General features: G+C 38.2%; 4 protein-coding genes and 1 pseudogene across 4 annotated transcripts in view; 1 reads left to right on the top strand and 4 right to left on the bottom strand.

Annotated features, from left to right (window-relative positions):
• Window positions 1-3,847, top strand: part of LOC139730211 (lanosterol 14-alpha demethylase-like) — a 12,915-nt gene extending 9,068 nt beyond the window's left edge. Inside the window, exons 9-11 of the mRNA XM_071641108.1 lie at window positions 668-763; window positions 2,220-2,332; window positions 3,333-3,847. Coding sequence (XP_071497209.1) covers window positions 668-763; window positions 2,220-2,332; window positions 3,333-3,579 — 456 coding nt within the window. The 3' untranslated portion in view covers window positions 3,580-3,847. The remainder of the gene's footprint in view (window positions 1-667; window positions 764-2,219; window positions 2,333-3,332) is intronic.
• A 4,508-nt stretch (window positions 3,848-8,355) lies between these two features.
• LOC139730224 (3-oxoacyl-[acyl-carrier-protein] reductase FabG-like) lies at window positions 8,356-16,981 on the bottom strand. Its single transcript, XM_071641121.1, has 9 exons — window positions 16,945-16,981; window positions 15,360-15,499; window positions 14,485-14,577; window positions 13,744-13,885; window positions 12,459-12,499; window positions 11,717-11,786; window positions 10,666-10,702; window positions 9,311-9,374; window positions 8,356-8,668 (listed from the first exon to the last, which is right to left on the bottom strand). Exons 1-9 carry the CDS (start codon window positions 16,979-16,981, stop codon window positions 8,483-8,485), a joined length of 810 nt encoding a protein of 269 aa, XP_071497222.1. The 3' UTR covers window positions 8,356-8,482.
• A 19,961-nt stretch (window positions 16,982-36,942) lies between these two features.
• Window positions 36,943-49,068, bottom strand: LOC139730223 (3-oxoacyl-[acyl-carrier-protein] reductase FabG-like). The gene is made up of 9 exons (XM_071641119.1): window positions 48,945-49,068; window positions 46,575-46,714; window positions 45,206-45,298; window positions 44,349-44,490; window positions 43,434-43,474; window positions 40,029-40,098; window positions 39,508-39,544; window positions 38,601-38,664; window positions 36,943-37,492 (listed from the first exon to the last, which is right to left on the bottom strand). Exons 1-9 carry the CDS (start codon window positions 48,979-48,981, stop codon window positions 37,337-37,339), a joined length of 780 nt encoding a protein of 259 aa, XP_071497220.1. The 5' UTR covers window positions 48,982-49,068; the 3' UTR covers window positions 36,943-37,336.
• Window positions 49,069-53,504: 4,436 nt separating this feature from the next.
• Window positions 53,505-67,332, bottom strand: LOC139730210 (3-oxoacyl-[acyl-carrier-protein] reductase FabG-like; annotated as a pseudogene).
• An 8,951-nt stretch (window positions 67,333-76,283) lies between these two features.
• On the bottom strand, window positions 76,284-260,333 carry LOC139730217 (SAM and SH3 domain-containing protein 1-like). The gene is made up of 19 exons (XM_071641114.1): window positions 260,160-260,333; window positions 250,225-250,275; window positions 249,209-249,238; window positions 172,735-172,802; window positions 148,017-148,060; window positions 136,546-136,695; window positions 126,316-126,419; window positions 120,666-120,755; window positions 115,534-115,582; window positions 111,794-112,470; window positions 105,955-106,014; window positions 97,780-97,941; window positions 95,833-95,920; window positions 93,051-93,178; window positions 84,123-84,353; window positions 82,946-83,099; window positions 81,341-82,446; window positions 78,993-79,124; window positions 76,284-77,789 (listed from the first exon to the last, which is right to left on the bottom strand). The coding sequence occupies exons 1-19, from the start codon at window positions 260,331-260,333 to the stop codon at window positions 77,535-77,537; spliced, it is 3,753 nt and encodes a 1,250-aa protein (XP_071497215.1). The 3' UTR covers window positions 76,284-77,534.
• Window positions 260,334-288,358: the final 28,025 nt, after the last annotated feature.

Below are 288,358 nucleotides of genomic sequence, written 5' to 3'. Positions count from 1 at the left end.
CAGTCTAGTTTTTAGAAGAGAACAAATCTACCTACTCAAGCAAAGGAAAGCATATGACACAAATGCTGCTTATGGTATTTGCCATTTACATTGACATTGATGTTGGTATAATTCAGAATATAGCATCCAAGCAGAACATGTTAATTTCATTCCAAAGGACAATGCCCCAACTTTTGGCTGAACTGTCACTTCCTTTTGCCGAAACTCATGATTTTGTGTTTCCAGCAAATGAAAGCTTGCATTATTTTATTCTTGCAGCCCTTGCTAGTTTGAAGTGGTCAAGTACAGAATGAGTTGCCATATCCTGCATTTTGATACAAATTGTAAAGACAGTCATTATTTGAGGGAAAAATTAAAATTACTTTCACAATGCAATGACTATCAGCCCGCCATACTCAAAGTCATGATATAATGATTTCAATTCAGTTCAATTCAGTAGTTTATTCATTTCCATCTAAGAAAAAAAAAAACATGATTCAAAGCAGTACAAGTTGTCAATTTGACTTTCATTCATCTATAATGTTAAGGTCACTGTTGTTGTCATTATAGATATGAATGTCATTCATGTCTATAATGTTAAGAGCGCTGTTGTTGTTGGGTACAGTAAAGCCTGACTTGCAAATAGTTGTGTCCTCATTTTGTCTTTGTTTTTGTTAATGATATTCAGATTAAGGACATGCAACTCTTGGATAACTGTGTGAAGGAGACCTTGAGGCTCCGCCCACCAATTATGACCATGATGCGAGTAGCCAAGTCTCCACTGGTGAGTACAGAGACAATTTCATTGTGAAAAACATACGATGATAATAATTACAGCGTTGTCTCTACTCCACTTATCCACTTGCTTGTCGCATGAAGGACAATCATACAACTTGTATCATACATAAAACTGAATTACCATGTTTTTGAGGATTCAAATAAAGTGTAGTAATCAGAACTCTCCTAGCTTGGCGTTGTGGTGTGCGCCTGTAATCCAGCTACTTTGGAGGCAAGTGCGAGGATATGGCTTAGTCAGTAGCGCATCTACCTTCATATCCAAGAGTACCGGGTTCGATTCCCGAGTCTCGCTGAGCAATGTCGTGTAGAAGCATTCTGTCCCCTCTAGTAAGAGGCAAAACACTCTGTCCCTCAGATAAGACATGATATTGGAGGTCCTGTGCGTGTATTAGCCACGACACACACACATAAAAGATCCCACTTAATTCTTTAATCGCAAAGAGCAGGGTGCCAACCCGATGAAGTGGTCCACCTACCCACCCACACAAGGAAATAGGTGAATGATGCCGACCCTTGTGGTTCGTCCCAGGTGACTAGCAGTAGTCAGCAAACGGGATCAACCAGGCACACAATACCATACTCTCGAATGAATGAAGAACTCTCCTAGGTATTGTGTAAAACACACTGCTGCGAAAAAAAAGGATAACACACTATCCTTATTACATGTGTACCTCCTTGCTATTTTAATTTTTACTCATTTCTCGCCTCTGTGTTGTAAAAATTCAATGAAAGAACAGTTTGCTTTATAATTAGTGTTAAAGATTTCAGATTGCTGCTGGCACAGCAGCTTTTTCATTCTTTTGCATATAAAATTGCATCCATGACATGAGATATGCAAATGGAAGCATTTTCAATTGTGAAGCCATTCATCAAATGGATGTCAGGGTCCCTTTCATACATTCCATAATTACTTGCAGTTACACCATAGCACTTTTGAGTCTGTTGGGTTGTCATTCATTGCATGATTATTCAATTATTATATAAATTGCATATGGGCATGCACTTATGTGATACTGTTCTGTTGATTTGAGGTATATATGTCTTAAAGCTGTGATGCATTCTGAAATGGCGAGTACTGTAAAAGTGGTTTCTTTCGCGGTGGTTTTATTTTCGCGCTTTTCGCGCATTGATGTTGAACCGCGAATTTAACATCATGCGAAGATGTTTTGAACTCGTCGGTTGTTACAATGCTATCATTACCGACCGCGAATTTAAACACACGCGAAAAAGTCGTCACCGATGGAAACCGCGAAAGTTTCTGTACGCGAAAGAAACCACTTTTACAGTATTTGTAATTCCTAAAAACTCTTGCTTTTTCAGTTACCATGCATTGAAGGGTTTCTGTTTTTTGTGATGAATCATGTTATTGTCTACTGACTTATTTATCGTCATTATTATTTTTTTAATTATTATATTTTTTTTACTTTCTCATTTCTGCGCAGACCTATAAAGGTCTGACCATTCCTGCCGGTCATCAAGTGTGTGTTTCTCCAACGGTCAACCAGCGTCTGAAGGACCACTGGATGCCAGATCCCTTGGACTTCAATCCTGATAGGTCAGTTGCAAAGAAATCATTCATGACCATGCATTTCCAACTTTAGACTAGTTACAGCACTCAACCTGTGCCTAAACCAAGGTCACTAGTGTTATTCTATGTACATGACTATAAAACTGGCTTTATTTCATGAGTGCAAATTTGTTGATTTTGGATTTTAATTTTCAACTGAGCCAAAGTTCCAGCTACTGGAATCTTGTATGTATTTTGAATACATGCATTTTTTTTTTTCTCTTCAAAATCGCTTGTTCATTGAAGTAAGAGAAGTGTCGAATAAAGTCCATTATAACTGTAACTACTGTGAGGTGCCATATACTAACTGAAATTTACTAAAGCTTTATGTCTTCTTTTTTTTTGCCTCTTCAAACAATTGGGTTTTTTTGTCTCTTGGTTTTTGGGTGCATATTCTTTGCTGCACTTTACATGAAAAGAATGTATATATCACTTTTAAAGAAATGTGTGAGGTGTTTTCTTTTGTATATTCTTGGCATGCTCTTTTGCAATACATGTCATAATCAAAGCCTGTGAAATTTGAATATTGAGAAATTTGTGTCGACTGAGACATGTTAGGATGATGCTTTTACTTTCTGATCTAAAGTAAGATTTAAAGAACTAGTACTGAAACCACTTGTGAAATAATCAATTTGTCAAGCTCCCTCATGTTTTTTAGTAGCAGTCATGGCATCCGTCATTGTGTACTGTGATGGTGAAAGGAGTAGATTGTCATACCTTTTAGATCGTCAGAGGATGCTATGAAGGGACTGATGACTTACCATTTATCTGATTAGGAGTTACTAGGAGTTAAATCTTATGACTTACCCTCAAAATGAGTACTTTTATTTGTTTTGCGTAAATAGATTGATATTTATGCACATTCAGTCACATATCTGGGACAGAAGTGTCACACATAGGTCAACAATTTATTTTGCATTTCAGTTGTAACATTGATATATACTGCCTCACCAACTGATTGATTGTTCATTCCATTTTCTTCGTTCAGGTTTCTGGATGATAACAAGTCCAACAGTGAGAAGTTTGCCTACGTTCCCTTTGGGGCGGGGCGGCACAGGTGCATCGGCGAGAACTTTGCCTACGTCCAGATCAAGACGATCTGGTCTGTCCTGCTGCGCATGTACGAGTTGGAGCTCGTCGACGGCCACTTCCCAGAGATCAACTACAACACGATGATCCACACACCCCTCAACCCCGTCATCCGGTACCGACGAAGGACGGAGGCATCATCATGATGGTGTCAATCTCGAGTTGCCCCGCCTGGTTCCTCTCTCCATTTATTCCACAGTCCTACAGACATTCAGCAACTTGTACTGTAATGTATTTGGATGCATGCCTCAACAAAGGCTGTCTTATGCTTGTTGTGAGTGCCTCTGTTTTAGGCAGGGGCTATTAACCCATTGAGGACGGGCTGATTTTGCTACAACACTCATTTCCCATAGACACCTGCCTGAGTATACTCGGGACCCGTCCTCAATGGATTAAAGTTGTGTACAACTGAGTTTGTTGTTGTGGCTGTCTATATTTATCATGTGAGTCACAGTTTTCTTGACAATAAATTATGCCATATGTGTATATGTTGTGCAGTGGCAGAAAATGTGACCACCAGAGGTAACTTGTCTACGTATGTTAAATGTAAAGGTCTTTGCTTGGCCAATCATATTAGTTTGATGCATAAAGTTTTGCTCTTTTTCTTTTTTTGTGTACATGATGTTAAATCAAGGGACTGCTCATAACATATCCTGTCCTTACGGGGCATAATCATGCTTCATAGTTGCTGAACTTTGCCATCATTAATGCTGTGATCTTGCACAGAGATCACCAAGGTGGGGTGTAGAGCCCATTTTACACGGGCTCTTTGTTTGTAAGATGTGATACACCTGGTAATCTATGGGACAGTTGTCGTTGGATTAGATTAGCAGTTAGTTTGTTAAGATTCTGGACAAATGGAGAAATAAGGATACCAGGCTCTCTCGGTTGATATGATTCCATTTGCTGCTGGCCATGGTTTATCTACATTTCCTGAATTACTGCTAGCAGGGGACAGAGTGATATTTTGGGTTCTCTTTGGTTTTCATGCTTACATTTAGAATACGGAAAGTTTCCAAGTTCTCAGATGAGTAACAATTTGAAAGCACTGAAGCCAAACGTGTGTGACTTTAGATTTATGCAGTCAGACTTATTTATGTCAACATCAAACGTTGAGGAATGTCATTGTCCCTATTTATTCAAAGTCCAAGAAATGCATAAAGTTACAAAGGTACATACATGTATGCACTCTCAGGAGTATGATACAGCCAGGTACACCATTTGAACATTTAAGTGCACTAATAAAAATTTCTTTACGACAGGGTTTTTGATTCACAAAATAATTGTATGTGTTTGGCATTGTATAGTTTAATGGATTGTTGGGAAGTTCGTCATTCCTGTTTCTAGGCAGATTTGTTATGCTGTCATACCTTCAGGGAACGAAGGATATTAATATAGGGAGACAAATTGAAGAAAACTCACACCTCAATGAAGGATATTGTTGAGTGTGTATGCATGTACTGTGGCTGGGTCTATGGAGACTGTGTATTATGAGGAAAACCAAGTCATTGCTGCCAGATGATTAAACTAGTTTACATTGCCATTCTTTTCCAGTCACAAGATTGTAAAAATATGTAAGTGTGAAATACATGTACAGGATATCACAGTGTGGTAATTCTTGTATTTCAGGGCAAAATTAAAGTACAGATGTTGTATATACTTCCTTTTGTCCATGTTAATTCATCCTATCGCCAGTGAAGTAAACAAATGTGAAAACAAACTTTGTCATACTACACTTAGTGTAGTTATATATATATTGCACTTCTTGAGTAATTTCATCGCAATGCATGAAAGACAAATGATATACAAATAGTGAATGGTCACGAGTGCAATGGTACGAGATTTTGCACAAGGTGAAAGATAGAGGTGCTCTATTCAACAAGGTAAAGCCGAGTTGAATAGTGCGCCTCATCTTTCACCGAGTGCGAAATCTCGTTCCATTGCACGAGTAAAGACCATACACTATTTTTTATATACAACGTCCAAGTACATCTTTGTTATTTGGTTGGAGGATTGTTGGGTAGGTCTAAGTAGGCCTAGAAGTCTATGTATGAAAAATATAGCCATACTTACATGTGGATCCACTGCGATTCTCTTTCTGGCTTGTGCAATCAGTGTAGATACAGGTCACAGCTAGCGCTCATACACGTACACTAGCACTACGTAGGCCTACATACGCGCATGCATGTACTGCACACGTACACTGCGCTAGCTGCATGCGATCCTCAATATGCAACACACAGTACATGCAGTACCGTACAATTTCTCGAACTGTGGCATAGAACGAAAAAATCGAACCAAGTTGCATGCAAAAATAGAACCAAAATTACACAGCACATTGAATGGAGTACTTATTGAATGGAGTACTTATTGAATATCACGTCACCAACAATCCTCCAATCAAATTACAAGGATTTTCTTGGACGTTGTTTAAAAGAAAAATATTGTTGATGAGCAGAGTTAAACATGGCAGGTGCATATTCTTGGTCACTTCTGTCTCAAACTGACTCATGAAGTCTGCTATTGTTGCATACATACTACATTCGTTCATGCCTCTACTCATCTTCAAAGCTGCAGATAGTCTATATTATATATTGGTCATTATCTTCTCGCTGTGTCACTGTTCAAAATTACAGGAATAATCTTCAGCAGACTCCATGCTTTAGTTTGCTTTATATGTACGTATGTTTACGTATAATGTGTTTGCTTTATACTAATGGTTCTCAGGAGAAATAACATGGAAATATTTGATAACATGTGGATTAGGGGATGTGCATAATGTTACTATGCATTTTTAGCAGATGAAGAATAGTATATCGGGAGGGGTGTCACTTGTTTGAAATGGACAGTTTCTGCTTATTCACTCAAGATCCTGCTCCAAATTAAAAAATACATTTATGTTTATGTTAACAGATTTTTTTTTTTGTTTTTGTTTCAGGTTTTTTTTTCTTCAAAAATTGCTTACACATCGTATTATATCTAACAGACCCTAACAGATCTGGAGGCAGCTGTCTATATTCATATTCAATGTACATGTACAATGTACCAATTGATGGAACATTAATTTTTCGTATTGGCCGTTGAGGTTTTCACTATGACCTCTTTTTTCCCCCTCTCTTTATCTTTTTTTAAAGAGATTTCCTCTTAATAAAGCTCTTGATCAATGATCACAAAGATAATTCATGCGTGTATGAGTTTTGCAATGAGTCAATGTTTGGAAATACTTGATAAGAAAAAAGTAAAATAGCTGAAATGGACTGGACATCGGGGAAACTACACAATTGAACCACAAATTCAGAGTGACGACCCTTCATCATTATGCAAATTTGATGACATACATTTCTCTCACACATTATAGCATATATATTTTGTGTCTACTTCTTACACCAATGTCTCAGAACACTTAGAGATTCCCCCTTAAACCATTCCCCCTTAAACCATTTTCCCTTAAACCCTTTGCATATGTGAACCACAAATACCAAGTACTAGCCCCATGAGAATTTGCCCTTTCTCATATTGGGTTAAAACAAGACCCATGAACTAGCATTGTGCGTAAATCCTAGTGAAATGCAATTGTATATACATTGCACAGTGTATATGATAAACACATCAATAAATACAAGTCGTACTTAAATGATAGAAGTAACGACGGAATAGACAATTGTTTCTTTAATATGCATACATAATTATTGTTATGCCATAACCAGAATGACGAGGAGAACCCTTTCATAAAGAATACAATGTACGGGTACAAGTGTACAACAGAATTGTTTAATTGGGATGAAGATCTTCCCCGGTACGACTGTGTATGGCCCACCTCGCTTAATATAGGCCTGGAAAGCTAATTATGGAAACAAAAGCTAATTTGAGGAAGCTAATTATGGAAATAAAGTTTCATTAGTTAAGAGAATTTTCCCTACAAAAACAAACAAACAAACAAACATATTATTTTAGTGATCAAACAAATCCTACTTTACGTGATTGGTTTTCCATACAGCATCATGAACGAGCAATTGACTTAAATCTTTCAGAAATTAGTAACAAGTCAAACAAATGCGTTCTTCTTTAAAAAGTACAATTTTGACGAGTTTTCTTTATATTTCATTAATATCGTTGTGCTGCAGTTACGTCACAAACTGTTGTAGTCTTCTCATCCAGCGATGGCTCCCCCCAAACTTGAAAAATTCATAACTTTTTCAATGGACTGTCCAATTTTCCTCTAATTTCCCTAGTGTGTTTTACTGATAATTTTGTATAATATTTTCTTAACATACATTTCTTACATAACTTTGTATCAATTGGGTTCCATTCTCCTCTCTAAGGTGTCATGAGCGCTTGAAGTCCTACATGGCTATTTGCCTTTATATAAGAATTTATGTTAGCTCGTTTTAACGAGCGGTTCCGAATATCTCGTTATTACAGCTGTGGGGTCACATGTGTAGTTTATGATAGTAGTGGGTATTAGACACCAGTCATGACAGCAGTATTTATAAAACCAGCAGCTACTGCAGAGGTAGTACAGTCGGAGCAAAATACTAGGTAGTAGGCGTACTCATGACAAAAGTAAAACATGTAAAACATTATCTTACAGTGATAGTTACAAGGATGAATATTATTCATCAAAACCGTGCACTAATAACAAAGTCATCGGCACTGGCGGTTTCTTCGTTATATCGGAAATTCGCTACAGCCGAACAGTAAAGTGTAATTATAAAGATGTATAGATGATAATTTTGGGTCCTGAGTTTTTCCTTCGTTTAACAAGAATTTTGTTATCGTGTTTGTTATAACTGGAGTGCACTGTAACGAAGTGGCGGCAGAGCTATACTCACATAAACGTCACAGAAAATTACTGTTTATGGGCCAAAATGAGGTAGTTATATACAGTGTATATTACTTTCTATGGGCAAAATGAGGTAGTTTTGCTGTTCTAAGGACGAGAACAAGTCAAATTTTGTGCACATGTTATACTTACACCGAAGAGTATAGAAACGCTACCTTCTACTAGTATTAACTCTTTGATTTAAATTAGTCGGTGCTTCTGCCTAGCTATCCGCGATCTTCCACAATGCTTGGACTGACTAGCGTGCATGGACAGAGGGCGTGCCTGCCTCCGTCGATGGAGATGGTCTCCCCGGTGATGAAAGATGCTGCTTTGGAGGCAAGGAACTTGATGACAGGCGCGACGTCATCACACTCCCCTGCCCGACCGAGTGGATGGTCCTTTGCAGCAATCTATCAACATTGGGTCAAAGTTAAGCGACACTAGCAAGGTCAACATAGGTCAACTTTCAATGTCAGGGCACTATCTCCTATTTGATTTTAATCATAATTTACCTAAATTCCATGCAGAGTCCGTGCTTTTAAAGTTCGATTGTCCCAAAAGACCAACATTTAGGTTCAACGCATATATGTAAATGATATTATACACTGGGTAAAAGTCTGAGTAAAGTCTGATGATTCTTTTCACTTTTATAATTCCTTCAGGTTTTAGTGAATACCATTTGCTCCCTTCGAAAGTGAGATTTGTACAATAATAATATCAGACCAACGATATGAAAAAGATAATAAAGAGAATTCCCCCAAAATCTGATTTTAAGAAAAAAAAAATCCACGTTACCTTGGCATGTTCTTGAACTTGGAGCTAATACTATCCATGCTTTTAGAACGAGTGCTTATTGGCTATCTTTTATTTGATTTCATTATGAAGTCTTAAAAATGCAGATAATCATGCACGGTTTCCTAATTGATCTGTTTTTATGCTCAGATAGTTTTTATTGGAATTACTTTGTAGTAAGCTTATATTATTTTCAATAAGTTTTCCCTTCATAACTCTTAAATGTCCCTGCATCAAGCTTTTTTTTTTTTTTGACTGACCTCTCGGACTTCTTCAGTGGACACTGGAAATACGTCCAGCATAGGTGTGATGATTACGCCTGGACTGTGAACAAAATCATTTATCACAAAGGGGATGAACACATAGCAACGAGAGGCAGAATTTCGGGCAGCTCCCCATGGTTCCAAGTAGACTGACAGTAACCTGTCACACTATAACATGAAAAGTGTGCGTTTGACTATCGGATACGCTGAATTTTACCAGCTTGTAGATTTATTTCCAATAACAAACAAGTTGATTTACTACACATAGTTGACTGTATTAATACTGTCATTAGACTTGCAATAATAGCAATTGAATAACATTTCGCTTTTCATTTCCCTTTTCACACCTGTATTACTGTAATAGATGTGACCAATCGACATTAAAACTTAATTCTGATCATCATTTTTGACAGATTACAATACAGTTTAACATAATTTCGATTACGGTATGTTCTGTTCTTCAAAATCGTGTACACGGCTGTATGTGTGCATGTATGTGCGGATTCACGAAAGTACGCCAAATCAATCTTAATCTTGGGATATGTACCTAACTATTCCCGGAAATAGCATAACATCAGAAGTCAGAAACATGTCAAACAAAACACAAATAAACACAAACAAACAAACTAACTAACACACGTAAGACAGGCCGGGATTTTCGAGCTGTTGTGTAGCCGGGGCAGGGTTGAATCAACCCTCAATAGAACATGTAATTTATTGTTTTATGAATTTCTTATTTATTTCTTTGTTTTTGACCTTTTGTTGTTTTTTCGGGGTTTTTTCACAAAATTAATTACAGAACCTATTTTACGCATAATTGTGCAAAAATTAATCTATTTCAGCCGTTAAAAGTGAAAAAAAAATCATATCTTTTAGAATAAGGTGAGAAAACTCTATTTGCATAGACTTTGTACAAGATCACGTTTTTGAGCCATTTTCGGTCTGACAAGCATGTGTAAAAGGTTGTGCAGCGTCGTAACGGTATGGCCGATTTTCGCGACAGTGCTGTCATAAGATGTGTGAGACTTAAAAGTAAAAAGTCACCGAGCGGCACGATCGAGCGGCGTAATGGTCGTGGAAAATGTCGGGGGGGGGGGGGGGGGGGGTGATTCAACCCCCCGGCCGTTTTAGGATTAAGAAGGACATTTTTATCAGGGTATCATTCATGATATCATTTCATCATGACTATGGTGATTGCGTGGTACTGATCAAGGACTTTTGTAATAACCATTTTTGTTTTCATATAATCTTGACATTTGCGTCAGTATAAAGTGTTTATATTCAACAGGATTGTATGTGTGTTGTTGATTCAGTTAGGACGAATGATGTGCGCAAAGCACTAGGGTACTCACTTCACAGCATTGATTCGAACGCCTTTGGGAGCCAATTCTAGGGAGAAAAAAAATAACACAAGCATTGTGTCCTTGGGGATCACAGTCATATATATTATATATATATATATATATATATATATATATATATATGCTTATACAATCATGCGTATATGTTTACATACATGCACTGCAAAAAGTCCGGTGTTAAATTTTCGGTGCTCATTTATGGTGTTAAATTAACACCTCCGGGTGTCGTTTCCAAATATAAAACTGTTTTTTGAAGAGTTTCTTAGTAACTGCACTTTTTGTTGATTTTTAATTTAAACAAGACGATCAAGAATTTTACATTAAAATACTAGATTTTTGAAAACATGTGAAAATGAATTTACACCACAGTAACACCAGCTGGTGTGGTCTCTTATTGAAGCCGGACGGGTGTTAAACCATTGATATTAACACCACAAATATCAAATCAACACCATGTGGTGTCATTTTTGAATTAACACCAATACAGTGTCAAAATAACACCAGGTACAGTGTCAAATTAACACCACGAAGTGTCAGGTGAACATTTTTCAACACCATCACAGTGCATTTTCTACACCTGTGGGTGTGATCCTCTATTGAAGTTTGATCGGTGTTAGATTTAACACCCATGGTGTTAAATCTAACACCGATGTTTTTACAGTGTATATATGATTATGTTGACGAAAATGCATTCCTTTATCATAATGAAAGCATTCATCAATATCTGTATTCAGTTACATTACCCAAATAAAAGTAATTGTGTTACTTACATATTTCTGATGATAAAAATATTTTGTGTGTGATATGGATACCTAAATAGTCTGAAAATGTTACATATAAGTTACAAGGGGTTTAAACTTTTTACAGAATGATATTTTCTTCCTTTATATCTGTGCATAGGAAACATCTTCTTTTAAACAGTACTGTAATACTCTGCCTTTTGTGGGGTGTTTTTTTTTTCTCCATTGAACCTTTAGACTTTAAAATGGGCTATATTATGATTCCTTTAAAAAAAAAACAGCGGGCATTTACTGAAACTCACCAAGAGCAGTCACCCTGGTAAAATGGTCCAAGGCACATTTGCTCATGTTGTACGCCATGAATCCTGGGCACTGGTGTGATTAGACAAACAAAAAAATGAAAGCAATATCAATTAGTAATTGATGTGTGGGATCATGTGAAAACAGGGCAGTACACGGGAGATCGAATTGGGATTGATGAAAGTTCTGAGAAAGGCTTCTAACACTTAAAGTAAAAAATGAATAATATGACATTTACATCACACCAGACATAATATTGTGATAGTTACAAATATTATAGCTGGATGGGTTTACACTAATATTTGGTTGTCATTGATCGTACATAATGAAGTTTCTTGACAATAACTGCATTCATATAAGCTATGACCAGATTTAATTCTATATTCCAAATAAATGCACTAGAATATTTTGATACTGTTTTTTAAAAAGTGTAAATTATTGTATGTCAAAGCCATGTTCAAATTCAGAACTTCAATACAGACAAACAAATGAAAAAAATAGATTAAACTATATTATGTTTGATATTTTGCATCTATATCTTATTTGTCAAATTGTTTATGGAAAAAAGTTGCAGAAACAAAAGAAAAATGAAAGCTAAGATGAAATATGGTCTTTTGTATAAATTATTGATATGTAAAATTTGTAAAGTTTACATCACATTTATAGCCGGTTGGAATGTCTGCTAAATTATATATTGAGTGATTCCTGTGATACAGAAAAAATGGAGTTGACACCATGGCTTACTACTCGTTTGCCGACGATGCTGGAGATATTTACAATGGCACCTGAAGCGTAAAAACAAAACAAAACAAAACGGGCTTCAGCCATTTCAAAACAACATCATAATATTGAATGACAACATGAAGCCGGAGAGAATATTTGAGATCTTATTGTGCACCATACCTGTATGATATAAGAGGCAATATTTTCTGTTAAATGCTAACCAAGCAAAAAAAGCTGTCATGGTTTGTGTGTGTAAAGTATAAATATACAGGTATAGATATTCCTACACTAGCGCGCGCGCGCACACACACACACACACATTATATGCATATTGTCTTTTGCATTATAGGAGGCATAGTGCACTATGTTTTAAATCCAAGTATGAAATTGTCAAACTTCTTTCCCGAGGAAGAAAAAACCTACCTTTTTGTCTTTTAAGGTTTTCAAAAGGAAAGGTCATTAATTTGTGGTTTTATTTTCATGACTTTACGCCGACGATATTCAGTCAGGATCCATGAAAAATGTAAATGGAAGGGGTAGAGGGATTTGTCGTCATCCAATAAGTGGCTAGTGCCCATCACAGGTATAAGTACTTAGGGAGAACTTGCGAGCTGGATTTGTTTCTAACCTTAACTTTGAGTAGGACTGCTCTTGATTTATAGCAAGAGCATGCATGCAGAAATCAATTGACTTAATAAAGGGACATTCCAGGCGATTTTCATAATCTCACATCATGTACATGTAGTACATAAATCGACAACTCCATGTAGAGATTTGTGGAATTCATTGTGGCTCTTGAGCAGAGAAACAATACTTTGAAAAACCTTAAATAAATTACACTGAACAAGGATGATGACATAGGAGGTTCACACGAATTATTTCAGAAATGTAGCAGTGTAATTCCATTACAATACCGCTTGCTTGCGAGTTCACCTGTGTATAATCTATGCAAGCCTTCTTCTTTTGTTCTGCTTCCTTGAGCCCCAACCCATGCATACTTATGGTGACTCCGCCATGTCATCATCATTGTTCATTGCAATTTGTTCTAAATTTTGAAAATATTCTTATTCTTCATCCCAATCATCACAAAATTTGAAAATCTGTCCTCAGTATAACTAATTTATAATTGTGCAAATATAAAAATCTGACAATCATCCGAAGGTCTCCTTTAAGTAACCTCAGATCAAGAAGAATTCGCTCTTGGAATACACGACAAAGCAGAGACAAATAAAGAGAATTTCCTCTTGGTATTCACATGAACACAGGAACACACGATCACGCAAATGATGTGTTTGATACTGCTCACCCTTTGTGGCAATAAGATGGGGTATGGCCAATTTGCTGAGTTGAAGGACGCTTCTGATGTTGATGCTCATGATCCGGTCGTAAGTCTTCATCAAATCTTCACCAAGAATGCTCGTTGCGTCTACAACTCCTGCATTGTTCACCTATACATGAAAGTATTAAATCAGACCTGGATAAGAGACTTTTGAAAATATCTGCTGTTGGGATCAGTGTGCTGTATTACACCGACGTACCAAATATCTGCAAGAACGGAGATCTCCCTATTCCTTCAAACCCTTTGCATTAAGATGACATTCGTGCGGGATATCAAAGCACAGTTTCCTTTTTTTTCAAACTTCGAGTAACAAAGTGAATTGTTGCTCAAAGGGTATCAAGACAAGCACCCTCTTGACCAGTCTCAACAGCCTTTAGGGAATCTAATTGGTTTGCACTGATTATATACGTAATACTCATGTGGGGGATATAAGTTTATATTTTTTTCTATTTATCTATCACTATTTATTTGTGAGTGTGTGTTTGTGTGTGAAGTAGAAGATTTATCATAACTATGAGTGAAATGGAAAGCATACTTGAAAAAAAAATATGCACGCGTCTTTTTTTTATAGAAAATTGTTCAGTCTCAATATGAATATAGTATCACTATAAATATTCATGAAACTGTAGTTTAGATAATTATTGGTTATGACTTTCTCCCTTTCTCGAGGGCCTGTATGCTAGAGTGGCCGTTGAGCAGAATACTCACTAGTACGTCCAGTCTCCCAAAGTGTTTTATGATCATGTCCATGGTACGCTGGACATCTTCCTCTTTGGCCAAGTCGGCCTTGATCGTCAGAACCTAGGCAGAAAATAGTTCACGCAGCATGATCACTCCTTGTTTTACTGCCCGACTGCCAAAGTATGAAACAAGCTTATATGTCAATGTAAAGCTTGCAAGAAGATAACATTTTCATGGAGCGTTCACAATTCTTTTTTTTTTTCGTGGTTCGTAATTCGAAGATACGCACCTTCTTTTCGTTTTCGGATTTTTTTCATCCTCGGATTAACGAGAATTTGGAACAACGAACCTTATTCCTTATTTCATTTCCGGATAAATGAATCTTCGGAATAACGAACCTTATTTCTTTTTTGGAGTATAGAGCCTTCGGAATAACGAACATAGCCTTTTTACCCACTACATGTCTTTCTCCACTCAGGCCCATATATGGGCAACTTGCAACGCTACGGAAATAATAATGGCGGGCCCTCTTATAGTCGATAGAGCAGTGGCAACAGTGAAGGGACTGCCCTGGTTGAATAAGATCAATATCATTATTCTATCATGATCGTTGTCTCTATCATCACAAGATATCTCTGAAAGATCATAATTTATCAAGTCAAGTTCCATCCTGGAACCTTAAACTTCCAGTACTTTTCTCAGGATTCTCTGAAATAGCCTACTACTGCTGCTACTACTGCTACTACTACTACTACTACTGCTACTACTACCACTACTACTACTGATGATACTAATACTAATAATAATACTTATAATACTAATTACCATTATTGTTATTGTTAATATTATCATTACTACTGTCATTCTGATGTGAAAGGCATTTGAAAGCAAATTATTTCGACCTTGTCCTCCGACAAGCCTTTGCTGAGGCACTCTTTGGCAACCTCCTCCAGTCGCTCCTCATTTCGCCCCCCTAGGGCCAGGCTCGCTCCATCCTCCGCAAACTGGACGGCCGTCACAGCCCCGATTCCCGAACTGGCACCTGCAAAATATCCACTGACATCAACTACAAGCTAAGCAGTGTTCATAGCCCTCACAGAAACATGACCTCGAAACTGCCATCACAGTCACAGGTTGTACAGAAAGGGTTGATTTCCTGTATTTCAATTAAGTTTAAACTTCATGCTCGTTTTTAAATAAATTTTTACTTTTTCAAAGTAGGCCTAAAGCGTGAAATTAGAAATGCATTTGAATAAAACGCAGGAACCAAAATGAAAGTATGCTTATGTCTACGAAAAAAAGACATATACACGCATACCTCTGCAAAAAACAAACAAACAAACAAACAATGGAGGTACCCAAACAAAAGACTATGCTTGTGATATGTTGGTACCTCGATTTGAAAGAAGGGAGAATTGGGTGAAAAGCTTGCAGCTACAAAGAGTGCGTAGGAAATGAGGAAGGAGTGGAAAATAGGAAAAAAAAAAACTTAAGGACAAAAGGAAATGAAAGATTAGTAGAAACAGAGATTAGAAGGAAGGAAATTTAGGTGACGTGATACGTTCGCAATCTCATCAGCCTTGCCTTCACTCAGCACAGGCCCATCCAAAATCAAAATACTTGTGGAATAGTTTGTGGTGCCCTATGGTATTTTTTAGTCTAGACTGTTGGTCTAGTATCGAAAGCAATTGGTCAGACTTCCCGTTAACCGGGATGTGTGAGAGTGAATTTAAACACCACTCATTTATTTTGAAAAATATGATATATATATATATATATATATATATATATATATATATGTATATATATATATATATATATATATATATATATATATATATATACATACATACATACATATATATCTGTTATCTTGTATTACAACCTAGCATCCATTTGACAAAAAAAAAAATTAACAACAGCAGCAACACTAAACTTCCACTTGGCTAGGTCTTGTCAAATTCCTGTGACTGTAACTACCGAGCCTAAATAAACAACACAAAAAAAACAAAAAAAAAACAAACAAACAAAAACAAAACAAAGCAAAACAAACAAACACACACACACACACACACATGCACAGAACAGCGTAGGAAGTTTTCACGGTATAGGGCCTATACAAAGGGGAATTAGTCTTTTTTTTAAAGGATAGCAGACATTGCCCTGCAAGAAGTTCTATGCTTAACTTATAGCCGACATAAATTTGTAATTTTGATATAATAACAGACAATTTTTGCACACGGTAACTAGCCTAACATCTGTAGTGGTCAAACAACTTCCATAATACTAGATGTGCGTGACACTGAACTCAGCTTTACATACAATTCGCCTATGAAGCATACATTCCGATTGTCTTGATTGCAATCCTACAATTTAAGCGGTCTAATAATTATATGTCACGTGAAGTAGTAAAGATATAATTTTACATTTTTAGAGTAAACAGCAACATAACAGCAAATACTACAACATATGTATTACGAATTTTACCTGTAATCAATACAACCCGTCCGTCAAACGTGCCCATGTCTGCGGACCACGAGAACGAGTGAAGACGCTTGCGGTCGAACACGGGAACAAACAAGTACTTAACGTGACCCTCTGACCCTGAATGGGTTCAAACGGTCAACTTCGTTTACATCAATACCTTTTTAAGTTTTCAACGCCTTCACAATGCTGCTTATAACAGCGCCCTGTTATAAGCAGCATTGTTTACTGTACATATACTAACCAATGTGAATGCATGTAGTCGCCAGTGGTACTCTGTGAGTACCAAGTCCGGGTTGAAGATAACGCAAGATATAGAATTGATCGTATACGGAGTTTTTAAACTATCGATTCGCTGGGAACATATGGATGATAGAATATTATAGAAAAAAGATAGGGGAGGAGGGGTGAAGTGATTAGAGGAATAAACAGACAAACAGACTGAGAGACAGGTGCAGGGAACCTAGTATCCCACTGAAACAATTACTATAAATACTATTGATAATAGGCCTATGGGTACAGGCACGAACATACAGTCAGACAGACACCTGCATGCTTACACAATTTCAAACATTTATCTAAAAATGTGTGAATACATAATCATTAGTGGCGTCTATAATACTAACAGAAGATATTTTTTTTTCAGTTCTTTTTTACGGGTTGCCGATTCGTTTCGTTGTTGTTGCTTTTTTTAGTGCTACATATGTATACTGCTTTTGCTTTTAGAAAAAAAAAATCAACTACAACAGTGAAAACACAATCAAGCTCACCGTGGACGAGAAAAATACATAATTTTGAAGTACGAGTAGGCCGTACATCTATCCACACTGAAAAAGTAGATCATTTTTGAAGGTGTTAATGCTGAATACAGCTAAAGTTTGTCAACGTACTTTCGGCGTTAGAGAGTAGGTAAAAACAAACCGCAACAATGACTATAAAAAGCCGTCAACAGCTAGTTGCTTAATAGCATAATTTTCTTATCCTGGGTCCTACTAATTGATGCAAACTAATGCAAACTAATGCAAACTCAATGTAAACTCAATGCGAACTACTAATTAATGCAAACAAATGCAAAATACTAATCAATGCACACTAATACAAAACGTTAGCGGTGAAAATTAGGGTGAATTACAGCACCTGGAGCCTGTTTCTCTTCCTGGGCCACTTCGATAGTCGTCTCTTTTTGTTTTAAAGAATATTTTATTCTTCATCAATGGAAACATAATATACAAATAAATTGATACAAAAATCCCCGGACCAATTTTATAGTCCTTTTCATCAATGGATGCAAAACTGATACCAAAACTTTACATCGGTTTAACATGTTTTGATACACTCTGGTACATTTTTTTCACAATCAATATACACAATCCATATATAAACATCTCTTCTTTTCTAGTTTTACATTACTAATTCCTCAATCTCTTAACAATTTTTTTCTTTCATTACATAATAAATTCTAATAACTGAATCACTTACCCCAAAAATAATTTCTTTTCAGCTTTCATACAATCCAACCTAAAATATCAATATCCATTGATTGAAGTTTTTTGTTAAAAAACAAAACAAAACAACCCCCCTCAACACCCCCCACTACTCAATACCCCCGTCCATTCTCCCTCTTACTACCCCACCCCATCCCCCCTCCCCCTTCCAAAACCCCCATCACAACAAAACCTCAAAAGCAACTGAAACCTGTGTGTCCTGACTTACATTATAACACTTAATACGAGTGCGTGGAAAAGGCATTTCCTGGTGGATGTGCGGCAGACCATACTCTGTTAAATAAACGCAAAACAAATTCTCAATTCTTTTTCCAGTTTTCCCACTTTTGTAAATGTATTAACAACGTATTACGTATAACTGCTAATTTTTCTTCTTCTAACCTATCCTGCTCTATAGACCTTTTAATGAAATACTCCGTTGGGGGTGTCTTATTTTTCCTTCCTAAAAAAAGCAATTTCTTCACCAAAGTTATAACATGGTTAACTAACTGAGCTTTTCCTTTATCTGGTAGCTCTATACCAAAAAAGATCTCTTCCCAACTCAACTGTTGCAAATCAACATATTCAAAGAAAGTACTACATTTTCCCCAAACTTTCCTTGCAAAATCACATGTATAAAATATATGTTTATACGTCTCTTCCTCTTTATGACAAAAAGAACATAAATTATCATTTACGAACTTAAACTGAAATAATTGATGATTTGTGTACACTATTCCATGCAATAATCTATATTGAAAATCCCTCAAAGCAGAACTCAAAGTGCTACTTCTTATCCTACTAAAAATGTCTCGAAACAGATATCGATCAAGTAAATCCATCCTATCGAAGAATGACTAACGTCATGTTTACTTCAGTACTTGCTACTTCAAGCATCTCACCTCACCAGTCAGCAAAAACTTGGAAAACCATTTTATAGAAATATCATCGAATTCATATTTTTTTGACCAAGCAGATGTTGTTTACATTTTATTTTGCTTTCAAAATTCAGAAAATGTAGAATAGAATGAGGCACAAAAATACGGATTTTAATGATCGATCATTAAGGGCCGAAATACTAATTATGCAAACTCAACTCAAACTCCAAGACACAACGCTATTCTATGTAAAAACCACGTATATCGATTACAAATATTGGAAAATGACACCCCTAAATATTAGGTGTTACAAAAAACATTTCCCACTTTTGATGTTTAATAGTTCAAAAACTATATATCAGATAACGCTGACATTGATATGAGCAATAGCTGAATAGTTTACAATTTTGTTGGAGGCAATTTCAAAATGACAGCATAATTCAGTTTCATTAAATTAAACATTAATTTTTCAGCTAGGTTTCAGATTTTGCTCTATTTTCAACCCTCTGTACAAAACTTTAACTTTGCACAGAAGTCAATTGGTGTGTATGGAAGCAAGGAGGTTCTAGAGAATGGAGTCACAACCGTCTTATTTCCTTTGCTAGATGTTCGAAGCCGCCGCTCAAAAATATTTGAAGCATGTGGCAAACTGGATCTGCCGCTCAGATAGGAAGACAATTGACTCGTGTCTCATTGCATAATCACCAGCCCCTTTCAAAGGAAGATATGTCTTTGTGATGGTAATTACTTTTCGCTATCCCTTCTTATAAAAGGTAGGTGGTACAGACACGAGGATGCGCGAATAGAAATTGAGCAAAAAATGCTGAAATAAAGATGAAAATTACTCGACTGGGCATACCCGGGCACTAATCTGATATATCTATCAATAAAGAATTATACTTGAAGATTATTCCACATTTGTTTCATTTGTGGAAATTAAGCGGAAAAGTGATAAAAGCAGCTTTCCAGGATGGTACAGTTTTAAACATTTTCACATGATACAGCTCTGATTTACACTTTTGCGCAAATTTCTGGACGGAATTGACTTTTGTTTTACATGCTTTATCATTACGTAAAATTTCATTTCATTTAATAAATAAATAAACAAAATATGGCCAACATTATGATAACGTTCAAAATGAATCTTCAGATTGCTCAGCAAGACAGCGGCTTGGAACATCGATCATCAAAGGCACAAGTGCACCTGTGGAATTCTTTTGTACATCAATAGAAATCTGACAACTGTTTGAATAATTGCAGCCAGTTGGAACTCCAATGTATTAAACCTCCTTGACGGAAGTGCGTAGTTGACACCCAGACAATCAATGGTCCTGGACAATGACCAGGATTTGAATGCTACATTATTCATGAGAAATCCCACTATCACAGCTAGTCTTTATTCATTCTGAAATGTGGTGTATGCAAGCACATGGAAACATGTGCTTACTTTTTTCATGTGCATGCATTTCACCCTTTGCTAGGAATTTAAACTAGCAGTGCCCAGGTAATCCATCATGAATAATTAATAAAGCATTCATGTACCTTAGAGCAGAGCTCTGAACAGGTGGTATCCAGGTTCATTGTTCAGGGTCATTGCATGTACATACTCACATACACGTCATTAGTTCCTGTGTAAAGTTCAGGTTTTGTACGGAGGGTTAAAATTTGACCAAAATCTGGAACCTAACTTTGAAATTAATCACGGATTTCATAAAACTGATATAGGTTTTCATATTCAAATCACCTCCAACTAAAATGTACACTATTCAGCTATTACTCATATCAATGACAGTTTTATCCGATATATAGTTTTCGAGCTATTAAGCATCAAGAGTGGGAAATGTTTTTTTTTTTTGTAACACCTAGTACTAATTAATGCAAACCCGAAGATACAACGCTATCCTATATGAAAATCACCTATATCGATTACAAATATCGGAAAATGACACCCGCTGTACAAATGCAAACTCATAACGTTTTCCAATGTTAAAATAACCTAAATCGATTATAAATATCGGGAAATGACACATCGAAACACTTTAGTAATGCAAATTCCAAAACAAAAAGTTTTTCTTCCTGAAAACTACCTACATCAATTACAAATATCTGAAAATAGCACCTCGATATTAAAAAACAAACAAACACGATATTATATATAGGACATGTAAAACCATACTTCCAAAACACTATTATTTTCCTGTATCAAATTTTCACTCTTGCAGAAGCGCAAATTTAATTAGCACTAGACTGAATAACAGTTTCCAGCAAGAGTGGGGTAGTGATGTAGAGGAAATTTTAATTCCCAATGTTAGAACTCTCGAATTTTCAAGCGGGAGCTTTATTTTAAGAAATACTTCCAACACTCCAATGATTCGCAGAGAAATTTTTAAGCAAATTCCGTCGGGCATATCCCAAATTGCCAATTGTTTCTGGAAGATATAATCACATTCCTAGAAATTAAAGATTTTGTACCCATTGCAATAAGAATAAAGTTGGTGATTAATTTTTCATTGCAGCCTCTTAAATGAGCAGCGAAAGAAATACTTAATCAGATATCACAGGAAATACTCAAAATGAAGGTGGATCAATTATTCAATTGTGGAAAGATGGCAGTCCTTCCTAGTTAAACCAAGTTTTAAAGTTAATAAGGAAATATGTTTAGATGACTAATATTTTTTCGACCTTTTCTTAATTCCTACATAACCCTTTTTACAGCCTGTGCCTTATCTGCAACATGTATCCCACTCTCCCCTCATTCTCTTCCTTTCTCTTCTCGCTCTTGTGTCCATATTTCACGTTAATTATTCGACCAAGTAAAGAATATAGGATACATATCATAAACATTTCAAACATGAAACAAAACCAGAATGAACATTACAAAGGAATGCACTGTAGGCCTACTGTATATGTCACACACACAAAAAAAATGAAATAAATGGAGCCAAAATGAGGGTCAGGGGACACAGAAGACATTTACTATTGCCCGTAGACATGTGAATCCACACATGTTGCCCCTAAGAAACATTTAACATTCTTTATTAATCGTTTGAATATATTTCTGTACGTTTTTGCGTTTTTTTAATTTTCTTTGTTGTTGTTGTTGTTTTTTTATTATTATGTTACTCATATTTCTTTCGTTAATTTGTCCAAGGAATTTGTCATCAGCTTTGTGTCCTTCTTACAGTTTCCTCTTACTCTTTGTTTATCCTCTCTCTCTCTCTCTCTCTCTCTCATCTGTCGTCATATTTTCCTTCCTTTTTGTTCACTATATCGTTTATATAAAGCATGTGTTTCTGTACATTCTTCTCTGTTTCTTTTCATCAATCGTATTTCACTCTTATTTACTTTATCATAGTTGTTTGTTTAGACTTAAAGTTACGTGCAACTCTGTATTATTGAAGTAATAACATGAAATATGATTTTAAATTGGACTCCGATAGCCAGAATATGGGTTGTTGAGTAAAATTAACTTACAACTTTCGACTACAGTCCCGCAAACACGTCATGATAGGAAGGTGTCGATCGATTAACAGATCGTGCAACGCAAACTCCCGAGCGCATTAGATCGATTTTCTTTATAATATTGTATCTGATTCCTCCAAATTGCTGCCAATTACTGTGCCGAAACGATGGAATAATAGGTAATATCAATACTGATAATTGACTTATATTTGTATGTTAATACTTTCATGAATGCTTGTTCACAACAATAGGTAAAACAAAATGCACCGGCTAGGAGATTGCTTGACTGATTGATTGATTGATTGATTGTATGAATGATTGATTAATTCTATTCGATTTGAAATTATTTCCACTTTGTGTTCGCTAGTACAAAAACAAACATAACTGACTTACAATGATTATACAATAGCATTTTTCTCCATTTTTTTTGACGTACAAAAAATGATAAAGCACATGAAACTTTTGCAACAGAAGAGCACTTATGTAATCAAAGGAGCCTACGCAGCTTGTATTACCTGCCCCCCCCAAAAAAAAATAATATATCACATCGTTACTTTGATTGAATTGATCTGAATTCATTTCCACTTTGTGTTCACAAGAACAGGAAAAAATGAGTTACAATGATTATGAAAAAAGGAAAAATCTATCTTTTATGTAAAAAAACATAATAATCTCAAAACATGTTCAAATTATAGACGCTTGCAACAAACCGTAAATAACTAGTTTAAGAACCTAAGTGGAGGAGTCTATATCAAAAGCACAGCCAGTTTATTAGATAGGCCCCCGAAAAAAAAAATCCCATCGTAACAGAACCGTGATTTACACAAACAACAACAACAACAGCAAAGTATTCATACTTTAGAAACAAGCCAATAACTATAACAACTGAAACTAAACATGCTAAAGCCCCGCAATGATTACAGAAAATGAGATGGAAGGATACGAAACAGAAGGAATAGATGAGACAACTTAAGATTAGAAGGGAAAGAAGAGATGGAGAGGGGAGCTGATATCGAACAGAAGGATTTAACATTTCAAACATAACATTGTTGTGATATTTGGTTCCTAAATTGTCTCTTAAAATAAATGATAGACTGTCGATGTGTCAAAGTTGAATACAAATTGGTTAGTATATAATATTCTTTGTATGTGGGGTTTTGTTTAACCTGATGTTGTGAACAAACATTGATAAAAGTACTAACATACAAAGGCAACTATTAATATAGCCAATGTGATTTTGATTGTTTTGGTACAGTAATTGTCAGTAATTTGTGGGGAAACAGATTCATTTTAAGACCAACTGCGCTAAGGAGTTTGCATTTCAGAACCTGTTAATCGATAGACATTTTCCTTTCACAAGTTTGCAGTACTGTGATTAGTGGAAAGTTAAAATTTTATTTCCTTCACTATATAACCCATATTCTTGGTATCGGAGTCCAATGTAAAGTCATATTTCAATTCAATAATACAAACAGGGTTGCAAGTAACTTTGAAAATATAAGAAATAAGTATACAAGTAAATCAGAGTGAATCATGATTGATGAAAAGAACCAAGAAAATGTACAGTAATATGTAATATAGGCCTATTATAATACACGACCCCGTGAACAAAAAAAAAAGAAGGAAAATATGGAGAGAGAGAGAGAGAGAGAGAGAGAGAGAGGCGGTGGGAGAGAAAAAGAGGGGAAAGGGAATTCCTAGGAGTGAGAAGGACCCAAAACTGATGACATGAGCACAGCTGTACAAATTTAGAATGAAAGAAATACGAGTCACGTGTAGTTAAGAAAAGCAAAAAGGGAAAATAAAAAAACCCAAAGACGTACGGAAATATATGCATATGATAAGTGAACAAAGAATGAAGGAAAAATGGAGACGAGAGAGAGAGAAAGAAAAATGTAGAGAAAGAGGGGAGAGTGAAAAGACACGTTACAGATAAAGAAGTCACAATCTGTAAAAAAAAAGGCTTATGCAGTAATCAAGAGAAGGACGAAATATAGTCATCTTAACATGTGTCATCTATAACTACAAAACTTAGTTTAACTAGAAAGAACTGCCCTCTTTTCACACTTTTCACAATTAAATGATCCACCTTCGTTTTGGGTATTTTTCTGTGTTATCTTATTAAGCAGGTCTATTTCTTTCGCTGTTCATTCAGAGGCTGCAATGAAAAGGTAATAGAATTCATCACCACTTTTATTCACACAATCTTTGATTTTAAAGTATTTGAATATCTTCCAGAAACAGCTGGGAATTTGTGATTAGCACAACGGAATTTGCATGAAAATTTCCCTGCGAATTATTCCAGTGTTGGAGGTATTTCTTAAAATGAAGCTCCTGCTTGAAAATTCGATAGTGCCAACATTGGGGATTAAAATGTCTTCTATACATCACTGCGCCACTCTTCCTTATAATTTTCATTTAATCTGGCGCTAACTAAATTTTTGCTTCTGCTAGAGTGAGATTTGATGCTTGATTGTACCAACTTTCCATGAAACCTAGGTTGTCAAATATCTAGATTTTTAAAATATTTTGGGGTGTTATTTTCCGATATTTGTAATCGAATCAGGTCGTTTTTACATAGGGTAACGTTGTGTCTTGGAGTTTGCATTAATTAGGATTTCGGGGTGTCATTTTCCGATATTTGTAATCGATTTAACATATAGGTCAGTTTCACATAGGATAACGCTGTCTCTTGGCCTCGGGGTGTCATTTTGCGATATTTAGAATCGATTTAGGTGGTTTTCAATAGGATAGCGTTGTATCTTGGAGTTTGTGTTGAGTTTGCATTAATTAGTATTTCGGGGTGTCATTTTTCGATATTTGTAATCGATATTACGTGGTTTTCACATTAGGATAGCGTTGTGTCTTGGGAAGTTGTGTTGAGTTTGCTTTAATTAGTATTTCGACCTTCAAAGTAATCATTAATCATTCTGTTCTACATTTTCCACATTTTAAAAGCAAAATAAAATCTACGTGACATCTATTTGGTCAAAAAATATCTTAATATTTCAATACAAATGATTTTCCGCGTTTTAGTTGACTGTTGAGATGAGATGCTTGAAGAACTGAAGTAAACGTGACGTTAGTCATTCGTTGATAGGATGGTTTACTTGATCGATATCTGTTTCGAGATGACTAAGTGGCCTACACAGAGCCAGGTCCAGGTGGCTGTAATTCTCCCTAATTTTCACCGCTAACGGTTTGTATTAGTTTGCATTAATTAGTAATTTGCGTTAGTTTGCATTAACTAGAAGTTTGCATTGAGTTTACATTAGTTTGCATCAGTTTGCCTCAGTTTCCATTAGTCTGCGTCAATTAGTAGGACGGGGCATTCGGCTTTACAATGTTGTTTTTGAATGTGGACAGGGAGGTGATACCTCCCTGTCCATATTGAAAAAAAACCATACTTTAATTAGATTTTTTTATGAACAAACAAGTCAGATATCAATTGTGAGGCAATGACAATGTCCTCGTCACATATTACTAATGTGCTTGAGACGGCCATTGCAGTTTTGGAAAATGCAATAAACTTCGATAGTCATAAGCTTTCCATTTTTTAATTTCTGGATTCAACTTCTACCAATATCTGCTTGTTTGGCCTTACTGTTCTACCTAACAATACCACATTATTCGTAACAGATAGTTTATAGCGATGTTAGCACTCCCGAGGGCAAGCCGCCTCACATGGTAATAGTATAGATAAATCTGACTTCAGAGCACTGTAGCTTAAATGGCAGCCGTAACTGGGGGCTTCCAAAGAAGAACAAAAGCACTTTCAATGGGTTATGAGATGAGTCAGGTGCGTTGCAATGTCAGTGCATGAATTATCTTTTGTCAGGCATACTTGAAGCCCCCGGTTAGAAATTACCAGAAAAACAGTACCCAAACCGAATTGGTCTACACGAGTGCCTCACATACTGGCAACCGAGAATTATAGTGAGCATTGATTTCGCATGATATCAAAGAATCTATTCTCCGTATAGAATCTTTTATGACACTCGACATTGCAGGGGTTTATCTGACAGGGGGCTATACCATATACGTGCAGTTTAGGCTGAGTAATGGAAAATCTAACGGAATCGCTGATTCGTTAGCTATTTGAACGAAGCAAGTACAGTAATTAGTCACTTATATACTGTGGAACAATTTATTCCAAACCCTTATACACTGTAGTATAAATGGACGAATAGCAAAATGGAAATAAATGGACGAGTAGCAAAATGGACAATTAGAAATGGTGTGTTTGATTCAAATGTTTATTGCAGACTCTTTATGTCTGGAAAAGTACCAAACATAGCATGTTTGTTAGGCATTATAGATTCAGGAATTCATGCATGCTGTTGGTATGTATATAATAAGACTGGTAGTAGCGCAGATATGTAGCTGTAAAAATTGGTCGAGATGCTTGCATCGGCGGAGAGTATGAAATTTTGTTTCTAGAGGTATTTTGGGGGCGCTGATTTAAAGAAAAAAAATTGCCGGATCCAAGAGACATGACCACTGGGTCGGCCCCCATCCTGAATTCCAATATCATGGCCGCCATGAAGAAACAATTAGGGCTTAAAAATTTTTGTCTTGGCTTCTAAATGACTTGTGGCAATAATATTTCATGCACAAGGGCTTTTGGACATGCTAACTTCAAATTCATGTGACGGATGGATTTGAACTGTCTGACAAACATATCGAAAGGCAGCCATTTTGAATTTCAGTGTGCATGCCGCCTCGACGAAAAGTTGAAAATCCCTATCTTAAGTTCTATTTGACGAATGTCGCTCCGTGCAGGGAAGAATTAATGAGATCTATCGCAGGTGTTGATGATTTGCTTCGACGAAACACAGCGTTCCTGTTATAAATATGCATAGTTCCTCAGTCACAGCAAACCGAACGAGCAGCAGTTCGAAGCCCCTTTCAATACCTTCGGCAGCAATGTGGATAGAGAACACGACACGTGAACAAAAATCAGTTTAAAAAATTTAGGCATACTTCGGATTGTTAACTGTAACATGATACTTAAGTATACACATAAATCGGGTCATGCTTTAGCCAATTACATTTCATAATCAGAAAGATTTCACATTCAAGTTCTAAACTTCCCAAACGAAGCCATTTTGTGCGCAAGGTGGTTGATCGATTTTTTTATGAAGAAAAACTGAAGGGATTTGTTCCCTGCCATATTACCCCCAAGTCCCACACAGGATTTCCACATTTCTTTTGAACGGAGGACTCCATGATATATTCAAACTCTGTAAAAGAGCGGCTTAGAGCACAGTCAAAGACAGTGGAATGTCTGTAAGCATTCAAGAATTGTCATGCAATGAATCTACGAAAAAATTGCACAAAGTGCGAAGAGATTTCGCTCCTTCTCTGAAGGCATATCGAGATAACGAATGCCCAAATGAATTAGAAAAATGGAGATGCGTTCGGATCCGTTGCTAATTTTTAAGAATGGTTCATAACAATAAACCAAGTTTGACGTTCTTTATTTCCAGGAGCTAGTTTCGCAGAGATAAGCTGGAGCAGGTGTTGTTGTTGTTGTTGCTTTTGTTGTTGTTGTTGTTGTTGTTGTTGTTGTTGTTGTTGTTGTTGTTGTTGTTGTTGTTGACATGTTCAAAATAAAAGTCGGCTCCGGCGTATCTCTGCGAATCCCTGTACAGCAGAGCAACAGCCCCGAGCTTTACATGTGTTGCATGATATTCGACGGTCGAAAGGCTTCATTTGAATAAAGAAACGTTACCCGCTTTGGCAAATTACGCATTACTCTACGAGTCGGGATTACCCGTCATTGACAGTAGCATGGGGATGTCAGAGGAGAAGAAACGAGAATCTTTTCTTTTGCCCATGCTCCATGCCGCCGAGAAGTTATGCACTCTACCGCAGGTGTTGATAAATTGCTTTCACCTAAGACAGCACTTCTGTTTAAGTATGCATCATTCCTACAATACAACATCCTAGCCAGCAGCAATGCGCTGCCCCTCCAATATTTTCAGCAGCAATTGTACAATGTGCAAAGAATATAAATCTACATAGGACACACGAAGGAATGTAGTAAAATATGTACTTCTTTAACTGTAAAATGCGACTAAACAGGCAGAAACACGCAATTGCCAAATACCGTACTAAATTCGACAGATTTGATAATTGAGTGTTAAACCCGGCAAACAATATTATGCACTAAATATACGCAAGATTGTTAAATATTACCTTTTTTATGAGATATTAATATTCAGTCCGGAGGTATTAATAACAGCCAGTGAAATGGTAAGGCACCCTCACACCTGAGCGAATTGCCTGAAATGTGACTTGCGATGGCTGGCGAAAGGCATTTTTGGAAAAATCGTTTTCAATGGTAATTGATAGTAAGTCATATCTGCCCTTCGTGTTCGGGTTCGTACACCTTCTGAACTAACAGTTGCGATTATTCAAATTCGCACGGGATTTTTGAACATGTTTAAAATTTCCCGACGAATTGAAAAATCGTCTGTCATTCGCATCTCTTATTTAGTCTGCGGTAATCGTTCGTTTATCGTTCGTGTGCTATTGTCACGCATAGTCCCTCATCGCGCTTTTGCCAAGGTGGACCGATCTCGAAAGAACTCTAAACTAAGCAACACGATGACTAAATATGACTTGCGCATAGAAACGAAGATACTATGAGAAACGTATTTTCGCTTGCCATCTTCTATGCGAAGGGAAACTAAGATTGACTTTTACTAAATTTGAAAGGCGATGCATACACGAAGGCAAATCTAAGAGATACTATGACAAACTATGGATTGCGAAGTATACGAATACGAGCGAATGACCTGACGAAAAAATTGGCGAATGCTGAGCTGCTCTATGTGACCAGCCACTCACCACGCAACTCATATATTTTTATAAACATTCCACCTGAAAGTTTCAAAGATCTTCAGAAAAATGGAAGATGCAGCCCGCCTCAGAGTCCAGTATTTACTGGCAATGGCTCAGAATGATATTATACATCAGCAGCTGAACCTACACCAGTTCATCAGAGGCCGCTTCAGATGGAGACGAGGCTTCAGACGACGTCGTATCTGGAGAAGGACGTAGCTGAACCCTGCCAGAAGAAGGGCTTTTGGAATCTACGACCAGCTGTTGGTTGAGCTCCGAAGAGAAGACCCTTCGACTTTCAAGAAATTTCTCTGCATGCCCCCTGAACTCTACGATGAAATCCTGGAGAGGGTCAGAGGAAGAATCAGGAGGCAGTACACCTGGTACAGGGAGCCGCTGACTCCGTCATTTTGTGTCTGGCACCAAGTACTCCGACATGCAGTATGGGTGGAGGGTGCCTGAAAACGCTCTATCTGTAGTGGCCAGGGAAGTGTGTCAGGCCATATATGTGACGAGTATGCAGATGAAGTCATTACAGCCCCTTCAACCCCTGATGGATGGAAACAGCTTGCTGGAGGTGGATTCTACAAGCGGTGGAATTTTCCCCAATGTGGCAGCTATTGATGGCAAGCATGTGGCCATCAGAAAGCCTCATCTGTCCGGCTCACTATGCTGCAACTACAAGGGCTTTTTAGTATAATCCTGTTGGCTATAGTGGACAGTGACTACAAATTTATCTGGTGCGATGTTGGTGGTATAGGTATGATACAATGGGGGAAAGATGGTAGGGTCGAGTCAATTTAGGGCTACGTCAGATTTGTTATCACCTCACCTCCATTGTTGCTGTTTCAATATATATATATATTTTTTGCTAAAATGATAGCAATTGGGGCAATTCATTACAGTTTTTGCTTGATACCCTTTTTCTTCTTCAAAAACGTGCTTTAAGAATAATTAATAATATTGGACATTTATTTCACGCAAATGATCTTTTGTGTAGAAGCAAAAATCTGAAACTGATTGATTGATTTTATCATTATTATTATCATTATCATTTTATTTGGCAGAAAACGTGCAATACATAATCAATTACAAAGCTCAAAACAATCAATCAATACAATAACACAAAAATACCGTAACACTGAATGCACCTGACAGGGCTGCCAGGCGTTGGGCAAGTTAACTAAATAACTGTAGTCCGCGGACTGCCCTAACCTATATCCCTTCCAGATGCATCCAGCGTTACATATTTATGTGCCACTGATTATCATAAAATATTCATAACTGTACTTTTTAGAATCTCTTGCAAAAAAAAATACAAACTATATAAAAATTTGTTTCATTATAATGTTGGTATTTTTATGTATAAATTTTCAATTGATGAGCTTCCTGACATTATTGCACTTATGTTCATAAGAAATAACTCTTTTCATATCTACCCAACTCGTCATCGTGATGACTGTCACCTTCAACGTACTCGCACAATTTTTGCGAAAAAAAAAAACCATTAATGTTTACAGTGCCAAAAATACTGGAATCTTCCGGCTGATTTTACTGTTTATCTTTGACGTCCTTTAAATGTAAATGTTGCGTAGATGATTTCTCTGGCCGCACTGAAATCTGGACTGACCTGGTCGCTTTTATACTCCCCGAGGAGCGCGCACACACACATACGAGAACGCCTGATCTATATTCTTTTGTCTTCGTTTCCAATCGCACGCCATATCAAACCATTGCTCATTGTTCGTTCGCGTTATCGGGTCATATCAACCCTTCGCTCGCCTTCGGCCGCAATTTACTCAAAGAAGTGAACCGAAAAATCGCTATCCTTCGCATGTCATATTTATCCTTCGCTTACCGTTCGTTAATCATATTTGACTTTAGTTTATAATCGGATGATTTGAAGGCAATTTTATTTGAAATCGTTGAATTCGCGCCCATTTCGTGCGTTTTTCCCATTCGTTCCCCTTCGTCCCCCTACATTCGCTCAGGTGTGAGGGGGCTTTGGGAACTTAATTGGTTTGCACTATACGTAATACTCATGTGGGGGATATAAGTTTATATATTTTCTCTATTTATCTATCACTCTCTATTTATTTGTGAGTGTGTGTTTGTGTGTGAAGTAGAAGATTTATCATAACTATGAGTGAAATGGAAAGCGTACGTGAAAAAAAAATATGTACGAGTCTTTTTCTTCAGAAAATTGTTCAGTCTCAATATAAATAATATAGTATCAATATAAATATTCATGAAACTGTAGTTTAGATATTGCTTATGACTTTCTCCCTTTCTCGAGGGCCTGTATGCTAGAGTGGCCGTTGAGCAGAATACTCACTAGTACGTCCAGTCTCCCAAAGTGTTTTATGGTCATGTCCATGGTACGCTGGACATCTTCCTCCTTGGCCAAGTCGGCCTTGATCGTCAGAACCTAGGCAGAAAATAGTTCACGCAGCATGATCACTCCTTGTTTTACTGCCCAACTGCCAAAGTATGAAACAAGCTTATATATCAATGTAAAGCTTGCAAGAAGATAACATTTTCATGGAGCGTTCACAATTCTTTTTTTTTTCGTGGTTCGTAATTCGAAGATACGCACCTTCTCTTCGTTTTCGGATTTAAGACCTTCCTTTTTTCATCCTCGGATTAACGAGAATTTGGAACAACGAACCTTATTCCTTATTTAATTTTCGGATAAATGAATCTTCGGAATAACGAACCTTATTTCTTTTTTTTTTTTTTGAGTATAGAGCCTTCGGAATAACGAACATAGCCTTTTTACCCACTACATGTCTTTCTCAACTCAGGCCCATAAATGGGCAACTTACAACGCTAGGGAAATAATAATGGCGGGCCCTCTAGTCGATAGAGCAGTGGCAACAGTGAAGAGACTGCCCTGGTTGAATAAGATCAATATCATTATTCTATCATTATCATTGTCTCTATCATCACAAGATAGCTCTGAGAGATCATAATTTATCAAATCAAGTTCCATCCTGGAACCTTAGACTTCCAGTACTTTTCTCAGGATTCTCTGAAATAGCCTACTATAGTACTACTACTGCTACTACCGTACTACTTCTGCTGCTGCTACTACTACTACTACTACTGATGATACTAATACTAATAATAATACTAATTACCATTATTGTTGTTAATATTATTATTACTACTGTCATTCTGATGTGAAAGGCATTTGAAAGCAAATCATTTCGACCTTGTCCTCCGACAAGCCTTTGCTGAGGCACTCTTTGGCAACCTCCTCCAGTCGCTCCTCATTTCGCCCCCCTAGGGCCAGGCTCGCTCCATCCTCGGCAAACTGGACGGCCGTCACAGCCCCGATTCCCGAACTGGCACCTGCAAAATATCCACTGACATCAACTACAAGCTAAACAGTGTTCATAGCCATCACAGAAACATGACCTCGAAATTGCCATCGCAGTCACAGGTTGTACAGAAAGAGTTGATTTCCTGTATTTCAATTAAGTTTAAACTTTATGCTCGTTTTTAAACAATTTTTTACTATTTCAAAGTAGGCCTAAAGCGTGAAATTAGAAATGCATTTGAATAAAACGCAGGAAGCAAAAATGAAAGTATGCTTATGTCTACGAAAAAGAAAAGACATAATACACGCATACCTCTGCAAAAAATGAAAAAAAAAAAACAAGAACAAAATGGAGGTACCCAAACAAAAGACTAGTTATGCTTGTGGTATGTTGGTACCTCGATCTGAAAGAAGGGGGAATTGGGTGAAAAGCTTGCAACTACAAAGAGTGCGTAGGAAATGAGGAAGGAGTGCAAAATAGGAAAAAAAAAACTAAAGGACAAAAGGAAATGAAAGATTAGTAGAAATAGAGATTAGAAGGAAGGAAATTTAGGTGACGTGATACGTTCGCAATCTCATCAGTCTTGCCTTCACTCAGCATAGGCCCATCCAAGATCAAGTACTTGTGAAATAGTTTGTGGTGCCCTATGGTATTTTTTAGTCTAGACTCTAAGTCTAGTATCGAAAGCAGCTGGTCAGACTTCCCGTTAACCGGGATGGGTGAGAGTGAATTTAAACGCCACTCATTTATTTTGGCAAATGTAATACATATATATATATATATATATATATATATATATATATATATACACACACACACACACACACACACATATATATATATATATATATATATATATATATATATATATATATATACATATCTGTTATCTTGTACTTCAACCCAGCATCCATTTGACAAAAAAATTAACAACAGCAGCAACATCAAACTTCCACTTGGCTAGGTCTTGTCAAATTCTTGCGACTGTAACTGCCGAGTCTAAAAAACAAAAAAAAAAACAAAACAAGACAAACAAACACACACAAACACACTCACACACACAACAGCGTAATAAGTTTTTCACGGTATAGGGCCTACAATGGGGATTTTTTTTGTAGAGGATAACAGACATTGCCCTGCAAATAGTTCCATGCTTAACTTATAGCCGACATAATTGGAAGTGTTACAGACGATTTGGCAGACGGTAACGAGCCAACAACTTCCATAATGGATGTGTGTGACATTGAACTCAGTTTTACATGCAGTTGGTCTATAGGAAGCATGTATTTCGATTGCCTTTGCGATCCTGAAATTCAAGCGGTCTAATAATTATATGCCACGTGAATTAGTAAAGACAAAATTTTACGCTTTTAGAGTAAACCGCAACATAACAGCAAATGCGACAGCATACAATGTATTACGAATTTTACCTGTAATCAATACAACCCGTCCGTCAAAGGTGTCCATGTCTGCGATAACGAGAATGAGTGCAGACGCTTGCGGACGAACACGGAAACAAACAAACGCTAAAAGAGTGACCCCTGACCATGGATGGGTTCAAACGGAGTACATCGATGCTTTTCAATGTTCAACGCCTTCATATTGACTGTGAACAGCGTCTTGCTACAAGCAGCAGTATTGACTGTACATAATACTAACCAATGTGAATGCATATGTAGTTCCCAGTGGTACTCTTTACTTTAGGAGTACCAAGTTCGGGTTAAAAATGCTCGTGGATAGACAACGCAAGAAGTAAAACTGATCGTATATACGGAGTGGTTAAACTATCGCTTCGCTGGGAACATGATTATTGAACTAGATTGGAGGGGGGGGGGGGTGAAATGATTATCGGAACAAACATACAAACAGACTGTGAGACAGGCTTGGGCAGGGAACCTCATTTATCCCACTGAAACAATTACTATAGGCCTATGTACAGGCACAAACATACAGTCAGACAGGTACCTGCATGCTTACAGAATTTCAAATATTCATCTAAAATAAGTGAATATATACATATTCATGTATGGCGTCTATAATACTACAGAAGATATTTTTGTTCAGTTCTTTTTTTAAGGGTTGCTGATTTGTTTCGCTGTTGCTTTTTTTAGTGCTTCATAATTATGTATGCTGCTTTTGCTTTTAGGAAAAAAATATCAACTGCAACAGTGAAAACACAATCAAGCTCAACGTGAATGAGAAAAATACATAATTTCCACACTGAAACAGTAGATCATTTTTGAAGGTGTTAATACTAAATACAGCTGAAGTTTGTCAACGTAATTTCGGCGTTAGAAAGTAGGTAAAAACAAACCGCAACAATGACTAAAAAGCCGTCAACAGCTCGTTTCTTAATAACATCATTTTCTTATCCTATCTAAGTTTGATACGCGCCTTGGTCCTGGTTTTAAATCATCGAAATGACGTTTCTCGAATGTATAACAATTTATGATGATTTCTATGCTTGGAATCTAAAAAAAAAAAACAAAAAAGAGAAGACGTATGCTGACTGATATGTGTCCATATGTGTCAATATGTTTCACTTTCTTTACAAATCCTCGAAAGTGATTGTTGGTGACAATGCACTTTTAATGTACTTGTCTATTACTTTTCATGTTCACCCTTACCTGAAAGAACATGCTAACCCAATGCATGCACGGAGGCATTAGTAACACAGGGCTGCCAACACTGGAAACTAGTTGAGAGTGAGACTCCCATAGGCCAATGCTATAATTTAGGAGTCAAAATGAGTGAGATCAATAGAAATGCATGCAAATGAAATAAAGTTTTAGAGTGAGAGAGGACCAAAATGAGTGAGTCTCAATCTCAATGAGTGAGAGTTGGCAGCCCTGGTAACACTGAAACCTTTGTTTGAATATAGTAAAAAGATACAACAACATACAGCTTGAGTTTAAAATAAGAGGAGAGCAATGGGACTAATGATTATTTATTATCCATCAGTAGCACTGTCGGAATGAATTACATGGTGAAAGTGAAGCAATTACAGGTCGTTTATAGACAACACGTACTTATATTCGAGTAAAATTCATACTTCTAAAAAGGCAAAATACGTTAGTATAGCGTTACAATATTCACAATTCCGTACGGTTCTTGAATGCTGGTGGAACACAATCCAACTATCACAAGTCTATACTATTAATACTTTTCGAGAGATTGTATCACAATCAACTCAAACTTGCAATAAAGTTTATTCATGATATTCTCAGAGATTTTCTGAGGCTTAGATGACCTGGCAAAAAGTGACCTTTATGCATTCTTCTTTGTTGCAGGAATAATGCACGTTTACAACACGTTTACGATATACAACTATCACAGAGTTGGATTCCACTACTTTTCTCATGATTATACCACAGTCGACTCAAGCTTGAAAATAAAGTCTTTTCGTGACATTCTCATAGATTGTCTGAGACTTGGCCGACCTTATGGTATACAAGTGACATAGGCATATTTTCTTGTGTAGATACAAGTTATGAATATTAATGAAAGAAACTAAAGCAATGAAGGAAGGGGTTATTACATGCAATTGGTACAGGTTGTACGACATCAAGATGGACGGAGGGGGGGGGGGTCATACAGATTAAATAAAGCCAGACAGGATTGGAACCCTACAGGTAATGGATCCATGTTGTGCTCGATAACAAAGACGTATCATTAGAAAAGTGATACTGATATTAAATGATCCTTCATAATGTTATGGATCTTCATTTTGGCCAATGATTTACTTCAACGAAGCAGGATTTCGTTTATTTGTCTCCTTTGTCAAACGCCGTACATTAATTACATGTATTCCACATCGTGCTTCCAACACCGTGGTTGTATACAGATAGATCCGGTTGATTGCCGTATTGTAATCGCTAATTAGAAATGAGCGGCTTTCTAATATGTAGGCTTACAAGCTTGCGACCAAACTCCAGCTTTATATTCTGCGTCTCTCGTTGTGTATGAATATGTGTGCGTGCGCGTGCATGCGGGGGGGGGGGGGGGGGGGGGGGAATGGGTGGTGTTATTTTGTTTACTTGTTTCTTACTTAAAAACCAGCGACACACATACATACACACACATACACATTCGATCCAAATTTTGGAGGTGTCGGCCTTGCTAGGAGGTATTCATCTTCTTCAGTCTATTCTTTCCGTAAGGAATACTTCTTCTACCCCCCCCCCCCCTTTCTATCTATCTATGAAATGATAACGCAACCTTGTTTTCCACTATCTCTGAACCCTCGATACGGCAGCGTCATGCGACATTAAAATGAACACATAATCAATGACTTTTATCTTTTTATACCGGTATCTTTGGTATCTTAATAGCTGTGGTACTACTGCGATATAACAGGGCCATCATGTAGATTTGTATACCACGTACACCCTGCAATACTTTAAGAGGGACCAACGCCAACGGCGTGTCTGCCTCCGTCGATAGAGATGACTTCCCCGGTGATGAAGGATGCTGCTTCGGAGGCCAGGAACTTGATAACGGACGCTACCTCATCAGACTCGCCTGCTCTCCCAAGGGGATGGGTCTTGGCGGCTGACTGCAGGCAGGGAAACAAGATAAACCATGGCTTACTATTCGCCTGGGAGAGAGTACAAACTTTACTATATTCATGATCGGGATTCACCCTTCATTCCATATCGTCAATTTTCAATTCTCTGACGATGAAACACATATTAAAACTGTAAACATAATGTTTTTTTTTTTTTTATTCACGTTCCATATTCCACATTTCGTACAAATTTTTATATTCCATTTGATTTGAAGCACAAATGTTTTTCACACAATGGTCAGTTTGAACCAATAATGCACAAATGTATAAGGACATATAATTAACGTGTAATATGAGGAACCCACTAAAAAGCAAAGCTTGTAGGATGTGGGTTCCAAAAATATAACATAGGGTTTTAGTACAGTATATCAAAGTCAGAAGTGACGTAACATGCAAAATTCAAAATATCGAGAATATTACAATGTTATTTGCATGTCTCCCTTATTCGCGTGACCAAAACAATAATGTAGATGTCACGACCACAGGCCGTGTTTGATGACCTTTCGATATCTATTCATCATAAAATTTCTTTGAAAAAAAAAAGACTATGAAACTATGAAAGTTTCGATGATGCGTCGATTCCCTGTCGCTGTGTTCATGATGGTGGATGCATGGGTCTATCCTGCGGTGACATTTCTACGCAATGACTCAACTAAAAGGGATGACATAGTTTTGGTTGAGATGAGGATTAAGATTTAAACTTTTTGAGAGATGATTAGATACCATAAGATATTAAAGAGCATAAAATTCTTGGAGGCATTAAAAGTTTACTTTGATGAAAATTATTAGTTTTGAAAAGGATGATATATCAAAAAACAAAGATATATTGTAATGAAAGGTGGGACCCATCTTTTATTTGGACAACTTCGTTTTTCTTTGTTTTTGGATTTCATTTTAATTTGCATAAGTGATTGTGACAGATTTTTCTGTCAAAGTGACAGTTGTGACAGTTTTCGCACGACGTTCATGCATCTTTCACCCTTCTTAAGGCGTGACGTCACTCTTGCTCGCCTAATTGTTCTCAAGTTGCACTCCTTTAACTGATTGTTGTATAAATGTTTCAACATACTATATATCATGGTGCCTAAGAACTGACCTTTCTGACTTGGTCATCGTCCTGTCCAAAGCTGCCATGTATTGGAGTTACTATGAGGCCAGGGCTGCAGAGAAAACATTGTCCAGTAAACATGGTAAGGGTGATTGTTGCAACATTAAAAATATAAAGAAGCATAACAAAAACAAAACATGATAAAATCAAGCAGTATTTTATGGATCTTGTTAGTCCATTCACGCTTCAACAGATTTGTACATATAGTATAAGAATGATAATGAACTGTTTTCAAAGTAGTAATAATATTTGCATGGTTAACGATTACGTAAAGATACATTCTCTCAAAATATCAAGTTCTTGTAATTAAACCCAAATCTCTATTCAATTACAAAGCGTCAGGCGAACAAAGCTCACTGCAGTGGCGGATCCAGAGGGGGGCGCAACCGGCGCACGCCCCCTTTATTTTCCGTTAAAAACAAAAGAAATAAAAAGAAAAAACATGAAATGAAACCCGGAAGTGGCACCAGAAATACTAGTCACGCCCCCCCCCCCCCGCCCCCTTTACAGAATTCCTGAATCCGCCCCTGCACTGTACATGGCATTTAGGTTGCCTTTCTCTTTCCATATTGACAAACTATGGATGTCTTGATCACCATTTGATTTTATGATTTCTCCATTATGTCTACACAGCGCTCGAACTAATGTATATTAAAAATATATCTATGACAGTTTATCTCGCACGTGGATGTCTCACCTATGGCTCACCTATGGCTCTGTATGCCTTGAGAAACAGAGATAACAGCCATTGGAAATAATTTATCATCATTATTGGCAAATCGCGTCCGATGAATATTACTTTTTTTCAGATTATTATTCATGTGTGTGTGTGTGTGTGTGTGTGTGTGTGTGTGTGATTCTGTAGGTATGCATGTGCGCGTCATGTAATACTTACCTCACAGCGTTCACACGAACCCCCTTTGAAGCCAGTTCTGCAGAAGACCCCCGAAACAAAACCACAGTCAATAAAAAATGATAACAGTTTGGCATATTGATGATAACGAGAATTATTATGAATTAAATAATGGATGAAGAAATTATTGTTATTATTATTTTTTCTCACTATGGTACCATCTGCCCTTCTTTTGAATGAAATCATTATCATGAACAGACTGATGTTTCAATATTTCCAAGACAGCACCATACGAGACGTTTGTTGTTGTATTTTTGTTCTTTCTAAATTGGCGCATACAGGAATGACTGTAAATTGAATTACGCATAATAACTAGTGGTGCTTCTACATGTATTCGCAGGACAGGATCATCATGATGTTTATGATTTTGCTCTTCTATGTGTTTTATATATCTATATATGAATATATATAACAACTGTTATAAGATACCATAATATGGTTTATGTACACAAGAATAACTTCATGTTTCTATCTGTCAGCTGTAATTGTAAACTTTAACTTACCAACGGCAGTCACTCTGGTAAAGTGATCAAGCGCGTTCTTGCTAATGTTGTACACCAGCAGATTTGGAACCTGTTTTATCAGACCAAAACGAAAAAATGATATAAAGATATATCATATATACAATATATATATTGATATATTGAATAAATGAATGAATGAATGACTGATTTATTACCAAATTTTTAAGTTCAAGTTTACAATCACAAATAATTTATGCAATCATTGAGAATACAATAATAATAACAGAATTAACAGGAATACAAGGCATGAAAGTATAGAATCAAACTCAACAATATGAATATGAAAGTACAAACATAATTACAAATTTGGTAAAAGGGTCCAACAAATAGCAACGCTAGTGGACGTTGGCCCTTGAATACAGAAGAAGAATATAAAATTATAAATTCAACAAGAAAATTATTTGCATTATAAACAAGTGTATTTACACTATGTACAAGATTAACATTTTGAAATTGATTAGTGTACTTACATTACTTATATTATATACAATCGTACTAGAATTGAAGTTTTTGCTTTGTGGATTACAAAATAAACAACATTCCAATTATGTATATTCTTCCAATAAATTCTTTTTGAAGACTTTACAAAATTGTTTACGAGAGGATGTATAACGTAAATCAGTTGAAAGATGTTCCGTATTTTAACACCTGAACATGCTATTGATCGCTTCCCTAATTCTGTTCTGACAGGTTTTAGTTTAAAATTGCACATTTCTTTGTTTCTTGTTTCGTATGTATGGTCAATATGAGAAAAATAATACGATGCTTTATGAGGTAGGTTATCATTCAATAGATCATAGATAAATATTCCAATTAGGTATCTATATTCCTTAAATACATCAAATAATTTTAGTTCATACAATAGGACATAAAATGGAGGTCCCGTGTATGAAAGAGTCACAGCTCATGCACGTAAAAGATCCCGCTTCATTCATTCATCGCAAAGAGCAGGGTGTTTAACCCGGTGAAGTGGTCCCACCCCACATCCAACTGGACCCCATGGAAGACCAGCTTAGTGTAGCTGAATATGGGCTATCCAGCCATCTTCACAGATGGAAATGAACAACAACAACAACAACAACAACAACGATAACAACAATAAAGGTACTGAGTGATGCCTGAAACTTTGGGATGTTATCACTCTCGACATTCTTTTTTGTATAGAATTAGAATAGGATTTAAGAAAGTTTTGTTTGTTCCGCCCCAGACCTCCAATCAGTAGGTTATGTGAGGTAGAATAAAAGCATTGTATAAAAGTAGCAGTATTTGTTTAGAGACGAAGTGTCGTATTCTGTACAAAAGTCCTATTTTTTTTGCTTAAAACAGTGCATACATTATTGATGTGTTTCTTCCAATTTAAGTTTTCATCAATACAGATTCCGAGAAAAGATATTGAATTATCTGACTCTAAAACGGATTCGTTAATTGACGATTGACCAAATATTTCAATTTTTCTACGCCTGCTTTTGAAAATCATATACTTAGATTTATTAATATTAACTGTTAGCTTGCTTGAATTACACCATACAATCACATCTTTTATATTTTTACTAACATCTGCTAAGTTTATATTGTGCTCATTTGTATTGAAAGTATGAAAAAGATTAGAATCATCGGCAAATAATCTAAAATTAAAATATGAAGTTGAATTGGGCAAATCATTAATATAGATGAGAAAAAGTGTTGGACCCAAAACAGATCTTTGAGGAACACCACACGAGATCAGTGTATTTGAAGATATGCAGTCATTATAACATACAAATAGTTGCCTGTCTTTTAAATAATTCCTAAACCATTGTAAAGCTAAACCTCGGATTCCGTAATGTTCAAGCTTTTTAAGAAGAATTGTATGATTTATCGTATCAAAAACTTTTGCAAAATCAATGAAAACTCCGATCGTTGACCGCCCTTCATCAGTACTATTTGTAATTTGATTAATTAGATTTATAAGTCAAAGTTTGGTACTGTATCCATGCCTGAATCCATATTGATGTTTATATAAAATTTCACATTTTTCAAAAAATCTACTACACGTTTATTGATAAACTTTTCAAATAATTCACTTATTATCGGTAAAATCGAAATTGGTCTATAATTACCTGGATTACTTTCATCTCCTTTCTTAAAAATTGGCACTACCCTAGCTATTTTGAGCTTATTCGGAAAAATACCTATCGAAAATGATAAATTTATAAAATAAATACTAAAGGTTCACTGACGAATTCCTTTGCATCCACTAACATTCTAGCAGGTAAGTCATCATACTCGCTTGCTTTAGACTTATCAAGAGTACAAATCATTTCGTTTACATCTGAACTTACAACTGGCAAGAAAAAGAATGTTTCTTGTTGATGCGGACCGAGATCATTTGCAAAGTTGTCATTATTAATCTGAATTTTACTTGATAAATTTTCACCTACGTTTATAAAAAGAAAAAAAAAATGTTGAAAGTGCTTGCTATATCTGTCGATGAAGTAACCTTTACTTCTGACCCATCATTTTCTTTCCTGACTGATTCATCAATATTCTTGTGTTATTTTCATTATATACATATATATATATATATATATATATATATACATATATATATATATATATATATATATATACAATGAAAAGCTACCATCATAGATTTATGCAGTAAGGCGTAATTCAATCTTCTGAAATAAAAACAGACAAACGCCCAAACACACACAAACACACACACACACACACACACACACAAGAACGTTACGAAACGCTACATATTAGCCTTGTTGATGATACGCCACATTGCTTGTAACGAGCCCCTCACTGAAATCTAAGAATACTGTTTAACCCCTTATGTGCCAATGAGACAAGTGTTGACAACAATTTACACACAATTCTTTGGAGAGGAAATGAACGTGGCATACAAAGGGTTAATAGACAGTCAATAATTCAGTTTCGTTGCGCAGCTAACTGAAGCGTTTCTATTGTCTTAATACGCCATGAAGAGCATTTAACGGGATCATGGAGATTTTTTTCCCCAAGATTCAATTAACAGGTCTATTCAGAGCGTATGTTACACACTGTTCGATTGATTCTATCTGTAATCACAATCAGAACTTTGTTTTCCTTCTGTATATCATTAAACTCGCTCAGAAAGCAGCAAAGTAGATTCAAAGTAATACATCATTGGTAAATTCACAAACTGAGTCAGAAAAAGAAAAATCCTTTTGAATTTTCATGATCACGTGAGAGAAAACGGTTTACTCGGAGATCAAACAAGTATAAAGATTATTGAATAATTCCGATTTTCATTTACACATTGTCGTGACTGTAAGAACGGTCATTTCTGTAGGAGTTATTTTTTTTGAAAGCGAGAATCATTAAAAAACAAAGTACGAGATTCAAGTTGCTCACCGATCGTTTGCCGCATATGCTGGAGACGTTTACAATGGAGCCTACAAAAATATGAGGAGAAATTGAATTAGAGGCGATTAAAACAACGTGGATATTCTATGTTGGTCAGGATCATACAGAATTTAATGAACATCGTGGCTCTACATTCAAAAAATTCGATGAAATTTAAAAGATTGAATCGTTCACTAGCGGGCAAAACAAATTATGCAATTTGAAAGCTTTTTTTTTTTTTTTGGTTCAATTCTGGTTGATATATTTATTTTCATTAACTATATAAGTTACAGCAAACAAGGTTCATGATCACTTATTGCATTCATCCTTCTCCGGCTTTATAACGTAATAAAATTCGGTATTTTATTTCCATGATTTTTCCACAGCTGCGTGCAGTCACCAGCTGTCCGAATCACTTCCTCAATTCCCTCTAATTCCGTTTCTCTTGCACAGCGTGTAGGCATTCTCTCTCTCTCTTTCCTTTCTTCCTTTAATTTTGTTTTTGCCCTACAGTACTCCTTTCAATCGTACCCTTAGTTTAGTCGTGTCATGTTTTTGTGTCTCTGTTGTTTGTTTAATTTTGTCCTTTTTTGTATTATGTATTATGTACTTGTAATTATGATAAGTGTTTTTGAAGTGGGCCTCTCAGTTCTCATTTTTACCCTCCACACATAACTTTGTAATTCCAACATGTGTGCATATCTTTATTAGCTTGTTGATTACCGTTGATTGTCATACTTTGTAATGTGTATCATATATGCTTATGATTGAATTTTTGATTTACTTTGTGTTATGTTTTGTTGGAAGAAAAATGAGAATGAAATAAATGAAATGAAATTAAATTAAATGAATGTGTTAAACGGACTATAGGAACAGGTTAACAAGCGGAAAAACTACATAAAAAAAAAGGTGTGTATTATGTACCTTTGGTAGCTATAAGGTGAGGCGCCGCCAACTTTGAGAGATGGAGAACCGATCGCACGTTGATGTTCATCGTCCAATCATAGCTTTCCATCAGATTGTCACCAAGGATTGTGGACACATCGACGACGCCAGCATTGTTCACCTGGACAACAGTCGGGTCACGTGATTAAATTTCAATGTAAATTTGCAAATTGGTTGATACATAAAATCAATAAAGCATAGTCGAACTATCAAACAGAATTGCAGAGGGTTGATCAAATCATTCTTTGTCAAATTGTACACACCTGACTATTTCATACTTTATTTTTTCCGTCATGATTTGTGTGTTGTTGCTTTTTTCAAATGAATTGACAAAGGCATATTTTGTAATATGTAGGCCCCTATACTCTTTCTTTTTGATGGAAATAAATTGAACTGAACTGAACTTATATAAACATCAGATGTAAATTACAGTCAATATGTCGACTTTGCACATTGTTATTAAGTCTCGTCCCGCAACAGGTAGGCCTATATTTTAGTCATACCTTTGCGGGCATTATAATGGAATTTATTATTATCTCTTTCTTTCTTTCTTTTTTTAGTCATTGTAGGATACAACGTAACGGTTATCGGTGGTATCAAATCCATTCAGGAATTCAGGGCAGGATACTAGTTCTATTATTTTGTTTCTAGGTTGTTTGTTTGCGTGCATTGCATGTATATATGCATACCTCTCTTTCTTTCCCTCTTTCGTCCAGTCCTTTATTTATTCATCGTCTTCATAGCATAGCATTCTTCGTTTGATTGTAATTTGACTTTTTTTTTCATAATACTATACGCGTCGCAATGAAGATACTTCGGGCCGTAATGATACTCACCAGTACGTCTAGTCTCCCAAAGTGTTTGATAGTAGTCTCAATGGTACGCTGGACATCTCCCTCTTTACTCATTTCTGCCTTGATCGTCAGTACCTGTACAGAGCACAGCACAGGTGAAAGTTTATAGAATGGTGCTAGAGCGCTTCATTGACATTGTCATTTTGAACGAGAAGATGCGCATGTGGGACTAAGGGCATGTATTTCCTTTGCCATAGCTCTTTGAGAATGTTAGCATTTCTCATGAATATAGCAAGATTCCCGACACCCTCTTTGTCACTCACAGAAGGTATTGTTGTTATTTCATTTTGAAAATAAATTTTACGCATTTTCATCACACGTGACTGACTGTATGCAAGCCTTGATGAGTTGGATGAAGTTTCATTGAGATGTTATGAGAAACGTGCTATGTCAGTGCAGCTGAGATACGGAAGGTTCAATCCAAGAAGGTGGGACCTCTTCCATTTATGAGTTTTAAAAGGATTGAGATATGGAAGGCTCAGCCCATGAAGGTGGGCTCTCTTCCATTTATAACTTTTGAAAGGATTGAGGTATGAAAGGCCCAGTGCAAGAAGGTGGGCTCTCTTCTATTCCTGACCTTTTGAAGGATCGAGATATGAAAGGCTTAGTCCAAGGAGGTGAGCTCTATTTCATTTATGACTTTTGAAAGGATTGAGATATGGAAGGCTCTGAGCAAGAAGGTGGGTAATCTTTCATTTCTAACTTTTTGAAGAATTGAGATTTGGAAGGCTCAGCGCAAGAAGGCTGGTCCTCTTTCATTTATGACTTTGGAAAGGATCGATATATTGAAGGCTCAGTCCAAGGAGGTGGGCTCTCTTCTATTTATGACTTTGGAAACGATTGAGTTTCACTGTTGTAATCCTCTGGTATATCTGCATTCATTGACTTGACTCGGCATAATTTTGTTGATATTACCTTAATCAAAAAAGTTACTCCCTCGCGTCTACGAAAACAGAAATAAAAACAAAAACAAAACACGCGTTGTGGTTTCACTATGAATAAGAATTATATAATTCAGCAACCTAAACCCCGTGAAAGAGGCGGTAACAGAGAGGGAAAGATATTTTGACTGGTTGTGGACATTTTACCCTGTCGAAAAATATCCTTAACTTAGACTGAACAAACGAAAGCAAACCAGGCAAACACAAATCAGTCAACCAATTATGTGAACATGAGCCACAATGATTCAGCCATATTGAATGCTTAAGCTCACACACACACACACACACACACACACACACACACGCATAGAAAAACAATCAATTAGGACTCAGACGACACAGATAATGCTGCCAAACAGCATTGACAAGACAAACGTTTTGATTGAAGTTCAATTCGTCTAATACTGAACTTTGTCCTTTGATAGGCCTTTGCTCAAGCACTCCTGGGAAGTCTTGCCCAGCCGCTCTTCGTTCCTCCCTACGAGGACCACGCTCGCTCCATCCTCGGCAAACTGGGCGGCGGTCACAGCCCCGATTCCCGAACTGGCACCTGCAAAGAATTGGTTGATGGTATCAAAAGCAGGTGTGGAGAAAGTGTACATATAGGATCTCTAACCAAAGTCGAGACGTAACTTTGGGTGCGATGACACTCCATGCCCATACCCAAGGGAATTTCACATATCATTTTGATTTTCTAACATAATGAAGGAGCACTTGGCTTACCTCTTTTAGGAAGAATGTTAAATGATTACTACCTCGATCTATCTCAGTAAACATGTGGAAGGAATGTATATTTTGTAATAAAAGCTATTTTGCGGAATAAATTTTCTTTATTGTCCTCGTGTGACATCACTTATTGTTTCTTCTTTAGTATCCAGCAACAGGTACCGAAACTTCACAAATTCATAACGATTGTCAGATTTTCCTAAAATTTCACTGATGATAATGTTATACGAATGTTTCTGTATTCACCAAACCACACATCTGGGCTTCATTCCCTTTTATACAAACAACAGAATAAGACAAATTGCATGAGAATAGTTACACTGTAATTGAACATAGCAGACAAAAAGATAGATACGAATAGAAAGTCTCATGTGTTCTATTGGTGAAGTACATGTAGGTCGTAACGGCATGATTTGTGACTCAAAATTATCATAATAGAAAAGGTGACGATGTCTCTACCTCCCGATTATTTTCCTGTTGGTCTCTGTACTATGTGGTTTGAAAATTTAATTGCAATTACATCCCCATTCTCAAATTTGATGCAGAGAATTTCAAAGAGGATCTTACAGTACGTGATGCCATGACATCATCTAACCTGATTTGCATTTTATATAAGCAGCTGGTTGCAAGCTATTTCACTGACGAATACCATGATTTATGTATAGTAGTTGTGACCAAAACAAAGTGAAACAACAACTTTCAACTTTCACTACTTTATTCAGTGGCGGATCCAGAGGGGGGCGCAACCGGCGCACGCCCCCCTTTAATTTTCGTAAAAAACAAAAGAAATAAAAAGAAAACAATGAAATGAAACCCGGAAGTGGCACTAGAAATATTAGTCACGCCCCCCCCCCCCCCCCCCCTTTACAGAATTCCTGGATCCGCCCCTGTTATTTTTACGTTGAATTCTCATGAAACTTTATCAGTATGTAGGTGTCTACACTCGATAAATAACTGGAGCAACTCTACCGAGGTATACGTGAACTGATCTCCCCTCTCCATACCCCTCCCCCTTCGTCCTTCTCCCTTCTCGTCCCGTCATCCTCATTTCCAGCCCTTCCCGCTCCCTCCTTTGCTAAACGAATGCAACCTGTGAATTTAGGTTATCGAGTCACCAACCATCGCACGCATGATATATATATATATATATATATATATATATATATATATATATGATATGCTAGCATAGAGCACTTTGTCCTGAATCCTTCACAAACTCCTCGCACTTATATGATATATATATATATATATTATATATATATATATATATATATATATATATATATATATATATATATATATACATATATATATATATATATATATATATATATATATATATATATAAATTATCTTTGTATCCGACACAGCTTAAGGTTCAAGGTTTGAGTTCACTGATCGAATGTTCGGTTTCCAATGTTAAACACGATCATGACAATGCTGCACATATTGTTCGGTTCTCACGGGTTTACAGACGGTCCACTTGAGAACAGTCGACGCTACAAGTCTGGTGGCCGCAGATAAAACGTTAACAAGAAATAATGATAATAATAACATAAAAATATGTAATAACATGGTCATACAAGACCAGAGGGCAAAACTGAATTTAGTCACATTTCATCACAAATTATTATTCTGAAGTGCCCATAAACAAGACGCCAATTCAGAACACTACCAATATTCCAACGGTTTAAAATCTCCTAATGAATAATAAAGGCCTATCTCGATCCATGCGCAATATTCAAACAGAATTTTCTTTATTATAAATGTTCCGTTACTTACGTCTGTTAGATTCAAGTAAACTTTCTTTCTGCGGCTTGTTAATTGCCCCGGGTGAGCCCAAATGGAGGGAGATATGGGACATACATTGCATCTTGCAAGTTGCCTACTCGGTGAGTTTGTTACCTCGTCTTCTATACCTCTTCGGTGTGAGGATGGACATTCTTACCCGAAGGCCAAGCACGCAAGGCATGCAATGTAGGCCCTAGTGAAAGTAAAGTCTATAGACAGCCTCACAAATTTCTACAACATTCGACTAACGCATGCCACTTTACCTGTAATCAGCACGACTTTGCCGTCAAAAGACCCCATTATCACGTCCCTTTATGATCGCCTCGTGTACATCTGTATGTTCGAATGAGACTGTCTATATAACCACTGCGAACACTGCTATGCCAGCCAAACCAATCTTTGGACGTAGCAAATACAGTGTATGTTCAATGTTAGCGGGAGTCACGGCCAGGGACCCTGTGACGTATACCGTGCAACATGAATATGCATACATGACGTTAGCGAAAGCATGTTGACAGAGTTCTGACCTTAGATCATCCATTCACTGTAATCAAATGTCAAAAACGTAGTCTCTCTCTTTTGCTGCCTTTTCTTATACCTCTCTTCGTGCCCCTGTATTTCTTTTCTACCTACATACGTGTATATCTATCTATCCATCCGTATATCATTCATCAACAAGTCTAATGTCTTTTATATCTATCTATAGAAATGTATACCTATCTATCTTTTCATCAATCTACGGTCTACAAATATACTTTGCCTTGAAAGTTTTTGGATAAAACTACGGGCAGAGGTGACTCAAAGAAAAAAAAAACAACTACTCGAGTATTCACAGAGGGAAGCAGCCCCGAAGTGAATAGTTCTTTTGGAGGCACCGTGACCTATAGCGTTAACCAGAAACTCGAAATTAGTCAAAATATAGTTGTTTTACATTCTGGATCAAATAATTATAAGAAGGGGAAAACTAAAAAAAAAATGCATGGCGAGAACTCGTTTTGTGAAGGGACCCTAACACTTACCAAATGAAGGAACGCAAAATGTCAGAACTGCTTTGTGATGTTACAGCTAGGCCTATTGTTTTGTTCGAAATTATTGCATTTCACAGAGTGACGATACGACGCAGCGCGCAATGTCAAAATTGCTTTGTGGTGTCACAATTGTTTTGTTAGAAATTTTTACATTTCAGAGAGTGACAGTAAAAAGCTGCGCACAATTTCAGAATGGCTTTATGACATCATTTTGAAAATAGGATTCTACAGGTGTACCTGCAAAATGTCGTCATAGAAGTTACGTAATTTTGCAAAGAGCACGTCATAGTGTGTCAAACATGCCAACATTCTGACATAGCTGAATTTTAATATCTATCATCACGTGAAGCTCTTTCAACCAATCACTATAGAGGACAAATTTTTAATCCGAAATATAAACATATTTATCTGCCTATCTTTCTGTCTATAGTTCTCTCAATCTTTCTTTTGATATATTATATAGTAGTAATTGGGACGGCTTCCAATCACTTTCCTCATTAATTCTGAGTTGTGCATCTTATTCATATTCTTTTCATTGGACATTTCCGTATCTTCCCGTTCATCCTTTTCCACTATCTTGTTCTTCAATTCTTTCCAAGTTTCGGTTTCTCTTTGTTGTGTTTCTCTTCCTCCTCCTCCTCCTCATCCATCTCCTCTTTATCCTTCTTCGTATGTCTTCCCCTCCTGTCTTTGGGGATGTGTTTATAGTGAGTAGAGACACTATTGCAAAATCTTTTTACGTGATCTTATGATAAATTTATGACATTTTGAACAGTGCAAACCACCTCCCGACAACTTGAATTAATCGAAATCTGAGATGCACGCCAATCGACGTTCGCGGTTTGTTACTTTGCGTTTTCCGCGCTGTATGGGAAATTCGTGGTTGAAATTTGCATTTTATTTGCAATAATTGCTCAGCTCAGTTGCAATATTGCAAGAGTAGCGTTCGCATGGATTAAATATGTTGAGGTTCAGGTTCAAATGCAATGGCATTTGTTTCCAGCATATATGATAAATATTCTACTGTTGCCGATAATTGAATTTGATCGTACATAATGTCATTATAGGCTACAATGTATATGTCACGTTGTGATATTCGTCTAGGAAGCATGTATTTCGATTGCCATCCTATGATTTAAGCGGTATAATGATAAAAAGTAAACAGATCATTTAAATTCTTTTTAGAGTAAACAACACCCAATACGACAGCATATTGTAAATTTTACCTGTAATCAATACAATCCTTCTGTCAAACGTCCCCATGCCTGTGATCTTGGCAATGAGTGCAGACGCCTGCGGACGAACAAGGGAACAAACAAACAAACATCAAAAGTGATCCCTGACCCTAAACGGGTTCAAACGGTCTACATCGTGTCAACGTCTTCACGACGACTGTGAACAGCGTCCTGTTACAAGCAGCAGTATTGCCTATATACACCAGAGTAAATGCTTATGAAGTCGCCAGTGGTGTACTCGAAAGAGTACTCTATAGAGTACCAAGTCTCGGTTGAAGACGCTGGCGGATATCTGGACAACTCAAGAAATAGGATTGATCGTATGGAGTAATCATTAACCTATCGCCTCTGGGAATTTGGTTGAACAGGAATGTTTCATAGAAATGGAGAAAGAGAGAGTGGGGAGGGGGAGAGCTGATTTACAGAGGGACACACAGAGAGAGAGAGAGAGAGAGAGAGAGAGGGTGTAGGGACTAGGGAACCTCATTTGAACCACGGATATATAAACTTCAACTATAGGCATAGCCCTATACACGCACGAACATACAGCCACAGGCAGACACCGGCATGCTCACAGGATATTTAAAACATTGATACGAATAATTATTATCCATACAGAGGATTTTTAGAGCCCATAAATACAAGTGTTATTTTGTCGACGCACCTCATAACCTCCGACCCACTTAGAAAGTTTGTTGATCTCGACCAATATTTTTTGCCGAGGCGACCAATATTTAAAACATTGGACGGCAAGAGGGGAATTCCCCAAAGTTTTTATAAACTGCACCGTGATTGGTTGAGATATACGAGATTACCCGAAATATGAAGTAAAAACGTTTGTGATTGGTCAATCACGAATTAACTAAAATATCATTTTTTCTAAAATTCTGTGTTTATACAAACAAATTTCATATATCAATTAGTTAAAATTGTTTTTCATACAATTTTTAAAAATATCACTATCATAACAGGAAATTAGATTTAGGTTTGATGAAAACAAGTTGCATTTTTTGTGCAGGCGACGATCGATCAGCTCAGCGCTACAGCTAGATAGCCCGCGATATACAAATAGCCGGTCGCCGGCTGCATTTGCATGCATGTTACGTTATGTGTTAATTCGATCTTTCACAATCTACGGTAGATGTGACGTGAATTGTGTCTCAGATCTCGGATACAAGAAAGGGTAAGTGAAAATATTCTTAGCTAAAATCCTCTGTAGGATAATAATGATAATATTGGATGTCCTATTTTCGGTCAATACAAGGAAATATTAGACTCGCTAAGCAAAATATTGGACTCGTCTTCGACTCGTCCAATATTTGTGCATAGCTCTCCAATATTTCCTTGTATTAACCTCAAGGCCATCCAATATTATATAAATGTGTGAATACATAAACATGCATGGCGACTAACTACAGCACCTTTGTTCCGTTTATCTATGGGTTGCTGGTTCTTTTTGTGCTGCTTTAATGAAGAGAGTTTACTCTTAAAAACATCAACTGAAACAGTGAAAATACAATCAAGTTCATCTTGGACTGGGAAAATACATGATCTTGTAGTACATGTACGAGTAGGCCCATCCATACTGAAGAAGTAGATCATTTTGAAGGTGTTAATATAGAAATGCAGCTAAATTTTGTCGACGTAATTTCGGCAGCAGGCAAAAAATCGGAACAATGACTAAAGCTGTCAACAACACGTTGCAATAATATATTTCTGTTACCCTATCTAAGGCTAACGCCTTGGTTGTTGTTTGAAATAAACGAAAATGATATTTCTCCGATGCACATATTATATATATATATATATATATATATATATACATATATATATATACATTATGTATAAAGATTTCTGTGATTGGTTATCTTATCAAAAAAAGAAAGAAAAAGAAAATGTATGTTGATTGATTCACCCGCACTTGTGCCCGTACGAGTCTGTGCACTTTCTTTTCAATTCCTCGAAACTGGTCGTTTGTGTCACTGCAAACGTATCCACTTATATCATCATGTTTTTATTCCCCTGTCAGCTGACTGAACACGATACACTTAATGCACCGAGGTGCTCGTAAAACTAAAACTTCTGTTTGAATATGCTATAGAAGTAAATGCAGACAAGTCTTACACAGAAAATACAAAAGTTAAGAGCACAATGGGATTGATAATTGCTTTATTCCTTCAGCAGTACTGTCAGCGATGAATTACATGTAAATGGTACAAGTGAAGTAATGACAGGTCGTTACGCACCACGTTCTTATATTAAAGTAAACTTCATCCTTACTAAAAAAATAAAAAAATAAATCAGAGTGTATTTTGTATTACAGGGATATACTATATGATTCCGTACGGTTACCGAATATGGGTTAAACACCATGGCCCGAATAGATCGTGATATAAGTATATATCCATTCTTCTTTTCTTTTCCACGATAACCATGATAATAATGCACGTTTACAACACGTTTGCGGTATATAGCTATCAGAGTGGTGTTTCAGTACTTTTCTCAAGGTAAAATCAAAGTCAACTCAAGCTGGAAAATATAGTTTGTTTTGTTTTGTTTTGTGTTTGTTTTTCATGACATTCTCATAGAGTGCCTGTAAGGCTTGGCCGATCTGGTATACAAGTGACACAGGCATTTTTTTCTTCTAAAAGTACACGATATAGAATAAAGGAAACCAAGTTAATGAAGGAAGGGGCTAACACTGTATGTAATGTATTGATGTTGCACGACATCAAGATGGACATGGCGGGTTTCATACAGATCAAATAGAGACAAACAGGATACATACAGCACTGATTTTCCATTTTCTGCCATTAAGAAAATACGAGGAATAGATTCGTCACGAGATTTAGCTCGATGATAAAAACGTAATAAGAAAGAAATATCGATATTAAATGATACTTCATAAGGTTATATGGCACTTCTTCTTTCTCTATGATTAACGTCAATCTATGAATATAATACATGTACACGTACCAAGTATACCCTGTAATATAATGTACTTTGAAGGTGTGGTATAATATTGGTTGAAGTGAGAATTCAGCTTCTTCTTTTTTTGAAGATACTTAAAAACCACTTTATGAAATATTAAAACACATACAATTCTACGTGGAGTTCAATGTTTATTTGATGTAAATCGATTTTGAAATGGCTGAGATATCCAAAAACAAAGTAAAAAAGGATATCCAAATAAAAGTTGGGAACCACCTTTTATTAGAATCGCTTTGTTTCGAATATCTCCGTCATTTCAAATCCTATTTTCATCAAATAGACTTTGAAATCCTCTCAGAATTACACGTATATATGCTCTTTTATGTTTCACAGCAGGTTTCTTATTATCTTACAAAATCTAAATAAAAAGACGTTAGAAACCGTAAACGCCATCTAAACTAAAACTGTACGTGTTCCGGGCTCGAGGTACTCAGTAGAAATCAATCAACAATGAGGGACCAATGCCAATAGCGTGCCTGCCTCCGTCGATAGAGATGGTTTCCCCGGTGATGAAGGATGCTGCGTCGGAGGCCAGGAACTTGATAACGGACGCTACCTCCTCAGACTCGCCTGCTCGCCCGAGGGGATGGGTCTTGGCTGCAGACTGCGGACAAGGGGACAATATGAACTATGGATTTATTCACTTGGGGGGAACGAGACTGCAACTTTGTTGGAGCATGTTCCCCGCGGGAATGACCGGAACATCGGAGTCATCCCAAAAGCCCTATCTACACCCACAAGTCATAAGGACCAGGAACTCGACACTGACAGAGGTTTATGAGTCATAGAGCCAACGAGTCATACAGCCCATGAGCTCGACACCGGGCAAATAAGATCCATGAGATAGTCCGGCACGAGGCAATGTCCACGAGTTCGACACTATAGGAAAGATGCCCATGAGACCAACACTACACATGAGTAAGTTTTCATTAAACCCCAGGATGTAATGAGCGTCGAGCTCGTGGGCTGTATGACTCGTAGGATGTATGACTCGTGGGTGTCGGATTCGTGACGTGCACCCGATACATCAATGGCGTAGGTGGGAGGGTCTTTAAACCTCCCGTTGACTGTGAAGGCATCACCCAGTAACTTTGTACGGGAGAAGGCAGGTGATGTTTGAATTCCATAATCTTATCCCATTTTAGTTTCGAAATGCATTATATTTGGTTCTTAAACAATAAACCTAGATTTGAATAAGTTTGCAGTAAATAGATTTGAGTTATAAATACATATGCATATACGCAGGATATTGTGAGAATTAAAATTGAATCTAAAAGATAAAACTTATGAGAACTGTTATGTGTGTGTGCGTGTGTGTGTGTGCGATGTTAATCTCGTATCTAATCTAATTCTAATCGGTTAACTACCAAAGAATAGCTTCATTTAATCTTAATCATTAAATCAATAACATTTTGTTTTATTTTTGACGGATAACCTGTCATCAAGATGTTTCTAACATAAAAATAGAATACTATCGCTTAATTTAATATTCATAGTGCTCTTTATGGAGCCCCAAACTAAGGGCCGTCGTCACACTAAGTTTTTCGTTTTATCTGTCTCGGAATGTTGCAATTTCGGGCAATTTAGTAGCAAATGCATGATATTTCTCACGAGACATTACAGTCACGTGATCGAGACGATCACAAAGAGGTCACGATCACAGCCAACGATCGATGACCTTTGGATATCGTATGTTCTGAACTTTTTTTTTTCGAATTTATAAAACTTTCGATGATCTGTCGTCGTCCTTTCGCTGCTTCCATGATGGACATCCTGAACGAATACACATTTGTACAATGTGGTGGTAGTATTTCCTCCTAATGAATGGACTTAAAAGTAAAACTCCACTCCAAGTTGAGGCTGATTTCGATAGATAGAATGGAATTAAACCATCAGAACAGGGATTGCTTTTATGATATCACAAAATGGTCATTCAAAAGGTTCAAATACTTTCTCGAAACAGTGATATCACAATCAAACAATCAAAATGTATATGAGATGAAATGACAAAAAAAAAATGATGAAGGCGGCACTCATCTCCGCATGGTCTCTCGTCGATTCAGTACTTTCCTCTTTTTTTTTCATACAGAAGGGGAGTGAGGAGGAGGGGAAGAAAACAAACGGGTACAGTACTCTATTTCCAAAAGTACTGCTCCAAAAGTTACACGACCATAAAGGTAGTTGTGTTTGCTTTTGTTTTTCCTTGGCGGGGAGGATGGGAATTGTTGAAATACTGACAAGACTATTTTTGAAAAATAATTGCGCTCAAGAATGAGAAATGGAAAAGAATATGAAGCTTTGATATGATACTATCATTCTAATTTGCATACGTGATTGTGACCTATAGTTTTCGCCTGACGTTCATGCAACTTTAACTCTTCTTTATGTGTGACGTCACTCTTGCTATCCTCGCTCATTGCAGTACCCCTTTAACTAATCGTTGTATGAATGTTTCATCATGGTGTCTAAATACTGACCTCTCTAACTTGGTCATCGTCCTTTCCAAAGATGGCATGTATTGGTGTTACTATGTTGCCAGGGCTGCAGACAAAACATTATCCAGTAAAGGTGATTGTTGTAAAATAAACAAAAATGCATTAAAAATGGTACATTCAATACAGTGCATTGCATATAGACTATCTTAATTCCATTCACGCTTTAACAGGATTGGATGTGATACAAAAATGATGCGAAAGAAACTGTTTCCACAGTAGTGGGGAATATGAGGTCAGGAGACTCCAAGGAGACTAAAAGTCATTGAAACTTATTTTGTGCTTTCTGAGGTTTCTCTCTCAAGATTTTGATTTGATTTTGCTTCGTTTGCTCTGAATGCATTCGGCGAGGGGAGCTTACCGTTAGTAACATAATTGACAATCAAAAACAGATAGAGTAGAGTGGATATAGTGTTACACCGTATATATCAAAGTGACTGTAAGGCATTTAACAATATATGTGTAATCATCACTACACAGTTTTCCTCGACAGTATTTTTGACCGTGCATCACAAAACCAGCAAAAAGTCGCACACACTGATTTTGTGTCAGGACTCAAAATAGGTGAGAGGGATCAACCTAGTCAATCTGGAGTTTTTCATATTTTCTGAAGGAGCAAGGCTTCCTCTACATCATGGTAAAGTTTGGAATCATAAAACAATTGGGAAATTATGTTTTTATGGTACGTTTTTCTCGAACACTTTTTTGAGAAAATAGTGTGTTTTGGTGTGTCTCAGAGTCCCCTTTTTATTTCTTGAAAACCCTTTACACACTCTTCACTTCGAGTCAACTCATAACTTTTTACAGGGTGTTGCTACTGCTTTGAAAGTTGGTATCAGTCATGGTAAGAATGTGTAAATATTTTTTTTTCTATTTTCCTCATCTGAGGTACTTTATTTTTCCACATATCTTCGCATATTTACAATCACATTATCTGCAAGTATCCAAAAGGCATTCAACATAATCATTATGACAGGAAAAAAATAATTGAAGGGTACATCAATGGTACCAACCAAAATAATTGCGTATTCTTCTTAATCCAATATCATCGAATCTCGTTTGGTTGCACTTCAAACTGATATAAAATCTTAATTCCGCTTTCAAATCTTCTATTAAATGGTGTACATTGAACAAGCATTTGTTTCTTTCATTGCGTTCTCTGACATAATTAATGTAGACAATGAATTGGGCATAATTCAAAAAAAGGTTTACTAATTTCATCTTTTTGTTACCTATATCATATCCGAGAATAATGACTTTTTCATTGATATCTATCACAAGATCGAAAATATTTCGAATTAAAACCGAAACCACTCTCCAATACATTTTGATTTTTTTGCATTTCAGCAAAAAATGACAAGTGGTTTCTTTACAATTACATACAGTACACAAATTATCATTCAAAATTTCCCATTTAAACAAATGTGTAAATATGGCATAATAAATTTCAGGCTAATTTAATGGTCCCTTCATTGTTTATGCTGGGGAGTTTCACATTCTGCTTTTTTATCCCTTTCATTGCGCAGCTAGCACGGCTTGGTAAGATTGTGTTGGAATAGATCCTATACTTTAGAGCCTCTTTTCTCAGTAAACACTTTCCCAGAGTATGTATTTTCTTTCAATATTTTGATGGGCTGGGAGAGTCTATTTGAATTCAGTTGTACATCATTTTAACGCTTAAAGTCTGCTCTTTCAGAATTTGTTCTTAACTAAAAATCCATGTCTGGCGACTTCTTGTTGGTTTTGTGGTGGAGGGTCACATTTGATAATAATAAATTGAGATGACTTATTAATTTATATATTGATAATCCGTAGAGATTGTAATTAAAGATATTAGATATGTTTACATGGTTTTTGATTAGGCAGTAAAAGATATATTCTCTTACTACTTTGTCATCAAGTTGTTAAAATTGAACCAAAATAATCTTGATCTACCTCTGTTCAATTACAAAACGTCAGAACAAACCTCACTGTACAGGCATTAAGCATGTCTTTCACTTTTCACGTTTACACACTATGGATGTCTTAATCATCACTTGACGTTATGATATCTCCATTATACTTATGCAGCGCTCGGAATTTTATTCAAAGCAATGTATTTAACACTCATAATAATAAGAAAGCAAACATATGCCTCATTCATATCTTTCACAGAAGAATTTGATAAGAAGAATTAATGAATTATGTACAATGTAAGAGGTATTTATTCAGCAAGCCATCAATAATCAGGAAGGTCAATACAAGCGGAAAATTTAAGCATGAGGGAACACATTCGTTTTGTCATTCAAGGCACAAACGTAAACATTGACATTTTGTCATTCATTTGCAAATGGCCTTCAAGAAAACAGTGATAATACACGACCAAAAAAATCAACAATATTCAATGAAAGAAATAACAAAAATGTGATGTTTTCATTCTCTTATATCTCTTTCAATCCTCAAGCAAAAACAAAGAGGGAAACTAAAGTGGGAAATACAATTTTTTCTCTCAACTACAACCTGAAATGACATAGGGAGTAAAGCCAAAGATGTCTTTATTTCATTCTGTTAATTTAAAAATTTCAGAATTTATGGAAAAAAAAATTAAGAACCAAATACTGATCCCAATTTTCCAGATTTGAAATAACAGTTCAAGTTTCTACCATTTTTAGTTAGTATAGTGCTCCTTCTCTAATGTCTTTTGAATTTGGATTCTTCATTCTCCTTCATTATATTAAGTCTTTCTAAATCACCGGGGCTATAAAGACATTATAGAGATCATAGGTTCATCCTTTTTTTTTTTGCAAGTTAATTCATGTTTCTTATTGGGTTAAATTTGTCTTTTGTTCTCATTGCTATAATGGAAGAGCACTTATGTATGAAGGACAACTTGTTAATTTTTGCAATTTTTTTTTTTTTGCGCCTTGGAAGAGAAGAACGAAGGTGTTCACTATGCTTAAAATGTCTTTTTTTCCTTTTGAGCTAGAAGGTAACCAATGATGTTACCTTTGAAATAGTACATAATACATTAAATTCCAGCTAAAAATTGTACGAGAAATATGAACTTGAAACAAAAAAAAAAAATGTTCACTTTCTTTTTCTAACAGCCATGGGATATTATATTACTAGTAATAGCTTATTATATAGGATATTATCAATCATAATTTATATTTGCAAATCGCTTCAGATGAATATTTATGAGATTAGACACATGTATATATATATATATATATATATATATATATATATATATATATAATAGTATTTATGTGTCTTTGCCTGTAGATATATGCGTTGAAAAAAAAATGTGCGCGTCATGTTATACTTACTTCACAGCGTTAACGCGAACTCCTTTTGAAGCTAGTTCTGCAGAAGACCCACAAAACAAAAACGAAATCAACAAAGAAAAAATTATTCGGAATATTAAAGATAACGAGAATAATGCTTAGTAACATGATGAATGGAGAGGTTATTGCTAGCATCATTGTTATTTTTCTCATATTTTGAATGAAATCATTATCACGAACCAGACTGATGCTTCATTATACAGCTGTATTTCCAAGAGCAGAGCACAATACAAGGTTTTGTTCGTTTGTTGGTTGGCTGCTTGGTTTGACTGTTTGTTTGTCTTTTTATTTCTAAATCTATGCATACAGGAATGACTGTAAATTACGCATGTTGGTGATGCATCTATTCGTATGGCATTATCATCATGATGCATCTACGATTGTGTTCTATGTCTATTTTTAACATTATAATTACGGTATAGGCCTACACATTATATACCATATGATTATTTAAACACAAGAACATATTTTTATCTGTCAGCTGTATTTATCAGTTGACTTACCAACGGCAGTCACTCTGGTAAAGTGATCAAGAGCGCTCTTGCTTAGGTTGTACGCCAGCAGATATGGTTCTTGTTTTATCAGACAGTTATAATATGCTAAAAACCGAAAATGGCATAGAAACGCTTCATCCTGGCGGGGAAGCGCATGTTATAGAATCAAGACACCAAACAAGTTAGTCAGCGCATTCTTCATCACCGACCACGATGCGATGTGATGTTAATAGATCAAAATCCGTTTCTGAAGCAACATAAACATGATAAACACAAGGTTATCGTCTGCTCCGTGTCATATATATATATATATATATATATATATATATATATTTAAGATATATAATCATTAGTCAGTTTCGTTACGAAGCTAACCAAGCTTTGCTATTGTTTTTACATGAAGAACATTTTAATAACGGGATCATCCCAATATTCCAAGACTCAAGTTAACAGGCCTATTCAGGACGTATGCTATACACAGTTCGATTGATCCTATCTCTTGAAGTCGGAACAAATTATTTTCAATTTCTAGTGACTGTCGTTATTCTCTTTCAAAAAAAAAATGGCAAAGTAAATTTGACAGAGTAATACATTAGTATTGATTATTTATAAATTGAGTAGAAAAAAAGAGTCCTTTGAAATTTTCATCACCCAAGTGAGAAAACAACAATAATACCTGTTTACCTGGAGAAAAAAAAATCATATTGTATTACATAATTGAACGATTCAGACTTTCAATTACACATTAGGCCTATAACAGGCAACTCCCGTTTTAACGAAGCCCATGGATCCGACAGCTTACTTGAGTTACAATCTATGTATATCGAAATTTTCGTCAAATCCGAACAAACTAAGTGTATAAAGATACCTAGCTGATAGTTTCGTGCCCTCAACTTTACTTCGTTCTATCCGAATTATAACCGTATCCGTTACAATAAGAGTGCACTACATGAGGAACTGATTTCTGTAGGAGTGATATTTACAGGGATGGTTCAGTTTCGGTTGAGATGGGGCTTGAGGTTTCCCACTTATTTTGAGTTTGTTGTTGTTGTTGTTGTTGTTGTTGTTGTTGTTGTTGAAATAATTAGAAACCTGTAATGAAATATGAAAGAGCATATAATTCTAAGAGAATGTAAAGGTTTATTTCATGAAAAGTGGTTTTGAAATGGCCAAGACATCCAAAACAAAGCGATCCTAATAAAAGGTGGGACCCACCCTTTGTTAGGATAGCTTTGTTTTACTTTGTTTTTTTAATATCTCGGCCATTTGAAAACCGATTTTCATCAAAATAAACTTTGAACTTTTCTTAGAATGGTATGGTTTTTTTTTGGAAATGCTATAAAGTGCTTTTTCAGTATCTCGCAAAAAGTTTAAAGCTGAATTCTTGCCTCAACCAATACTATATCATCCCTTTAAAAGCTGGAATCATTCAAAACAAGTACGAGATTCCAAACGCTCACCAATCGTTTGCCGCATATGCTCGAGTTATTTACAATGGAGCCTGCAAGATTATGAAGAAAAATCAAGTCAGAGATGACTTAAACATCGCGGATTTTCTATATCGGTCAGGATCATGCAAAATTCGATGAAATTCTATGGATAAAATCGTTCACCACTGGACGAATTGGTCGCATTATTATGGATATGCATCTTTCAAACAATTTAAACAGTCACTATAATGTGATGTGTAAACTGAACTACAATTACGTCAAGCGAAAGAATTACTTACAGATACACGTACACACACACACCGAACCGCATGGTTCTTGCCCCAAACTGAAAGGAAGAGAGAATTGACATGAAAATGGTGCGCCGTATTCAATAAGCACTAATGCTTGCCTTTGTAGGACGTAAACATTCAATAAACACTGATGCTAGCCTTGTAAAGACTATAAATGAATCGAACGTTGAACGTTGAAATTGCAACATTCGGAAATACAAAGAAACAAATAAAGAAACACCTGACAATTGAATTATTTTTTACCATCGTTTAATCAATCCCACGATTTTTCCCAACTGAGACATGCAATTGACTGATAGATAGTGTTCGGGCGTGTGTGTGGGTATCAGTGTTTCTGTGTGCGTGAGGTAGTGATTTTTGTTATTTTGTATGGGGGTTATAAGGTATTTCATTCTCGACATTTTTTTTTTCATTGACAAGAGTTATATTCTGTATCACATTTATATATGTACATCTGTTCATCTGAATATTATAAGTGTACCCCTTGGCAGCTAGGGGATGCGTTTCGTTTGTCTGTTTGTTTTGTTGTGTTTTTTGGTTTGTTTTTGGTACTTTTGAACATTCAAGTGGAATGTATAGAAACGAGTAAAATCAAAATGAAATTCGAAAGATATCCAGAAAAAAAGGTATGTGTCAATTATTTACAACGTACCTTTGGTAGCTATGAGGTGGGGCGCCGCCAACTTTGAAAGATGGAGAACCGATCGCATGTTGACGTTCATCGTCCAATCATATCTTTCCATCAAATTTTCACCGAGAATCGTGGTGACATAGGCGACGCCAGCATTGTTCACCTGGACAGCAGTCGGGTCACGTGATCGGAGTGAATTTCCACGTTAGTTTGCAAATTGGGTCGTTAAACATAATGGTAGCAGCTTCATCACAATCTACACAGTCAACCTGTCGACTTTGATGGGGGTCACTGTGGCAGAGAAAATTAGACTCCCGACTTCCCATCGGAAGACTCGAGTTCAATTCCCACCCAGTTCTAACGTCCTTGGACAAGATGTTTTTACCCACCATGTCCCTCTCGACCCAGGTGTATGAATGGGAACCTGGCAGAGCTAGGGTAATAATAAGGGCAGGGCCCTCTGATAGAGCAGTGGCAACACTGAAGAGGCTACCCTGGATAAAAAAGGACTTTATTATTATCGTCATTATTATTGTTATTATTTCATTTCTTATTAAAGTCATAATATTGGCCAAGTCGAACACAAATCCTACTCGGGATGAATGCAAACATGCTTTGATTCCATTGTGTATTAAAGTGGAAAGTTATGCAAAGTGGATGAATTTTCTTAAGTCCCTTTGGATTCGATTCTTTCGTTCCGTCTTACAATCATTCAGAGGTTTAAAAAAAGTGTTCGTTTGGTTGTGGCCACACTTCCGACCGTAATGATACTCACCAGAACATCCAGTCTTCCAAAGTGTTGATGGTGTTGTCCATGATACGCTGGACATCTTCCTCCTTGGCCAAGTCGGCCTTGATCGTCAGAACCTACAGTGTACAGTTTACCAGGTGAAAGTTTATGGAATGGCGCTCGAGCGCTTTATGAGCGTGGACATTTTCTGAACATGAGAGATGCACATGTGGGACTAAGGGCATGATTCCTGTGCCATAGCTCCGTGAGAATGTTAACATTTCTCATGATTACAGCAGGACTCCCTTCATACCCCCTCCATATTACTCTCAGAAAGTACGAATTGTTGCTGTTTCATTTTTAAAATAATTCTACGGCATTTTTATCACACGTGACCGCTACTATACGCAAGTCTAGATGTCGTGTGTGAGGCTTCATTGAGGTGTAATGAGAGGCCCCAATTCAGACCTTCTTTCAACAGACCTTACCCCGACAACATCGGGACAACGTCCGGAGCACAGAACACAAGCGCAGGAGAGAGCGAGGTGTACCGTTTTAACAGACCTCAGGAAAAATCTTCTCCGGGTAGGTTTCCATAGCAACCTGTTCACGCACGACGAAGGGAGTGTGGTTTTGACACGTGATCGGCAAGCGGTGTGTCATTCTGATTGGACTACTGCGCATGCTTGTTGCGTGTATTAAAGGAATGTCTTCGTGAGAGACTTTTAACAAAAGTATTGCCCTTGTATTATAACGCCGAATTAAGCAACATTTTGCTGAGACCGTACGTTTGAACAGGTATGCAGGGTCCCCAAAACATTGACAAAACAGACATCAAATTTCTTTCCGTCAATACTGAACTTTGTCCTTCGACAGGCCTTTGCTCAAGCACTCCTGGGCACTCTTGCCCAGCCGCTCTTCGTTCCTCCCTACGAGGACCAGGCTCGCTCCATCCTCGGCAAACTGGACGGCGGTCACAGCCCCGATTCCCGAACTGGCACCTGCAAATTAAATTGATTAGTTACAGTATATCAAAAGCAAGTGTTGAAAGTGTGTGATGTATTTTGATTGAATCTGTAACCCGTACTGTCGAGACTTTACTTTAAGTGTATGCGATGGCACTCAATATCCATGTTCAATGAAACAATACGCAGAATCAAACCAAGAGCATGACAGAAGTTTAATTTAAACTGAACATGCATAAAGCGATGGAACAAGTGATTGCGGCAATAATTACAGTAAAATACATCAGTGAAGTGTGAGGAAAACTTACAAGTTATTCATTTTGAACTTCTGCTTCCGACATTGCTGAATTAGAAGAATACAACAGTTATTGACGTCACGTGTGGGCAGTGATATAAAGAAAACAGCAAGAGAATTTCACAAAATTTCATTTAAACAAAAACACACATTTTAGCCTGTTGAAACAGACATCTAGTCCCGAATTCACGAAGGTGGTACCACCTTCGTGAACTCGGGCCCTAGGGCCTATAACTGAAATATAATTTCCCTGTTTTCTGAAAGAGGCATGTAAAGCGCCTCTTCATTATGTAAAAAAGTGAATATATGTTGATTTATCTTTATACTTCTTTATATCGTTGTCCATGCGCGCATGGCGTCATAAAATGTTGGAGTCATGGCGGCACTCTAAAACTGCATACCTTTCTTGACTTTTGAACGGACTGTCCGAGTTTCCTCAAACTTCACCAAAGTATTCTACCTTGCCGTTATCGCTGCATGCACTCAAACTACGTTATAATATTATATTGGGGCTACATTCTATTAAATTGAAAGGCAAGAAAGTTAAGCGATTTTTAAATTTTCGAATATTTTGTTTGTTGAAGTAGGTCGCAGCCATGCCATTTATATGAATCATGGTACATGAGAAGACAATTCCGCTACCTCCCAGTATTCCTCGTACTTTGTTCTGGGCCATTTTTCATAAAGCTGCTCGTAAAGTTATGCATGACTTTACGAATGACTGGAATATGAAGTGTCAATATGCGTGCCCATTTTTGCTTTTCCTTTCGCTTTAACAAAGTGCGATTGTATGTCAATATTTTATCTTCATTGGGACAAAATACACATTAAACTAAAAGCATGTGTTAACATGTAAGAATAATCATTATCATCTGCAAATTTCAACTTTAGCTATTGAAATTAACAATGATTAGGAAATCCACTGGTTTGTCATATCTAAGTCGTTCGTAAAGTCGTGTGTAACAGCTTTATGAAACAGGGCCCAGGTTTGATTGAGATGGGGATGCAGGTGTCATTTTTGGGGAAATACGTCGTGATTAGAAACCACTCACAATTAAGAGCTGCTAAGAGAAATTCAAAGTCAATATTTAATGAAAGTCGATTTTGAAATGGCTGAGATATCCCAGTACAAAGGGAAACACAGTACTCCTCATGAAAGTTTGGTTCCACCTTTGTGTTAACCAAAACTATAGCATCTGTTTTAAAAAGGTATGTACAATATATTGGTTGAAATGAGAATTGAACATTTAACTTTTTGCAAGGCACCAAGAAACCACTCATTTGATGAAAATTGATTTTGAAATGGCTGAGATGTAAAAAAAAAAGTAAAATAAAGACATCCTGATAAAAGGCAGGTGCCACCTTTTATTAACATCCCTTTGTTTTGGATATCTCAGCCATTTCAAAACCAATTTTCATCAGATAGAATTTGAATCCTTCTTCGATTTACATGCTCTTTCATATTTCATGAGCGGTTTCTCATTATCACACAAGAAAAAAAAAAAGAGTTGGAAACCTGTAGCCCCATCTTAACCAAAAATATACCATCCCTTTAAAAAGTTTGAGTTCGCTGAGAGTTCGGATTCCAATGTTTCATGATCATAACAGTGCTTGCACGTATTGCTCCATTCTCGTGGGTTTACCAGGGGATTCCACCTCCCTCGGCGTACAGACGGTGCTGAAGCAAACTACAGGCTAATGGCGTCGTCAGTCTACATTCTCGGTGGGCACAGATAAAACATTAGCAAAAAAGATCGCGCAGTTAAAGGCATAATTTACCACTTGCAGATGAAATAGAAACCCAGCATTAGTGCTTTGAAATAGTTCTAAAATGTGAATTAGGGATAGAAACAACCACTGTAAAAATTTTAATCCGTATAATCGATGTTAAGTATAATATTGTTGGATACACAAAATGTGAACAATAGTTATAATAAGAATTCTTCCATATCAAACCGTCTACAGTTATGGTTTATTGAGAAAAATACTGAAACCTCCTTATATTTTAGGCCTTATTGCGAAAATAGTATGTTTTGTGATACAACAGACATACACGTATGCATCAAATGTGATATCTTGAACATTTTTTAAATCACTTCTCTCAAAGGTAAACTGAACCTTTAAACGGCCTGCACATGACAATATTGTGCGCAGATCTGAATTTCGTCACATTGATTACAATAATTATTTATTCGGAAGTGCCCACAGGCAAAACGTACGCCAGTGCAGAAAACCACTGATTTTCACACGGTTTGATATCTCCTAATAATTCTTAAGCCGAAGTCTATTTATTATGCGACATTTAAACAGAGTTTACTTTATCATTATCGGCTCCCTTACATCCATCTGTTGCATTCAAACAAACTTTCTGCGGGTTATAGTTGCCTCGGGTAGACCCATATAGAGGGAGATATGGGACATTATTGTTGCACTAAGTTGCCTATTTGCAGTGTGTTTGATACCTCGGCTCCTATACCTCTTTCGTGTGAGGATGGACATTCTTTCTCGAAGACCAAGCACGCAAGACAAGGAAGTGTAGGAAGAATTGTGAAGGTATCACAATGGACATCAATTCAACCTTACAAATTTCTTCAACATTCGCAACCCAAGGGCAGAAGTGATGCACCTGCCTGACTTTACCTGTAATCAGCACGACCTTGCCATCGAAAGACCCCATATCACTGCCCTATCTGATCGCCTCGTGTATGCTCGAAGGAGACTATCTGTAGCCACTGCGAACGCTAGTCAACAAACCTTTGAACATAATACACTGTAGTACATGTATAGCAAATATACGGTACGTTCAATGTCAGCAGGAGTCACTGCAAGCAGGGAGGTGAGCCCCCCTGCTGCAAGGGACCATGTTGACGTACCACGCATTATGAATATGCATAAATGAAGCGAGCGAAAGCACGTTGACTGAGTTCTGACCTCGCATCATTCATTCACGGTATTGTATGTCAAAAAGGTAGTTCCCTTGCCTTCGATCATATATATATATTTATCATCTCTACTTCGATGCCTTTTTCTCTATTTCTCCTCTACCCCTGTATCTACCTCTCTCCTCTCCCCCCCCCCCCTCTCTCCCCCTCTCTCTGTAGGAGGATATAGGTAGATAGATAGGTATGTATATATCTCCCTATCTGTCTATCTATATGTTTGTCTCTCTATCTATCTATCTATCTATCAACCAATCCCACTATGTTTCATATGCATCTATATATCTATTATCTGCCTACCTGTCTATGCAATGGTACTATCAATCGTTCCTTTTAATACAGCTTCATGAAGCCAATTATTCTTGGAAGTCTTCAGTCGCTTTTCTCGTGAATTTTCTGTTCTGCACCTTTCAATTCATGTCCTTTTCCTTGTCATGATTATCGTAGATTCTCCGATTTCGCTTTTGCTATCATCTTGCTCTACAATTCTTGTCATTATTCGGCTTCTTTGTATTCTACTTCTTGCCCTCTCTGTCTTCGAAGATGTGTTTCGAGTGAGGTGAGAAACTATATGACATGCCATCTTTTTACCTTACTTTTTTTCAAATTTCAATCTTAATTTCATTTTCGATTTTCTCAATTGAAAATAAATCAAGTACAGCCAGTATGATAACACACGATATCCAGCTTGGATATACAAGAAAAAAAAAACACTAACATAAAACATAGCGGTCGATGCGTCAGTTTCAATCAAAGTAAAATAATGCTAAAAAGAAATACGATGGAACCTACTTAAAAGCAAGCTTGTTGAGTGTATAGGTCCTAACATAAGCCTAGTGTGAAGAACAGGATGAGGAGCGTGGGTAATGCTAAAAAACCAAACTAAATAACTAACTGACTAACTAAATGAATGAATAAAGAGGCCATTAATACTCGGGGTACAGAAGATTCTTCTCAAATACAATAAAAGGAGAACAAATAATCATTCATGATAGTGGTGACAATTTGAAAAGAAAGAACAAAATCCTGACAACCCGAATTAATCACAACGTGAGATGCACGAACGAGGTTCGTGGTCCGGTACAATGCATTTTCTAGTCTATTCGGGAATTCGTGGTTGAAATTCATATTTTCGATGCTTCTTTTTTTCTGTGATGTTATTGCTCAGCTCAGCTATGATTTTGCAACACTAGGCTAGCTAGTTTGCTGATATCGTGCTGATATTATGATCCCCTTTCTTCATAATCTGGACGGCAAAATGCAAAGTTTCTGAAGCATCATAGCTCGCATCTAGGCAGTACTCAGCTAAAAAACACAATTATATTTTCCACATAAATGTGCTTTGAGACCACTGGGTTTACCATAATTGCTTTACAACGCACTGCAGTGGGTATAAAACATAACACCCTGCTGGAAACAATCCATTAAGAACTTGACAGTGATTGCGGCTTCAGCTTCATGGTACATGCATAATCTATTATGTTATCTGTGAATTGCGTTAACGCGTTTTTATATATGAATATTCTGCCAATATCTATTTCTAAAATGTACACATGACGTTTCGATTTGTATTGATAATACATAACGCGTTCTTCCCCCACTTTAATTTTATGTCATGTTGTAATATTACTGTCGATTTCTGCCTTAGAAAGGAAAGGAAAGAGTTATTCATTTATTGTATTTCTTATTTTAAAGCAAGTGAAGAAAGTGTGAATCGTGCACTGTGCCTTTTAATGCCTCCGCAGGAAGTTAGGCAGAGAGGGTTGTCTGTCCGTCCCTCCTTCAGTCCGTAATTGCTCTGTGGACAGAGTAATTTAAGAACTGTTTGAGGTATCTAATGGAACGTGGCATACATATGTAAATGTGGACGAACTTATGCCTGTTAACTTTGGGTGCACATGCTAAAGGTCATAGGTCAAGGCCAAATCCTTTAAGTTTCACTATTTTCCCTATTTTTCCCTATCTTTACAATGCCTGAAGGAATACTAATGAAACCCAGCGCATACAATTTAACAGGTGAACATTTTTTTTAAGGGAAGGTTTTGAGTCATGGGGTCAAAGTTCAAAGGTGAAGAGTCAAGTGAAAATGCTGAAATTTCAGTTTTCCACATATCCTGGAAATGGCTCATATCATTTTCATAAAACTTAGTATAATGCAGCTATTACCTGACAAAGATTCTCTTGAAATTTTTGGGTCATGGGGTTAAAGGTCAAGGGTCAATGATCAGGTAAAAGTCCAAATCTGTTTTTTTAATGCTAAACTTGCATGATTTTCTCCATACCCTGAAACTTATTCAGTGCATACATTTAATAATTAAACTAGGTATACGTTTATTGCTGCTGTATTGAAAGATTTGGGCTATGGGGTCAAAGGTTAAAATGTCACTATTTTCCTCATATTTTGAAAAACTAAAAAACTTAGTGTTGTCATAAAAATTGAATATTGCAATGTAGTGAGTATTTGAAGAAAGATGTGGGCCATGGGCTCAAAGGTCAAGCGAAAATGCTTAAATTCCTGAATACTTACTCTCTGAAACAATTCAGACATTCGACTGAAATCTGATTCAAGGAATGTAGGCCTACACGGCAAACACATTTGGGGATGTGCCATCAAACTTTCAAAAATGTCATTTCATTTTTTTTTTAGCAAACATGTGAAACTGTGGTCTCACACTGTCAAGATATACATCAGGGGGGCATTCCTTCAAGCGTTTTGTCAGATATTTTTTTTTTCTGACAAATTTGCTCTCAGCCAATCAGATGCAAGGATTTCAGTAGCTTATCACAGTTTGTTGGATAAAATAACTGACAAAGCGCTTGATGAAATGCCCCCCAGACCTATAGGAGAAAAAAGTGACACAGCAGAGGCATACCAGTCACCATAGCAGTATTTCTAGTTTCTGGCTGAATTGCGTCTCGCCATTTTATTGTTTGTTTGGTTTTTTTTTGTCGAAAACACAGAAAGAAACTCCATACACTTGTATTCAAGTGTGCAAAAGACAGCTTGGAAATTCTGTCATATATAGGCCTAGATATAGTGACTGGTTTGGCTGGGTTACTTGACAGAAAAGTAGATATTTCATTTGCAGTAACAGACTGCACAATCATGCAGCACACGCATGCACACACACACACACACACACACACACACAGGCATAAATAAACATACTTGCATACACACAAACATATACCAGGAGGGACAACAAGCCACAAAATAACACTTAAGAAATTATTCTTTTGATTTTGTTGCTTTCTTTTTTTTTAATTTCATGTGTGTAATTTTCAAGCACATTCATTTATTTCAGGAATGTCTCATTTTTACATGTCCACATCAGGTGTTCTGGTGTTGTTGTTTTTTTTTGTGTGTGTAGCCACCCCACTGAATTCTTAATGTAAACATATGTATCTTGAAGGCACCATATATAAAGACATTAACATGACTGTAACTATCTACTAACAGAATACTCCATTGTGTTATGGCGGGTATGCATTAGGTGATGACATCCATATACCACTGGAAATGAAGAGGGGAAAATAATTATGGATCCAATCAAAATTTCTCGCAAGAGAAAGCAAAATGAAACTCCAATCTAAAAGCCAGACACAATGAAACAATCCAACAATTCTTAAACATACAAAATCTTATGAGTGATAGAATTACAGTGTTAGCAATGATGACTTAATACTCCCTTTTCACATTAGAGTGATTGTTATTGCAATTTTAAATCATGTAATTTCTAATGAAATATTTTAACAATTAATAAAGATGCTACAATTCAGTGATTTGATCTGATTTTTTTTCTTTGTGGGGGGGGGGGGGGAGGGGAAATGAAACCAAATCCCTGTTTTAATTTGATGTTTAACTGCAAATATCTAACATTTTGATGTTGCTTTATAATCAGCTGCTTGTAAAACAAATCAAACATTGATGTAATCCTGCCCCCTGAAGCTGATTCATCCAAAATAGTGCTAACATTGATTTCACATTAACGAGGAATGGTGGCCAAGCCAGATTGTGATCGAGATCTACACATGTGCAAAATTCTGTATACAAAATCCAACAATTCTTTGATATATCTATCATGATAGTTTCTAGATCAAATCAAGAAGCATCAATCGATTTAATGACTCAATAATCCTTTTGTTGTCAACTTTTTGGATATTTTCAAAATGCGTACATGAGAAGAGTAAGTTTGTTGTGATTGCTGTGATGTGAAGTGGACTTGAAGATTTCTGAACATGTTAAATAACACTACAATTATTGTTAAATGAATACTTATGGAAGAAAAAATATCCCACTTGCTCTTGAATATGCATCATGTCAAAACAAAACTTCAATAATACAACATCTAATTAGTACATATGCACTATACTGTAAAATAAAAATCGAACGAAACAAGTTTTTGGTCTACTTGATAGAGCAGCACCTGCATAAAGTGACAACAAAAATCACCATGAAACATTCACTTTTCTGGTCTGCATAATTAAACAACAAAATATGCATGGTAAATGAAAAAAAAAAATGTTTTGCTAGTTTTCAAAAATTGCACAGATTTTTCTTCTTCATCCTTTCCTTTTTTTTAAACATGAAAACATCTGATATACAACTTTGTAAACATTTCCCCTTTACCGCTTGTCTACTCTTGAATAGAAAAAAAAAGAAGAAGAAGAGTAGATTCAGCAACATCTGTGATCTTATAAGAGCATGCTGTGGTGGAGAGTACATAAAAAGTAACACGATATACACGTTATCAATCAAGGCTATGTACAGATAAAGATGCAGTATATGCATTTACATGGAAAGAGTATCATATTTACAAAATCTCCCTCTTTCATTCTCTGTAATCTTGTTCTTTTTTAGTAATGTACAATACATAGATATAGTGTGCTTTATTTTGAGACAAAGAGAGTAGCTTAACATTAACTATGAAAGAAAAGACAAAAAACATGAATACTCGTACGTTTGAAACTCTTGGTGCTTTCTCGTTCGTCTGCCATCTCCTACAATGTACCTCACGAGATGACTGGTGTCAGGTTAGGTTTGACATTGTATACCTTGGCCATCATGTTCTCATTTTAGAATCTTGCCACTGGCGAAGCATGCATTGACCAGCAACCAACAGAGAATACACAGTTGATTCGGCAATGTATGAAAGGTACAGGTTCTCAGTACATGTACTTGCAATGAACATGCAACGCCAACAATGATCAAAAGAAAAAAAAAACAGAATGCTTGGTGTGACATGGTTTTCGCATCTCTGGCACCACCACTCTAATCTGGTGTCACAATATCAGGGGTGCCTCGACATTGGCAGACTTAGAGATTGGTATCCAATACCAGTTACACTTATCACTAGTGATACCAACGGTACAGTGAAGGCATTTTTAAAAAGCTGCCTTTTCCATACAACCCTGGAAAATGCACCATAAACACAATAAATTCACTGCTCTATCTGACATGACAATGTGAACACCTTACTCATGTATCAAAGCAACATATTAGAATAAACAAACACAGACAGAACAAAAAAAAATAGTAAAAAAAAATGAAAAAATTCAGAACCCTGAAGACAATTCTTAACACAATATTAAGGCCCACATGGAAAAGATATAACAACATTATCTGGTTCTTGTATGTATTTCTTTTTTTGTCTTTTGGCATGATGACTTTTTCTATACAAGATCACATTTGTACATCAATGTCTATCAAAATTCCAACATGCAAATACATTTTTTTGTCAAATTTCTGTGCAGGCACAAACGATTTCTGTCACCTCACAAGCGCTCACGACATATAAACATAAAAGCAGTGTGTGCTCATGTCAAGACGTAGAACACCATCGGTGTATGCAATGCTCTCACAAACAGAGTTCATGTAATTGATTCATGATTATTTTTTTTTTCCAACATATTTTCCCTCTTCCCAAATGGGCTAAAAAATATACAGGTGGGCCTCACATCAGGGTGAGGCAAGGTTGTAGAAAGCATGTCATTTTACAACATCTAGTGAGAACGCAGAAGACAAACAAACAAACAAAGAGACAGACGATTGGTGTCATAACGATTCAGCGAGCAAGAAATGCCACACTCTTCGCTCTATCTCTGCGCTTGTTGGGGATTTAAAAAAAAAAGAGGAGGTGTTAGAAGGTTTGCAGAGTAATGTGATGGACAAGAAGTACATTCACCCTGCAGCTCCAAATAAAAGAATAAGAACTACAAAACTTTTCCCTATTTTGAGGAGCCTATGAGCAAAATAAAACATATGAACAAACTGGAACAAACAGAAATCTACTATCACTTGTACTTTTGAAGTGTACAGTTAAAGGGATGGTACAGTATTGGTGGAGATGAAAACTGGGCTTTAACTTTTTTGCGAGATACCAACAAAACACTTATGAAATAGTACATAGTATACCATTTCAAGAGGAATTCAAAGTTTATTTGATAAAAATCAGGTTAGGAATAGCTGAAACATCCAAAAACAAAGTAAAACAAAACGATCGTAATAAAATGTGGGTCCCACACTTTATTAGGATCACTCTTTTTTGGATATCTCGGCCATTTCAAAACCAATTTTCATCAAATAAACATTGAATCCCTCTTGGAATTACATGCTCTTTCATATTTCATAGGAGGTTTCTCACTATCTCATCAAAAAATGATACAAACCTGAAATTAAGTCTCAACCAAAACTATACGATCCCTTTAAAGGATGCATGAGCAATGTACCTTGTATCATTACATTAAACATTTTATAATGTCACAAACACAGAAGTCATTGAGTCTTCTTTGGAACCTGTCATAAAGAAGGGAAAAAAAGAGGTAGAATTTTTATGCTTGGCAAAAGTAGATAAACAAATGGAGTTGTCAGTTTGAGCCATAGTTACCAATAACTAAGTTGATGCAGCAGGAAAACATATGAAAAGAGAATTTCTGTCATCTTCCTCTATCTAATAAAAAAAAAGAACTTCCTCATAAATCAAAGGCTGCACCATGCAAGGAGCAATGATATGTTTGATAAGTCTCTATGAAAATGCCAGCAAAAAATAAAATAAAATAAAGCAGCATGTTTGTTTGTCGTTGGTTTTCCCAAAGAAATAGATCATGCCGTTACCATAGGAACAGCATGTAACAATGGTTGGGATGAGCAGAGAAAATAGTGTAGTATATCATTGTATCACTGCCAACAACTTGATGTGCTATAACACACATATACACACCTTTTGAACTTTCCTGGTCATCTCTTTTCAAGTTGTTTTCTCTGTTTTTCACCCCTTCCAGTTGCACAAATGAAACCAAATTACTCTGATTACGCTGCTTCTCTTCATACAATTTTTTCTTATGATTTTACTTTCTTAAACACGCACTTTCACTTTACCAACAGTGTCGTGTATGACTTCCCAATAGACCAGTTCTGTAATGTATCCAGATTTTATGCAATCTCATGCTTTGTTCTCAAAAGTTACCCTTAACAACCACAAAGCTTGTCAGAGGTTTGACCAACTTAGCAACAACCAAGTGAATTCCTGCCTATGGAACTTAATGAGAGGGAGCATGTGAATAAAATGCTTCATTACTAGGCTGTGGGAGAAGAAACATTCATAAATTGTAATATGAGTTGGTACATTACAGAAATGGTCTATTATGTCTCAATGAAGATTTAGCATGAGTTGCATTGTGCACTTGTACGAGATAAACATTAGCTGGAAGAGCTTTATGTTTTGTTGTTGTTTTTTTCCCCTGTTTTCAATTATTACCGAGCCAGCCTCCCTTCAGAATTAGCACCATTGTACCGGATAACTCAGACAAGCATCAACATTCACAACTGGTAGGTGTTTGTGGAGATGATCACATCACAAAATGTACACATGCGACCACTCAGCTCAAAACCCACAAAAAAGTAAGCTGAAATGACCAAAGGGTGCAGGGGGCAAGCCTCAGTATCATTTGTAGATAAGAACTGGGACAGCAGAGGAGAAAAGGGCTCATACATTGAGGTGGTATATGGCAAAGTGGCAAAGGAGAGACAAAAGCCACTGGCTACAGAAGGCTCACAACTGTCTCAGTGTTTAGTTTGAGACCAAGAGCCAGACCCTGCAAGTCCTGGGGAAAAGATACCTTGCGCAGGATGTAACAAATATCTGCTCTCGCCCAGATGGATATTACCATACAGATTGAGCAGCCCAGAGAAGGGATGTAAAGGATAATGAAATGTCCCAACTCATGGAGGAATGCAAAATAGACATCAAGGGGTGATAATGACACTGATGGTAGCGATGACAGTGATGATGACATTGATGATAGTGATGATGGTGATAGTGATGGTGATGATGATCATGATGATGATGATGATGATTGTAATGAGGAGGGTGATGACGATGATGATGACGATGATGATGACGATGATGACAATGATAAGATGACGATGATGATGATAATGGTGATGATGATGAGGATGAGGATGAGGATGATGATGATGACGATGATGACAATGATGACGATGATGACGATGATGAAGATGATGATGACGATAATGATGATGGTACATGAAGCTGATGCCAGTCCATGAGATGGCACTTACAGTCACTACATTATCCCCTACAGACATGTATTGACCAACATACTGACCATGCCAAGCAATGTCAAGGACAATCATCCCCCCCCCCCACACCCTCAAAAAAAATCAACAGCAAAGGATATTTATAAAGACCAAAGGGTGCAGGGGAAAACCTCATTATCATTTGTGAATAAGAACTGACACTTCTCTAGTGAATACATATGCTTTAACATTCATACGTAATTGCCAGCAATGTACTTCGAATGAAGACAGTTGAATTTTAATAGATAAAGCTCTACAATGACAGAAATATACATTGATCCCAGCCCAAACAAACTTTGGAAATGGTCCTGATTAGTTAAAAAGTTTGAGTTTACATTTTCTGTGTGCAATGTATGCTTTTACGTAGACATGTGAAAGTAAGGATGTGACTGTAAATGCAGAAATCACCTTGCTGTTAATTTCTCAGCGCTCTGTTGAGTAGGATGTATATACCCAACCTACTCTCAACTACCCTGCCTATGGTGGATGCCTCACCAATAACACAAATTTGTGTGGTCAAAAATGTTGTAAACAAGGAGTTTCCACATTTTTTTGGTTTATAATTTCACACTGCCCATCACAATGCACTAGATGCACAGAAATTTCCACACATCTTTGAACTTTTCCTTGTTCAAGGTAATTGTCTTTAGCATGTACCATGATGAATTAGTTTTCTTATGACTGCCAGGCAGGAGAACATGATTAGATCATCAGGAGTGAAATTGACCTGGGCACCAGCAAGTTTATAAATTTAGTTTCAGGACACTGCATACTTTGTGGGGGCCCTGCACGGCGAAGGATTGTGGAACAATGCTTGTGTGATTTCACGTTCGTCAGACACTTGCAAGGTGCAAGGGTTATGACACAACACACAAATGCCACAAGTCTTTAAAAATTTGTCTTTGCTTTCGACGTACACATGATCCAATTGATGTCAGCGACAATTTTTCTATCAGGAAGCCTAACTTTTCTCACTTATTTTTTTCCACTCTACTGTTATCCGAAGCCCTCATCAAGACACAAAGTTGAACTTCCTTTTCATCTTCATCTGTCTTTGTTTCTGGTAGGCAGACGACCAGAGATGCAAGCAGAGAATCACCAATGCTGCATAGCGCATCTTCAATCAGCTACTGTGTTGTCATGGTGATCCGCTCCTGAAGAGGACTAGGAGAAAGAGAGAGGGCATCTTGTGTTTTGTGACATGATCTGCAGCTTGTGCGTAAACGTCCGGTGCTCCTTTCAAATTCTCAGATGGGAGGCATGTATTGCGATCAGTGCTGCCTCTTCCTCGCCTGTTCATCATCTCCGCATTTCCCAGCGCCTTGTCTGAAGCGACTTCGTTCGGTCCGTCTCCAAAACGTCCCCCACAAATGGACAGCGCCCTCCATCATACTTTGGCTGACATCTTGAGGTGTTCGAGGGCGGTGCGTAGGCGTCGCGAGTGCTTGGTGTCCATCACTCCGCATCGCCGAAGATCCTCCTCCTCCATGTCCATTAGAATGTCCAGCTCGTCCCACCCGCCCCCGATGAAGGCGTCCACGTACATCGGCATCCCGAGGAAGGTCAGCCACTCGCGGACAGTTGACCCCCGACCTGCGTAGATCACGTGCTGAGCCTGGTGCGCCAGCGTGTCGCTCCGGAACTGGTGAAAGAAAAAGAAAGTGAAATTTTAGTGTTGTTTATTTCTCTGTACACAGCATTCAATTCAAAGCAGAAATTTGATATTATAAAATGACATCAAGCACAGAATTGTATTTAATCCCCCCCCCCCCTTGTGGGTACATCTATCAACTCACTTCTGGCATAGAATTAAGGTTTTCAAACAACTTACTAGGAAATTTGGGCAGATGATAAAGGCAAAGCTGTTCTGATTTATGGGGTAAGAAACACCTTTCTGAAACACAGCAAAAAGTGTGATTGCAAATGTGCTTTGAAAGCTAGAAACACACTTTTGTGGAGGAAACGCAAAGTCTTTTGAAACACAATAATAGCTCAGACTTGTTACACTGTCTGCCAGGTACAGATCTCCGCTCTTCTGGTCAACCGCTCAATAGAGCTGCACAGTGACAATGCCTCCCTTTCGACTTGCGATAGAGATGATACATGCCCATCCCACCCACTCAGGTGGTTATCTGTACCACATGCGCATTCCTGATTTTTCGGAAAAGGGGTACTTTTTCGGGCAGCAGCTTGGGGAGAAAATCCCCGAAAATTACTTAAAAATAGGGGGTCTTTTATTTTTTCCCCCCGAAATATTTCTAATTAGGGGGAGTTAACAAAATCTTCCCCAAGCAATCACGAAACAGCCAGATACCGAAAATAAAAATAAAGATAGATAAAAATCTGAAACAGGGTGCATACTTCCCTGCAGAGCATGCCAGGCTCTAGCTGGCTTCTTTTCATAGAACATTTCGCCATATTATATGCGTTGCACGTACGTCATGCCACGAACACTTACACTATAGCAGACGACTCTATAGCTGCTTCAGCACTTTTCCTTCATTATTTAGTTTTCTTTCCAAAAACATGTGATAGGGGACAATTCTGCTGCCTCCCTTCCAAAACCCTGAATTAGGGGGTAATTTTAATTGCTCCCCTTCCAAAAACCCGTGATGGGGGTTAAAATCCTTACCCATTCCCCTTTGTAAAGGGGGCATCTCTAGGAACTTGGAACAAGCATATGTGTATGGTCAACCATCCGAGTGAGGGGGGGGGGGGAATACATGCAACCACTTGAAGGACATAAACCCAAAAGCCTTTGAAAATGCATTTTGATAGTGAGTATCAAAGCGTGTTTCAGACATGAGAAAGATGATAAAGAAAGCCAGAGAGAAAGGAAACTTACCCAACATCTTCCCTCAGTGATGAGTGCCTTGACCCTGAGTGCTTCCAGACACACAGCCACATCAGGGATCCTCATCTGTACCTCATCTGCGTACCTCTGGATCAGGGCTGCAGGAATACCACAGAACCCCATCTAGGGAACCAATGAAAGGTGAACATCAGATTAAGCAAACCATTTACCTCACATAAGGCTATAAGTGTTCTGCAGTGTGTAATATCGTAAATCTCTATGTGCTTTACATACCATATGTGACCCGCTACAACAAAAGGATCCGAAAGTCGGGGGAGGACAATTTTCTGAAAATGACATGACGTAATTCCCTTTCTCTTCTGCTATAATTTCATATATAACACAACTCATAAAAGTACTCAGTTTCGGAGATATCGGTGATTTTATTAGCGCATGTCAAGTGGTCGAGAAAATCAGAGTTTTGAGAAAAACGCCTTCAAAGTTTTCCTTTCGACGCTTGCATGATCAAGGGGAGGCGAAACAGTTTTCACCGCTTGACAATGGAAGGTATGCCCCTAGCGACCTCCGCGATGTTCATTCAAGCTTAGTGCCAGCAGTCTACGCACGACCGATCAGTAATCAGGATGCCAGGCACTGACCAATAAGATCACTCCTTCATTGCTAGGGGTGGAGTCTAGCTGCAGCGCTAAATCCAAATCTTCAGACACGTTTCTGTTGTGCTGAAAGTTGAAAAATCAAGCCCAGAAAAACGCTGATTTCTAGCCTTTCCTTTGATCATTTAGCTTCGAAATTTGGGCAGATGACACACAAAACATTAGACTACAAACTAATGCCAAAAACAGAAATCTCATTGTTTTGACCAATTTTGATGATGTGATTTCAAACTCGTTTTTCCCGGCACAGCCATCAGTGACTTTAGGATCCTTTTGTTGTAGCGGGTCACATATGTAAATGAGACTACAATACACAAGTATTCTACTTATAGATACTGTAAAGCAATAAATTTTCACCATATAATATTTTCAAAAATTGCTACTGGCATTCAGTGCATGTAGTGCTGACGAGAACTTTTGAATGCCCTTTAATTTTGCAAATCTTGACTCTCACAAAATTCACAAAAATAAAATGTGCAGGAAAATTTAGGATTTTACAATACTTAGCATGCATGTATGCATACTACAACAACATAAGGTACTATTAAGATGGACAATATCACTGATCTTACATAATAACAGTATTAAACAAATGAGTTTGGGGTAGTTTCTTAAAATATTCAGTAGAGAAGGCTTGCTTAACCCGTTTCATATTGAATTCTGAAATGCCTATAGACTTCATGTACAGGCCACCAGGTTTCCACAGAGGCAGGGAGCTCTGGTGCAAGGGCATTTAAGGTGTCTTCCCTGTAGTACTTTGTGTGTAATAGCCTTTAGGCTTGGCAAGGAGGATATTATTTTGGGATGAGAGATTTCTTGAAGAGATATACAGGGGGATGTGATCAGAAATATAAAAGGGCGTGGCATGATTTAGCACCTTGTAGATGTAGACTTTTTGCTGTTCACATTATATGATTTTGAGCTAGAGTGTGCTTCAAGGTAGCTTGGTCACTCATTTGTCTGTGTAGTATCCTCTCTTTTTAGATGGAGTGGTCTGTATGCTATGTTTGTTGCTATGCCCCTTATCCAATCTTGATCAGGAATACACAATAATCCTCATGCAATGATGATATTTCATTTCATATGCAGTCATCATCCTTTATTGGGACTCCAATATAAGTGAACCCCCTATACTGAGGCAATGTTGTTGTAACACTTCCAGGGCATGTTACTTTACCACCAACACAATAGTTCTCTAAAAGACAGGACACATTCTTCATCCAACATTCAAAGTCTGTACAAAACATTTTTTTTTCTGTTGAACGCAGAAAATTCAGCAGATGTTTGAATAATCATAGCCATGGGTATTGAATACTTTTTTGTATTACGAAAGAATAAAGTAACTGCATGTATGCAAGAGGGAATATCCAACAGTGGCATGATTGCTAAACCATTCATCGTAGAGTGTGACCAGTTATGATGTTCCAAGCCACACCCACTCATACAATAAGCTACTATTCACAAACAAACTTGGCCACTGCAAGGAAAATATATATAATTCTCTTGATTAAAGGCATATTTCCAGTCTGAGCTTGTGTATAAACTGATGTCAGTGTGTGCACTTTACCAAGCGATTTTTAGGCCTATGACTATGCATAGCATGTGGATGACTTAACTGTTGACCGCTTTCATTGGGACAGTTATTTAACCGAATTGAAAGTCTTACTTCAGAGTGGTCCAAAACAAATGGTGGTGACTATACTTGAAATTTAAACCCTTTCATACCTTGTCTGAATACGGCTCTTCTTTGATGTCAATGCCGTCCTGAACAAGCTTGGCTTCTAACAGTTTTTCCAATGAGACACTATGCATTCCCAGTGCAGCTTGAAATTTCCTAAGAGGCAGTGTAGGAGAGGCGTGCACGGGATCCCGCGAGACGGTGTCCTTGCGCAGATTGTGCCTCTTGTGGGGGGACACGCTGCGTGACTTTCGGCGGCGACTGTTCAAGAGGAGCCCCGGGCACGAGTCTGTCTGGCCCACGGCACGGACCAACTGGGGTGAAGGCACTACCCCATTGACTGTGTTCGACCAGCCGTTAGAGCATGTCACACTGCTGTCCACTGAGGCACTCCGCTTCCACTGTACCCCAGACTCCATGGTGCTTGGGCAGGTGCCAAGCTGGTTCTGGTCGCCCCGCTGGGCATAGTTCACCAGGACTGGGCTGCTGGATCTCTGTGTGAGCTTATGGATCTGGTGCTTGGGCGAGCACCTGTGCTGGCGCGTCATGTGCAGGCTGCGGTCCTCCATCCACGGGAACTCGTAGCAGTTTTCGAGAATCTGCGGAGGCATGGTGTGCGCCACAGTCACCGGCGTGGCACCATTGTTGAACTGACTGTGCCGCGCCAGGAGGTCCACGGCTTTGACGTCCGTCCTGACCGGCTTCAAGGGCTTGTCTTTGGGAACTTCCCCACCCCACGAACTCCACGACTCCAACCCTGAATACTGGTCGCACATTCTAAGGTAGTGTCCATCAACTCCTGGTATAAGGATCCCAGAGATGTTGTTTGAGTTATTGCAGTTGGATCCGGGCGCTAGGACGCCGCTGACATCAGTGGAGGCGCTCTCTTCTTCCTCTGCACAAAGACTCCCCAATCCCGACTCCCGCAGCATCTCCAGGCTGCTGATGCTGTTCTTGGCCTGCTTGCGGGCCGGAGACTGCGAGTTGTCTCCACAGAGTCCCGCCTCAGTGCTTGCATAGAATCCCGAATCTCTGGCTGCGATTCTCAGCTTTTGTATGCTGGTGGTAAGGTCACTTTCGTCTACCCTGGGGCTCGGTGTTGGCAAGGGGGACTCCCCTGATGTGCTGGTGGGGGTTTCCCCTTCTTCAAGACCTGGAACTGAACAAGTCAAGAACAGCATAAGACAGGTGATTAACAAATGTCTCATAAAAGAGAATGCTGTGCAAGAAAAAGTCAATAACTACACTACTTGCAAGATACAATACTTGTACACAAGGGGAATTGGTATAAACCTTTTTGCAAGAGCAGGATAAAAGTTAAATGAAATTCATCAGCTGGAGTACTTGAAGTTTAATGTGCCAACCATAAATTCCAGAACAGTTGAAACTATTGTTGTTTATACAATAATGATGCAAAATATATGGAAGGTGATAAGAAATATTTCTGAAGGAAGGCTCTTCATAATGCTTCTATAGAAAACATCAAGGCTCTTCTACTGCAAAATGCCTATCAAGATGCAAATAAATGCAAATGAGTTAGGGAATAACACAGCCCCCTCCAAAAAAATAAAATCCATCGGTAGACTTTAAGATACGTAAGTGGAGGAGAGAGGTTCAACAGATCATGGAATTGGTTGACATCCAAACCCTACCCTTGATTGGTTCAAGGAGAAGTTTAGCCACAGTTAGCAGCTTGACCCTGTGCTCCAAGTTGGTGATCTCCAGGTTGTCTAGGTCCTGTTCCCGCAGATTCTTGAACTTCTCCAGCGACGCCAGGTCGTGGGCGACAAAATCAGACAAGTATTTCTGGGGGAAATATTTGTGTGAGGCAATAAAGACAAAAGTCTAAATTCTGCAATTCATATGCGTCTATTGCTAAAAGTAAATAACAATCCTTTGAAACTTCATACAGCACTTTTGTGCAGTAAAAGAGTGCAGGGTTCTACATCATCTGTGCTGAAGCCACACACCTGCTACCAAAGACAAGTTGAGCTTCTTTACACTGTAACTCTGGGGATGGCTTCTTAATTTGACCATCAATATCTGCATTTCATGATATCAGAAATGAACACTTGTGCTGCTTGGTTAAGGCACTCCACCTTACAGAAGCAACTATATTCCATTAATGAAGGCTTTACAATGTAGATATTAATGTCTCAGAGTGCATCATCACATCGCTTGAGATTTTTCTGAAAATTGGGGCATCTCCAGTGATGTGATAATTATATAATATCATACTCTCTCCTTTTCCAATCATCATTCCTCCGCAAATTTGCCTGAATAAACTCGAACAAATGTATACTCTCCTACTGCTTACAGTAATTCATTGTCCCCATCTTCAATCATTGGTGTCTGTCAGCTGTTCACTCCCTCAAAAGTTCACATGGTGGAGAATTTGTTAATTCACAGCTTAATTACTGAGAGACTTGCTAGCTTCTGAATGTTGGATTAAACTTCAGCTTTTCTTTATCATGTGAACGTGATGGGACATGGTACACTGTGCCAATAAATACATCTGCAATCAAAGTAATCTGATGATATGATGAGTTTGATAGCAAATCAGGTTTAACACCATTTTTAAGCAATTTAAACTAAGCCCATTGTCAGATAGAGGCAAAATACCTTTCCAGTGATATTTCATTTGTTACATAATAAGGAATATTCCTGAAGTTATGATTACAAATATCTCAAATTTTCTTTATCAATTTTTTTTTTTTTTTTTTTTTTTTTTTAGCAGCTTTAATTGAAGAAATCTAAAATTAACACAAATGAAGTTAAACAGTTTTGAGATTAAACTTCTCATATATCATCTTCCGCTCCACCACACACCTCGCACTCTATCCGCCGAAGGAGTTCCTCCACACTCTGCAGGTGGAGGACATAGGAGGCGCTGGACTGGTGGGCCCCCAGGGGGAAGGTGTGCGCCCCTTCAAGGCCCGGCATCTCCTCCCGGCTCAGCTCCTCCACAAAGGTGAACTTGAACTTGCCACTCTTGTTCTGGCACACCCCTTCCCAGTAGCCTCCCGAGGGCTTGCGGGTGATGTAGATCAGGTCTCCTTTCTGTGGCAAAGATGGGTGGGTAAGAACGGAGTGGGAGTGGTTCAGCTTGTTTCAATATCATTTGATGAAATGAAAAATGATGCCCTTAATTGGATAAAACTGCAAATCGAGGGAATTAAATCATTATGTGCAACATCTTTCTGAACAGTTAATGAAATGTCACTGGTTTCAAGATGAGGGTTGGGTAGAGATATATCTAATAGATATGATTTCATATTGTATCATTGTGTCAATAAAAGAACAACAAAATAAAAAATATTTCTCTGAAAACACAGACAGGTCTATTTCTTTGCTACCAGAAACTGCCAACAATTCTTGGAAAAGGGCACTAACGCTCATGGAAAAAAGTAGGAAACAGTGATATTCATGTTTTATAATGAGTGATTATAATTAACGGAGTCTCCAGAAGAAAGAAAAAATACAACTTAATTATCTACGAGCAATCTCCCACTTCTGTGATTGGTGATATATCACACAAACTTCACTTGTAATCAAAAGTATTTGAGTGTTCCTAATTTTCCCAGCTATCAAAAATGAAAATCTACAAATGCATGATGACTCTAGCACTCCACCATTTTTAAAAGACTTGTTCACTGTCAGTCAAACTGCTGTATAGCTCCCTCTTTTGATCCTTCTGTTTTAGTGTAGGCAGAAGACAGCACAGAATGACTTTTTAACTGATATACCTGACCAAACATATTACACATGGTAAAAGGAGAGAAATATGCAAAATATTAGGAACTTGATTGCACCTGTGCATCAAAGTCTGTACTCTATAAATATATGTTTATCAAGCGATGTCTTTTATACTCTAGACTTTTCAGCTGCACATCTTTGAAAGATTAGTGTCAGGAAAATCATGAATCATTGCAAAACTGCTTGGGGGTCTGAAAAATATAGGTACATGAATCAAATACCAACATTAGAAACCAATGGTTGAGCAACTTTGTCAGTCTTTCGTGCTGACTGGTGACACAAGTCATATCGTAATTCCATAAAGATGAACTGTAGCCAGTCACTTTTCAATGTTTTGCAACATGAAATTCTTCTCAGGCTAGATTCCATTTATACAGTATGTCCAAAAAACTACAATCGCATTTTTGCATTGATAACTCTCAAAATGATTAAGCGATCCAAATGCTATTTCAGGGAACTTCTTGCCTATACAGTCAACCTCGCCTAAGTCGAATCTACTGGGACCGGCGAAAACACTTCGACTTACGCGAAATTCGACTTCCGCGGAAGTCGAATTTTTCTTCGACTTGTATTTCCAGACGAATTTTCATAATGCAGTGTCTTATCATGTTTTTAGTGGCCGTGAAATTACAGTAGACGGTAGTATTATGTTGTAATTAGTATTTTTGTTTTGTTTACGTTTTAAAAAAGAATCCTGGAGCTCAATTATTGGACTGTGATAATCGAAATGCGTTGCACGTAATTTCTGCAAAAGATCGCGAAACGAACGTGGGAGTTCGGGGCGCCGTTATTTGTTCGAGGATGTTTTTACTTCGGTAAGAATTTGAATTAGATATATATATATATATATATATATATATTTTCAATGAACTTTTCCGCACAATGCGTCATGATCTGGTTGTGATTTGCTTTTGAAAATGTCTTTACTGTCTCAACATAGCGCTTGACCTTCGCCAGACGTGCGCGATGTTCGCAAAATCTTCGTGAAACATCGAACAGACCCCGAAGCTTCTTCGGAGAATGTCTCCTGCATGTTTCCCGATATTCTCTGATAAATTTTTATAATGCAGTGTCTTTTTATGTCTTTATTGGCAGTTGAAATACAGAAGACGGTATAGCAATACGTATAGTATTTAGTGTTTTTTGTTTTGTTTTGAGTTTTAAAAAATCGAGAAACTTAAGTTATTGGACTGTAATAATCGAAATGCGTTTCATGTACGTCAAAGGGATCATTCGACATTTATTTTAGCATCTTCCGTAGCTGAATGTTATTGCTATTTATTTTCGAACGTAAAAGCAAACATCCGGCATTTATTTTATCATCGTACGGAGTTGAATACTATTGTTATTCATTTCCGAACGTCAAAGCAAACATCAAACGTTAATTTCCGCTGCACCATCGAACGCATCATTTCGAAATTTAAAAGCAAACTTCCGACAGTTATTTTAGCATCGTATGGAGCAGAATATTACTGTTATTCACTTCCGGACGTAAAATCAATCATCTGACATTTATTTCAGCATCTTCCGGAGCCGAATGTAATTGCTATTTACTTTCGAAAGTAAAAACAAGCATCCGACATCTATTCTATTTAATCATGGTACAAATACGGTGTTGAATATTATTGTTATTCATCTCCGGACGTATAAGTGACCATTCGACATTCATTTTAGCATCTTCCGGAGCTGAATGTTATTGCTATATATTTTCGAACGTAAAAGCAAACATCCGGCATTTATTTTATCATCGTACGGAGTTGAATACTATTGTTATTCATTTCCGAACGTCAAAGCAAACATCAAACGTTAATTTCACCATCGAACGCATCTAAATGTTACTGTTATTCATTTCAAAATTTGAAAGCAAACATCTGACAGTTATTTTAGCATCGTACGGAGCAGAATATTACTGCTATTCATTTCCGAACGTAAAAGCAATCATCTGACATTTATTTCAGCGTCTTCCGGAGCCGAATGTTATTGCTATATTTATTAAATCATGGTACAAATACGGAGGTGAACATTATTGTTATTCATCTCCGAACGTCAAAGTGACCATTCGACATTTACTTTTATGGAATAGCATCTTCCTGAGCTGAATGTTATTGTTATTTTCTTTCGAACGTAAAAGCAAACATCCGGCAGTAATTTTATCATCGTACGGACTTGAATATTATTATTATTCATTTCCGATCGTCAAAGCAAACATTCGACATTCATTTCAGCATCTTCCGGAGCCGATTGTTATCCTTATTCATTTCCAAATGCAAAATCAAATATCTGACATTAATTTCAGCATCGTACGGAGCTTAATCTTACCGTTATTCATTTCCAAAAGTATGAGCAAAGATCCGACATTCATTTTAGTATCATATGGAGTCGAATATTACCGTTATTCATTTCCAAAATTAAAAGCAAACATCTGACATTTATTTTAGCTTCTTACGGAGCCGATTGTTACCGCTGTTCATTTCCAAAAGTAATGGCAAACATCCGACTCTTTCACGGGCCACCAAAATCTTCATTTCTGAAATTTTGGTTTTTAGTTGTTTTTGGTTGTTCTTCTCTGTTGGACATCAAGGATACAAGGGATATTAGGGTTAACTTGTATTCGACCCTTGGGAGTATTTTATTACAAAAGTAGTGTTTTTTTTTCCTTCGCTTATTTATTGAAGAATGAAAGAATGCTTCACTCAATGTTTGAATGACGTGCGGGAAAAAAAAACCTTCGACTTGTGTGATGAAAATTACATGTATTTACACAAATCTGGACTCGAAATTATCTTCGACATAGGTGAAATTCGACTTGTAAAACTTCGACTTGTGCAAGATTATTTTAAAGAAATAAGTAAAGAGAAAATCGGGACTCTTCTGGAGCTTCGACTTGGCCGAGTTTTCGACTTATGCGAGGTCGACTTAGGCGAGGTTGACTGTATTTGCAAACAAGAGACCCGCGGGTCTAGCGCTCACCTGAGTATCGCAAGTTCACCTTTCACGCAGTCACTAATCTAAATTATTTACAGCTCCACCAAAATTTGACCAGGCATTCTCAAGTAGAAGATGAAAATGTACAATAAAGGCCCAATTTTTTTAAGATTCCTTAATTTGGGGGGATTGGGGCCCCCTGGGGCCCTCTGGGTGGGGCATGGTGCCCATTTTGATAAATTGAGATCCTGACCCCCTAGGGATGCTAAGTGCCAAGTTTGACAAAAATCCATCACGAGGTTTTCAGGAAGAAGATGAAAATGTACAATTCAGGCCCCCATTTGGACCCTTCCAACCACCCCCCCCCCCCCCCCCCCACCCAAGAGGGGCACCCCTGGATCTCCTATGAACAAACTTGAAACTACAGTCATTAATGTACTCACTCATAGTATTATCTCAGCTCTATAACTTCTGATTCTAGAGAAGATTTATAAAGATTCCTTCATTTGGGGGGTTTGGGACCCCTGGGGGCCCCCTGGGTGGGGCATGGTGCCCATTTTAACAAATTGAGATCCTAACCCCCTAGGGATGCTACCTGCCAAGTTTGGTGAAAATGGGTCATGGGGTTCTCAAGACGACGATAAAAATGTACAATTTAGGCCCCATTAGGACCCCTCCTCACCCCCTCCCCTGGGTCCCAAGGGGGGCACCCCTGATTCTGCCATGAACAAACTTGAAACTACAGTCATCAATGTACTAACTCATAGTATTAACTAAGCACTATCACTTCTGGTTCTAGAGAAGAAGATTTTTGCAGAATCCTTAATTTTGGGGGGCTTGGGCCCCCTGAGGGCCCCCTGGGTGGGGCATGGTGCCCATTTTAACAAATTGAGTTCCTAACCCCCTAGGGATGCTACCTGCCAAGTTTGGTGAAAATGGGTCATGGGGTTCTCAAGAAGAAGATGAAAATGTACAATTTAGGCCCCATTAGAACCCTTCCCCACCCCCCTCCCCTGGGTCCCAAGGGGGGCACCCCTGATTCTGCCATGAACAAACTTGAAACTACAGTCATCAATGTACTAACTCATAGTATTAACTTAGCTCTATCACTTCTGGTTCTAGAGAAGAAGATTTTTACAGATTCCTTAATTTTGGGGGGTTTGGGCCCCCCTGGGGGCCCCCTGGGCGGGGCATGGTGCCCATTTTAACAAATTGAGTTCCTAACCCCCTAGGGATGCTACCTGCCAAGTTTGATGAAAATCGGTCTTGGGGTTTTCAAGAAGAAGATGAAAATGTAAAAAGTTTACGCACGACGCACGACGGACGACGCACGACGGACGACGGACGACGGACGACGGACGACGCACGACGCACGACGCACGACGGACGCCGGACGAAGGGCGATCGCAATAGCTCACTTGAGCCTTTGGCTCAGGTGAGCTAAAAACCCCATTCAATTTGGTTATTAAAGTGGTCATAGAGAAATGTTAATCATTGTAGAGCATGTCATGGGTCTATTTCTTCCCAGTTCGGCACTTGGATTCGCTTAGAACTGTGAATACAATGGACAAAACTTGAAGGGAAGGAATTCCTGACATGCTCTTAAAAGATCCTCATTTCCCCATGACCACTGAAGCAAATTGGATGGGGTTTTCTGTAAGATGTACAGTACTGTAAGTAATAAGTTATAGTTTCATACCTTGAAAATGCAGTTGGATTGATTTACTGTTTTTGAAACTTATTGTTGCAGGAAGTCCGATTGTAATATCTATTTTTATTTTTTTGACATACTTTACAGTAATTATGTATGTGCCTCACAATTATTGACAGTGCTATCTCCCTTATCTCACCTAGAACTGTGTAATCATTGGCAAGACTGGGATAAACTTTGGCAAAAGAAATTCCTGCCAACTGGTCTCTCGTCTGATGATTAAAAGAGGAGTCAACATGACTCACAATCAACAAGAGAGGTTTCATCGGAGTGCAAGGGGAATGCCATTGTCTATTCACAGTCTTTACACCCCATCCCCAACCCCCCACTCCACCCCTCCCCCCCCCCCCCCACTCCTTCCTGCTCAAATCACTGTTTACCAGCCTGCAAGTACTGTCTGTTAAACCTGTTGAAGACAAGTCCTGAGTATACTCAGGCAGGTGTCTATGGCAAATGCATGTTATAGCAATATCAGCCCATCCTCAACGGGTTGAGAGAAGAAAAAGAAATCAGCTTCAATGTAGCATTTGTACAACGTATTGGCTGTACTCTGCTTAGCACGAAAAAGGAGGGGGATAAGCATCTCTTTCTCCCATTTTCTCTCCCCCTCCCCCCTAAATTTTATCATTCTGTAATTAGGGAGAGGTGGTGGCTCTGCAATAATGCATCCTTAACCCTACTCATGCCACATTTATTTCCTGTCCACTGATATTTGTGAGAAATTTGTGCTCCTTTGACTTACTGGCACAGAAAAGATTAAAACAAAACAAAACATAACAAAAACACACACAAAAACACAAGTCTGTCTGCCTGTACTCAACTCATACCCCTTTACTCCACTATCCATGCTGACAAGGTTACCTGTCATTCTACTTAAAGTTCTAATTGATTGACAGGTGATTCTGACCAATAGCCCGAATGTCCAGACGTACACTCATCTTCTGCTAATCATGTGTATCCCTTTCAAACATATCCCCCCACTGTTAAACACTAGGAGTATACTCAAGCAGGTACTGTAAAACAAGAAATTTTGGCATGCATGAAACTTTCTCATATTACGCGAGGAGCCATGATTTGCGAAAGTAAAATGCATATGAAAGTTTTTGTGTACACAACACGTTGAATGCCAGCTGCGATTAGCGAAAGTTTTGTGCTGCAAATGTTTCTGCCTTGACAGAATTACACTTAGTGTAAGCAAACACAAGTGATTCCCACTAAATTGTGTGATACCTTGTCAATGTGCAATCGAAGCTGCTTAAAAAGAATCAAATCAAGAATCTAAATCAATGACATATCTACTGAGTCTATCTGGGCAATTACCCTCAGATGGCAATTACCTCCAGATGGCAATTACCCCCCAGCTAAACATTGGTTAGTTTAGTAAGGTTAGAGTAAAGATTAAGGTTAGGTTTAGGGTTAGGAGTTTGGGTTAGGATTAGGATTAGGTTCAGGATTAGGATCAGGATTAGGACCAGGGGAAGGGTCTGGGGTAATTGCCCAGGGGGTAATTACCCTAGACCCCTACTGAGTAACAACATTTTATTCAGTGTCATATGAATTACTCTAAGAAAGATAAAAAGTCATTTTTGTTATTGGAATAAAATCTACGATGCTGAAGGACACAAAGGGAAGATTACAAAAATGCACTGCTTTCTAATGATTTGTTTTAAAGGGACAATCCCATATTGTGATTCACTAACTGTTAAGAAGATGAGATCGGCTTTGTACGCCCTACTGTAACACACTGCACTAACACCAATTTCACGCAAATCAAGAATACCAATTAATGGTATTGGTAAACAAGGGTGATTTTTGCATATCCATGACAAATAGACTGAAATAATCTTGAAACACATTTGTTCCAAAACAGTGGTCTAAAAGGGAGAGATAGAGAGATACAAATTGTACACGTTGATTTCCCTCCTAATATTGAAAATTAACATGACAAACAAATTTATGTGCACGGTTCCTCCCGATGGCAGAACAGGGTGTGTGTTCATTGCTTTGAAATTCAAACCCACTACTCATTTACTTTCCCTGTAACGACTCCATTGTTTCCTGTCGGAAACCTTGACTTAGGCAGCGAGCTCTGCGTCGTCGGAAGTAGAGCATTAATTCCCAATGTTTCCCAGCCCCACCCCTCCTTCTCCTCCTCCCCATGCAGAAAGAAAATGATTCAGGTTTCTTGGCCAACGATGCTGTAGAAAATCATTGAGAACTGGTGACAGGCTCTTGGAAACTTCAACACAGGCTGTCAGATAAAGCCATGATGCATTTAATAAGAGAAAAAAAGAGTGTTACAAAAATGCATCATTGTACCTCTGGACAATATCCAAGACATGTCTGATTCAGCACAGCAGTGCATTCCTATTTGCAGCGAAATCACTTTCCCCCTTCTAAATGACCATATCACAGTACTCTAAAATGAGGAATGTTCGTGTGCATCTTAATTTTGCAAATTTCGCGAGAGCCCAGATTCGCGAAATTAAAATGCATGCAAAAGTTCTAACTTACCCTTTATGCATTGAATGCCAGTGGCAATTTGCGAAAATTGCATGCCACGAAAAAGGCCATCAGCTCCAATTCGCAAAATTTCATGCCGCAGATTTATCGCATTTTACAGTATTTGCTACTCGCCATCAAAATAAAGTTGATATCAGAGTAACCAAGTCATCCAAGTACGTGTATATCCAAACTGCATTCACCATCAATGGTGTAGGTTTGCAAAAGGACAAGTTTTAATGTAGATTACAATTGAGTATATATTTACTGCAGCTTTCTTTGCGATTCCTACAAAAGAAGTTCTTTATTACAGATCAGTAATGGCTGTGGTGCATGCACAAGAGATACATGTGCAAGGTTATATCCACAATTGAAGTATTAGCACTGGTATGAAAGAAATTTTTCATTGGTTTGTTTTTGTTTACCTTGACTTTCTTTTTGAGGCTTATTCTTGTGTTGTCTTGTAGTCTGGTTGTGTTTGTTTGTTTGTTTGTTCATTTCCATCTGAGAAGATGGCTGGATAGCCCATATTCAGCTACACTAAGCTGGTCTTCCATGGGGTCCAGTTGGATGTGAGGTGGGACCACTTCACCGGAATAAACACCCTGCTCTTTGCTACGAATGAATGAAGCGGGATCTTTTACGTGCATGAGTAGTGACTCTCTCATACACGGGACCTCCATTTCATGTCCTATCATAGAGACAGAGTGTTTTGCATCTTGCTAGAGGGGACAGTAAGATTACACACAACATTGCTCAGTCCAGACTAGGGTTCAAACCCGGGCCCTTAGGATCGTGAGGCAGACGTGCTACCGACTGAGCCAAACCGTTTGTTTGTGTTTTTTGTCAATAAATGACCATACCTTGAAAGCCAGGGCTCCTGTGTCGTACGGACTGGGGATGTAGTCCGTCTTGGCCCGGGCCACCGAGCAGAAGAGGGTCGGCTTGAGTTGGACAGGGCTGTGTGACTGTTGCCTCCTTGTTGGGGGTCCTGGGTATGATGGCAAGAAGAGAAAGAGGAGGATGAAGATGAGGAGGAAGAAGAGGAGGACGAGGAAGAGGTGGAGGTGGATTTAAAAAAAAAGGAGAGAATGAGGAATTGATGAAGTGGGAAGGAAGCAGTGAGGATGAGGTTAGGTGAAGAGGAGGAGAATGATGAGGAGGAAGATAAGGAAGGAGATGAAGAGAAAGATGAAGAGCAAGATGATGAGAATGAGGGGGAGGTGGAGGTGGATAAAGAAAAAAAGAGGATGAGGAATTGAAGAAGAGGGAAGGAGGCAGTAAGGATGAAATGAGGACAAGGAATAGGAGGAGGATGAAAAGGAGAGGAAGAAGAACAGGAGGAGGAGATGGAGGAGGAAGGAGAAGCAGTGATGGAGGAGGAAGAGGAGGTGGAAATAGAATGAGGCAGAGTAGAGAGAAGGATAGAGAAGAAGGGACGGAGAGGAGAAAGAACAAGGAGGAAGAGAGGATGAGGAAGACAAGAGGTAAGGAGGCGGATGAGAGTGAGGTGAGGACAAGGAAGAGGAGGAAGATCATGAGGAGGAGAGGAGGAAGAGGAAGAAGAAGAGATTGAGGTGAAGGAGGAGGAAAAGAGAGAGAGGCATAGAGGAGATGAAAAGGAGGAGAAAAGGAAGAAGAAAGGATGGAAGAGACGGAGGAGGAGGAGAAGGAAAAGAAGAGGCAGAGAGGAGATGAAAAGCAGGAGGAGAAAAAGAAGAAGATCATGAGGAGGAGAGGAGGAAGAGGAAGAAGAAGAGATTGAGGTGAAGGAGGAGGAAAAGAGAGAGAGGCATAGAGGAGATGAAAAGGAGGAGAAAAGGAAGAAGAAAGGATGGAAGAGACGGAGGAGGAGGAGAAGGAAAAGAAGAGGCAGAGAGGAGATGAAAAGCAGGAGGAGAAAAAGAAGAAGATCATGAGGAGGAGAGGAGGAAGAGGAAGAAGAAGAGATTGAGGTGAAGGAGGAGGAAAAGAGAGAGAGGCATAGAGGAGATGAAAAGGAGGAGAAAAGGAAGAAGAAAGGATGGAAGAGACGGAGGAGGAGGAGAAGGAAAAGAAGAGGCAGAGAGGAGATGAAAAGCAGGAGGAGAAAAAGAAGAAGAAGAGATGGAGATGGAGGAGGAGGAGGAGGAGGAAAAATGGGAAGAGGAAGGGAGATAAATATGATACAGTCATAGATATAGACATACATGTATGCAGCAAACAACTAGCAGAACATCAGAACTACAAACACTTGAGGTATTCTAGCAGCCCATTGAGCCACCATTAACCCGTTGAGGACAGACCCATTTTGCTACAACACATGTTTCCCACAGACACCTGCCCCAGTATACTCAGGACTCGTCCTCAACGGGCTAAGCCAAGCCCACTTTCAGTTTCTGATGACCCTAAGATAATGTGCTAAGTGGAGGAAAAGATTCACACATCTCCCAGAGTGATGTCATTCACACTTTTCCCATTGTGACATCATCTTCCTTCCACCTTTCCTCCCACACCCCAAGCAGCCATCCAACAGAAGAAATTGAGAGTCTCCATTGATGACTCCAGGAATGACAGCTTTTACTCCTTTTCTCTTTCAGAAGTTGAGTCACATGCAAACTGCACTGGCATGAGAAATGGGAATTCAGACCAATCCTCAATCCTTATACTTTTCAGTATATAAAACCATCTTGTGGAACCAAAACGACATTATATATACCAGGGCCCTGTCTTATGAAGAGTTATGATTGATTATATACTTAATTTCTATCATAAGTCTAAGGCAGCCTGTGTGGTATGGTCCTAGGGAATTTACAATCGATTTTATCTGTTGATAAAACAGGGCCCAGGTTTGTATACATTATCCTCTGTTAATAGTTTGTTCATCTTTGTGCAGGGGGGGGGGGGGAACATGGGAAATTTTTGTTACCTCACTGTGTGCTATGTGCTATGCCCTGAGCTGTAAACTGGTTCACTCTAAACTTGACGTGATTCCCTTTGGCTCTCTCTCTCTCTCTCTCAAGGTTGGGCCCACTTTAATGTGACATAACACAAACTGCACAATTTCGGCCAATCAGATTCGAGGATTCCTTAATTCGTTCGAGGTCTGTACAACACAAACCATGCCAGATGTCACCCTGTACATGGCCCTGGCACTGAGAGATATCATGACATGACAATGTGCCTGAAATCAGTCAGCTGAGGTTCTTTTCACAGGGAGGGGAATAGAGGTTTTAATCATCATTTCAGTGTTAACCCTTTGTGCTTTGCATGTCGATCTGTACAGAAAACCCTGTAGTGTTGTACACACAGTCAAAAGTCTATAGCATTGAAAGGGTGAAAAACCTAGGATGTACACAAGGAGCATATAATAATCATCACATGAGTCCATGTACAATACATTCATGGTTATCTGTAATATAAATGTATGATAGATGTGTTGAAATATCCTTTTGGCTGAACAATTATTTTCATGTTCAGGTGGATTACTGTCACAGAACACAGTTTGTTTTACACATTTGTGTTGATTCCATGGTATTGTTACAGGCTAACACATTGTCCATAAAACACCTTCGTAAAGACAACAGGTTTTCAGATTAAGAAAGTGATATTATGTGACCGATGTACACGCTCCTACACAGGCAAAGCACAGGGGGTCTTTCTCACCATCACTGCTGCTAAAGTCACTCCTCTCGCTCGTGGTGGAGCTCACTGTACTTCGACCAAGACTGCTGCCTGGACTGTCGCTGCCTCGCTGCAGATTAGAATTAAAGAGGCAAATGGAAATTTCAAAGTTATGAGTATCACATATTCAAATGTCTATCTATTCCATGTGTACATTCCTTCTTAAAATGGTGGTATTGAACAACAAAATGTTATTCATTCTGCATAATCTAAATTTTTACAACAAACAAAAACTACACTATGTAATTGCAAACGTTGGACATGCAAGTAAAGGCGACCACAGGATTCCAGAATGACAAAGCACTCCATTTCCAGACATATTTATACAATCACTATAAACGTACATGACGCTTGCAAGCGACTATTCATAAGTTGCATGCATTGAAAACAATGATAGAAATGGACCATTTCCCGGAATCAGTGTATAGCATTTTTGAAGTTAGTCTGCAATCACACAAAAATACGAAGCATAACAGGGAATCTCTCTGCAATATTTCCATGAACAGAACGCACAAAGAAAAATGAAAGTATGCTTTTTTTCAACAGAAAGTGGCAATGAAATATGAAAAAACATCAAAGAAATCATAAAACAATATTAGAAAGACAATGGTGTGGTTGCAACATATCATGTGAAAAACTGAGGACACAAAATCATATGAGAGAGCATTTCAGTGAGCGGCACCAAATAATATGCTAACCACAGACATGGCATACAGTCATGTTACATTGCGTATGAGGTAATAATCTTTACACCCACAGCGTCTTCCGAAAATAATCTAATCCAGATGATAGACGAGTTTCGTGGGACTTCTATCCGTAATCCCGATTACTGCATGATGATTCAAAGTCATGCCAGATTTGTGGGCACTGTAGATGAGATGTAAAAAACTCATGGAAAGATTGACACATTTTTAGCATTTCTATATCCTTCTAACTTCTGTTTGTGTACATTGGTATAACGCACAAAGCAGAGTAACCTTTTTGTCTGTTGTCAAACAGGAATTGGAAGAATTGAAGTACTACAGGTAGTATGTGCATTATTAAGAACACATTTCTCATAAGCATAAAAGGGTGACAACTTCAACTGTAGGCTTCTGAAATCACACCAAAGACATCCAGTATATCTGTCTCATGATTGATTATCATGGAATAAAAAAAAATCGCAAAATGCATAACTAATTGGAAATGAAAAGCTAATTGACAGTGTCAACTGAGAAGATTGTATACTACAGGCAGGCAAAGATATTGTTATATAAAACAGAAAAAAAAAAAAACTTCTTGATACTTTCTAACTGGCCATTTGTGGGTGTAAGAACAGGAATTGAATGCCTTGCATACTTTTACATTTATATAAATGTTTTGCACACATTCTTGGCAATCAGTAAAGTACTATTAGTATATTCGTCTCGTCACTACATGACACACACGTATACTACCATCACCAAATCAAAGCAATTGAGCAAAACAAAACTGCACTGACTAAACATTCTGTAACATTCACTGCAATCACCAAACTACAGCAATTGAACAAGAAAAATTTGTCTCTTGTTTACATTCACTGGCAAAAAAAAACCAAGAAAAAACAACGGTATGCACATTTTTATTTGCAGATGAAATCATCAGATATTGGCATCAACATTTCCTAACAAAAAATATCTGTTTCTATATAAGCTAGGAATGTGCCAAGCATGAACTGATTCCAGCGCAAATCTAGTCCCACACTGAAGCTGAAGTAAGGATATACTTCCATGAAACACAAAGCAAGCAAAATCAACCAAGGCACAATGGCATGCAAGAACAAAGCGTTAGCGTTAGTCGAATCCGTGATCGTTCGCATGCCGGTGTTTTTTATCCCCATGAGATGCGGAGTTTTTCGCTCGAAACATGCATCGGCGTGACCTGTTATTTCTTTTCCTTCGGGCCGCTCACCTCGTTGCTAGAGGAAGATCCATCAAAAGAAGATGAAGGGGAGGAGGCGGACCAGGACGCCCCCCCTCGGGAGGAGTACACCACCACGGGCGAGCGCGTGAACTTTCGCAGGAGGCGCGGGCTGCGGCTACTGATCATGACTTTCAGCGACTTCTTCGGGGTCTGTCTCCGTTTGAGGTAGGAGAACCCAAAAAAGGACATGATGGACTGCATTAACTAAACAGTATGTCGTTGAAAGTTGAAGTTAGTCGTGCAGGTAAAGCAGACAGCAAACTGTTCCTCTCGGTCTCAAAAGTTTACTTTCTTTTTTTCCTTCCCTTCTCTTACTAATATCTTTTTGTTTGTCATCAACAATTTTCTGGAACTGAAGTTACGAGCCACAAAAAAAAAATCAGTCCACAAAAGTGTCTTGTTGCAAACTAGATCTTGGAACTGTGGAAAGAAGTTTGCAATGTGTTTTGGATTAGTTGTACCATGTTAGATGACAGTTCCCATTAGTGCTAAAGCTTTGAACATGGTTGGGGAAGTTGGGGAGGGGGGGGGGGGGAGAGAATGTATGGGGAGGGTGGTCGGTGAGGTCGAGGAGCTACACAATACTGGCACGGGAAGTCACCGGGCTAATGATGTCAATGGATCCAATTATGTAGGTGAAGCACTGGTCCAGCCGCACAGACGATTCCTGCTCAGCAAAGTGGAGAATAATCCCGGCCAATTCAATTTGTCCATCAGTCCCAATCAGCATTCCAAAAAATTCACCGTAATCATTCCTGGCATGGTGCTTGAAAACATTCGACACGCACGAAACATGCAGTCGATAGGATGACGTATCCACAAATGCAGTTCTGTCTATGTGCTTCTTTTTATTGTTTTATCTCTTCTTGTTGTTTCCCCACAAGAAGACAACAAGCACAGTATATGAATAGGTAGTAGATACATGTGATCACCTCTGCTGGAATCTAATACAATATGGCGTCCCCATCCTGCTCACCTTATGATTTCACCGGCAAAAAAAAAGAAGGAAAAAGAGAGTTTACATTGATGACAAAACAGCAGAGCAGCATTCAGCCTGGGACTTCAGAGACAGATGAAGACACTTAGCGAGGCCAGATAAAAATATATCTAAATACTCTGCGACTGCGCTTTGCTGCGATGATACAGTGACGCAATGCTAATGCACACAAGACAGGATGTGGTATTTTCGGTTGCACGGGAGACGAGGGGGGGGGGAGTTTGAGAGAGATTAATAGAGCAAGAAGTTCGGGAGTGCTCAAGTTATCATAACAATGTCAAGCACAGACATGTGTGCAGGTGAAGTGATGCTGTCACTTGTTGCAGTCACGTTGGCAAGAAATCTCAACGTCATTGCTCGCTTCAAAGTGCGAAGAAGTTTGCCATCAGCAGAGCACAGAGAGCCATGTACAGGTGCACAACAAGATCATGGTGGTGACAGAAAGACAAACCTAATTCTTGAAGTAGATATCTGCTGCAAACACTTGAGAAAAGCTGAAGAAAACTTCAAAATAACAAATTATGAGGGAGGCTAGTGCAAATAATGCATTTCCCCCCAAGCTCAACAGCCACATATGTACCACAACAGCAATTTGCAGTTGCCACAATAGAATCCAGTTGGCTGAGAAGGCTCACAGCTGGACGTCCGCTGAGGTAAGGCACTAGAGAAAATGTCACTGTCATAGGTATCACCCCTGCACTCGAGATATATGCATTTCAGGTCACAGAGTGCTCGATGACCAGTGATTACATAACGACGCTGGGGCTGCCAGGATACTGCTCACAACTTGTGGGAAAAACATGAGTCAAACAAAATGTCACTTCCTCCGAAGATGCTGTTTGACAGACATTCACATTGCGGATGACCAGTACATAAACATTTTGACACTAACTTTGGGACAACATCAGTTGCTATCAGTTGCTGGCGGCATGTAATTCCAGAGAAAAAGAACGAGGCATCACTCTGTTTGAATGGTATACATAACAATGGGTAGAGAAATCTGCAAACGGAGTATGACTTTCCGAATAGAAACGCAGATCGGAGGAGTGACACGTCATCAGGGTCGAGCTCCAAAACTCTTCTCGATACGTCTGAGAAACTAAATGACAGCTGCTGACGTAGCTCGAAAATGATGGCTCTGATTTTTTTCCCCCCTCTTTCTTTTCTTTCTTTCTGGCCACGACTCACAAAACTCACAATAAAAAAATTTATCTGAGGAGAAGCCTCCATTTGAGTCAATTTCCCCTCAGCCAAATTGGAGATGGTAAAATATCTCTCTCTTCTCTAACTATCTCTGTAGAAAAAGGATGATAATAATGAATGCTACTGTTTATGTTACAGGCTATTGTTCGACGCAAACTTGGCATCCTTCCCTAAAATTTGATGTGATCCCTTATTTTAGAGGGTAATCTTGCTGTAAAACTCGCGCTAATCTGCAAAAATGTATTTCTCTTGAAGGATAGTCCCTAAAGCAATCTATGAAATAAAAAATACCCCTTCCCACAAAATGATAAGAATAATAATAATCCCACTACAAGGAAGATATTATCATCTGCATAGAAAGAATCCATGAAACAAACTTTTATGCATGGTCCCCTCTCCTTGTGTCATTATCACTCTGGAAGAGAAGACATTATGCATTCATTTGCTATAAATGCCATCAAATTTCCATTTCTACATGTATCTCTGTCTTTTTTTTTGGGGGGGGGGGGTTAGGAAAGGGCATGTTGTTTGACCTCGCGAAGCAACACCACTGAATGAATAAATAAATGAATGAAATAGATAAATGAATTAGACTTCATTTTAATTTGAATTGGATTTGAAATTATAGCACGTGGTCTAATGACAATGAAATAATTTTACACCCTCAGTCCACATCTGGGTCCCATTTCATAAAAAGTTGATAAGATAGCAACTCTTGCAGGAATGGCAATTTGTCATGGTAATGACAGGAATTGAGCTTCCTGATTGGCTGTTGCTATGGGAAGTTGCCATTCCAGCAAGAGTTGCATATCTTATCAACTTTTTTTTACTGAAATGGGGCCCAAATCTTCCATATCTTTCTCGCTTCCACAGTGAAAGGAGACAATTGATGCAGGAAGTCGTGCCACAAGGCTTCCATGGACCCTTGGCAGACGATCACCAAAACCTTGCACAACAAAGGGGGTACCCCCCCCCCCCCCCCATAGACCCCATTGCCGGAATGACAAACAATGAGATTAAAGTGGTGTAGAAGGTAAAGAAATAATCTCTACATGAACATGTGATTCTCTCTCTCTCTCTTCAGTTTGAAATACAAAATGTAGGTGATTCTTTTTCTTTTTGTTGCCAGTTTGAGGTAATGCTCCCGAAAGAGGCTTCCCTGCTGAGTCAGTCTTCGTTTTGCATTTTTTTTTTTTTTTTTTTTTTGCGACTCTCGACAAAATCTTGGCAGAAAATCTTTCCTTGCATCATGGGAAGTTGGCATTAGATGTAATTAATCATTTTCCAGCTCTGGCTGTGAGGAAACATATATGAATATGATCTACATATATGTATATATATATTTTTTTTCTCTCTCTTTAGTCAGATCCTGTACGTTTTGATAATTCAATGTTTAGGCATAACCAGCATTATGCAACTTGAAACGACTGAATGTCACAACAAGCACAACTGCCATGGCAACAATGAGGCAAAATGCCTATTCCTGATTAATCATTGTGTGTCCCTTGTCATGGTAACTATCAAGAATATGTAAATGTTTTATTGCTGCTAGAGTATGTAAAACATAGCTCAAGTTGACATTCCCTATTAAAGATTGTTTTTTTCTTCCTTTGACGATGAATAGCTATTACTGCGGTTTTTTCAGTTTTCATTTTGACTTTTGATTTTTCAGTGGCATGTCATGCATTATTTACACTTAAAGGGATGGTATAGTACTTGTTGAGGTGAAGAGTCAGCCTTTGACTTTTTTGAGATAATGAGAAACCACTTCATGAATTGTTTGGGAGCATATAAATCTAAGAGGAATTCAAAGTTGATTTGATGACAATCGGTTTGAAATGCCTGAGATATCTAAAAACAAGTAAAACAAAGTGATCCTGATAAAAGGTAGGTCCCATCTTTTATGAGGATTGCTTTTTGCTTTGGATTTCTCAGCCATTTCAAAACCAATTTTCATCAAATAAACTTTGAATTTCCCTTAGAATTATATGCTCTTCCATATTTCATAAGAGGTTTCTCATTATCTCAAAAAGTCATCATCAAAAAATGTTGAAAACCTGAAGCCCCATCTCAACTAAAACTGTACCATCCCACTTGTGTAACCATCCCATCCCACTTGTACCATCCCACTTGTGTAATTAGTGCCTATAAACCAATTGGTAATAGATGATAAAGGCTACAGTCACATGATTATTAGCATGACCCCATGGGTTGATCCTCTGTCATGCACAACTTGTGGTGCCCCCATCCCCTTACGCACTGGAGGTGCCTTATTTGGCAATATCTAACACCATCAATGATATCATGAATCGCCTGCATTACAAACTCTGGAATAATGAGGCCCAAAAGTATGGATTTCTCCAGGGCTCTCTTCAAGACCGGAAAATCTGGCCAAAACCAAGTCGTCTCCACAGAGTTCCCCCCTTGGGAGTTTCCATGAGTCTGGATAGGAAGGGGCTGCACATGCCAAGGGGATCATGGGCATATCTTCTACTGGACCTCTGTAAGACCAGGAACTGCTATCTCCCTAGTCCAGGCAGACCAGGGCCCCCCTGGAGACTGAAAGCATTTGTCACATCCTGCACAGGGGAGGGTTAGGGCATGAACCTACTTTTGTACGTGGTTAGGGTTAAAGTTTTGGGGAGGGGGTGGTGGGGAGAATTTAGTCCCTTGCTTCTCCACCATATCTTTTATATCAATCCCACATGTACCTCCAAATCACAATGTTTTCTTTTTAATATTTTCTCCAATCGTGTTTGTAATGTGACACATCATTAGTCAAGCCTAACAAAAAGTCACTGACCACTGATAATTGATGTGTTATAATCTTTTAATTCCCCGAACTCTACGCTTTCCAGTTGTCTCTCTGGGTTTACCAGATCCTCCTTGTGATAAATGGCGAGGTATAAATGTAGAAGCTGACACAAGATTGAATGAAGTTTTGGAAAAAACAAAACAAAAAAAGACTGAAGTTTCCCTATGCGCTGCCAAATGCAAGAGAGATTAAAGTGTAACTCCACACCATATTCAAAATGGCATTTTCATGGCTAAATTAGATGACTAGAATAGTACAGGTTGTATAAAAATCAGACATGATATGTTAAAATTATGAAATTTCAAAGTTCCACATGCTTTTATGAAATAGTGACATTAGAAACTATCACACACAAACATTGAAAGGGGTGATTATTCAAGTCACCTTTCATCTGTACACAATTTTTCCTTAAAGAGGAAATCCACCTCAAAAATAAATTAACTTCAAAAGAAAGAGAAAAATGTTATCCTGACCAACAGAATGATAGAAATGACATAAATTGGATAGGAAATAAGGACGAAATGATATCTTATTATTTCAAGTTTTCCAGAAAACATTTCTTGACTAGTACTTATGAATATTCACAATGGCGAGTTGATGATGTCATGCTCTTACAATTTCTTATTCATTTCATATACAGAAATGACAAAAATCTTCTATTTCAGCCGTATAAAAATAAAACTGGCCTTAAAACCACCCAAAATAAAGAACAAATGTTAACTTTGATATAGTTTATCTTGGTACGAGAACATTCTTTTACTTGTATTAGTTAAAAATACCAACTTTTTTTTTCAAATTTCATATTTTATAACATAACATATGAAAAATTGCGAGGGTATGACATTGTCAACTCGCTCATTTGAATATTCATAAGATCTGGTCAAGAAATGTTTTCCTCAAAAAATGAAATTTGAAAATGTCATATCTTTCTTATTTCTCATATGATTTTTGTAATCATTGGTAGGGAAAATTTGATATATTTCTCTTTCCTTTGATGTTAACTTATTATTGGGGGTGGACTTCCACTTTGTTTTTTTTTTTAAATCTCTCTCTCTCTCTCTCTCTCTCTCTCTCTCTCTCTCTCTCTCTTTATTGAAAGCAGGAGAAGTGAAGAGTACCCTTGGCATCAAGTTGCCATAGTCTTGTTGCAATGATATTGATTTTAGGGAGAAATTGGGTCATACTTTTCCAAATCACTGACCACAAAATATGATTTTCATCTTAGCCATGGACTTGGCACGAGACTCAAAAGCATGATTTTGCCTCACTCACAGCCTCTATCACCTGTTTTCCCGCACGTAGAGAAGATCTCTAAAGATATATCTGGTGTTGCCACATCCCGGCAAAACCGTGTATCATGTTCTCTTTCGAGGAAAAACATGATATTTTCATCAAATTGTCAAGCAGGCACGACAGTTTCGACTGCGGTCTACTATAGCGGGATAAAGCGGGAATTATTTTCCAAAGTTTGTCCCCTTGCCAGCGACTAATTGCTGGATGCGAGACGGAAAGTTTCCAGAGGAATCTCTTTCCAAATACCACTAGAGGATAAGCCAAAAACTAAAAAGTGCTTTCTGTTTCTTTTAAAGAAGAAACTGCCACAGACCTTGACCTTCGTAAATTTGCTCCTCTGAAAAAAAAGATGGTATCGTGAGAGACACACCTTTTAAGCTTGTCTCAAGAGAGATGAGAGATGGATCTACTCTATAATCCACAGAAGCCACTTTGAGTGTCTGCACATACACAGCAAAGCCCACTTCACACCCAACATTTAAGAAGAGCCTAAAATGTTCCTTGATCGTAAAAAGGCAACAACTACAAGAGACATTGCTTGAACAAGGAAACAAATGCGTGTCAATGAGGTCATGTGTAATTTCTCATTCTATTTCTATTCAATAGGGAAAATGAAATTAATACATTGCTTTTGAATGTCAGATTCATGATAGTGAAGGCACAAGGGTGATCAATTGGCTATATTTATCAGAATTCAATAGGATAAAATGATGTATAGACTTTAATGGTTACAATATGTAAAAACACAAATGACATACAACTGATAATATCTGTGTGCACAGTCATGTACAAGTTATCAATTGGTCAACTTTGTATATATATATGTTACATGTTATTCACAAAGACAAATATGAGCAGCCGCCCGGAATTTGCACACAGTACAAAATTATTCACAGTGAAAATGCATGCAACTATGTGGTCACGAAGGATCAAAAACCATGTATGCACTTTTAGACAACTTTTACACACTGTTAGATATGTAGATATACACACTGTTGGACATGTAGATACACACACTATTAGCTTCAGTAATATGGCACATGCATATATATAAGAATACAGGTGACTCCTGTTATAATGAAGTCTTTGGGACAAGCAGATTTCTTTCACTATATGGAAATTTTGCTACAGGCCCAGCCGAAAAGTAAAATATATAAAGATATATTGATGATAATTTAGTGATATGAATTTTTACTCCATTGGAGCAAGAATTTTGTAAGAACTGTGTTCATTATAACAGGAGTACACTGCATACATAATTCAAAAATCTACATTGCATGACACAAGTATCACAACATAACACACAGAAAGAAAACAAAATAGTTTTTGTTGAAACAAGCATACACTTGTAAAAGCATAGCATGATTTTTTTCTTTATATATATAATTTGCACAGCTTAAGCAATTTGCACAGCTTAAGCAAATGGCTCCACCAGCGCAATTACATTTTCTTTATAATATCAAAATGTTTCCATAGCATAAGCAATTTGCACAGAGAAGCTTTATGTCAATGTTAAATTTTGCCATTTAGGCAGTAGTACAATCTGCAGCAATTACTGTATATGCCATGTATTTAGGGAGTCCATTTTTTGTGTGAATGGGAACTTCCTGACAATTTTGCAAGTGGTGAAATTTGTGATCATGAAGTACAGTTCTGAACAAAGAAATGTATGTATGCATGTCATATTGATGTCAAGATCAGGCAATACATTCACATGGTTTTTTTTGAATTTGTGAATAGCACCCGACTTATATAACAAATACAACCTTGCGAAATAAATGGCACATACAGTATTTAAAGTATTTTAAGTGATAAGTAGATACAAAAGTAGATGAAATAAATGAGAGATTGTTACCTGCTGAAGATAAGGTGGTAGTTGTCCCTCTTCAGGGACCCTCGTCAGCGTCGTTTGTGTCTGATTGGAAGATAAAGAGAAGAGTAGGTGGTCCTACAGTGATACGAATTTCTGTCATCATCGTCATCATCTTCATCATCACAATCATTATAATCATCATCATCATTTTCATCATTTCCCATCATCATCTTGTATCTTCACTATCATCTTTATCACCATCATCAGCATCATTATCTTTGTCATCATCATCTTCATCATCTTCATCATCATCATCATCATCATTGTCATCATCTTCATCATCATCATCATCATTGTCATCATCTTCATCATCATCACCTTCACTATCACCATCATCACCATTTCAATCCTCACTATCACCATCTTCATCATCGTCGTTGTCATCATTATTAAAGCACAACAAAAGCCAGTCTAAACAGTCCCATGCAATCAGACATGCAGTCAAGCTGTACAGAGAGCTTTGAAGTCGTTGAACTCTCCAACCTCTAACCCCACACATTCTTCAACCCTGTGCTTTCACAAACCAGCTATATCTGTGTACTAATCATAAGGGGATATGGCTACATTTCTTTTGAAAATGGCTAACTTGTTTAAATGGCAGTGCAGCTTTAAAAAAATATATTCTCAGAAGATTCCAAGTTTATGGGGGGGGGGGGGAAATCACATCATACATGCTTGTTTTTGTTTTTGTTTTAAACATACAGGTGAAGTGTATAAATGACACCTATTGTATCAGACAATCTCTTTAGTTTCAACAGTTTTCATTTCTCTCTCCCCCCCCCCCCCCCTTTCTCTTTAGATTCTAGCTAATAACTTGAATTATCTCTTTAAAAAAAATAGTTGATATTGAGGTGTAACAGAACATCTTGGTCTGTAAACCATTGCCAAAACAAATCAATGCTTAACTCACAAGCAAATTAGAAAAAAAAATTAGAAAAACAAAACAACAACTCTCCATATATTCACCTGTATAGGCATTATATTCAACCAGCAGAAGAAATTATGCTGAAGTTCACTTCGTTGTGAAATAGAAATGGAAAAAGTAAAACGGAGTCCAAATATGCTTTATTCCCAGTGCATGTTTGATATGGAGTCTCCCACTTCTATCCCCCAATATGGAAATTCCAAATATCACAAGTTCTGGGTATATCATGTACATTACACATTAGAAACTAATCCCAATGAGAGGGGCACAATCTCTGCTTGGCCTCAACCTCCCTCTAACCTCATCCTCCTCCCCCTCTCCTACCCTCTCCCCCCCCCCCCCCCCAACATCATCACTCTGCCATTGCTTGCAGTAAATGCAATGCTCCAGTGTTCCTGGAAGCTTTCGTTTCGTTTTGTGACGCTTTTGTTTCCGCGCATCTGCTGGGACATCAAATTTCCATGTTTTGGCACGCAAAGCAACCGTGGCGGGTGTGACTAAGATCGGCCACGCACGCACATCCTTGCCAAAATATCTTGCAGATTTCTCTACACCTCTCCAGTTCTTTCTCATTCTACATCAATCAAAGCATAGAGAGCAACAACACCCCCCCCCCAAAAAAAAAAAGAAGAAAAAATGAACAATAAACAATGGTCTCCCACAATAATCCAAGAGACGGAAGGAAAGTTTCGGACGTAACAACACCCTAAGGACGACTGAATCACAGGGAGTAAGCAGGAATTCAGTGGTAGCATGTCCTCCATAAAGTGATGAATGTAATCACGTAGAGATTTTGGGTTTGTGGACCCCTGGGAGTTTAAAGAGGGACTCTAATCAGCCTGCGAGCTGGAAATGCATCAATTTCGCGTCCCCTTGCAGGAAGCGAGTTTAGCCAGTTGACTAACTGAACGTATCCCTTGTCGGTTATGAGCTTAAAATTAAGTGACTCTTTCATGCTACCTGTGACAGTATAAATGCACGGCACGTGTCATCCTATTGCTGTGTGATAATGGTTTATAGGTGTATATGGGCTGGTGCACGTGATGCGTGTGACACGTGTGAGTGATCTGTTCATTAGCCTTCAAATACCATCCCCCTACCCCCTCTAATGGGCTGTCCAGTCCAAACTGTCTGACCCCCTAAATATGTCTATTTGCCAAACTACAAGTAACTACTGACCTGGTGCCATGCATCCTGATTTAAAGACTGTTTTGGGGGCAGATAGAAGTTGATACTTTTCCATTACCATGTGAGAAAAAGAAGTTTTTATCTATGGCTGCTAAAATAGACATTCAGTACTGGGCTGAAAAGAATGGGACATATTACAAATTATCATGGAAGAATGGGAGACTTTTTATTTTCTCATACAAATAATGAATGGTCTAAACTATATAAGGGTACAACAAAATAGACATGCGAAGGAATGTACTACCACAAATCAAAATCTTAATGTGAACAACACTGTGAATAAAAAATTTCTAAATCTTCAAGCATTTTTTTTAGGGGGCTTGTTTTGTTTTTGGATGGGGGTACTGTAACAAAACAGAAAGACACAGAAGTAAATAATGCCTCTAACATGGGTTGCAAGTACAAAAAAAAAGTTGGAGCACCAAGAAAAGTAAATCACCTATAAATGAAGGTACTTAGATGAACACTTAAGTTATGTATTGCCACTTTTGAAGATTAGACATGGCTTGAGGTCTCTTCTGCTGTATATGACAGTTAGTTACAGGATGGAGTATGGTAGGGGTGTTAACTCATTCAGGACGGTTTGATTTTGCTACAACACGCTTTTCCCACAGACACTTGCCCGAGTAACTCAGGACTCGTCCTCAACAGGCCAAGGAGTCACAGTGTGGAAAGACCAGGGAAGGGGGGGGGGGGGAGATGGAATTCAGGTTTACACGGATTGGTGGATATGTCGATCATGTTGTCTCACATGCCATCAGTTCCTCACTCGTCCTTTGAGGATAGCATCCCAGCACATTCCCCACTGGTAGATAAGAATCATGTCATATGTGATACTGCGATACTACTCAATCTAGCCCCTACAAAACTTTCAGAAATAAGATCAGAAATCCTTTTTTTTTTTCCTTTGAGGGATGTGGGGGGAAGTCTGTGTTTGTGCCACCCAAACAGATTTGGAGCTTGTTAATAAGGTTATCTTTCTCTTTTTATACTGTGATTACATCTACATACATGTCCTTCACCCCTATCAAATATCAAGATCTCAGATAACACGTATATTTCATTTCTCTTTATGACATTAAACTACCCTTCCTTGACATAAGCCTGATTTTCACACTGGGTCCCGCATCATGGGGAAAACCCAGCGCCGCAGGACTTTCCCATCTAAAATCATAGTGTGGATGCTCACCAGGACTTCTCCTGGTGTCCCTGCCAAGCTTGATAGTGCTCGGCTGTATTCATTAAATGTGCCCCTGCGCTATAAACCCTGGTGTCAAATGGCAGGGCTGTCCCAACACCCAATTGTCCCAGCAGCTTGGGGAAATTTGGGACAGTGGTGTGGACAGTCACTTGTACAATAAAACAAGATAACATCTCTCACGACTGTCCCCATAATGCTGGACTTAGTGTGAATGTGGGGACATGGTATCATCAAAACTACTAACGTATCATCTAGTCTCTAGTGTTGTTGTTTTTTTTCTTTCACAAAATGGAGAGTCATTGCATGCTATGTACCCTTCCATGCAACTGACTTGCAAAAAATTCCATTCAGCTTCATGTGCCACAGCAGGAAACATGCATATGACAATAACCTTGCAAAAATAAACAGTTTACAATGTATCAAAATAAAAGGGGATACAAGGCAAAATGGGGCACCTGCACACAGGCTCAATAGGGAAGTGGGAAATAGGCAAGAGAAACGGAAAAAAAAAAACAAAGACAAAAGAAGACTATAAAGATTCAAGGAGAGAAAGGATCCTACATATTGGGTAAATGAATCATCAACAACCTACAACTGCATCATGTGGATAAAGCAATGAACTTGAATTATAATACCACCCTTTGTATTTCTAATCATTTTCAAACACGTATGATTTTCTTTTTCTCTTTTTTTTTTTTTGGGGGGGGGGGGGGGGGGGAGAGGGTTAAGTGAAAATCTTCCCCGATCATTAAGTTTAAACTTTTATTCCCCCTGCTCTCTGTCTTGGTCCATAGATTTTTTTTTTTTAAAAAAAAAGGAAGAAAGGGCTTGCCAATTTGTGTGTGAATTTTAGATTAGCAATTTTTGCATCTATACGTACATACTGCCTTATTGCTATTGTCATTTATTTCTGCCATGCAGTGTTCAAGCCCCTGTCAATATCCTTGGCAATGACATTGACTCTGTCATCAACAGTCAGTTTGGATGTAAATGTATTTCAGTTTGAAAGAACTGGTCATTGCATGAAAATTGACAGATCAGATGTGACAAAAATTGCAAAGAAAGTGGAAAGGGTGCACTTTAAATAGGCAGACATTCTGGAATGCAACAAACCCTCCCCCTCCCCCCCCCCCCCCCCCCCAAAAAAAAAGGAGAATTTCAGCAGAACAGCAAACTTTTCAGCTGAAGAAAGAAACAGAAACTAAGACGGGGAAAAGGAGAAGTAGTTGACTATAATTCTATGCGAAAAGGGGAGGGCAAATCTCCGGCAAAGTCACTTTCCACGGCAAAAGGTGTTATGAATCACTAATTATCTGAAAGGTCATGGTTTTGGAAAGGGGATATCTCCCTCTCTCTCTCTCATTTAATCTCTCCCAGCTCTCCTCACATAACACTCCCTCTCTAAATTTGCTTGTTTTTTTTCCCCATTTTGGGTGATGGCCAAGGAAGGAAATGAGCCAGTAAACACAAAGTGAGGGTCAATAAAAAGAGAGCACAAAGTTTTTGAAGGACTTTTCCCCTTGTATGACCCCCTCCACTTTCCTCCCCAAACATTTGTCCCACACGTAGATGTATCTAAACAATTGTGCAGTATTCTTTGATCACCGTGAAATTCAATGGAATTATTAATGCCATGACTCATGATATCTATGCATCATGCCTGTAGCTGACATGTGTTTGGTCTCTAGTTGTAATCCATTGTCAAGGAAGACTTGGCAGATTCCATGCAAGGTCTCAAAATCCTGTAGATAAGGGGTTAAGGGACGAAACAGTCTGGGAGCTCTTCTAGATTTAAGGGACCAGTTTGCATTGAAAACAAAAAATGTCACAGCCTTTCCCAATAGTATACCCAGAAACTAGATCAAATATTGACACAGTACTTATTTCTCACAGTGTACTATGTACTATATTTTCCAACTTCCATGAGATCAGCTTCTACTGTGTAGAGATGATTTGATTCAAACCCGGAATCTAAATGGGATCACTTTAAAAGCTGCTCAGAAATATCAGATATTTCACAAGTTAAAACAACTGACAAGCACTGGTGCATTAGCCACATATAACACAGATGCTTTTGTAAATAAATTAGTCTGATTCGAGGGATTTTAGGGGTAAAAGATATGAAAAACTTAAACTGCACTTGATGTGTATTAATTTGAACACATAGATGAGCCTGAAGCCATAATGGTTAAGGTTCGAAGGGCTCTGATGGAATCAGACTCCCCTTGGCTCAAATGACTTGCTCCTGCAAGTCTTGACTGGTGATCGAAAATATGCATGTACACTTTGGACATCTCTATGGAATCTTGGGCAGCTATTTCATGCATGGAGACCATAAGACCCTGACACATGAAGCGCTGCAGTGCAACAGTCTACTGCCATCTACGGATCGCTGATGCATTTCGCTCAGTCACCAAGGCTGCCATTGACTTCATGCTGGCACGGTAATCGCAAATCGTAATCGTAAAGAGTTGGCGGAGGAGAAGAGTTAGGAAGGGGGTGGTTACCTGGCAGAGTAAGGTTGTAGGGGGGTGAGTGTCCCGTGAGTGGGCGTTCCAGAAATCGATGGGCCCGACCCCACTTACCGACACCGAACCGGACGGGGTGGTCGCATCTGTGGTCGTCGAGTCTTCGTCACCGTCGTTCTCCTCGTTGGACTCATCGCTGGACCGGGCCTCGATGTTCCGCATCACCGTGCTCTGCGAGACCCTGGCCCCGGGATCCAGCGCCGACTTGCCGTCCACTGCCCGCGAGTCCACGAGCCCCATCATCTTTCCGCTGCTGTCATCGGCAGACATGTTCTTCACGACGCTGGCGTCCATTATGATGTCATCGCGGGAGTCGCGCGGACGCTCCCTGACATTGATGATCTTCTCCAGGGGCAGGGAGAGGTCCGGCTGGCTGCTGCCGTCCCCATCTTCGTCCCTCTCCTGCGGACTCTCCAGTCGCTGCGACGACCTCGAGGGTGACGGTGATGGGGAACGTATCAAGGAGGAGGATGACGATGACGACACACCGAGCCGATTTTCCTCCATCTCGACCTCGATGACCTGGGAGGACCGGTCCTCGTCAGTTCTCCGTTTCGTCGGCGCGTAGATTTTGTGGGAGTAGTACGGAGGCGGGCTGACCTCGTCGGTGGGCGTGTCGTAGTCATGGACATTAGGGAAGGCAGGCACTGAGTTTCCTGGAGAGGGATTAATAAGGGCAGCAATGAATATCTGACCCAGGCCTGGTGCAGTCACTCAAAGTAGATATCAAAATATTCTTACATTTCACCTTCTAGTTTGACATACCATATGTATTGAAATGACAAGTCATTGTGCCATACCACTCCTTAGCTTTGTGATATTGAATTTGCATCAGTTTTTCTTCAGCAATCATTGCATTATTTCATCTCTACTCCATGAGCAAGTTTGATTTCTTTTAATGACTGGAACTAACGAAAATTCTCGATTGATTCTCTGATTGATTGATTGATTGATTGATTGATTGATTGATTGATTGATTGATTGATTGATTGATTGATTGATTGATTGATTGATTGATTGATTGATTGATTGATTGATTGATTGATTGATTGATTGATTGATTGATTGATTGATTGATTGATTGATTGATTGATTGATTGATTGATTGATTGATTGATCGATCGATTGAGCAGTTCATTTGAGCAAATGCATGTTTGTATTAGGGCTCATAGTTGTGTATAAAGTGCATTGACAAGTAACTCAAAGATATAGAACAGTATTCTGAACTTACGCAATTTGAATAGATAGCCGAGTCATTTGTTAAGGTGCAGTTATCATTGACATTTTTTATTTAATTTCATATTCTTCTTTCTTGCAGACATAATGTAATTCTATAAACAATTTTATCATACATCAGACATCCTACATTTTGAGATCTGAACTGTGCTCATATGCTCACATGCTTATATCTCTTTGATAATCTAGCAATTGTGCACTGCATATTATAACCACACACCACTTCCTGACACATTGTCATTGAAATTATTTATTTGATGAGAATTCTAAACACATTTGATTGCATATTCTAAAGTTTAGGAATTACTCACCATCCCCCCCCCTAACTCTCTGTCTCCTCCCCCCCCCCCATCTTCTTTTTTCTCTCTCTTTTATTTATCACTGTCAGACCAAAAAAAATATTCTGTAAGGTCAAAAAAGAGAAATTTGTCTGTCTGTCTTTCTTTCTCTTAAATCATATATCACTGTCAAATGGAACAATATGTGACCCGCTACAACAAAAGGATCCTAAAGTCGCTGACGGCTGAGCCGAGAAAATCGAGCTTGAAGTCGCATCATCAAAATTGGTCAAAACAATCAGATTTCTGTTTTGGCATGATTTTGTAGTCTAGTGTTTGGTCTATCATCTGCCGAAATTTGGAAGCTAAATGGTCAAAGGAAAGGCAAGAAATTGCCGTTTTTCTGGGCCATGATTTTTCCGACTTTCGACGTAAGAGAAGTGTGTCCGAAGATTTGGATTTAGTGTGGCAGCCAGACTCCGCCCCTAGCAACAAGGGAGTGATCTTATCGGTCAGTGCGTGGCATCTTGATTACTGATTGGTTGTGCGTAGACCGCTGGCGCTAAGCTTGAATGAACACCGCGGAGGTCACTAGGAGCATACCCTCTATTGTCAAGCGGTGAAAACTGTCTCGCCTCCCCTTGATCATGATATCGTGGGAAGGGAAACTTTGAAGGCGTTTTTATTGAAACTCTGATTTCCTCAACCACTTGACATGCGCTCATAAAATCATTGATATCTCCGCAACCGAGTGCTTTTATGAGTTGTGCTACATTGTATATATGAAATTAAAGAAGAAGAGTACGGGAATAATGTCATGCCATGTTCAGAAAATTGTCCTCCCCGACTTTCGAATCCTTTTGTTGTAGCGGGTCACATATGTTATGAGATATCTAAAAAAGGGAGAGAATTCTCACATACCTGCAGGCAGCTGATACCTCAACAATAAACTGAAAATGTAGTCAACATATGAGTATTTTTGTTTGCTTTCCATTGCTGTCTATCTAAACCACAAAGCTACTATAAAATGCAGATGTTTTCCAACATACACCTAGCATACCCTGTTGGTTTATATTACTATCACTCTTAGTGGTGCTGGGAGAGCTGTCTATCAATCGATAAATATATAACATACTTTATTTCTTCATAAACCAATTCATAAAATAAGACAATCCTTGTTAGAATTGTACAATTTAGCTGATCACCACCCCAACCCCAAAGCAATCTAGCCTAAGGTTATCTAAAATAAATATCTTAAGGTATAGACTGGTGACAAAATCATTAAAAAAAAAAAACATTTCAACACTTCCTCCCTCCCCCTCCAAAATAAAAAATTCAGCTGGTTTGAACTTTTTCTATGATTATCCTCACCAGTTACTTCGTGGTCTAAGCGACATATTCACAATAAATCACATCAAATAGCTCAACATAAAAACACCTAAAGGCTTTCCAAGAAAGTTTTTTTTCCAGCATAGTCATTTAATTTTGATGCAAATAAAGCATATAAAAGATGGGAAGTAAAACTATGACATCACACAACACTTCCTGTGGTATATGAAAGGAAATAATCAATACCACAGATGCACCTCCTTCACAAAAGTAGCATAAATCCAGATGTTATTAAAAAAAAAGTGGGGGCACATACAAAAATCTGGTTGAATAATTGAGTGTACCTTGCAGAATGAAGGAAATAGGATGCAATTCAGACCACGGACTAAACCTCTAAATTTGAAAATGAGGGCTGCCTCTTGTAGAGTCAAGGTTGAGCCAATGTGGCTAATAACACACACTGAACCATAACCCATGACTGTATGAGAGATCTCCCATGAGTCAGTAGGTAAAAAACAAACAAACAAGTGGCACTAATGATGAAGTGAAGGTGATGATGTGGCTCAGTCACAAGAATGTCTGCCTTGCAGTCAACTCACTTGGGTATGATATCCATTGAATCTAAACTGAGCGATGGTGTGACTGTGTGATCATACTGTTTCCTCCAGTAAGAGGCAAAACACTCTGTCCCTCACATAGGACATTAACTCTCTGCCTGTCACATTAATTAATTGGTACACTCTACAGGTGGAATCTTCAGAAATTGAAATTCATGGGTACTGTGACTACGCCCCTTCCCCCAGCCCCCTAAGAATATATTCTTATATACTGCATGCACCCGTGTGACATGAGAAATATGTGAACATACACACATACCTTTATATTGCCTCTCTCTGTCACTTCTTCTCCTTTCATCTGCATATCTCTGTAAGGGTAGAATATAAAAGAGATATTTAATGCAATTATTAGGGAGAGAGAGAGAACAGATTTATTAGAGATAAGAATGTGGATATCGTGCTATGACAGATTTTTTGAAATAAATTGTCACCCTCTGTACAAATGCATTTTGCCGTGTGCCCGTGAGATTGACGCGAGTTGCTAGGCCCATATACAGTATAACGTGCGCCTCGCGTGCATTGGTGTCTTTTTCACATGCACACCTTCCTTGAATTAAATGCGTTTGGGTTATTCTCCCATGCATATGACAATTTGTAAGATCACAACTGCCCACCTATATTTTAAACAAACATGTCAGGAAAAGGGAACTACTGGAATGGAAGAACATAAACAAATAGTCAAAGAGAATTAGGAAATGAACATCATATATTTGAGTGATACATTTGTAGAACTGATATATATAACCATAAGCAAATAAACTGCCCATTGATTCATAGTTAATATCTAAATTTCACAGAATTGGAGACAATGGGCTATATCTCCTTGAAGTGTTCGTTGTTTGTTTGTGTTTAAAAGTAAAGTGAAGTTGTTATTTCCTCATCATCCAAGGTAATGACCCACTTTTTGAGGCATTGCTGTGAGGTTTCATGCTGATGCTATCTCATTTCAGTAGACTGGATATACAATGTGTAGCCCACATTCAGTACAGTCACATACATTCTCTCTTTTTTTTAGACAATTTCCTAGTAATAGTAGCTGACTTCAAGTTACCTTGGCATAGTTTTCGAGATATTTTCTGAAAGTCCAGTATAAAGTTGCAATATCAGAAGGCATGCATCTCTTGCAAGGATGTATCAAGTATCAGAAATTTGATTTTCTAACTTCCGCAAAGCTAAACATTACAGTCTATGCATTAAAGCTTTATTGCCAATGAAAAAAAAAAAGTCATATCCAACAAATGCTTTAAAGATGGACACATGTATATGGACATTTGTCTGTGGATGTCAACAGCATTTGCTCGCATCTAATGACATACATCATGACATTAACTACACGTTACATATGTGACCGTGCACCTCAAAACGAACATAAAGTCGCACACACGGATTTTGCGTAAGGACTGAAAATAAGTGAAATGGGTCAACCTAGCCGAACTTGACTTTTTCATATTTTCTGAAAGAGCGGGTCTTCTTTTATATTATGCTAAAATTTGGTATCATAAAACGGGCAGGAAAGTGTGTTTTTTTGGCAGTTTACCTCGAACATTTTTGGTAGAATAGTGTGATTAGGTGTGTCTTTAGAATCCCTTTTTCATTTCTGAAAAACCTTGTCCACGCTCTTCACTTTCAACTCTAATAACTTTTGAAAGGATAAGGCTACTGATTTGAAAGTTGGCATCAATTATGGACAGAATGTGTTAATGAGGCATGCTTAATTTCAGTTTAATCTGATAATCCCTTCATTGTTGCTACTCTGGTGGTTTACTTCCTGTTTTTTGTCCCATTCATCGCACAGCCAGCGCAGTTTGGTAAAGATTAAGACACTGTACTTCAGAGCCTCTTTTCTCAGTTCACACTTTTCCTGAGTTTGTGCTTTCTTTCCAATATTTACATAGGTTATGAGAGTCCATTTGATTTGAGTTATACATCATTTTAAAGCTTAAAGTCTGCTGTTTCAGAATATGGTCTTAACTAAAAATTCATGTCTGGCGACTTTTTGTTTGTTTTGAGGTGCAGGGTCACATATATTTTGTAGGTATTGTCAAACATGTCATGTGTACGCCCTATGATCAATGACCTGCAATAGACTGCCTGTGGCGAGTGAGATATCATGTCACTTTTCCCCAAAAATCATAGCACTTTTTTCACCTAACTGTGATTGTATAATAGTCTAACAGTTGAATGTTTGCTATCTATTTCCTTTGCCTTATTATTTGTTTTTACATTTCCCCCATCTGGCAGGTTACACACAGAAATTGCAGCTGCAGCGCATCAATCGGCAAGAGATTTTTGCAAGTCACATCGGAGCAATTATTCCAGGGTAAATATAGACACCCTTCGGGCCGGAGGTAAATTGGCTCTGGACATCCAACGAGGAATTAAACAGCACAGTGGGAAAAGCTGAGAAACCAAGAAATCGACTGGACTGTTCACAGCCAAGTCTCCAATTTGAATGTTCATAGAAATGCGGATCATTCCATGGGTAACACGCCAAGGAAAATCATACCTTCATGCAATGTACAGTGTGTGGCTTAAAAGGGAAGTTTTACTAAACACCCACAGGGATTCAGCGAATGCAAAAAGTAATGTTAATTGTGAAACATTCAGTGGAAGTCTGACGAAAATAATATAAAGTCCTTCCAAAGTTATGAATTTCTAGAGTTATGATCGTTTCCATGTGCTGCCCTCTTTCAGCAAAAACTCTGCAACAGGTTGTGATTCAAAAGTGTAGAACAATACAGAGAAAATGAAAATGAAATATTACAGCTCAATGGGGTAAGAGCACCATATCTCAGTGGTTATGAGCACTGGTCTGGTAATCTGGAGGTCTTGGGTTCAAATCCCAATGGAATCCCATTTTCTTTGCACATTTTGCATTTATATCAAATATTCACTTTGTTATTAAAACAAAGAAGCACACTTCCCCTCCAGCTATGTGGATCATGCTGAGAGAAGGTGGATGAGATCATGGCAACAGCGAAGAGAAGGCAATGCATATCATTACAACAAGTCACATGACTTAAAGGTGTCTCTTGATGCATTCTGTTTATGACGACCTCATCAGTTTAAATATCTACATGTAATTCTTTACCAATGAGAAACATCTCATGGACGCAAAAGAGATGATTGGGAGTTCCAGTCTTTAGCTGTTGATGTGTGAATCTTTAATTCTCTCCAATAAAATGTCACTGGATATTGCATCTTTGCGTGCAGAGCTGAAGGCAGGGGATGCAGACAGATGTAAAAGAGTATGCATGAAGAGATATTGCTTTAACCCTTTGCCAACTGTGACTCTTTGCTTCTGTCAAAATGATGGAGGTTCCCGAATCTGGGAGGGAAGTGGTTAATCCCAAGCTGTCGAGGTGCCATCAACCGACAGCCCTGATTGAAAGGATGCGAAACCTACACAAATCTATGTGTCACATGACAACAACCACATTGACAGGAGGGGGGGGGGGTTCCTTTGTATTCTTTCCTACTCTCAAAAGAAGGATAATAGTCTGAACCTTGTCACAGTTCTCAGTCTGGAAAACTCTGGAGTGGGTGTGAATTGGGCGGAAGTCATTGGCTGTTACACGTGATCGACTTAATTATGTTATGAAAGCGGGGATGCACGACAATAAAGTATCATGTGATTTGAGGCTATAATACTACTGGGTCTGCTTTAATCGTTACTAGTAGTTAAATGCCACAAAATTGCTAGTGGTAGCACATACACCCTTCATCAGATGAAAACAAAAGTATTGAGAACACGTTAATAGTGAAAACAAATGCATAGTATTCATACTGAATGACCTTGGGGTTGGAAAAAAATGGTGATGACACATCAATATCCTCAATCTATATGACTGCGGGAGAATGCGGGAGATCAAAGTAGACGATCTTTACCGCTGCTATGTTTGTCTTTCCCTTTTTTTGTGCGCATATGTTTGGGAGTGCGTGCGTCAGTTTGGGATACTCGATGGTGAACTGCTGAACTTGAATCATATATTTGAGGGATGTGAGGGGCAGCTTACACAAACAAGATGACATAAAACGAGGCTGGCCCATTATCACTATCTGTGACCATGCATCATAAACCAACAAAAAGTTGCATGCACTGATTTTGTGTGGGAACTTTAATAAGTGAAACAGGTCAACCTACTGTAGTAAATTTTCAGTTTTTCATATTTTCTGAAGGAGCAATTCTTCCACATTATTCTAAAGTTTTAGATCTTAAAACAAATGGGAAATTCTATCAACTATATTCTATTCAATAATAATTCTATTATAATTCTATTATATTCTATTCAATTCTACTAACTTTTGAAAAGATGATGCTACTTCTTTGAAAGTTTGCATTAATCATTGATAGAATATGTTAATAGAGCATGACCAATTCAGTTTAATCTGATAATCCCTTCGTTGTTGTTGCTATGAAGTTTCACATCCCGTCTTATGTCCCATTCATTGTGCAAAACACAGCTCGGTAAGATAAAGTGCTTGAATATACTCCATACTTAAGAGCCTCTTTTCTCAGTACAAACTTTTCCAGAATGTGTGCTTTCTTTCCAATACTGAAATACATGTAGGTTAGGAGAGTCCATTTGAATTGAGTTATACATCATTTTAAAGCTGAAAGTTTGTTCTATCAGAATCTGTTCTTAACTAGAAAATCCATGTCTGGTGACTTTTTGTTGGTTTTGTGATGCAGGGTCACATTTGTGTCTATGGGAAATGTGTGTTGTAGCAAAATCTGTCTGTCCTCAATGGGTTAAAAGAAATGTGAGCGGGGTAAAATTATATGAGTGGGAGGATTACGGACAATCACGTGGCTTGGTACAGTTTTTAAGCAAAACCATTGTCTAGTTTACAGTCCTTTCACCTGCACTTAGGAATGAGCCCATACAATTAAAACGCTTCCTTTAAAATGAAAAAAAAAAGAAGATTTTGTGGATTTTTGCCAGATCATAGAAAACCACCTTGCACTGCACAGACACAACTTGAAGCTGGATCAGAAATAGGCAGCAATTTCCAAGAACAATTACCTTGAACTTATTTTCAAACTGGCCCAATAAAAAAGTGTACCAATAAGAATGTACAAGAGGAAAAAATTTACTCAGTAGAGAAAGTATATTATCTACATTTTCTTTTTTTTTCTACTGAAATGAACAGCCAAGTATTTAAAATGTTGATAGCATTGGAATTCACATTTTTCATCATCAATGTATTTGCTGTTTGACTGTTGCTATTTTTTTTTTTTGCTTGTGTTGCCAAACAAAATGCCTTTGCAGACAAACTATACCTATAGCGATGAAATAGGATTGTGCACACTGCGTGAAGTTTCCAAGCGACGATATGCCGTGTGTATGAAACTGTAACCTGCTATTATAAAGTACTTCCCCTGCTCACCTGATCCCTTGAAGCGCCCCCATTGGTGACGAGCGGCCCAAGCGTCATGCTGCCCTGTTTCCTTCTCTTCTCTCTCTCCTGTTCGTGTACCTATTGAGAACAGAAGTAGGGTTGAAAAACAAAAATGGATTGGGAGTAGATGCAAAAGATGAATAAAAAGTGAAACTGACGACTCAATAGATAATTTTCATTGTTCTACACAGGTTTATATACAGAAAGGTGATACTAGCAATTGCTCTTTTTACAATTACTGAAGGTGGAACCGTAATCATTGTTACAATTTACTTTTGCATTCTAATTTTTCCTTACAAAGAATGAAGAGAAGAATGTTTTCGAATAAAATTGATACTTTTACTTTCCCAAAATAATTCTTTGAAGTAGCAAAGCTTGAAGCCATCACTGCCATGACAGCATTTCAGTGTGATTTCATTAACCCACTCAACACCACAGCTTTCAAGACACTGTTAGCATTTTTCCAGGAAGAATTGCAGATAGTAACAACAGACTTGATTTACAGTAGCACATTTTACATGTTATCAAGTCATGAGGCTCTGTAGACACTTACCTGGATTACAGTTTATTTCTTATTTCTCTTCAAGTTATGATGCACAATGTGCATACTATTGCACAATATTATTGCATGATCTACCTGTGCCTGTCCTACTGTAAAAACACTATATTTTTGCAGCATGAAATTTTCGCAAATTGAAGCTGACAGCCTTTTTCGTGACATGAAATTTTTGCAAGTTGTCTCTGACATTTAATGCATAGAGTGATGACAAGAACTTTCGCGTCCATTTTAATTTTGCGAATCTTGGTTCTCGCAAAATTCACGAAATCAAAATGCACGTTAATATTCCTCGTTTTACAGTATATCAAAGAAGCCGGTACGACATAAAGATGTTGTGTGCAGTGACATGAAACTTGACAAAGTCTACTGCTAATAGAAGCAATTAGGCCTAATTCCCCTGTGCTCAATATTTGACTGGTCAATCATCAATGGGGACCAATCACTCTTCAGTTTTTCAACCAATAGCCAACTTTCTCCTATGTCCTATATTCCGCGAGCTGCAATTTCTATTAAGCCTGACGTGGGCAGCAATCGCTGGGCTGCCCACCGCTTTCTGTGGCTCTCTGATAGCCAAATTTGACAGGCCTATAATTAGAACTCATCTGAAGCATGAATCTGAGATGTAAAATGACACTTTATCCAGCTCACCCCCCCCCCCCCCAAAAAAAGTTTGTAATAGCTAAATTTTTGATATGTACACAGGATCACGGCAAGTCCCTAAGGGTGTCATGCTTGCTGATTTTCAGTCCTGTAGTTTGTTTTCATCTGAGCAATCATACTTTACACTGGTTGCAGGCTTGAGTATGTAACAACATGCTACAATGCAAAATTCTCTCTAAACAGAGCTACAGCCTGCACTGGAAAAGATTCCATTCCAATGAAATCCAACAGTTGTAAGATTGAGACAGAGTTGAAAGTGAAGAGTATGTTGAGGGTTTCTAAGATAAGAAAAGGGGACCTAATCACACTATTCTTTAAAAAAATTCTACAACAACTGCTAAATCACAATTTTTAGTTTGTTTTACGATCCTGAAATTTACAATAATGTAGAAGAGTTATTGCTCTTTCAGAATAAAAAAGAAGAAGTTAAGATTGACTAGGTTGACCCCTTTTACTTATTTTGAGTCCTCACACAAAATCAGTGCATGTAACTTTACGTTGGTTTTGTGATGCATGGCCACATCTAGTTGGCAAGATTTTAATCCATGGAGAATGAACTGATTTTGCTATAACGCGCATTTCCCACAGACACCTGCCCAAGTATTCTCGCGAGTCATCTTTAATGGATTAAACTACACAAACCAGGATTAGTGAACAGAAAATGTGGACAGAACCATTGAAAATGAACTTTGCTTGCAATTGGAAGCCTTGTGTGTATTAATTCTGTGTTTTGATTCATAAAGTATCAATTCCTTGGTGGTCCGAGATATTTCACAAAAAGCACAAAGTACATCACAAAAATGGAACCATGTATTTCTAGAACAGGAAAAAAAAACCCACCTCAATGCAACATCATCAATCCACTGAAGCAAATATTCTTTCTTGTTCAGTGAAAGAGCTGAAGTCTCTTCTTTTGTCTTTTTTTTCTTACAGCATGCCCTAGCATTTACAAATGAAAGGTTCATTGTCTCCTTAATGTTCAATGTTTCTGTGCCTTTCAAGTTCATCTTCATGCATGACAATCATGAACTTTGCTGAATTTGCCCATGAATACCATTTGTTTCTTTCTGTATGTGGGTGTATGTATCTAGAACATTAATGACAATAGATAATGCATCCTGTGAGTTTCTGACATTAACGAAGAAAACGAAAAGGAAAACAGGTTGCATTAACTTTGGGAGCATTATGTGGCCGCCAGCCATCGAAGAAACCATTGTCTGGAAAGGATGTTACAACTGAGCCAAACGGCATGATGACATGCGGTTGCCATGGTGACAGCACATTGCTAGAAGCCAGCACCTTTTAGAGTGATATTCATCTGCTAATACCCCCCCCCCCCCACTCCCCTTTGAGAGTACATTGTGTGCAAGCATTGGATTTGGGTACAGGTGCAGAAGAAATAGGGAAGTCAGCTGGGATGTTTTTGACTTAGTCACCAATGAGCTTCAGGAGAAGAGTCATCCTTTCGTTTTATTTCTTTTCCTTTTTTTTTTTTGGGGGGGGGGGTCTTTTAATGTAAGCTTGATGAGTGTTACAAAAGGTTGTTCACCTGAGATGAGTGGTATCGGGAGACTGTTGAATGATTTCACAATGGACGAGAGTCATAGAGAATGCTATACTTGTAGAGTTTTAAAGAAGAAAAAAAAAACAGCAGCAACTCATCAATGTATACATTCTGAAGTGTCATTGGAGCACTGATTGAACATCAATGCGACTTGAAATTTCTAATGCACTCAAATTAAGTGAACTGTCATCATTCTTTACTGATTATTACCCAGTAGGTTACAATCATTACAAGGAAGAAAATTGCAATGTTGAATGATTCGTCAAAAAAAAAAATAAACTCAGTCATTTCTTTAAAAATTGAAAATTTACTATCTCTACTACAGCCTTTCCATAATGTCCACAAATGCTCCAAATGTCACATTATAGATTTTGTTTTTGAAATCCATTATTCAATATTGATTGGGCAATTTGAATGGACATGAGCCTGGTGGTCTCATATCCCATCTGTAATTGACTGCACCTAAACATCAAAGTTCATTTTTCTCAAAACCGTATGCATTCAGTAGAACTACAGGCTTGCACAATTGTTTTTCTTTTTTTTTTTAAGTTTTGGATATTAGCACCACAATGAGACGATGATCAATGTTTGTCAACTTTATGTGATTTTTTTGTGGTGGGATGTTAGGCTTGATGAAACAGCTTCTATTTTGAATGAGAATGGTATAATTATATGACAGAAGGACAATTTGGATCTTTGTCAAATTTATCCCTCTGATCACATGAACGACGACAAATTCAGGGGTTTCAGGGATGAGCACCTAAAGCTTTCCATAGCTCAGTCAGTAAGAGCACCAGTCTAGCAACTCGGAGGTCTCGAATTTGAATAATGACGGCAAGGAATCCCATTTTCTTTGCCTATATTCTGAAATTAAAAATACATATTTGCGTGTTGTTATTTTTCATGTTGGTTCAGACGAGCACGAAATTCGCCAAGGAAATGCACGTGACGAATGTTCCACATTTTTAAAGCACGCTAAGTAGGCCGACCACATTTACCCTTCGCGGAAACGAGAGTTTGACTTGTGCCATTTGATTTCGCCTTCACCTTGGAAGCGAATTAATCCGCCCATTTGCGGGCACCCAATTTTAAAACACTCCGCCACCCTGATAAGACATGTGCTATTAGTAGAGTCTAACATGACATTGTATGACAGGTGTATGTTGTGCCTCTATGTGGGCAGAGGGGCACATTTTTAACTCCTTTCGTGGGGGGGGGGGGGAGGGGATTCTAGTTTATCCCCAAACAGTTGGATATGGTAGGAAACATTATCTTCTTAATTTATAGAGTTCAATCGAGCTGATCTGCCTGATTATTAATTATTCATCGGCGATAAATCAAACTGGATACTCAAATTTGAAGTTTTGGTGTGATATTTCTAGTGGTAGAAGGTGTGGTCTATCTTCTGACAAAATTTCAGACAAAATCTGATATAACTTTAGAAAAGAAGTGGCTTTGCCGGTTTACAATTGACGGTTAATTGCATGTAACGTGAAACTTTGGATGCGTTTTTGTCAGAAATAACTTCTGTGCAGTCTATGGAGGTCTTGGCCTGTTCAATTTATTAGCGACGAATTATGGTAGTCCTGGGAAAAGTATACCCATGAAACTCATAGATTCATTTTCTATTGTATACATGTATGTTTTTGTACTAACTGTAGATAAACTGTTTCTAAATTATCACAGCAAATTTTTCTTGAGGGGGAAACTTTTGCGGAAGGTTTTCATGTGTGATTTCAGCAACAATTAATCTCCCTTTTCTTTATTTCATTTTTAAAGAAAAGGGCTTGTCAGAAGGTCTAAATTCTGATCTTGTACAGTCCCATTAAGTTTATCATAGTTATCTCATATTCTCTTTGAATTGCTTGGTGACACTACTTTAAAGTGAAATGCTGTACACCATCCTTTAAATCTTACTCATCTAAGCCAAATTCCTGGATGTATCTTTCATTAGTTCCGAGGTAACAGGGAGGGTAACATTTCACAGGGCAGGAAGCCCCCTCTTTCTTTCTTGCCTGCTGCCTCAAACCTCCTTTAATTTATCCCACCCCTCCTACCCCTACCCTACCCAAGCCCCATCCTGCCTTAGCCCCCCCCCCCCCCATTATTACTGCCACTATGAATAGATATGACAGCAACAAGGCAGATAAGTTTACTCACAAAGCAAGAGTACAGTGGGTTCTTTGTGGTAAAGATCTTCGTACAAGTTCTTAATCCGTTGCTTACGAGAACCTAATGTGCTGTGCACCAAATCCGTGGGGAATTTTTTGATGATTTAGAAAATGGGTTTACGAGAAATCTGTCCAATTAGTGACCAAAATGTGTATGGATGATCAAAAAATATGCTGTGTGTTGGTTTTTGTTCTTTGTCTTTTGTTTTCTGTCTACTTTAATATACAGTCAAGTGTCGACTCTGGTTCCCTGACATTTGCTCCTGTAACAAATGCTCCCAGGAAATATCTGCACGCTATCAAAACCAAACATGATTTCTACCTACAAACATAACCCTAACCCTAATCCTAATCCTCACATCAAACTAAACCTTAAACCCTATCACAACCCTAACCCTAAGTCCTTGGAGAAAATAAGACCGGAGCAATTGTCGCAGGAGCAAATGTTGTGTCACCATCGACTCTGCTTGCTAGTAGTGTGCTGGGATCTCAGACAAGTCAGCACTGTCCGTCTTCTGACATAGAGGGCTCTCCTTCATGTTCTGCTTTTCTCGATGTCTTCTTCATGCAATGTTATCATTCTACATTTTTAACATCCTTGTGCATTTAAAAGGATTATGAATATTCAAGGAGTCTGAGAAGCTCTAAGAGAGGGAGCTATCGTTGGAGAATCGAATATCTCACCCTGTTCCATAGTTCATCCTGCCCGATGGATCCGGACTTGAACTCCGTCATGATAGTGGCCAGCTCCTCACACGTCAGGTTGCAGTTCACAGCTAGCCATTCATCTGGATGTAGGAAAGAAAGTAGCAAACCAAATCAAATATAGAAACAAACACTGAAAAAAAAAGACATTTAAGTCAAGCACTCTAGCACAATTTGCGCTGATGGAAAATCCATGCAGGAACACACTCACATATTTTCTTTTCTTCTAAAAACCCACTCCAAAACTTGTGGATTCTCCAGTCTTCATTTATTTGTATAACATTTGAAGTAAAAAAAAAATGCATCGTCTGCCAAGGGGTACTACAAACAAGAAAACTCCAATCTTTGGGAAGGTCTGTTCATAAGGATAGTCTTTCTTTGCTGGCACTTTCCAACTCTCCATTCACTCATTTCAAGCTGGTAGAGACCCTTGCTAACAGGATGAGGTACTTTGTGAAATTCAATCACTATTCATGGATATGATTATCATCTGTCAGGAATCACAACAGATGTCTGAAAATGTTGTGTTCAGATATCCATGCCAATCAGCAAAAAGTACAGTTACAGGCAATGTTTTACGAAACAAAACGGACAAATTAATGCAGTATCTATTGAGATTGCCTCTAGTTGAGTTCTCAATTGTAAATGCTAATGTTACCAACCAAAGTTCAAGTTTGCCGACTCATAGCCGATTTGTAATGTTTTGTTTTTGTTTTACGTGCCACCTTTCAACCCAGTTGTGTCTGAGATATAAACTTGGTCAATTTTCCTTGCAATTCATGTAACCTGGAACTTTCTAAAAGTTATTTCATTGGCTTTATCAAGCTTTGGTCTCTTCTCTCTCGTAACGCCTTTAACTTGTTGAGGACGAGCCCGGAGTATACTCACGCAGGTGTCTATGGGAAATGCATGTTATAGCAAATCAGCCTGCCCTCAACAGGTTAATCTCCTGTTGTCATTCTTGTGACATACAACATTTCTTCTTAATACCAAGCACTTTTCCTCTCCTATTCCAAAAAAGGAGAAGAAGAATGTACTTACATTTATGAATCATTTTAATATTTCTCAGAGTTGTACTTTTCCAATGTATCTTTACCACAAAGGATGACTCAATGCTACAGGGCAGCTGGTTGTCAATTTTCAGAATGGTCAAATCCCCTTCCACCCTCTCTCCTCTTCCCCCTCCCCCCCCCCCCCCCCCCCACTTTTCACACCACGTCAGCAAAAGGACTCGGACAGTTCATCTGAGTCAGGGGCAGAAGACAATGACTACCTGTACACAGGCAAATGACAGAACAAGAGCATGTCATAATTTAGCAATTGTCACATCATCTCCACCTGAATTCCACTTAGGGCAAATGGACTTGAGTGATGGAGAGGTTACTCATATAGCATAGAGCCCCTAGACCTCATGCATTATTTCCTCTGATATGATCATGGCTGACTTTTCTTAGTCCTCACACAACCTCTCCTAGGATCAAGTTTCATGCAACATAAAATCTTGCTAGTCTTGTGGCAGGTTGTCATGACAACCCAGTTTGAAAGAAAAGGGGTGAGGAAGGACAGAAGGGTGCACACCCCTATTACATAATCACAGGTTGAGCACCTCAGTGATGACTGATAGACATATGACAGGGAATATAGTGATGCAAACAGACTTTATGATTATGTAAGTGATACACATTAACACTGCAACAAGTTTGACGAAAATCGGTCTTGGGGTTTTCAAAAAGAAGATGAAAATGTAAAAAGTTTATGCACGACGCACAATGGACGCCGGACGAAGGGCAATCGCAATAGCTCACCTGAGCCTTTAGAGCTAAAAAGGCCAAATCGTTAAGGATGAGCTGATTTTGTTTTATCACATATTTCCCATAGACACCTGCCCGAGTATACTTGGGACTAGTCTTCAACACGTTAATAAGTGATGCGTTTCTAAGTTGAAAGGGGGGTGGTAAATAGGACAAAGCTGACCCCCCCCCCCCCCATAATAACATTACAAATTCATTTAAAAAAAAATGATGCATCTATCTTGCACATTGTTGCAAATGATTTACAAAATCCTTGATACCTCCAAATAAATCCCCTTCTTCTTAAACCTTGCAAAACATAGAGCAAAATGATAGGGGACAAGTTTTTTTGTTTTTTTTTTGTTCAGAGGGAAAGAAATGTCGTACAAAAAAAAAGGAGAGAAATAACAAGCCTTTCAAATTGAAAACAAAATGACAGGTCCTTGGATGAATGTTGATGACTCCTGAAGTTCCCAATTATGCTGGGCAATGCATCTGGAACAGTAGCACCCTCTGGTCTAAATTCTCAAACAGGATAATCGACAAATTTCCTGATGGGGGAAATTAAGAGCAAATCTTTTCTCACTGACATACGTCATTCCATCTCCTTACCAATTTTTGTGTCTCCTTCCCCCCCCCCCCCCAAGAAAAAGAGGAGAGCTCTATCTCTTTTCCTCTATCCTCTTCTTCACACACTTCCATAAGTATATTGATACTAGACTCAGAGTCAGACATTAAAGGGATAGCATAGTTTTGGTTGTGATCCTATTAACCTGTTGAAGACGAGTCCCAAGATTACTTGGACAGGTGTCTATTCGAAATGTGTGTTGTAGCAATATCATATTAGCCTGTCCTCAAAGGGTTAACAGGTGGGTCCCACCTTTTATTCAGACCACTTTGTGTTGGTTATCCCTGCCGTCTGAGCCTTTTCAAAACCAATTTTAATCAAATAGATTTCGAATTCCTTTTAGAATTGCATGCTCTTTCCTATTCCAGATGTAGTCTCTTATTATCTTATTACAAAAAAAAATTTCAAGCCTCATCACAACCAAAACTATACCATCCTTTTAACATACCTTGTTTTCTCTCCGTCTCTCTCTTTCCTCTCTCCTTTCCAAATTTTTCATTATCATGGCCTGGCTTGTAATACTAACACATTCAAATTTCATGCACACCTTTATACTAACAAAATAATAATAAAAAAAAAAACAAGCGAGTTTACTGGCACACTGTTTACTATGCCAGTTTACTAGCATACTCAAATTTATGGATACTTTTCTTCTCTGGACGACACTAAAAAATTATTCCATTCATTTGTATATATCCAGTGCATTTTAATATGTTAATTACACTTTGTATGCACTAGCTGTTGCTACTGTATGTAGGGCAAGTCTCAGGCAAGTTTGTGGCAAAGTTCCTTTTGTCGGGAAAAGAAAATTGCTTAACAACAGTTAATTCATAATTATGAAATTTGCTTTTATTAGAGATCAGTGTACCAATCAGATGAACCTCTTCCAAGATCTAATAGTTGATTTATGCCCTGACCTACATGTACATGTACAAAGTGTAGCAATGCACCAGACTCATTTCATAACCCATTCAATCACTGTTTCTTCTTATTTTGGAAGCCCTCATGCTATGGCTGACATAAGTAATAGGCTTATAAAGAGTGTTCCATCCCTTATTCTTCACCCTACAATACTGCCACAGCAGCACTCCCGTAAGCACAAGAACAGCTACATGGAGTGTGCCAACATTTCCTCACGTCTGTCACATCAATCCAAAGGGTGTGAAGAGAGGTTGTCATCACATTTGAGATTCACACCTGTGTCCATTACTTTTAAGGCAGGCTTTGTGAGCTTCCTCGTCTATGGTATCCTCAAAGAGAAACTGATATCCTAATGAGATTATATCCCACTGGCTGTGTACAAATATAGCCTGCAAGATGGGTCAGAGTGCAAGTCATTGACCTAAGCACTATTTGGGGTTTTCCTTGTTTCCAAAAACGTACCTGAGTTTTTAGTTATGTTGATGGTCAATATGGCACACTTGTCCAGATCGCCCTGGTTCTTAGCCTCCCTTTTGTCCTCAAATGATAAAGTGGACAATATTTGTTTTATAACCCCCTGAGATATAAATATCTCACAGAAGAGTGGACATCTATTCTCTACCCATCACTTTGTATTAATGAGTAGGACTTTGAGATCACTGACCATCAAAATGCACACAATGTAAGAGACCTCATACTGCCACATGAATTATGAACCTCGGCCGGTGACTATACTTTTATTGCCACTCAATCATACCAGATTAGACAGATTAACAATCAATAGACAAGTTTATTACCATGTTCAAGGTTTATACATGCCTTTACAACAAAAGCCATCTTGATATAGACACTTGCACTTAGCCTATTTGGCTTCAGCAATGCCCGGCATGATGGTGTGCAAGTGCATGCTATTTAGAGGCACAAAATGTTTGTTTGGTCATGTTGAATTTACGAATAGTTCATGAAATGATTCGGCAAGCAGTAGACCGGGGGTATCATTGTAACCCAGTGTACAGCGTTGTGTAGCGCCATCTCGTGTCCATTATCACACAGTTGTGCAATATTGTCATGGCGACTATTTTCCCATCATCAGCGCTAGCATAAATTTAAAAAAAAAAAAATAATTATTTTTACACATTTTTTGGTGACCCAGAGTGCAGCTCTCAAAAAAAAAAAAAAAATTCAACAAAAGGGCGAATTTTCATTGATACCCTAGGGTACAGAATATTGCATCAAATGCGTAATCTTCAAGACACGCATTGACAGGTCATGTTATACGCCATATACATGTATGCCCTTACACATTGATCATGCATTGGTATTCATTGCCAAAACATTCATGCAGTAGTCACTTGAATTATCTTTTTTTTAGTCACAAGATGTATTCCAACTGGTTCACATGCTTGCACTGCCCCGCTAGTTTGTTCTTAGGTTGTGCATAGGTCATGAAGAATTCACGTAAATTATCCTAGGATTTAGTAGTGCCAAAGTTTTGAACATGTTGAACATTGCGTGCTTTCATTTTTTGCACTAGTTTTTCGGCACGAGAAATATATGCAAAAAATGCAACACTGCAAAAATTTCCAAAGACGAAGAATATGAATGGAGGTAAGAGAAGAAAAGGGAAGAGAGAGAAATGAACACAGTCACATCCATAAAACTCATATATTATATATACATATACATATATATGGGATAGATAGATAGATAGAGAGACAGATAGATTGATAGAGGAAAAGTGAGAGAGAGATAATGAGGTGAAAGCAACAGTTACACAAGGGTAAGGATTAGTCCTTGTCATCAATCCAACAGATGGAGAGCAGAGTGCCAGGGCTGTGGGAGAAACACTTCCGCCCTCACGTAATTGGGATCTCATCTCCCGGACGACATCATGGGCTGGGACAATAGGGATGCCATGGAGCCAGGAAGCCAGGCAAACATGGATGAACAGAGGCAGCTAAGGAATATATAGTGCAATGAAGGGTAGAGGGTGGAATGGGGAACTTCAGTCAGATTGTGCATCCAGCGCTCTAAAGCAAACCAAAGCGCTCTAAAGCAAACCAAAGCGAATTGAACTAAAGTGTACTGTACTGAACTGTGCCAGATCTGGAGCGTTCAAGCACTCTGTTGAGAAAGCGTACTCCATGAGTTATTTTTAAAAGGGGGTCACACATTTTGTAGCAAGAGGGCCAGTCACCTGGCACGCTTAAACTACCTACAGCTGTCCCGAACAAAGAGAATAAACTCTGTGCATAATAATGTATGTGCATGTTACGCGCAATCTTCACATGCGAACTTTTGGTATGCTTTTGGTACTCATTTGGAGCACATCAGTCCACTATTAGTTCGGTTCAGTACGGTACACAGTGGCGGATCCAGATGAGGGTGCACCGGGTGTGCGCCCCCTTTTTTTTTTTAATTAAAACAGAAGAAATAAAAAGAAAAATGGGGGTGCGTGCGCCCCCCCCCCCTTCAATTTTGCAAAGGCGCCTCCCCTTTACAGAATTCCTGGATCCGCCTCTGGTACGGTATGGTTTAGGGGCGTTCGAGCGCTCCTCTGGCGCAGGTATGGTACAGAACAGTTGGTCTTTGGGAGAGCACTCAAACGCACCCACACTTTCCGTATACTTTCTCACTGCGACCTGGGAAGTTGAATTTGAGGTCCCCGACAGTGACAGGATATGATATTGTGCTTCCAATTTCTCATGATGAGCAATGTATAACTAACAACAGCGAGCAAAGATCTCGATGGAGGAAGAGGAACAGGACCGGCGTAATGGTGCAGCCAATACTATGCTTAACATGTTGACAAACATTCTAAACAAACCAATGATACGGATGGAAAAAAAAAGGAAAAGTAATCATGTGGAAAATGATATCACACAACAACACATGGCAGATATTCTTTAAAAGAAAACTGTTGCTTTTTATAATTTGTCTTGTTTGATTTGAAATGCTTTCACTTAAAAGTGTTTTTTGAAATACACATCTTCCATACTCTGGCTTATATTGGTTTTGCTATCTGTTTCTCAGTTTGGTTGACTAGTCAGTGGTCGATTTTAATTTGATATTTACTGTATTTTGGTCAGCATGGTCTGGTAGACTAAATCATTGCAATATGCATCACTTTTACTAAAGAAAATAACACAGATCTTAAAGCAAAAAAGAAAAAAAAAGGAGGGAGATTTCTCTCTGCAAATACATACAATCATCTCCAAAATGTTTTCATTCTTTACAGTAATTGCACAGACTGTCAGATGTGGAAATCTCTCATTTCTATTCAAAATTGTCAATGCTGCCAAACATTGCATTATCCACATTCCATTCAAGGATGGTTCTGGGACTACAATATATATATATATATATATACAGGTGTATATAATAATCATTGTGAAAATTCGCACTGTCATCCCTGATGAAGAAGAAGGATCCTCGAAAATTCGGATTATTCATTAAAATCAAGATTGGCTATTAATGCATTCCCTGCATTCCTCTGTTGTGACTTCATTATTGCTATATATATATATATATATATATATATATATATAAACAATATCACACAGTTTCTTGCCATAGACATAAAGTCTGGATCTACCACTTCTGTGGTATGAAATGTAAGTCAAATGTTCCAGTTGGACTGCTTGGAAGACAGGTGTTTAGATGTATAACAAGTCAGCCCGTCTGATTGGTCAAGTCTGTTGTCCATATGCCCCTCCCCCCCCCAAAAAAAAAAAAAAAAAAGAGGTTGCTACACCTTCAAGACAACAATGAACAAAAATAAAGCCACATTGGGCACTTTGACAGCACACAATGAAAATCATTTCCTGTCGGCTGTCATTCATTTCACATTGCATTTCCTGACCAGCCTTCTTGACAGCTACAGTTTTCTGCTTTGCATCGAGGTTCTCACTCTTGATACAAATGATACAGATAAAAGAATCAAATTTTCACGGAAAATGCAAAATAAGTCCTTCTAGCACTAATTTGGAAATGATGTTGGTTTTTCATGAGACAGTTTTAAAGGCTTCATTTAGGAGGTTCCAAATCCATCCAATCATATCATTTTTAGTGGGTTTTTTTTTTGACAATGCAAAGTGCAATGAAAACAATGTAACATGATTAAAATCAGAGAATACATATTCCTAGCAGACGTTTGCAGAGCAGGAAAATTACTTCTCAAAAGTATTGTTTAGTGAGTTTTGACTGTGATAGGTATTGCTCGACATCTACAGACCATGCCATATACCCAGGCCTACTAGCAAAATCCACATACAGATTTTTTTTCCCCCTAAAAATCATACGAATCAAATTTTGGGCAGACAGTCTGGTGGACTGACCGACTAACAAACAGAAATTAAGCTGGCTGGACAGCTGGCTGGACAAACAATGGGACAAATGGATGGATATACAACGTATGTCCAAACTTGAAACATAACATCTATCAATAGGCACCCTTTAATGTTGAATACATTAAAAAGGAAAAGCTAGCTATTTGTGAAATCTATGCCTGGACAAAGTTTAAATGAAGAGTGACAAAAACTGACTGCTGAATCAACTGATTCCTGAAGACAGAAGCGAAACTCCGGTTGCTGCAAAGAGCTGCGAGACTTTGGCCAATATGACCAACGGCAATTCTTGCTATCATCTCTCAAGATCGGTCCATTGCGTCAAAGTCTGGGTGATCGTCCAAACTAGGTTTCGCTTCAATTCAAGAGCACTTCCTGTCTCAGGATATAATCCTAACTTCAAAACGACTACTTGAAGAATGAAAAGAAAAGTCCAATCATGCTCCGCTGCCTGTCCCCCAGACCGATTCCAAATACATACTTCCTTGATACTTTCCTGCTTGTCTTTGAAAGAAGGATGGTTACATTTTTCAATTCTTGTTTATTATTCCTGTGACAGTACAATGAGTGGAAAGATATATATGACTGACATTCAGCATAAAACACTTGATACTCAAGTTTGCGCGACATGAGCTTTTAGTAGCTTTTGCCAAATTGGTTTGGCAGTCGTAAAGCAACATCACTATTTCTTGAAATCAACTGAAACTTATTCAAACTCTGACTTTGATGTGACTCTTACCATTTGTTCATCTCATTTTACTTTACTTTTAGAAATTAACTTGATCAAGTTATAAAACTGCAATTGGAACAACTGCATTGAGGACAGTTTTCTGTTGTTGTTGCTGTTGTTGTTGATGATGATGATGATGTTGTTGTTGTTGTTGTTGTTGCTGTTGTTGTTGTTGTTGCAACTGGAGACATGATGTGTTGAAGCTGACTTGCACAATATGATCACACAGTCTGTAAAAGCACGGAGATACCACATTACAAGTGGAGGATACAAGGGGGGGGGGGGGGAGGGGTGAAGGGAAGGAGGGGGAAGAGGGGGAAGGGGAGGAGGAGGAGGAGGGGAGCCTGACTATCCAACACCTGTGTCCCCGGAGGTCCCATGTCTGAGGTCGATAATATTTGGCATCCGGAGATGGGAAACGTGGTTTCGAGAATAAAAAACAGACTGCAAGATGTGCAAAAAGAGAAGGCAGGATAAAGCCCACAGATCCTCTACTTTCTTTCAGACTTGTCCCTTTAAGGGCAGTAGCCCTTTGATGCAGGTTCTTCAGACATCAGGGGCAAAGTTTGGTTAGCATTATCGCAGGTGCCATTGCAATGGCATCTCAAAATCTAGGATTTGAAGAAACTTTCCACTTTTTTTTTCTTCAAGTGTTAATTACATCACAGAATCGAAGTTCAAACCATCTTCACTGTGCTGCATAAGTCATCCAAGTGTATACTAATTTCAAACAAGTAAAGATAAACATACACGTTTGTACTGCACATCAAATGCACAGTTTACGTTACAACGTGTAGGCATCAAATGACATGCTTCTCCAATAAAGAAAATTTCATGAAACAGTGAAATGCAATTCTGCCTTCTTATAACTCTCTTAGATATCCACTTAATATTGAATCATTTCAAAATTACTTTGCGTTTATCGACTCTACAGACACGTGTTTCTAGCTCAAATGCACATGCAATCACACTTTTTCTTGCCATTTTAGAAATGCATGTCTAGCCCCTAACCAGCCAAAACTCCCTGAAAGTTTAGAAATGTTAATTCTGTGCCAGAATTGAGTTGATAAATGCACCAATGGACACATTGCTTGCCCAAGTTCCAAACAGGTAGAGAAAGTACTGCGGAAGAAGAAAACACACAAGCTAAGCCAACACTGAGGCACAGGTGGGAAGACTCTGAACTCAGCAACCCTCTGACTACCACACCAACTTGTCTATGTACTGTGTCAATGGTATTTTAGTGTGGTGGTAATACGAGGGTTGACGGAGGGTTCACTGTTCAAATACCCTGTGGTGCATACATGCTTGGACAAGAGGCTTCTATCAAACTTGCCTGCCTGCTTGACACATGTATACATCTGGGTTCCTGACATAATTCCTGGGATAACGATAATGATGTTAATAATGATGACGACTATGACTGCAACTACAACTGCTACTACTACTACTACTACTACCACAACTACTACTACTAGTACTACTATTACTACTACTACTACTACCACAACTACTACTACTACAACTACTACTGCCGCTACTTCTACTACCTCTACTACTGCTATTACTACAGTAACTACTTCTACAAACTACTATTATCATTACTACTATTACTACTACTACTACTTCTACTAATGACAGTGATAATGATAAGAGTAAGGATAATAACTAAACATGGCAATAATGATTCATCAATGATGAGTATCATTACTGTTCCTATTAAGATTATCATTCTCATCGATATCATAGAGTGCAACAATTTAAAGGCAAACCACAGTGACGTCACTGACTGACCTGAATGTTCTCCCGTGGCCTCTGCCCTTGGGGAAGAGTTGGAGGCGCTGTTCTGACCCCTAAAGTGGTCTCCAATCCCCCGGAGGATCCCTTTAAGGCTCAGGCTCCTCTTCTTCTTGGCCGTATCTCCTCTTCCAGCTCCTCCCGAAGCTTCAATGAAAAAAAAAGAACACAAAAATAGAACAGAAATGAAAAGATAACAGGGGTGTGAGAGTACTTTCAGAAACAAATCTTTAAAAAGATTTTGAAACATACAGAAAAAAAAAGAAAGTTTGAAGTGCACTGATTTTTTATGTGCCACGTTCGCATGTCCGATTCGGTCAACAGCGTGCCAAGTTCGCATATTCTGCTCAAACGCACAAAACCCGCCCAAATGGATCGATAAATTGCCAAATAGCACAGTACATTGAAAGTGTTTCTCTCGATTCCAATCCTGTCACATGTAGCTTGCATCTTATGTGGTGATTGACTGTCAAGCAGTATTCCCTAGTGGATTTGCTAGTAAAGTCTAAGTTTCTTTCACTGTTAGGTGTACAAAAGTCATGTCTCTACAATAATGTAATTAATGGTCATTTGAAGGAACAACAATCATAGATTTGTCACGCAAATTACATTTATTAAGCAGAGCTTGGCAGTTTCACTACGACTTCGCTCATTACATGTCCATAGTAACAAAAATCTATGAAAGTTACATAGATTTGAAAAACAGAATGTTTTCCCAAAGCATGACTAGATATACATGTATTGCTGTCTCAGAAAAATGTGGCACACAGGGGGTTTACACCATGGCACATAAGGAGTTAAACAGAGAACATTTCAATGCATTTTAACAGCAAAAATTACTGAATATCTTCCATTCTGACATTCTTTCACAAAACCTTGTCTACAAGAGTAATAGCTCGCACAGCACACAATTCATTAAAAGCATGTACATTTTAAACATCACGTGGCATCTGATGTCATTGTATGACTGGAGAGTATTCTTATTCCAACTATTTTTGTACGTATCTATGCTACTATAAAACCAATAATTTTTGCATGCATTTTAATTTCACGTATTTCACAAGAGCCATGATTTGCGATAATAAAATGCACGCCACAGTTCTCGACAATACATTGAATGAGAGTGATACTTCATGAAAATGTCATGCCGCGATTCAATTTGCAAAAATGTCTTGCTTTACAGTGACCTACTGCCTCTTATGTTTGATAAGTTCCTGCATATGCAACATGTGGCAAATCTTGCTCCAGGATGCAATGGCTTAATTTCTACGATTCACTTGTGTAGGATGCAATGGCTTAAATTTCTAAGATTCATTTGTGTAGGATGAAATGGTTTAATTTCTAAGATTCATTTGTGTAGGATGCAATGGCTTATCATTTGTGCAGGATGCAATGGCTTGATTTCTAAGATTCATTTGTGTAGGATGCAATGGCTTAATTTCTAAGATTCCTTTGTGTAGGATGCAATGGCTTAATTTCTAAGCTTCATTTGTTTGCTAACAGTCACGTATAATAAGATGAGTGGCTACCGAAAATAGTTTTGTTTTCGAGAGAACACTTTGAATAGCATGAGGTGCTTGCACTTGTCTGTCTCTATTTAGGGCCTCTGTCTTTACAGGGAGAGGTAACAGTATGCAATAAATCAAGCAAAAACCATGTTGAAGTTTCATATCACAAGACTCCATTGTGATACACGATATACTCTTGAGCTCCATAAATCACTTACATTACACAGTCATGAAATAAAGGAGTACAGCACAACAAAACCAAAAGTCCATTATTTCTTAGAATCGTGAGCATCACCCTTACAACTGCAGTTCATCTGAGGTTCAGTGTTTGTTTGTTTGTTTTTTGTTCTTTTTGTGTTTGTTTTTGTTTCACTTCAATGAGTCTCTTTATCTTAATGTGCCGGCAATCTTTTTTTACCCTGCCTGTTAACCTGTTGAGGACGGACTGATTTTGCTACAACACGCATTTCCCATAGACACCTGCCCGAGTATACTCGGGACTCATCCTACACGGGTTAAAACGGTCTCCAAAAAAATGTTGCTTGGACGGTTGTCATGGTAACTTTTGCCAATTTCTACCCTAGTAAGCTACGTTAGGCTGCTACGTTACTGGCTTACCCTGACAACCCTTCTAACAAAATGCTACCACAGTAACATTCCTTTGATATACTCAACACACATGTACACATACAACACTGTAGTGAGAGAATGATTGACATGCCATGCACCGATCACATGCATGGATTGTAACCACTAATCTCTATAGTCGAGATCAGTGATTGTCACCACGTTTTGTTTACTAATCTCTATGTAGTTGACATCAGTGATTGTAACCATGTTTTGTTTACTAATGTAATTGCCAACCTAGAAGTGTACAATCTGGAGCAATACATAGTAAACAAACTCATGATGTCATTGCAGAACACATGTTTTGCATGGGGAAAAAAGTTTGAGCGTTATCAAAGGAGGGAAATTATCAGCTTCAAGTTAACTTTTTAATACTTTACACACACAAACTTAACATGCAGTCACTTTTAATAGTGCCAATAAAGTACATGAATTCAGGCTGTCTTGCCTGGACCAAAAAAAAAAAAAAATGGCATCCCTGGCCTTTGTGGGTGCATACCAAAGATCAGTAAGAGACCTGAACCTCAATGTCAACCTCTCAGTTACTGATTAACAAAGTTGGGTCAAGAGTGACCCCTGTGTCAATGTCACCAGGAAATGCTTCACTAGATATAACTATCACCACTGACCACATCCAGTTCATTCCTCATCCACAACAACTTTTTTTCCCCTTCCTCTTTGACAGAGATAATGCAAAATAACATGAATCATACTGCTGAACTTTATGAATGGAACCCTCAAATACCATGGGTGTGGGTTGTGGAAACAATGTGGTCTATAAGACTACCTGTCAATCGACAGATTTAGGTCTCTTACTCATGGGATCAAATATGAAGTCATAACTAAGCTACGTGAAAGTAATTGTTGTCTGCTGATGGTTTGATAAAAACTTAATTGTTATCATAACAAATGGTAAAAGTAATAGCAATGTAGTAGTATATAACGTCAGTACTAGTGGTAGAAGTCATAGTAGTTAGAGTAGCAGTAATAGCAGCAGCAGTAGTAGTAGTATAGTAAAAGTGGTAGTAGTAGAAGAAGAAGTAGTAGTATAGTCAGTGGTAGTAGTAGAAGAAGAAGTAGTAGTAGTAGTAGTAGTAGTAGTAGTAGTAGTACAAGTAGTAATAGTAGTAGTAGAAGTAGTAGTAGTAGTAGTAGTAGTAGTAGTAGTAGTAGTAGTAGTAGTAGTAGTAGTAGTAATAGATCTGGTAGTAGTAAGAGTATTATCCAGTCTCCAAATGGAGTAAAATATTCACTACTGTGATAATAGTGCAATGTTTGTGCCAACAATGTTTTGCTTTTGTGGAGGGTGGTTGTGTGTGTGTGCAGGACCAATTTGATTAGAGGGTGTGTACAGTTCTGGTCGAGGTGAAAATTTAGCTTTTAACGTTTTGCGAAATATTCAAAAACAACTCTATGAGATGTTCAAGAGCATGCAGTTCTAAGGGGTATCAAAAGTTTATTCAATGAAAATCAGTTTTGAAATGGCTGAGATATCAAAAAACAAGGTGAAACAAAGATATCTTTAAAGTTGTGGCATGTCGCCTTTTATTATTAGCATTTTTTTGGATATCTCAGCCATTTGAAAACCAATTTTCATCAAATAAACATTGAATACATGTACTTCTCAAAATTACATGCTCTTTCATATTTCATAAGAGGTTTCTCATTATCTCACTTAGAAATGTTCAAAACATGAATCCCAACCTCAACCACTACTGTACAGTCCCTTTAATGTCCACTTGCTTGTAAAGTTTGCAGAAGGAGAAAGTCTGTGTCTATGTACAATGTGTATATCAAAAGGCCTATATCTTAACAACACTTGCATGTTCTTATTTTTGTGCCAGTTTTATAAAATTATAGCTTGGCACAAAATTCTGCACATATTATGAAATTTCTCAACAATACTCTCATTCCATATTTTGTGCTTGTTTTTCTCAGCACAACGCAAAATTGAAGCAAATGTCAGTGCCATAAAATCGTCCAAATGTACAGTTGTATGGTAACAGGGGGCAGAGGGGTGGGGTGGGAGGTGAGGTCACTCTCAAGGGGAAACCCCTAATTTAGTGGTGGTATGGTCATCAGAATCTTTAGAAGCAAGAGTTGTTATAATTAGCATAGCCTTCCTTCTACAAGTGTACAACCTTGTCTTTATTAAAAGACCATACAATCCATACTTAAGCTGAGTGTATGTATTTACTTTGCCAGATTTCTATCAATATCAAAAGATAAGCTACTACTTGACCTTTTTTGGTATATAGACACTATTTTCCATTTAGGATGTAAGTTGAGCATTCTGCAAAGTTTAAAATTCACAGAGTTAGAATAACTTAAAGTCAGCACGCCCCAGTGCCAATAGCTTGGTCTACAATGTAAACAAAACATGGCAAAGAACATTTCAGAGGCTACATGTATCTTTAGTCTGCCATCATACAGTTATGTACATTGTATGTAATCGTCTTGTTTCTCGAGACGAATGTAATCTGTGCAATTTCTTTGATGTGTTTGTTTCATTGTTTAACCCATTGAGGACGGTTTGATTTTGCTACAACACGCATTTCCCATAGACGCTTGCCCGAGTATACTCGGGACTCGTCCTCAACGGGTTAAAATATAGCTTGTATTCAAAGCAGATATAAATTGAGATAAAAAGATATACAGCTATTAACTTTTTAATTTTCTACATTCCTATGGTTACATGTGAAAATGTTCATACATGAACTGTATGCATATACTAGACTGCAATATGAATGCTCAGAATGCACAGCACAGACTGAAGTCTTTTACTGTGTCGGCCCCTACCATTCAGTGTCAGAAAAGACAGCATTTAAAGGACAAGTTCACTTTCACAGACATGTGGGTTGAGTGAATGCAGCAATATTAGTAGAACACATAGTGAAAGTATGGGGGAAATCTGACAATCTGTTCAGAAGTTATGAATTTTTAAATCACTGCTGGATGAGAAGACTACTACAGTGTATGATGTCAGATGCATACAACGATATAAAGAAAATAAAAAGAGAATTTCATAAAACTTCACTTTTTGAATAAAGTGCACATTTCTTCAACTTGTTACTGACATATGCTAAGGGTAATATTATTCCCTCTGCCTTCTAAAAGATAGAATTGGAGTGACCATTTGTTATGCGAGAAAATTGAAAATATGTTAAATTTTCTTTAAACTTTCTTTATATCGTTGTACACATGCGATATCACAAGCTATAGTAGTCTTCTCATCCAGCCGTGACTGAGCAGAAACTTTAAAAATTCGTAACTTTTGAACGAATTGTCCGATTTTCCTCAAACTCTCACTGATGTGTTCTACTAATATTGCTGCATTCACTCAACCCACATGTCTATGAAGGTGAACTTGTCCTTTAAACACAGTTTCATTTGATGAAGCTGACACACAAGTAGCTCACTGGTTTAAAGAACAAAAAAAAAAAATGAATAAACTCTGATGCATCAATATTAGCCAACTCTTTGCCAGAAGAACTGTGAAATAAAAGGACACTTGTAGACTTAATCTTGGCAGTTGAGCACCACGCAAACAGGCGTGGGGGTTGTCGGTGCTATGGATCCCAATCTTTTCATCACATGCCTCCTCGCAGAGAAAGGAAATGCGCGTAATTGCTCAGACGGTTAATCAATGATCTGATCATGTGACTTATCCCCACATTACTCGTGAGAGACTGTGAGAAGTGTAGTAACAAATGGCCACTTATGCATTTCGGCTATTGTAAGAAGGAGTGTACACAACACTGATTATCAATTCACTTTCCAGCACATCAGAAACTTAGCAGCCGATGACAATACATTCAATTTGAAGAAAAGAAAATAATGACTGACCTATTTGTACTTAATGTTTAAAGTCACCACAATATTTCCACAATAATGACTTGGTCATCTTCCTATAATATTGGAAATTCCTTGTTAATGCTCTTGACCTGTTGCTAAATGAAATTAAGGCATTATTCCTACACTCCATTATAATTGCCATTTCGAGCGAAGTCATTTACATGGCGTCTAAGAGGGATATCCTATAACATCTGCAAAACTTCAGCTCAATTCTTCAAGACAAAAATATAAGTTCATCATAACAATTAACAATTATCAAATGATGATAATAATGTAATAATACAATATATCATATGCATTGTAATCTCTTCTACTATTTGGTTAATACTTAATCTACTCTTTCATATTAGTTTAAATCATTAAATTCAGTAAAAAAAATACAATGAGCTGACTAAGAAAAAAAAAATTATATCGGCAGATATCAGAGAATGAGGGTAAAACCAAAATTGACATCTTATTAAGGAACAGGGTGTGTCCACTGAGATGAATGAATAAATGAGTGAGCAAATGTATGCATGAAACACCCCTCACATATAACATACATATACTTGTATAGCTCGAATGTTGTTTGTTTGATTTTGTTTTTATCGAGAATATTGTCTCATCACAAAGGGTGATACTCATTTTGCTAAAGATCTGTTTTCTTCATCGCAAACAAATATGGTTCAGCATCAGGAATTAGAATTGAATCAAATATCAAATTTTGACGAGCCACAGAAATTTGAGAGGCATTCTGATACGCCTCTGCCTTGCTATTTGATATCAAAGAGATTATAGATATTTAACAGGGGGAACTGGGCCAGTGAATGAAAGTGTGTGTGTGTGTATGTGTGGGTGGGGGGGGGGGGTGTGTGTGTGTGCGTGTGTGTGTGTGTAGACAAAGTATTAATTTCACTGTACGTAAAGTAATGGTGGAGGTAGCAGGTTAGATGTGCAACCACACTATAACATAAGCCTATCAATAGAACAATCCCATATGTTTTGCATGATCTACTTGAACCCACCCACATATTGAAGCATAAATCATACAACTAATAAGAAATCACACAGAGAATATCACATTTGAAAACAAAACAAACAAACAAATTTCACCCAAAAAAAATCCACAAAGTCTTATCACCAAAGTAATGACAGTCCAAGTCCTGTGTGAAGTGAAACTGAGAACAGTGCAGGCTTGATAAATATCAGAGCCCTTCACACATAATTATTTCTGTTCATGCTTTTACTCACCAAAGTCCAACACAGTCCATTTTTAGAATACAGTAATCACAACACAGTTGGTCGAGGTATCAATTACCTGAATGAGTTTTTAATCATCAACAATTTACAACCACTCACCAATTAAAAAAGTTTTAGTTTTTTCATGTTTATATTTCCTTTCAAAACTTCTTCTTTGAATTACGTTAAAGGGTTTTTGCACTTTTGAAAATTGATAAGTCTTTGCACTGCTGCGCCTATGTCACTGTAAAGGCTGTTATTTTCGAGTACAGATCTTTTCGCAAATGAGGAGGTCGCAGACATTTTTGTAAGATGCTGTTTTCGTGATTTGACACCAAGACTATCATAAGTGCACAGAGATACTAGTAGATACCATTGCATGTGGCGATACTTTTACATGTTGTTAAATTCACAGCCAACAAATTCGCGAAAAATATCTGACCATTGAGAATTAAGGGTTTCTGGAATGAACACTGAACTAGGGCTTTCCATAGCTCAGTCGATAGAGCACCGGGCTAGCAACCCGGACGTCTTGGGTTCGAATCCCGGTGGAATCCCATTTTCTTTGCTCATTTTTCCACTTATAGATATTAAACCCTTGTAAAATTAAAAACTTTGACACGAATTGGCTCGGCCAGGGTTTCCATTCTTACAGCAGGCTACTAGAGGATACATAAAGCCTTACATGTCATAGTGAACAAGATCACACTAGTGACACCTCTGATGCCTCTAAAGCACATCCTGATTTCATAGTGTGATACCGTTAATTAACCACAAAGATGGTTGCTAGGCAACGCATTAGCATCCATCACACGGGTTTCCTCCCATCCTGTTTAACATCACTCACTGTGAATGATGACCGATGGTCCCCTATCACTAAAGCTGACTTCAGAATCAGCTCTAAACTACTTCATTTCTGGGAAATCATACCTATTGTTTTGATGTTTCATCTCCCATTAATTTTTTTTTTGAGGGGGGGGGGTATTAATTTCTTGTTCTTTCCATTTCAAACCTAAAATAAGCAATAACTATTGCCAAAATACAACATCAAACTGGAAACAAATATTCATCAAATAGTAGAGAAATTCACAATCAGCCAACTCTAAGCACTTCAGTGATCACTGAGATTCTGTTTTAGATTGAGAACCATCATCTTCTTTTTTCTTCTTCTTTTTTTTTTTAGTAAAAGAAGAAATCCAAGGTTAAGGTTAAAGGACACAAGGATTTCATAATCTGGTATTAGAATAAAGCCAAAATTCACATAATAGGCCTATTATACTGTCATTGTTTCGCCCAAAATGTTCTTACATTTTCTCATGCAGAGTGCGCAGTGGCCTAACAGCAAAGTATGGAACGAGTTAACAGAAAAGGTTTGGCAACATGGCCACAGATTGGTTTGACAACTGCTCTAAAGATTGATTTATTACTCGACTTTCACATCAAGAGGCTCTTTCATAACGCTGACAGGGCATATACTGTACATGAAGATCACATTAACCCGTTGAGGATGAGTCCCGAGTATACTCGTGCAAGCATCTATGGGAAATGCGTGTTGTAGCAAAATCAAACCATCCTCCATGGGTTAAGAACTTCTTTTTTTCATCACTGCATTCTTTATAGTCCTCACAGCTGGCTTTCAATGGAGATTCCCCACAATAAATTTCACCATTGTTCTAGACATTGTTGGCAATCATCACCACCACAGTCAATAACTCCTCAAACCACTATCAAAGATGAATGGTTCTAGTTTCAGTTTTGCACAATTTTCGCTATCACTGCAAAATGTTCTGTACGGCACCTGATAGATACAACAAAGGGTGACTATCTCACTTACAAGATAGAGCATAATGCTGAGGAAAAGTGATGATACATGTGTTATTATTATTGTAGATACCCATGTGTCTTTCTGAGCTTTCACATTGGTCCTGGTTTTTAAGGTTGCCAACATTTCCAAATCAAAATCAGAAATGTTCCAAAAAGTAATCAGGGAGATTCACATTGTGATGTGAAAATCAATCTATCTTGATTTTTGTTGTCGTTGAAAGCCTCGCAATAAATTGCCGTACGTGTTATGTGTGTGTGAAATGAAAACAAAACAGTCTATTAATCCCATGATACAATGTGCTACACTGGATACAGGGTGAGGGTACTTCTCGATCATATTCTGGTTATTGGTTTGAAAGGCATACTCGGTTTGGAGATTTAAAGTTCTTCACTTGCAGCAGATTGATTTATTTTTTGGTAATATTTGAACAGCAGCAAATAGAATCGATCATTGCATTGCAATCCAAAACACTCTAGTGGCGTTCACATAGACAAAATAGTGGGATGTCGATTGTGGTCCAAATACTGAGATGTTTATTGCACCCATTCAGATGGACAGAATTATCCCACTAACTGCCAATTGCAACAATTTGTCAACCAAACTGTATATATCTGAACTCTACCAATATGATGACCACTGATTGCCCTTGTGTTTGTGTACTGTTGTTATGACAACAACAATTTTGAGATTATTAGCTCCAGCATTAAGACACTCGCCATAGTGCAAACTATGCTGCTGTTTTTCAAATAATGACGATGATTCTAAAATAATCTGGGATTTAGATGGCAATGCCGATTGCCCTATTTAGTAAGATTTTTATCTCCTCACTGGCAAAGAGTTTCAAGATGTGGATCATGATGCAAATCTTGAGATCAGGATCCTGCTAATCTGAATCGGTACGAATGCCAAAATACATGTACTGTATACGCTATAATTTTCGCGTACATAAATTTTCGCGAATTGCCGCTGTCACACATTTTCGCGAGTGGTTAAATTCGCGATTGGGGGACCAGAGAAAATATGAAGTGGCAAAGAAAGTGTGAATTTTCAACTTACTAGCAAATAAGAATGATACTAGTTATACACTGCATGGAAAAAAACATACCAAACTCTGCGAACTAGTAAGTTAGAATTCAACATTTTTGAAGTGGTTGAGCCCATCGCGCTAGATTTCTGACGAGTGGTACGAGGGGTACGAGTAAAATTCAACGGCAACCAGCGGGAACATACGAAGCCCCGGCCCCTAAAGTTGACATGTGAATGTAGCGGCATGCAAACGCAAGAGCTAGTGCTAATACGACGGTACATGTAATCCAAGGGTGACACGCCGCGCGTTTGTAAACGTTGTGGCGCAATATATGTACGTAAACAAGCTTAGCCAGTATGGTCTGTTCGGTAAGCCGTGACATGGTATACTAGTACTGAAATGTTCGTATCATCAAGGCAAGGGATTCATTTTGGAAGGTAATATTTTCGCGCGTTGTTAATTTCGCGAATAGCTCCCGACTCGCGAAATTCGCGAAAATAAAACCCACGCGAAATATATAGCGTATACAGTATTTCTTGCAGGGAATAATTTTCCAACTCAAATATGATTAGCAATTTCAGCTGATGAACAATATTTCAAATGGTATCCTGTACACTTCTATGGAAGAAAACGGCTTCACAAAAGTTACTTTGTATAGCAGTGGTGTAAAAGTGCATAGCAAATTGTGATGCAATACCAGGAAAATCATTCCCTGTCTTGTGTTTGAATTCTCCTTTTATTTTGTATTCTGGCAGACCATTCGACACAAGGGTAGTTAGAATTCAACACAAAGTGCCAGAGAGAAGGTAGTGGGTCACATTTACTGAGCTTCTCTGAAAAGCAGTTTACAATGTATGTAGCATTTTGGACAGCATAGGCATCAAGCAAAAAGAGATGGCATAGTTTTATATACCAGCTGCCTGTTTAAAACCACCATTTCATGAATCACTATTGATTGTTCACACAATCAATAAGTACTGTATGTGTGTAATACTACACGGTGCTTTTATTTTCATGAATTTGCCAGGAAACTGACTTTCATGAAATTAATATCTCACAAAATCATGTCTCCTGTAACAAAAATATATATCATTTTTAAGGTGGGAATTCACTAACTTCCTCCTGACAAAGACACAACTTTTTTTTTCTCATTCATCACTGTGTTTCTCAAGCCCTTATCTATCCACTCATAAAGTTGCATTTCCCTGTCCCAAAATGTGAAATATCATACTCGGGGAAATACATGGCGTAGATCAAAGTGAATACTTATTGATTAATACATTTCACGAGCAGGGATAAAAAACTTACAAATCTTAAATCTGTAAAGTGATTTTGGCACCATCTGTGACTCTGATAGATAATGACCAACTACAAACACACAGCATGATAAGAATTTTAATGTACTCACCCCCTCCATTCTTTCTGTTCATCGTGTGTTCCGGTGATGTTTGACTACATCAGGCAGATGATTGTAAGCCAGGAAATCGTTCGGAAGAGAACAAAGAAAAAAGATTCTAAATTAGTGATAATGCTTCTACTGTTTTTGTTCTGTAATAGACTGTTCTTGTGCAAAAGAAACAAACAATAACAACGGGGCACCACAGTATGCCTGGTTAAGTCCTCACGTAATTCCTCTCGTATGTTTGACCAAAAAGATCCAACTTCCGAGCACTTAATCTCATTCTGTGTTACTCCGTGAGCGCCAAATCCCCGCAGCTTGAATTTTATCACACTCTTCCTCGTCCATTCAAAAGCTAAACGAGCGAACGATACTCACTCTCCAGAGTGTGAGGTTGAGAAAAAGAGTATCAGAGGATTATAAAAAGTTCAATAACAAAAACAAAAACAAAGACAGACCTCTGGAGCTGACAGTGTGTATCTGCACATGTTACACAGTGTTGTGGTCATGGGGAGGCACACACCACACAGTGCTGTGTGTGTGTGTTTGAGTTGTGTGACTTTCTACTGAGTAGCTTACGAACTAGACCCACATCTGTTGACTTTTGGTGAATTTTTCATTTTCCTCTCCCGCACATTCTTTTCTGCTCTCTCTTTGTCCCCCCCCCCCTTTCTCCCACACACACGCACACACACACACACACACAAAACACCAACATATATGCATGTCCTACTTAATATTCTGTGCAAATATGCAAAAAGAAACAATCATGTTTAAACAGTTAAACCACAGAATGACATGTCAGCAATATTATGTACACAAAACTTCTCACAATATCATTCACAGTACACATATTTTATTAAATTCATAAACTCAAAAATTTAGGCCAGCTATTTTGCTGTATTGAGAGTGCCTTCTGAATATGGCAACTAGCCTGTACTCAGTGCGAAGACAGATTAGCGAACCATGCTGTGTAGAAAATCCAGGAGAGGTTATGATGTATTAACTTTGTTTTCATGAGATGAACTTTGTTACATAGCCTTGGGTCTGAGATATAGACTAGAGCACAGTTCAGACAATGCCAAGAAGTCAACCTCATCATCTGTAATCAGGAAGGACAAATTAGGATAAGAAAAATGATGAAGGATTGGGGGTGGACGGACAGTAAAGGAATGTCACCCTTTGGATAATGCTCATTTAATGATTTCAAAACACTGCTAGTCAAACATGAAATTGTGTTTTTTCTTCCATGGATGAGATATGGCTGCCATAAAAGGGGAAGAAAGGGTTCAGTTTGCCACAGCCTCATAAGCAATAAAAATCTCCTCTAAGATTTAGGGCATCCAGTATAAATGGCAAATATTTGTCATTCTTTGGGTAAATAAAGACTGGATTAACCTGCACTTCTCAAGTATGAAACACAATGAAATAAGTTTGCCTTATACAGTCCTGTTTATGGTCGGAATATGAATAATAGTCAAAAAAGAAAAGAAAAGAAAAAGAGAACAAATCTGCAATTGGGCAGTATATGACAGTGACAAATTTAGAAAATAATAGCAAAAGCAAAAAAATTGGAGCACCATCATGAAATCATATAGGCAAAGAGATGATAATGTACCAACTGATACAGTGGCGGATCCAGAGGTGGGCGCACTGGGCGCGCACCCCCTCTTTATTAAAAAAAAAAAAAGGAATAAAAAGAAAAAATGGAGATGGGGATGCACGCGCCCCCTTTAATTTTGTAAAGGTGCCTCCCCTTTACAGAATTCCTGGATCCGCTCCTGTGATATAAGCCCTTTTTACTCTTTTTTTCTCTGACCCAGGACTATCATTAGTCCCATACCAATTTTTTTCAGCTTTCTACACTCACCAATAAATCCCGTACTAAGCTCTTGTCCTGGGCTAAGGAGAAAACTGGCCTTTTTACACTCATATTTGTTAGCCCCGCACTTTGCAAACCACATGAATATTCATGAACTTACGCTGTGCACTGTACAAGTACACGCACGCACCGGCAGCTCTTGATTACCTCGTTTCTGATTGGTTAGCGGGGGGGGGGGGGTCGGACTTTGTCTCCGTCGCTTAGCCCTGGATCATTTTTTTGTTCTGTTTACACTCGCTTGCTTGGCAACGCAATTGCGGGGTTAGCACCGCAATTGCGGTGCTAACCCTGCTATTTTGCAGGGCCAGATAGTACGGGATTATCAGTGGGGCTAGCCCACTTTGGCAAAAACAAGTATAAACAGAAAGTGGGCTTAGGAAAGTCCGGTACCAACGGCGGGGCTAAGGCCCCCCCCCCCCCCCTTAGCCCCACTGTTGGTACGGGACTAAGCAAAAATTTGCAAGTGTAAAAAGCCCTATAGAGGCTTATTGACAAGTTAAAGGAGGACATGGATACACAAGAAAACAAATAGGTAGGTTCCAACTTTCATAATGACTGCCTTTTTTGACATCTCAGGCATTTTAAAATCACTTCTCATCACATACTATAAACTCTGAATTTCTCTTAAAATTGTATGCTCTTTCATATTTCATAAGTGGTTTCTCATTATCTTTCAAAAAAGTTAAAAACTTTAAGCCCCATCCTAACCAAAATGATCCCGCCCTTATTCCCTTTGAAATGACAGTGCAGCCAGTGATGTAGAGTTACATTAACAAAATCATATCTCCTTAAAAGGAACAAAGGTACCTTGAGGGAGATCACAATATAGGCCTAAAATATTTATGACAATTTTTCTACCACTCACCCCCCCCCCCCAAAAAAAAAAACCAACAACAACAAACCGACAAAAAACCCAATTAAAAATGTCACAAACAGAAATTCTACATGCCAAACCATTGTCGAGTGTCATGAACTCAGAGTCATCACCTCATGAGAAACAATGCCAATTTGAATACTTGCCACTAGCTGTCATTAAAATATCAAAGTCTTTTTAACAACTTTCTGATTTTCCTACAATTTTTCATCTTTATCTTGATGATGCTTTGATAGTTTAACAAAAATCATCTCTAGTTAGCAGTTCATTTTTCTTTTTATCTATGGTAATCTCTCTCAACCTTTGAGAGTATATGAAATAGAGTGTGCTATCATATTAGAACTCACAACAGGTTGGACAGAAATCTGACATAACTCAACCACCATAATGTACCCAAATGATAATCCAACAGAGTAACCTATGTATTTACACGCTTGGAATTCAGAAAGTTCTTCATGTGTCTCAAATTGGCAAATGGCAGTGTTATAATTTTTACTTATAGCCAAGCTGTGAAAAAAACACACACAATATTTCTGTAAGTTTGAATACATGATTCTACCACTCATTCAAACATCTCAACATAATAGATGTGCTTACATTTACAGTGAAATACAGGGGTGCACGTCACGAGACCGACACCCTAGAGTCATACAGCTCACAAGTCATGCAGCCCATGAGTTATATAGCTCAGGAGTCATACAGCCCATTAGTTTGACACTAAGCTATCAAGGCCCACGAGATCTGTCGAACTTGTAGGCTGTTTTTACCTAGTGTCGAACTCATGGGCTTTATTTGCCTAGTGTCAAACTCATGGGCTGTATGACACGTGATCTATATGACTCATGGACCTGTTTTCCATGTTGAACTCATGGGCTGTATGAATTGTGGGTGTCGGTTTAGTGGGATGACCCCAAATACAGCAATATTTTGCATGGTAATTTGAGTTTTGAATATGCAAATACATCATGAAACATATTTGTTAATGGTATACCACCATGTACCATAAATAATGTGGTAATTAAATGGTAATTGAAACGTCACATTAAATAGGCATGCCAGATTTGATTGTAAAACATGTCACAAAATATCACTGATTGTACAGCAATAAGTTTTCTCAATGGAAGAAGTCAGAGGGTCGTTTTGGATGGTATTAAATCTTCTTCAGTAGCGGTAGGATCTGGAGTGCCTCAGGGGTCGGTTCTTGGGCCTTGCCTCTTTCTACTTTACATCAATGACTTGCCTGATGGTCTCGCGTCAAAGGTTCGCCTTTTTGCTGATGATGCAATTTCTTACATGACTATCGACAATCAACATCATACGCAAAATCTTCAAGAGGACCTAAACAAAATTGGTGACTGGGCGAAAAAATGGATGATGGATTTGAACACAGATAAATGTAAGGTTTTGACGATATCCAGGAAAAGAAGTAAGGTGCAACACGTGTATCATCTAAATAACGCCCCTCTTGAATCTGTTGAATCCGTGAAGTACTTGGGTGTAACCATCACTTCTGATTTGAAGTGGACCCAACACATCAACAATACTGTCAATAAAGCCAATAACGTGCTTGCATTTCTAAAACGCAATCTTCGCATAAAATCTTCTGATGTTAAAGCCACAGCTTACAAAACATTGGTTCGACCAATTGTTGAGTATGCTTCCACAGTTTGGGACCCATCTACCAAGAACCTAATCCACCAAGTGGAAATGGTCCAGAGAAGAGCTGCGCGATTCACTTTAAATCGCTACCATAACACCTCGAGTGTCACCAAAATGCTACAAGAACTTAATTGGACCACTCTGGAACAGCGCAGAGAAAATGACAGGCTAATTATGATGTACAAAATACACAATAATCTCACTCCTCTTTCAGCACAGGACTATATCATCAAACAGGCTACTCAGTTAACGAGAGCCTCGCAACCACACTCCTATCAGGTACCATATTCGAGAACTGAATCGCATCGCCATTCGTTCTTCCCAAGAACTGTAAGGAACTGGAATTCCCTGTCGTCAGAAATTGTTTCAGCGCCATCTGTGGGATCATTTCGAAACCGTCTAACGGTTGATCACAGTGGCTAGTATTTTCGTCAAATTTTCTATGTGAATGTATTTGACACAATCATTTTCTGCCTATATATATTCCCTTTGAGATCTGTCCATATGCAGAGCTTACTATGATCACCATAGCATATCATGAATGAAAAAGATATAAAGTAATTGACCACAATATCTATTGGTGTCATATTTTGCCATGAGTATGGCACCAACAGATTCCTGTGGTACTTATTTGGTAGTATCATAGTATTTCAAATGTGAATGCACCTATAAAAACTATATTTACACTGGACTGCAGGATCAAGTCAGAATGGCCAATAGATATTCCATGCCCAGTGACAGAAGGGGGTTTCCCTGTAATACTTACTGCACATCACTGACAAATTGTGACCCGCTACAACAAAAGGATCCTAAAGTCGCTGACGGCTGTGCGAGAAAATAGAGTTTGAAGTTACATCATGAAACTTGGTAAAACAATCGGATTTCCGTTTTTGACGTTATCTTATAGTCTAATGTTTTGTCTATCATCTGCCGAAATTTCGAACCTAAATGATCAAAGGAAAGGCAAGAAATCAACGTTTTCCTGGGTCATGATTTTCCCGACTTTCAACGTAACAGAGACGTGTCCGAAGATTTGGATTTAGCGCCGCAGCTAGACTCCGCCCCTTGCAACGAGGGAGTGATCTTATTGGTCAGTGCGTGGCATCCTGGTTACTGATTGGTCGTGCGTAGACCGCTGGCGCTAAGCTTGAATGAACATCACGGAGGTCGATAGGAGCATACCTTCTATTGTCAAGCGGTGAAAACTGTCTCGCCTCCCCTTGATCATGATAGCACTGGAAGGATAACTTCGAAGGCGTTTTTCTCGAAACACTGATTTCCTCAACCACTTGACATGTGCTAATAAAATCATCGGTATCTCCGCAACCGAGTACTTTTATGAGTTGTGCTATATGTGAAATTAAAGTAGAAGAGTAAGGGAATAATGCCATGCCATTTTCAGAAAATTGTCCCCTTCCGACTTTCGGATCCTTTTGTTGTAGCGGGTCACAATTGACCTTACTGGGGAAAGTATCAAGAAAACAACAGAACGAATAGAATCAGTCACTCTTTTATTTATTTTTTTTTTAAAGAGTAAAATACTTCTCGGTTAATTCATAAATGAAGCTGATGAAAAGTTCCATACAAGTGGCATTGCAGTCATCAAAACAATACATCTATGTGCCTGCTTCAGGTTGCCTATATACAGAATGTGATACACGTATGCTGTACTGAAATCTTAACAGCTACATCTCTCTTTTCAATCGCCAGATCTAGAGAAAATTTCCCTGCACTTGTTGATCTTTAAGAGCCAGTACCATGGGGATACCATGGAGTGTGAAAGCTGGTCCAGATCAGATATATTTGAGAATCTGTGTAACGAACCATGTACAGCCTTGTCACCGATCTCTATGGCAGGGTTGAACACTAACCTATTTTTTTCTACTGGTCAAACCTGTCTGTCAGACCAGTAGGTATCCAGTTTTTCCATTTTTTACAGGTCTATTTCTGAAAAAGTTACTGGACAGACAGTGATTTTTACTGGTCAGGGACTGTCGGACCAGTGCCAGTGTGCGGCGTCGTCTATGGTATACATATTACAGTCAAAGAATGTTGACTGTGGTCATCTGCTACCAATGAGCGTATGCTTCGATACTTCATTGACACATTACTGGCACATGTCTTTTTTGGTTTTTTAATGTATTGCAAAAGTAATTATTTTTGCGCAAGTAATTATTTGCGCTTGGCTGGAAAAGATGAGTTTGTGTGTTTTTTGTTCTACAGAATCAAGACATGAACTACTGGAACATATGGCAAGCAAAAATATTTGCATGTTTTTATTTTTGCGCTAGTTTCAAAATACATGAAAATTTCAACACTGCAAAAACTTCCACTTTTACAGTACCCCTGTGGACAGCAAATAAAGTTAAATTCAATTGGACCATCCATGTTTTCCCATTCTACCGGGACTTTGATGTTATTCACACCAGTAAACAAAATGAAATTGTGACATTAATGACATTCATAGCATTCACAATGACCATTATAAGCAGGATCCAAATCTTGAGATTTGCATCACGATCCATATCCACTATGGAGATGAGTATCTCACTAAATACATGTAGTGTGATCAGCATTGTGGTTATATATCCCAAGAAATGCTGCAATAATTTCAGAATTATGGTGATTATTTCAGAATTATGGTGATTATTTCAGAATTATGGTGATTATTTCAGAGAAAGCATAATAATTTGCACTGTGGCAAGTGTCTGAGCACTGGATCCAAAATCTCATCAACAGCACAAAAAAAAAACACCAACGCAAGGGCAATCATTTCAGCAGATTTCAGCCATGCACAGTTTAATCTACAAATTATCACAATTGACAATTAGTGGGATATTTCTGTCCATCTGAACGGGGGCAAAAAAATGTAAGTTTTTGGATTATGATCAAAATCCTGCAATTTCATCTTTGTGAATGATACTATATGTAGATTTTTCAAAACTAAAAGCTGTAAGGAGATATTGCTGCTTGAACAACTCCGGCAGTCATTGGTACACCGAACTTTTATTCTGTAAATAGAGTACCGAAGTGACGATGTCACAGTCTTTTGTTACAGCTTACAGCTGGTTTCAAACAAGATATCCTTGCACAAGGCTTCTGGCAGTGGGTTAGAACTGGGGTGTGAGCATGCATGGTTAGCGACCATTGTCTTCACAATGTTGGGATGACATGTGGTTGTTTTGAACTAGTTTCCATGGAGATGAATGGCTATGACATCACACCTCGGTACTCAAAAAAAAAAAAATGTGGCAATATATTAGCAACATGGCATTGGAGCAATTATGTGTTTGTAGTTCTCTATATGATCACACAAATAAAAGTGAGACCGCAGATAGCTCACATTTTTTGTGTGTTTTGTGATGCGTATAAATATGCCAAGCATCACAGAACTGAAATAAGGGTCAACAGTTTACCCCAAGCCAGTCTATAAGAGTACATCTGAGGTTAAAAAGAATAGTTAATGATAATTAATGAACCTAAAGAAATCAATGATAATGATCATATTACTGATAATCATATGGCTGATGAGGATGATTAGAACAATGACAATAATAAGAGAAATTACAATAATGGTGATACCAAAAATAGCAATAATGAGAATAACATTGACTATGATTATAATAATTACCATACTGATAACAAATGTTACTGGTAGTGAAATAAAACTTAAGTTACCCTGCTACAGATCATGAACACTGAAAATACACAGATTGGATATGTTGGAAAATATCTCATAGTTTGAGGAGGGGGAATATCTAGGGGTTTTGTGTTTCACTTTTGAACTTAAAATTCAAATTTTTGCTTCTCATGAAATAACAATGTGCAAAAATCTTGTCTGGTAGACTCTATGACTTCTTTAAGACAGATGTTCAACATATACAAAATAATTTCCCAAATGTTTGCAAGGGCGGTATGTCACAACTTCAAACTGGCATACATACTGTATGCAAAAGCACTATATTGTGTTTGGGGTCTGGAACACACAGACTAGTTGCAATGTCTGAAGAAAGGCTACAAAGTTTGCCTGACTTTCCTGTGCTATGATTGGCAGAGAGCAGGATGCTAATCAGAAGGCTGGATCATGCCTGATTGGTTAATCACAGGCAGCTGAGAGGAAGTCGCCATAAAGAAAAAGGGGGTGGGGACAAGTGTGAGAGAGGGAGGGGAAGGTTCTAGATTTCCACAGTAGTCTCTCTCCAAGTCTTAATTTATTTTGTTTGTTTGCTTGTTTTACTTCATTGTATATTCTGCTTTCCTTCTTGGTTATATGCCTCAGGCCTGCAAACATAAGATATGTTCTCTGCTGTGATATAATTACCGAAGTCAGTTGGTTTCAAAGCCCCTACAAGATATAATCACTTGTAAATTCTGTTGCCTGCATTGTTGTTTGATCATGAATGTTATCTGATAGTTAGGCCTACATTGTAATTACTGCAGTTGCCCTCATTCAATGGATTTTGCTTACAAATAAGACATTTGAAGTTGTTTGAATGGTTACCACATGGAAATACAAGATTCTTCACAACAGTCCTATTCAAAAATCTATAAAATGATCCATGGAAAAAAAAAGGGCAAAAGTACCTGACTTTAAAGCAATCATTATAGTGGATTAATTTATAATAAAAAAAATAATAATTTCAGTGATGGAATGTCAAAAAACAACAACAGCAACAAAGATGGCTGTAAATGATATACAACACGACCTCTAAAATCTAGACAGATTATAGCAGTATGTAGTCACCGGCTAACAGACGAAAAAGTTCACCCTAAGGGAGCTGTCAACGCGCTGCAGCATTAACTGACGCAGAAATGCGGTCACCAGCAAATACCACGGGTGGATCACGCAGATTACTGTGCGAGGAGAGAGGCGAGGAATTCTTCAATTAAGACGTAATTAGCGCACTCTAATATTGAAGTTCACTGAAAACTAGACTTCACGCAGGTCTAACCTAAGGCATTACACGGTTTCATGGAAATATGACATATTCCACTTCTTGTCATAATTCTACTCGTCATATCACAATCCCTAGCCTGACATTTCCAGGTTTCAAATCTTTGCACACCACAGCTGACAAAGTGACTGAACCAAGACTATCTGTCATCCATATAATTCAGTTATCAGGCAGCTGCAACTTAGAGCACAACTATTATATTTAATTCTTCAAAAAGGAATAAGAAATTTCAAAACATCAGTAAGTTATTGGTGGGAAGATTAAAGGTTGTTTAAAAAAAAAAAATTGGTGTATGTACAATATATGTTACTTGTTATATATTCTCTAATGTAGTTACAAACTTGAATGAAAGTCGTTGATCATTTCTGACAGTTTACTGTAACTACACTTCAATCAAAGTCACATTTACTGAGCCTCAAAAACCCCTATCATATTGTCCTATACATCATCACCTTCTGTAGTTGATAAAGTCCTCTCATCCCATTCAAAGAAATGCACATGATATATGATAGATACAAACTGCAACACGATAAAACATCATCCATCAATTTCTTTGTACAGTGACTGACGAGGACCAGAAGGACATCAATACTGCATAAAGTGTGTGGAGTTATTAAAGTCTCTAATGCCCTGCTTTGTTTATGCTGGTAACACAACAAAACAAACAACAGACCAGTATGATACAATACATTAGAATGTACATAATCACAAATTCCGCTTTGTATGAGATATAATTATAGATTCATCAGTGTGTCTGTGTGTGTATAAACATGCATACATCATGTTATTACTGTAAAAGCGGCTAAAGTAATTTTCCACACTCTGCTGGGTAAGATGAATTTTGCATAATTTAACAACATTTAAAGGGTGTGTACAAGTAAAGATTTAGCTTTTAACCAAAAACCACTCTACTCTGCTGGGTAAGATGAAACAAAGAGATCCTTAAAGTTGTGGCATGTCGCCTTTTATTAATAGCACTTTTTTTGGATATCTCGGCCATTTGAAAACCAATTTTCATCAAATAAACGTTGAATAAAATTACATGCTCTTTCATATTTCATAAGAGGCTTTTCAAACTTAGGAATGTTCAAAACATGAATCCCTACCTCAACCAGTACTTTACAGTCCCTTTAAACACTGGAACATATGGCATGCAAAACATATTTGTGTGCTTTTAAATTTTTCCACTACCTTCTGGTTGTGCCAAATGTGCCAACATTTCCACACCGTGAAAACTTCTACTTTCACAGCACCTCAGCCCCCCCGGCAATCTTTTATTCATATCAGTTATCAAGCAATGTTCATTTTCCCCCTTTCTTTCTCCTAGAAGAGCATAGCACAACAGAGCTTGATATTTTGGAATCCACAAGGTCTTTGACACTATGAAGAAACAAATGGGAGTTCCCAGATTCCTGAACTAATCCCTACCTTAATCCAAGCTAATCTCATAGGATATCACTCACCTAGCACAATGGGGAGTGAGACAGATGGTGATCCCAAAAAAAGAATCCAACAGACAAGGATGAAAGTTGTCTGACACCTCAAAAGATTCTCACCAACCTACATACAGTAAAACACAATATTTTCACGGCATGAAATTTTCGCGAATGGGAGCCGACGGCCTTATTTGCAGCAGGAAATTTTTGCAAGTTGCCTCTAACAGTCAATGCATATAGTGTAGACAAGATACTTAGCGTGCATTTTAATTTTGTAATATCGGCTCTCACGAAATTTGTGAAATTAAAATGCATGCGAACATTCCTCGTTTAACAGTACACAGACATTTCAACTTACTGTATATGTCATATATTTACCATGTCAAATTTTTTCGCGAATGGGGACTTCCTGACTATTTTGTGAGTGGTTAAATTTGCAATTGTGGAGTACAGTACTGAGCAGGGAAGTGTATGCATGCACTCACATTCATGTTGGGATTAGAGTTAATATTTGCACGTTTTTAAAAATTCGCAAATAGCATCTGACTCATGATGAAATTTGCGAAAATAAAAACTTCACAAAATATTCCACATATACAGTAAACCATTAGAAAGCTTATTTATCTATTAAAGCATTTGCTCGACATGATCGAGAACTTAACCCATTGAGGACGAGTCCCAGCTATGCTCGGGCAAGTCTCTATGGAAAATGTGTGTTGTAGCAAAACCAGTTCGTCCTCAACGGGTTATTCAGGGGAAAACACTGACCAGATTATTTGCAGCTGAAATCTTATTTCTCTTGGAAGCAAAATTGGCCCTGAGTGTAACAAGAAAACAATGATAAGTACACACACAGGAAAAACAAAACAAAACAAAACAAAAAACACATTTGCCATTATCGAGCAGGGAGCCAACATACTACCCGGTATGCAAACTTGGGAAGTGTTAGGATAACATAATTGACATTTACAGCTGCATTCTTGTAAAATGCTAGAATGAAGAAAACCTTGCAGTTGAAGACTGCTGCCCTCAACCTCTTATTTGTCAATGTTCCATGAAATTACAGTACTTGGAATCCCCTTGGCCTTGTTCAATAAAAAAGAAGCTTTCATTCTCATCACTATAGTGTTGACAAACCACAAGGGTTAATTCCACAGTGTCCAATGACAACATGCTTTAGATTGCTAACTACTTCTAACAAGGGCAACCCATTTGCCAATATCAACCTTTCCCCCACAGAATTGAACAATGCCATAATCATTACTATGAGGTTGGTTCCTTCACTCCCAATGTACATTCAGGTTGGTGAATGATCCAAGGGGACAGTACCAGTATTTACTCCTCTTTGCACAATGTTTCACACACAGTCTTCACAGAAAAGCCCTTTATTCACAAGTTAAATACATTATAAATTCTTCACTTTTTTTTTGGCCTTTCCATTTTTTCCCCTCTTCAGTACACATGCAGTACATGAGAGGAAGCTGTCCCTGGGCTCTAGATGTCGCTCGATCTTCTCGCAAGCCACGCTGGATGGAAACATTCTTAGTAATTGTTCTGGAGGAAACGAGGCGGCTCCGGTAAAGCCTTCTCCATCGCCCACAGCTGTTCAAGGGGAAACGTCCCAAAACACATCTGTGTATACATATTGTAGATTCATCAAATGAGGGCAGATCAGCAAAGTATTCACTAAAAGTTAGAGAGGGTAAATCATTTGACACCTATGAGCGTTTACATGTCTTTTTTTAATTCCTTGTGCTGCCCTCTTTTGACAGAAACCCTACAGGATAGTTTTGTCCATGTATATTCTTCATTGAAAATAAAAATGAATAAATGAAAAGAGATGAATGAATAAAACATGTGATGTCTCATAAGTAAAACTAAACCAACAAAATTTAAACAGGATTTCACCAACCCTCTATTTCTCTATAAAAGTTATTCATTCCCTTGGTACATTATTGAGATATATGTTTAAAAGGGAATGAAATCCAAATATATGGATCAAGTAAATGGGGCAATATTAGTGGAACATATCAATGAAATTTTGAGGAAAATCAGACAATCCATTCTAAAGTTATGAATGTTAAAACTTATGCCACCATTGCTTGCAGGGAAGTCTACAACAGTTTGTATTGTCATGCATAAACAGCAATATAATGGAAATATTAAACAAATATTCCACAATTCTTTTTATTTTTCAATGGAAAGGAATCATTTCCTAATCTTGATACTGACATAATAATATGATATAATATAATGTAATATAGTAATATAATATGATATAATGAAATGCACTGATTACCTCTGTTTTCTGAAAAGGGTATAGTCAAGTGCTTTTTCACTATGCTAGAAAAATGAAAATATGTTGAATTTTCTTTACATTTTCTCTTCAATTATTGCTGTCCATGCCTGACATCACACATAATACTGTATTCTTCTTGTCCTGCAATGGCAGCATCAACAATTTAAGAACTCATAATCTTTTTAGCAGACAGTCTGATTTTCCTCAAACTTTACTGACATATTCTATTACTATTGCGCGATTCAATCAATCCAAATAAACATATACTATAATATTTTGGCTTCATTCTGGCTGTTGAAGAGAGCGAATGCTACATTACTTTTGACCAAACATATATGAGTAAAAATTACAGTTAGATATCTATTTTTGCCAATAGTTTCTCATCAAAAACTTCCCAAAAGATTTAAGTGTGAATAAATACGCATAAAATAAAAAAAAAAAAAAATTGCTTTGCATCAATGTAATTCATAGTAGGGCACTCATATACAGAAGAGAAGGGGGGGGGGGAATCCATTTACTTTTGATATCAACCCAATAGCTCTGTACACACTGCCTATAGTCTCTGATATTGAATGGGTTAAATGAAAGCAGCATACATACACTGACTTACTAAGAGAATAGAAATGGCATACCACTGAGGAATATCTGTTTATAAACACATTTTTACTCTTATCGTCTTTGAAGCTCTGTAAGTGCCCGGCATATGAACTACTGTATACGCCATATATGTCGCGAGTCTAAATTTTCGCGAATCGGGAATTCCCGACGATTTCGCGAGTGGTTTAATTGGCGATCGTGGAGTCCTATACTGAACGGAGAAATTTAATGTTCACGCGTACGTCACATTCACATCGGGATCAGAGTCAATATTTTCGCATGTCTTTAATTTCGCGAAAAGCACCCGACTCGCGAAATTCGTGAAAATAAAAACCTGATGAAAATCACTTGATCACTGAGTCAATGGACAGTAAGATGCAATTAGAGATGTTAATAAGTCTGGAATCAATTGAACTACATGTCAATCAACATCACAACATTGTCAGTCAGAGAATGGGCACATCTGCTCTGCTCCATCAAAGGCAAGGGTACTGGTGGAATCTCACATGATCGGCAGCTCATAGACCATGCTCTTTAATCCAATTACATGAATCATGGCCTGAGTCTGAGGACAGTGTGGGGGTGAAAAACTAACAAGATTAAACTAAAAATGTTCTTGGGGTACATGAGCAAAGCCACATATCTCTATGCCACTGAAAACCTACAAGGAAATAACCCACTTCCCATTCTGGTTATGTCATCCTCAGAAACAGTCCCTCCCCTCCCCCACCCTCCCCTATAACTCTCTCCCCTCCCCCATCCACCCCTTTCCCCTTCCATCCAAAATAACAAGAAGCAATCATGTGGCATGATAGATGTTATAAATATAATTCATAATGTAAACCATACTCTCAGAAATGGAAATGGGGACTATAGAGATGCCAACCAGAAATCACTTAGTGAAATACAAAAATAATTTAGCATTATTGATAGTAATAATGCAATTCATTCTTCTTCTTCTTTACTTTTTGGTCTGTTTGTTTTATTTCATTTGTTTTAGTTGCTTTTATTGCAATCAGTCTGGTAGACTTGTGGAATAACCTTTCAGAGAAATGTTGAGTCTGCTCCATCGGTAAATCTCAAGAATAGATTTGGCCACCACTGGTCAAGTGATCTGAGTTTCGATCTTTCAAACCCCCCCCCCCCCCCCCTCTCTCTCCTCTCCCTCTACCTCCCTCTCCTTTCCTTCCCCTAAACTGTCCAAAATATTTTTAAAAAAAGACTTACACATTTCATGAGGCACCTGTTTCTGTTCTTGGCCAGATATCCTGTTGAATACTTTTGAATCGATAGCAATCTTCAACAACCTTTCCCGCTCCCCTTTAAACGCTTCCAGTCAAATATCAAACCACACATATATGCAAACACATGCATACACATACAGAGGCACACTTTATGATATCCTTAATCATATCTAGACTATAGATACTTTTTTTCTGTTCCCTTTTTCTCAGACATCAATGTCTGAAGACATACATCTCCAGAAAATCAGGAATCCAAAAGAAAAGTATATTTCACTTGACAAGCATAGGCACCTATATAGCTTATAAAAGGCATCATAACAATGAAATATAGCACAAATTTCTCTGCCCTTCTCACACTGTCTAAAGTTCTTCATTGCATCTATAAACACTATTCAAAATTTTTTAGTTTAGCTCCTATTGTTCATATCAATGCATAGCTATTCCTAATGAAAGTTGATAAAAAACAAAACAAAAACAAAAACAAAAATAGAGCTGTCAAAACTGATGAAATAAAGTGTCTCAGATGACTACTTTACTCATATCATAATGTATAGTTTCAGTGTGTTTTTGTTATTCAAATGTGTGCACATTACAAAGTTTAGTGTGGGCCCACATATTGAGAACGTCTTTTGATGGGGCAGATGCTTGATTTGTACAAAGATCTTCATTCTCAAGTCCTCGTGACTAGGCCATGGCAATTGTGGCATGAGTGGAAATGGCACTATTGCTTCTACAATCCCATCAACAAAACCTGGTCAGTTCCTTTGCAAGATTGCGTGAGCCAGCTTTTCCAAAACAATTGATATCAATGCAGACAGAAAATTAATCATTCTGCTCATGGAAATGAGTGGTGATCATGTACGGTATTCCTGAAGTGTTTGCTGCATTGGTTTCAGGTCAGCTATTCTGAAGCACTATCTGGGTATGAGACTAATATACAAGTTGCATTCACTGGCAAAGAGCACAAGTGGACACTCAAAGTTATGTGATCAAACTCTTGTCGGTCATCTTCAACACATAGTTTATAATCCTCAGCCAGCTTCCCTCCAAGTTATCCATTGTAAAAAGAAAGCAAAAAACAAAGAAAAAAAAATCTATTCACACCATCACTCCAACTAGTATTCCTGTGAGGACACAATTCTCCCCCCCCCCCCCCCCCCCAAAAAAAAAAAAAAGCTGTAAAAGATCAGAAATATTGAACACATATGATACAAAAAGACAAGCTGTTTCCTTTATAGTACAGTTTAATAATGTCTCGGGGAAAAAAAAGGAATAAAACTGAGCAGTGGATGCAGCCATTATGTTTGGCCCATGCAGCTGTAACACTCAAGACATTCCCACCATGCAAGATGCAGATCTCGTTTCCATGGCAACTATGTTACGGATCCCGATCGCATCATGTCATTCCCCCTCCACTCATGTAGGAAATGATAGCTTCTTCCTGATGGCATTTCTTAACCCCTCTTCCTCCCGCTCCGATCAATCTCTGCGATAATAATCAGTTTGGAGGAGGGACTGCGATTTCAACATGGAAAAGGAAATCTGAAGAGCTCTCAGACATTAACTCAACATGCTGTCGTTCATCAAAAACTCTCCCTTCTATTATAGGGATGTGAGCCCTTGCACAGATATTATTTCTACAGGATATAGGGGATGAGAGATTAACTCATCAATTCACACGCAGATGAGATGTAAAATGATTACTTGCTGAAAAAGATTACCAAAAATAAAGATAATGTATCGACCCCTGCCTAGCAGAAGGACTCTCAAGGGCTTTTTACACTTGTGTTTCTTAACCCCGGACTTTCTCTGACCCAGGACTATCGTTAGTCCCGTACCAATTTTTTCAGCTTTTTACACTCACCAATTAGTCCCGTACTATCTCTTGTCCGGGGCTAAGGAGAAAACTGACCTTTTTACACTCGTATTTCTTAGCCCCGGACTTTCCAAACCACATGAATATTCATAATTACGCTGTGTACTGTACACGTACACGCACGCACCGGCAGCACTTGATTACCTCGTTTCTGATTGGTCAGTGAGGGTCGGACTTCGTCTCCGTCGCTTAGCCCAGGATTATTTTTTCGTTCTGTTTACACTCACTTGCTTGGCACCGCAATTGCGGTGCTAGCACCGCAATTGCGGTGCTAACCCCTGCTATTTTGCAGGGCCAGATAGTACCGTACTATCGGTGGGGCTAGCCCACTTTGGCAAAAACGAGTGTAAACAGAAAGTGGGCTAAGGATAGTCCCGTACCAACGGTGGGGCTAAGGCCCCCCCTTAGCCCCACCGTTGGTCCGGGGCTAAGCAAAATTTTACAAGTGTAAAAAGCCCTTAAGGATCTTGAAAAAGAAATAAAAATCTAGTTACATCGTAATTATAAAAGAGCTTTCAAAACTCTGTCGAATTATGTCACAAACTAAAATTTTATTTTGGGGTTGAATTTTTCGCTTTGGCCCTTTCGCTGAGCAGGCAATTACATATTGCAGAAATTCCAGCACACGTGGGGAAGAGGTACTAAAAGTACAAAATTTGTCTATAAAAAGAGAGGAAAAGAGGAAATAGACCAAAAAGTTTAACTGCAGCTCAATCTTTGAAAATTAGTTGAACTGCAGCAAATAAAATGTTAAATCTGCATAAGGGTGTGACAAGTAAGTGTGGGAGAAAGAAAAAAGATGAAAAGGATTCTAAGTGCAAGAAAAAAGAAATGGCAGAAAACATGAAGGCAGAAAATGTGTATCAACGATGAAGGATGAGTAAAACAAATGAACATTTCATTGCCACGCAACTTGCAAAACCAAATCTAAAACCAAAACTACAAAATTGGCATTGACGGAAACATTTGAGAGCCTTTTATGCAGATTTGGAGACAAATGTATTAGATAAAGCCCATTAGATTTAGCTCATTAGATTAATCATCGCACATGCTATTTTCAGTCATTGCAGTGAATTCTATGTTTTATCATAAGATGTAATCGATTATAAATTTCCTTACCACACAGGCTGCCATAGACTAATGATAGAAATCAACTATATAATCAATTATAACTCTTCATATAATAGGGCCAAGAAGATCTGTCATCTACAAGATGTACATCACAGAACCACGAGCATGGACATTGGACATTCAAAAGTAGATGCCCTTTAATAATAAATTTATCTTCTTGGTCAGCATCTATACAATGTACTGTATTCCATGTCTGTAGCGTTCACAAGAAACACGCAATTGTTCTTAATCATATTTGTCAAATCTTTAGTGTGCTTCATTACTCATTTCTGGATACGATTAACCCTTTTAAGACTAATCCGCAAGTATACTGGTTGGTGTCTATGGGAAATGTATGTGCTACAGCTCATCCTCAATGGGTTAAAGGCATGATTTACCATTTGCAGATGAAACAAAAACCTAGCTTTAGTGCTTCAAAATAGTTCTAAAATGTGAATTAGGGATAGAAATAACCAATGTAAAAATTTGAATCAGTATAATTAATGTTTAGTATTGTTGAATATGAGATAGAGTTAAAAAAATATATGTATGTGCCAAAGAAAAGCAGAAAAGAAGAAAAGGAATGTGAGTGGAATGACAGAAAAATGGAAGAAAACAGGAAGGCAGAAGATATTGAATCAAGGAGAAAGGATGAGCATATTAGATGAACAAAATTTCATTGCTAAGCAACCTGGACAATCAAATCTAGAACCAAAACTAGAAAACTAGAAAACTGGCATTGATGGAAACATTTGAGAGCCTTTTATGCCGATTTAGAGACACATCAGTTATTAAAAGCCCATTAGTTTCAGCCCATTAGATTAATCATCACACATCCATTTTCAGTGATTGCAGTGGATTCTATGACTGACTGATGCTCATGATCTGTCATTAAACAGCTACATCACAGAACTATGAGCATGGACATTCAAAAGTAGATGCCCTGAATAATAATTGATAAATTCATCTTCTTACTTGGCATCTAGAAAAATATACTGTATTCCATGTCTGTAGCATTCACAAGAAACACGCAATTGTTCTTAATCAAATTTGTCAAATCTGTAGTGTGCTTCACAACTGATATCTGGATATGATTAACTCTTTTAAGACTAGTCCGCGAGTATACTCGGGCTGGTGTCTATGGCAAATGTGCGTTATACAGTGTAGCTCGTGCTAAATGGGTTAATCAGAGCAGATGTGGCACTGAATACATCACAGTCCCTTGGACAAGAACATTTTTAAAATCATCTCATGCTATTCTTAGCACAACTTTTTGAAACAAAAAAAGGGGAAAAAATTGCTCCTCATACTTCGATCAAATCATATATGTATAAAGAACAATTTCATCCTATATTCCAATAGGCTTGAATGAATATAATGAAGTCAGGTGAACAGAAGGGCAAAACTTTCATCAAAATCAGATCTTAAAATTTAAAAAAGTTATGCCATTTATTTTTTTTTTTCATGATTTCACAAATAAATTCATGTGAGTTTCAACCATGCAATCAAATTGGCAGATTTGATGATGTCCATTGAATCACCCAACTCCCTTGAACGGTAATCAAATCTTTTCTAAACTGTCATCTTTTTGACATGAAACTACAGTAATTCAAATATGAGGTATCATTCACATCAAATTATCATTGTCTTGTAATGAACGAACAAAGAAGATTTTGGGGGAAAATAGAAAGAAACTGCACTGAATTCATAGTAAGATACACCGCCACATACTCTAAAACCAGAAAAATTCACGGCATAAAACATTCGCGAATTACCGCCCATGAAAAAATTATGAATACACTACATTGTACGCTGGATTGTGGAGACAAAAACTTTCTCATGCATTTGACCTTCACGAGTCATGGCTTCTCACAAAATTTGCTAAAGTATCACGCATGTGAAAATTTCTGGTTTTACAGTTACTAGCAATACCATTCAAGAGTTAAATACTAGTCTCTACTGTGTATACAGTCACTGACACACATCAGCAAAGTGACAGTGGTCTTTTAAAGGGATCGTACAGTTTTGGTTGAGACATAATTTCGAGTTTCTAACATTTTTTTTTTTTGGTGAAATAATGAGAAACCTCTTATGAAATATGCAAGAGCATATAATTCTATGAGGAATTCAACATTTATTTAATGCAAATTGGTTTTGAAATGGCTGAGATATCCAAAAAAGAGTGACTCTAATAAAGTGTGGGACCCACACTTTGTTACGATCGCTTTGTTTTACTTTGTTTTTGGATGTTTCAGTCATTCCAAACCCGATTTTTATCAAATAAACTTTGAATTCCTCTTTATAGTATGCTCTGTACTATATCATAAGTGTTTTCTTGGTATCTCGCAAAAAGTTAAAAGCCCAATTCTCATCTCTACCAATACTGTATACCATCCCTTTTAACAACCACAGTATCAGAAAGTAGGACACCGCACTGTAATCCTGCATTATGGGGACTCACCCAGCACATGTTTGAGATTTATACCAGATCAAAGTTTGGGGTGCCATGTACCACAATGCACAATTTTGGGTCTGCTACTGCAGTATTCACAAGCCAGGGTGACCTCTGCCATTTGGACTGTAAAATGGTACTCTCATTTATTCCAGAAACAGAGAGATATTATTACAACGTATACAATCAATACATTCATAACATTAATATATATAAAGTAATAACAACTTTCACTAGGAGTACATGAATGCAATCATTAAAGAATAGAAATAAGAATAGACCAAAAAGCTCAAAAAGCTCAAAAAGAGTGGGTCATCCCAGTCCGCCATTATAATGCAAAGAGCACTGCTGAACATTAATTTTCTGGGTGTGGTCCATTCAACTCCTATATAGGCTCAAAGCTTTCCACTGGTCTGTAAATTTATTCCACTCTATTAAAAAAAAAAACAAAAAACAAAACAAAATAAAACTATGACAGATTCAGAGTAAGAGCTAGATATCATAGTATTATTCATTGAAGACATTTTTTTGGAAACAGATTAGCTTCAAAACTCACATGTATACATGGCAAGGCACAGGAAAGATTAGACATTTAATGCAGGTAAAAAATATTTTATGGTGATCTCATTTCAATTTGAAACACACTTGATCAAGTTAAGGCATCAGTAAATTGCTTCAAAAAAACTGACATATTTCAATTTGAAACTTTTTTAGACTTTGAACTTTGAACCTGTGATATATCAACATTTCAAAGTTTGTATCTTAAAGTTTATTAATATCCTATCTGACTACAATATATCTTGCAAGGATTTTTTTCCCACTTTAATATCTTGTGATTCTATCAGGGTAAGACGGCGATGGTATAAGAAAGTTTTCATGATGACCAGCTTGACAAGTGAAACAGATGTATGTTTAATCCTTTGAGTGCCATAGGTGAAAAAGAAAACCAAACAGCATTGCACATGCTGTCCAGAGTCCCTGGCCCAGAAAGGGTTAATCTATATGAATATGCATGAATATGAATATGAATATGCATGAGCTAAAGCAGCTACCTTGTATGCATGCGTGAACATCAGCTTGTACACAATAAAGCATCAGAGTCTCATTAGTAATGGACTCAGACAGGAAGATATGAAGAGTTTGTTTGCAAAAACCGATAAGTCCATATTTGCCAAATGGAGATATTTGCGATTAAAGACAGAGACAAACAAAGAGAATAATAAGAACAATTTTGCTTCTTTTGGCCATAACTTCAAAAATGTACCTGTATATGTAGTGACCAATATATCATTTAAAAGGTATTATTTTGTACTTTATGACAGAGACCGTACTTCAAAATCTTCAAAAATGGACTTATCGGTTTTTGCGAACAAACTCTTCATATGTTATCCCTCGTGTCCTTATTGTCTCAACCAAGTTTGGTTTTATTGTGTCCAATGCTCGAACAACACTAATCAAAACATGATCAAGGAACATAACGGCATGAAACGTGTCAAACTTTGTTTCTTTACATCATTTACATGAGAATTCATAAGTGCAAATGGAACACATGATATGATGAATCAGCTTTTAATAAACAAACAGAAAAAAATGACATTTATACATTTCTGTCCTCAGGTATTTGTTGAAAAAATGACTTATCGATTTCATCTTATTCCACCACAACGATGCTCCAATGTCATACAACACATTTTCATACTTCCATCAAAATGCAACTCCAATGTAACTATCATATAACTACCAGCACTGTCCATTTCAAAGTAAAGTTCAACTTAAAGCAAAATAATCATAGTTTGAAACTGTTCCAAAAATATATCAAATATCAACTTTATATCACTGTGTTTTTAGTGTCCATCAGCTCTTCTCTCTCTCTCTATCTCTATCTCTGTGACTTTTAATATTCTTTCTCTAAAACAACCTTCATTTCTTTTAAAACAAATACAGAGTGTAACAAATGACCACTTTTTGTTGGTTTGGTTTGCTCTGTCATTTATATCTAAATCAATATCAATGACATATATCCGGCTCAGCTAAGTTGATCAGACAATCAGACTTTGATGGTAGACCACAAAATCCAACCCTCAGACATGGCCAGCCATTTGAGAATGAACAATGTGCAAAAAAAAAAAGAAAAAAAAAAGTGACAGATCATGAACTCATTCCAAAGCATGTTTCCTAGAACTAGAGCACAGGAATTTATGCAAATATTCAGCAAAATAACAATTGGGTGCATTTCCTCCCCCGAAACCCCACAGCCGAGTTTTGTCGCCGCACCAGTGGATTGGATTCACATTAACCTTCGGGAGGGGGGGGGGGGGAGGGCTAAGGGATGGCTTCTTTAGTTATTAGTTCATCCGTGATGGCCACAACCCCTCTAATTGCCTGCCAAAATCTAATTTTGTATTAAGGTCATGAAGCTATTCTAAATACGACGGTAAGAACAACCGGGGGAAGGGGGATGCATCCTGTTGGAATATGAGAAGGGAAAGAGAGGATCGTGCTTTCATGAAGCATGAAAAAACTTGCACCAAGAATGTGAATGTTCCCTCTTTACAGAAAGATATTGTTAGGTCTATTCATTACATATCTCCAGATTGGTATGTATTCAATCCACACAAATGAATGCAGTGCTGAGTTGGTAAACTAAAATGTGTGCAGTTTATAATTATGTGTTGTTCTTGTCATGTTATAGATGACATTTTGACCTTGAAGAAGGAAAAAATAGAAGGCTCTTACACACAACTTTTGTAGAAACTGGAAAATGACTTCATAGTATATCTGGGCCCCAGTGAGTTTATCGCTAAAAGGTAGCAACTTTATAGCTCAAAGTATTCCATATCTTTCAATGAAGTGGTGGTTGACTAGCAGAAGGGAATTTAAACTGTACAAAATGTTTCGATTAGGGGCCTTTTTGCTTTATTTAGATTGTAGAATTTCCTTTCCAGACTGCATGTGGGGTAGAAAAAAAAAGGAAGTATTCCTAGTTTCAATTGAATTACCGTGTACCTTGGAATGGGAAATTATCAATTAATATCATGATAGTTTGGGGGGGTTTTTTCGCACACATTCTCTCTCTCCATTTTCTCCTTCTATCTTTATCAGCATTGCTGGCTTTGGGCTTGTTAATGGAATATTTTATGAGTCAATTCAATTGTTCATCAATGGTTGTGTTAGGGTGTGAATTTTCTTCAATTTGTATACCTTTGTAGAGGGAGACTTCTTCAATTTGTCTACCTTTGTAGAGGGAGACAAAATTGAGGAAAATTCACACTTCCCCTTCACCCCCTGATTAATATTCTCTCCCTATCAAATGTTGTGTTCTTGGAAGTAATTATAAACTTGACATTTTCCCTTGCTTCCCATGCTGTATTGTGGTGGTATTCTTTTCTTTTCTTTTCTTTTTTCCTTTTTTTTTTTTTTTTACTTCGAGGACGGAGCTCAGGACAGGTTAGGGTGATTTTAATCATGGAGATCCAGGGTGGTAGAAGTCATACCCAACCCTATTTTCTTTTGCACATGGCACATTCTCAAAGCAAGCCCATTTCTAACTTACTAGTTTGCTATGGTCTAAACTAACTTTGCGTTTCTCTCTGTCAAAACTGTGTGGAGGCCTTTTCAATCAATCCAAACAAAAGCTGCCCTGCAAGGTGTAAAGTTCATGGAACATGATGCAGCATGAAAAAAAAAACACAAAACAGCGACAACTTTTACTCTCACTGCCATCAGTACGTCGTTATCTATTGGCCTTCGTAATCTGCATGTCACTGTCACATTTAATACCACTTACTCTTATTTCTGTCATTATCATTCTATCATAACATCAGCACCTCTACAATATCACAAATTACTTGGATTGGGAATAATGATTTAAAAATGTGAAAACAAAAAGAATGATGCAGTTGATGAGAACCGTAACGATAATGGATGGCATGGGATGAATACACAATTTGTAAAAAATGAAATACTGTAAGAGTGGACATTTTTCTCATCGTGGAAATTTTTCTGCATTTTGAGCAATGCAAAACTAGCACAAAAATAAGAGCACATGAACTGTTTGCTGTTGTTGTTGTTGGTTTTTTTTTTTGCTTTTTATATGTAACACTATTGATGTTTTGACTCCACGGAACAAAAAAGAAAACCTTGTGAAATTCATCCGACCAGGCCAAGCGCCAAAAAAAAAAAAAATAATAAAATTTAAAAATAGTCATGCGAAAATGTCCACTTTTACAGTGTGAGGAAAGACACCCTAGATGATGGGACAATCACTTCACTCAGACGACAACATATGTAATGGTGTGAGAAAATGAAAAACTTAAAAACAAAAGTGCAGATTTTTAGCTTACCTAGTGGAAGACCCATCAGAGCTTGCAAACGAGGACCCGCTCCGCGACAGCTGATTGGTGGAGCCATCCTGCGAGCGAAAACGGCGTTGGAGAAAAGGAGGAACAAAAGTTCGGTTAGGCCTTCTCACTGCTTGCAGATAACGATGCTTAAACGACTCTCCCATTATTTCTGGATTATTATTATCAGTTATGCAATCTCCAAGTAATGTATCCAACTCCCTTTATTTGTTACGATCATCTGTTCTTAATATCTTGTGGTACAGTTCCTTTCACTCCAAAGGCTCCATTATAAAGTGACAATGCGGTTCAAACTGCCAAGTGTCAGTATATCCCGTAGCAATGTCCCGACTATCACTGTAGACAGGTCCGTGCCTGCGAGTATCTCTCCTTCCGACAGATTGCAGCGCCAACGTGAGAACATCACATAGCTACATATATCATCCATATGTCATAACAGACCAATGCACCCAATTGGAGTTTTTGTCATTCCTCTATCCTATGTATCTCCCACAAGCGCTCCAAACTATGTGGGAAAAAAAAAAATCAAACACACACCCAAAAATCGCAATTGGTAATGGGAGAAAGCACAGGAAGTGAGATGCCTCTGACAATATTTTTTCTTTTTTTCGGTACAAAGCGGGGAAAGAGGATTAAAAACAACAACAACAACTGGCAAATGAGCTGCAGCAAAGAGTTCAAATCATTTCCTGTCGACGAGCGCAATCACAATGCTCATTGTCCGTGATGGATGACTCCCACACGCGGCATGTTGTCACAGTCTGTCCACGGTCTCTATGCAAGAATGTTAGAGCTCTCACTCATTTGCCCCGGCGGTTGAGGCTCCAAAATATTATGTGCACGTGGATGGCTTGGGTCTTGTTGGTGTTGTTTTGTAGTTCTGTTTGGTTTGTTTCGACACTTGAAAACTCTCTTTTTTTTCCCCTGTCACCTGGGCATTAAAAAAAAAAAGCTCCAGTATCTGCTTTGATGGACCGTTTATGAAAATGTGTTGCAAGCTTTAATGCAGGAGCTTTAGCTGTAATGTGAGAGGGCAGGTGATGATGAGAATAGGGAAGGGGTGGGGAGGGAAGAAGGGGAAGGAGTCGGGGAGAAGGGGGAAGGGGAGCTAAATGCTAGTGGTAGAGAAGAAGAGGCAGTGGGGTGTGGGGGGGGGAGGGTCGACATTATGCTACCAGAGGGGAGGGGGAAGAAGGAGGAAGGGTGGGGGGGGGGGGGGGGAGGTACAAAGGGGATTCCACTTGTCTGAGTCAGATGGCTTCCAGAGAGGAAGGCCGCTTGAAACAATAATAAAGAAGAAAACAATGGAGTCTCTCCCCTTTCCCCCCTCCCAGGGATTATAACTCTCTTTCCAGAGGAGGTATCTTAAAGTACACACTGAAGTGAATAATCCAAACTGATGCGGCTCTTCCCAGCGGCAGATTCAGGTGGCTTCATCCAGCGGAGTTAGCAAGGGGGAGACAGTTGCTTAAAATATTCAAGAGGGGTACTAACCCCAAGACTTATCACCAAACTCCACAGAGTCTGATCCCTCTGTCAAAGAACGCATGGTGAAAGATATCACACTCCCTTCCCCCCTCTAAAACTTGAAGCGAAGGAGGACTTCTCAATGTTAAGTCTGTATCTACATTTCCAAATTTAGCCTCACTTTGACTCCTTACCCCCTTCCTCTAAATTACACAAGTGACTAGACAAAATCCAAGACGGCATGAAACTCCCAAGATGCAGTCTTGAAATTAAACTAAATGCCCCATGTCACCCTACTTTCGCAACAGTGTTTGCTTCACTGCAATCTTAAAGGGAAGTTTCTGTACTCATTTGGGATTCAGTAGAGGCAAAAGGATTAGTGAAAAGTTCAGCAAAAAAAAAAAATCAGGATAATCAAACAATCCATTTACATGTTTGAAAATATTAACAGCTGGTATTAATTTCATGAGCCAACCTCTCTAGATGGGAGTTCTACACAAATTTCTAATGTCACAACAGTAGAATGATATCAAGAAAATGCAAAAACAATTTAACTTATCTTCATTTTTTTAAACAACAAGTAAGCATCAGTTCCCTGAACCTGTTGCTAAGACCCTGTTTACAGTGCAGGGCTGGGCAGAGCCGAGGCTGAGCCCGGCCTCAATTGCATGAGTACTCGGCCCTGCAATTTTGCCCGTTTACAGTGGAGGGCTCTGCCCGGGCTTTTAATTCATACCTTTCAATATTCTGTCGTAGTGGCACTCTGCTTGTAAACAAACGACTATTGTTGGGAGCGCGCCGGTCGCAATTTGGTACCGCAATTGGCCCAGTTTGCGTTCACAGTGAGAAAAGGCCGGGCTCTGCCACGGTTGAGCCACGGCTGCGACTACCTCCAGAGCTTGGCCAAATGCGTGGCCGATTTTAGTTCCGCAATTGGCCTTTTGCGTGTTTACAGTGAAATGAAGGCCTGGCTCGGCCACGGCCGAGCCCGGCCTTTTCACTCACTGTAAATGGGGTCTAAGGTATGTTAAGTCACATACTTTTCCCCATACCTACTGTAGGAGCTAGGCCAAGTGCTTCTTTCATGTCTCAGAAAATGAAGTACTGTGAAATCCTGTTCAAATTGTCCTTATTTCATACTATGTAACAAACATTTTTTGAACAGATAGCCCAATTTTATTCTTCATGCTTTGGATGAGTGTTTCTCTACTCTATCTACTTACACTGAATCCAAACATAAATATTTCAGGAAACTTTCAATCTAGGTGAAGCCCACTAGGGATGAAACTTACTCTCTCAAGCATACTTCATATGGGCATTGTCTAGTTCCACTGATATTTGTTAACTAAAAGTGGTTAGAGGAGGGCAAACTTTCACCTTCGAGAGTCTTGCTTTGGCTCGAGTGGTTAATACTTTCGGTTCTGGGAGACAAATCACACTGTCTAACATGTGATTGTCTTGAAGCAGGATTCAAAACCATCTCCAATGCTTTGTCAGTGGAAAGCGATGGACTCTTGGCCATGTCTGGCACTTACTTCAAGGAATGAACAAAAAAGTGTAACACAAGCAAATGACCGGCTCGTGATTAATATGTTTTACATCCCTGTTTATAATTTGTGGTGTTACTTGTTTACATTACCATGTGCACATGATCGTTATAGTAATGCGTAATGATGTTGAAAGTTATGTTTTATTACTAGAGGTATCATTATCTTGGCTCTCTTTATCTCTTTATCATATCGCCAATTACGTACATAGACCCTATAAAATTAAAGGGACTGCGGAATGTTTTCTAATGTTGGGGAGGGGGCTGTGGACATTGACAGGGGAAGGGGTGTTCAGGGGTCAGTAATTCCCCCCCCCCCCCCAACACTAGAAAATGTTCCCAAGCCCCTTTGAAACCTGTATGTACATAACTACACTGCATGGGAATAGTACATTATTCTGTGGCACCTCAACAGCAATTTTCTTCGTAAATCCGTAATCAATTCAACCACCTCCATGTTTCAAATGCTTTGTTGATCATGGAATTCAAAATTGGGTTCATGTTTTCCAGTTCCATTAAAAAAAAGAAAAATACAACCAATACAACATTTTAAGCAACACGAATTGGAGCCAACAGTCTTTTTTACAGGATGAAACTTCTGCTAATTGCCACTGGCATTTAGTGCATTGTTTAAAATTGCATGCATTTTGCTTTCACGAATCTTGGCTCCTCGCAAAATTTGCGAAAGTTTCATGCATGTAAAATTTGTGAATGTTTCATTCAGGCGAAATTTTCTGAAAACAAAAAAAATCTGTATTCATATGATAAAAATAAACATTTTACAGAGGGCTCCTACTTCAATATCAATGAGTAGGTCCTGAGGGATCATCTCTCAAAATTTGGTACTTTTATCCATCGTGTAACGGTAATTTCACTAAGCGACCTGACTACTACATCAATCTTGATAACGAGATATTTGAAGGAATATATTATAGACGAGACAGTTACAGTAAGTTAAAGCATTGATATAAGTCTGCAAGCTGCAGCGGCTGTAGAATATTTAGGGTTCCTTTTGAAAGCACTGAATTGGTGTGCTTTTGGTGCAAATAAGCTCTTGAAGATATAGACATGAATATGTTTCACACTATTGTGTGTGTGTGTGTGTTTTGGGTTTTTTTTTTTGTTTTTTTTAACTTAAATCATATTCAACCCTTTGTGTGGTTTTGAGTGCAAATCCATACAGAAAACCTAAAGCATTGCACACACTGCTTAAAGTCCCAGGCACAGAAGGGGTTATAATGTAACTACCTTGCAAAGCTAAGAAAGATGGTTTTGCTTCAGAGAGAGGCTTCATCCTTAAACCATTCAGGACCAGCTGATTTTTAGATAACACATGTTTCCCATAGACACTTGCCCGAGTATACTTGGGACTCGTCTTCAATGGGTTAATTTGTCCTACCTATGCTAGTAATTCTCTTGGCAGATACCCAACATAATCCATGGCAAATTCAGGGCTGATATGGCAAAATTCTAGCATGCAGTAAATAATCATGATAATGGTGCCGCATCAAACGCCTGCAAATTTTAAGCAAAATTGCAACACCTGCCTATCTGCTCGTAATTCAATTTTCTGGATTTGCGTTGGCATCTGCTTCTACCATTGTCTCTCTCGGCACAGCATTGCACACACTTGCCAATTGAAATGACTTCTATTGAGGTATCACACCACACCAACCAACTCACATCATGCATTGATTATCTAACAAACAAACGAACAAACAAACAAACAAACAAACAAACAAACACAAACACACATACAAATACAGACACCAAACAAACAAACAAATACAGGCAAATCTATCTGAACAGGGAAAGACACTTGGGTGGGTCTTCTCTAAGTTTCTGCTCTATGATCTTGAGCTGATTTAGAAATAGTTCCTCAGTGAGCTGGGATGGTTTTGTTGTTGAGCAGAATGCAAATCAGTCACATTAGACATAGAATTGCTAATAATAATACTGAGAAAAGTGCAAAAATATGCAAATTTGGGGAAAAACAAACCAACTTCTTGGTTTTCCTCCTATTACATCACTGATTTTTCTCAGCAATATATATCACTATTTAATATGTTTTAGATATATATTGCTTAGAAAATCAGAATTGTAATATCTTTATTGTATCATCCCAATTTCAAAGTCTCAGAAGTTTTGAAATAGGTTTCTGTTTCAATCTTTTGGTACATATTACTTAATTGTTTTCAATTTATCCATTGTTCCTTCATATGCAATTTTTACACAGCTGACTGGCTTTGAACTTCAAAATCCATTTTCATAATTGCATTGCTGATGACGTTTCCCTCTACTTTTGCGGGTCAACAAAATGGGAAAAAACATATTTCACTTGAAAGTTTAGAATCTGGAGAAAATAATGGCACTAAATCAGAAAATCCTCATTCAGCAGTGTATCTCTATCAGGTTTTTGAGCTAAAGGGTCACACATAAATTCATACACATCCACCGAGGTAAAATCTTATGGATATAAAGAGCTATATCACATTGTGACTACCAAAGCAAAAAAAGTTCAAAAACATTGTTGAACAAGTCATCAAGTACTTAGGAATAGTTTATGATATGGCCTCTCTAAACTGCAATGCATGCAGAATAGTGCAGCAAATTTGATCTGTTGATGTAAATGTGATTTGTGTGGAAAGTTTAATAAATGACATGAAAATTAAATGAAATATTCAGTGGGTGTCTGCCAAAAACAACAAGAATTATGTTTTTTTACTTGTCTATGTTGAATTCCATACCTGTCAAAAGTTAGTATGATAAAAAAGAGTAAAATTTCACAACCACAACATTGAAAATTTGAGAAAAATTTCATGAAAATTAAGGAAGTCATGACATTGTGAAATTTTGCTAATTTTGACAAAACAGTTCTTGAACAGTCAACATGATTATTCAAATGAGTGAGTTGATGATGTCATCACCTCACAACTTGCAATACAGTAATGAGTTTGTACACAAAATCTTGGAATTTCCCCTCTCTTTGTTCAGATGTACATACATGTATGTAATTACAAGCCAGTCTCAAATCCTATTATATATGTATATGAGTAAATAAATTCATATGTATCTTGTTTATAGCTTTGAAGTTATCCAGCCACGAATAGCATTACATTTTATACTTTTAGAGCAGAAAATTGAATTTTTGTCAGATTTTTTGTAAACGATGAAATGGGAAATTGTGAAGTGATGTCATGAGCAGCTCACATATTTGCATTTTCATATAGCTGCTTGAGAACTGTTTTGAAAACAAAAATTATAATAACAGAACTGCATTAGTCTTTATCAAATTCCGATCAAATGTTCACTTTTGCGCCTATAAAATCTCATTCTGCCTTTTCAGACTAACTTTTAACTGGTCTACAATTCCCCTTCAAACATCACTACTTCCCCTCACCTAACCTTCCTGTATTATGACATTAAACATGTTTATATACAAAGTAAATTAAACTTCCTGAGAAGTCATGGAAACAGCTTTGCATTTTATAAGGTTTGATCGGGACTAGTAATAAATAAGCAATAGCAGATCAATTGTCTGCTCCTAAAGTGCCTTCAAGGCACAACAATGTCCTTCTGCCACAGCACTTCCCTTCTAGAACCTTCAGTTCCTAAAGTCGGCAGAAGTCAGCTAGCTTACTGGTGATGACACTGGTCCAGTAAGCCATCCTCCGGTGACGGCTGTTTCCTGTCTTAAAGCCTCCCATACCCCTTGATCGTCGATGCTTCACTCCAGTATGATTCACATGCTGTGCTGATATTCTCTCCCATAATCCCCTCATGCAAACATTACGTGATGTATCAACCGCTCGTCACAATCATCCCCCCCCCCCCCACCTTTCCTTTGAATCTTCTGGACATACAGTATCTGTCGGGAAGCAGCTTTGAGGCGTGACTAAGTGCTTATAAAATACTACATTAATAACAATAGGCGGCTCCAAAAGGGAAAGAAACTTGATCGTTCATGACCCATGCCCCTGCACTATGAAGTATCATGACATATTCATTATGTGACTGCCCAAGCCCAAAACTTAAAAAATAAATAAATAAATAAATGATAAAAAAAGAACTCCCAGATTAGGAATACGATTCTCTGGAGTGGACAATAATATGTTACTTGGGTTTGACAAACCCAATTTTTTTTTAAGTTTGTCTTACCTGATTGAGTAATCTCTTTTCTACCTATTGAAGAAAAAAAAATGGCAGCTAATACAAAATTGATTTTGAGATATTTGTATTTTTGGGGGGCCATATTTTTTTTATTGATACCTCTGCAGAGCACACCTGAGTAACAGGAATCTTTGAATTATGTTTCTCCCTTTTCCTTTTTTCAAAAACTGGTTAGGATGGTCCAATTTTAACATGTTATATATCTTATTTCTAAAGCTGAGAGCTTTATACTCTTTTCAACTATGCAGAAAAGTGGAAATTCATTTTGGCCTACTTTTGTGGGTTTTGAGCTGGGTGTGCAAATACATCTTTGTTAACTCAACCTGAAGGATATCCCTCTGTCATAATAAATTATGGTGCCTTTTGTTTTTAAGGAAATGAGGGTTGAGGTTTACATCACATCATGCCATTGCATGCATGCACTTAATGAGACATTGTTTCTAGGCTACATAATCAATTTAAAATATATCAGCCCAACCACAAAGGCTTATCACTAAATACAAACATTATTTTTAAAAGAGGATATTTCTTGGATTCTGTTTCTTGAATGAAACTGCAAAAGGATTAATCATGGGCAAGGGAGGGTTGACTGCACTGTTTCATACCCTTGACTCCGCTTTTTTATATGTTGTGGGAGAATAACATGGGTCTATGTGACAAGTCTACAACTGCTTACAATTTACATGTCACATCCTGCAGATTACTGCCAGTGGCTGATTTAATCCAACAAAAAGTCTGGTATTCAAGACTAGTCCAACAGCTGGCTAGTCTCCTTCATCCAGTGGGTCTGAGTTAACTCTTTCACAACTGCTGCCATTAATATTGGATGAAAAGACAGGGTATCATTTTATTTGTGGTCCTCAGATAGTAGTTAAGAGTGTTCAACACCATGGATCAACCTCCAGAAGACATGGGTTAGGGTTAGGGTTATAAAAATGCATTGCAATGGCTTGTGGGTGCTGTTCAGTTAGCTTAATTATTCATCATGGAGTTGGTGCTGGCCTGGGAATCTGTGAAAAGGTTGCAACATGTCCTATACTACAGATATCTTTGTTAACGTACTTTTAATACTAGCACCAGACTGGTGAAAAAGACTAGCACGTGTGAGAATTCTTTTACTACTTTTGTTGCTGTTTTTGTACTGTTGGCTGCCAGAGTGTTATTGTTTGTCGGTAAGTGGCACACAGCAGAAATGGAATCCAGGACAGGGATGTACATTCACCATCCGCTGCATTGTTGTCACAGGGGCAAATCTTCTTTGCCAAATGGTGAATATCGCAAATCATTACACTTGATCTGCTATGCAGTCTTGCTCAAAAAAAATCTAGCATGAGCACATGGCATTCCTGAAACCCTACTGCTCTCTTTCACTGTCATGAAATACCTATTGATGTGGAGATAACTTTGCTACATAAATCTTTTGCAAAAAGAAATGATTTCTCAAAAAAGACAAGTCGTGGCGAGTGATTTCTGCAACTTTCTCAATATCGGTAGGCTATGTACAACATTTGTAAACGCAAAGTGTGCCGACCAAAAAGCCACGCGTCTTCTGGCCTCTCTCCTCCAATCAAGCTCGCGGTGACAAAATGCGTACAACACACGAAATCCTTGCTAAGTTCATCTCAAATTGCATAGGTGGAATGTACAAGAGTAGAAAGGAGACAAAAAAACAACAACAAAGGATTTTGCCATCTCAAACATATGGTAAACATAATGTCTATTCACTCATATTGCATAACACAAGGAGGACATTGACAATTTTTTTATTGTCATGACAGACAGAAGGGGTGTTGATTATAATCATATCCTATAGTATTATCATAATCAAAAAAGTAATTGTCATCAGTCAAAAGAGAGAAAAAAAAAGGAAAGTGCATTTGAGTGAAAAAGGATTATAGGAGTACTCCAGTGCGATCTATCCCAGATCACGAGAGGGCATGATGGCAACTAGACCATGTAAACCTGTCCAAACAGTGGGCACTAGATGGCGCTATCACACTTCACTCTCTGAGGGGGGATTGACCATGCCCAAGCCTCGTAGGCGATGCTGCAGTCACAGCACGTTCACTGAACTCTGTGTGAACTCCCCCTTCCAGGCTAGCTACACAATCATCATTCATTTCGGCTTCCTACCATCGCCGGATGCGAGGCATACACATCGGATAGCATGGGAGTCAGGGAGACACACAGGAGGAGAGCTGAGACGAATAGATCAATAGATCGACAGACATAGATCACAGATACATAGATACATATATACGCAGATAGATAGACAGATAGATACATAGACAGACAGACAGACAGATAGATAGATACATGCAGAGATAGATAGATAAAATGATAGATTGATAGATTGATAGATAGCTAGATAGACAGATAGATACCTAGACAGACACAGAGACAGACAGATAGATAGATACATGGAGAGATAGATAGATAGAATGATAGATTGATAGATAGCTAGATAGACAGATAGAGAGATGGATAGATGGAAGACAGATTGATATAATGATAGACTGACAGCTTGAAAAATAGTTAAAATAAATACATAGAGAGATAGATGGCACACATGACAGAAAGATATATGATAGATAAATATACATATAAATAGGTAGTAGATAGGAAGGTAAGGTAAGGCATATAATGATATAGAAAGATAGATGATTGTATATATGGAAAGGTGAAGAAAGACAAATAGATGATAAAGAGATAGACAGAAAGACAATAAACAGATAGATTATAGATAGATGATAAAAAGGTAGAAAATAACAGCAAAACCAGAAATTTTCATGAGAATGAAACTTTCATGAATAAGAGCAAAGATTCACAAAACTAAAATGCATGTAAAAGTTTTTGTCTATGCAATAGACAGGTATATAGATTAGATAGATAATTAGGTAGATAGATTAATAAATACATAGGAAGACAAACAGGTAGATAGGCCAATAAATAAATAGAAAGGCAAATAGATAGATAGAAAGACAGATATATTAAAAAGAGAGATACAGGCAGATAGGAAGAATGAGAGAAGGCCAAATAAATGAATATAGAGAAAGACAGAGCAGAAGAGTGTCAAGCTAAACAGAGAGAATTTCTTCTGAATTGGTACTCATTTGGACATTATTTCACTTAATATACCAAATAAATGAAATGAAATAAAAAAAATCATTAAGTAGTATAAGGACAGAATTTAGATATAAAGCATGATGCATAAATTGTAAAATTCTCCTGAGTGTTGCCCAACATTTGGCTGAGTGAAATTAATACTGCTTTACTACACAAATCATAAATTATCTAGCAAGCTGGACAATGTAATGTCTGATTTAGCATAAACTTGCTATGCTTTCTATATCTGAGTATTTGTGTGCGTGCTTTTAGTAATCATCTAAACTCTAAGGTCTTGTTGCATACACACACAGTGCCTAATTTCAGCACAGTGCAAATCACCCAGTAAACATGGAATGCCATGCACAAATATCCACTGTACAACCTTGTCATGCATTTTGAAACATTAACCTTTCGGCCCCTGAAAGTGTCCTATAATGACAATTCCACTTGCTAATAAAGGAAGATGTATTTAAGATGGAATACAATCTACTATCATGGAGATCAAATGGTACGATATATACAGGAACATCATGAAACATGTCGATGAGCACATCATCAGTCACATGTTTACACACACGCATACATATGTGTGCTAGCAGGCAAGGGTAGCCTTCAACAGCTCAAGGTCTAAAGGGTTAACATTTGTGCACTGAACTGGTATCACACCTCCTACTCATATATTATTCTCCAAGACAGGTGGCATTATCTCCTCAGTGTTTAACCCATCCACTGTCCCAATGGGCATAAAACAGGGGCACATGCCATACAGCACTTGACAATGGCTTGACTGCACTTCCCAAGGCTGAAGAAGAACACGTCTTGATTAGGTTGACACTCAACTGACCCCTTATGCATCTGCTGCTGTTTTGCTTCTGTGCACTGCATTTCGATACCGTCATGTCATTTACCAAGATTCTTGCTCATGAAAATGGGTACTTTTTAAGTGACTCATATGGCAGTTCTACGTCTGAATTACAATGATTCACATGATGATGACACTTAATTATTGTAATGACTTCTTATATCATTATTATCAATATTCATTTTTTTTTTATTTCATTTATTTGGCAAAATATAAAACAACATACAAATTACAGGTCATTACAAAGAAACAAATACATGCCAGGACTCCTAAGAAGCAATTATGTGCTTGTGGCTAGAGCCCTCAAACCGAAAAAAGATAAAATGACATACAATCAACCAACACTTGCTGTGACATGGACCAATACATACAGAAGATTAGTCCAAATTGAAATAACACATATGTTTACTTAAATCATCTGTTATCAAACATAAAAACATACCTTAGCTTAATTTGTTAATATTATTATTAATATTATGATTATGGTAATGAAAATGATGATAATAATAAGTAATTATCATTATTAGTATTATTATCATTATTATTATTATTATTATTATTGCCACTACTACTACTATTATTCTCATTACTATTATATTCTTACTATTTTCATTATTACTACTATCATCATCATCATTATTACCATCATCATCATCATTATCATTATTATCACAATTATTATTATAATAAATATTAGGAGTAGTAGTTGTATCACCATCATCACTATCATCGATTTCAAACAAAAACTGAAAACTTATCTATACAAAGTAGCCTGATTGTTAAATTTGAAGTCATTAATGTAGTTATCTCAGTAATACTGGCAACTCTGACCTTTTATGTACATTTAAGAAATAGTTAATGTAGATTAATATACTGTGTTTAGTAAATTGTAATTTTTGTTGTTATATTTTGTATTATGATATAATTTGTTTGTTTGTTTGTAAAGCGCATTGAAATTCTTTTCAAGTCTGAAATGCGCTATATAAGAATTTGTTATTATTATTATTATCACAATCATCATCACCACCATAAACATCATTACATAACCAGAATTACTACGTAGGGCTAGTAGAATGAATGAAAGCAACTCGCTGAGAGTGTAAAACCAATTGATTTTGTTTTATATCACCCAAAACACCATGTCTAAACATGGATGTCTTTACTGTCCCACACCATCAATAATTCGCCATGTGCCACACGATTTTTAAAGATTTTTATTCATTCTTGATAGATGCTGAAGGTGGCAACTCCACGAACTTTCAAACGGCAATATTACTTGGTGTAACAATAGGGCTTAACCTCTTCCACGCATCACACTGTCGTATTCAATGCCACAGCGTCATAAACAGTTTTGATCAATTCTTTGCAAGTACGATACTGTTGTGTTCTTATCTCAGGGGGATGAGCATTGAGGGCAGCTAAAGTACATGCCACCTCCAAGTCCCGTGGGGACCTGGAAAAGCAATCTCGTGCTGCATTCATCCGATTCCCGTGTGTCCCTCATGAACGGTGCTAGTGTCGGTGCAATTAAACCTGTCTAATTAAAGAAGGAAGTTCCTCCATTTTCATGGGTTCTGCTTTTAACCCTTTGTCTGCCAAGAGTGCTGATTGGCAAAGAAAACCCCACAGCGTACATGCTGTCAAGAAGTCCCCAACACAGAAGAGTTAAACACCAACCAGCAAACACTTAGAGGACACAAGAAAAAGGGTCACAGTGTTTGTATTCATACTCTTTTCATTCTCCATCAATTTGTCTCAATATGTCCATTTTCAATTCCATCTAAAATAAAAACAAAACTGGGGCATATATTAATGGAGCAGATGTATCAGTCACTTGCACCAAACCACTGTTAATATCTAACTCTCTCAGGGCTAGCAACCTACGATCCTACTGACTTTGCATATAAAGACATCAACAATGGTAGTGAAAGACTTACAAAGCTTGCATAAACTTAAGGCCACTACTCATGGCATTTTACATCTACTGCTAACAGCATGCTCATCCAGAAGAACCCTATCATGCCTTTAAATTTGAGTGTTTTCTGCTCTGTTGTTGTTTTTTTATTATGTAAAATAAAAGTTAAATAGCTTTAAAAATGATGAAAGGTGGTCATTAAATTTGGGCAATTGAATTGGGTAAACTGAATTAAACTCAAGATGTCAAGAAAGAGTGGCAGAAAATCATTGACTGCCGTTCTTCTTTTCTACGCATCTGCTGCAAACAAGGATGATGACATTAATCTACAGTAGATGTAAAGTAAGTATACATATATAATAATTAATCAAACGATTAAGAGTAAACCATTGCAGAGGAAAAGAATACTCTTTAAACATGCCAAAATCATTTCCATTTAAATGGCTGCACAGCTTTTGGTGGTTTTTTCTCTTTTCCTTTCCTTTCTTCAGATAAACACATTCCATAAATATCAAAAACTGCGCTACTATACAGTACGTTATTATGACCTGCTGAATTCATTAAAAAAAATAATAATCTGGAAAAAGCCAATATGCATTAATCAAAAAGGGTTCTGTCACAGGGATGGGGTGGGGGAAGTGTTCATATATGCACATGCCCCAGAAATACATATATGATATATTTTATCCGCCCCTTATATTTCCCAAGGAAGCAGAAAACATTAGCATGTAATCACTGTAATTGATATGCCAATACATATGAAGGGGAACAACAACAATTTGTATCTTCCCCCGTCCCCCTCCCCTCAAAAAAGAAAAAAAGAAAAAAAAAAGAATCCAATCTAATCTTGTTTGGAGTGTGTGTATGTTTATGTGTCAATCTATTCCAATGTTTATGCTCTCTTTCTGGTTGGCTGAGCAAAACTAATGAATTGCTGTCCCTTTATTGCTGTGCTCACTCCCTGTTCAGATGGTGTATGTTCTGTGGATCAGTGCTAACACGTCAAGCCAGATTGGCAGCTAATCTTACCACATGTGCTCTATTTTTTTCCTGCTCTCTCTCTCTCATACACACAAATTCTCTCTCTTTTCCTCACCGACTTTCACTGACTTGTACACATACAGACACACACACATACATGCCCAAGTGTCTTTGATCTGTCTTACATCTGTTTTACACCTGTCTTGATTTTATTATATGAACATCTCTTCCTCCTCCCCCATTTCTCAACCTAATCAGCTTTTCATTCTCCTTCAAAAGTTTGTTAGTTGTTGTTTTCCATTCTTGTGAGTGGTACTCTGAGACTGTATGTGGGATGGTTTCAATCTTTGCACTGTCCTATAGCCATACCATGCCCTACTAAGAGTACATATTGGTATTCACCTTGTGGAGCAGTTTAAGAACACAGGATCAAAATTTAGACAATTCATCGATGAAAAGCCATCAGCTGATTGTTTTACTCTCCGCGAGTTTATCTGATCTCTTATTGACTTCATGTTTTCTTAAGCCTGCAAAACACATTTAAATCACATGCATAATACTCAGATACTTATGAATATACTTTTATTGAATAGAGAAAAGATTTTGATAAATTGCCACCAATTGACATATTGGCCTACAACGGCATAAATAAGTACTGATTAATCAATGTTTTAGTGATAATCATGATAAAAAGTCATGGGCATACATACTACAGCTGAATTTGCACCAACAATCTTCTGATCACCAGACAGGCATCATATTCACTTGACCACTGAACTTTTGCTAAAAATGAGTGCTAGTTCTCATCCTTACAACATGCAGTTGGTACTGGGTAGTTATTCAAATTAATCAATTCTCGTGTCAAGTTGCTTTTATTGAAACTGACTGGCAAGTTGCCCTACATCGACATAAATAAGTATGAACTGATCAGTGTTTTAGTGGTAGCCATGGTAACAAATTTTGGGCATACATATTTTGGTCTGGAATTGAACCAGCGATCTCCTTATCACCAGACAGCCATCATATTTTGATAAAGTGGTTCATGTAAAATTAAATTACATCAAGCATATATACTTTGATAAAGTGAATGGAAACAGAAAGAAAAAAGATACTGTGCATTTATTTACAATTCTGATTTCTGATTATCTACAAATTTGTATATCTCCCTAAAATATTAATGTAGTTATTCTTGTGCTACTGTAGCAGAGGACAAATTAAAAAAAAATATCACTGCAAAAATATTCTGTTAACATTGGCCCCTTTTTAGCAGAACATGATAATTGCTGAATACCAGCACACATTCAAGGGGATGGACCTTCCGTAAAGTATGACACAGAGGACAAAATAGACTGTGACATCATCCGTCATTGTAAATATAGCCACTTCAACGGGGAAGGATATGTAATGGCCTGTATCCCTTGGGATATTGTTCTGGGACTCAGTCCGTCAAGCATGGGACCACATTTCCATCAACACCCCCTCTTCTCTACCCCCTCCCCCCTTCAATCTCTCTTCCTATGAGAGAAGCTGTACCCTCTGGTGCTAACAACCTACGCTGTCAATATTGGACTTCGTCAACATCAGATGAATGCTAGGACACTGATCAGGTAAGCACCTTGCATGACAGTATGATACTTAGGGGCGGGGGAGAGGAAAGGGAGGCGATGATGAATGATAGCCTCTCGTCCAGGCTGAAAGGTAGCGCGCTTTCCACCTCTAAAAGAATTACTTGCCCCACGGCTTTCATTCTCCTATCTAACGCCCCTTCAGTCATCCTTCTCCACAAACTCCCCCATCACTGAGCTGTGTAGGGTCTAGTCTTCAGACACAGGGGAAGATTGTAAGAACATTGAGGGGATGCCGAATGTGGGATGGGGGTAGGAAGGAGGCAAGAGAAAAGCTAAGTGACTTGATGTAAGGCTAAAACCTGTAGAGAATGTGTGATGTGCTTTGATGAATGATTGATAAGAGACAAACAGAAGCCCTCCATTACACCCTGAATTTCTGTTGTCACTGGTCCCTAGCAACGCTTCTCATCATATTAGTACTTCTAAAATTGTGACCCACTTAAGTCCCCTCGCTATCTCCACCTCTTCCAACCCCACCCCTTTTCTGCCACAGGTAAAGGAGAGTATGAAGCATCTTCACTGGTTTTTATAGGCTCACATAACCTGTAGAACCCTCACTCTTGAATGAACAATTGACAGTGGTCTCAAATTGATCCGAAAGAGTGCAATCAGACGATAAAGCAGTTGAAAGTACTCATGGGCAAAGGGAAAATGTGATGGTACAACTTTATGCACTTCAGCTTAAAGAGTTTCAAAGCTATAACTCCTCAGAACATGTCTTTCTTTACATCCTAAATTTAGGGCTCAGTTACATTCCTAAATTCTAATTACAGTCAATTACACTTTTAACTCAGATTTTCAAACCTCTGCACTTGTCATGATCAATATGATTATAGACTCTGTTTGGACTGGCTTGTTCGGCCTGTAGACAAGTGGGGATGGAAAGTTTTGCAGGGATGATTAAATCATCCCTGAAACATGACTGAGAATATGTTGGGGTTGTGGCTGAGCCCAACAAGCTGAGTGGACTCGGCTCTTTGTTTTTGGTATAAATGAGGGAGTTTTTAGCCTCCCCCTTGCATTGTATTACAATTTGTTTTTTTACCATTGCAAAAAAGAAAACATTATACGGTACTTATATATGCAGCAATGTCAAAATTCTGTATCTGTTAATCTGTGAAGAAGCAAAATAAAGACGGAAAAAGAAAAAAAAAAAAAAAAATTTAGGGCCAGCCTAATTCTGTCGAAGGGAGGCAAATGCAAGCCAAATGCCTTCACAATCAACTGGAGGAATGCAAGTAATTCTACTCTTTCTCTGAGGGGGGGGGGGGGGGGGGGGGGGGGGGGGGCAAAGGATCGGAAAAGTGATGGGATTGAGGGGCAGTCTTCCATTAATGGTTTGGAAAAGCACGAAGAGACTCACTGGGCACTCAATTTGGTGCCCTGGTAAACTCTGGAGAGGCCAATATGTCATCCTGAATAGATAGTTACACTCAGTAAATGGCACCTTACTTTGAAAAAAAAAAGAAATCCCAAGAAATCCCTCATTCAGCAGTGTAGTGATGGATCCAAAATCTTTCCCCATTGAAAACTGGCACATCTCACACATAACAATTTGCCATGTATGTTAACCCCAATTTCCTCTCCTCGCCGTCGGTCTAAGTTACAGAGATGCGATAGAGCAAGCGAGGTGTGACATGGTCTGGCCATTAAAACATCAATCCCTTGCCATGATTAGCCTGGATATAAAACAAGGGGGGTAGAGAGAGAGAGAAAAGACAGAAAGGGAGAGATAGAGAGAGAGAGAGAGAGAGAGAGGGAGAGATAGAGAGAGAGAAATAGATATCAAGAGAGAGACAGAAGTAGACAAAGATAGATAGATAAAGAGAGGATGGGGGAGAGAGGATAGGAGAGACAGAAGCAGTGACTAAAGAGGTTATATGACTGAGGCATTTTAACTCTTCCAACAAACTGACACATTTACAAACTTTGACATCTACCCCTCCTGACTTTCGCAGACAGCATTATCTTTCTCTCTTTTTTTTTCTCTCTCTCTTTCTTCTCCTAGCTCTCTCATTCTTTGCTTCATCAAGACCGAGTCAGGCAGTGTTGGCCACTTCACTTAGTGACATTTGCATGTTTACTCAGCCGATATAAGCCAGGTCTTTGGCTAAAAGCACTAGAATTTGCATATTTTATCCATTTCCTTTCTCCACTTCATACCTTTTCTTCATCTGGCGTGGGTAATAGTTTATAATCTAGATAAATATATTCTGTATTGTTGTGTGCCTGGAAAAAGGCCCTTAAGTATAACACCCTCCTCGCATGCATTCGTGACGTTCTTTTGGGTACATCTTCCTTGAATTGCATGCGTTTGTGTTGTTCTTCTGAGTACATCTTCCTTGAATGAGTAAGCATCATTCTTCCCAGCACATGACAATATATGAAGAGTTTGTTCGCAAAAAGCGATAGGTCCATTTTTAAAGATTTTGAAGAACAGTCTCTGTCATAAAGTACAAAATAATACCTTTTATATGATACATTGGTCACTACATATGAAGGTACATTTTTGAAGTTATGGTCGAAAGAAGCAAACATTCTCTTATTATTCTCTTTATTTTTCTTGACCTTTTATCGCAAATATCTCCATTTGGCAAATGTGGACTTATCGGTTTTTGCGAACAAACTCTTCATATCTTCCCTTCTTCCTTTCTTTCCTGATGTGTGATTGACACTACCTTCCCATTGCCTTACTCTCCATAAATTTAATGTGTTCCTTACAGGAACCTAGTATACCAAGTTCCCAAAGTGCAGATAAGAGTTCCTGCATTCATGGCCTAAATTCTTGTTTTTTCTGTCTTATGATGACCAGAAAAATAACTTTGATCAAAAGATTAGAGTTTCTTCTATCAATATCTGCTGTTCTTCTGCAATATCAAAACTGTGTGTATATCTTTCTAATTTACCTTTTCCAGTGTACTAGTGCATTTGATTTGCTTCCAAAATTTTTATAAAGATATGTGTAGTAATCAAGATAGAGCATACTACATTTTAATTTTTGCTGACACCATGCAGGTGCCAATCTAGTGTACGACAATTTGGGCCAGCACATGCTCTATTCATATATCTCATGTCCAATCGATAATCTATAATTGTTCAATGGCACACACAAATGACAGGGGAGAGGATAGACATATACACCACTTGACTGTTTTCAGACTGGTGGATTACCAACCTGTCCGTTCTCTGTCAACAGGTAAAAAAGAATCCTGTTTTTTAAAGGTTCTCTGAGAATTGCAGAAGGAACAGGTTTATCCCTTCAAGGAGCCCTAGCTTGCCATGCTTTTTTTCTTCAGCATTCAGTAAGACATCCAAACTTGCCCTAGTTGTAACATTAGATTGCCCACTTAACAAGTGCAGTAATGTGCCTCAGTCAAACAGGCAGGCCATGGTGACATAATAGGGATTAGGGGGATTAGGTAATCTCTATTCCCTGACAGTTTTCAGACATCTGAGCCAATGGGTGAAGACAATAAAACAGTCAGGGTTCTGGAAGTTTTCTTCTCTTTCTTTTTAAGTTAAAGGTAAACCTGTTTACCAATGGGAGCAGTGATTTAAAGATTTTTATAGATCTTACATATGATTCATAATTATGTGTAGGTCAGTTGTATCACAAAACATCCTACCATATAAAAATTTTGCAATAAAGCCTAAAATATAAGGAGATATCACTGTTTTTCTCAATAAACTATATCTGTAGATAGTTTAGTCCTGAAACATTTTTATCATAACTATTGTTCACATTTTGTATTTTTAATCCATTGAGGATGAGTCCCGAGTATACCCAGGCAGGTGTCTATGGGAAAAGCGTGTTATAGCAAAATCAGTCCATCCTCAATGGCTTAACAATACTTAACATTGATTATACTGATTCAAATGTTCACGTACATTGGCTGTTTCTATCTCTAACTCACATTTTAGAACTATTTTGAACCTCGACAGCCGGGTTTTTGTTTCATCTGCAAATAATAATGCCTTTAACCATGAGAACACAACAGAGAGGCCACAGACTAAACTTTGCAAAGAAAGAGACTGGCAGGATATTACATTGTACCCTCTTCTCTAATTTTTTCTGATTTACTCTCATCCAATCTCATACACAAACGCTAAAGTGAGATATAAATATATATCTTTATTACATGCATTTATATATCCCACAAAAGTAAATCGATACCCCTGAACGTTTCCTCGCAATTTCCTCCGTGTACAATCCTGACAATAAGACTGCCACATTCGACCTTGAGTTTCCCACATCCTAGCGGGGTGCTACATCTTCATTTCCCACCATGTCATCTGGTTACATATTGATCCGATATGCACATAAGATAATGGACAGTTTAAAGATGGATGAACAAAAAATAACCTCAAAAGACTCATTTTCAGAATATGTGAAGTACAGTAGGAAAAATATTGACAGGATATAATATCCTCTTTCTGAATTGCCCTGCAGGGAAACAGTGTAACAAACTACATTAGCAAAGACAGGTAATTTTTGAACAAAAAAAAGAAGAAGAAGTATTCTTCTGTTGCCTGACATGAATGCACAGTCCCAAAGATGTGGTAACTGGCTGCTTGTATGCCTTGCTTGTTCTGCTAAGATGGATGGAAGATAACCCCTATGTTAGATAGGTTACTCATATATACACTATGTCTTGTTTCTTTTTTACAGACTTGTATTTTTTAAAGAGTTTAGGCTCCTTATTTGATGAGTTTGTATCGTTTAATTCTACAATCTTGGAAACTTTTTTTTTTCTATTAAAGATGTCTATGTTGTTGTGTAATTGTGCATGTAACTATGAAAAACTGAAGCAGAGTTTTCCATAAATGGGGTTGTCCTACATATCACTGATATCTTTATATCAAAGTTACATGGAACAAACAATGTTAGATATGACAGAGTGATTCCAAGCAAGAAGGAGGGATATGGTCATCCAGTTGTATACATGACAAGGAAGGAAGAGGTTAAGTAATCTTTGGCGTTAGTTTGCCTATTTGCCAAATAACTCGAAAAGTTGTGAACAGATTTGAATGAAACTTGCTGGAAAAGTTGATAATGACACAGGGAATATATGATTAAATTTTGGTAGGGAACCAGCAATTTTTATGGATTTCTGAAGGACTTTTTATCTTTTTGCAGATAGGGTCAATGAACTTGGGGATCTAAGGTGCATGTATTTGAGGTTTGCATACACGCTCGAAAGTGCGTGCTCTGCTGGAAGCTGATAACATTAACAAAAGGCTTCTACACTGGGAAATTGGATGATTTTCGCATGTGTGTATAATAATGGGTGGAAATGAGCCACTTGGCAGAGGTCTGCACTCTACGAGTGCTTTTCTAGTATTTTTTTTTCTTTATATGTGTGAATGAGAGTGCAAAAAATGTGATTTGAGTAACCATAAACTTTTTTAAGTGTATGTGTGAATGGGCCTATAGTGTGCATTCCATATAAGCCTTGGTCACGTTGACAAAACATAAGGATTGAGAGAATGTAGCATGAGAAGTCATTGAAAGTTTGAGGAAAATCTTTGAGAACAGTTTACGATGTCACATGTATGCTCGTACATCGCTCACACTGGCAGCCATACTTCTTGAAGACTTCTAGTAGTCAGTTCTTGAAAAGTTCTCAAATTTGTGGTCACTGGTGTGCATGCAAGCGTGTGCCATCTAATGCAAACAGGAAGCTGACTTGTCACATGACAACTACGCAAATTGTCAGCTGCATGATTTCAGGCAGTACAAACTTCAAGAACATGTTCTTGTGCAACAGCAAATATTGGTCACAATCACACTCTTATTTGGTCTGACATAATCAAACTGAATGAAAAGAAGAAACCAAGAAGGTTGTAGGTAGGCATTGCACTGTCCTCTGACCTCACTTGGGTTGAGACAATATATAGCGTAGATATAGAGATAAATATTTGGCAAAATTTGTTGACTCCCTTTGTATTTTGCAACAATGGCAGTAGAGTGTCTGCTTAAGGTTACACCGTATATGACATTTAAACATATTCTTCCCATTGTTAACAGAAGCTACTGCAGTCTACACCTCTGTGTATATGCTGATAAATGATCCACTCTCATTCCTCATCCCCCGGGAATACTTTGTTAATTGCAGCTTAAAACTCAACAAGCACTTCTCAAATTCAACTGTGGCAGAAATATCTTCTTCTTTTATTTTTTTTTATTTTTTTTTTTTGGGGGGAGGGGGAGAGACAAATGAGATATATAGCATGAGAGGACCCCAGAGGATATAGAGGCTATTTTGTTTTCTTTCCTGAGAGACAAAAACAAAAGATTAAAACTTCAACTCAGAATGTGGTAATACTCCTGTGCATAAGACAAAAACATGCTCTGGAAGTTCACTCTTGAACAGGAAGGGAGAACATACATATAGAAAGAGTAAATGTACACGTGCAAAACAAGAAAAACAGAGGATTAAGCTCTCTTTCCATTTCTGGAGTATCTCAAGATCAGCAATAATGACAGGAGAGAGATTTTGCCATGAGACGTAAGGAAAGTAAACCGTTTGCTTCGGGGTGAGGGGAAAAGGGAAAGGTTTATACTTTTTTGTTTTTCTTTTTGTTGATTTTTTGCTTCCTTTGGTTTGCCCTATACCTGTCATTACTCCAAACAGCTTCAAGCCACCCACAAGAAATTTACATCCAGCTGCACGAGAATATTCTCTAGATTTCACTCGTGTTTTTGTCTTTTTCCTTGCCATGTTTTTCTCTTTTTTTTCTCCTCTAGGCTAGTATTCCAGGTCTCTATTTCTGTCCTAGAGATGTTCCGTCACTTTTCATCACAAATGCTTGGCATATGGGGTGGAAGTTACACATCAAAAACTCACACTGTTTTAAAAGGAGAATTGATAAAACAATTCTTAATCATATTGGCTCACCGTCAAATAATTGCTGGTTTGTGCAATTACCGACATGGCACACATGTGCATCACAATTCCAGCAACCAAAATCGGGCATTGAGGCATTGGTATTTAGGTCAAGAAGATCTCATTCAGCAGATATGTAATGCCATCATTATCATCCCTATCACTATCCTGATCATTGAATAATTGTTACTTGTGTATATTTCTTGCATATGAAATGCTAGTGGAAGGTGCATTCTAACAGTCACACTTGTGGACAAGTGTCTATAAATCAGATATACATTCCATTTGATTCAATTCAATTCCATTCAATCATCATCATCATCATCATTTTTTTCATTATCATGGAGAATAAATGATAGATACATCTTGACAGTATTTCATCAGCTCTGCAAGAGATAATGAATCAATTCAATTAATTCAATATGAAACAAAAGGGCTAATAAGAAAAAGACAGGTGCTTTAATCAGTTGCAACATCTGTTAACATTTTTACAGCAATTGAATGAATTCAAAACCTCATCGTTAATCCACTTACAGTTCTGAGGCGATATGGAGTTTGGCTTTCACTCCCGTTTGAGCCATCGTGAGTACAAAACTAGTGAATGTATACATGGACCCATTCTCATAGTCAGGCCACATTTCTGCAGATAAACATTCAAGTGATGTGGGGGAAAAAAATGCCACTTTCTTTTCTACGGTACTAAATCGATTGGAGCATGAAATGCTCGCGGCCCTACAGCTTTGGGCGCTCCACTGATCATATCTCAATAATGGCAACACGCAATGTTGCCGAGTGTTTTGGGATGGCCACGGAAAGAATAGCAATGAACAAAACGCTCCAACTTCACATGAATTTTATTCCCACTGACAATGTCAAGACATAAAGTCATGTTTACATACAGCACTACATCGCAAAACTGCGTGGAACTAGCATCTGTAATGATACTTCTGCAGTCGCACATAAAAATCAAATGTCTGAAATAAATGCATTTGACTAAGAATGTCAAAGACATGACAATAAATTTGTAAGCAAATTGATTGGTATCTAAGATAAATTTAGTGAAAACCAGACATTTCCTCAAAGGTTCTAAAATGCATTAATTGCCTACTTTGGGATGGTTGTGAGTAAGAACAGCCAGAATACAATGTACAAAACAGACCTCCACCCTTCATTCTTGAACCATGGCAATTTCTTAACCTAGGGGTACACACACAAAAAAAAAAAAGGGGCCGGGAAGCAACTGCTTGAAGTTGGTGATAGTAGATATAATTGCCAGCTCTGCATTCAAAATCAAAGTCTGAGTTGTCGTCGTCGGAGGGGAAAAAACAGGTTCTTAATCATCACTTTCATCCTGACTGAAAGCAGGCGTGCCAGACATCGACTCTTAAAAGCCATCTTCCATCATGCATGTCGCACTTTTCTTACGAATCAAATCATTTGGTATCAATCTGAATACGACGGACGGAGAATGCACGAGACTCACTCTAAGTCATGACAGCTTCCGTCAGACAGAGTCCATTCAAAATGAACCGACGCTTCCGAAATTCTTCTTCTCCACCAACTTTTAGTTCGACTGATGATGAAAGTTATGCCTCGTGTGAAAGCACCTGGCGAGGTTGATGACATCCAGTGTCATAATTGAAAGGGGGGGGGGGTTAGCAAACAGAAACAAATGGATACAGGGCTGCAGGGGAAATACATGTATCAGGAATGCTGGAAAGGTGGGCATGAATAAAACAAGAACCGTCACTCTTCTCCCCCCCCCCCCCCTTAAAAGCTTAGAAAAACCAAGTGACAATAGCCAGGAGATGATAACAACCTGACTTCCCTCCTCTAACACTTCTCCTCCGCCCCCCTCTTTGACCAATCCAACCCAGTCTCTGTTTATTTTCCTGCCGGGGCTGCCAGAATGCATTATGTTTTCAATATGTGAGACATTTTCCAAAGATGATTTCACATCTTCACCTGATCGTCAAATCAACTATCACCAGAAAGATGGGATTGACAACCATAAATCCTGTTTAACCCTATACTGGCCACCGTAGTAAAAAAACAAAACAAAACAAAAACAGCCAAACAAATGTGGGAATCACATATGTTGTAATTGCCAGTGGATTTGGCAGGCTTTGGCACAACAGGCTGAAATAATGTGATCAGGGGCTGGCAGATCCCACCATACAGATTCCAACTCTTTCTAAATCCAAGCCATCTCACTGGCCTACTAATAGCCAGCCAATGTGTTTGATATTATATCCCATTGAGGACTATGATGTTGCTATAACTTTTATTTCCAATAGGCCTTCTGATAGAGGTTTTTTAAAACAAACAAACGAACTCAGTGACTACATAAGATAAACACACAAACAAACTAGAGCACTCGCACAGGAGACCCGTTCGAGCTCAGGTATCCCCGAACCCGTCTCCCATACCCTATCTGGATTACTTTTTAGGCCAGAATGTTGTATAATATGGCAACTGTCGCAGGATACAATCAAATGCGACGAGAAATGAGGCTGGTATATAGCACATACAAGGAATATGACATGTCATCCTATAAAAGTTTGAACAATGAGAGTGCTGGCAATGAAAAATTTTGTTACCTAGAATAACTCCCCATAAACCTCAATAGCAAGTTCAAATAAAATCCGACAAGAAATGTGGCTGATAGAGCATGCACAAGAAATGTGACTGGCATCCAAGTTGGAGCACTGAGGGCACCACCACCACAAAGTACAAAACTGTTGTGTCCTACATGTACATGTAGAATGACCATCCATTCACCGGTCCTTAGCAAGTCTGAATAAAATCCCATGAGAAATGAGGTTACAAGTAGTATAGCACATACAAGAAATACGACATGACATCCTTAAAAGTCGGAACAATGAGGGCGCTGTCAACAGAATAACCTCCCACACACCTCCATAGCAAGTTTGAATAGAATCCGACAAGAAATGTGGCTTATAGAGCATATAATATACAAGAAATGTGACATGGCCTCCAAGTCGGAACACTGAGGGTGCTGTCATCACAAACTGTTGTGCCCTACTGTAGAATAAGCACTCATACACCTCCTTCGCAAGTCTGCATAAGATCCAGTGAGTAACAATCAAGCTATAGCATAAATAAGCATTTTTGCAAATTTTGTCCTGATCAGGGTGACCTTTGACCCTGTAAAAGGTGGAACAGTGGGGGCAGCAGTATCAATATGTAAAGGTGTCTAGACTTGACTATAATATGTTTACATACCAAATTTGAAAATAAAAAAATCAGTAAAGAAACACAGCCAGGATCGTACACACAAGCAGACCCTGAAATATTTACCGCTTCGTGTATCAAGACGGAACAAGCGAGGGCCCCACCACCAAAAACAATAGGCATCTTCGTTTTACCATAATACACCTTCATGCCAAATTTGAAGATGATCTAAGAAGAACTGCAGCCAGTAGAGCGCTCACAAGAAAATATCTGCGGCGGACGCGGCGGACGCGGCATCAGCGGCGGCGCAATGAGGCCAAATCCGTAGTGTCCTCCGAACTCTGTTCGGGGGATACGATAAACAAACGAACACCTGCCTTGTACACTTAGGGACCAGTCTTCTGAGGGCTGATTATCTGTGTAACAGGGATATCCATATAGTACAATGACAGCAGGTCGTGTAATAAGACATGGCATGGAAGCATTTGAGCCCGACCACTTCTATAACGTTCCTAATCCATAGCTCTTCAATGCAACACACATTATGCAGTGGTCAATTGGCAGCTTCAGTTTTCCCCAGTTTGTACTTGTATCTTTATCCATCGAAGTACCTGGCAATTTCTCTTATCAGCTTATCTACTTAGATACTGTAGGTACATCTTAATTCATTTCTATTCCTTTCTACATATTCCAACATATCTCTCTTTCTGCCTTGTATAATCTTTTCATCTATACATCATTTTAAAGCTTAGAGTCTGCTCTTTCAGAATCTGCCCTTTACTGAAAATCCTTGTCTGTCGACTTTTTGGTGTTTTTGTGATGCAGGGTCACATTTGACTGCCACAACCAAGAAGTACTGAGCACCTACATGTATCTTTCAAGTATGCACTGATGGTATACAGTGTACCTTACGGAGTATACAAAATGATGATGTCACAGTCTTTCATTAAAAGGACTGTACAGTACTGGTTGAGGTTGGGATTCATGTTTTAAACATTCGTAAGTGAGATAATGAGAAACCTCTTATGAAATATAAAAGAGCATGTAATTTTAAGAAGGATTCAACATTTATTTGATGAAAATTGGTTTCAAATGGCTGAGATATCCAAAAAAGTGATAACAATAAAAGGCGACAGGCCACGCCTTTTATTAGGATGTCTTTGTTTCCCCTTGTTTTTTGGATATCTCAGCCATTTCAAAACCGATTTTTCATCAAATAAACTTTTGATACCCCTTAGAATTGCATGCTCTTTGACATCTCATAGAGCGATTTCTGAATATCTCGCAAAACGTTAAAAGCTAAATCCTCACCTCGACCAGAATTGTACACACCCTTTAAAGCTTTGGCTAGAACAATGGTGTTCACAGGCCAGCCAGGAGAGGTTGTTTCAAACCAGTTTCCATGGCAATGAATGGCCATGACATCACACTTTGGTACCCTATGTGGGTTGAGATGACTGGGTCTATGGCTGAGTTTGAGTGCTCATAAGTGAACCGAGCCATCCGTACCATACAGTACCATGCCAGACTGAGAGCGTTCCAGTGTTCTGTGGAGATGTAGCGTACCTCATGAGTTATTTTTAGACTCGAGTCAGAGAGGTCAAATGTTTTGTAGTAACCAACACAGTCACCTAATGTGCCTATGCTGTACATACAGGTATCCCTAACACACAGAATCAATTCTTTGTATTATGACATAGTGTGTGTTACATGCATTCTTCTCATGCCAACTTCAAGGTCCTGTTTTATGAAGAGTTATACCGGTACTTGATTATATAGTTGATTTCTATGGTAAGTCTATGGCAGCCTGTGTGGTAAGGAAATTTATAATCGATCATATCTTTTAATAAAACGGGGCCCAGGTACAGAAAGCTTTTGGGCCAGTTTGCTTTCGAGTGCTCTCTGGCATGGCTACGTACGGTACGGTACACTTTTTGGGCACATCGGGAAGTGGTCCATGGTATGGTGTGGCACAGTATGCTTTAGGAGAACACTCAAACGCACCCTATAGTGGCAAGCGGGGATGGGGTGGCAGCTGCCTTGAGCCTGTTACCTGAAGAAGTGGGTTGATTTCATCAGGGTCACACAGCTCTCAAAGATTCTGAGAGCTGCGGAAGCTCATTTCCATGTCTCATCACGTGGGGGGGCTACACACCCTTAGATGTAAGCATGTTGGAGTTACATCACTTCCATTACGTTGGTCTACAGTATAAGCTCACACCCTGAATAAACCCCATAAAATTGATATGATGCAAGTCAAAGCTAGACCAGCCGAAAGGTAAGCGGACTTCTGCAGAAAGATGTCATCTCTGACAGAACATGTTGTTTGACTTATCTAGCAGTCTGTCACTTCTAAAGGGTTATACAAGAGTTTCACATTTCTGAACTTTCTTCAGTTTTTGGTGAGGAGCGCAGTCGCAGATCTGGTTTGCTGAGACCGGTCTGTATCCACAAGGTTTGCACCCATCTCAGCTTTACCTAGTATCATGTTACAAGCCCAGACAGCCAGATCCTCAACTTTGCCTCTACAAATGGCGGTCACTCTCTATCACCTTTGACCTCCTATCTCTCCCTCCCATGTTAAGTCCATGAAGTTTAAGTCCCCCCCCCCCCCCATCATCCATCCTTTTCCTCCGGTGGACTATCTCGAGTGTTTGCACACTTTTCTCCTTTTTCTGGTGTTGCCGTAAGCAACACTTGAAAGACGATGTGTTGCGAGGAAGGCAACGTGCGTAAATGCCCCAGTTTCCACCTCGATGTCTGAGGACGTGGCTCAGGATGGCCCACCCTCCCTTATCTGTCACCTCTTCTTCAGACTTGCTATAAACACACTCACAAAACAATACAAACACACATACATTCACAAAGATGTTACCATGAATGTCATGTATGTATGTATATGATATATATATATACATGTTTATGTATGTGTGTGTATGTGTATATGTATAGCACTTACATACTGACAAACATTTATCATATATGTATTTATAAACACACATTTATGTTCACATGTATGTGTATAACAACAACGATAATAATAATAATGATAATAATGATAATAATAATAATAACAATAATGATAATTATGATATATATATATATAACACAGTGCTTATATAGCGCATATCACTACCGTGGTGTCTCTATGCGCTTTAAGGAGAGGGATGAAGTAGAAAGAAGAAATGCAGTGTACAATATGTGTACCATAAATGCAGAACCAAACTCATTCATAATACTTTTTGAACAGAAATGTCTTGAGAGCAATTTTAAACTTTAACACTGTGGTAGCTTCTTTTATATAACACGGAACAGCGTTCCACAGTGTGGGAGCAGCATGGGCAAAAGATCGCTCACCATAAAACTTTGTTGTGATAATAGGACATTGGAGAAAATTTTTCTGAGTTGATCTTAAATTACGAGAGGGAGCGTACCTGACCAAGAACTTACTGAGATATTCTGGTGCCATTGAATGGCGGCACTGATAAGTCAGTAACAGTATCTTGAAAACTATACGTGACTGAACAGGAAGCCAATGGAGCTGTTTCAAAATGGGGGTTATGTGAGAATTCTTCTTTGTGCGGGTGATCAATCTTGCAGCTGCATTATGAATTGCCTGGAGTTTATGTAACTGTGAGTCAGAGATATTATACAACAAACTGTTACAATAGTCTAAATGACATATAACAAAAGCCTGAACAAGCTTCTTAGTGGTCTTAACATCCAAAAACTGACGAACTTTTCCAAGCTTATATAAAGCGAAGGATGCTGATTTACATTTCTCTGAAACAAATTTGTCCATGACCATATTCTGATCGAATATCACACCAAGGTTTTTGGCTGTTTTACCAGGTACAATGGAAGTACTGTCAATCTTTATAGCAGGAAGTTCCATTCTTCTGCGAAATCGAGATGTAAGGTGTAAGATCTCAGTTTTTTCATCATTCAGTTTAAGACCATTTTGGATTGACCATAGTTTAATTTCTCTGATACAACATTCTACTCGAGAGATTGCATCCTGCATGTTACAAGGTTGAAATGAAATGTATATCTGAGTGTCATCAGCATAACACATCCCTGACATTCGGTTGGACATGATGATGATAATAATCATCATAATCATCACCATCTTCATTATCACCATCATCATCATAATGATAGTTTAATGGGGTCCTTTAATGCACTGTGTCTGTCATACGGTGTCACACAGTGACCCTCCTGGGGCAGAAAGGTGATTCCTCTGTTTGACAGTCCTCCATTTTGAAAGAACAGTTACTAGAACAAAAATGTTTTGAGTTCATTCGTAAAAACAGAGAGTCAGGTCCCTTATCTCATTTTCACAGGCAGTGAGTTCCAGAGAGAAGAACCAGACCACAATCTGTATAGATGTACATAACATACACTTGTATATATGAATTATATACACTTTGTAAACATTTCTGTTTGTAGTAACCAACATGTGTACTACCCCTTTCTTTCCACTTTGTAATGAAAGTCACACAATGTGTATATCAAGTATATATTGCATTGGCAATGATACTGACCAAAAGAAACAGCAAGACTACAGCTAACACCTGCTCATCGCAAAATTCCTCCACACCCACTGGATTGGTGGCACTGTCAAATAGCTACCTCCACGGATGCCCTCATCCCCCCCCCCCCCCCTTCCCCGTAATAATTCCACAAAATTAATCACATCTCAATTGCTGGCATTATACCTCCATAATTGGCCTTCCATTCAACAATGTCATCTCCTTCCAAAGGAGAAAAAAAAACAGCTGGAAGACATATGATTATCAACTTGACAAGTACACTTCAATTGTGTTGTCATAGGCCTCCCAATCAAATGCCACCACGGACCATAATGAGATGCATACACAGCATGAATTGCAATCACTAATGCCATCCCCATCAAAATTTGATGTCACAGGGGGCATGAATACCATCACTTTATTTTATTATTTTTTTCCAAGGGGTGGAAAGGCCTTTCCCTATTCTATTAGTGATGAGGAGCGTCTTGGATGTCTGCACCCATCATTAGCTGTCGTTTATCACACGTGGTAGGGCATCATAAACTTTTGTGGGCTTTGTTGTTGTTGTTGTAAATAGTCTCAGATAAAGCTTACTAAGCATCAATTATAAGGTCACCCTTACCACACTCTTTCATATAGACCAATTCGGTTTGGGTACTGTATTTTTTTATAATGGTGATGTCTAAACTGGGGGGCTTCAAGTATGCCTAACAAAAGATAATTTACGCACTGACATAGCAATAAACCTGGCTCATTGCATAACCCATTGAAAGCGCTTTTGTTCTTCTTTGGAAGCCCGAAGTTATGGTCGCCATAAGTTACAGTGCTCTGAAGTCGGATTCATCTGTAGATCCTTTTACGCAATTTTCATTATATTATACATTGAGACATTCAATGAACCACCTCAAAAAAAAAAAAATAATAACATGTAAAGAGACCAAATTACTATTTCACTTTCTTTTTCCTGTTCTAGTGTTGCTTTTGTTGTTGTTAGGCTGTTGTTGTTGTTGTTGTTGTTGATGTTGATGTTGTGTTTGTTTTGGTTTTTTTTTTTTTTTTTTTTTTTTTTTTTTTGGGGGGGGGGTCTTTTCCTAATGTATACAACAATCCCCATACAAAAAGGTTTACACCGCCACTTATTTCCTTCTCCAAATGTCTCTGCCGCCCTCAGAGTTCACCACAAATTATCTGCAGAGCCCTGCTTTATCTATCTTTCTCTCTTCACTCCCCCCCCCCCTACTTTCACTTGTGTGACACTGAACAGGTGTTGAAAAGGCAAGTCACATTATGTTACAAAGTAAAGACGTACAGGTCTACTGTTAAAGCTGCTATTTTCGTAGGGGTTTTTAATTTTTGTGAATTTTGCGAATCACTGTTGTGCCGAGAATCTAACAACATGCAAAAATATCACTGCCTGAGGCACCAGTGGAGTGATTATTAGGTGCAGTCAGACTGGCAAAAGATCGAGAAGTTTAAGATTGCGAAGTTTGGGACATTCGTACGCACGCAAGAAAGAGTGCGCCGTCCGATGGCTAGTGATTGTGATGTAACAATGCACATCTGTACGTGACAATGGCCTTGCACTTCGGAGACACCGCCCACAAACAGATCGAGAAGTTTCGCGAGAAGTTTTGCAGGAAGTTCGCAGTCAAACTGGCAAAACTTCGAGATCTTAAAGGACAAGTTCACCTTCATAAACATAAGGATTGAGAGAATGCAACAATATTCGTAGAACACATCAGTGAAAGTTTGAGGAAAATTGGACAATCGATGCAAAAGTTATGAATTTTTAAAATTTTTGTGTTGGAACCGCTGGATGAGGAGACCACTACAGCTTGTGAGTCATATGCGTACAACAGGATAAAGAAAATGTAAAAGAAAATTCAACATATTTTCACTTTTTTCGCATAATAAAAGAGCTCTTGACTTGCCTCTTTCTAAAGGCAGGGGGAACAATATTACCCATAACATTTGTCGGTAACGAGTCAGGGGAATGTGTACTTTTTTCAAAAGATGGCATTTTGTGAAATACTCTTTATATTTTCCTTATATTGTTGTACGCATGTGACATCTAAGTTATTCATACACTGCAGTAGTCTTCTCACCCAGCGGGTACTGCACAAAAGCTTCAAAAATTCATAACTTTTGAACGGATTGTCTGATTTTCGTCAAACTTTCAATGATGTGTTCTACTAATATTGCTACATTCTCTCAATCCTTATGTTTATGAAGGTGAACTTGTCCTTTAAAGATCGCGATCTTTTGCCAGTCTGACCATCCCTATTGAGACGTTAGTACACATCATGATAGCCTTGAAGTCAAATCATCTCCTGAAATGTCTCTGACTTCCTCAATCGCAAAAATATCTGCATGCGAAAATAACAGCTTCTACAGTATATTACTCAATCACTCCGAGTATACTAAGAATGACATTATAAAAAACTTGACCAACTAAACATCTGCTGTGAATACATCAATTACCACATACATGTACAATCTACCATCCAGTATGCATATGATTCTGTTGAAAATGAGGTGACTATGACTTCAGGAGAAGAATGGAAATTCTCCATTTCTTTGGCATTTCAGTCCTCATTCCACATCTAACAAAGATTTCATAAGCCTTCTTCACTGATTAATTTTGGAAATTGTTACAAAGGGCCAAACAACCACCTCCAAAAGAGGTCTCTACACCTCCTATTTATGAACTAATCCTCCTCCTCCAAGTATAAAGTCAAAGCTATTAACCCATTGAGGCTGGGCTGATTTAACAATAACACGCATTTCCCATTGACACCTGCCCGAGTATTCTCAGGACTCATCTTAAAAGGGTTAATTCTACCAATCTATACCCATTCCTCATGTTATATTTACACTGTAACTCATAACCTGGCCTGCCATGTAACAACTCTGCAGGAAATATTCATCTCTTGGAAGAAAAAATCAACTTCTTTACCACACTGACCCTGACCACTATTCCAACAGGAAATGGCCCACAATACTGTGCTAATGCCAAGTATGATGGCGACTTATACCGTGCCGTAAAAAGTGACACCTGTTTCGAATGACACTCCATATTGGATGAGCGAGTTGTGTCAACACAAACCAGGTTTGCTCCGAGAATTTATCTCGTAGCAATGATTTCCACTCTTGACAGATAAAACAGATGTGGCATATTAGAGAAAAGTCAACTGTCAACTCCATTGGAGGGTAAGATTCACCCCTGACTCTGAACATGCAGTGGAGAATCTACTCTCTGCCGGGGGATCTGCGGCTTGCATCTTAATTCCTCGTCAAAAGCCAATTCAATGTAATAACTCCTGATGCTTAATCCATATAAGAAAAGGAACACTGTATGACCTTATAGGAACGTGTACTCTCATCTGGGGTTATATACTCTTACAAGATAGAATCATATTTGTGTGTGCCTGTGTGTATGTATATGGGTGAGAATTTTGAACGATGTACAATTGCCAATTTTCGCACCTTATGACATTCTTTCCCTTAGAACACGCCAGGATGATCTAAGAAACCAGATTTGTTCATGTCATCTCAAAGATTGGTAAATTTCCTTTCAGGAAATATATGGTTTGGTTAACTTTTGCCTGATATTTTTCATTTGACAAGGACTTAAAGCGTAAAAATACGGTAAAAACGCTATTTTCACAATAATTTTTGTTTTTCAAACTAATGATGTGCATTTTTAATGGTACGTGGCATCTAATATCTGACCATGTTCTGGATCTAAGACATCATGAGTATGAACCACAAAATTATAAGAACTTTATGAGCACGTATAAAATCACAGAGAACAATTGAAATATCAAAGTCCTAAACAGACGAACGTCCGTGGTGCTTTTATTTCTATCGCTGCTGCAAATTCTACTTTGTTGTCCCAACTGTAATGTATACGAAAATTTGGTGTTCCACCTAATGAACATATCCTGCAAAAATTGTACGTCTGCTGGCTGTACATGGGACGTAATATTCTTTTATGCAAAATTATACTCAGTTTTCGTCACGGACGTGCTTCCGCTGTTTTCTAATATAGATCGTATCCCATTAAACGCTATTGGTGATATTGTTCTGAGTCGTAATCAACTAAGATCTAGCCACACGATAATATGTTTGTTTTGAGTTTCTGTCCATCCTTTGTCAAATAGGAACCGAAATTACATTTTTAGACGAACCTCCGAGAAAAAAAGAACGTCCGTGATGATTAAAACGTTTTCGAGTGGGACACCATCTTGCTTTGATGACGAAGGTGCATTTTACCTTTGGCTCTCTAGCCGAGGAGCTGTATGTTATTTTTGGAGCGGACTGAGGCTTGTCCGCAGTTTTTGGACCATGCAAATCACCGAAAACCAAACAAATAATTAATATTTTCTCTGAAAATTCACCTCCTGATCCCCCTCTGAGCAATACATATGTTGTAAGGATGTCAAATTTCTTATAATTTGCATTGACAATACCTTTTCAAATTTTTGAAAGAGTTAGGAAGGCTAGGTACTCTCTGCCGATTAGTTATTCGTCCGGAAACATGACCCTATCAGTAGAACGAACGTCCGTGACAATTCCAGCGAACGTCCGTGACGTATGCAATCCCTTCGATAGGGATAACTTGTCCCGAAAGTGTCCTGTATTCTTTAAAACTTTTAGCTCCAATAGCCACAAATAAAGTTTTACAAAGAAAACAATGAGTTTAGGGCAGTAGTTTCAGAATTTTTAAGGCGTTATGTGATCATGATGAAGAAACAGTTGAAAATTTACTCACAATTTTACTCTTGTTTTCCCTCTAATTATACAAAAACAGCTAGACACTGAAAACAAAGTTATAGGAAAATGGAATTTTGCGTAATCTGTAATTTCTGTGCATTTAAATTTCTTTCTAATGAGGACCTGGAGACAATTTGTACTGTTACAGGTTCTGAAAGTTTCGCTCACGGACGTTCTGTCCGAGAAAGGAAATTGCTGATAATTACAAATATATCACTGCACATAAAGTTAATGTTAGTTGAAAATATTACCAAATCACCGAGCCGCTCAAACCCAAAAGTGAATAATGTTCAGCACTCAATTTACTTGTAATAACAACAGGAAAACGTTTTAGTCACGGATGTTCGTTGGTAGAATAAGTCCATGGATTACATAGTAGGAGAAAGAGGACCAGTGCCACTTTTTAGTGACAGGTGCGCCAAGTGTTTATCTTTTGAGTATGGTAGCTGCCGTCTCAAACAGAACACATCCAGTTTTGGCCTCCATAACGGACGTTCGCTGTAATTGTCATGATATTAAATGCCTTAATTCATTCTTATTTTTCTCTTCATGACGATTTTTCTCTCATTCCCTCAATAGCCTGGACATGCTGCGACCAAACAGAAAACAGAAACAAAACAAAACAAACCAAAACAAATCCAAAAAGTGCTACGTAATCACATGCAGGATAATGACGGAAGAAGTCTGTAATGGGCATGTGTTGAATAAAAAATGGAAAAGTTTCAAAAGGACGTGGAAGCAGTTGAATAAAAATGACTGAGAAACAGAGAAGGGATCGAGCTCCAACACACAGAGAAAAGAATTGCCAGTGCTCTCCCGTTGTGCCAAATTCCTCTGGAGAAGTTTTTGTTTGTTTGTTTATGTTTTTTTATTCATCGAAATACCGTCACAAGCGAACAAAAATAATGCAGTATACAATTATTGTCTGATGAAAACAAACAAATCCTCCGCTTATCATCACATGGTGTTGTTTTATACTCATCAATGAAAAGCAATGTTCATTTGTAATTCTTTCCAAGATTTTTTTTTTTCATTTTACATTTAAGAGACAGAGAGATCGTCATTTTGTTTGTGCTTTTGTGCTTACTTTGAAAACACATGTTAAAAAAGTAATGATTAAGAATAGGTTTAAGGTTGCACTTTGATACGTTCGCTCTTCCTAAGATTCGTTACTCCGATGTCCAAAGGTTTGTTATTCCGAAAATAAAAAAAAAGTTTGTAGTTAATTAAGGAGGTTTGTTATTAAAGATTTTCTTATTCCGAAAGTTTGTTAGTCCGAAAAATAAATATTAAGGATCATTATTTTAGGTCCGTTCTTCTAAAAGTGGAAAGGGCCTGATATTCGTTTAGGTGAAAACGGTTATTATGAGGTTTTGAAATTTGGAGGATTTTAGTTGCTTGTTTCTCCACATTTGGATAAGCGAACATGATTTTTCATGTTCCCATTAATAAACCTTTCGATTAACCTTCGGAGATTCCTATCATTTACCGAATAAAAAAGCTTCATAATTATACGAACTCTATCAATTTTCGTATTGACAAACTGTATGAATAACGAGCCTCCGAAATGACGCGCTACAAAATGTTTGTTATAACAAACCATATTGTATAATATCGAAGTCACAAACATCCATCCAAGTAATATGGACTTATTGTGTCTTGTTATGAAGAAACTTCGCAGTATCGAACCTATTATCATTTCTGACTAATAAAATAATACAAACTCTCCTCGGTAACTGTGTGTAACACAAGGAGCAAACATAGAGGGATTTCTTCCCAACGTATTCGTTTGCCCTCCCCAGCTAAACTTCGTATTTCTATAACGCAGCACATTCCTGTTGTCTTTCTCTGTTAATTATTTGTCATAATTTTAGCTGTGACCATGTTCGTTATAAGCAAATTTTGCATTGTAGACTTTAGATAACAAATTTAGGACCTGAATCTTTACTTCATGATAACGAAATTTTGATATATATTCGTTCTCAAGGATGGACAACGTCACTGAGATTACACGTACGTTTGTACGTTCATTTACGAGAGATGGAAAAAATTGTTTCCTTTGATTCCTCAGTATGAGAAGATAAACAAGCTTATATAATAAAGAATTGGTAATATTTGTTCAGGATTTTGCAGAGGAGTTTGTTCTCGACATGAAATTGCTGTTTGTTGTGAGTAGAATGCGTTTCCAACTCAAGAGAGCTGCATCTTGTTTGTTCCGAACGTCCGTGAGCTACATGCGAACCTCCGTGATGAAAACTATGCTATGTTCGTTGGGTTATAGAGACTGCATAGATCAGATACATCTTAAAAAGGTATGTTATTATTTGGGAGTGGGGATTGAAGTATGGGATAGTGAAATAAGAGGTCAAAATATTGAGTTTCTGTAAAATGCGCGTAAAGTGGAGAAAGTGTTTAGCGGAAGAGCAATATTTCAACAGAAACGACGAATTTAGTTAAATCATCAGTTGTCTACCATTACGTACAGGTTAAGAGTACAAGCTTAATATTCTGCAAGCACGTACACATGTCCCTTAAGATATTTTGTTAGGATTTTGAACTGAATCAGATCTTTGCAAACTATGTTAAATGGTATTCAAGTGTATGTGCTGTACTATTCCTCACGGACGTTCGCTGCTCTGGACATGGTAAACTTCAGCGGTGAATAAAAACTTGTTCCTCTGGGAAAATCCTAGTATAATTGGGTTCATATTAAAGCTTGAGTTATACTCTTTCAGGTAAGATGAATAATTTGGAGAATTTCCTACTTTTTGAATTTTGCCTTGTTTTGGCTCAATTGTACATCGTTCAAAATTCTGACCCATATATGTTTGTGTGAGTGTGTGTGTTAGTGTGTTTGCCCATGCTTGTGCCTGCATGTGTATGTTGTGTTTGTGTGCTCATGTATTGCTCACTATGATAATAGTATATAATATAGGTGAAATACTCATGCTTACTGGCAAAGAAGAATAATTACTATGTTGCATCCCCTGCAGGTTTCAGCATGCAAAAGAAAATAGTCATTTTGTTGTATCTCCTGCAGGCTTGAGCTTACAGCAGAAAGCCAGGGCTTTTGTGCTGATATTACCAACTGCTAGATTGCTGTGTAATCCTTAAACCAGTCAATAAATGCAGCACTCAGTACACAACTACAACATACAAATCCTATAATAACTTGGGCATTTACAGATTGAAAAAGAAATACAAGAAAGAGGCATTCAAGATCAAAATACCATCAGAATGAAATTTGTATAACTAAAAGAAAATCTAAGTAAAGGAGAAAGAGAAAGGGTTTACAAAACAAGAAACTAGATACCTCTCTTAAGGGGAAAGAAAATTAAACAGAATCCAGCGAGGGAAAATGGTAAATTCACTCGGGTATGATGCCAGGGAGTCTGCATCACTGTAGGATCCCATTGTTTTTGCTCCCTTTGCGTTGCCATGGCAACCACACGATATGTGTCAACTGCAGATTTGGGGGAAGATGCGGGGAGACATCATGCGCCGCACGCTCCTTCCATTAAGGGCCTAATCGCGTGGCTATACTCCCTGACAGATGGGATAAATGGAGGGGGGGTGATGCGGGGAGACTGGTTCTAGAAAGCGTCCTGGAAAATGCAAGTTCATAGGAACGGCAAACGATTTTCAAAAAAAAAATATAGGAAATCTAGAATGGTGGCAAGCAGAAAATGACAGAGAAGTTGTTATGGTAGAATGCAAATGAGATATTTGAAGTGAAATTTATGACAACAGTCATTTCAAGGAGGAAATTATTTTCAATGCGGAAATGGGAGATCGGAGATTTGTCTATTACCTTTACCATGAGAGAGGACTAATATTCATATTTTTCACACATTCCACCTCTCATTTGAGGAAAAAAAAAGTGTCATTTCTTTGATGAGGTCATCATCCCATTCAAAAAGCATTCCCCTCGTCACCAACCATGCCCATGAACAGCTTTTAATGGGTTAGTTAGTCTATGCAATGGGCAATGCAGTGTCACAATTGACTCTTCACTCCCTTGTCACAAGAATAAAGGCTGATGTAATACACCACTGCCACCTGGCAGACTAGGAAATTTACAGGGACATTCCAGACAATTTTCATAATTTCACATCATGTAGTACATAAATTGACAGCTCCATGTGTAGATTTGTGGAATATATTGTGGGTCTTGAGCAGAGAAACCAATACTCTGAAATACCTTAAACAAATTTCACAGAACAATGTTGATTACATAGGAGCCTCACAATTAGTCATATGTCAGAAATGTAGCAGTGTAGTTCCTTTACAATACCACTTGCTTAACAAGTTCACCTGTGTAGAATGTATGCATGCCATCTTCTTTTGTTCTGCTTTCTTGAGCCCCAACTCATGCATTCTTATGGTGAGGCTGCCATGTCAACATCCTTGTTCATTGCAATTTGTTATAAATTTTGAAAGCATTCTTATTCCTCATCCCTTTCACTATAAACTCTGAAACTCTTTACCCAGTATTTTATAACCAATTTATACAGTTTGGAGTTGTTCAAAGGTAAAAGTCTGAAAATCATCCAGAGGTCTCCTTTAAAGAAAAGTTACATATCACGACAGAAGTCACACCAGATGGCACACGGAATATAGCTTGTTTGGTGTTTGGAGAGCTTGAATAATTCACTAGTTACTCAGTTGATGATGCTATCAAAATTGCATGATGAATTTGGAGAGCATCATATTTTCCTCTGATGAGTGAATAGAAACAAGACTGGGCTGACAGCATGTCATCTTATTAACCAATCAATTTCCAGGGAAAAACAAACAAACAAAAACATTCCTTTGGTTTGGAGCTGCATTCAATTTCATATATAGTTCTTGTTATCTATTGTGTTTTGCAAAGAAGAAACAAGATCTCTTCTATTTGAGCTCTTTTTTAATCAAGTACATTTTTTTTTTTTGGCTCATTTGCAGAATTTCCAAAGTCTCTTGATTAATGAATGTACAACTAATTCTCTACTTGGCAACACATTTTTTTTATAGTTTATAGTGCCCTTTTCTCCCACAAATTGATTGATTTTTTTTTTTTTGGGGGGGGGGAGGGGAAAGGGAGTTTAATTCCTGAATAATTTTCAGCCAATTCACAAACTTCAACCATTTTCATATAATCTTTGTCTATTATGCAATGAATTGTGAAATTTCACTTTGATGGTGCCAACAGGACAATTTTTACTCTAAGCATACCCAACACGGACTTGGTGAGTTTAAAAACAAGTCGGAAAATGTTATGCAAGGCCCAAAATCACCTAGTTGGCTATGCAGTGTGGGAGGATGATACTAGAAACTGCTCACCCTGGATCAGCATGTAAGAATTAGCTCTCACATGCTCTGCCGAAATTTCACTAAACTTTCAGAACAAATGGCTTTTTGAGCACTTTAAAGATTAATCATACTTCTAACTAGACAAGGATTATGCTACAAATTTGTTGGCGCCGCTGTTGTCCATACTTTGAAAAACAAATGTATCCTTTATTCGTAAGGAGTTCAACTTTTCATGACTATAAATTAAATCCATATCCATTAGATTCAAGTCTGATAAAAACATAGGGAATGATTTGAGAATGACACTTTTTATATCGAACTTACCAGCATCACATCCCAACCCCTCCCCCCCCCCAAAAAAAAAAAGATAAATTGGATAAAAACTGAGGAACCACCTTTATCTTTCACTTAGCACATAAATCTTGAATGTTTGCCTGTAGAAGACCTCTCTTTGCTATTAAATGAAAAACATATAACAAATTTATAGCAACATTAGAATCTGCATGAAAGCTATTGAATAGATGGACCCTGCCCCACTCAAAAGAAATAGAACAGATTGTTGAAGTCCGATCTTCACGCATTGCTGAACCAAATATTGAATAAAATGTTTCTGCGAGTACAGGACTCTACCTACTCAGTTTTAATTCTCTCTGCTTCTCTTCCAGTTTCTTTTGAAGGTAAAAGGGACTCTTTCTACAAACACTGCATGCCAGTGTCATTTATTTTTTGTTCCCCTTTTCCTTTTTACTTATTTTTTTTTTTGCCATTAGCGTTCATCATGATGCATTATGGCTGTCGCTACTCAAAAAGCCTTTTGTCATTAGGACGGTAATATCCCCCCGGTTTCTAAAACTATCCTAATCCATGAACAGAGAATGCGGATCACCTGTGCACAAATACATCGATCTTTCCTTAACCATCTCCCAACTCCCACCCCAAAAAAAAAAAAAAATACAAATGAATGGGGGAAAGATAAAAAACAGTTAACATTCTAAGTACGGGGATGAAATTAAAGGTAAAAGATTACAAAAGCAACAGGAGAGAGAATATAATATCATTTTGTTTGCTTTCCTTCCAAATAAACTTTTAAAGGTTGCTGAAGGATTTGCTAGCTTAAGCGTAGGTTCCAAGTTGGCTTTGCTAAACAGACAAAGGAGATATATTTCAAAAACAGTTGTAGCTTCACCCAAATTTGCAATTGGAATGTAAGGGGAATTTTACAGACTTTCACACATTATTAAAACATATATGCCATACATTTAGCAAGTCTAATTTTTCATGACCTGGGACTTTCCGACAATTTTGCAAATAGTAAAAATTCCTGATCATTAAGTACTATACTAAATAAAGAAATGCATGCATGCACATCAAATTTATGTAGAAATCAGGGTTGATATTTTCATGACTTCTTAAATTTGCAAATAGCTACTGACTCGCAAAATTTGCAAAAGTAAATTCAACTTCGTGAAATATTTGGCATACACAGTAGTTGTATTATTCATAACCACATTGTTCAAAGTCTTGCCACTAGAGCCTGCAAGCAAATATTCATACTTGCCAACATTCGAAAATCAGAAATCTTAACACTTTTTGAGAGAGGGAAAAATGTGCACAAAGTTCCTTTTGCCCAGGACCAGGGCTCACTCTAGGGCCCTGGAAGATTCTAGGTTTAACATGCTCTGTAATGCAATCTGAGCCCTATTTTAGAGACCATTTCCCCTAAAATATAAAACCTTGGTATGAGTGATTTTCATACAAGCACCCATCTGGATAAGACAGATAATAATCTTGGTTAACATTTATGATACACCAATCAAATATTCTAAGAAAAAAAAAATCTGATTATGTCAATTTTCCAAAAATCAGAATGTTCAGTTTTTCATGGTCTAAAAACCTCAGAAATCTGAAGGGTTCAGTTTTAATCAGAACAGTTGGTAAGTATGAAATATCAAATAGGTTTATCTGTTTTTGTTGTTTCTTTTTAATACAAAAACAGGAGAACTTGTAATTGTCACACTGAAATATTTTTTGAGCTTAAATACCCCTGGATAAAGACAGAATGTGACCCGAGTGCATATGCAGCCAAAACCAGATGCAAGTTTGCCCCCTGAGCTATCCCATAGTGTATCTAAAGCAATACTCGCCACACGGCACCCAGGTATTGGCAATACCAAGAATTAAACAAAATTATGTCTACTGTGTCATTATTTTAAATCATCTCCTATTTTATGACTCTACCTGCCCATGTTCCAAGAACAAAAACCTCGGCTTCATGAATATGCTTTCTGAACTAGTTTCTTTCCACTAGACAGACCACCTCACCTCTTTGAATCTGTTTTCTCTTGATTTGCGGATCTCATCAACCTTGTATCAGCACGGTGGCGGAATGAGTAAATCTCAATTCTTCCCACTAGCTCTATCCGTCCTCACATTCTCTGCAATTTCAACTTCCTACAGCGATTTCCATACAGTATTTTGCACACACAGAGATGCACCCACTCACACAGACACACAGAAAACACGCACACACTCCAGCTACAAATTGTACCCCTCCCTGCAGTTATCAATAAAAGCTTTTCACTCATAGAGATTACACTACTTCAAAAATCTATGAATATTTGATATACATGTCACAAATTCTCTACCTTTTCTTTCCAATCAAGTGCACTACAACTGGCCTATGTCTTCGTAAAGGAAATGAAGATGTAAATCCATACACCACACATACTAAATCTGCTCACTTTTTTCCCCCTTAAAGTTTCACAATTTTGTGTTTTTTATTTTTTGAAAATTGCTCAGGGTACTGTTATGATAATTGGTAGACAAAGCTAAGGATCATTCGTTAATCATGTGAAACTGCTGTCTCGCATTGGCAAGGTCTTATGTAAATTTGTTGTAGTAATGGTGCGAGATGTCGGAGGAGTGCCACTTGTCATAGTGACAATTCTAGTTTTTTATGTACAATAATTCACTTGGTTTACATGCTCAATATGAATTTTCATAATTCTTATATTAATAAATATGATATTCAATTTTTCCTTTTTTTAATGTCTTAGCTATTCCCTGATGTGCTTCCTTTAAGTTGGTTAGAAAGGCCAAAGGGCCATAATGATTTTGATTGCTTTTTTCCAGCCCTGTAACCCAGTCTGAGCTCTTGTACACTTGTACTGCCCTTGTTGATAATTTCACCTGTATTGTCTCTTGCAAATGCCAAATGATAATGATAAAGATGATGATGATGGTAATGATAATAATGATAATGATAATGATAATGATAATGATAATTATAATGATAATAATAATCTACCTCTCAGTGTGAATATCAAACAACAAACAGAATCCACTTTAATAAATTCTGTCAAAATTCTGTCAAATCCAGAAATTCTGTCCATTTCAGGAGTTCTGCTTTGTGAACCGCACACAGCTCTCCAGGACACAAAACTTTCCATATCACAGATTTACATATAACACATCAAGAACAAAGTTAATCCCGACTTTAAGTTGCGCTTACGATGTGCAGTGTGAATGCAACCTTCGGTAAGAATTGATAATGAAAATAAAGAGCAACTTGGCATGTCTCAAGGGGAAAAATGATAAGCCTGGTGAGGAGACAGGGGGAAAAAAATCTGTGGGGGGAAAAACTTCACTCACAAATCCGCTTCCACTCCTGGGTTAAAAATGCATGGGAAACTTATCCCTCCTGGTCGGCACTTATGGGGGCATTACTCCGAATGCATCCTAAACCGTCTTTGACCATTTTACGCATTCAAGTCGAAATCTCCGCGAGGATAAAAAAAGAATGCCATCGTTCCTCGCAAAAACTTGCTAAAGTGGTAGCGCAGAGGAAGTTGCAGCTGAGGGCTTCCAAACTTGTTGGAGTATCATCAGGTCCGGCGGTAAGCTGACACCAAATTCATTCCCCTTTCCACTTTATTTGCACCTAAAGAAATAGGTTCTTCTCCACATCTGAAGCAAAGTTTTGTATGTGTAACTGTAGAATCCTACAAGTAAGGGAAATTAAAGCACTAGTTATCAAAGTTAGCAAACACTCATTTATTTTGAGAAAAACTGCCTCGATTTCATTCTGTATGGGGTAATACAAGAATCTCATATATTTCTTAGAGCAAAGAATCCCCCCAAATGCATTAAAGTCTCATCAATTTGCTTTGGATTACTTATCCGAACATGTACCAGCACAGATATAGCAATGTGGGACCGAGGTAATAGCTTGCATATAATGCATTATAAAAATGATTTCATGCTCAAATTACCAATCCTCTGCTTAGTCTCTATGGAGACGAATGGAGAGAGAGAGGGAAAACAAAGAGCTTGCTTTTGTCTTTCATTGCATATATCAGATAATGAATACCCTCATGTGAGTATAATATATGTCATTTATTGCTAGAAGTAAGTTTTACAGGTATATAAAGATCTAAAAGTCACAACAGGACTTTAATATCGAGCAGTGGATCTGCTGCCAACAAACGTCATTCTATCCTCCAGGATACAGGTTGCATGATTAATTTCCTCAGCTCAGGCATGATCGAGCCTCTGAAAAAAAAAACCCACACACACTCTCTCTGGCTGTATGCTATTTTCCAGATATCTGTGCTAAACAAGGATAAGGTTGCACAATATGTATGCACTTGATCAAAGGCAAAAGCCCATACCTATCATGTGAGCTCAACATGTGTGCATGCTCAGAGCACTTTGATACTGATTAGCTTATAATGAGGAAAAACACTCATGAAGGTATTAAAACTTTTTGAGAGTTCATATCTTCAGCTGATCAGCAGAAGGACGTTGATGCCCACATGGCAAAAGTACAGTCCCAGCTGCCTTTTGCTTCAAATCAGAACAGAAAGAACAAAACATGCATGCACACACACACACACACACACACACACACACACACACACACACACAACAATACACACAAAAACACAGCGTATACAAACATATAATTGTATACGATATAATATACACGTTAACGCCACCCTTCACACTCGTACAACACATACGCAAGCCCAGCTGCTCGAGAGTCAGTCTGTTCGTTATCATTTGCATTTCATTATAGATTCTAATAGAAAGTGACATTTGTTTTATAACGCTGTGTGTCATACATGATTCTCTCCTAATCCTCTTTCTCTATCTTTTTTCTATTCTTCTCCTAAAACTATCCTGCACCACAACTGAGATCTTAAAAAAATTTAGAAAAAAAAATCACTAGGTGGATTCATTGCAAATAAAGAAGAAAATACACAAAGACACCTACATAAGGATTTTCTTTTTTTCAAATTCTAACTGCAACAATCTTTTTCTTTGTGGAAAGTGCTTTTGTTTTTAACAAAATTTCTGGTGGTGTTTTATGTTGGGGGGGGGGGGGAATAGATAAAGTGGAGAAGAAAAAAAAATCCAGGGGAAATCTCCATGTTGAAAGCAGGATTATCAAGTGTTGATGCCTTATGGCATCACTCCCTGGGGATTTTCATGTTTTTCTCTGCAAATTTTTTTTTTTCAAACTGAGAAGTACTGCCAGTCCTTTTTTCTTTCTTTCTTTCTTTTTGTCATGATCATGAAAAGAGTAAATTTTTTCTGCTCCTCACTGCAAAAGTATAACTTAGCAAAATGTATAACAATATCAGATTATTTTTTTTCTCTCTCTGTATACACTATGCATACTGGAATGTTCACAGCTGTATGAAAAACCCTGGAAGTGTTGAACTAAAGAACATCTTCAGATAAAGAGGAAATTGTTGATGCATTGTGATAACACAAGAACATTTGGTAGGATTTATACAAGCTAAGACTTTCCACAATCACATAGAGATTGTTTATTGTTTTCCTTTTTATTTTCTTAGAACCCCTTAAATATGGGACAGCCCATCAACATCATAATTATTTCCCACTCAGACAATAATCAGTGAGAGGGTCAAATCTTAATATGACTGATTTTCGTTCACATATACCACAGAAGAGAAGTAGTATCTCCATTGCCCCTGGCACTGCCAGAAACATATTCGCTCAATTATTCTTTTTATTTCTCAGATCTACATGCAAAATTTGTGGTGTGAATTTAACTCTCTCAATCCCTGACATTACATCAAATGGCTGATCTTGAGGATCATCATTTCCACAATCAAACTATTGCAGTCTTTTGACATGGCAGAGTTATCAGGCCAATTCACACATAAGAGTTGAAGGTGTTTGCATCATGATGCAAAAAATCAGTATTATTTGCCACCATTCACACATGGCCTGAAGACTGTGAGGAATCAAGCAAAGCATTTTAAATCTCCAAACTGTGTATGCCTAAACCTTGGGCATCGTAATGTGTGGTCCTAGAGTGTTAAGTCGCAGCACAAGATGAAAACCTCAAGTTTTTTGTTTCTTTGTTTCTTTTTTTTATTTGTTAGCTTGTTTGTTTTTTATATGTGTGGTTTCACACACGCTAAGCGAGGCAAATTATTGCAAGGGTTTGACAGTGACATGAATTAACATCTATTAAGATTTTATGAATATTTATACTTATGATAAATCCATGTGGCATCATCACTGTATAAAACGGCTACTGCAAATTTGTGATGTCTCATACAATATAAAGCATGTGTAAGAAGAATTTCACAAAATGTCATTTATCATTAAAAGGGCACTTGCCCTGGACTTGTTACTAACATAACATGTTGAGGTCAATATCACTCCTCCCCCCCCCCCCCTCCCCCCATGCCATCTTAATTAGTTTAATCAAGTGTTCTGTCATTTTGCTGGGCAAATCAAAAAAATTGAGAAATATCTTAATATTTTGTGAATATCTTAATATTTTGTGTACTTTGCCACTGTTCTACTGATGACAAGAATCTTGTAATCAACTATAATATAGGGCAAGTGAATTTAAAGATGCCATGTGAACAAGGTGCTCTTAGCAGAATGGTGTAAACTGCTTGATAGGGTGACCAAGCACACATGGCTTTCATGGAAATCATAAAATATGCCAGAAAAGAAGACACTTACCTGAGGTGAACAAACCAGATGATGAAGTCAAGATGAAATGTGATATGAAACAAAAGAAAGACAGAGAGAGAAAACAGAAAACATTAAACAAATCAACTATGAAGTCAGACTGCAAAATTAAGCATGAATGATAATTTACAATCATTAGATGGGCTAATAATATGATCACATTTTGGCCATGAAGCACTGTCATTTGCTTTCTTCATTTTTCTGTTTTGTTTTTCGCTTTAATTTTCTAGTTGTAAGTCGTCTATGTAAGATGTCTATGTATCTATGCTACAATGTATACGTGTGCATTGTATATGTATAATGTATCGATGTAACCGGATAGGCATGCAAACATATCAATTATCAATTGACACATATTATTTACACACCTGTATATATTATATGCACACCACATCCAATACAATGTTGACTCATACAGATTAATACTTCTTTGATGTTATATATTTATGACAATGATAGTGATATTGTATCGATGTACAGTATATATCTTTTGTACGTCTATCATGTCTATGTATCTATGTTACAATGTATACGTGTGCTTTGTATATGTATAATGTATCGATGTAACTGGATATGCATGCAAACAAAACAAATTTCAAGAAACGGACAATAACATTTAATTGAATTGAAGTGAATTGAAGTGAATTGAATATTCTGTGGTTTTTTTACTGTACTTTGTCTCTCTCATGAGTAGTTTTAATCTGACAAACTGGTAAAAAATAGGTTTTGACAATTTTTTGCACTTGTTTGTTTGTATGGCTGTTTTTTGTTGTTTTTTTTTACATATTCAGACACACCTGAGCAGTAACAATAAAGACATATCTATCCTACAGTAGTAACTGTAGGTTTGAGATGTAACCAAATGGATTGATAATAACTCAAAACGCCTAGATGGGTGCTAGCATATCATACTAGGAATCATGGTAATTATATGAGGCCATATAATTTCTGTATCATATAAAGCAACATTTTTACTTTTCACAAATCATGGTTCAAAGGACAAACCTAGAGCCGTTAGATTTACTGATCCAAGAATCAGAGCAGTGGAACAATAAATAGCTTTTATCACTTTCAAAGGAGCAGAAAGTGATTTCCCATTGCATTTGTGTTGCACCAGGCAACACAATGTTGATCTAGTTAAAGGCAATCGGTCGTCGCAGGCGATTCGCAGCTCAGTAGAAAAGCACGACAAGCTGCTCCTCCCGTTATTGTACCCCCGTACGTACCGAATGCCGAACACAACGCTACGCAGCGCACCAGCGAAAACCAGATGGGGCACGAGAGCCGTGCGAGCCGTCCACTGTAATTTCAACATGGACGCCCGAATACCTACCGAATGGGGCCGAATGGGTGCACGCACAAAACCGCACAACAGCCATGTGCATGAAAATCTCTCCTACGGGTCCCCGTCGCGACACAACAGTAGAGCTGTGTGGTGTACGTACGTACGTATCTGGCTGCAGTCTCTGTTTATTTGCACTATGGTGCCAATTTCAGCAATCTAAGCAATAATATTTTAAAATGTCTGAAAATATTATATAACAATATTTTAAATCATTCATATATTACGTTGTTTAATATTTGGTATTTATAAATATGCTTTGATGAAGAAATATTAAAACTCTAAACTTCATGTATAGCAAGTTGCAATGCTCATGGCCATATGGCGGGTTGTTTTGATCTTATTGCCAATTGTCTGCTGCGTCAGCTGTGTTACAGTATGTTGGGCCGGATCGGAACATAACAAAGTTGGTATAAAGTCGTCGGTACCGGTATGTCAATATCAATAATGTGTGTGGTATGCGTTTACTGTTTCGGATTAGCCTTGGCTTTGGTTTAGTAATGAAACCTCACAATGGAGATCAAAACAGCCGTCCAACTCGAGTAAAACGTATCTACTTGTTTGACGCTATCGACGAGTGGAGAACGCAGAGAGACGTGTTCTTAGCATGCTTAGGACAGGGAGGTTTCCTCTCGCCTCCCTGCTTAGGACAAGTAAGAGACCAGTGGCAGAGGGGGAAGCTTCAGCGTCAGCGTGCCGATGAAAAATTTGCTTTCCACTTGCTGGAGTTGCATGAACAGTTTTGCAGGAATTTAGAATGTGCAAATTCGTGTTACGGCATGCACGGTGGAATTGTAATGCCACGGCTTACGCCAATCAAGCAACCCCAGCTGACCAAGTCAACAACTTCAAGGAATCCAGATCCAGATGATGTGTAAGTAACGTTAGAAGTCTATTACATGAATCAACAAGAGACCCGCGGGTCTAGCGCTCACCTGAGTATCGCAAGTTCACCTTTCACGCAGTCACTAATCTAAATTATTCACAGCTCTACCAAAATTTGACGAGGCATTCTCAAGTGGAAGATGAAAATGTACAATAAGGGCCCAATTTTTTCAAGATTCCTTAATTTGGGGGAATTGGGGCCCCCTGGGGCCCTCTGGGTGGGGCATGGTGCCCAGTTTGATAAATTGAGATCCTGACCACCTAGGGATGCTACCTGCCAAGTTTGACAAAAATCCATCATGAGGTTTTCAGGAAGAAGATGAAAATGTACAATTCAGGCCCCCATTTGGACCCTTCCAACCACCCCCCTCCCCCCTACCCCCAAGAGGGGCACCCCTGGATCTCCTATGAACAAACTTGAAACTACAGTCATTAATGTACTCACTCATAGTATTATCTCAGCTCTATAACTTCTGATTCTAGAGAAGATTTTTAAAGATTCCTTCATTTGGGGGGTTTGGGCCCCCTGGGGGCCCCCTGGGCGGGGCATGGTGCCCATTTTAACAAATTGAGATCCTAACCCCCTAGGAATGCTACCTGCCAAGTTTGGTGAAAATGGGTCATGGGGTTCTCAAGAAGAAGATAAAAATGTACAATTTAGGCCTCATTAGGACCCCTCCTCACCCCCACCCCCCCCCCCTGGGTCCCAAGGGGGGCACCCCTGATTCTGCCATGAACAAACTTGAAACTACAGTCATCAATGTGCTAACTCATAGTATTAACCTAGCTCTATCACTTCTGGTTCTAGAGAAGAAGGTTTTTGCGGATTCCTTAATTTTGGGGGGTTTGGGCCCCCTGGGGGCCCCCTGGGTGGGTCATGGTGCCCATTTTAACAAATGGAGTTCCTAACCCCCTAGGGATGCTACCTGCCAAGTTTGGTGAAAATGGGTCATGGAGTTCTCAAGAAGAAGATGAAAATGTACAATTTAGGCCCCATTAGAACCCTTCCCCACCCCCCTCCCCTGGGTCCCAAGGGGGGCACCCCTGATTCTGCCATGAACAAACTTGAAACTACAGTCATCAATGTACTAACTCATAGTATTAACTTCGCTCTATCACTTCTGGTTCTAGAGAAGAAGATTTTTACAGATTCCTTAATTTTGGGGGGTTTGGGCCCCCCTGGGGGCCCCCTGGGTGGGGCATGGTGCCCATTTTAACAAATTGAGTTCCTAACCCCCTAGGGATGCTACCTGCCAAGTTTGATGAAAATCGGTCATGGGGTTTTCAAGAAGAAGATGAAAATGTAAAAAGTTTACGCACGACGCACGACGGACGACGGACGACGGACGACGGACGCCGGACGACGGACGACGCACGACGCACGACGGACGCCGGACGAAGGGCGATCGCAATAGCTCACTTGAGCCTTTGGCTCAGGTGAGCTAATGATTGAAGTGGAATGACTTTTTCTAATCTATCTTTAACTGCTTGGGCCTTTGCGTTTCATCGACAAGTAGGCCTATTTTTCTATGTATAATTCCGCGAAAAACTTCTCTAAGTTCTCATTTATGTCAAATTATGATAACGCCGTAATCGAAATGACATTTGCTGGGTCAGTTTATCGCTTCTTAAAAACTGACCCAGCAGTAGGCAGCAAATGTCATTAGTCAGGGAATCGCAAGTAGTGGTAAGTTTTTTGTCATCACAGTATTGAGAATTTAAAGTATTTCATGTGCAAATGTAGAATCTAGATAGATACAGAGAGGTCACTTTCCTGAGCAGCTAGCGTCAACAATCCAGGTTAAATTTGCATAGCCAGATTTCATGGCTGCGATTCAAATACTGTTTGTCCCCATTGATTTAACTGTATAGCAAAGTCTCCTCTTTCATCATATTTAGGGGCCCTACATTTTAAGTTTGGTTAAGGAATTTTGATAAAGATTGTAATTTTCATAAGCTTGGCAAAAGTTTCAGGCATCTATGTTGCATTTATAGTCAAACTTCCAATGCATTTGGTCCAATAATTTGAAACCAAATTCAAGTGATCCAGTGAAGTGTACATCTTTTCATGTGAATTTCTACAAGTATGTTGAAATGTAAATTCTGAAGAAAAAAAAATTGATCCTTTACAGTTGAAATTCGTTAAAGTTTGGTTACACCGACAGTGTCAGGTCAGTGGTAGTAACTACAGAGTTACAGTAGTGTACGTACAATACCCTTGTACGTGAAAGTTACAGTTTTATTTACCTTCACATCTTCATACAGGAGTGTCTAATAGGGATGTTGATTGGTGTGGAAGTTGTTGATGAACAACAGTTCATAAGAATCCATTGTTTTAATTCTAATACAGATATTGGTCATAGGTCAAGGGGCAATATGAACCTATCAGTTTGTAACATGCTAATATGTACAGGTATGAGCTTCATCAAGTACGATTAATTGGTATCCGTGGCACATCCCTTATTTGTTGATCAAAGGTACGCCTCTGATTGGTATTTTAATCAGTGTTTGGTAGAAAGCTAACCCATTACAATGGCTTTGCGATGTTACACTGAGTTGACTATGGACAAAGGTCTACTGTCCGCGATTTTCATTAATTTGTAGGGCATTTTTCACACATAACCTCAAATACTGATACCTGTGATAGGTTTATTTATAATGGTTATCCTTCACACTGTATTGTTGAGACAATAGTGTTCTGTTTGTTTGTGTAAGAGGGAGATAGACAATAATTTCTTTATGCTCCTGTCTGAAGAAGGCATTACATCTTATTTGTCATGTACTTATCTATGAGTTTTAATGTTCACTTTGTGTGTGTGTGTGTGTCTTTTTTTTAAAGATTATTCACACCAGGCTAAGCTGACAGAACTATAACTGTGAGTTTACCTAGTCAAATGAAAGGGTTTCGGCATTGCTTCTTACATATAGTATATTCCAGGCAGGTGATACAACGCTCACCTTCTTCATATTAGTTAGTAAAACAATGAAGAGTGCAAAAATACTGCATAAATGTGCAGTGCAACTGTGGCCGTTGGCCGTTGGCCCTGCACGGGCACAGTCGCTTCCCCGTCCTGAATTTATGTACACACGCCAGGGCAAGTACATGATACAGGCAGGGTCTCCGACCCAATCGTCCACGTTCAGAATAGACAACTCGGCGGTAATATCCGCTACCCATGACGATGTGTCATCGTCCATGATGGCCACCCTATCTATTATAATGTGGTCTGCACTCACTAATCTGATCTGATCTAATGATTACAGTATAGTTGACGAGTGACGACGATCGACGATGCGATGAAGAGAATGCGTAGTCGTACGAAGTATACGCAGCCAGCTACTAGCTCATGCGAACATCACTCACATTACACAAAACGTACTGTCCCGCGCTCAGCAAGCGATCGCGAGCAATCGAGATACTATAGCGCGATACATTGCTTTAGGGATGTCTTGCGCACACACATATTTCGCTTCGTAGCAACTTCGGAAGCGAGTTTACGTGCTGCCGCCCGCGGCTGAAATATGTCCATGTATCCTCGCGACTGGGTGTCTTTAATATGTCAGCTGATTTGAAAACTTTGCAAATATAAACCACCAAGGAGTACATACTACTGATTTTTTCTTCTTGTTTATTTTAAGTTGTATGTTTGTTTGTTGTTGATATCGATACGTAGATGTCATGTATTGTTGAACATACATGATAAAAGCTGTGCTTTTTGGTGCCACGCCTCCTTAAATGTACATAAATTGTATTACAGGCCTATTGTACTGATTTGGTATTGAAGGAAATAAATGTTTTTTTGAATATGAACTTGAACATGAGTTTGATGGTTTGTATACGGTGACACAGCATTCGCTCCTGCAGCAATTGCTCAGGTCTTATTTTTTCTCCATGGACTTAATATGGTTATGGTTAGGGTTCTGATAGGGTTTTAAGTTTAGTTTGATGCAATGATTAGGATTAGGGTTCGGGTAATATTTGTGGGAAGAATATATGTTTCAGCTTAGTGTGCAGATATTTCATGGGAGCAAATGTCACAGGATCAAATGTCATGGAACCAGTTTGTACAAGCTCCAGGACCAGAACAACATTTGTCTTCATCATTTTCAATGTTTCGGAGTGAAGTGCTTCAGGATTTGCAATGAAAATGCTCTTTGCGGCAGCTCTGATTCAGAAATCAGTAGCCTTCAGCAACAATGTCCAGCATCTGGAACATTTTCTCAACCTGCTCACGGGGAGGTCACACGAAAGGTAATCATAGGCACCATGTCCACAAAAACAGAAGCATTGATTACAATCCTCAACATGTCACCCTATGAGTAGCAGGAGATAATGTTAAGTCTTTGTGGGCAATGGTGTAGACTCTTTTTTAGCAATATGTGAGACATTTTCTAGTTCCCCCAGCGAGCCATGAGACAATCACTGGTTCATGTCAGCAGATCGGCGTGAATGTGGCCATCCAATCACACTTCCAAACAAATCGAAAGATCAAGGCTAATTAAAACTTTGAGCCGTGCGAGATTCGTTGGCGACCTGGGCACCAGAAGTGGGTGACGTGTTTCCCCCTCCCCCCTTGTGTTGTCTTTGTTGTTTTTCTCTTGTTCTGATGTATCACGTCGGCCCAACTGCGTTGGAATTGGCAGCTGGCCTTTACGGCTGAGTGAAAGAGAGCGTCAGACCAATATAGTTTTAAGTGGTGAATACCAATCATGCCCTGTGTTTTCGTTCTTTGCTTTGTTTTGTACAAGACATAGTGCATATTCTTCTTTCTCCCTAAATCTCTTTATCTCCCTCTACGTAAAGCCCTCATCTCAGCACCTCTACCGCCCCTCCCCCTCCTCTAATAACTCCCATCTCAATCCCAGACTAAACATCCTATCAGCCACAGAGGCAGAATCAAATTTGGGTTGATGGAGATGCACTCCTTAAACAAGTGCTCACTGGTTATTCAGCTAGCAATGACAACAACCCTGGAGATGGACCAGTTCGGCAAACTTGGCAGAAGCTCCTTCCAGGCGGAGGTTATGGGAGTGGCGTGGGTCGGGGAGGGTGGACATGGGACACACATGTGTCAATCTTTGGGTGCTTCGTGAGCCAGCCACCTGTCAAAAGCTCAAAACCTCTCCAGTCAGTGGTTGGTGGAGGAGAGGTTTGGGAAGGAGGGACTCTTCTTCCCTGCTTCCCTGCGCTCTGCTGAATTTCAGATTGAGGCATGGCTCTCTCCCCCTTCCCCCTCTGGGATGTTGAAGAAGAGACACTCGAGAGTGGAAAGGTTGAAGAGCCTGGGCGTGCCTTAAGGGGGTAGGGGGTTTGACGTGGGGGACAATCTGTAAACAAGAGTGTTTTGGCGGGATTACAGGTGTTGAGGACCAGTTGCACACACCTTCCTCCCCCGTCCCGAGCCCTCCTGTCCACTCAACAGCCTATCCACTAATTAGAGCATAGGACGGAGAAGAAGCATGAAACTCTTAGAGATGGGGGTTCTTTAGGGGGTACTCCAGACATCTGCAGGGTGCCCTTGCGTACCTCACTTGTCTCATTAAGTGAGCCATGAGGTGATGTCGGTGCATGGGGAAAACAAAGCTGGGCAACTGTTGCTATTAAAACAAAGTAAATTATTTGTTTGATTTTCCCCCTCATGTGTTACCTGGATATTCCCAAATTATGCAAATGATTATGATACATCAATATGCATTCTATCTATAAACAAGGAAGTTCACCCACTGAGGAAGGAAACCCCTATGTATGTACTGTATAAGCTGCTATTGTCGTAACGGTTTAATTTCGCAAATTTCGCGAATCACAGTTATATCGCAAATTAAATAACATGCAAAAATGTCTCCATGTAAGTCAGCATTGACATCAATCACAAAAACATCAGGCAAAAATGTCCATGATGTCCTCATTCGCAAAAATATCTGGGATGCAAAATTAACAACTTATACAGTAATAGCTCCAACTTTCTTACTCACACCTGCTTATAACATAATGATGTCAGAATAATAAATTCTATGGTTAAAAAAAAAAGAAAAAAAAACAATTCAAATTCCATCAAATAGTCCACTGATGAGCACCCTCTACTGCCATGATACAGACAGGGCATGTCATTTTTTTTCTACCCCTGACTTAGACAGATATTTCATTGAGTGGTAACATATTTTCCTCTTCTCTCTCCTGAAATGGCAATGTTTGTGGTGTCAAAGCTCACAGCATGAAATCTTTATTCTCTTTAATGTCATCAATGCCAGGCTCATTACTATACTGCTATTAAATCATATAAAAATCCCTGCCCACACCACTCACCACCTCATAGTAATGCATTCCATTCACCAGTTGCTTCTATCTACTTGTCAATACCTGAAACAGAGTTTGCAAGCAATAGCTGCATGCGTATGCTGGACAAGCCTCAAGGTAAGCTTTGTGGTTGTCACAAGCAACCTCCATTATATAGGAAATTTGCATATACTGGCAAACTCACACTTTTATATCACCACCAAGGGAGAAATATGCATGCGCTTTGTAGAGGGACTGGCAATTTTTGTTAAAAGGGTTTGAGTGGTCCTAAAGGTCAAATCACCAGTAGCATAACTGACATTAGAGATGCTTAAAGTTTCCTTTAAAGGCTGTTATGAATGGGTTATATTCATGCAAACCTGAAGTCCTGCCATTTTTTCTCTGTCTTAGTGAAATTTGCAAGTTTATTGCCAACCTTTAAAGCCCCCCCCCTCTATTTTTTGCATTAGGGACTCACCATATCATGTGTCCCAAAAGAATAGAATTTTTAGGTTGGCCTACTGTTATAGATAGTGGCTTGAGGTATTATAATGGCCATCAAAATTTGGTGGGATTGTAACAGAACATGCTGACATTTTTTTTTATTTAGTATGAAAACCCTGTTCAGAAGTTGAATAGGTGTCATGTATATGTCCCAACCCAAACTTATTAATTATATTCATTTTCATTTGCCTTTTGGTGTATTTGGAAAGTATGATATGATTGTAAATGCAATGGAGGCATTTTATGAAATGTGTACAGCATTCTAAGGTTATCACACCTGACAGAACATAATACACAAAATGTGCCTTTTTTGTCTTGATATTAATAAACCCACCTGCTTACATTAATAACACAGATACTTTAACATAATTTACTACAAAACCACATTTGTTCAAAACAAAATGAACAATCAATTCTTCCTTCTCCAGTTTGCTATGGCATTTACTGCTTCCTAATATGAGACCCATTACAGCTGTCACCAATGCTTATCTATCAATAATCCCATTGGTAAATGTTGTACATTACAACAAAACAACTAGATGTGGGATGAAATGAAAATGACCTTCAAAATGTCTATGTGATTTCACAATCAATATCAATTGATGTAATTTGCATGCATTAAGCATCAGTGTATAGATACACCAATCTAATTGACCATGTTGAGGGGTGGATACGAGGGGAAAGACCTCTTGGTGAATCTGAAAAAAAAAGAAAAGATACATATATATATATATGTGACCGTGCACCTCAAAACGAACATAACGTCGCACACACTGATTTTGTGTGAGGACTGAAAATAAGTGAAATGGGTCAACCTAGCCGAACTGTACTTGTTCATATTTTCTGAAAGAGCGGGTCTTCTTTTACATTATGCTAAAATTTGGTATCGTAAAACGGGCAGGAAAGTGTGTTTTTTAGCAGTTTATCTCGAACGTTTTTGGTAGAATAGTGTGATTAGGTGTGTCTTTAAAATCCCTTTTTCATTTCTGAAAAACCTTGTCCACACTCTTCACTTTCAACTCTTATAACTTTTGAAAGGATAGTGCTACTGCTTTGAAAGTTGGCATTAATTATGGACAGAATGTGTTAATGAGGCATGCTTAATTTCAGTTTAATCAGATAATCCCTTCATTGTTGTTACTCTGGTGGTTTACTTCCTGTTTTTTGTCCCATTCATCGCACAGCCAGCACGGTTTGGTAAAGATTAAGCGCTTGAATAGACACCGTACTTCAGAGCCTCTTTTCTCAGTTCACACTTTTCCGGAGTTTGTGCTTTCTTTCCAATATTTAGATAGGTTAGGAGAGTCCATTTGATTTGAGTTATGCATCATTTTAAAGCTTAAAGCCTGCTCTTTCAGAATATGGTCTTAAATAAAAAATTCATGTCTGGCGACTTTTTGTTTGTTTTGAGGTGCAGGGTCACATATATACATATCTCGTGCCACAATTCTCAAACACATCACTACCGTACTATTTCACTTGCCAAGCTACATTCAAGATTTGATTAGATTGGATTCAGTTGAATTTCTGCATTCATCTCTTTTATACATAAATGTAGCACAATGTAACAAAAGACACATTAAGCAACTCTGCTACCAATTGAAAGAAATAAGTAATCAACTAGAATGCATGACATTATTCCATCATGATACAAAATGAAAGTGAGCAGGTGTTATTCTACACATGTGCAAGCTTAAGAAGTACACACACCTGCCATTCAAAAGACACATTAGGCAACTCTGCTATAACAGAAAAATCAGGAAACCATTGTCAGCAGCAAATGTCTGATGAGGATAATGGGCTCCAAAACATTTTGCTTACAAATGAGAGAGTGCAATATCAGATGAACAGAGTGACAGAAGTTTCATCAAAATCACTCCTGGTATACATGTACCTGGAGGCCTGCGGCAAATACCGCAATAGTGATGATTTGTGAGAGAAAACATATTTCACACTGAATTTTGACCAGCAGTTGACCAGCACAGATCTGTTATATTGTTTGATGCACTTTCAACAGTTATTCAGCAAACAGTCATCAATTGACAATTTACATCAATCTTGTAATTGACTGCAAGTTTTATGCCAAGGTGTTCATGACATGCTTGTGAGTGTGTGTTAAAATGGACAGCTCAGGTCACAACTTAAGGCATTAATCTCTTTGTCCAGTCACATATATTTTCCTCTACATAATAGATTCACTTAGCTACAATGATAACTCTCTTCCTGAAATAAATATATCTGTGCAAGATAAAAGAGAGAATGTTGGCTTAAATGATATGATGTAGCAACATACATTGATGCATACTTATCAGCCAAAAGTCGAATTTATTTGCAATATCTGGGGTTTTTTTAATGCACACTGAGTTTACCAAGTATGATGAATTATATGCTTCTTACCAGGCACTAAGGCTTTAGGACAGTAGTAATTGTACTGGATGATTCCACATGGCATCAAAATTCTTACTGACAAAATAAATCTGTCTTATTTTCACTCTTCTGTTTCTTCTCAATCCTTGCGGAAGATATTGCCAGATGTGAATGCTCCTCATCTTCATACATTTCGAGCAGCATATGGTCAGAAGTTATGATTACTCCATTAATGACCTAATTGATTTGTGACCATCAGTAATGATCCGTCTATTACCACTCCTACGATCATTGCAAGCCTGCCTCCCCCTCTCACATTTTTTCACTTACGTTCTTCCTTGTCTCTCTCTCTCTCTCTTATATTTCTTCCCTCCCCTAATATTGTTTTGTCCCTCTGTCCATTCTTTGTCTCTTTCATCAGTCATATCCCTCTCTTCCCTTCTATCTCTCCTCTTCTTTCTACCCCTTCACTCATACTTCTCATCTCTCCCTACTATCTTCAATTCTGTCGTATTACTCTCTCTTTCTCTCTCTCTTCCCCCAATTTTGTTTCCCTTCACTAATATTTTTTCTTTCTCCTTTCCCTTCCCTCCTCTAGTCTCTTATCTTCTTTCATATTCTTTCATCTCTCTTCATCTACTTCTCTCCCTCTCTGTGCAATGACCCCCTCAGTATTTATCATACAATCATCCCATGCCTGCTTCTCTAGCTCTCTCTAGTTGGCTACAGTTATATCCTTCGTTCTGTCTGTCTGGTTCTTTTTCTCTCAGTCTATCTCTATCTCCTTCACCGCATCTTTCTTTATGTCTTTTATCTTCCCCTCAGTCCTACTATCTACCTCTCATTTTTCTCTCCTCTTGAATAGCCACCCCTGTATTTGCAATTGCTATTACAAAGTTATGACAGCCAAAACACCACCAGCTCAGCTGTCTGCTGTTGCGACCCACATGAACAATCCGTCAGAGGTGGCATCCCCGCCAAGTGGTCGCCATGGTGCTGAGGGCATCACCTCGCACATTGACCAAAAGCAATCAGAAATAATTGGCCGGCAATCGCCCCTCCGCGGCATACGCATGAGTCACGGCTCGACACATTCTTTTGCACACAACATTTAATGGGACGGTAACCTCAGGTAGAGCTAATCATGTAGATTAATGGTGGATTAAACATACATCGTAAACCAGGGGCTTAGAATGGTGTGACGTCTAAATGCTTGGATGCCAGAATGTGTTTCCCATTATATATTTACGATACGTAATACATATGTATGTGTGTGTGTTTGTGCGTGTGTATAAATACACACAGAAAGGAGAGAGGAGTAATGTTTACTTTTGTCTGTTTATGAAAGCGGAATTCATATGCTTGCCCATTTGATCATCTGTTTGCTTGTCTGCTTGCTTGTTCATAATTATTTGCTTCAATTGGTTCAATATTAAAAGAGCTGAATCAGGTACAAGAACGATGTGGCCGACTGCTTACATTGATATAAAGGTGCCATATACATTCAGAGTGTGATAAACAGTTTAACTAGTGTTCAAGCAACCTTCAGTATCACAATCCACAGCAAGGTAAACCAAGATATGTAAAAAGAAAAAAAATAATGATAGTACATGTCATCAGCTGAGAATCAGAAGGCCATTATTGTTGTTGTTGTTGTTGTTTTTTCTTCTTTTTGGGGGGGAGGAGAGGTATTTAATTGTTGGTATCACATTGTAGAGCTCGACCTCCTCTATATTATTGTGTCAATTTTAAATCCTTTTTTTTTATATTCACCAAAATGTTACAAATCAAAACCACAGGGGTGCTATTTTACCTGATATTTGGAACAATGCTTATAAATCTACCCACTTTCGATTGAAACCTTTTTTATTTTGTGAAAACTGATTGTTTGGTTTTTATTCACGCTCAAATCATAGAACCCTATAGCGCCCTTCTGGTTCTCACCTGATAATGTACTGGTATTATTTAGGGAGATAAGCAATCTGATGCGGAAGATCACCTGAAGTGTTATACTGTCAAAATGTACACTGATCTGGTGACAGGTGCTCATACTAATGTGTTCCACATTTGGCGGGGGGGGGGGGGGGGGGGGGGGAGGAGGGACAGAGATGAGGTGTTGAGGGGGAAACTTGGCTTATGCGTTGCATGATGACTTGGCTTGATCAAGCTTACACTTCACTGAATAGCTTCTGACATAGACACACATCACACCTTTGGTTCATGTTCATACCACGACAATGTTGTGAAATCCTGCATTCTGGCCCCATACAATGATCCTTTGCAGGTAAAATTTTGAAAAGTTACTACTGAAACACAATTTTCTTCATTTCATTTCAAAATTGCTCATGATAAATAAGTGTAAATGCATTTTTCTGTAAATGGAAAGAGTTAGATAATCCTGGTTGTAAGTTTTATTTTTAGCAGCAGGAAAAAGACATAGACTTTTGCTTCATTTAATATTTCTTTTTTGAGTGAATGAAAAGACTGCATTTCCAGTATAAATCTTTCATTTCTGTGTTTAAAGTTTTAAATTCATAGATGCAGTTTTTAAGGATCTATCCTGAATTTTGCAATGTTTTTGGTTCTACTAATAAGTAGATAGAAAATTGAATAATTATGCTATAGCTCAAAAGAAATGCAAATTTGGGAGTCATTTGAGGAAGATGTCTCTGTTTATAATGATATATTAACTCTTAACCCGTTGAGGAAGTACTGATTTTGCTACAACACGCATTTCCCATAGACCCCTGCCCGAGTATACTCCGGACTCGTCCTCAACGGGTTAATGTGCCACGTTCGCACCTCTGACTCAAGTCGACGGCGTGCCAACTTCGCATATTCCACTCAAACGCACAAACCTGCCCAAACAGATCGATAAATCGCCAAATTCCACAGTACAATGAAAGCGTTTCTTGCGATTCCGTTCCTCTCGTCTATAGCTTGTATTTTATGTGGTGATCGACTAACAAGCAGTGTTTCATACTGGATCTGCATGCAAATTCCAAGTTTCTGTCACTGCTTTGTGTGCAAAAGTCATATATTTACGGTAATGTAGCTACTGGGCATTTGAAAGAAAAGCAATTATAGATTTCTCATAGAATTTACATCGATGCAAAGCTTGACATTTTCTCTACAAATTTGCTCACTTCCTCTACTATTTAACATAAATCTATAAAAGTTATATAGATTTGAAAAACAGAATGTTTTCTCAACGCATCACTATGTTGGTGTCTCAGAATAATGTGGCACACGGGGGGTTTCTACAATGGCACATAAAGAGTTAATAAAACACACTATCAAAGTTCGAGAAAAATAAGAGAAGTCATTCAAAAGTTATGAGTTTTTAAACTTTTGGTTTGCTGGATGATTGGACAACAACATTTCGTGATGTAACATAAGCACAATCATATTATGAAAATATTAAGAAAATGTAACATATTTTCCCTAGTGTAATTCTCATTATAATTCACTATATTATTTCAACTATGGGACATCACAACCTGTAGTTGTCTGCTCATCCAGCAATGACAGCACCAATATTTAAAAATTCATAACTTTTGAACGGATTGTCTGATTTTCCTCAAACTTTGCCAGCATTCGACTAATATTGCTGCATTATTTGCTCAATCCACAGGTATATTTGGCCCTCATTCTGTAAAGGTCACCCATATTTCCTCCGAGGAATTCTCAATTTCCACTTAGCAACTTGAGAAAGATCCTTCAAATATCCAATTTGCATCTCTTGTCCTCCGCTCACGATGGTGATTACTCCCATCCCCAGATCGTTCAACATCTGCAAAAGCAGCTCCCCTTACCAATTCGCCAATCAAGGACTCCTCTACATCTACAACTCCCCCCTACTCAACCCCCCCCCCCATCCTAGTGTACATCGTAGCGACAGTTGATGTGGTTGCAGCCACAAAGTTCAATTGAAGGCATTTTTCTTTTCCCCTGCTCTTGGTGGACGAACACTTTTGTTTTCGCTCGAATCGTGGTCATGTATCACCTGTCAGGGGAAGAAGGGGTCGTTTGCCAAGCTACACAAACGTAACAGAGACCGGCCACTCATTCTCTCGGAGGGAGACCGCACAGTGAAAACTGTTTGTGCAACAGCCCCCGCCTGTGGTGAAAGTTCTGTGGTCTGCCACTGCATGCAAGGGTGTATCGTTTTTCCAGCAAGAAGTTGAAACAGCAGTACTGGTATCCCCATTCCCCCCCCCCCCCAAAAAAAAAAAATCTCCGGTACTGTATGTGCCGAGGGATGATATATCAACGAAGAGCTTAAAGGGGAAGGCTAGTAACTGATTAGTGGGAATCAGTGGAAATGCTGGGAGATGATTGTTCCAATCCTTATGGGTTTCATTCAAGAGTTCATTGTATATCTATTGTTGTGTGAAAATGATTTGCTTCAGAACGGTCTCATATTCAAGTAATGTGCAGATTAATGCTCCGTCACTGACCAGGGACGCTAACCTGAAAGCATTAAAGTGCACATTACTTGAATATGAGACCATTCTGAAGCAAATCATTTTCACACAACAATAGATATATAATGTACTCTTGAATGAATCCCATAAGGATTGGAACAATCATCTCCAAGCATTTCCACTGATTCCCACTGATCAGTTACTAGCCTTCCCCTTTAAGTTGAATCTCCTGCTGTGGTACCAGAGTTGCCAACCTAAAGATCAAACTGTTAAACATACTCATGCCTGTTAGTAATATATATCTACTCCAAAACTAGAAGATTGCAGGTATCAAGAAGGCTCCATCACATTTCTGGGGAAAAAAAAGTTTCCATAAAAATATGATATTTTCTCTTTTTTTAATGGCGAAAAAACATGTAAAGCATCAAAAAGTTCGTAATATATATTAATATCTACTCCAAAACTAGAAGATTGCAGGTATCAAGAAGGCTCCATCACATTTCTGGGGAAAAAAAGTTTCCATAAAAATATGACATTTTCTCTTTTTTTTATGACGAAAAAACATGCAAAGCATCAAAAAAACATGCAAAGCATCAAAAAGTAATATAAGATTATTTGTAAACAGCTCTGCATAATATGTAGCATTACACAGACTAACTATCATATCTTACACAATGTTAAGATGTATCATTTCTGATTCTTTCAGGGATTTTCACAGCCAATTATGGGGAAAAAGAATGGAAGAAAGTAATCCCATCTCAAAAAATATACCGATCATACTTACTTTCACTCCAGTCATCGCTATATACCCAGATGTCCAACTACGAGAACACAATGAGCAATGGTACATCAACATCATGTGGCCCCTATTACTGATCCTGGCCTTTCTGTATAAACCATCACGAGAAGTATGTGCTGGTAAGGTAAAATATGGTTTCAGTATGACTACTGAAACTGTCAATTTTCGTTCTAAAAGTGCGTCAGCCAGACAAGTTTCTTGGTAGATCATTTTGATATATTGCAAGCAAATTTCATACAGTGGACAATGAAGTTGGAGCCCTTCTGAGATGTATGTTTTACCTTTAACACTGTTACTACCCTACCTGGCCTTTCTGAGTATACACTATCAAGAGCGATAGTATACCTTAGCCCGTAGTGTTTGTACTATCCCTGTCTACTTTGCACACATTAAAATGAGTGATGACAAGTTAACCTTCTAACTACCATTCTTAGGCTCTCCATATATGTTTACAATGGCATTTTGCAGTATTGGTCCTGAAAGGTTTTAACAAGAAGAGGTGGAAGACGATCTTATCAGAAGCTTAAAGGGATCATACAGTTTTGGTTGAGGCCTAATTTCAGGTTTCTAACATTTTTCGGTGAGATAATGAGAAACCTCTTATGAAATATGAAAGAGCATGTAATTCTATGAGGAATTCAACGTTTATTTGATGAAAATTGGTTTTGCCATGGCTGAGATATCCAAAAAAGAGCGATTCTAAAAAGTGTGGGACCCACACTTTATCAAGATCGCTTTGTTTTACTTTTTTTTTGGATGTTTCAGTCATTCCAAACCCAATTTTCATCAAATAAACTTTGAATTCCTCATAAAATGGTATGCTCTGTACTATATCATAAGTGTTCTCTTGGTATCTCGCAAAAAGTTAAAAGCCCAATTCTCATCTCCACCAATACTGTACTATCCCTTTAACCTTCTGTCGGCCAGGGACGCTGGAGAGTGAGTACAATGCTATGGGGTTTTCTGTACCAATCAGCACTCAGAGCATGCAGAGGGTTATGTATGGCAGGCAATGGTTACTGAGACAGTCTCTGACAAATATTGTTGTTATTATTAAAAAAAAATTGCACGATTCGAGCAACAGTGTCGATTTATATGGTAAAATAAAAGTGAAATCAAACTTGTTTTGACAGAACCCAAACTTTGGGAAATGAGATCTGCGAGAGGGATTAGAAACGGTTTTGCAAATCAGCAATTCTTGCCATGAATATTCCTCTTTGTAATCATGTGCTTCAAATCCTGTCTCTCTCTCTAAATGTGGATATATGCATAAAAAGTAGACCCTAAAGAAGCAGTCACCATTTGGTTGTTAACTTTAATGAGTTAATTTATATGCATGGAAACTAGTCGGCAACATCTTGTATATCTGTTGGATGAGAGGAAAAAACTATTACTCTCCAGCTAAGTTGGCTCCATTTATATCTCCTTGACATTGCATGCCATCTTTTCCCCCTCTGCAAATAATCTATTAGGATTCACTACTGTCGACACCCATCTTGCTCGTCTTCATCCAAAACTTTCATACAATCGGTTTCGAGGCAGAAGGGCAGTAAATTCATTGATTTGTTGAACGAGTTAGCACCCTTTTGGTTCTTGAGGGATGACACGCACTTATTGCACTTCCATCGATACTTGTATCAGTGTGGGCGGTGAGTGTCTGTTTCTTTTGTTTGCGTTTGGAGGGGCTTCTGTCTGTTTTCTTCGTTCCTTTGGTTTCCTGCCGCATAATATCCGGCCGAGGCTTGCTTAAGAGCGGGTTATTCCCTTCTTGGGGTTGGTTGTCCACGGAGGTCATGGGTCAGACAGGTGCAACAGCCATCATGCCCATTTGAAAAACAGGCCAGTCCTCATTAGAGGCAGCTCTGGACTGAAAACTCGAAAAACGGACATTCAACTAGTCGGGGGGAAAAAAAGAGATCTGTGTTCCAGATATGTCCAGAGCACTCAAGCAATCACTTTTCTCATGTACATTGTGAAATCTTAAATTTGTAGAGATTTTTTATTTTTATTTTGCATATTTATACAGTTCAGCAGCTAAAAAGACAAAAATTAATATGAATGATTCATTTTAAGTACTGTCAAATGAAACGAAGAAAAGAAATTGTTTGCAATTAGCATCATACAATGCTTTATCAATAATAGTACAGTTTCATTTTTGTCGTTGTTTTTTTCTTACACCATTCCACAAAAACAGAAATGTCCTGTTGATCACTTTGGTCCTATAGGGAAAGTAGGTACAGTTTTATTTACTTTTTTAATTGTAAAATGGAAGTATAAGTATAAGAAAGTAAAAGTATAAGCAATGTCTGTATCCTGTGCTGGCAAGGGCTCCTACAGCATCCTGCCATGTAAAACACATTTTCCCATGAACAGACACACTTGTGTGTCTTATTAAGCCAGAGACAAGACTACACATATGTGACCCACGACAACGGTTTCAGGCAAAAGTCGCAAGAGCAAAATCCGTCCTAGGCGGGGTACAAAGATTTTGACCATTATTTTTGTCGATTTAGGTTTTTTGCAGAAATCGAATCTTTGATATGTTTTCTACATCTATACTAAATTTCATAGCATAAGACTAAGTTTTTCCTATCGAAAATGGAATTTTAAGCACCCTATGTTTGATCGCACTCGTCAGTTTCGAGCTTCTTTCAAACGCCGCGCCAATATCCCCAGTGTTGCTAGGTGAAGGGTCTCGCATGCGATTGGCTGGTGCGTCGCATACATTTACATAATTCGGCTTTCGGAGACACCAGTTGCAGCGTTTGGGGAATGCTTTGTCCACGCGTGCACGATTTCATGTTCCATTGTTCTTGCTATAGTGGTTTATATACGCTCGCTCTGTAGTGCGTGCTCTTCATTTGGCTTTCTATCCAAACTATTCTACTGCAATGTTCGACAACGGAAGTGAAACAAAAATCATGTAGCATGACATAATCGTGTGAAAAAAAAACTAAATATTCTCAAATTTGTCTACTTGTACATGTAGTAAAAATTATGACAGCAGACTGACTCAATGGAAGGTAGATGAGATTAAAGGAGCGGTCACATGTGACCAATTATATTCAAATACTACACATCAAGATCGCACCAAACTAACGAGTCGTGTTTGTTTGTTTGTTTGTTATAATTCAATTAGCACCACCGAACAAAGCAACATATGCATGTCTGGTAAAAGCAAAACAAACAGGAAGCGTGACCCTTGCCAGCACTAGCAATTTTCTGCCTTCAAAGGGTCGCCAATGATAAAGACAAATCAACCACAATGAAAACGCGATTTGTAAATGTGTGGATTCGCCACCGCTCCTGTCACATGCACATGGTCATGGCGTGTGGATGCCATTGCGTAATGCGTGCACCATACACATGTACATGTACACCATACATGCAATTATCGTATTTGCCATCTTGAAAGACGTACTGGTAAACAAACCCGAGCGAAACGCATTGTTTTTCGGCTCCATACGCTGAGCTCCGAGGAAGGTGCCCGGGAAATTCGACTCTCTCAGTGAGCCAATCAGAAGGCGATGTGGTTGCTAGAGGCGGAGCTTAACATCGATTGGCACCATCTTACGGATGGGTGATTCTCCCCTCGCATCGCCGCTCGGACATTGTCTTTGAGAAAGAGGTGAATCTTAAAAGCCTGTTTTCTCGCAAGTTTGTCAGGCTAACAACTTAAAAAGTGCATTTTATTTCTCTTTCTATGCCCACTTATGTTGCCGAAGAATACAAGTGTTTTATATCAATGCAAAGCTTAGGAAATGGGCAATGTGATTCAGTGAAAAAATGAATTTTCAAAATTCCCGACTTTTGCCTGAAACCGTTGTCGCCGGTCACATATATGCTTTAAGAAAATGAAAAAAGAACAAAAGAATACTAGTCCATTGCAACATCATACATCATTAAAAATATAGAGTGCCACAATAAACGATCTGTGGACTTGATGCATTGTCAAGTATTCAACAATGTGCAGAAATACGCCCAAAAAAAGAAAAGAAAAAAAGATTATGTGTTCAGATGGTCATTCATAATCTTAAAAGAGTACTAACCCACAAAATTCTAGCTCTAGTCAAAATCCCTTTTCACTCCAATATCTAATTTCAAATATAACAAACCCAGATCAAAGAGACATCTGTGGAACATAACATTAACTTTCTTTGAGTCACATTTTGACTGCTCATTCCTACACAATTGGATCACAAGAACAACGCAGAGAAAAATGTGCTCAATATTTTGTTGCATGCAGCAATGATATAAGTTGTTTCATCAGCCCCAACATCACCACATACAAGATACCAGATCAGTGACATTGTCTTGATGAAAGAGCGACATGGCCAGCAGCATGTGGTATGATTCTTTGATAAACATTAACCACCAACCACGATGTAATTGCCAGCAACATGGAAATGGTTCAGTAGTTCATTTCAGTACAAACTGTACTAAACTTCACTACAAACACTTATAGAAATAGAGCACCAGCTCATTCCAACCCCCCCCAAAAAAAAAAAAATAAGTATAACCCCCAAACTATTGCCAGGTATCATTCTGTCTGTCCTTCCCACTTTCAAGGTCACCAAGAGAATACACCGCCATCGACCACGGGATGCGTCACACACGCTGGTGCTGAGATGACTCCTAGAACCGTGTGACGAGTGAGCGAGGCTGGGGGACCAATAAGACATTAGTAGTGCCGGGGCGAGTCCGCAGTTCCGCAGTGCTGAAAGTGCTCCAAACAGCATAGCATCATAATGGGAGTCTACCGCTTGTTGTTTTTGTTCTCATTTATGCTGCTGCTCTTAATGTGCTTTCGCAAGCTTGGTGGAGCTCTTTTTTTTTCTTTATCATCGTTTTTATCAGTGGGGGGGGGGGTAATTTTGATGCCAAATCATTGAGACTTGAAGCATCATTGCTCATGGGGTGCAGCCTGAATCTAATGATGGAGATCATTTCATTTCAATGCATCCGCAGTGGATCGATGATAAGCACGTTTAACCTTTTGCGGCAACCCGACATACTTTGCAGAATACAAAATGATGCCCTGCAGAAATTCCTGAACATTTTCCTCTCCTTTGTGTATATCATATATCATCTGCAGGTTACCTTTACAAGGCTTCATGGTAAGTAATGTTACATTTTTTGGTTGGTTGGACCAAGGGATCTTTTGATAAGAGTAGATGACTTACATTATTTTCATAGATATGATAGTTTTATCATTGCATTCTAAGATCAAATTGGAAAATCACTGAAACACTGAAGTTTGATCTGCATCTGCATTATTTTTCTTATGGCTCTCACATACATCACACTTTCAACCAAACTTTCCTTTGATTATATGTTCCTCGACCAAATATGGTGTGGGCCATATTCAAAACAAACCCAACACCAGCAACTACGCATAATTTTAATTCTAAGATAGCAAGAACAAATCCTGATATATATATCATTGAACTAAATGCAATGGCTGTTGTGATATTTGCAACTTCTTAAAATGGCACACAACTTGAAGGAGGCGTGGCCATACTAAATTGCATAACACAATTTCCACAATTGAGTAAATGCGCTTGGCCAAAGATAGAGGGTTTTGTCCCCAGCCCCCCCCCCCCCCCCAAAAAAAAGAGATTACAACAATAAATTGAGCACATACTTTGAAATTCTCTTTAAATTGTTGAGACTGGTTCCAAGTAAACTCAGTTGGGTGTCTATGAGATATGCATGCTATGCGTGTAGCAAAATCAGCTCGTTCTCAATGGGTTAAGGTGCATAATCAACCCAAGAACCAAGGTCATCTTAGTCAGACATCATAGGCAACACGCCACCCTCACAGTCAGCAATGTCTCATCAAATCACACTCCCTAAGCCCCAGCTTTCCTTGAGATATATATCTCTTTCTACCTGCCCCGTCTCCCTCCCTCCTTTTCTATCTCTTTCTCCATCCCTCATTACCTGTTACTTTTACATTACATTATGTTGTTGTTGTTGCTGTTATTATCATAGTCATTATCATTATCATTACTACTACTACTACAATAATAATAATAATAATAATAATAACAATAATGATAATAATAATAATAATAATAATAATAATAATAATGATAATAATAATGATAAAAATAATCATAACAACAATAATGATAATAATGATAAGAAGAATGATAACATCATTATTATTATTATTATTATCTGCCAAATTGATTGATTGTTTGAGGTAAGCTCATCTCATCATAATTCTATCCTTATTCTTTCCAATCCATTACATTTCTCTAATGTAACCCAAATTCAAGTTTTAACATAATTAAGGATCTTTCACCAAATTTTCTCAATTCTTTTTTTCTGACAAACATTTTCATATCTAATATAGATATAAAAGCCTGATAACAGTCAAATTTGCACTAACATAAAAGAAAAGACAATGATAACTCCAGGAGTGTTAACTCTTCAGAGCATCTTTTCTTCACAGTTTTCATTTACATAGCAAAAGGAGAGGCTACAAAAATGGGAAGCTTTTAAGCATTGGCTTTTTTTTTCACTAAAAAGCATCTCACCTTATTTGTACAATTGTTTTCTTTGGTTAACATCTCTTGTACAGCCATGATTTAAGACGTCCTGAAGAACTTGGGTTCTTTTTTTCTAATTTCGAGAGTCACAGATTTTTTTTCTTTTCTTTTTTTTTTTACTCTCAGGTTTCTTCCATATTCTCGCACTATGCTCTCATCCTTTTTCTTTCCTGTTTTTTTTTCTTTCCCCATCTCTCTGTCTCCCTATTTCTCTAAAGTGTGCTTGTTCTGAGCACTGAAGCGCAGCAATTTTCATAGGGACTCTGTCAGGAATGCCAGGCATCTGTCCCCGGATACTGATGCTATCGTCATGGCAATGTGACAACAGCATCCCCGAGGAGTGATTCCACTTATTGTCTTGGGACATGGGGACTTGAGGAGGGAGTAAAAAGGGGGGGGGGGGGGAGGTTATGAAGAAAAAGAAATGGGTACTGTGAAGTAGAAGCAGTTTTCTCACCCGGTATCATTATCATCTCACAAAAATGAAAACAAGGATGCAAGGAAGGTGCATTTATTTAAATGGCATCCATTAGCGGGCAATGCCACGGGACCGCGGTTACCAATGTACCACGACAAAGCGTGATGTCGGCACTGGTCCATGGAAACTATCGGGATGGGCACCGAATGGCCAAAGTTTTTCCGTAACAAGGTAGATTCTCGATCATCCACCTGCACATCCTTCGACCTCCACAGACTAGAGACTGCTTCATTTGCCCACTTACTCCACACACAGTTCAGTTTGGGGTATTCACAACTTTAAAATTGTCAGAAGTTGTCAGAAATACTGACAGAGCTTGTAAAAGTATAGAACTAATACAAATCTCAATATATTTCTCTCTTTCTTGCCTCATCATTATATCTCTTCTCATTTACTCTTCTTTTTTAATTCTCCCACATCATCATCACCTTATTTTTTTTAATTCAAACACTTTTTAACAACTCTTGTCTCCCTCCCTCAATGTTTCTCTCCATATTTATCAATCTTTCTCTCTCTCTCTCTCTCTGTCTTGTGCTAGACTATAATACACACACACACACACACACACACACACACACACACACAAAATGTATCTTGAGGCAAGACAAAAGATTTAAACTTTTTTATGTGCCATACTGCAAACCCCCAGCATACCACATATTTTGTGACAGCAAAGCAGGCATGCTTTGGAAAAACATTCTGTTATTAACCCGTTTAGGACGGTTTGATTTTGCTACAAGACGCATTTCCCATAGACACCTGCCCGAGTATACTCGGGACTCGTCCTCAACGGGTTAAAATCTATCCAACTTTCATTGCTTTTTGTCACCCTGGGCATGTAATGAGCAAAGTTGCAGAGAAACTACCAAGCTTTGCTTACATGCAAACTGCCCGACAAATCAATGATTACCTTTCTTTCAAATAACCAGTTGCTACAGTATTGTGGAGCCATGGCTTTTTCACACAAAACAGTGACAGAAACTTACAATTTACTACCATATCCACTATAGGGGTTACTGCTTCATAGTCAATCAAAACATAAAATGCAAGGCACATGTGACAAGCATGGAATCGCGAGAAACGCTTTCAATGTACGGTATGTATACTATGGTGTTTGGCGATTTATCGATCGGTTTGGACAGGTTTGTGCATTTCAGCAGAATATGCGAACTTGGCATGCCGTCGACTGAGTTGAGCGTGCAAACATGGCACATAAAGAGTTAACAGGGAATCATGGTCATGTTGGCTTACCTAAGCTAATGCCTAATAGAAATACACAGAGAATGTGGATTTTAAATGAAAAGAACCTCCCGGGAGCCATCGAAACTATGTCTTTGGCATGTCTAGTGTGATGTTTTTTTCTCCATAGCTGCGCTTACTCTGCTTCCATTAACCCTCTCTCTGTCAGGAACTCTGGGTAGTATGTACATGTACAACACTACATGGATTACTGTCACAATTGGAGCTCAAGGCACACATAAGGTTAATCTTCATTTGAAATAAAAACTTGATTGTAGTTAGGACACTCTTGGGTCACTGAATAGAGCTCTTCTCTTCTCTGAAAGATGGAATTGCCTCAAACATCCATTTCTCAGGAAAAAGTAAATTACTGGTTCCATTTATTGCTGCCAAATAAGGGGCATTTAAACCCCAACTCTGGCACAAGTCAATGAGAGACTGCCTGAAGTAAGCAGTGCATATAATAGGAGCTGTCATGATAGATTAGTAGTGGTTGTATGTATGTCCTTGCCCTTCGAGCCCTTTTTGTTTTGTTTTCCACTTCAGTCACGGAAACTTATTCAACAACCATTGGAAGTCCTACTGTGTTGCGCTTCTATTGTATGTGGATAAGTTGACCAACTACACTCCTTATTCACTCCTGCCAAAATTGCAATTCAAAATTGATAGAATATGATACAAAACACATGAAATCTGAAAATTGGATTTGGGATGAATAATTATCTTTCATGACCTATTCACGGTCACTTCTTGTCCTTTCTTGTCCTTCCCATTATCATTAATGTCAAACACTTTTCTCCAGTATTAATTTTTTTCAGGAGAAAAAAAACCAAAACCAGACATTAATTGTGATCAAGATTTTAATTCAATTATACCAATAAAGCTAAAGGTATTCATGATCTGCCTCTCAGGAGTGAGTGGTATTCTTTAGTTTTCTTTGCTTTTCTTGGATCAAACCCTTTGTGCCTCTTAAATCAAAGAGCTTATCTCCACTATGATTCTCTTCCCTTAAGCCAGTACTGTAGAGGTCCATTGAACAAAAGCAATTTGGGAGGCAAGCCACCCATATCCACTAATGCTCATTACATGGAGAGTGCCTTGACCCCTCTTCCGTCACAGAACATACTGAAATAAAATACTGAAGTAATGAAAGCAAGATAGTCTCGTGCCTGCCAGACCTAATACACTGTCTTGGTTGACTACATCCCAAAATAAACTCATGACATAGGAAAGCTAACACTAAGTTACGACAACCCTTGCAGTCAAACCTCCATTTCAATCCATTGCGAATTTGAACATCAAAGATATTCTAATATGATAATTCTCCTAAAATCAGCTCTTCGACACATTTTCCTCCATTTGTTTTTTATGCATATTCATTTCGCTGAAAATCATAAACATTAAGTGACAGTCATTACAAATATATACCGGTACAGGTTGGGCTAACACAAACATTTTTAGTCATGAAAAATCTGATGGAAATTTGGTTGACATTATGGGTGTAATTCTTATCCATTTATGCGTCATTCTGTTTAAGCTTATACTTCAACATACATGTACATACATATAAATACATATTATAATGTCTATATTATTTCAGCAAAAATGCAAGATAGCTTTGTTGGCTTTTTATACCCTGGGTCAAAGTCCAGTTTGTTTGTGTTTTCTTTTACAGTTTGCAAGGCAATCATGAACAACACCTGAAGTTTGTCGGTGGCTAGTTTGTCTAAGCTAGGATAAGTGTTCAACACTGATTCAAGCTGCAAACATAAGCATTAAAGATGTGTGTCACACATGACTGGCTGATGACTGACTCATCAACAGGCATTATGTGAGGATAATGGATACATCCATGGCTTTTAACATATTAGTGAAGTTATTTCATGCATGATTTAAAGTATACGATTTAAAGGAAAAACAGACTCCTTAAATGCATTACACACCTGCTTTTTCATGCATTCACTGTGTTAGGTACAGCTGTGTAAATTCCTCATCCTGCCATGAATAATATGCTGCATTCAGACTACTAGCCTTACATGAAGCCTTTCCTTGTTTCATCTATTCACCCATCAATCTAAGGTTTAGTGACAGTAGTCCTCTTGTGAAAGCACTTTCCAATTTCTTCAACCACTTTCCATGGCCATTGGCAAGGCAACATTACTAACATAGAAAGTGAGGAATGAGACACATGTACATCTTATACAATTTCAATTCAGTTTTAACCATTGCTTTAGGCACCTGCCACTCACATTTAGGATAACAGAGTACAATTAATGGTAAATGCAATGGCAGGAACACAAAATAAATGGCAAGAATGATAAGTGATCAAATGTAATATCAGTAAATCAGCTATGGTTAGTCTATAAATGTCTTCTTCATGAATCTCTCATTGATGAAGTTCTTACACAGTAAGGGCTAGCTGCAACCCCCTCAAAAAAAAAAAATCCCCGCCGAGAATCAAAGGCACATGGCGTCATCCAAAATGCATGTTGTAATTCTCCATTTTAATAGGTCAGTAGATGCGGAGATGGTTCATTAGTCAAACGTCACATTGAAATGCATGTATGTCTTGGAGTTCTTTTCTTTCCTTCTCCTCTTTCTTTCTCTCATTCTCTCTCTCTCGCTCGCTCTCTCTCTCTATCGCTCTCTACTATCTAAGCCTCAAGATCACGTCCCATTGATACGTCGCCTTTCCGTTTCCGTGAACATAATCACGAACATGACCATCTCCGGGGGCATGCCACGAGGCATGGCGTATGTTATAGCGACCCTCAGTTGCGAATGGTGATACTTCCCTGTGGCGTGAAATGAATGAGTGATTCTAACTGGTGCTCAAGAAGAATGATATAAAGAAAAAGAAAAAGAGGGAGAGAGAGAAGGAAACTTGGGAGGCACTCAAGGAGTGCATACTCAAAATCAGGACGATCAGTACTGATCATCATATATATCTGTAAGTGATAAAATCCTGTGCCTTTATATCATACTACCCTTAAATGCTGCCCTCAGTCTCACAAAATAAAGAAAGAAACAGAAAAAGAAGGCTCTGATGATGTGTCCTACATCACCCCAGACCCCACCCACTATTCCCCTATAACAAATGTGCAACAGTAGTCATGCTTCCTCTTCTTTTTGCAGATACCTACAGAGGTTAAAGCAAAGGGGGAAAGGAAGGCAGGTCCTCACAGGTAAGAGTTTATCACTTACAGATAAGATGATCACAGAGACTCCAACCCCAAGCACCTTCTGATCTGGAGATTCTCCCACCTGAAAACCCTAGCAAACGGGAGACTCCAACTTCGGTGTGCGTGATGCGCACATCACGAGCGCAAAGCACGAAGTTCCTCGGCGGCTGGAGTCCCGCTCTAGGGTTTTATGTGCTCTCTTGTGCCATCTCATGCTTATCTTTCAACATAAGATGACACTCAGTGAGAAATCATTTCAAGCGGGAGACACAGAGCCAGGGCAGGAGAAATTAAATCTCAAGTGGGAGAACGGGAGATTTTGCAAAATGGGCTTTCAGCGGAAGATCTCCCGTCGAAAGCAGGAGAGTTGGAGTCTCTGTTGTCATTACTGACCCTCCTAATCTGCCTCTTGATAAACTCTTACATGTGCCTTTATATTCCAGAATAGCAGAGACCCCCAAGGTTGTACTGGAAACCAGATGGTAGCCTGAAACTTAAAGAGCTAAGATACTGGGATGCAAAGCACAGAGGATCATGGAACTGAAAGAGGCTTCATATGCTGTCGCAACTTTGAAATCATGTAGAATGTAGGAATTAGGGCAAAACCACAAGTAGCCTTTTGGATTTGGTCTATGATGACCCTGTTAACCTGTTGAGGACGAGATGATTTTGCTACAACACCCATTTCCCATAGACATCTGCCCGAGTATACTCGGGACTTGGTTTCAATGAGTTAAATGTAGGAGACAAAGGAGAGCTGGTTTGATGGAGGTACCACTTTAAGGCCAGCACAGGCACCACACCTTGTCCTCTACGATTACGGAGGAGAGGGATCAGCCAGAAGGAAGACCTCTACCCGTAGAGGCTGTCTGAGTCTTCATCAAGCAGGAGGCCCCGGGGACCAGGTGAGCGTCTGAATTTTCTTAGCACAAAAGCCCGGACCGACAGACTAGGAGCATGATCGAGCTGTGACAATGTCCAGAGTCGATAGCTATGAGGAACACTGTCTTGAATGTCTCATACCCATGCAAAGAGGTTGATGCCTTCGGTGCTCTAACAAAGAAGACGATGAATCAGGGGACATAGAAAGGGTCTACCTGGGAATGAGTGAATGGCCTACACCTACAAGAGGGACAATCATCGCAGGTAGAGGTAGTGACCCGCGGTAACAAGTCTGCAATCACACATCATTCCCCTGGAGAGCGAGAGGATAAGTGCAAAGTGGAAATTACACGACACTAGACTAAGAGGTCAAGGGTCAACTGGCAGAGTACAATTGCAGAGTGTTGTAGGGGCCTGAAATGTGCTGACAGAAAGACCTTCCATCCTCGCTGAGATGCACTGGAAAAGATGGATGGCATGGAAGGACTTCAAGGAGGTCTTGCCTCGGACAGAAAGTTCTCAAGATGACCACATCTGTCACAGGGATCTGATCTGCTGGGACTTGGGGATAAGCTTGAATAAGGGTGGTCTACCTGGGGAAAATGGGACTTTAGTAAATGAAGCTGCACTAGATGCAAGAAGCGGTAACAAACTATCATCTGGTCTGCAAGGCTGGTAAGAAGGCCTGGATATTGCTGCCATTGCGAGCCTGTGGGTCGGTCATGAAGGCAGATACACACTCGCTGTAGGGTCACGAATCGATGCTCTGAAGGCCTGGTAAGGAGACATTAAACTGATGTTGGCAAGAGGATAATGCCCAGCCACAGACCTTGAGAGTAAGCAGTGTACTTAACAAACTACCAGTAGACTTGACCAATCACTCTGAACAGCTGACAGATAGCAAAAAGGGTCCCCTAGACACAAATAATTCCTAACGGGGCCAAGGAGTAATCTCCAAACTGACTAAAATTCTAGTGATTGCGAGAAGTGAAGAGCATCTCGCGGCAGAGAACACAGCAACACCTTGGATCTTACAACTACACTACTCACCACAGCCAATCATTCAGACAATCCCATTATCAAATGCCATATCAGAAGAGGGAAAAGAATGACTGATGATGGCTAATATCTGTGTGAAGACCCAAAGGTAGTCTTACAGCTGAAAGGTAGGGACCTTTAATGGGCAGACTCGCTCTTGATATCGAAACCTGGTGAGGGAATGAGACAATGGGTGAAAGAGTACAAGAACGCAGGCATCATGGAGGTTGAGAGAAAGTACCAAGATGTTGGCTGAGAGAAGAGACAAAAGACCAAATGAGTTTCACCCAAAAGTGCTGGGGAGGGAGGGCCGATAGATATGTCTAGGCCTATATTTATATGACACAAAGGTTGCCTGTTCTTCTAAGAACATCGAACATTGGGAATACACAGGGAGGTGGACAGTTGATTATCTGAACTAATGCCTCCTTACAGGGAAGGGAAGACCACAAACATACCCAACCTCATTGTAGTGACTTATCGCCAGAAGGAAGCCAGCCATGAGGGTGACCACTGATGGGCTCAAGTGGGTCAGCTGTACCTTTGAAGTCAGTACATCGGGTGTTGGGGGGGGGGGGGGAGAGCAGGAAGTGGGTAGGGATGTCTTTCACATGATCTGCCAAATAATGCGAAGTGCCATGGCATGTAAAACGTTCACCAAACTTCTCTGGCCACAGAGAATCATGTTGCTATTTGGTGAATGGTGTACCTCTATTCCTCACCAACAAGCAATTACAAAAGGCTCAGCAAAAGAAAGTCATATCCGATTATTTTTCCAATGTGTCAATGATATGCAGATGATGTAGTAAATAGATGCAACATGCACACAAGCCCATGGGAATACAATGAAAGACATAGTTTGATTTCAACCCAAGACATACTGTATACATCTGCAATCACCTTTATACACGAAGTTTTACTTCAATATGCCATCCCAAACTCTTCAACCTTTTTGCAAATGTGACAAATAAACAGTCACTGACAAAGGATTGTCCACCATGACAAGAATCTACAAAACTAGTTGTTGTTATGCCTACATTTGTATGAAAATATAGCCATTTTTGTTTCTTTGAAGAGGGCACCCATAATAGGTATAAATATGATAATACTAGCATCTCTGACAACTGCACATACATAAATGCAATGATTAGGTAGGTGTTGATGACATGTTCATGTGCATAATCTCATCAGACTCTAAAACATCTTGGTTTCTTTTTTTCACTTTCATGTGAAGCCATAAGAAAAACCTCACTAAGACAAACGAACTGACATATAATGACAAACAAACCGACATTCAGAATTAATGATGGACAATAACAAGAAAAGCAATGCAATACTTCAAGCACATGCAAGTACATTTTGTACAGCCTCATGTTTTTAACTCCATGGCATTTCACAAAAACAAGTCCCAAATTTGCTGCCAAAGTTTTAATCAGCTGCAAATGCATGCACACACACACACACACACACACACACACACACACATGAAATGGCAATTACCCTGGTTTGATGCCATCTTTAAGTCAAAATATTCTTTTTCCAACATCAGATATTGTTTTCCTAAGAAGTGCCTTTTAATTAGCATCTCATATCATGGGAGATATTACAGAGCATATACTATATTACAGAGCATATACTATATTACAGAGCATATACATACAGATATGCATGCTTGAATCCCTCTGTGAAATAGCCTAGCACCTCTTTGCGGCTTCAGACAGCTTTTGTCTCCCCTTGTCTGCTGGGGTAATGTACTTTGGCACAGATAGAAGCATACTCCATTCATGGTAGTGAGATAATCAGACACATGGGGAATCTATCTGGAAGGAGGGATGGATAGAATGGTCGCATGGGGGGATGAATGAACAGTATGGATGGATGGATAGATGGGTGGATGGATGGATGAATGGAGAGATGGAGAGTTCGCAGTATACGAATGGATTAATAGATCAACAGAAAATCAGATGGCTGCATGGATCGATTGATGGATTGGTGGAAGAATAGGTAACCTAACATTTAGATCATTTCACAGATAGATCACTTGCAACCTGGCAGGTACAACATGCACTGATGCCTTTCCTCCTCCAAGTAGGGTGATGGTGGAGGCATCACTTTCCTCTGAATGAGTTGGTTACCATGGAAACAATGTGGAAGTGATGGCAGCATCCTTTTATCCCCCCCCCCCCCTACTCCCCCACACCCTAAACCCAACAGGCATGCTGTTTGCAAAAAGATAAGTAACTGTTGCCGGTAGTATCTCGGGGCCTTTTTGCAGCTATTAGCTCTCAATCCTAACTATCCACAACATTACTGTTCAGGCCTCCTTATTTCCCAATCATTGATCGATCAAACACACTGTCTCCTTTCTCTCTCTCTCTCTCTCTCTCTCTCTCCCTCTTTTTCCCTCTTAGCATAAATCCATATATTGATCTCTTTCTCTCTCTCTCTCTCTCCCTCTCTCTCTCTCTCAAAACTACTTTCACTAGCTTCTTATTTCTTGTTCTTCTCTTTCTTTCCTCTCACCCATCTCAAGCATTATTAGTAAGCATTTCCTGTCTATTATGTGTGTCTTGTAAAAACCAAGATATTTCCTTCCTGCCATACATACATGTACATAAATACACCACACACACACACAGACACACACACACACACACACGCACACACATACATACATACATACATATACACATATTCATATATATCTATCTTTCTCTATCACTCCTAAATTTCTTTCTATCCTTCCACTTTTTCTTCCATTCTCTGTTTCTCTCTTTTTTCTTTGCTCTACCTTAGTTGCTCTCTTCCTAGCAATTTCATGAGGTATTAAAGACAATGAGGGAAGGGGGAGAGGGGAGGGGTATGGGTTAAAATTGAGTCCCTTTAACCAGTTGAAGACAAGTCCCGAATATACTCGGGCAGGTGTTTATGGGAAATGCGTGTTGTAGCAAAATCAGTCCGTCCTCAATGGGTTAAGCTGCTGTGATTCACAGACTTGCTGACCATTTCACACTTTTGTAAGCTGTACTATTAGAAGCACCTCCTACGCAACAGTTTTAGTTCTACCGATCACAATGCTGAGAGCCATCTCTCCGCCCTTGTAACTTTAACCCATTCCTCCCTGATGGCATCTGCGACACGGAAGCATTGAGGCAACGCCAGGAGTGAATGGAGTAGTGTTCCCAGATACGTTCGGCAATGATCACTGCAGTGATAGCGGCGGGTCACACTCGAACCTCAAAGGCAGTAACAATCTGATTGTAAGCTCGCCCATCAATGGAGCTGAAGGGCTCTCTGCTGAGGGAATTGGACATGTGAAAACTTCTGGAAATACTCTCCCGGCTCGACAATATGACCACAGATCTAGCATCTTGATAGTGATTAAAGAACCTTGTCTTCCCTATGTCCACATCTGATTGGTTGACTGATGAGCAACAAATCGACTCTGACCAACCAAATGAAAGTACTCATGTCCTTCATCTTCTCATCTTCCCTTGTATCAATTCCTTGACGTTCCACAAGCTTGAGAATGACAGAAAAAGAAATAGGCAGTTGATTCACTTGTGAGTGAGACACTGCAGGGCCTTGTACTGTTTGCTGATTTCACTACATGTATTAATGTTCAGCTCCTGTACTGCTACTGGCAAGCACTGTTGAGTTGTGTGTCATTGTGTATTTTTATTACAGGCAATGTGTGCCCACTTAATCATCTCTTTTCTCTGTATTAGAGGGATTAAACTAATCAGTTTTCATCTTCCTTCAATAAAGTCTATTTCCATCTATTCATGCTGCATATGTTTTGTATCTAATTATAGGATCCTGCTTGGTTTTGGTTTTGGTTTTGGTTTTGATTTATCTCTGCATTTTTCAATATTTCAATACAGAAAACATCATTGATAATTTATTTTTCAACATTGCCAACAACAGAATATACAATGTAAACAGAATTTGCGAATTTGTTATCAACGACAACTTATCAGTGTCAAATAAAGGTAGTATACTTGAAGAGAAAAATGCAGCAGACCGCACAAAGTAAGCATTATATTTAAAATGCTTTTCCTACATCTACATCTGAAGACTGGAAGCATGAAATCAGACATAATATGGCATATCTTTTACAATTTCTGCAGAATTTTTTGTTTGTTTCATCTTATTTTAATAGTTTTTCTTTTTTTTTTCTTTTTTTCTTTTTTTTTTTTTTGGGGGGGGGGGGTTATCAGACCTTATGGTGCATGCAAATGTGCCTACAAATGTTCCTTTGCACTGAGTAATCCATCTTCATCAAACACGCTCCCATCAATATAAATGTAGAGCAAGAAAAAGACATGCATATAAACTGTGAAAGTGGAAACATTAATAGTATAAGAAAGAAAATACAAGTTGCCAACAATAACAACAACAGCAACACTCTCACTAATTTAACATCTCCCCTAGATCATAATCTGTGATAACAGCAAAACGTCTCCATACACTATTTCTGTAAAAGACTAATGAGGCAGGCTTCTATACCTGTAAAAGGAATCAACATTAGAAAAATATACTGAATGCATGTGTTTTCTAAATGTGAATGGTAAATATATTGCAAGAATTGATGCGATTTGTCATTTGCTGTCATAATAAATATTTCTTTTGCAGATTCAGTTATTGGGTTGTTCTTTTTTTTATTTTTTTTTTATTTTTTGTTGGACGGGTTGTCTTTTAAACTCAAGCCAATATACAGTCAACCTTTTTTCAAGAGCATATCCGTGTTGTGATGAATAATTGCATAGGTACAGGTGTTTCCAACGGTGTGACTCATGCCGATCATGTGAATGTATACACTAACATCCGTCTTGGGTTACAACGGTGATCCATCTGCCTCCAAGCTGAGAAATCAAACATAGCCCTCATTGTGGACAATATTTGGCCGGTAGCGGGCATCATGGCGTGCCAGTCAAAAAGCAAGAAAAAGAAGTCCGGGTACCGTATGGGAATCACGTTCCCCCCAATTCTGAATTTTTCATGGGTATTGACGGTTTCCATTTACAGAGGAATAATTTCAGTTGTTGTCGCATCATCAAATTTGAATGTCTTGGGAGAAGAACAAACGAAAGAGTGAGACTTACTTCTATAGGTAATGCTGACTGTGTTTTTGTGTATCTTTGCACAGCGAGTTGGTCTTTATTTTTTGGTCAATAAAAATCAGTAGAAACAGCTTTGCAGTTCGTATCTAAGATTTTTTTTTTCATACAAAGCGTGACAGCTTTCTTACAAGATGTGCTTATCATAAGGTTACTCATTTCTCACAACTTTACGTCGGGATTACAATACGTTAGTACAACAGCAAGCTTAGAGAAAATATAATCCTGTACAAACTACAGAAGTTGCTTCTTATTTGAAACGAGAAACCAAATTTAGATTTAAGTTGGCTTCGAAAACACAGGTGAAGCCTCTGGAGTTGGAGTCAGGTGAATAAAAGAGGGCTCTCTTCTTCCTTCCCCCCCCCCCCCCTTCCTTTTTCTTGCTCTTTTTCTTTCTGTTTTTTCCATACAATCCCCCTCCAGGCATGTTTAGTTCCTTTGAGGAAAAAAACAATAACAACAACAATAAAGAAAAGAACCTTCATCATTGTGGTTTGAAATCAAATGTGTCTAGTTCTCCACACCACTCCATCACGTATAGTTTCCATCACAGAGAGAGAGAGAGAGAGGGGGGAATGGCCAAGCAGAATTCGGCGCTCCGCACGCTCGGGCTGGCAGGGGCTTGCCTCATTTGCAAACCATGACAGCCGAAAAAGAAAGAGTGGCTATAAAACCACAGCAAACACAACAAAAACAACCCTGGCATTTGTTTGAACAGGCAACGAGCCTGGTCATCCACTCACTCCTGTTATTGTTTCTTATATATGTGTTTGTTGTTGGTGGTGTGTTTTTTTTTTCTTCTTTACAGAAGAGGGTCTTATGCTTAATGTGACATCCACTAGTCCACAAACTTCAGCTGAATTTGCTGTGGACTGAGAACACGAAAATTTGCAAAGCCTCAAAACACACACACAGACACACACACACTTTGAAAACTACATTCTCAATTGTTCATTCTTCAAGTTTCAAGTTTCAAGTTTCAAGTTTATTTCATATTTCCATTTCTCAGTGATGGGATCACAAAATGATTGACAATAAAACAAAAGTACAAAACATATACAACCATATCTTATGTTTGAAGAAAAAAAGACAAACTAACATTACACACAAATATAAATGGTCATTTTCATCTGAGGATATCACAAATAAATGTCAGAAATATGATGGGGCCTACATAAAAGCAATGACGCTTGTAAAAACTGTAGGTTCCCGAATTTATAGGCGTGAAATTATACGGAGAACGGACATGTTTATCTCGACCAACTTAAATTGTACCAGTGCAAAATCAGTATTAAAAACGAACTAACGAACCACATGAATACTTTAGTATCGCTTAAACGAGACTGTACATATTTCGCCGTGTTTACACACACACACACACAAAGTGCTATAACGGTATCGTGAAGTAACTTGGAGCTGCAGACAAAGACAAAAGACTGGGGGTATTAAAAAAGAGAATGTTGCTAAGAGCCGGGTAGTGTGTATCCACTAAGTAATAGCCGTTTTAGTTTGCGTTTGAAGGTGAATAAGGATAAGGAAGAAGTAATATCTTGAGGGAGGTCATTCCAGTATTCTTGATACACTAAATTGCAGTCAAAGGGTAACATTCTTGATCCATGGGGTAAATGAAATATATACTTACCATGGACCTTCCAAATCAAAAGTCTCATCAAACCACCCCCACCCCACATTGTTGTGATGAATAAAGTATGATAAACTTAACAGAGGGAATAATAGATTAGCAGTGATTAATAGGTGACCCTGACACTAAGCAAAAAGCTTTAAACAAACAAACTATCAACATTTTATGATGTCCTTGCAAAAAAAAAGAGGCATTACCATTTAAGAGAAGTTCAGGTATATCACTGAACTGCGCAGCTGTCCCTATCTGTTTTTGCAACCTGCTTTTTCTTTGCATCTTCAATGCACATCACTCTCTTTGTACAATTGTTCTCCTACTGACAGTTCATACATGCCTCACCCAAACAGTTTCAAAGCCAAACATTACAATATTCTTTTTTTCTTGTTTGATTTTTCGTTCTCTATCTCTCTAAAAGTACACAACCCTAATTGAGGTATATCCCTTGTCAATTTCCTCTTTATCAGAATAAAACGTTAAAAGTCTTTGTCCTCATAGAACCAACTCTTTTCGGCAAGGGTTTCCCCCGCGGTCATCAGCCAGTATGATGTATGGGGGATGGACAGCGATTGAGCTGGAAATATCCCTGAATGGTCGCAAGTAGTCTGGACAAAGAGACCCATTTCAACAAAAGTTTGTCATATCTACTTCTGCATATTACACAAATACATGCTCCATCACAACAATCGGGGCTGATAAAGTTACAGAAAATCCATATCCTTGTTTATGATCTTTTATGTTCTTTAGTGAATCTAGTTAGCTTTCATATGATTATATAATTTGCTATGATTTACTTCCATTCACTATACATGACTTCAAGAAGCGATTAAAAGCTAGCCATCAAATGAAAAGTTCTGAGAGCATTTTAGTTTTTTGTTTTTGTATACTCTTAAAAGAATTACATTCAAACCTTAATAAATAGAATTCGGAGCGACAAAGAATTCTAACATTTCGCAGAGGACAAGTCTCATGTATATTCTACAAATATAGCAAACATAATAAATACTCAGGGCATTGGTACACTTTAAGGTATCTCTCCATCTGTCACCCTTAATCCTGTATTTAAATTGATATCAGTTTATCATTATTGCTTGACATCTCTTGAGGTTCTGTGAGACTGTGATTTAGAGTCCTGTGCTGGTGTCTAGGGGGACAGAGACTAACCCCTCATCTGGCCAGATTAGGGGTGTTAGAAAGGATGACCATTAGCATAGCAGACAGATCCAAGCCTCTGCCTGACAACTAAACCAGTGTGTGGGTGTGAGTGTGGGTGTGTCTGTTGAAGGGGAGACTGTGGTAGGCAGTCTCTCTCAGAACATCTTTAAAGGAGAAATCCATCCCCAAAATAACTGAACTTCCCAAAAAAAAGAGACATATATTCCCTACAAAATGTTACAAAAATGACAAAAATTGAATAAGAAATGAGGAAGGTACAACATTTTGAAATTTCACATGTTTTCAGAAAACATTTCTTAGCCAGTCCTTCAAATATTCAAATGAGCGAGTTGATGATGTCATACCCTCACAATTTTTTTTCTGTATGTTATACATGATATTCTGAAAAATTTTTATTTTTAGCTAATACAAGTAAAATCATGTTCCTATACCAAGATTACGATCAGAGTTAACATTTGGTTTTTTGTTTTGTTTTGTTTTTATTTTGGATGGTTTTAAGACAAGTTTTATATTAATACAGCTGAAATATGAGATTTTTGTCATTTCTGTACATGAAATGAAGAGGAAATTGTCAGAGCATGACAATGTGAAATTTCAAAATGTCATTTCTTCCTTATATTTCTTATCCAATTGTTGTCATTTTTGTATTGTTCTGTAGGGAATACTTTTCCCTCTCTTTTGAAGTTTATTTAGTTTTAGGTGGGTTTCCTCTTTAATGATGCAATAGCTGGGGGGGGGGGAGGAACATGAGTGGTCCAATTGATTCTTCATTCGCTTTAAACCGGGCGAACATTCAAAAACCACCAATAGTGCCCGCTGGCAAAGTGTCAGCTAATATGCACATTGAAGCATACATTCATAAGTAACGTTCGACTTCTGTCAAGATTCCTAGGCTGTGTGTGCACTTACATAGAGATCAGTTATAAAGCTGTAGACAATTCCTCTCACAGTAACATGCATCTTTCTTTTCACTCACAAGTATCGAGATATGGAATATTTGAGGCAGACATATCACAGACAGACTCGTAAATCCCTGGGCCCCGATTGATTACCATGTGTAGTCAGGAGGGAACATTGGGAGGGATGAATATTTTCTGGGTTGCCTAAAAGCAAAACAAATCTCTACTGGAACATGGACTATGTTCTCATAGAATGCATTAGTTATGCATAAATTTCCAATGAGTAGCAAGAAAAGGAGTTTCATTCTTTCTGAACCTTCCTCTTATCTTGGGATGCTGCACAAATGGGACCAAATAATGTCACTAAACAAAAAATGATCATCATTATGTCCACACTTGTTGGGAAATATTTTTTGACCACATGATGGTTAAGAGAAACAAATGGGAAAAAACATGAAGAGTCAAGTTTTGAATTGTAATCTCATATTTGCAAAGTGAAGTTACTCAAAGGAAGATTCACGATTCAACTGCCTACATTTAGAATATTTCATACATGCATGAAAATGTTCAAAGTTTAATTTGCTATTCTTCAAAGGTGATACAATTTCTCTGTAGTGTTCCATTCAGACAGAGACACAAAAAGCAGAATATTGGCTGCACTTAATAGGTAGAATTGATAAATAAGGTATCATCTCTTCCACTTCAAGAAACCACAGGGGAAGCAGTGCATAAACCCAGGAATCCCACATCTTGGTTGAAAAAAGAAAACCTAAAGTATTGGAAATACAAGTCAAACAAAAAGAGCACAATTCTTCTGACATCTTGCTAGATCCACTCCTGGGGGTAATCACTATCTTGACCATGTTTGATATATATCCAGAGGGGGAAGATAAGCTGGCTAAGGTGTCCAAAGTGGAGATAAATTGTCAGTTTAATACACAGCCAAACATTTTTTTTCTCGGACTACACACAGCTAGGAAGGAACCTGTCTATGGAAACTTGATTTCCTTTTCAGGAATCATCTTTTTTTTTCTTTTTCTTTTTTTTTTTTCTTTTTTTTTTTTTGGGGGGGGGGGTTTCCTCGTATCTGATGGAATCAAAGGATCGGTGATATCGACTTGTGTCGGCAGGGTGTGCTACAACGGTGTGAGCAAATCATTGATTTCCTTTGTCCCAGCTGCGATTCGGTGACCTTCCCTCTGTTGCTGCAGACCACGCACCTGCCCGTTCCCTCCGTCGTCAACTCTGACGGGGTTGATGGAGGAGGAGGAGAGGGGCGGTGCTCGAGCACCGACCCACGGCACTCCACCGGAGGATTCGTGAGGGGGTCGCACTTCAGGAGGAAGATGGGTTGGTGCGCCCCGTGATAAGCTGTCAGTCCACCGCTTTGCCATCCTGTTTAATTGGAATGCATACATTTTTCCCCTCTATTATTTCATCAGTGTACTTGAGAACTGTACTCTGTAAGCTGTCAACGAGACAAGGCATTCTTACTGTCACTTATATTTAGCCCTCATCCTTAATGGTGATGTCATCCTTTCAATGTTTTAGTTTCGGCTTTCCCATCAATAAGGATTCGGCCAAAGATTTTGCTCCACTGAGCAGAGCAGCCATGCGGACATCCTTCTGAGGGCTTGACAAACAGAAGTCTGACAACCTCATAAAGACTTGATTATTGGCTGAAATCTTGGAATTGACAGAATCTTGTTAGAGCACTTATGTAGACATGACTGAATGACTGTAGGCTTAGTATGAGATAGCCATCTTGCACTGAGGATTCCCACTTTTTAAAAAAATATTTTGTGTATATGGTAGGTGGCCTTAAACAAAGTGATGTCCCATAATTGTCTTTTGAGCATCTTGTATGCACCCAATAATTGTCTTATGATTGTCCTGGGCCCATCGTACAATTGTCCTATGATTGCCTCATGTACACCTTATAATTGTTCTATGCTTGTCCAATGTGCACCATGCAATTGTCTTGTAACTGTCCTACATGCACGCTATCAATGTCTCATGATTGTCCTGTATGCACCCTTCCATTGTCCTTAGATTGTCTAATGTGCACCCTGCAATTGTCTTGTTACTGTCCTACATGCATGCTATCAATGTCCCATGATTGTCCTGCATGCACCACTTCATTGTCATTAGATTGTCAGATGTGAGCCCTGCAAATGTCTTAGGATTGCCATATGTGCATCCTGTCATTGTCTCATAATTGTCCTATTTGCACCATAGAATTGTCCTATGCTTGTGGTATAGCCATCCTATATTGTATTATGTGCACACTGGCATTGTCCTATGATTGTTCTATGTTCGCCTTGTCATTGTCCTATGATTGTCCTACGTGCACCCTAAAATGGCCCTGTGAGTGCTTATGAGTACGCTGTTTGCTCAGGAGTGCGCAATGAGCATTCTATTCACTAGGTTCCAATTTTTGAATGAGTGTATTTGTATATCATAAATGTCTTTCTGATTCTATACAAAAAAGAGAAAGAAAAGAAGAAAATAGAATGCACTGCAAACCACCTTCATGCACTTCCATAACATTTTTTTTTTCACACTTCAAAGCCATCCCTATTACTTTCTTAGGACTCCAAGTCTTCAGTTATATTAATCTGGCATAAAGGTGAGAATATTGTTTGCAGAGGTTTCTTTGTTGATATGTGTAGCCCGTTGAGGATGAGTCCCGAGTATACTCGGGCAAGCGTCTATGGGAAATAAGTGTTGTAGCAAAATCAAACCATCCTCAACGGGTTAATGATTGTACTCCTTTTACAATCACTGGTATGACCCACCCAGCACACACTATTAAAAAGAGAGAGAGATTTACGTGATAAAGCATTTACATATGGCAATTGTAAACCAAAAACTTGGTTATGCTTGATTTTATCTTTTTTTCAAGCATGCTGCGATGCATTCCTGTAAAGCATGAAATATCTGCAGAATGACATTTTTGTGACTTGGAGCTGGCAGCCTTTTACGCAGCATGAATTGCCCCGGCATCCAGTGCATTATAGCGTGGACAAGAACTTTCCATGCATTTCAATTTTGCGAATCTTGGCTCTCGCAAAATTCGCAAACTTGAAATGCACATGAAAAATTTCTGGATTTACAGTGCACAGGCAATCCTGGTCACTGACTTCTGTATCATCAAAATGCCATCACCCAGCAAAGGTCATGCATTTCTGGTGCAAATCTAAGGTGAGTGACGGAATACGATATTCAGCAAGGAGACGGTGAATGAATGGAAAAAAACGTATTTGTCTCAAGAAACACTACGATGAGCTAGCATGGAATGCAAAACAGTTAACGCATGAGAACAAAACTGAATAAAAAAGAAAAACACCTTATAAGATGATTATGCAAGAGAGATAACAAAAACATCGGGATTCTTTCGACGGTCTCCGTCTTCCACGACTCTGAAGCCAGTGAAGCGTGGATGTGTTTTTCCTTTTTTTGATTTCCATCTGCGCTATCCACGGGGGACGCTTCACTCGAGCGGACATTCGCAAGGGAGACGGTGGACAGAGGGAGAGGAGTCATCGAAGTCATGTGCAGATTAAGGAAGAGGTACGCTCCACAAGGGGGGGGGGGGGAGGTGGAGCAAACTTTTCATCATTTTTTCCCCACTATAAGAATCAAGAGGAACATTATTTCAAAGGCTGCAGAAAGTTTTTATTGGGGGGATGGGGGGGGGGGGGAATAGGGGGGCTTTCTTCCGTCCCTGTTTTGTATTCTCCAAGCAGAGTTGTAAGGTCAAAAGACTCAACACTCCAACACAGCACAGAATGTATAAAATCAGAGCATATATGCATATTTACATGTCTGTATGAGCATCAGGGATTTTCCCCCGAGAGTCTCATTTATATGCTCCATAAGCTCATCCATTTGTGCAAGCATGTGTGTGTGTGTGTGTGTGTGTGTATGAGTCTATGTGCTGCATGTGTCTGTCTGTCTGTCTGTATATGTGCATGTGTATTTATGTCAGTAAACAGCCTCTTATCATCTCCACTTTTTCCATGCACAGAGTATGGGACCATTTCTGTCAATATATATTTCATGGCCTCTCCAAGAAAGTTGAACAGACTGTGTATATCTGAGCAAAGATACAAAATGAACTTACCTATTGTTGTCAAATCACCATGGAGACATCAGAGAAGCATGGAAAGGAAGAAAAAGAGAACAAAATTTAATTAATTCTAATTCAAGAGGGATTGAATCAAACAGACCTTGTAATCAATCACATAATGTGGTTACTTACACAGAAAAATCAATACATATGTAAAGACAATAAAAAGTTTACATGTCGAAATATATCTGATCTGACATCAATACGCAATCTTCTCATATCTTTCTGATGGCAAGAATGTAAACATAGGTGACAGATATCATGAAATCAGAGTTAACAATCAAAATATATATTACATCTTCTAAGAGCAATAAAGATAACACACAAAACAGTTTTGGTGGTTGGAGATGTCCATTGATACTCTGTATCTCAAAATTAAAAAAGAATGACAAACTTTAAAATAGTGACAGCTTGAATAATGTGACTTTTGCCATTTGACACTTTGATATGACTAGTGTATTTTAAGAATAAAAGGATTATTTTCTTTTTCCAAAAGCTTCTACCATTGCCCTCATACAAGCTACTATTCTATTGCTTACATTGACAACTTATAAAAGTTGAGATGGATTTCTGTAAATCTGGAAACCCTTTCCTTTGTATCTTGCATTAGGGCATCTCTGCATTTGTTGTAATATATCTTCCACATGTACATTGTATCTTCTATATGTTTGTATTGTATTTCTGCATATATTGTGATATATCTTCTATATGTACCACTCCAATTTTCACAAAAGTTCATCAACAGCACAAAAAAAAAGATGCACACACATTGTGAATATTCCTGGCTTTCAATACAGCATCATGATCTGTCTACCAGCCATTTCTACAAAAGGCAAAGAAAGTGAAATTTATCTAGACTGGTAAAGTGGCACCTGACTACATCAATTTACTGTAAAAGTTCAAATTTTTCGCGGTGTTGAAATTTTCGCACATTTTGCGCAACCAGAAGCTAGCATGAAAATAAAAGCACGCGAATATTTTTGCCTGCCATATGTTCCAGTAGTTGAGGTCTTGATTCGGCGGAATTAAAAACATGCAAAACTCCTCTTACCCCATCGAGCGCGAAAAATTAGTTGCGCGATAATATCCACTTTTACAGTATTTGAAAGGAAGTTTGCTGGAAACTCAAAATATCCTCTCATTCACCCCCCCCCCCCAAAAAAAAAACCCCACCTTACTAACTCAATTAGTGTTGCAGAGCCTGTTCTTAACACTGCATTAATGCAGGATAAATATACAAATAGCAATGAACCTGATAAAAAACACCCACTTAAACCCATACAGACATGCATACACACACACACACACACACACACACACACAATTAAACAAACAAACAAACAAACAAACAAACCCACACAAATGTTGCAAGGTGTTTTTTACATTTTGGCAGTAGTCCCATAGAAGACCTGACAACACACAAATTGTATTAGATATGATGCACAAAGGAAGGATACAGCCAAGACCAAACTTTTAGCCTCCAGATCAGCAATCTTGATACTGACCTAGGACCGTGTTGAAAAACAAATTTAATTCCTCATAATTTTCTGTCAGATGTTCCTTTATGTTTGTCTATAGCTTTAAACAAATGCTCTTACTTTGCATAAAATGGTACCCTTTTGTGAAGAAAAATGAATTTGTTTCCCCTTAACCCTCCATCACAATGTGAAGGAAGATAACATGTTCCTATATTTGTGTCTACAGCCCTATGCATGTATTATTACTTTGCATCAGACAGTACCTTTCAGAGTGAGTTGTACTTTGGTTCATCATATGCCATAATATGTTGGGATGAATTCCTATGCCTACCAGCTATCTTCCCTTCACAATATACCTTGTAGGTTTAATATGACTGGATATATTCAAACATATAACATTGCCAGCTATCTTCAGTTACAATTGCCTTGACAAATTCAGTAATACTATTCCACACAAAGGTACAATATACCTTGCAACTTGGATGCCAACCTTCCACAAAAAAAGAAGAAGAAAAGAAACAAGAGATATATTAAGGAGGACACATTAACAAACTGTATCTATATGGACAGTCAGGTAACCATGACACTGAGCACCATCCTTCACACCTTTACTCCTCATTGTCAATCTAGTGTGTCACACATATCTGAACAAAACCACAGCCCACCTGAGGAAGAACATAAATGATGATAGTGTATAGCTTCTACTCACTTTCTTGGCACCTTGCTTGGTGGAATATCTTTTAGTTTGTCGTTAAAATGTTTCACTTGGTTGGACAGTTGATTTTAGCTTTCATGGTTGGGTTTCCTTTTTTTATTCCATTCTGGCACTTTTGCATGCTCTCCCTTATGTTTCATTCAGTGACAAGTGAACTTCTGGCAGGTGTGGGGTGGAGAGAGAGGGAAAGAGAGGGAGAGACAGGGAGAGAGAAAGAGAGAGAGAGAGGGAGACCGGTCTGTAATCTCATCAGGAGCGTTAGTCAAGAAGACGGGCGAAAGGGAATCCCCATGAGGGAGCCGATACCGATCGCTTTGAATCTGTGATGGCAGAGGTGTCTGACCAGTTGGACATGTATGCCAAAGTCAACCAAACACCAACCAGTGCAGGTTGGCATAATCCAACTATCATAATCTCACTGGAATAGGGTGCAAACTTTATTAATCATAACCAATGAATATCCAGTGTTCATACATGTCATGCATATAATGCACACCTCTAATGAAATGAAAATTGCCAAATGAAAATTGCAAGTCAAAAGAGGGGGTCTCAACAGGTAATGTAAGCCGATGTACGACAGACATGAAATTCTTGTGTGTGTGAGTGTGTGTGTGTGTGTGTGTGTGTGTGTGTGTATTACAAATTGATCCTTCAATTGCCTGAACTAGATCAGACAAATTGGCCGCGACAAACGACATGTTCTCCCAAAATGACACGAGACCCCTGCAAGGGAGCCGTAATCGTCGGGGACATGGCGCGGGGATGGAATTGATTCTAATGTCCACCCCTTGCAGCGAACACAACGCGGCAGAGTACTTCAAAGCAGTAGGGACACAACTTGCAATTTAGCTCTCATTACTTTGTGAGAATTTGCGCAATCAAGTGTACCAATTGTCAGATTTTGTGCACAAATCCCCCCTGAGATCGTGCAGAAAAACTACACCTAGACTTTGACCACACTACTGTTAAAATATTGTTGATTTTGGGTAAACTTATGTTTTAATCAACACCCTACCATACTGCACTTAATACTGCAATATTGAAATGTATGTCTCTGCAAAGGATTCTCAAAAAAAAAAATTATCTCTCGCAAATGCTTGCACACTAGGTGAAATAAACTCATATGATGTGATAGAATACTGAGTACAGATATTACGAACTTTTCACCATCAAAATTACAACTTCTAGACATTTTTTTTTTTCATATCGTAATATCCGAGACTCTACTAAGTCCAGACATATCTCATGAAATCAATAGTCTCTCTCCCAAAGGCCAACCATGATGGCATTCTCAAAATGGTCTCAAGCACCCGATGAAAATACATTTGGTATTTTTTCTTCTTGTTTTTTTGCCCCTCATCAAAGAAAGCTCCCTCACTGATGCCGATATTGATACGATGCAGTTGATTAAACAGCCTCAAATGCTGAAACCGGAGCTCACGATGAGATCATTTTGCTCCCGGATGTGTTTGCGTGCTAATATCATCTTCTACTTTTTTTTCCTCCCATCTTTTCAGACGAAGCTGCATTTTTCCATAGTCCAAGATGCTTGGGATGATGTTTGCACACATCTTAGGAATCATCCATGTCATTCCCACAGGTAAATCCCGTCAAGAACTCTGTGGATCCACTCTCCACGTCTCGATCAGTCAGTAAATGGAGGGTTTTTTAATGACCCAGGCATCCCTTCCCTCTACTAGCATTTGGGAAGTGGCAGGAGAGCTCAAACAATTATCGGTCTCAGGCTTGTTTGTGCATTGCCTTACTGCTGTATCAAAACACACTCAAATCGTCAAAGTGGGGGGGAAAAACCCCAACCTATTGTTTCATGCTTTTCATCATTACTTCGTGGCTCTACGCTCATCAGACCCCCCAAAGACGCGACGGTAATGCTCTCGAAAATGAGCGCAAAATTGCCAGTGGCGCAGCCGGTATTAGTGGCGTTTATTTGCGCTTCTCATCAGCAAACCTTTTCCATCATCATGCCAACAACGAGCCCTTTTCTCTTCTTTCTGTTTTTTGGGTGCGTTTTTTTTTTTCCAAAATACTTTTGGTTACTGTGGATTCGCAAATGGAGACATCAACAAGCACATCGGATGGATGAAGAAAGGTAATGTTCCCTCATGGAGAGCAATTGGGAGTGTACAATTAGGATGGAAATGAAGTGATTACTACCGGCTTAAACCATGAAATGGATGGAGAAAGAATCACCGCCATTAACGACCGGACAAGCACTGCGGCTTGTGCGACAACGGAGGGGAGAGGTCTCATTTTGACTGTCATCATTTCTGCCTGCTTCTGTTCTTAAAGAGCAGTTTTGGCTCTTCTCTCGCCTCCTCAGGAAACTCTGATACCGTTCTCCCGGTGACTGGGTGTAATGTCCATCTTCATTATGGACCAATTTGAAGATGAACTGTTGTTGCTGTGTTCTCTTAATTCTCGTCTGCATGCCTGCCGGGGGTTGATGAAGTGACGATAAGTAGGTCCCTTGGATGTTATGCACATGCACACAAACACACAGACATACATACACACATACACACAAATGACTTAGAATCAGCTCGAAGGAGGATATAAACTAGAGAAGCACTCTGACAGTGCAGACCTCCGCCAAATATGCAGCTCATTTCCACCGTCCCACTGATCTTGTTATGTTCTTCCAGAGAGATATAGTGATTTCCACCCATACGTACTTATTGTGTGCTGAGAGTCACCTGATTTCCCAATATAGAAGTCTTTGTTACGTCATAAACCCTCAGCTGCGTGGAGCGCCTCGCCCTAGCAGAAACTAGAGTACGCACTTTAGTGCGCGCTTGCAAACCTCAAGTACGCGCAGCCTGAACTCCCAAGTTCATTGACCCTACCTGCCAAAATATCAAAATCCTTCATAAATTTCCCAAAAATTCTCGGATCACTACCAAAAGTTAATCGTTTGTTACTCGTATCATTCTCAGCCTTTCCCGCAAGTTTCATCCCAATCCGTTAACCACTTTTTGAGTTATTTTGCACACGGACAAACTAACGAACTAACTAGCTAACTAACAAACAAACCAACGGTAACGAAAACATAACCTCCCCCCTTGGCGGAGGTAATCAAGCCATCTAAAGATTTGGTGAATTATATGTTGTTGGATATATCTTCCATAATCAGCAAGTTCTCAACAAACAGCATATATCTTCTGATGACATGGCTACAGGGTTGCCCTCACAAAATTCTCTCATATATCTACAAGTAGAGAATACTGTTGTGTAAGTGCGTGGGGGGGGGGGGTGTCTGTTTGTTTGGGCAGTGTCATTGTTATTCTTAATTTAACTGCCCTAGGTTGCCTTCATAAAGCTTTCTTTTTGCCAGGAGCAGAGGCACTCATTGCAATTCATCTAGAAGCAGGATACAGTCATTTACAATGTAGTCGCTTCTTGACAACTTTTTTCTATTTTTTGTCCATTTTGTCCTTCAATTCTACTAAATAGATTAAAAAGCGGTACATACCTCACATGAGAAAACTGCATGTTAAAAGTAATTTACTGTAAAAATAGCATTGGCTATATGTTTATCATTGAAATTGATTGAAAAAAAAATGCTGAGGAATGATTTTTTTCCTCTCTCCCTTTGCTATACTGCTGCTGCTGGTTGGTTTTATACAGCACCATTGTTGTTGTTGTTGTTTTTTTCACCCATGGAAACATCTACACATGACAATGCCCGCGGTGATGGCGACATTGTCACGAAAACAAATCTGCTAAAAGTAGAAATTACTTAAACAGCTGCATAATCCATCACCACAGTGTGACAAGCTTTTAAATACCAGATTGATGCCATCAGCCACATGCTTGAATGCATGTTATTTTTTTCATTTTAGCAAGGTCTCAAATTAAATCCATCAGACATGGCTGGCTGTACAAATACACTATTGACAATACAACAGCTTGCATTTCATGTGTTGCAGAAACTACTGTCGGTTAATCTTTCTTTTGTAGTCCATCCCTGTGTTGTTCATTTGTAGCTTTCAATAATACTGTGAATTGTCATATTGTATTTTACTTTGTATTTTATGTACCTACAGGGCATGCTTGTAAAGCAGTTTATCAAACTGAATGCACCTACCCTGTTGTTTTTTTTTTAAAGAAGACATGAATATAAATAAATATGTGTTGCACAAAAGCCAACTATCACAAGACAAAAGTATATGAAGAAAGGGATTACTTGTCATTTCTATATTACATACTTGATACGTAGATTTGGGTTTTTATTTTGTATGAAATAGATTGGTGTACTTACGGATTTACTGCCTCATAATTTGCCTTTTTCTTTGCTCACAGTGCTAAACAAATTTATCAAAACTGCAATTGTGATCATAGTCCATAGTCGAATGTTGTCTTCTCTCACAAATCCCCGCAACATATCTTTCTGGTTTTTACCGTTTCCATGGGAACCGTAGTCTAATGTTATCTCCTCTCACAGATCACCATAACATGTCTTTCTGGTTTTTACCATTTCCATGGGAACTGCAGTCTAATGTTGTCTTCTGTCATAAATCATTATATCACATCTTTCTGGTTTTTACTGTTTCCATGGGAACCGCAGTCTAATGTTGTCTTCTCTCATGAATCATCACAACATGTCTTTCTGGCTTTTACCATTTCCATGGAAACTGCATCCTCTTTTATGCCAATGACCAGTGCAAAAATTTTTCATTTCATTTGTTCGCGCAATCCTTCTGGCTACTTTTTTCAACCCCAACATCTCCTACCTCCCACCTCACTTCAACTTTCTCTTTGTGGTTAATATTAACAGAGGCATCCCTTCATTTTCTAATCCTTGACTGTGACCTACATGTAAAAAGAAATGTTTTTCTTCCATTAGTGATATTGATGCTATATATAATGTAGGAACATAAATACCATTTGAAAGGCTACAATGAAGGAACTCTTAGAATTACCTGCATAATATATCTAAGAGAGAGAGAGAGAGAGAGAGAGAGAGAGATAGAAAAACTGAGGAAGAGTTAGAGACTCAATGGATGAACAGCAAACCTGTTGGCTGATGAATTAATATTACTTTGTTCTTATGTACATGAATTTGACTCAGCAGATAAACATTTCTCTTTCTCTCTCTTTTCTCTATCTCTGTCTCTCTAACTATATATGTATGTATATATATATATATATATATATATATATATATATATATATACATATGCATTTATTTATAAGTTCATTTATTTATTTATTCATTTAATCATTCAAGGGAAGGTAAACCCAAAGAGCAATGTGTATAGAGTGAAAGCAGCAACATTAGTAGAACACATCAGTGAAAGTTTGAGGAAAATCGGTCAATCGATGCAAAAGTTATGAATTTTTAAAGTTTTGGTGTTGGAACCGCTGGATGAGGAGACTACTAGAGGATATGACGTATGAGTGGACAACAATACAAAGAAAATATAAAGGGAATTCAACAAAAATTCACTTTTCTAGAATTATGAAAGAGCAGTGGACCAACCGCTTTCAGAAAGCAGGGGGAATAATTGCTACCCTTAACATATGTCAATATCAAGTTGATGGAATTTGTAATTTTCATGAAAAATGGATTTTTGTAGTATTTTCTTTATATTTTCTTGGTATTGTTGTCCACTCATACGTCATATCCTCTAGTAGTCTCCTCATCCAGCGGTTCCAACACCAAAACTTTAAAAATTCATAACTTTTGCATCGATTGACCGATTTTCCTCAAACTTTCACTGATGTGTTCTACTAATGTTGCTGCTTTCACTCAATCCACATTGTTCTGGGGTTTATCTTCCCTTTCAGTCATTAATGCATTATTTATTTATTTATTTATGTATTCATTATTTCATTCATTTATATATTCATTATTTCATTTATGTCTGAATTTGTCTATTTCTTTATTCATAGAGATGTATCAGCACATAGATAAACCTAAGTCTGTAAATCTTTCCCTCCTCTGCATTCAAAATCCAAACTTAAATAATGAACACCTCACCCCCATGTCAAACCCTCTTTCCAGCAGATCAAACCACCCAGGCATCCACGAGCCAGAAGTCAGTCACATCATCCCTACTCCCGTCAACATAAATAAATCATGTGAGTGGATTCAAACTCTGGAATTGATGTATCCAGTAGAGGACAGAGAGGGGTACAAATATACAAAGGAGAGATAGAGAGAGAAAGAGAGGGAGATAGAGATTAGAAGGAGAGACATAGATGGAATGACAGAGAGAGAAAAACCTTTTTACCACAGAAAGAAAATCTGAAACAGGTGCAACGCATGCCATTGCAGCTGATGCAAACAGGGGGAGGGGCACATGTACATACTATACACATATTTAACACACACACACACACACACACACACACACACACACACACAAATACTCACACACAAGAAGAAAAAAATAATGTAGCTCATTTGGCTGTTTTTAAATGAGTCAAATGCACATGTAAATCAATACACACCTGCAGTGCAGCCAAAGTGCTGAAATGCTGGGCAAGCTCTGAGGCTGTGTGCATTGAAGCTCTGATTGGGTTTATTTGACATAAGGGGGTCACTCAAGTTCAATTTCAACCATCTTGTTTCATGTTGCAACACATCTCTTCTTCTTTTTGTTTTTGTCTTTATCTTTAAAGGGGGCTCAAGTAGGGATAGGATTGCCAAACCATTTTCTCCAGTATTTGTAGTCAACATCTACAAAAACCAAGTAATACAGAATGACAACATTTCTGTAATGAATACACATTAATAAATATGACAAAACCTCCCCCTCAAAAAAAAAATAACATTGACTTTACACTGTGCAGACCCCTTCTGGCACATTTGACTATCCACAGTTCTGGAGCATCACAAAATCAATTGGCATAGGCTTGTGCAGTGATCTTTCTTTGTTTGCAGTGATTTTACATCTTAGGTAGATGTAGCTACTCCCATAGTAAACTGGGGGGGGGGGGGGGAGGAGGGGGCAAACACTACATAATGGAGATGATGTGGCATTTGGGTCCTACATGCCATAGGGTACTCAACAAATTCAATGGGCATTTGTTAGAAACTTTATTGACAGTGCATCCTAAAAATATGCTGATCTCAGCCATTACTTAAACACTTTTGTTATTTCTCTCTTTTTCTTTCAATTTAAAGTTTCAATTCAATTTTATTTCCATCGAAAAGGTCATACATGGTACAAACCATACATGCAAAAGGTAACGTAGTATACACATTATGAAGAATAGTACTAAATCTGAATGCAAGTGAATGTATAATACCATAAACAACTAATATAGATATGTTTAAAGGGATAGTACAGTTTTGGTTGAGATGGTGCTTCACATTTTCAACTTTTTAAAGATGATTTTTTGAGATAATGAGAATCTTTCATGAAATATGAAAGAGCATATAATTGGTTTTTAAATGGCTGAGATATCCCAAACAAAGCGACACTACCAAAAGGTGGGACCCACCTTTGATTAGTTTTGCTTCGTTTTACTTTGCTGTTAGATATCCAAGCCATTTCAAAACCGACTTTCATCAACTAAACTTTGAATTCCTGCTAGAATTGTAAGCTTTTTAACATTGCATAGAGTGGTTTCTAAGTATCTCACAAAAAGAATAAAAAATGAATCCTCATCTCAACCAATACTATACCATCCCTTAAACTCCTCCTTTCTTTTTGTTCATTTTCATTGGGGGAGGACATTTCCATATTTCACTCATTTCCCCTCATAATCCTAATACCACATCTGCCCCATCCCATTTTGAACCTTGATACCTGTTGAACCTGGCATTTTGTCTTTACACACCTTCCCCCTTGCATGCCTTGTTAACTTCAAACTCTCCCTCCTCCACGGACCACTACATTCCTTCTTTACATGAACCCTGCTCCCAGTCCCACCAAACTACCCCCCCCCCCCAAAAAAAAAAATGCAGCAGCGTGGACAGGATGTCTCCTAAAGATAATCTGCCATGCGACCTTCCACTAGACATCGGTGTTGAAAAGCAGCGGTCCACAATGATTGATGGCACGGGACAAGGCACGGTGATGTATTATGCATGGCAAGTGGATAGGGGGCATTTGTATTGAGCTATCAAATGTCCATGAACCGGCAGACTTTTCACGACTATTTGCAATGAATTGTTTCATTTATACTGGTCATCTTTTCATATTTTTTTCTCACATTTTTTTTTCAACAGATTTCACTGAAAGACTTATTCAGAGTACTCTGTTATTCTTTCGACTTATCTCAGAAATTTTTCAACACTTCCCAAAATATCTCAAATTGAAGGGATTCTTTCTCCCTGTTGGCATAAATCAGTAGGTGACTTCATCCGTAAAATGATTTAGCTCAAATAAGATATCATTCTCCACAACACTACAGAACATGACAGATGACTACCCTGTGTCCCGAGACAATCTTTATTACATTGTCTTGAAAGATATCATCAGGAAATCAAAACCACATTTGCAGTTTGTCCGGTTCTATTTTTTTTTTCTCTCTCTCCTCTGTTAAACAGGTTTCACTTTTCAGCCATTGCATGCTCTCAGAGACTTTCAAATCAAATCATTTTACAGATTCTTTGCGTAACAGCAAAATTCGTGTCTGCACAAACTTCCTCTGCAATAAAAAATTCAGTAGGGTTAGAGGAGTCAGGTTTCAAACTTACATAGTTATTAGCAAAGAAAAGAGCAAGTCAGAAGACACCTAGAAGCCTAGAAAGGAAGAGGGGGAAAGCATCTTTCTTTTGGCGAGAGAGCTTGCAGCAGTGGAACACTCGCTGATTCCAACGTCCATCCAATACTGGGACCAGCAGAGTGAAAGCTCTGCTGGAGGAGATTGTGGCCAGGTATCTCCTTGGGCATGCCACGAAGCGATATTCATTCATCTGTCACAAGAGGCACAACGACAGGTAGTTTGCAGGCTATACTCTCAAGATTACCTCATTCCGGAACTAATGCCATCCTGGCAATCAACTCGCAAAGAACTTCCTTCTGCAACTAAGCAAATGCCACGACCCTACCAAGGTCAAGTGTGGTCTCTGATTAACTGCACAAAATTGAAGAAAAAAATCCAAGAAAGTCTTTTTTTCTTAACATGAATAACACTTTGATCTACTGCACACTTTGCAACACTGCAAGAGGATTGAAAATCTAAAAGGCAACCAAAAGTAAGAAAGGCAATGGTGCAATGGTATTTTCTGGGTTTTTCCTGCTTTAGTGGAGAAGTATAAGCAGTATCTAAACACATAGGATGATATAATACAGTTTAATGAATGAATTTCATTTGCCGAAGAAATACATAAATCATATAACAAGTGTTAGTTAGGTTTATATGAAACAGCTAGGAGGAGAGAGTGGTATCAGAATCCAAGTTGGTGCAATTTAACACTTACATATATATAATACTACAAGCAAGCTTTAATCACCAAGGTTACGAAACACAGCAATAATCATACGGGCCACTAATATTTGTATTGGAATGTACAAGTTTCCACAGGGCAAAAGTTGGAAGCAGTTAAAAAAAAAAAGAAATCCTGGCCTTGCATGACAATATACCATATGTCCCCTAAAAAATTACAACGGAACCCTCCGCAATGATAACTTAAAAAATAGCAAATCAATCCAAATATAATTCCAGGATATGAAACTACAACTAATTGCCAACATCTTACAGAAAACCCCCATTCGATTTGCTTGAGTGGTCAAAGAGAAATGAGGAATTTCGTAGAGCATGTCAGGAATCTCTTCCCTCCAAGTTCTGTCTATTGCGTTCACACAAAAGCATCCAAAAGCATCCAAGTGCTAAACTTGGAAGAATCAGACTTGTGACATGCTTTACAATAGTCCATATTTCTCTGTGACCGCTTAACCAAATTGAAATGGGGTTTTCTGCAAAAATAGAGCTACGGTGTTATATCTTAAGACGCTGAAGTAGCATTTGGACAGTTAAATCATATTGTGTGTTATTAATGAGAAAATCTGATTGTATTTTTTTTTTTGGGGGGGGGGGGACATACTGTATATTGCTGTTCCTGTAACTGTTCATACGTATACTTGCTTCCCACAAAGAGACTGAATGGTGGGATTGAACCACAAAACAACCAATTTAATCTCAACTCACGGTGTGTCACCCCTTTTCACCCAATGACCCTGGACTGATGGCAGGCAGAGATAATAGTGAAGTCTTGATTGGTGAAACCAGCACTGAGGAGGAAGAGGAGGAGGAGGAGGAGGAGGGACCATGGTGGGGGATTTCTATTTACTCCTGCTACCTGGGGTGTGAGTAATGACTAGCCAAGGTCACTATCATGCCATCAAGGATGCAGGGAGATACAAGGATAAAAGTGTCTTTTTTTCTCTTTCCTATCTTTCTCACACTCTCTCCCTCTCTCTTGATCAATCGATATACATCCATGTATAAATGTATGTGCGTGTGGGTATATATATATATATATATATATATATATATATATATATATATATATATATGTTCACAGTCATACCTACATGTTTTTCATATTCATGTATGGATATAAATTTACTTATGTATATAGATAGATAGATAGACATATCATACACAAACAAACATATGGAAAATATAAAAAGAAAATCCTCTCTCTCTCTGTTTCTATATCAGCCTCTTATTTTCTATACTACAAAAAATCCTCCCATTCTAAGCACTAGCCATGCTGTTATGCTTTTTCTGACATCTGAACAAAATTATGTGTTATTTTCTCAGTTCTCTACTTATGCACTGAAGTTCAGATTGTGTTCTTCAGATATCTCTTACCCTATTTTACTCTCCCTTTCTTCCCACTGCTTTTTACATTTGCCTGTGGTCAAAATCTGTTTGTCTGTCCATATCCCATATAAATATATAAACAGACATGCACATACACACACATACACACACAAGTAACAAATATCTACATGTACAGTAATAGCAGGAGAACAGAAAAATTCCTCAAGAAACTTATCACGCTGCACACCAACAGTTCATTTTCAATTCACATATTCACAAAATATATTCATATATTTGAAATATATGTTTTTACCGTTCTTTCTGTTTTTATTCCAGTATGCCACTCTCTACTTCCACAGTACCTATCTCTCTCACTCTATCTTTCTATTTGTCCGTCTGTCCATCTATCTTTCTATCTATCTGTAAGCATAATGGTTCCTCATTACAGCACTTAGGTGGGAGCAAAACACAGTCGTAAAGGTAGAAAATGCAGGTACGGCAGCCGCTAACTAGGGGCCCCCTTTTTCCTTAGGAGGGCCTTCTAGCTGTCACTGACACGTCAAATTATTCCCCGGTGCTTCTAATGGTGATGTTAGAAAACAGCGGTCACAGACAGAGCAGAAGAGATGAAGACAAGGAGAGAGAGACAGTAGGGAACAAAATCAATGCAGGTAAGTGAGTGGATCTAAGGCTCGATAACATAGCGCCGAGCCCGACACTGCAGGTGTAAAGGTCAGAATGCAACGGACATGTCCTCTTGTGCAGGAATGGAATAATCAACTGACGTGGCGGGGGGGGGGGGGGGGAATAAGAGGGATTCACAAGTGATGAGGGGGAGGAGGAGACTTGAATCAAAGGCAGACTCTGTTAATGAAGGCATCTCAGGAATTTTTTTGGATGCCATCTCAATACTGGTAATGTTGTGAGGGGCATGGGATTGGAGCTACACACTCACTGTGAGCATTGGGATACAGAGGGTGAGGCTACGGACTCACAAACACAAGGTCCTGGGTTCAAAATCCACATCTTCCTGGATGAGATGTTTCATCTGCTTTGTTCTCCTTGGCATAGTGATTATGTACTAGTGATTATTTGGAAATGCTGTGTAAAGGGTAGTGATAAATCAGTCTATAATCAGTCTTCTGGAAAACAGACTATACATTACAGAGGCTCCCTCTTTGCAAAGTTCAACAGATGTCTAGAAACTAATTGTCACAGAGGACAGATTATCTACTGTAAAACCGGGACTGTACCTGTGCATTTTAATTTCACAAATTGTGTGAGAGCCAAGATTCATGAAATTTAAGTGCAAGCTAAAGTTCTTGTCCTCACTATATGCACTAAATGCCAGTGGCAATTCACTGATATTTCTTGCCACGAAACTATCTTGCTTTAGAGTAACCCCCTAAATCCCTATTGTGCCAATATGATCTTCCTGTTAGTCTGAGGCACCTTGCCTCACTTGAGTGGGATTAATGACTTTACAAAAATCAGATGAAATGCACAAATTACTTTACTCTGTATTGCTCTACAAAAAGTACTATATGTACTGGACATTTGCCTACCATTATCAACATATATGTATGAAGTATATCCATGTTTGGGTGACTTCTTTCGAGGGAAATGCTTGCCCTAAGGCAGCTTTTGCTTGTAAGCACCTGTTGATGGCATACCGCTGATGACAGTTACAAGACAATGCTCAACTTGCCTTATCACACCACGATTCCTGACACCTCTCTGCGTAATTATGTGGTTAGCTGCTCCTGGAGTGAATGATTGCCGCACGATCCCACAGTGCCCGAGCAGTCGGGAGCGGCCGGGTAGACAGCCATTGTCAACAGGTTACATGCAATTCCCACGACTGATGGCTCAACAGAGATTTGAATAACAGCTCTTCATGCACTTTGCAGCGATGCTTTTAGAGCGGTCTACCCGATATTCCTTGGTAATCTCTTAGTAAGCTTTGTCTCTATCAGAGCTGCACAAGGGATTTGCACGCACTGCTGGCATTTAAATGTCAAAAGCAATGGTCACATCATTTGGGAGGTCGTTCACTCACAGGAGAACTTACTGGCACAAGACTGTATGCATTCATGTGTGTGTGTGCGTGTGTGTGTGTGATTGCATTCTGCATGATTGCATTCTGCAGGTAAATTTGTCACAAAACTTTTTGTCCAAAAACAAATTCCTGCCACCACATCTTCAAAGACTTCCATGCTCACATGCATACTCCATAGGGATAACGTGGCAATGAAGTGGTGGGGCAGAAGAAGGAATTAAAACAGAACTCAGCTGTAAAGTAGATAAACAACTTCTTCTTCTATTCAATATTCAGAACAGAAGCCTGAAATTGTGCCATCCAAACAGCATTTGTGGCGATTTCACACAACTCTATCTGACTGTGTTTCAGCCTATCCATGTCTTCTTTTTCACATGATGGATAAGTGGGGAAGAAAGTATTGATAAAGAAAAGAATACAGAGAAGGGCAAGAAAGGTGTTAACTATGCACAAAAATCAGCACCATTATTCATTCACCATTGGTTCTTGGTATTGAAAGGAATATCAACGTCTTAGTATGAAATATTTTGAATAAACACAAAATGCACTGGCATGAGGTGCATTATCAAAGCTTTTCATCACAGTTCCCAATCACCAGAAATGATTGATAATTCTGTCTGTCTTCAATCCCATTCACACTTGTAAGAAATCTTGGGTGGATTTCACATCGGATTGATCATCTCGAGATATGAACCTATTATCTTATCAGTACCTCTGTGGATTCCAGTCTCCTTGTTGCATTACAATTTACCAGCTAACCTTCTTCTAAGATCTTAGAATATTCCAGGGCAAGCACCTTAATCCGTTCAAGACAAGTCCTCAGAATACTCAGGTGTCTATGGAAAACGCATGTTGTAGCAAAAGCAGTCTGTCCTCATTGGGTTAACATTACAAAACTCAGCCAGGATGTTTTTCAGTTGCCAGGGTCTTCAACTGCATTCTCCTTCAAATTCTCCTTAAAATTGATGTATTGATATCTTGACAATAGTGAAATTTACAACTTATCAACATCATTATTCAGCTAAACAATTGTATTGAAAACCTTGATGAGAACAAGCCTCTCATTAGTGATGAGCAACCTATAGTAATGGGGGATGCCACACCTTACACTGTGGGATTAGCTTAATACCACAGCAGGTCCAGGTGGAGCCGCGCCCTTTCTGGAAACAGCAGCACCTCTCCCACTTCATCCTAGAAGTCGAGGCACGATGCTGCTCCACAGGTGGGAAGACATTGTCGCGGTGTGTCTTTCATATCAAGAAAGAGCCATCATCATAATTTCCATGCACATAGTACACAGATTTCTATTAAAGGACCTCCCCTCCTCTCTCCCCCCCCCCCCCACACACACACACAAGTACGTACATATATATATATATATATATATATATATACACACACATATATATATATTCCTTATGCTCTTGACTGCTACCATCTTTAAAGCAAGAAGAACACATAGATATTGCGGCACTGCACACCTTTTTCCCATCAATGGGCCTCCCAGGCTATGCTAACATTTGTTTCTGCAAGCGGTAAGAGAATCCCAAATTCATTCCGGTTGGACGAGCAACCACACTTTTTTTTCACCCTTGCTTGTGAACTCTCTCCCTCCAACTCTCTCTCTACCCCCTTTTCTCTCTCTCTCCATCTCTCCCTCTCTATTTCTCCCTTTCCCTTCCTTCTCTTTTCCTCCCTTCATCCACCTCTCACATGCACACACATCTTGCCATAACTCTCATATCTTGATCTTCCCAAAAGAGATACTAATACTTTTCTACTTGTCTTCATAAGCCGCGTTAAGCCTCATCAGAGATTATTTGAGCCCTGTCAATATTTGTTAAGTGTCACCGACTTACATTCCTACCCCTTCTGGATTCTCTTCAATTCTGAATGTGTCTTTGAATCTTGAGCACTTCTCTTTCTCTTGCAATTTTAATGCACACTGGATGCCTCAGTGCTGCATCTCATATAGTGTTTTGGTCTCTTCATCAATGTTGCATTTGTATCTGATCCATCTGTCTTTCCATTCATCTCCTTTCATTCTCGCTCTCTTTCTTTCATTCGTTCGTTCGTGTCTCCTCCCATGCATCTTCAGGAAGTACTAGGGGGAGGTAGGAAGTATGTAGTGTGTGTGTGAGTGGTATAAACCTGAATTCTTATAGCTGTGATGGCGATCGGAATCATAGTTGATGACAACAGGAACATTAACCCCATTAACGTTTAAACTTCCAATGGCTCCAGTCCTCTTGTCTGCATCATCTCTCTTTCTCTCCCTCTCTTTCTCTTCATATATACATATCTATTTCTCTCTATCTATCTCTCTCTCTGTCTACACATAAACTTTTATATATCTCTCTCACTCTCTGTTTGCATATAAACATATTCATCTCTCCTTTTCTCTCTCTACCTAAAAATCTATCTTTCTACATTTGCATATATTTTTTTTTCTCTTTCTCTCCCTATATATCTCCCTCTCTTTCTATCTCTCTTTCTACATATACATATACTTCTCTATATTTTTCTCTCTACTACATACATACATATCTATCTCTCTATCTTTATCTCTCTCTATATATGCTTTTAGCAGAGCGTACTTTGTCTCATCAAGTGTGAAATTCACTCTGTAAGGCAACCATGCTCCAATGTAATCTCCATCTATTACATTTGCTGTGGACTCCTTCCCAGAATTCAGTGGGTTCAAACCTGTAGAATGCATCCTGATCATTACTTTCTTTCCTTATATTTTCTTCTTTTTTTCTTTACTCCTGCTCTTATTCCTGGCACAGTGCCATTGTAAATCCACACAAACACTTATTTTGCCCAAGAAATTTGTGATAAATGCAGCTTTCTTCATTCCTTCATACGTATGATCAGCTCAACAATTCTATTTCTTCCCACTGCTGCAAACAAACTATGGCTTTAGTAACAGGAATGAAAAGAGAGAATCTCTTGGCTCATGCTCTTGCAAAGATGCCAATAATTTGGCTCTGACACGAGGCAAAAAAATTGTATTACCCATCTGTAGAAAGCATAATTCAAACAGTTTGACAAGGTCCTCCTGTACTTCTCTCCCTTCTTGTGTTGAAGCAGACCAAGTATATGATCTCAATTTTTTTTTTTTTTTTTTTTACGATCACCAAGTAGTAATGGGTGTGATCGTTCCTCCAATTCCGCTCACAATGAATACGGAGTGGAACACGGTTTGGCTCATATGTCGTCCATTTACTCAGAGTCACACTTTCGGCAAGACAGAAATTTCTCCCAATTTTCTGCAGTTATCGTTGAATTCCGGAGTGAAAATCAGCACTCTATTGAAAAGGAGATACCAATCAATACTCATCCTTTGTCATAACACAATATCTTTTGAAAAACATTCAATTCATTTGAATCTATCAACGCAATCCTTCACCTATTTCCCTGCAGTGTCCAGCATTTCAGAGAACAATATACAAGATGTGCCTTTGCAAAATGCAAAAGCAAACAACTACTGGTGTAGGCATATATAAGCAAACTACATATGCTTCCTCTCTGGGAAATTGAAAGGCTGGTGCATTGACGTCAACTGTTGTCACTAATTTTCTCAACATCTCTACAGCCAAACAGCAGAAACATTCATTCATTTACGTACACACACACACCCACACACACAAATACACAAAAACACAATAAAAGTCACAAAAAATCAATAATTACAGTGAATTGTTGACTGGGATCTGTCGTAGGAATTTCTGTCATTACACTCTAGAGAATGACTATGACATTTAGTTTACTCTAAGGTCAACATTTCACATGAAGCATGTTCAAAATGTTATTAGCAAATTATGTGATAGCTTAAGGATCAATATTTGATCATTTAATCCTGAATTTTTCAAAAACCAAGCAAGATTCAGCACATGTTGGTACCTTTGTTTGTTTGTTTTTTCACGAAATTACATATCTGACTCATTTTGCAAAAGTGTTGTTACAGATACACATGCCAGTTCTAAATTAGCTCACGGGCATATTTTCCCAAATGACCTTCATTTTTCTCTCAGTTGGTTAGGCATTTCACTATTTTCAAAGTGACATAAGGCATGAGCTTCAGCTTACAGGCTCTGCTTCTTAGTCAATCACTCTCTTCTATTGCTGTATTTTCTCTTTATCACTGTTGCATATTATGCGTTATTTTTTCATTATGTAATTATTTGTAAATATATTTTGTATCATACTCTATGACTTGTATTGAATTGTTGAATAATGTGAATTGACAAATGTATACTTTGTACTATATGTTCCATTTTTGTTTGATAGATATAAAGTGTAAATGACTTGAATTGATAATGTAACAAATTATGGAAATTCTGTTCAAAGAACAACTGAATGTGCATAGACCAGATGATGACCAGTGTGGCTCATCAATTAACACTTGGGAAATCATCCAATTCATGGTTCTGCAATGAATATGGAATGTATGAACAAACTTTTTCAATTATGTTCCCAAATATTGGGCATTAAAGAACACTTTGTTGCTGTCAAGTGGATGTGCTGGCAAGCATCATTTATGAGAATGACATGAATGATCATTACATCACATTTGCTTATCACAGTGAAGTTTTAAAAAACGACATGTCTGTTATCACAAATTACCTTTTCTTTTCTCTCTCTCTCATGCGCAAAGTAGAGCAATGAACTGTCTCATAAAATGTGTATCTTGCAAAGCATGAATCAACTTGAGCCTTCTTTTTCCAGTCAGCATGAGGTAGGATGGCAGCAATGGCAGGTAATTTTTCCTTCACAAGCTGCATAAGAGCTTGTTTTGGGGTTCTCTGACTCAGTTCGCAACAAGAAATGAACCCGCTAAGGCATGAAAAACACTTCCTTCTTCTGCGAGAATTTATCTCCTCAGCAGAGCTAGACGACGCAGAGCATATCTACCTACATATGTTATTACACATGGCATTTCTTGAGGTGCATCAGACATCGTCGCACAACACTAGTCAGCGGGGCAACCCAAATCAAACAAATGGCCACTAAAAATACAAGGGGAGAAAAATATAAACATGCACTCAACCTTACGAGGTGGGACGGAGGAAGTCTCCAATGAGTTTGTTCTGTTTCCATAATAAAAGGCACTCCTTATTTTCACGGCAACATGAAATATGAATTGCAAATTCTCTCCCCAGGTTGTACAGAAAGACAGCGCGACATGAAGTGTTTATCTTTTCGCTGGCCAACAGTGAACAATATTGCAGGGAAAAACGATCCAGCGTGGTTCGTTCATTTTCCTGGCACTTTTCTTCCCTGTTTTAGTTTTGTTTGTTGTTTGTTGTTTGTTGTTTTGTCTTGTTTTGCTTTTTAGCTTGTAAATCCTGTCAGGAATTCTGTTGATGTAACTTAGAAACCCAGCAGAAGCTGGATGCTAGCCTAGTGAGTGAGAGCCGTGGAAACGTTTTCTTGCGGCATGAGCAATGCCTTCAAGTCCGTGCCACTCAGTCTACGATAAAAAGATGCTATTTATGCATATGAAGAGTTTGTTTGCAAAAACCAATAAGTCCATTTTTGTAGATTTTAAAGCACAGTGTCTGTCATAAAGTACTAAATAACACCTTTTAAATGATATATTGGTCACTACATATAAAGGTACATTTTTGAAGTTATGGTCAAAAGAAGCAAAAATTTTCTTATTATTCTCCTTATTTTTCTTGACCTTTAACCGCAAATATCTCCATTTGGCAAATATGGACTTATCGGTTTTTGCAAACAAGCTCTTCATATATACCTATGTCTAATAAAAATATCCACACAGTTCAGGGATATCATTTCTAGCCTGAAAATGACAGTGCATGGGATTTTTTTTTTTCAATGAAAAGGAATATGGAAGTCAAATATGAATTCTAAAGATTTGAATTAATCATTACCATAAGGGATAACTTGTGTACTGACAAAAAAAAAGACTGAAAATGTGAATATTTTTTTTGCACAATCTATCACAGTGTTTCTCTGTTTTAATCATGAAAAGCTGAAATAGGATTTGGCAAATAAGAGATGGCAGCCCACGTATTCCATGCACACCCCCGAATGTTATCGTGATCTGTTTGGCAAATTGTGTGTGACATCTACTAAGTGCTTACAAAACTTCTCATCACTCTGTCTCCTCCCTTTGTTGTGGGTTAATGAAAACATCATTTCAGTCCCTGCATGCTCTTGTTAAACTGCCATGTTAGTGTTACGGAATCTTTCAGCGCCATACGACTGACACAGAATTTGTGACCTGCGCTAAACACAGTTAAAGCCACAACGCAGCCTTGGTGTTTAGAATAATAATAATGATGATAATAATAACGATGATAATGATAATAATAATAATAATAATAATAATAATAATAATAATAATAATATAATAATAATAATAATAATAATAATAATGATAACAACAATAACAAGGAAAAGTAGAAATTACGCGGTGCGTAATATATGTCCCCGCCGGAAGTAGCATTCTGTAGCAAAATGTGCAATATAGGTAAAAAATCAAGGTCAAAGGTCAAAGAAGTCAAAGGTCGAAATTCTGTGTAAAAGTTTTGAAGCCCTCACCTAGTGCCATCACATAAAGCAAACGGAATCGAAATCGGGTTAGAAATGGCGAAGGAGTAGCATTTTATAGCCAATGTACAATACAGGTCAAAAATCAAGGTCAAAGGTCAAAGAAGGCAAAGGTCAAAATTCTGTGTAAAGTTTTGAAGCCCTCACCTAGTGGCATCACATAAAGCAAACGGAATCGAAATCGGGTTAGAAATGGCGAAGGAGTAGCATTTTGTAGCCAATGCACAATACAGGTCAAAAATCAAGGTCAAAGGTCAAAGAAGGCAAAGGTCAAAATTCTGTGTAAAGTTTTGAAGCCCTCACCTAGTGCCATCACATAAAGCAAACGGAATCGAAATCAGGTTAGAAATGGCGAAGGAGTAGCATTTTGTAGCAAAATGTACAATATAGGTCAAAAATCAAGGTCAAAGGTCAAAGAAGGCAAAGGTCAAAATTCTGTGTAGAAGTTTTGAAGCCCTCACCTAGTGCCATCACATAAAGCAAACGGAATCGAAATCGGGTTAGAAATGGCGAAGGAGTAGCATTTTGTAGCAAAATGTACAATATAGGTCAAAAATCAAGGTCAAAGGTCAAAGAAGTCAAAGGTCAAAATTCTGTGTAGAAGTTTTGAAGCCCTCACCTAGTGCCATCATATAAAGCAAACGGAATCGAAATCGGGTTAGAAATGGCGAAGGAGTAGCATTTTGTAGCATGTAGTGCTATCATATAAAGCAAACAGAATCAAAATTAATAATAATAGATAGCATAATAATAATGATACGGACAACAATACATAACTATATTAATAATAATGACAATATCAACAACAATAACAATAATTACAATAATATTAACAACAACAACAACAACAACAATAACAATAATAAGATAGACACAAAGAGAGACAACTGGTCACTTTTCTATGGGGTCATATAGCTTTCATCAAATTCTCATTTCTAAGGGCTGGCATGATTGAAACAAAATCATTGAAAACAGAAACAACCAAAGAATGCATGTTATCTACACACTGGAACGGATAATGTTAGATAGGATTCCTTATCATAAAATGGTATGTCAGTGACATATCTAAAAAATTTGATGTGATTACCCACTCTTAGACCAGACTCCCTGAATTTTGTTCACCACGAGTATCAACAGGATAGTCTTAATTCTGAATATCAAAGCCACGACATCATGTTGCGCAGTCGAGAGCAAATTTCACATCCTGTCCGCAAGCCCACTGTTTCCAAGGGAGGTGTGTTACACCTTGTGTAACAGCCAGCCACCTACTCATCTTCTTTCTAGGACACCTGTGACTGCGCATACTGATGGGCGTCTGACGGAGAAACACCGTCCCACGTTCCCAGGCTCGTCGTCAGTTTCATAAGTGGAGCAACTGGGAAACACACGATGCAGGAAAAAACACCGAGAAGGGGGTGGGGGCAAAGGTAACTCTGGGGAGAACATCTTCATCCAAGATACACTGGTTGTGAAACAGGTGATGGTGCACACTCCAAGGAGGATGGGGAGATGCGATTGGTTGCTAAGCAACACTTCACTACTCTTGGTCAGGACTACTTTTCAGCAAAATGACTTTTGACATACATACACATTCTATGGTATACAGTCTCAGTGGCAACTCCCTAAGCTTGCCCATCTCCAATCCCTACCCACCACCCAACAAAATTCATTTCAAAAGTATTTATTCCATTCCATCAAAATAGTGTTTTAGACTATAATTCATCCTAGTATGACTGTACTCAATAAAAAGAGGCAAATGATCCAGACTTATGTAAGACTGAATATATTCCATCTCAGGAATCCGAAGAAAGGATTGGGAGTCGGGAGTCTTGTCCACTATGCCACAGCGCCCCCTATATGAAAATTGATTTGTTTCAGTGCACTATTTTCAAAACCATCAAGATAGCAGTTACTTTTGAATTTTAGCACCAATCACATTCTTACACTGTACATTGCTGTAAATGTTATGAACACACCAACCAACTGTCAATCATCTTCAGAACATCACAGACATGGCAGTTCATACAAATGTTATTCAGTCACATGCATGGAGAAAAGTTAAACACTTCCGAACATTTCTATTTTTCTCGGTCCTTGTCCCTACATCTAGGAGAGATCTCTGCATTGCAATATTAGCCATGTCACAACTGACCCTCAATGCCCGTCAACCTTTAATGTTTTGCTCCTAAACACAGCATTTACCTTACTTCGCAGACAAGATGATACAAGGTAAAAAGGGAAGATGTAGATGTAGATGAGCAAAACTTTGAACACTTATTGTAGCAGGCTACCCCAAGAAACATGGGAGGGGAGAGTTGACCAAAGTTTACACGGACTGTCTCCCCCTCCTCTCGCTTTCTGCCCCCGTTACAGATCGCCGAAAGTCAGAGCAGGGCGATCGTTAGGGGAGAGAGGGCGCGCATGCCGCCGCATTCCACGGCAGGGGAAAGAGAGAGCTCAATTTCAAGAGCATTGCGAGTGAAGATCGATAAAGCGGAGGTTGAGTAGATGTTATTCAAACAACAAGTCACATTCAAAGCCAGTGTGGACTCCTTTTTCTTTGTGTTTGCTCCTTTTGTTGCCTCTTTGCTAGAGAGTGAAAAATTTTTGTTCTCTGCTGTGCTGTTTCATTTTCTTAAACAAAAATCCATGCACGAGTGATCGACCAGGTTCGTAGAGTTTCTCCCACTTCACAGCATTATTATCTTCTGGTGAAGTGTTTACTTGTGTACATTTTTCTTGGAAGAGCAATTCCGAGAATCACAAACTCACTAGTCCGAGATAATCAAGTGTTACACTGAACTTATTGATGTCCTTGTGGTTGCTGGAATTGCCATAATATATTTGATTTAATTTTGATTTGATCTGAATCTATTTCCAATTTGAGTTCACAAAAGTATGCAACAAACATAATGGAGTTACAACAATTATTAAAAATATTACTATACAATAATATTTTGTCAAATTCCATGTACAAAAATAAAAGAAACAATATTACTTATGCCCCCCTTCCCTACACCCCCCCCCCAAAAAGAAATTATCATCATTATGAGACACATATAATAATAAATAATAATGATAATAACAATAATCATAATCATAGTCATAATATATGACACAGGGCAATATTCACACCCATCAGAATCAGGGGACCATCATCAGAGTAATCAAGAAGATAATTGTGTAATAAATGCATCTCAATGGGCAAATAATTCCTGAATATCTACCCTGTTGAGGACGAGTCCCGAGCATACTCGGGCAGGGGTCTTATGGGAAATGCATGTTGTAGCAGAATCAGTCCGTCCTCAATGGGTAAAAAGGGAGATTTTTTTTTCTCCCATCTGGACATAGAGAGATATTGATGTTTCCAGGAAATTTCTTGCAAAATGAGGAAGACTTGGCAGCTCTGATGGCACTTGAAAGAGAGAAAGCTCATCCAGAAAAGGCATTTATAAGAGATTATATATATGTATATATATATATATATCAAAAATGATATTCTATACTTCCCAACAGGATGTCTGATGATTTACAAGTTACTGCAGGTCTTCACTGAAATCGATAAAAGAAAAAAATGTCCTTCAATCACACTTCGAACATTATATTCAGTTTTCAGTTAGGAAATAAAAATCCCAACAAGCATGTTCATGAAATAATATCTCTGCATTCCTGCATTCATACTCTCTAAATTATGCATTAACACCTTG

This window comes from Diadema antillarum, unplaced genomic scaffold, assembly GCF_040938485.1.
Source record: "Diadema antillarum isolate AM-2024a unplaced genomic scaffold, OU_Dant_1.0 seq00000298_RagTag, whole genome shotgun sequence".
NCBI classification, from domain to species: Eukaryota; Metazoa; Echinodermata; class Echinoidea; order Diadematoida; family Diadematidae; genus Diadema; species Diadema antillarum.
This window is presented reverse-complemented; position numbering and strand designations above follow the sequence as displayed.

Excerpts from the sequence above, each read along its gene's own strand:
- LOC139730224 (XM_071641121.1), bottom strand. The coding sequence starts at position 16,981 with ATGGGCACGTTTGACGGACGGGTTGTATTGATTACAG. Across the intron at positions 11,787-12,458 it reads GCATCGTCGGCAAACGAGTA|TGCCCAGGATTCATGGCGTA; the intron begins GTAAGCCATGGT and ends TAATCACACCAG. Across the intron at positions 10,703-11,716 it reads TACCAGGGTGACTGCTCTTG|AATTGGCTCCCAAAGGCGTT; the intron begins GTGAGTTTCAGT and ends TTTTCTCCCTAG.
- LOC139730223 (XM_071641119.1), bottom strand. The coding sequence starts at position 48,981 with ATGGGGTCTTTTGACGGCAAAGTCGTGCTGATTACAG. Across the intron at positions 43,475-44,348 it reads TCACCTTATAGCTACCAAAG|GCTCCATTGTAAACGTCTCC; the intron begins GTACATAATACA and ends ATATTTTTGTAG. Across the intron at positions 37,493-38,600 it reads ACGATGACCAAGTCAGAAAG|TCAGCCGCCAAGACCCATCC; the intron begins GTCAGTTCTTAG and ends CCCTGCCTGCAG.
- LOC139730217 (XM_071641114.1), bottom strand. The coding sequence starts at position 260,333 with ATGGCAAAGCGGTGGACTGACAGCTTATCACGGGGCGCACCAACCCAT. Across the intron at positions 84,354-93,050 it reads CAGGAGCCCTGGCTTTCAAG|AAAGGAGACCTGATCTACAT; the intron begins GTATGGTCATTT and ends TCTTTGCCACAG. Across the intron at positions 79,125-81,340 it reads AAGAGCCGTATTCAGACAAG|ATGGGGTTCTGTGGTATTCC; the intron begins GTATGAAAGGGT and ends TTGGTTCCCTAG.